The sequence below is a fragment of the Pelophylax lessonae genome (genome assembly GCF_965119305.1).
Source record: "Pelophylax lessonae genome assembly, chromosome: 11".
Taxonomy (NCBI): domain Eukaryota; kingdom Metazoa; phylum Chordata; class Amphibia; order Anura; family Ranidae; genus Pelophylax; species Pelophylax lessonae.
Window position 1 is genome coordinate 161,745,107 of NC_138778.1, and position 288,358 is coordinate 162,033,464.

At 44.0% G+C, this 288,358-nt stretch overlaps 1 protein-coding gene across 1 annotated transcript; it reads right to left on the reverse strand.

The window, feature by feature from the left end:
• Positions 1-81,054: 81,054 nt before the first annotated feature.
• Positions 81,055-96,916, reverse strand: TNS4 (tensin 4; the record flags this gene model as incomplete). The annotated part of the gene is made up of 12 exons (XM_082271927.1): positions 96,426-96,916; positions 91,793-92,180; positions 91,214-91,602; positions 90,959-91,045; positions 90,429-90,542; positions 88,520-88,616; positions 88,344-88,417; positions 85,900-85,965; positions 84,167-84,335; positions 84,014-84,082; positions 82,044-82,070; positions 81,055-81,196 (listed from the first exon to the last, which is right to left on the reverse strand). The coding sequence occupies exons 1-12, from the start codon at positions 96,883-96,885 to the stop codon at positions 81,055-81,057; spliced, it is 2,082 nt and encodes a 693-aa protein (XP_082128053.1). The 5' UTR covers positions 96,886-96,916.
• Between the last annotated feature and the right edge of the window lie 191,442 nt (positions 96,917-288,358).

A 288,358-nucleotide genomic window follows, 5' to 3' on the forward strand; every position in this document is an offset into this window, starting at 1 on the left:
CCCTCTTGGGCATGGAGTTCACCAGAGCTTCACAGGTTGCCACTTGAGTCCTTTTCCACTCCATGACAACACCACGGAGCTGGTGGATGTTAGAGACCTTGCGCTCCTCCACCTTCTGTTTGAGGATGACCCACAGATGCTCAATAGGGTTTAGATCTGGAGATATGCTTTACCAGTTTATCACCTTTACCCTCATCTTCTTTAGCAAGACAGTAGTCGCCTTGGCGGTGTGTTTGGGGTCGTTATCATGTTGGAATACTGCCCTGCGGCCCAGTCTCCGAAGGGAGGGGATCATGTTCTGCTTCAGTATGTCACAGTACATGTCATTGGTCATGGCATTCATGGTTCCCTCAATGAACTGTAGTTCCCCAGTGCCGGCAGCACTCGTGCAGCCCCAGACCATGACACTCCCACCACCATGCTTGACTGTAGGCAAGACACACTTGTCTTTGTACTCCTCACTTTGTTGCCGCCACACGCTTGACAGGTTGATCTGTGTGAACTGGTGTCTTTTTTCAACTTCACTAACTATGTAACTATGTAAGAGGCTAGGGGACATGATCAGTTTAGTGTGTAATGCTAGAGAGTTTTATTTGTTATTGGAAGGGTGCATGTGATCAGCAAAGGGCCAACTAGCACTGTCCAGACAGAAGGTCGGGGATCCTGCAGCCTCATAGGACAGCCAGTGCAGTATGAAAACTCCTTCTACAAGCTTTAACCAGACACTGATAAAAGTCACAAGACTGCTATATACTGCTGATGAGAAAAGGTATTTAGCAGTTTATATTTATTAAAATTGCATTTCCATGTTCTGTGTACTGTGGGAGGTCAGACATAGTGAATGCAGGTTCCTGGGTTTAGTAACACTTTGTGTCAGAGAGGAACTAAATTCTAAGTTTAAAATATTGTGAGCAGTCAGGCTCTTAATAAAGAAGAGACATGCAAAGTCTCATCTGCAACAGAATAAATTCACCTTCTGGATCTCAGCCTTTTTAAAAATGTACATTGAGCTGCACATGCGCAGCTCAGTTTACATTCCTGGCACAGGATGACTGAAATTCTGCACATTATCCCCTTTTGACCACTCAAGATGGAGAAAAGCCCAGCACCCAGAAAAAGCCAGGGAGAAGATGCCAGAGCTGGTGAGGGCCCTCGCCTCGTGGACATCAGACCTTTGGAGCAGAGGTTAGTATTGCAGACTTTAATTCTATTTCAAGCTCACCATACTTTTCAACAATTTCAACCACTTGCAATCAACCCAAAATCAAATCCAGAGCAGAAGAATATGGAAATGAGTGGTTCCAATGAACTGAGAGGAAATGGGATCGAAATTGCCTCGACTGAACCACCTAGTGGAAATATCTGACAGCTGTCTAAGAAATTGACTAATGAAAATAACCTGTAATGAAGCTGTGAATTCTTCACATTTGGTCGATTATATTCAGGTGGTTGTCAAAATCGGATGGCATGTAGCTTGGTTTCTGCCGACCACTTTCAATTACTTATTTATGTAGCGCACCCCCTAAGGAGCTGCAAATAACTGGGATTCCCCTCCCTGCACAGCCAAGCACACCGAATTTCCACAGTCTGCCAAAGTCAGAGAACAGTCTGTGACCTTGGGGTTTTTTTGCTTATGGGACTTGACTTCAAAACAAACTTCAGGGACAACTCTTCCTATATACATTCTCTATGTGCAGCTCCTCCTCTTCCTCCAGCTCACACTTGCTTGCAAGTCAACCTGTAGTCATTTTGTAGCAAAGGCCAATTACAGGCAGGAACTCGCAGCCCCTCTATTGGAAGAACAGATTGGGTGATGCAGCTCACACTTTCCCAGCACTTCCTCTCTGCGGTCACTGTTCCCAGCACAACCTCTTCAGGCCCTGCCAGTCCACCTGGATGCAGCTGCCCCTCTCACTAGCCCTCCAGGCTGATCCTCCACAGTCCTCATGATTGACACTCACTAGCCCACATGGATGACTCTCAGGAGATCTTCCAGCACCAAAGCCTCAAGCCTAAGGTCCCCCCCCAAAATAAGGGGCACCCTCAAGGGCCACCGACAGCCTTCTCAGCACTGCATCTATATTTTCCACCCGACTGCCCCTACTGGTATGACTCATGCCTATTTACAAGGAGGCCTGCCCCCTGCCAGCCCTTTACTGGGGATTGGCTGAGGTCCTCATAAATATTCCTAACAGCACCTCCTAGCTTCCCCTCACTATGTCTAGAACATTCTCCAATGATCCAGAGAACAGGGAGAGGCACCAGAAGAGCTGTCAGGATGAGTCATCCAGCCCCTGAGTTACTAATCCCTCACCCAGATTCACAACCCAGGCCTGGCTTTCAGCCAAGCCAAGTTCTCCTACACTAACAACTAAATCTATTTACATCTAGCACACTAGCTAGAGGGTGCTACATTTCCATTTCCAGGTCAGACGACGGGAGGTACGTAAATGGCCTACACCTATAGCAAGGGCAATATTAAGCTTTAGTCAAAGCTGCACAGTTTTTTTTTTTATCTACAGATGACCTTTTAGCTACATACGCAGTGTTTTGGTAAAAGTGAACAAACCCTTTAAAGCAGTGCTTCCCAACCTCCCTAGCACCAGGGACCAGGGACTTGAAAAGTCTGTTGAAAAGTGCTAAAGACTGCACACGAATTTTGTCGGCCAACAACAACCGACTGCAGAAGTGATGTCATGTGATGGTTAACTTTCCCTGTGTTTTTTCATCTCTGAGCATGCCCAGTCTTGCTCATCTGCTTTTTGTCGGCCGAAATCTGTACTGACTGACGAACAATCGGCCGTTCTTTGTTGGCCTACAAAAATTTTATAGCCTGCACACCAGATTTTGTTCGGCCGAAAAGTCGCAGTCGGTTGTCGGAAGCATCATACTAACAAGCCGACAATCGGCCGATCGGACGTTGGCCGAATATTTATGGCTGACAATCGGTACGTGTGTACTGGCCTTTAGGAGATCCGCCCGATCTGTTTACACAAGCGGGCGGATCTCCAAACTGGATTCCCCGACGATCGCCGCCGCTCCTCCCCTGGCCCGACTCCCGCTGTGACTGAAAACAGCGGAAGCGCGCCTCCGGTGGTGCGCAAGCGCCGCCTACAGGGGGAAGAGTCCAGCGACATAGGTCTACATCGCTGGACGGAATCGAGCCACTTTGCCGCAGTACGGTCAACATGACCGGTCGGCAAGTGGTTAAAACAGTAAAAGCTAAGGGGCTGACATTTTTTACTAAAAATCTTTTTTATGTTTCAAATATTTGTAGCAAAGACAGCCAGGAACAGAGTATAAAGTTGTACAAAAAAGAACATCATAACTTCCAAAATTGGGGTTACAGTAGTATACTGTACAATAATGGAGCAATGTATCCCGTGACTATACAATGAATGGATCTACAATGAGTCCGGAAAAATGGAAGCAGATGTAAAGGTTTCAACCATTCACATGATACAATTATTATACAACCCTCAAGTAAGCAATAAGAGTTTTAGTGGACAACCTATAAAAGGTCAAATAAACAAAAGAATGTGGGAAGGGGAAAAGGGAAAGAAGGAAAGTGAAATAGAGGGGGAAAAGGGCCATAATGCAAGGATCTGGGTATGTGATCAGGTGTCGCTATTTAAAAAAGGGAGTAGCAATTTTTAGAGGTTGCAGACTCATTAACTACAAATCTTAGGGTTAAAATAACTAGCTGGAGTAATTGCCATGATTGACATACTCCATTGTTGCACTTTTGTAAATGTTTACTTTAAAAAAAAAAAAAAAAAAAAATTAAAGTTCTTGATGTTAAATTTAAGCTGATGTTTGCATTTAATTTGCACTGCACATCATGCCTTTTTGATTTAATAAAAATTAAATAAATACTTGTTTACTCGTGGTGTATAATGCCACATTTTTGTGTGTCCACTGATGGTGGAATAGTGTCAACTTTTTGTGGGTGTTCTGTGGGTGGAATTAGACCCCTCTGTGAGGGTAGTACTGCACCCTTTTCTGTGGGTAGAATAGTGCCCCTTCCTGTGGGTATTCTGTGGGTGGAATTAGACCCCTCTGTGAGGGTAGTATTGCACCCCTTTTGTGAGTAGAATAGTACCCCTTCCTGTGGGTGTTTTGTGGGTGGAATTAGACCCCTCTGTGAGGGTAGTATTGCACTCTTTTCTGTAGGTAGAATAGTACCCCTTCCTGTGGGTGTTCTGTGGGTGGAATTAGCCCCCTCTGTGAGGATAGTATTGCACCCCTTTCTGTGAGTAGAATAGTACCCCTTCCTGTGGGTGTTCTGTGGGTGGAATTAGACCCCTCTGTGAGGGTAGTATTGCACCCCTTTCTGTGAGTAGAATAGTACCCCTTCCTGTGGGTGTTCTGTGGGTGGAATTAGACCCCTCTGTGAGGGTAGTACTGCACCCTTTTCTGTGGGTAGAATAGTGCCCCTTCCTGTGGGTATTCTGTGGGTGGAATTAGACCCCTCTGTGAGGGTAGTATTGCACCCCTTTTGTGAGTAGAATAGTACCCCTTCCTGTGGGTGTTTTGTGGGTGGAATTAGACCCCTCTGTGAGGGTAGTATTGCACCCCTTTCTGTGGGTAGAATAGTGCCTCTTCCTGTGCGTGTACTGTGGGTGGAATTAGACCCCTCTGCGAGGGTAGTATTGCACCCTTTTCGGTGAGTAGAATAGTACCCCTTCCTGTGGGTGGAATTAGGCCCCTTCCTGTTTGTCTTCTGTGGGTTGAATTGGGCTCTTGGTGGATGGAATGCCCCTTTCTGAGGATTTGAATAGGCCCCTCTTTCTAGTACCGCACTGGTTAACGCCACCAAAAGGGTGGTGTTAAATATTACACCTTTTTTAGGTACTTTTTCGTTTGTGAATTGGACAGATTACTGCAAGATTTCTTGCAATTTTATTTTTTCTGTTGTGCACCGCAAAATAATTTTTTTAAATTTTTTTTAATGAATTGGACTTTATTTATTGCATGCAATAATTTAGGCAAATGAGCAACATGATACCCTTACCACATGCGGTAAAGCTTAGTGAATTGACCCCTTAGTCTGTCCCATCTATGCCCTTGCCAGATAGACCTTGTCAGACCATCTAAGACCTTGCAGTTGACACAGTTGACCGAAACTTAAATCATTTAGGCTCCATTCACACCTGAGCGTATCATTTTCAGGCGTTTTTTTGGGCATTTTTCAGGCATTTTCCAGGTGTTTTTTTAGGCGTTTTTTTACAGGTGTTTGGAGGCAGGCATTGACATCTAACAAAAACACTTGTAATCTACCAAAAAAGAAGCTCATGTACTTTTTTTGAGCTTCAGGTGACAGAACGTATGTGAACAGGGGCCATTGAAATGAATGGGATTTTTTTTGTTGGGCGTTTTGAGACTTCAGAGATGAGCGTTTTATGATCTGAAAAATGCTCAGGTGTGAACAGGGTTTCAAAGTATCTTTATCCTGACTATCTCCTTGCAGTGGTAAATTAGACCATTTGAAATCACAAACATTTGGGTTCTCTACACAGTTCTATAGTAACAACGGAAACACATTTTTTTCTTACTCTGTCAATATTCTAGTAATTTACCATCTGGTATTACTGGAGATTCACAGTCTTGTAGAGGATCATAGTTACATAGTTAGGTCGTATAAATACACATATCCATTGAGGTAAACTAAAATATAAAAATAAAAAAATAAATAAATCCGGGCGGGGGGGGGGGGGGGGGGGTTGGAACATCCTGATTACCTAGCATATGCCTCTTTCAGTGTAAACATTTATTCACGCACCAACTCCCCCCCCCCCAGCACAGTAGGGTTAGGAACTGGTGGCACATCCGTAAGATGAAAATCGGTTCATCAGCACTGACCACACCTACATATTCTCTTTTGACTTAAATGGGGCTCTATACCTAGACTGGTGTTGCCTTTGACTTGAATGACTTGACGTGAGGGAGTCGCGTACTGATTATTGATCGACCGATATCATTTTTTTACCGCCGATACCGATATTTTGGTCATCGGTATCGGCCGATAAAAGACCCCAAACCCCTCCTCTGCACTTAAAAGCATTTAAAATGCCAAGTTTGGTTGTTTTGAATGCTGTAAGTTTTTTGAATTCGGCGCCGCCAGTACCGTTAAGTGATGTCATTTCATGACATCACTTCCGATGTACTTGGCGGCACCGAATTCAAAGAAATGGAGACCCGGTCAGACGGCGGCGGTGAAGGTAGGATTCCCGGGTCTCCCGGTGGGACAGGAGACCCGGGTGAGCCGCGGAAGGCGGCGGGAGGGGGGAGATGTCCCCTCCCGCTCCTTGGAATGACAGCCGAGCGGCTTCTCAGCCGCATCGGTTGTCATTACAAGACAGCCGACCGTCCGCTATGGACACCGGTACCGGGGTGATGCCTCTAGCTGAAGGCATCACTCCGGTATAGCACTTTCCCGAAATATCGGCAATATCGGCAAATCAAAAGGCCGATTCCGATATATCGGGGAAAGTGCATATTGGCCCCCCATATATCGGTGTTGCCGATAATCGGTTGATCACTAGTACTGATCTTAGGGGTTGGGAGGGTGTATTTAGAGATAGTTATGCTGGCCAATACACTAGCTGAAAAATCGTTCAAAAATCTGTAATTTGGTCCGTTCGTTCGTTTTTTGGCCATTAATGGACACAAATCGGTTTTAACTTTTCAGAGCCAAAAAATCGAAGGAACGGTTTGGAAAATTCTGCCGAGCGAACGATGAATTGAAAGGTTAATGTGTTTCTTGCCTGAACTGTTTTACCTAGGCATATGTGACAAACTGAATGAAAAATGTATTCATTTATGTCCATTGAACGAACTGACATTCGAAATTTGGTCAGTACATGATGGCACGATCATCTGCTCTCACGACGTTTTTTTTGTTTTTCGAAAATGAGTTTGAACGATTTTTTGGCTAGTGTATGGCCGGCTTTAGGATAAAGGTGCAGCAAGCCTTTAAAGTAATCCTGTGCTTTGCTTATGCGGGGAACAGAAACATGCTCACTTAATTGCCTATTCACCACCCTCCCGCTTATACCCAACTTCCAATACCTTCGGGTATGTCTGGATAGGGGAGGAGCAAAGCTTCACTGGTTGCTTGAGCAGCTAATAGCCAGGCTCAAACAAATTTCCTGAAGAAGTGTGGGAAAGTGATTAGCCCTGCACAAACTCTCACCAGGTGTTTTTTATGGTGATCCTTTTCTTGGGATTGTACACCCCATTAACAGCCATCAAAGCGTAAAGACATGCTAAAATAATAAAGGAAACACACAACAAAAGTTGTGGGAAAATTTTAAGCTGTGTGCTTAAATATATTTTAACCATTAAATAAACTGTAACCTTTATCACCATAAGAACCACTGTTAACTGTTACCATTTCAACATGCTTAGTCTTCAAGACTCAAGGAGCCATATCTTACACCAACCAATTTAAAATTTACCAACCACTGTCCACCCACAAAGTGGGTCAAATTACCCTATAAAGATTGACTGCAACAGGGAAGCACCAAACAAAGGGAAGGATGGACAGGAGAGCACGTTAGCAGATCAAAAGTAGGGCTAAAGATCAGGGGTCCCTAACCACCGGGCTGTGGCCCCGTACCGGGCCGTGGTCTCTCTGTAGCCAGGCCACGAGTGCAGCAGGCCAGAAGGTGAGCGGGTGGGCAGGTCAGTGAGCAGGCTGGCAGGTGAGCGTGCAGGCAGGCAGTGATGACCTCATCTCTCACCGCCCGCCCTGCATCACCGCAGTTCCTCCCTCACTGTGCAGCGATGGGCAGCAGAGAGATTACATCATCTCTCACTGCCCGCCCTCACTCAGGGACACAGCCACTGGTAAGTGACAATCTTCATCTGGTGGCAGGTGACGTGGCAAGTAACAATCCGCATCTGGTGGCAGGTGACAGGGAAAGTAACAATGTGCATCTGGCAGCATGCGACGTGGCAAGTGACAATCCGTATCTGGTGGCAGGTGACGTGGGAAGTGACAATCCATATCTAGTGGTAGGTGAAGTGGCAAGTAACAATCCACATCTGGTGGTAGGCAACGTGGCAAGTTACATGGCAAGTGACAATCCACATTTTGTGGCAGGCGACATGGCAAGTGACAATACGCATCTGGGGGCAGATGACATGACAAGGGACAAGCTGCATTTTGTGGCAGATGACGTGGCAAGTGACATGGCATGTTACAATCCGCATCTGATTGCAGGCGACATGACAAGTGTCAATTTGCATCTGGTGGCAGGCGACATGGCAAGTGACAATCCGCATCTTGTGGCAGGCGACGGGACAAGTGACAACCTGCATCTGGTGGCAAGTGACGTGGCAAGTGACAATCCGCATCTGGTGGCAGGTCACATGACAAGCTGAATCTGGTGGCAGGTTACTTGGCAAGTGACATGGCACGTTACAATCTGCATCTGGTTGCAGGCGACTTGACAAGTGACAATCCGCATACTGTGGAAGGTGACGTGCCGAGTGACAATCCACATCTGTTGGCAGGTGACATGACAAGTGACCAGCTGCATCTGGTGGCAGGTGATGTAGAAAGTGACAAGCTGTATCTGGTGGCAGGCAATGGTGGGAAGTGACACGCTCAGGGCTCCCACTGATTCTGCATTATGGTGAGTTGATCTATTTAATTTTATATTATAATGTAAAAATAGAAATAATGCACTTCAATCCTGACACCATATTGAACCATGATGATTGAAGCGCCAACACCAGCCATTGCCCCGACGCCGCTGCTAAAGAAAATATAGACGTTAGTTTAGTGGACTGTCCTGAGGTGCCTGCTGACACTGCCCGATGAAAGGGGGGAATATAAAGGTTAAAGGTAAATTTCATTAGCCAGCTGTTTTCCCCATTGCAAGATTTTTTGCCAATCCATTGCTGAAGATTGCACAGCAGTGTTAATTACGTTGATGAAAATATTTTCAACGACGACATTAACACTATTTTAGTCGCATAAAATACGACTAAAACAATTCAGATGACTAAAATACGACTACAACCAAAATGTAATTTTAGTCACAAGATTATGGTTAAAACTAAATTGAAATTTGACATCAATATTAAAGAGAAAGTAAACCCACCTGTAAGCAATATAGGGAATATCCGCACTCACCAGACGTTATCGACCCTTCTTGTCTTACGACAAAAACGATCAAGGATCCAAGGATCAAGAGCAGAAGAGGGGAGAAAAAGAACAGACTCCTCATAGCGTAAAAAAGTTTTGAGTAGATTTATTAAAAGCCTCCGTAGTAGGCTATGCATACAAAAGTGGTTAAAAATCCTTCCCATGTGAGCAGTGGAAGCAGGACCCGCTTGGTGACAGCGTGCATTCCACCTGTGTACAACATAATGCAACGTGCGTCCCAGCTTGACGCTTTTGGTTATCAACGTGACGTCTTCAGAAGTCTTCTATTAGATTATAGCCCACTAAAATGTACTGGATATTTAAGTCGACTAAAATACAACTAATACTAAAACAATTCAGATGACTAAAATACAACTGAAACAAAAATGGCATTTTAGTCAACGATTATGACTAAAGCTAAATAGAAATTTGACATCAAAATTAACACTGCTGCATACCACTAGTCAGTCTGTCCAGCAACCAAGGAAGATCTTTCCAGGGACAGTAGACATCTTTTGACCTAAAAGCCCCAGCAAAGCAATGTACTTGCGATTACCACAGCACTTTATTAGGAATACAAGTGAATTAAATCGAATGGGTGATATAACTGAAAGCCCCATAGGACCACTAACGTAGTTGTTCATTTTGTGGCCCTAAAATTACTCCTGCAGGCTAACAGAGTGGCATAAACAGGGCTTTTTTTCAGCGGGAACGCGGGGGAACGCAGTTCCGGCACCTGGTAAGGGGTGCTGGGGTGTGCTGCAAGGTCTATTGATTCTTGCTGTGAGGGGATCTACTCTAACTGGAGGGGATATATTTTAGAAAGGTGGTCTATTGTTGCTGGTGGGGGATCTATTGTTGCTGGGGGTCAGTTTTTGCTGGGAGAGATCTACTGTTGAGGGAGAGGTCGATTGATGCTAGCTGTAGGGAGATCTGTTGTTGCTGCCGGAGTCTATTGTTCCTGGGGGGGGGGGGGGGGTTTGTGGTCCATTGTTAGAAGGATCTATTGTTGCTGGCTGCAGGGGATCTATTTTACTACCTTTCTTGTTATCACTCCCAAATTATATACAAATTACTTAGCACTACACAATTATATTTGGTTCTGTATTGTCTAAAAGGGCAGTATTGGGAGGTGGGTAGGGGGTGGAATCAAGGAATGGTGGTAGGAGGTGGAACCAAGGAATGGTGCTCAGAGGTGGGTTGGGGTGGAACCAAGGAATAGTGCTCGGAGGTGGGACCAAGGAATGGTGCTCGGAGGTGGGTTGGGGTGGAACCAAGGAATAGTGCTCGGAGGTGGGACCAAGGAATGGTGCTCGGAGGTGGGACCAAGGAATGGTGCTCGGAGGTGGGTAAGGCCAGAGAAAAGGAGTACCTCGGAAAGAGGGGAGTTCTTGCACCTATTGTCTGAGAAAAAAAGCCCTGGGCATAAATAAGTATAGAAAGTGAGGATACACATCTGGGACAAGGATGGTGGCAATTAGGCAGGCCAATTGTTTTGCCTTGCATGGAAAAAGCTCTGGTTTACTTTATATTAACATTGAGTTAATAGATCTTTGTCTTATTTGCATGGGTTCTTCGACTGTGCCTCAGATTGCCTCTCTAGAAGAACGTACATAAATAAGCTCAACTGATATAAGTTTGTCTTCCAATCTATATTACACAGCCAACAAATCCTTGTGCAATATTGCTTTTCCAGACCCACGCTGTAATATACCTCCCCAGTGACTGTATATGTCTATATCTTTGGATAGAGATTCAGTGGAAGAGAAGTAAAAGCCTGAAACCAGCTTGGCTGTGTTCCTCTACCCTCCCCATACAAAGTCTTACATGCTAATGGAGTTGCAAGCTGAGTCTGCTGGCATTTAAAACATTCTCGAAAATAAACATTGACCTATTTGTTTCCTTTATCTGGAGCTGTCTGCTTTACTGAAAAGTGGATGCTGTGTATTCTTTTGTCATTTGGATCTGTTTTCTGCTTTCTGTCCTCTACTGTGCTTCACGGTAAAGAATATGTCCTTGTTTAAACAGCTACATTTTGTTTTAATTACTATAACAGTAAGAATTTTTCTTTTTAAAGGGAAATTTTACCCACAATTGGTGAACAATGGCAGGTTTGATCTCCACCATAAAATAAATGAGCTATCTGATTAATGACCTGATAGATCCATTAATGACCATAAAGAGGCATCAGATTGTAAATGCTAGTCTTGTGAGCAATGTGTAAGCTCTAAAGCAGCCATTCTCAACCTTTCCAACACAGAGGAACCCTTGAAATACATTTCTGGTCTCGGGGGAACCCCTGCTAAAAATTAGAAATCTACAACTCATGATACATTAGTGTGACAGTCAGTGGGAAGAATGCTCCTTACTCTTGTCATCATTGGGAAGAATGACCCCCTTATAGATAGCTAAAAGGAACAATGGTGTCACTGGGAACTTATCTGAGAGGAAGAAATTGCCCATTGCTCAAGGAACTCCAAGCAACCTCAGGAGGAACCCTGGTTTAGAAACCCTGCTTTAACCTCCTTAGCGGTAATCCCGAGCGTGACTCTGGGTTGGTTTTTCATATCAGGAGCGGTAACCCCGAGTCACGCTCGGGGTGGATTGCAGAGAGCGCAGCGGTGTTCTCTTACCTTATTCTGGCGATCCAGCGATGATCTCTCATTGCTGTGACCGCCAGCCGAGAGTCCCGCCGCTCCTCCGTCGGTCTCCGTCGCTCTGATCACTTCCTAGTTCCGTTCCCTGCAGCAGCAATGCTGCATGGGAGCGGAACTAGGGAGGGAAATTCAAAAAAAAAAAAAAAAAAACGTTGCACAAAACACATTTTATATTATATATATATATATATATATATGCATATATATATATATATATATATATATATATATATATATATATATATATGCATATATATATATATATATATATATACACCGGTATATATATATATATATATATATGCACACACACATATATCAATATATAATATATAATGCATGAATTATTATCTAATCAATAATATAATTTTATCATATATATTATATATTAAATAATAAAATAATATTATTGATTCGATTATAATTCACGTGTTTGTGTTTCAAATTTATCACATCTGGGATTTCTACTAGACTCTTGTTTTGGTCAGGTTTAAGTCAGTAATTACTAAGAATTGTAGGCCTATAATACATAACGCCAAATTTCCATGAAAAGAATTGTACCGCTTTTGGTACATAATTCCTGACATAATCATACCGCCAGGGAGGTTAAAGTGTTACTAAATCCACAGCAGTAAAATCAGTCTGTATATGCAGTAAAGCATGCTTGTTATACTCACTGTGGAACCTAAGGGGTTAACCATCCGAATTATGTAAAAAGGCTGTTTGATCTTCTGTCTTCTCTGATCCGCCCCTTCTTCCACTGTTTCTAATCCATCTCCTGATAGGACAGAGCCCTTGAGGCACTCTGCACATGCTCAGTTTGGTGTGTATTGCTAGAGAGGTTTTTTTGGGGGGAGGGTGCATGTGTTTAGCATAGGGCCAATCAGCACTGTCCAGACAGAGGGTCAGGGGTCATACAGCCTCACAGGACAGTCAGAGGAGAATGAAAACACCTCCTACAAGCTTTAATCAGTGCTCGGCCTGAAACTAATAGAAGTCGCAAGACCGTTACTGTATATACTGCTGATGAGAAAGGGTATTTAGCAGTTTATATTTACTAAAATAATTTCATTTCAATGTTCTGTGTACTGTGGGAGACCGAATATAGTGATTAGGGTCCTGGGATTAGTAACTTTAACATAGAATTACAGAAGCTTATAGCCAGAGTGAAGCCTTTAAAGCAGCGGTCCCCAACCTTTTTGGCATCGGGGACTGGCTGCATGGAAGAAAATTATGCAAAGGCCCAGGGTTAGGTTGATGCTGTTTGTCGGGGCAATGGCTGGTGTTGGCAGAGATGTAACTAAGTAGAAATACTTCACTACTGTACTTAAGTACCGAAAGGCGGTATCTGTACTTTCCTAGAGTAGAATTTTTTTCTCCTACTTCCACTTTTACTTCACTACATTTTTTTGATGATTTCAATACTTCTACTCCAATATTTTTTTTTGTGCTGCATAGTTACTCGTTACTATTATAAAAATTACCACTGCCAGAACAGTAGATGGCAGGTTTCATGAAGTTCAAAACGTGTATTATCAGCGCATACGAAAATAAATGCTACTGTATGTATAAATAAAAGCTGCATTTGAAATAATAAAAAACAATATGATGTTCAAACTTTTGACTTCTTTCTTTAATAACTACATAACACAGTACTTGTACTTTTACTTTCAGTACTTGAGTAGCAATTTTTTTTTCAAAACTACTGGTACTTTTACTTTCAGTACTTGAGTAGCAAAATTTTTTAAAAAACTATTTGCAATGCTTAAGTACAAAAAATGTTGAATACTTTAGTACTTCTACTCAAGTCACTTTTTGATTGAACACTTCCACTTCTACTAAAGTCACTTTTTGATCGAGCACTTGTACTTTTACTCAAGTATGGGTTCCGAGTACTTTATACAACTCTGGGTGTTGGCACTTCGATCGTCACGACACCATGATTGGTATGGTGTCAGGATGTATGAAGTGCATTATTTCTATTGTAACATTGTAATATAAATGTCACTTGCCAGATCTTCCGGCAACCAGATGCAACTTGTCAAGTCACCTGCCACCAGATGCAGCCTACCGTGTTTCCCCAAAAATAAGGTCTTATATTAATTTTGGCTACAAAAAACACACTAGGGCTTATTTTCAGGGGATGTCTTATTTATTTACGGCATGCACAATAATTTACATTTATTCAAAAACAGTCATGTCACCATGACGATCTTAAAGTGGTTGTAACCCTAACAAAAAAAAAATCCTGATTCTTTAAGGCATGATTGACAGTACAGTGCTTGTATTGTGTCATTTACCCCTCTTTTTGTTCTAAAAAAACCTGGAATAAAACAATAAAATGTTTTTAAAAAAGTTCCTGCGTCCCCTGTCTTCTCAGGAGTCAGCATTAGGACATTCAGTAATCCCAAAAATAAACCTTGATTAAAGGCATTATAAAATTATATAATCCGTTTTGTAAAAAGATTATAGAGTGTGCAGTGTGTCTCTTTTTGTAACTTTATAGTAGAAAATACCTTATTTACAGTGCCATTGGGAGTGCCATTGGGTGCTCACATGACTCACCGGAGCTCTTCTTCCCCGCTTTCAGCACTGCAGAGTGAGGGGCCACTGACGTAAAACGCAAGGAGAGGAGATCTACCTCAGGTTATATGAGCACCCAGCGCGCTGTAAATAATCTATTTTCCACGATAAAGTTACAAAAGGAGACGCACTGCACATTATATAATCTTTTTACAAAATGATTTAAATGTTTTTAGAACGACTTTAACTAGGGCTTATTTTTGGGGTAGGGCTTATATTGCAGCCATCCCCAAAATTAACGCTAGGTCTTATTTTCAGGGTAGGGCTTATTTTCAGGGAAACAGGGTATTACTTGCCACGTCACTTGCCACCAGATGCAGCTTGTCACTTGTCATGTCACTTGCCACAAGATGCAGCTTGTCACTTGTCATGTCACCTGCCACCAGATGCAGCTTGTCACTTGTCATGTCACTTGCCACCAGATGCAGCTTGTCACTTGTCATGTCACCTGCCACCAGATGCAGCTTGTCACTTGTCATGTCACTTGCCACCAGATGCAGCTTGTCACTTGTCATGTCACTTGCCACCAGATGCAGCTTGTCACTTGTCATGTCACCTGCCACCAGATGCAGCTTGTCACTTGCCATGTTGCCTGCCACCAGATGCAACTTGTCAAGTCACCTGCCACCAGATGCAGCTTGTCACTTGCCATGTCACCTGCCACCAGATGCAGCTTGTCACTTGCCACGTTGCCTGCCACCAGATGCAGCTTGTCACTTGCCACGTCGCCTGCCACCAGATACGGCTTGTCACTTGCCAGGTTGCCGGCCACTAGATGCAGCTTGTCACTTGCCACCAGATGCGGATTGTCACTTGCCATGTCGCCTGCCACCAGATGCGGATTGGCAATTACCACGTCGCCTGCCACCAGATGCGGATTGTCACGTGCCATGTCGCTTGCCCCCAGATGCAGATTGTTGTTTACCATGTCGCCTGCCACCAGATGCAGATTGTCACTATCCTGCCACCAACTGAAGCTTTCCACTATTGCCCGCCACCAAAAAATACCAGATGCAGCTTGTCACTTTTTAAATGTAAAGGCAATTTGGTGGCAGGCAACAGTGACAGCAGAGAAAGAGGCTTTTGGCAGTCTCTCCCCAGCTTTTCAGCACATGTGCATTGGCTGGGTCCCAGAGTGAGGGCGGGCAGTGAGAGATGATGTAATCTCTCTGTGGTCCGCGGATACACACTGAGGGTGGAACTGCGGTGAGGCAGGGCGGGCAGTGAGAGATGATGTCATCTCTTTGCTCACTCGCTTGCTCGTCCACTAGCCTGCTCACGGCCTGGCTGCAGAGAGGTCATGGCCCGTTACCGAGCCGTGACCCGGTGGTTGGTGACCTCCGCTTTAAAGGATAACTCCACTTAAAATGATATAGCATATACAATTGCTAAATGAGCCATATTGTAATTTAATGTTATTAAAAATTACCCTTTACTTTTCAATCTGCAGCACTGTAAGTTTCTGTAAAATTCAATGCATTATGACCGTTGGTGCATAGAATGCCCCCCGAAATGGCATTTTCTGCTTGTGGGATTTGCTCTATAATTTTCCCAGAAGTCTGCACTAGGATACAAGTCAGATTTAAGCACCCAATGCAATAAGAATTTCAGTTTTGGTAAGCTACTCCCCAACTGTTAATTCTTCTAAAAGGATTCAGACACTACAGCTTTTTTTATTAAGACACTGACAGTGTACCAAGTGATTATAGTTATTCAGACCCTCCCATTCAGAATCAGTATCCAAAGGACAAAGTGAAGCAAACAGCTACTTCTTTAGAGGAACAAAAGGTAGATATCTGCTACAAAGTTTGTTAAACTCACTGCAATGTAGATTGATCACCCGGGGGGGATTGTTTTTTTTTTGTTTTTTTTTTAAACAAAGTGGAGCATGTTAAAGCATATTGTATATGCTTCAGGTTTCAATTCTCAATTATTTAATTCTGTTCCTTTAAAGAGGAATGGAAAGTATTATGTGATTGGGCAAGGTGAAGAGCGTGGTGTCACCACCCTGCCTCTCCACCCTGTCCAATCAGAGAGCTTTGCGTATATTGAGATAATGCAAAACAATCTTATGCTGAGTGGGCAACCTCCTGTGTTCAAAATGTAGCAGGGCTGCCACTCGGCATGGAACCTGGAAGCAAGCGGAGGTCACTGTAATAGGGGTGTCCACTGCAGTGAAGAAATGCCAAAGGTATGGTATATGCATAGTAACATTGGTCCAAGCTGGACCAATATAACTATGTACAAGTATCCATACCTGCAATTCTACTTTAAAATTCTTTGTACATTTAGTCCCAGAAACACCTTAAAATTGTTTCAGAGATCCCCATCTGCATTCATCTCCCCATGCCTGTGTCTTTAACTCTTTCGGATCTCTCAAAATCTCCCTTTGTAGCCACCTATTTAGATGCACTGAGAGCAGAGATTACAATTGAGAGTGATGGCAATGATAAGTCCAAGTGAAAGAACATGAATCCCTTTAGACAACCCTGTTTTCTCCCTACTGGCCACTGGATGGTGCAGACTTTAGCTGTGTTGTGCTAATCAGTTGCTTGATTACTGTTCCAGAATCTGGTTTGAGAATGTATACGAGGAATTGATGGGCATACTGCATAGTCTACACCATCCAGTGGCCATTTCCCTCTCCCTCTATGGAACATGCACATCTAAAGTGAGAATGGGGATGTGTTATTTCACTGTGGTTCAGATGGAAGAGCAGTACAGTGACTGGGGGCACTGCAAGGAATAACAGAGAATGTAGTTTTGCAAACAGCTGGAAGCTGGCACGGGAACAAAGGTAAGGTGACTATAAAAGGGTTTGGGCAGTTAGGCGAACCAGTCTGTCCTGCATGGGCAAAAGAGTGGCGTTGCTCCCAAAACACATTCGTTGTTTTCTATGCTTTTTTTTTTTTTTTTACCAAAAATTAGAATGATCTTGGACTCCAGTTTTGGCCTGGCACTCCGTTCTGTATTTCTATAAGTGTAGCTTGATGGGCAAATGACAAGTTCGCTTAATACTGCAGAAAACAATTTCTTTGTAAAAGCATGATCACATCTTGGAGCATCTATTTAAAACAGCAGGATAGGAAAGTAAATGGCTGAGCTGGAATCAGCTGGAGCTCTATATGTAAAGCATGCATTATCCAGTACATTAGGCAGCTGAGCATTTGCAGTAATGAGAACATAAACAATTCATAGCAGACAAACCCAAGAGGAAATGTTTTTCCTAAACAAAATATAGCAGAAAATGAGTATACATTAAAATGGTTTGCTTAGGAATTTATATACTGTAAGCCCAGCCAACAAATCCTTCCAGAGCCAAAGAACACAGGATTAATATGGAAGATCATCATTGAAAGCAGAGGCATGCAAACTCATAGATACAAATAAAGCTCTCTGTAAATACCTATTACTTCAGTGCAGTTAGATTGCAAACTCAAAGTTCCAATCGCTTTTGAATTTCCAGCACATTACTGTAGTCGGCAAATTTTATGATATATAATGTAAATGGTTACCTGCTTTTTTATATTGGCTTTTTATATTGGCTTTTTTTAGTGTAGAGGTTTCAGTACTGTTTTTTGGGGTGATGATTAGGGATGAGCAAACTGTGCAAAGTTGGTGTACTCGAGGCTTGGCAAAAGCAAGGAGAATATGCGAACATTAAACAAAGGACATGAGTAGCTGGGCACAGCCATAGAGGTACCAGGGCAGAAAAAAAAAATGAATATACCATGCAGCCGGGAAAGGCTTTATTCATGCGCTCCAAGGGCAACATTGAAAAAACACCAGTAAATTACATGCTTGGGTGATGCCCTAAAGTTGCACGTGAAGTTAAATAACAGTAAAATGTAGTTCTTTAAAAGTGACATATACAAAATATAATGGTACAGGGTTCCCCATAACATTCCAACCAAACCCTTATGCAAGCATGCAGCTTGGGTAGCCATGAAAGGTAAGGCAGTGAGTTTGCCCCCTTCTACCTTCATGTACCATACCAGGCCACATGGCTTTCAACATTAGAGGGGTATATTGCAAGGGGTAGGGCAGCCAAGCCAGCACTCACTGCCACTTCACAGAGTGTCCTGGATGCTACAGAAGAGCCTATGAGACAAAGAAAATGCAGAACCATGTCCGAAATTGTGGGTAGGGATAGACCGATATGTTTTTTTTCAGGGCCGATACCGATATTTTGGCCACAAAGTATCGGTTTCAGCCGATTTGGGCCGATATTTTTTACATTTAACGTTTTGAAAAATAAAGACAATTTTTGACACAAATCTGGTACTGAGCATGTTAATGTTTGTTTATTAACATTTTTAACATTAAAGGCTTGTTCTTCACACCTTACCTGCATGAAAACTGATAGGAAAACCGTGCAGCTTTCATTGCAGGTACATCAGTTTCACATCATGTGAACGAACAAGTCATAGAAGAGTAGATAACTGTTAGGAACGCTCCCTGAGCACATTGATGTGCTGTCATGAGTCTGCCATCTAAAGGGTTAACCCAGTGTAGACTTAATTCCAGTAATTGGTAACAGGCTGCCTTATTTAAACACCTCAGCAGCACTGTGTCTTTGCTGTCTTGTCTGCAGCTCTTGCCGTTGTTCCTGAACCTGTGACCTGTTTCCTGCTGATTTCCTGTTGACCTTTTGGCTCATCCCTGACTCCGCTTGTCTGTTGCCCGTCCTGACCACGGCTTGTTTGACCATTTTCTCGGATCTTCCTTGTCTGTTTATCTGCCTTCGGACCTTGACCGGTTCACCCTTGGTGGGGTGACCCTGAGGACCGCGACCTGGTATTCACAGGCAGCAAAGTCCATCCTCACCACCAGAGGCTCTGGCGAAAACCGGTGGATACTTAGATTCCGCACCTCAGGCTAGCCTGTATCACTCACCTTGGGGGTTCCCGTCCAAGCTCCGCCCTCTAGCAAACATTGGGGCCTTCCTCTGCTGTCAGGTTACCACCAGCAACCTAACAATAACTGTGAAAAATAAAGTGCTGGGAAAATAATAACTAAAGGCTTCCCAAAACAACATTTACATAAACTGCTGCGGTAGTGCACCCACTGTCTGCAATGATTAAATCTAGTAGCTGCAGTGTAAAAGACAGTGGACTGGACACTAGTACTACTCACTTTCAATACTCCCAGTTAAGTAGAACAATATTATAGTGCAGAAAGCATACCATTTCAGCATGTTCACCAGTTAAAAAGCTTCTGTTCTTTTCATATATTGCTGCCACTTCACTAAAAACACGCTCATTTGGTACCGAGGAAGATGGAGCAGAAAGGTATCTTCTAGCTTGAGAAGTAAGTCTTTTGTAGCGTGCCTCATTTTCTTTCCACCACTGAAGAGGATCACCACTTCTTCTGTCAATTACTGGTTTCTTCAAATAGAGATGAAGTTCATCATCCAGGGTCATTATTGCAGATTCAGAAGAATCCTCTCCACGAGGCCCCAATAAAACACGGAACATGGCATCTATTCGACCACAATGAAGTTTCTCTACTGTCCATTGTCATTTTGGATATTTTTCTCTTATTGCATTATCCTGCTCTTCCAGATTAGAAACCTGCTCTTCCTCACTTGTCTTTTCGGCAGGAACCTCCTGCACCTCTTGTTGAATATCTTCTGTCAGCCATTGTATTGCCTTGGCCAATACGTCATCAGAAGAGAAAGCATGATTCTTGTATCGAGGATCCAAAAGACATGCAAGCGCAACATTTTTATTCTATTCATGCTTCTCAAAACATTTGACGAGGCTGTCCCTCATGGCCTGCCTACTTGTTTTAGTGCCACGTGTGTTGGGTCCTTCATTCTCTTGAAGAAGCATCTTCAGCACTCTCACACATGGAATGACAGATGACACAGATGAGTCATAATGACTCACCTCTAGTGTCACTTCCTCTATGGGGAGGAGGATCTCAATGACATTGGCTACAATGTCCCACTGATCATCAGTAGGACAAGAATATCCTCCATATTCACCTGAATAGATGGTAAGAGCTCGCTTCTGCTCCAGCATTCTTTGCAGCATGTGAAGTGTTGAGTTCCATCGTGTTGGAACAGCATTAATCAAGTTGTTTTTGGGAAGCCCAAGTTCTTCCTGAATGCACCTCAGTCGCTGCTTGGCAAGGATTGAATGGTGAAAATGGCCTGCGCACCTCTTCAGCATGCCAATTATATCAAGTAAAGCTCTCTGGTTTGACATACCATCATTTACCACAAGTTGGAGGGTGTGTGCCATGCAACTGAGGTCTGACTCTTCAGCAAGCCTCATTCCTTTCACCAATGTTCGCTCTGCTGTCTCGAAGCACAAACATCACTCGGTCTTTGGTGATTCCCCAGTCTTTCTCTAATGTAAATGTAAATGTGTGAAGGGTGCGCTGATTGCATTATGTATGTGAGCTGCAACCAAAGATCCAAATTTAGGAAATGTAAAGTGAAAAAGTATAATCTGGTGCGCTAAATGATGAGATGTTTACTCTCAAATATATAATACACACTATGAGCTGAATTAAAAACCCAAAGAACTTGTGATCAGCATAAAACAAACATATAAACGAGTGTGCAAGGTGCCTAAGACTTGACTACGACAAGGCATATAAATAAACAATGGTGCAAAAATTCTACGTGAAGATATCTAAAAGTCCAACATAAATTAAGTGACAAATGTCCGTGAAATTCCAAATGGTACGCGTGAATGAATCAGAAAAGTGCTTCAGGTTACAGCCGGATGACAGATCTAATTGCCTGATGTCCCACCACCTGTGCAGGTTTACTTCTTACCAGCAGGAAAATATATAAAGGGCGTGAAGACAGCCATATCCAGAGTAGAATCCTCATATGAGAAAGGGAGATATGTAAGTATCTTACCACACCTCCAAAGGGAGGTGGGTAAGTCTCTTACCAGATGGCCAAAGTTCTTGAGCCTGTATGTGTTCCCTATCTGGGATTCTCTCCTTCCTCTGTTCCGGGTTCCCTCTGTGATGAATGGGCTGGTGATCTCTTGTGGTCTAATACTGTTCAGGTTCTCAGTATATTACCATATAAAACAGAGAAGCGGCCAATAGTGCATTATCCCCAGTAACTTTATTGAAATAAAATAAGGAGCACTTAAAAGATCACCGTCAATCAAAATGCTGTCAGTACGTTCTAATGGTCCGCGGCTGCCTGCAGTGCAAACCGCGGAGATGCTTGTGATGGCGCAGCGCCTCCTCTCTGATGCGTTTCCTCCCTAATCAGGCATCCACTGAGATAGGTATTAGACTGCAAGAGATCACCAGCTCATTCATCACAGAGGGAATCTGCATCCTTCTCCATTGAAATTTGAAAGACACTACTAAAATTTAATATATTGTTAAAAAAAATTGGCTGGCATACTGTGGTGATGAGTGGCTGGCACCCTGTGGTGGGTGGCTGGCTGTCTAGCACCCTGGGGTGGGTGGCTGGCTTGCTGGCACCCTGTAGTGGGTGGCTGGCTGGCTGGCACCCTGTGGTGGGTGGGTGGGTGGGTGGCAAAGGAGCTGTGGGTGGTTAGCTGGTACAGGGCCAGTGGGTGGCTGACTGGCGGCTACAGTGCCTGTGGCTGGCTGTCTGGCACACTGTGGTGGGTGGCTGGCTTGCTGGCACCCTGTGGTGGGTGGCTGGCTGGTTGGCACCCTGTGGTGGGTGGCTAGCTTGCTAGCACCCTGTGGTGGGTGGCTGGCTGTCTGGCACCCTGTGGTGGGTGGCTGTCTGTCTGGCACCCTGTGGTGGGTGTCTGGCTGTCTGGCACCCTATGGTGGGTGTCTGGCTATCTGGCACCCTGTGGTGGGTGGCTGGCTGTCTGGCGACCTGTGGTGGGTGGCTGGCTGGCACTCTGTGGTAGCTGGCTGGCACTCTGTATTTGGCTGACACAGGGGCTGTGGGCGGCTGGCTGGTACAGTGCCTGTGGCTGGCTGTCTGGCACCCTGTGGTGGGTGGCTGGCTTGCTGGCACCCTGTGGTGGGTGGCTGGCTTTCTGGCACCCTGTGGTGGGTGGGTAGGTGGCTGGCTGGCACAGGGGCTATGGGTGGCTGGCTAGTACAGGGCCTGTTTGTGGCTGGCTGGCTGGTACAGTGCCTGTGGCTGGCTGGTACAGGGCTTGTGGGTGGCTGGCTAGTACAGTGTCTGACCCATGGCTGGCTGACTGGTACAGGGCCTTTGTGTGTGGGTGGCTGGCTGGCACCGGGCTGCTGTGGGTGGGTGACTGTATGGCTGTGTTACACTCCCGACTAGTTCCGACGGTTAGGCCCAGTGTGCAGAGGCGCATGGCGCAACATACGCAATGACGTCATGACAATATCGGTAATATCGGCTAATACCGATATATCGGGAAAAGTGAATATCTTTGCCAATAATCGGTTGATCCCTAATTGTGGGGATGTCCTACAGGATCGGGGACACTTGGCAACTATGGGGTTGGATTTTTTTTAAATGGTATATTATACAGAATGCAACAAGGGAAGTGGGTATTTTGTAAGATAGAGGGAACACCCTAAACTCCATGGTAAGTTGAAAATGAAGCTAAAGATCTTGGCACTAATGTCCCCCAAACACATAATAATCTGGCAGGTAAATCAGCCCATCAGTCCTCACTTATGTCTTAAATATTACTTTTGGAGTTTTGACCATTTATCATCAAAAAATTTACATTTTATCTTTTCTATTGTAAACTGCATTAGTGCTGAAGGTTACAAAATTGGTTTCTGACATTGTTTGGAGGTTTGCATTCACAACACTGTATAGATGCACTGATTCGTGGAAGTTATAAATTAACACAAAGAATGCAATTAGCGGTCCTTAAACTCTGTGTGGTTAGTCTTACAGCTGAAGGCCTGGGTTACAAACAACAGGACATGATGCAAATTGTTCTATTTATTGCGTAAAGTACTTTAGAAATATGAACACAAGAGTGATGGTCTTTAAGATGAAGGGGGTGGATGAATCTTCATCCTCCCACACACTTGCAGGAGTGTCGGATGGGGACTTTTGCTTGCTTTGGTTCCACCAGCTGGTCAGTGGCAATTCCATGACATAGTAGTAACATAGCAACAGCGTGTAGAATCACAAAGTGCAGTTGGGGACCAGGTTTCCAACACTCCTCAAGTATGACAAATAGGGAAGATTCTTCAAGAGAACAGAGATCAGCAGCATAGGTGACTTGAGGGTAGGTAATACATTTTATCTTTTTCAAGGGGTACATGTTAAAAATATCAGTTAGCAAAATATTTTTAAAGACCACCTGAGATCTTTTAAATCCTCAACAATCCTCATAATTCTGAATCACACAGCTTGCTTATGGACAAATGGCTCAGCTCCTCTTTTACCCAACATTTATCTATTGGTCAGTAAGGATGCTTGTTGCATTTGACACAGGTACATGCGCACACGAACTAGCACTGGCACCAAACGGTCTATTTAAGCTCGACTTTGACATGGATGGATTGCTGAGTGGTCTTCGGCTAATTCCTACTTTACCTGAGCCTTGACCTACCATATCTGCTTACCTGTGTACGACTTAGCTTGCCCCTGACCTGTCCTTGGATTTATGCCTGCCTGCTTGTGACCTCGGCTTGTATTCTGACTCTGCTTCTGTCTTGCGTTCCTGTACCTCACTGCCCAGCTGTTAATGACCTATTGGCTTGTGTTCTGGCAACACTCCTTTCAACCAATCAAGTGTCACTGTGTTCCTGTTCCTGCTTCCTACAAACCCCAGCTGGTGATTCCTACTACACCAGCCCTCGTGCCACTCTGTGCCCCTGTAACGCTCCTGCGTTTTATGTATGATTTGGATTTTCAGCTGCAGAAATATTCCACTTCAGTAGTCATGTAGAGAAACGCTGAGACACCAATCCCAACTCCCAATGACTCATCATGTGTGGATGATCTCAATTCAGCAAGTAAATACACACACTCAGTAAGATGGTTCCTAGAGTGACTTATGTATATAGTAACACAGTGATGATAGTCTGAAGAGACAGATTGGGTAGAGATGGTAGATGACAGAGACTTGAAAGGAAATGTTCTTGAAAGTAAGATAGTAGCAGATGGGATGCAGATAGGTTTAGCAATCATGTATGGTAGCAGATGACAGAGTAGCAGGTGGACATACAAGAGAGATCAACCCAGTGCAAGAACAGGTGGTAGTAGGCTCAAGAGCTAGCAATCTTAGATAATGCAGATGTAGTAATAGTCCTTAGTATGCAGAGCTAGATAGTGTAAGCTTTAGTATGAAGGTTATAGAGGTTTCCCCTGTGGGGTACTTATCACTAATAGCAATGTAGCAGAGGAGAGGAGAGGCAAGAGCGGATGATCCGGTAGCGGGATACAGGGATCAGCGCAGCGTTGTTTCCGACAGCGAGGTATGCTTGCAAGCATGAGAGCTTCAAGACAGGTTAGCATCAAGGCACAAAGCAGTATGAACGAACACATGTGAGTGAGAGCCGGCGATCTAAATAGTCATCCAGTCCGGCGCTCAGTGATGACAGCATCAGTCTTAAAGGTGTATGCGCACCTTACCAAAAGAGAATGGTGGGGCGCATACACTTATGAAAGAGTAATTAGGGTACCCAAAGGTACCAGAACATTACAGCCCCACACTTCCTGTTATCACTACGAGGGGTGTTGGACAAGAGGTGCGAGAGAAGCCCCCTCTCTAGCTCGATCTTCACCAGGTAAGTGTTAGGTAGAGGTTCTAGCCAGAAAGCTAGTTGGTCAATAACTGCTTAAAAGAGTGCTAAGACTTGAGAAATTACAGGCACTCCGAAGATAAACTAAGAGGGGAAAGATGCCCTGGAGCCAAAATACAAAGTAAGGTAAGCCCCAGATTCACTTTCAAGAAATCCTATATTCTGCCTATTTTGAGCACAACAACAGGTTTTCTTTAACCCCCATCCCAAGCATATACTTGCCCTTCTTTAGCTTCAACAACATTCTTTGCAGAGCTAGGATCCAGAGCATATACCTGCTACTCTTGATTTGGGCAAAGCTCAAGTTCACTTTAAGATGAGTCACTGGTCTAAACATGACCAGCTAGTCATTAATGGCGCTTTTCCACTGCATGGAACCGTACCGGTTCGGCACGCTTTTGTGCTTTTCCACTGCGGTACCGCATGGTATAGGGTCGGAACGGTTCGGTACGGTACGGTATAGGTTTGCTTTTCCACTGCATGGAACCGAACGGTACGGTACGGTACGGCTCTGAAAAAACAGTACCTACTCGATTGTGGTTCCAACAGGTACCAAACTGGTACCATATCCCACAATCCTTTTCACAATACTAGCCACTGATTGGTCAGAGAATCACACCCACCCCGTTGTTATCCCACCCACTTAACTTTAGTACTACTTTAGTGGAAAAGCAAACCTATACCGTACCGTACCGATCCGTTCCGACACTATACCATGCGGTACCGCAGTGGAAAAGCAAACTAGGCCAAGCAGGGCCGAGTAGAGCCGAGCCGGTGCTAGCCGGTACTTGCAGTGGAAAAGTGCCATAACATTGGCTGTTTAAATAAATGAAAACTAGCTATGCGACCTCAGAGTTACAATTTTTTATACCTGGAATTGTTTGGTAGAATTATCTCAGACAGTGTGCCCAGACGAATATATAAATATTGGAACAAGTCAGATCCAAATTCTGTTACTGTGTTTCTAAGAAAGTTGAAATGTAACTTATATTGACAGGTTTAGAGACAGTGTTAACTGATGAAATCAGTGACGAAGCTAGACATTCTTTCACCTGGGACAAAAACTCAGTTCGGCGCCGATCTGCCCCCACCCGAGAGAAAAGTTCTTCATCTGCACACCCCCAGTCCCCTGCCCAGAGACAGAAGTTCAAGTGTAATAAATGAATAAGACATAGAATGGTAATAATAATATATACAGTATCTCACAAAAGTGAGTACACCCCTCACATTTGTGTAAATATTTTATTATACCTTTTCTTGTGACAACACTGAAGAAATGACACTTTGCTACAATGTGTTGACTGTACAGCTTGGATAACAGTGTAAATTTGCTGTCCCCTCAAAAATACCTCAACACAGAGTCATTGTCTAAACCGCTGGCAACAAAAGTGAGTACACCCCTACGTGAGAATGTCCAAATTGGGCCCAATTAGCCATTTTCCCTCCCTGGTGTCATGTGACTCGTTAGTGTTACAAGGTCTCAGGTGTGAATGGGAAGCAGGTTTGTTAAATTTGGTGTTATCGCTCTCACTCTCTCATACTGGTCACTGAAAGTTCAACATGGCAGCTCATGGCAAAAAACTCTCTGAGGATCTGAAAAAAAGAATTGTTGCTCTTCATAAAGATGGCCTGGGCTGTAAGAAGATTGCCAAGACCCTGAAACTGAGCTGCAGCATGGTGACCAAGACCATACAGCGGTTTAACAGGACAAGTTCCACTCAGAACAGGCCTCACCATGGTTCCCCACAGAAGTTGAGTGCATGTGCCCAGCGTCAAATCCAGAAGTTGTCTATGGGAAATAGACGTATGAGTGCTGCCAGCATTGCTGCAGAGGTTGAAGGGGTGGGGGGTTAGCCTGTCAGTGCTCCAACCATATGCCGCACACTGCTTTAAAATGGCTGTCATCCCAGATAGAAGCCTCTTCTAAAGGTGATGCACAAGAAAGCCCGCAAACAGTTTACTGAAGACAAGCAGACTAAGGACATGGATTACTGGAACCATGTCCTGTGGTCTGATGAGACCAAGATAAACTTATTTGGTTCTGATGGTTTCAACCGTGTGTGGCGGCAACTAGGTGAGGACTACAAACACAAGTGTGTCTTGCCTACAGTCAAGCATGGTGGTTGGAATGTCATGGTCTGGGGCTGCTTGAGTGCTGCCAGCACTGGGGAGCTATGTTCATTAATGGAATCATGAATGCCAACATGTACTGTGACATACTGAAGCAGAGCATGGACCCCTCCCTTTGGAGACTAGGCTGCTGGGTAGTATTCCAGCATGATTACAACCCGAAAAACACCTCCAAGACAACCACTGCCTTGCTAAAGAAGGGTAAAGGTAATGGACTGGCCAAGCATGTCTCCAGACCTAAACCCTAGTGAGCATCTGTGGGGCATCCTCAAATGAAAGGTGGAAGAGCGCAAGGTCTCTAACATCCACCAGCTCCATGATGTCGTCATGGAGGAGTGAAAGAGGACTCCAGCGGCAGCCTGTGAAGCTCTGGTGAACTTCATGCCCAAGAGGGTTAAGGCAGTGCTGGAAAATAATGGTGGCCACACAAAATGTTGACACTTTGGGCCCAATTTGGACATATTCACTAAGGAGTGTACTCACTTTTGTTGCCAGTCGCTTGGACAATAATGGCGGTGTGTTGAGATATTTTTAGGGGACAGCAAATTTACACTGTTATACAAGCTGTACACTCACTACTTTACATTGTAGCAAAGTGTAATTTCTTCAGTGTTGTCACATGAAAAGATATAATAAAATATTTACAAAAATGTGAGGGGTGTACTTAATTTGTGAGATACTGTATATTAGTAATTTCAAAGTTTTGGTAATAGTGACTAGACGCACATGTATTGCAAAGGCCTCACCGGGTAGGTGAGATTTGAATGAGGCGATTTTAATCTTCACTGCCGTGATAGATTAGGAGGGGTGTCATTGGGAAAGAAGATGTGAACCAAGAAGAAGGTCTTTATTAAGGCTCCACTCCTAATCTATTATGAAAGTGAGGCTTGAGATCACCATCAATTGGGACCAAATCCTAGAAACATTGAACAAGGAAGAGAATGGAAATGTATTAGGAACATATTAAACAAGGGTATCACACAGCACGTTCCAATGGGTAATAAATATAGAAGAGCGAAGGTTAAACCTGGGTGGCTAAACCGTAATGTAAAAAGTTTTATCAAAGAGAAAAAATTGCCTTTAAAAAAGTAAAGGGGATGGGTCATTGTCAGCATTCCAACACTACAAGGAATGCAAAAAAAGGGTAAGAACGAAATCAGGGCGTCTAAAAAAGACTATGTGAGCCACATAGCAGAGGAGAGAAAAAAAAAATTCCCAAGGAATTTTTAGATATATTAACAGTAAAAAAAAACTAGTTTAGAGCACATTACCCACATAAAAGACAATGAAGGGAGGATGGTTACAGATGACACAGAGAAGGCAACTGTACTAAATGCTTTCGTCACCTCAGTTTTTACACAGGAAAAGGAAGGGTACATTGACCATGTTATTGTTAGTAACACATCACAGGACATACCCTTGTAGCTAACAGAGGCCACAGTCAAGAAAAGACTAGATAAGCTTACAACAAATAAATCACCATGACCAGATAGCTTACATCCTAGAGTCTTTAAAGAACTCAATTAGGTTATAGCTAGACCATTTTTCCTAATCATTGCATATAGCTTACTGACAGGAATTGTACAAGCTGATAGGAGAAAAGGCAATGTGGTACCAATATTCAAAAAAGGGCAGAGATATATTCCTGTAACTAAAGGCCAGTCAGCCTAACATCAATAATAGGTAAATTATTGGAGGGGATAAAGAGGGACTATATACAAGAATTTGATGAAGAAAACAGTATCATTAGTAGTAATCAGCATGGGTTTATGAAGGGTCATTCCTGATAGACTAATCTATAAATTCCTATGAGGAAGTGAGCTGCCATCTAGACAAGGGGAGGCCTGTGGATGTGGTATATCTGGATTTTGCAAAAGCATTCCATGCAATTCCCCATAAACACCTAATCTACAAGCTGAGGTCTGCAGGCATGGACCATAAGTTTTGTTCTTGGATAGAAAACTGGTTACAGGGGCGCGTCAAAAAGGGTGGTGATAAATAATGTGTTCTCTGGTCTGGAGTGGTAAGTTGGGTACCTCAAAGTTCTGTCTGGGGACCAATTCTGTTAATTTATTCATAAATGATATAGAGGATGGATGCATAGCTTAATCTCAGTTTTTACTGATTACACAAAAATAAGTAGGGCAATAAGTTCACATCAGTATATAGAAATTTTACAAAAAGACCTGAACAAAATAATGAAGCAGGTAACTACATAGCAAATGAGGTTTAATGTAGAAAAATGTAAGGTAATGCACTTGGGGACTAAAAACATAAACACAAACTACTCACTAGGGGAAGAACCTTTGGGGGAATCAAGGATGGAGAAAGATCAGGGGGTCCTAGTAGAAGACAGACTGAGCAATAGCATGCAATGTCAAGCTCCAGCTATCAAATCAATAGTAATAGAAAGAATATTAGCATGCATACAGTAAAAATAGGGATATACTCCAGAGAGAAAACTAAAATCCTGCCAATTTATAAAACTCTGGTTAGGCCACATCTGGTGTATTTCATCCAGTTTTGGTCACCAATCCTCAGATGGGATGTCCTGGAGCTGGAGAGAGTCCAAAGAAAGGCAACTAAATTAATAAGGGGATTGGAGGACCTAAATTACAAGGAATGACTACAAGCTCTAAATGTATTCTTACTGGAGAAGAAACGCTTGAGAGGGGACATGATAGCGATTTACAAATACCTCAATGGTGATCCCAGTGTAGGAAAAAACTATTCAGTCTTGGGGGGTGTAGGAGGACACAAAGACACACAATGAGATTAGAGGAAAAGCAGTTTAACCATAAGCTGCGCAGGGGGTTTGTCAATGTCAGGGCGATAAGGATGTGTAACTTTCTTCCACAATTAATGATATCAGTGGGGAGTACTGATATTTTTAAAAGACTGTTGGACGTGCATCTAAAAGAGCACAACATAACTGCATGGACTATTGTCTTTATTCAACCTTATCTACTAAGTAATTACTGTATGTAATCCGCTGTGGAGGTGAGGCTTGAAATCGCCTCATTCTACAATCACGGCTGGCTTAGTAAAGGCCCACTCTGCTGGGCTGTTTTTGTAAGTTGCGTCAGCACCCCTTCCTATTTGCTGTGGAGTGGATTTCAAGCCTCACCTCCGGTGTAGGATAGAAGGAGGGACATTGGGAAAGAAGAAGTGAATTATTAAAGACCCGCTTCTGGGTTCTCTTCTTTTGAAATTGCCTCATAAAACACTGCTGCTTTCTTTTGGAGCAGCGGCTAGGGTTGCCACCTTTTCTTTAGGTCAAACCTGAACACTTAAGCAGTGCAAAGCAAATGTTACTTTGGTAAAGGCATGTTTGCATAGTGCCCATACCTATTTCAGATTTATGTGCATACAATATTGTCTTCTTTTTGTACCAAAACCTACCACATATGCATTGACAGTCATTTTTGTACAAATTGGATATAGCATGGACTTGATGTTTTTTTTTTTTATGTTAGAAACATAAAGAGAAAGTGGCCGCACACCAAAACGATAACTTGATAGTAGCAAAAATGTATTTGTACAAATCTGGATAAAAGGTACAACAGAATGGAAATGGTAGACACGTTTCACAGGACCAACAGCTTGCTTGTTCACTAATGTTTATTTGATGTTGAAATTGTTTTTTGATACTGAATAAAATTGAGGATTTTGGACTGTTACATGAGGTGCTGAGCTGACATTTGTTTCTATGTTCCCAAGCACTGCCAGAATTAAAAGCAAAAAATTTGAGCAGGCAGACATATATTTATTCTGTAGTTAATATTCTGTATTGGAAAAGAGCCTGTATTCACTTTTCTAAAAGTATTTTGAAGTGTGTTTTTCAAGTACATAGGAAAATTTCATATGCATGTTGGCAGGCTTTCTTGTCACTAGGTGAATCTGTTCCTAATATAGTATAGTGAAGAGAAAGTAGTAATTGGGTGTTAGGTCCTCTTTTAGAAACGTCCCTCCTCTAGTGATGTCATGGGTGTAGACAGTGCCCATATAAATTCCAGCGTGGGAGGAGCCTTGTGTAGTTGGAGCATAGGAGCCAAACACCCCAAAGATGCTCTAATGTAATTGGCTATTAACCTAAAGGGCCTTTGGTGGTACTAAAGTCCTAGGCGAGGAGGAAAAGAAATCAGTAGGAACGGCTGTAGTCACCCTGTCTTCCCTGACCTTCTTCTGCAGGTCCTATAGCAGGATGCAAAAAGCCTTTTGGGCCGAACCAGAGTCCTCTTATGTGAGCAATGGTGAAGCTGCTATCTGGGAGCATGCCCAGCTCGAAAGAGCTATGAAAGGGACATATGGAGAAACTGGTATACTCCTGATTGCACATTGATCCCCTTTGGTGAAGAAAGCTGAATGCTGTGGACCTAGTATACATAGGGGAAGTGGTCCCAAACTTGTGGTGTTTCCAAGGAGAAAAGACTTAAAAGTTATGTTTGGGCATTCTGCACCTAAATAACAACTACAGAATATCTACTCCTGTGTATGGAGTTCTGCGACAAAGAATTCTGCAAGGATGTCAGATGTCACAAGAATCTTACAAAGCTACAGTAAAGTGTGGAAAATGCTTTTCATGTGTGGACATTCCCTTATTCCTGAATATTAGGGCCTATAGTCAGGGATGTTGTGAGTGGGTCTATGGCCAGGAGTAAGATACTATATGGAGGAGGGTTTTTATCAACAACAGCTGAAAAGCTGTCCTATCCAAGAAGAAGTGGAGTAGGGACTTCCTCAGTTTGGCGCCAACATCTGCCCAATCCAATTACCCCTTAAATGCATATTTTATATTTATTTTTCTATTCAGTAGCTGGAACTGTATATTCATTTTCGCTTATCTAGCTCATCTTAGCTGCTTTGCTGAAGAAGGCTGTTGTTTACAGTGCTCAGTAGGACAAAGTCACATTTACACCATCTTTCTCTAAGTGAAACATCATATGGTCCATCCGAAAAGAGCAGGGGTTGAGTCACTCTCTTACACTGTGGGGTTTATTTACTAAATGATTACAGGCTATTCAGCACTTAGCAAAGGGAATACACATGTCACAAACTGTGTGTTTGCTTGGCTAAGTGAAAAAGGTAAAGCTTTGTTATTATAGAAAAAAAGTACAGCGCCAAACATTAAATTTGCATCAATAACATCGGTAAATGGAAAGACTAATCAAAGTCCATATAAAGTCAGTGAAACCAAGTGCTAAGAGTCAGATGTGAAATAAGATGAAGATTCCAACACCGTAGTAGGGACCTAAATCCTGGAAGAACCCCGTGCTCTAGTGTAGTAATTCCCTTACCGGAACATTAGACCCCCAATTAAGGAAGGTCAAATGGGCATGGATCACAAACACCGCCAGACTGGATGGGGTCCACTCAGATATCTGGCATCGGGTTCCTCATGGTAAACTTATCATAAACGACATTTCCCCACTCATTCATGCTCCATGAAGGATGGATAGATGAATATACCCTCCAAAAAAACAAATCGGGCTCCAACAGTGAAGTATGCACGTTTATTTGAAAGAAAATAATGGATAAAAAACTCACATGACATATGCTTGAATCAAGGCATGTATGTATAAATGCCGCGGCTAGAGGCGTGACTGCATATGGGCTGGCTTTCCTGACGTGTTTCGTCGTACCAAGACGTTGTCAAAAGCTTTGTTATTGCCATTGACATAAAAATGGGTAAGATAAAATAATTTTTCCTATTTTCTTAAACATGATTTGGCATTAAGAAGGAACGGATAGTTACATAATAAGGTTGAAAAAAGACACACATCGATCTAGTTTAACTTCAAGAAAATCTTCATATACACAATCCTATACCCACAGTTGATCCAGACTAATGCAAATAAATCTTATGAAGCATGATCCCATTTGTTCAATCAGGGTAAAAAAATTCTTCCCAATCCCCCAAGAGGCAATTGGATATTTACTGGTTCAACAATCTCTGGTGTTATTATCTATACATGTTAATCACATCTTCACATTCATTTTTCAGAGTAAACAGTCTCTACTAAATCCATCTTATGGAGTCCAAAGATTGACTTAACCCATTCCCTGTGTTCTCTGTTCTGATAGAAAATATGGAGGTTTACTTAGAGATAGTCTAAAAAAAAAAACAGCTTCTTCCATATTCTCTGTATAGAAAACCCATATCACTTTTTGTTAAATGCTTACTTGTAAATTAAAGATTTTATAGAAATACTAATAAAATACAATTGATCCCAAAATATTGAAGTTTCTTTTTAAAATACTTTTAAAAATAACATATAGTGTGTCCTATATTGTGGAATGTGTCAAAACCTACATTTTAAAGTAGGTTTTCCTGACCTTTTTTTACCCCAGAGAAACGCCTAAAACAATATTCATGTCTTGGGAAACCCTTACCAAAACCAATTATTTAGAGGTTAATGGGAACTATGGCTCTTACATGGGTGCCCAGTAGGAAAAATGCAGCCCTTACAGTAGTGATCAGAATGCCAACGTTACAGACAGCTAAAATGATTATTGTAGGCATCATCAGATGGGAGGTCTAGTAGCCACAGCTCAAGTAACTCCTAGCAATCTCTTGAGGATCCCTAGGGTTCCATGGAACTTTGGTTGTGAATGGCTGCTTTAAAGTAAAGCACTAAGGAGATCTCAGGAACACTATAAGAGCACTGCTTGAAAAAATATTAATAGCAATTAAAGTGAGATTATGTTTGGTAATGGCATGGGTAGCAAATTGTTAGACTGAGGCATCTAAATGAACAGAAACAGAATTACTGAAGAGCAAATGGTCAGCTGTCATCATAGCTATGGGCTCCTGGATAGAATGAAGAAGTATTAAAAGCCCTTCCAGGTTCTTATTGCTGTCTATGCCCCCATTATAAAGATTCACTCTCTCTATTTGTACCGTTTACCATTATCACTAAAGGAAAAGTAAAATAAAATCCGAAATTTTGGTTGCCCACAGAACAGTGGTAGGGGGGAAACGTTTCAATATTGACACTAGTTGCAGTGACCCTGGTGACAACAAGGGATTTTACTCACTTTGGAGGGATTTCCTCTCACTTCCTGTTTTGTCTATGGGACAGGGAGTGAAGGAAAATCTCTGTAATGGGACACAGATGGAGAAAAAAAAATATTTTCAATGGGTTATAAAAAAAAAAATGGAAAATTGTATCGTACTAACCATAATTTTCCTTTCCTGGTGCCTATCCATGGTGCCTATCCATGGTGCCTATCCATGGCACCATACGCACGTGTATGCTACCATGGAGTCGCCAGGAAAATAGAAAATTGTATCATACTGTCAGGAAGGCTCTGGCAGAGGATGAGTTAAACCCACAGGCTAATCCTGGCTCCACCCTTCTCATCAAGAAAGAGCACTATTTAAGCTGGATCAGCACACAGGTTCAGTGCTGTCTCGTCTTCAGCTTCCCCTGTTGTTCCTGCATCTGCTACCTGTCTCCTGTGAAATACCAACCTGGCTTGCTCTTGACCACCCCTGCCTGCCTGCATCAACCTCGGCTTGACCTTGACCATCCTTCTGCTCCACCGATTTCATCTGATCTGCTCTTCCTGTGTATGACCCGGCTTGTTTAACTCTGCTTACTTTCAGTTGCTGGAAGCTCCCAGTCACACCCGCTGCCTTCTCTCCACTGGAGTTCTGTGGCCACCTGACATCCTACTCTGCTATTAACCAGCACCAGCACCGCCATCAGGCACTCATGCGACTCTGTACTCCTGCGCCTCCTGTTTACACTACCAGGGGCCAGTGGTGTATTTTGGTTTTGTGCTGCCCTAGGCAAGACTAAAATTGAGCGCCCCCCCTTCCCCCTCCTATGTAAATTTGCCCCAATCCTTTTTTAACAGATGTGGCTCCCTCCAAAATTGAAGGACTACAAGTCCCAGCATTAACCTCTGAGATCTCACGAGAGGGGGTGAGTGAGAGAGAGAGGGGGGGGGGGTGAGTGAGAGAGAGAGGGGGGGTGAGTGAGAGAGAGAGGGGGGGTGAGTGAGAGAGAGAGGGGGGGTGAGAAAGCAAGAGGGGGGATGAGAAAGCAAGAGGGGGGATGAGAGAGGGAGGGGGATGCGAGAGAGAGAGGGGGGATGAAAGAGCGAGAGGGGGGATGAGAGAGAGAGAGGGGGAATGAGAGAGAGAGGAGGGGTGAGAGAGAGGGGGGTGTGAGAGAGAGAGAGAGAGGGGGGGGTGAGAGAGAGGAGATGAGAGCAAAAGTGAGGGGGGTGAGAGAAAGGAGGAAATGAGAGAGGCGGCTCTAGCAACCAGTGGCCGGAGAGGGGGGTGAGAGAGAGAGAGAGAGAGGAGGGGGGTGTGAGAGAGTGGGGGGATGAGAGCGAGAGAGATGGGGGTGAGAGAGAGGGGGGAATGAGAGAGGCAGCTCTAGCAATCAGTGGCCAATAGAGTCTCAGGTGGAGGGGGGCGGCTTTTTGCTGCCCCCCTGCAAAGTGCCGCCCTAGGCCTGGGCCTTGTTGGCCTAGGCCAAAATACAGCACTGCCAGGGGCTCCGAGTCAGAGGTGTAAGAGAAGCCTTCCTGAGCATATTCAGGCTCCACCCGCCAGGTACGTGATACATACTTACCGTAATTTTCTTTTCCTGGTCCCTATCCATGGCAGCATATGCACCTGTATGCTACCATGGAGGCGCCAGGAAAACTGAAAATTGCATCATACTTACCGTAATTTTCCTTTCCTGGAGGCGCCAGGAAAAAGCTTTGCCCTTAGTGATACTTTAGGTTGCTTAGCAAAGAACTAGCATATGAAGGAAAGTCTAAAAAATATTTAAAGTGTATCTAAAAGCCAAAACTTTTTTATTTTATTTGGATGGAGTGGGAAAGGATTAGAATTTATCCTTCTATTTATTCTGGTGACCAGGGAAAACCTAAAATTTAGGGTAGTCAATCTAACAAAAACATAGCGGAAACCTTCTTAGGCCTCATGCACACCGCTGCATAAGTTCTCAGCATTTTAGTGTGGGCAAAAGGCTCAGGCGCACTATCCAGCCTTGCTGCCAGCAGCCTGTACTATTCTATAAAAGACTAGGAGCTGGACGGTACACCGAGTGGTACTAGTGTTTGGGCAGTATGCATCCATGGATAAACGCTCAGAACGCAAGCAGTCTGCATTATAAGCATTGGTCTTGAGTCACAAACTGCTTAAACATTAGGGCTACTTGGTGCCCCTGCTTGACAGTGGGGCTAGACGGTGTGCCTGTGTCTTCCATCCACTGCAGAATGCCAGGCTGGTGCCAGTCTTAACTTCCCTTAGGTTGTAGAGGTTGTATCATACTTCCTGTGGGGTCTAGAAGACAGGAATGGTAGGGAAATTTCTTCAAAAGGACAGAGATGACAAAAAAACATGAAAGGGTTTTATCCATTCCCTAATGCCTATCTAGCTTTAGATATACACTCACCGGCCATGTTTATTATGTACACCTGTTCAATTGTTTAGTAACACAAATTGCTAATCAGCCAATCACATGACAGCAACTCAATGCATTTAGGTATGTAGACGTGGTGAAGTTGAGTTGCTGAAGTTCAAACCGAGCATCAGAATGGGGAAGAAAGGGGATTTAAGTGACTTGTAACATGACATGTTGGTTGGTGCCAGATGGGCTGGTCTGAGTATTTTAAAAACTGCTGATTTTAACGCACAACCTTCTCTAGGGTTTACAGAGAATGAGAAAATATCCAGTGAATAGTAGTTGTGTGGATGAAAATGCCTTGTTGGTGTCAAAGATCAGAGGAAAATGGGCAGACGAGAGGATAAAAAGGCAACAGTAATTCAAATAACCACTCGCTACAACCAAGGTATGCAGAATACCATCTTTGAACGCACAACGCATCGAACCTTGAAGCAGCAGAAGACCACACCGGGTGACACTCCTGTCAGCTAAGAACAGGAAACTGAGGCTTCAATTCGCACAGGCTCACCAAAATTGGACAATAAAATCTCGATTTCCGCTGCCACATTCAGATGGTAGGGTCAGAATTTGGCGTAAACAACATGAAAACATGGATCCATCCTGCCTTGTATCAATGGTTCAGGCTGTTGTGGTGGAGTAATGGTGTGGGGGATGTTTTCTTGGCACACTTTGGGCCCCTTAGGACCAAATGAGCATCGTTTAAATGCCACAACCTACCTGAGTATTGTTGATGACCATGTCCATCCCTTTATGACTACAGTGTACCCATCTTCTGATGGCTCCTTCCACCAGTATAATGCACCAAATCACAAAGCTCAGATCATCTCTAACTGGTTTCTTGAATATGACAATGAGTTCACTTTACTCCAATGGCCTCCACAGTCTCGATCCAATAAAGCACCTTTGGGATGTGGTGAAACGTGAGATTCACATTATGGATGTGCAGCCGACAAATCTGCAGTGATGCCATCATGTCAATATGGACCAAAATCTCTGACGAATGTTTCCAACACCTTGTTGAATCTATGCCATGAAGAAATAGGGCAGTTCTGAAGGCAAACGTGTATCCAACCCGGTATTAGCAAGGTGTACCTATACCTAATAAAGTGTCTGGTGCAGGGGTGGTGAACAAGTTCGACAAAAGGAGCCAAAATTTTAAACTGTGAGAGTCAGAGAGCCACACCACGCAGTGACCTGCCAAAACAGACAAACACTCACACAAAAGCATATAACTTTATAACATGGCACAGGTGATGGAATAGGCATGGCACAAGTGATGGAATAGGCATGGCACAAGTGATGGAATAGGCATGGCACAAGTGAGGGAATAGGCATGGCACAAGTGATGGTACAGGCATGGCACAAGTGATGGTACAGGCATGGCACAGATGGTACAGGCATGGCACAGATGGTATGGCATGGCACAGGTGGTATGGCATGGCACAGATGGTATGGCATGGCACAGATGGTATGGCATGGCACAGATGGTACAGGCATAGCACAGATGGTATGGCATGGCACAGATGGTATGGCATGGCACAGATGGTACAGGCATAGCACAGATGGTATGGCATGGCACAGATGGTATGGCATGGCACAGATGGTACAGGCATAGCACAGATGGTATGGCATGGCACAGATGGTACAGGCATAGCACAGATGGTATGGCATGGCACAGATGGTATGGCATGGCACAGATGGTACAGGCATAGCACAGATGGTATGGCATGGCACAGATGGTATGGCATGGCACAGATGGTACAGGCATAGCACAGATGGTATGGCATGGCACAGATGGTACAGGCATAGCACAGATGGTATGGCATGGCACAGATGGTACAGGCATAGCACAGATGATATGGCATGGCACAGATGGTATGGCATGGCACAGATGGTATGGCATGGCACAGGTGGTATGGCATGGCACAGATGGTACAGGCATGGCACAGATGGTATGGCATGGCACAGATGGTACAGGCATAGCACAGATGGTACAGGCATAGAACAGATGGTATGGCATGGCACAGATGGTATGGCATAGCACAGATGGTATGGCATGGCACAGATGGTATGGCACAGATGGTATGGCATGGCACAGATGGTATAATAATGGCACAGGTGATGGAATAGGCATGAGGAGGAGGAGGACTCACTTACCGGGCTGCTGACTGACTGGTTCCAGATGACCTCCTCGCGCTGCGCCTGCGGCCTGGTCTGGATCCGGTCTCTCTGCAGTGCCGACTCCCGCCGAGTCCTGGTCTCCGTCCGCTCCGGTCCTCCTGGTGACTCGCGACGTCTTCTTCTCTCTGCTGCTGCGCACACTGTGCTCGGGCGGGAAGGAAGGCGGAAGGCGGAAGATGATGTCCTACTGTGATTGGTCCAGGCTGGAGTCTGGACCAATCACAGCCCGGACATCATAAAAGTGGGAGTGTCCCGCTGAAGAGCGCCAATCGGCGCCCCTGCTGGTTTTTGACTCCACCCCCCCCCCCCCCCCCCATACCCAGGACACAGTACGGCGCCCGCCAATGGGCGAAAATTTTACATTTTTTTTTTTTTTTAAATCTAACACTGTGCTAGACGAGCCACAGTATACCATAAGAGGCAAAGAGCCAAAGAGCCGCATTCAGTTCGGCCGGGAGCCGCATGCGGCTCGAGAGCCGCGTGTTCGCCACCCCTGGTCTGGTGAGTATACAGTATATAGACAGTATATATTAATGTTAAGCATCTCCTACATAAAGTCAAAATCAGGACAAAGTTCAAGTATAGTATCACGCAAGCGGTTAAAATAAAATACTCAATGTCAATTTTAAATAAACCATATACAGTATCTTCATCAAATATATAACTATGTAGGGAGCATCTATTTTTTTTTAGGTTAAAACGTGGAGTTTTCATTTATTTTTAGCCACTGGGCTGCAAATGACATATAAATAACTTTTCTGGAAAGCCTCAAGCATGTAGGGTAATATATCCAATACCTGTTTAACCCTTCCTCATCAGTCTGAGAATAACTACAGTGTACAGTAAATCATACACTGTACTGTATGTACCGCATGTCTTTCCTTAAGAATATATCACGCATTTGATCTGTACATTTTGAAGCTTGTTTGAGAAGGACTTTTGCTGTTTTTGGACGGTTGCCCCGCAGCTGCTCTATAGCAGTTGTTCCTCTGGCGAGCTGTGAGCTCGATGAAAGGGCCAGAACAGTATGCCTTATGTGCTGCTACAAGTCAGGCCCTGCCACTTGCCAGAGCAAGATTAATAATGTGGGTGATGGAATATTAGATCCAGACCCTTCTCTCAAATTAGGCCAGCGATGGGAAATATATTTTCACAAGCTGCTTATTTTCTTGGGACAATAGATAAGAAAAATACTTGGAAAGGAAAGTGCTATGGTATAAGCTGGGCAAATTCAAGTTTGGAGACTTTGGCCATATTTAAAGCTGAAGTTCAGTAATGGCAATTTTGGCATAGTTACATTGGTCTAGCGTGGACCAGTATAAGTATGTACTGTATGTGTGTAGCACCTTCCTTGGTAAGTGCTAGTGAGCATAGGTGTGCGCAGCCTATTGCAGTAGGGTGTGCACCCCAAAGTTTAAATACACATGCATGTGTTTGCCTACATGTATATGGCCCCGGTACATTACTCTCCCTGCTGGCAAAGTGAAATAGAAGTGTGTGGCACTTCTCTTATGGCAGAGCAGGTCCGAGGGAGATCTTTCCCATCTCCTCACTGGCAAACAGAGCGATAATGCTAATGTGCCCTAGGTGATTAGGGTGTGCCCAGGCACACCCGGCACACCCTGTGCGCACACCTATGCTAGTGAGAGAGTAAAGTTTTTGGCTCTGTCTACCTTTCAGAGGAGCAGCAGGTAAATCTATATTGCTTTCTGCCTACCAGAGAGCAGGATCTGTGAGTTAGGTCTGCTCTGTGTGCTCAGTGTGTGATTCATTGAGTCTAGAGCGTGTTTCACACTGGTCCAATAGGGAGGCATGTTGGACAGTGGGAGGAAATCTGACCAATGGGTACATAGGCTTTGATACAGTCCTGGTGATTGGCAGAGACTGGCTGTCTTGGTACAGTCTGGGACACTGTATAAAAGCCACGAGCACATGTGCTGTGGGGTCTTTGGCTGGTGAGCAGAGTCCCGGAGGGAGGGTGGCGGTGCCTCCTCCTCTGTAGGAGTGGCACGTGGCATCAGGTCGTCCTGAGGGCCAGAGGAACTGAGCTTAACCCAGAGGTCCAGGAGAGCAGACTGAGGGGGAGACACTGGAGACCCTTAAAAAACAGTATCATGAGTACAGGGGATCGTGTCTAGGGGCCTGACCTGAGGGACGCCACCCCAGAGTAGGATAGTCAGAGAACAGGTGTCAGTGGTCAAGAAAGAGGACACTAGGAGAGTGTCCTGAAGATAATTTAGTTCATCAAGTTATCTGGAAAGAGACTTAACCCTAAACCCACCTAAGTGGCAAGGTGGATTAACAGCCTGGCTCTAATGAGAATTAGAAGTCCTTCATCTTGTGAATAGTTAATTTGGAGTATCCCACTATTCCCTTCTCTCATCCCCATTTAAAATAAAACACGAAAAACAACTACATACCCCTGGACTGATCATTGACTGAGCCAAGAAGTAAAATGTTAAATTGTGAATGCCAGTATTGCTAATGGTAACCCAGGGGGACCTGTAAGTGTAATATCCAGCAGTCCTCAAGGGGGCAGTGCTACATGTGCAATACCTGTGCGATCCCAGTGAAAGTTAGAAATCACTGTAGTATACAACACTACTACAGTGATTGCCAATGTCTTCCAGGCTGGGCACAGGACGGGCACCCTTTGGAAAACACTTTGCATATTCTCAATGAATGCAAGTTTTTTCTGATTGGGCAAAGTGGAGATCATGGTCTCAGCACCCCACCTTTCCACCTCATCCAATCAGAGAAAGCAATTATTGGGAAACTATAAAGTGTTCCCTGAATGGCTGAGTGACCAACCTCTTTTGTCTACAATACATCAGGGCAGCTGTTTAGCACAGGACCCGAAATGTAGTGGCGATCAATGTATCACCGGTGCCTACTAAAGTGATTTTCAGCTTTCATGGGGATCCCACCAGTGGTGGGATTCAGCTGGTTCGCACCGGTTCGCTGGAACCTGTTACTAACATTTCAAAAGTTCTGCAAACCAGTGCGAGCCAGAGATCGGGTCGGTCCATCTGTCACAGGGTTACCACCCAGCCGGTAATTTACCGGCACAGCTGGTATTTGTGGATTGCCAGCGGTATTTTTATTGCAGTATCTGTGTTCAGTAGACTGGTTGCTATGATGGCCAGCCGACTGGCATCTAGTAACCAGTGACGTGCAGAGGAGGAAAGGACCCAACATGCACTGCGATGGAGGCTCTTCCTTGTCCTCCGTGCCTGGATCTGTCTTCACTCACCTCCTCCCTGCATCTTCACAATGCTGCCGCTGCAGAAGGGGAACTGCCTGATAGAAGACCTCAGAGCAGACACAAACTGATGATTCGGTGAGTCTCTCCCTCTCCTCTCTCTCTCCCCCTCCTCCCTCTCTCTCCTTCTTCTCTCTCTCTCCCTCCCTTCATCCCTCTTTCTTTCCCCCTCTCTCTCTCTCCCTTCATCCCTCTTTCTTCCCCCCCTCTCTCTCTCCCTCCCTTCATCCCTCTTTCTTTCCCTCTCTCTCTCTCTCTCTCCCTCCCTTCATCCCTCTTTCTCTCTCTCTCTCTCTCTCTCTCTCCCCCTCCCTTCATCCCTCTTTCTCTCTCTCTCTCTCTCTCTCTCTCGCTCTTCATCCCTCTTTCTTTCCCTCTCTCTCTCTCTCCCTCCCTTCATCCCTCTTTCTTTCTCTCTCTCTCTCTCTCTCTCTCTCTCTCTCCCTCCCTTCATCCCTCTTTCTTTCTCTCTCTCTCTCCCTCCCTTCATCCCTCTTTCTTTCCCTCTCTATCTCTCCCTTCATCCCTCTTTTTTTCCCTCTCTCTCTCCCTCCCTTCATCCCTCTTTTTTTCCTTCTCTCTCTCTCTCGCTCTTCATCCCTCTTTATTTCCCTCTCTCTCTCCCTCCCTCTCTTCATCCCTCTTTCTCTTATACTCTCTCTCTCTCCCTTCCTCTCTTCATCCCTCTTTCTCTTATACTCTCTCTCTCTCCATACAGGGGAAGGGGGGAGGTTGTTGTGCCCACCACCACTCACTGATATATTAACTCCCTGCTTTTAATTTAACCACTTCTGTACCCGAAGATTTCCCCCTAATGACCAGGCCATTTTTTGCGATTCTTACTTAACTGACAATTGACAATTAACGGACAATAACGCGGTCGTGCAAAGCTGTACCCACATAAAATTGATGTCCCCCCCCCCACAAATAGAACTTTCTTTTGGTGGTATTTGATCACCTGTGAGATTTTTTATTTTTTTGCACTATATTTTAGGGCAGTTTGATTTCTGCTACATATTTTTGGTAAAACAAGTAAGTGTATTTTGATTGTTTTGCGCAAAAGTTATCGCGTCTACTAACTAGGGGAAAGATTTATGTAATTTTTGTTTAGTTTTTTACTAATAATGGTGGCGATCTGTGATTTTTAGCGGGACTGCAACGTTGCAGCGGACAGATCGGAGCCCTAACTGACATTAGATAAAATGTATAAAAATTATACCATGCTTGAAAGTCGGAACTGGTTTTTGAATCCCACCACTGGATCCCACAGGTATGGAACATGCATACTTACATTGGCCCAAGTCTTACCAATATAACTGTATAAAAATACACAACAAAATCTGTCATTAGGCTGCTAATATGGCCAGGCCCTGTTCACACCTGAGCGTTGGGAGAAAAAAAACAAATATTCTCTATGAAGGTGGTTCACATCTCCACTTTAAGTCACCTGAAGTCAAAGGCCTGAAGCTCAAAAAAGTTTTGAGCTACTTTTGTAGCTGATTTTGGCAGATTGCTTTTGTAGCTCAATTCGGGCAGATTGGTGCATTTTTAGGTGTTTTTTTCTCCAGAGAAATTAATTGAAAAATTAAATTCACATGTTTTTGAGCCTTGTTTCACTTTTTGTTGCACATTTTTGGAGTGTTTTGTGCAGTTATTAGGGGCCGGCACCCTTCAGTATCCTAAAAACCACCCAGATAGCAAGGATACCTTGCCACAAATTTGTGGCAGTGCTGAATTGTAAATTTTTTAATCTTCTGCACATTTACACTTTCAAGTTGTACACTTGAAGCACAAGTTCTAGTTGACACTTTTCCAATTTGTAGAAAATGTGTGTGGCAAGTCTCTAGCAAGAGCAAAGTTGCAGTAGTGAGTCTACAGCAAGAGCTCTGCAAGTCCCAGTGATGGGATAACTATTGCACCTTATAACTGAACCAGAACTTGCTGCAGACTTGCAGAATATTTGTAAAGAATGTTGATCTAGAGTCATGCAATGCTGTGAAGCTTGGAAAGTCTAGCAATAGCTTAACAAGTCATTTTCAAACTTGCAACTTAATTGCATGCTATCTGGGCAGTGACTCATTCCTTTTACATAGTTACGGGATAGTTACATAGTTTGTGAGGTTGAAAAAAGATATCCAGTTCAACCTATGATGTGTGTGTGTGTTAGTACATTGTATTACCCTGTATGTTGTGGTCTTTAAGGTTCCCATCTAAAAGTTTTTTGAAACTATCGATGCTCCCTGCTGATTCTGCTGGCTTTGGCAGCTGCCGCTTGACATTGCATGCTGTTGCCTAATCTATCATCAACCAAGACTCCCAGATCCTTCTCCATTTTTGATTCCCCCAAAGGTTCCCCTCCTAACGTGTATTGTGCTTTTATGTTTTTAGTCCCCAAGTGTAAAACCTTACACTTCTCCACATTAAACCTCATTTGTCATGTCGTTGCCCACTCCGTTATTTTGTCCAGGTCATTCTGTTGGATATCTGCTTCATGCTGTGCAGTTATTGCTCTGGCCAATTTTGTGTCATCTGCAAAAACTGATAACGAACTACTGATCCCGTCCTCAATGCTGTTTATGAATAAATTGAACAAGGTTGGTCCCAGGACTGAGCCCTGGGGCACCCCGCTTACTACCTCAGACCAGTCTGAGTATGCAAGGTTTATTGCCACCCTTTGGACACACCCTCTTAGCCCATTTCCGTATCCAAGAGCAAACCCTGCTGTCGATACCTGCAGACCTTATTTTATAAATTAAGCGCTTGTGGGGAACTGTATCAAACGCCTTAGCGAAATCCAAGTACACCACATCCACTGGTCTGCCCCTATCTAGCTCACAGCTCACCTCCTCGTAGAATGTTAAGAGATTGGTTTGACAAGAACGCCCATTTGTAAACCCGTGCTGATTATTGCTGATGATGTTGTCTTTAGCAAACTCTACGATATAGTCCCTTATCATCCCCTTCAGAAGTTTACATACTATTGATGTCAAACTGCCAGGCCTATAATTTCCCGGGATATGCCTCTGGCCCTTTTTGAACATTGGAATCACGTTAGCCTTCCTCCAATCCCCTGGTACATCTCCTGTCCTAATACTGTCAGCAAAGATCAGGAACAGTGGTCTAGATATAACCTTACTGAGTTCCTTGAGTACTCTCGGATGTACGCCATCCGGGCCTGGTGATTTGTTTGTGTTAAGTTTATCCAGCCTTTCCCTGATTTCACCCTCTGTTAGCCATAGTGGCAAGTCCTGTGTATTACTACTAACCATACAGTCATGGTCAGTGTACCCCTCCTTTTCCTGTGTAAAGACTGACGAGAAAAAAGCATTCAGCACAGTTGCTTTTTCAGTGTCCTCTGTAACCATCCTCCCATCATCGTTAATTATGTGTGCAATATGCTCTGCCCTAGTTTTGTTGCTGTTGATATATTTAAAGAATTTCTTTGTTTTTTTTTTTACTATCCTCCGCTATTTGTCTCTCAAAGTTGATTTTAGCCATCCTGATTTCTTGTTTACTTTTCTTATTTGCCTCCTTGTATTGCTCGAAAGCCGATACTTATATTTCTTGAAGGCCAATTTTTTTCCCCTGATAAGTTTTTTAACACTACGGTTTAACCAGCCAGGTTTGGCTTTGTCTCTTCTAAATTTATTTCTCATAGGAATGCACCGCAAGATGCATTTGCTTAATATGTTCCTAAAGCATTCCCATTTTTCCTCTGTGGTCAGTGATCCCAAGGTTTGGTCCCAGTTTACCCTTTCCATCAAGGAGTATAATTTTGGAAAGTTTGCCCTTGTGAAGTTTACGGTTCTTATGTTCCCTACTTGCCTTGTTATATTGTTATTTATACTAAATGTGATCATCCTGTGATCGCTAGAGCCCAGGTAGTCCTGGACTCCCACCTCCGAGATTATGTCTGGGTCATTAGTGATCAATAGATCCAGAACTGCGTTTTCTCTGGTAGGGGAATCCACCAACTGTGACATGTAATTATCCAGTAAGGTTTCCGTGAATAGACGGGCCTTCTGTGAGTGTGCAGTCCCCTCATCCCAGTCAATGTCGGTATAATTGAAGTCCCCCAATATGATGACTGATCCCAATTTTGCCACTTTACCCAATAGTGCTAAAAATTCCAGCTCTACCTCCTCCCCTTGGTTAGGTGGCCTATAGCAAACCCCCACAATTACTTTTCCCTTTTCTCCTTCCCTATGGAGTTCTACCCCCACCGATTCTAAATCCATGCTCATTCCATCCATAATATCACTCCTCTCTATCACCTTTATATTGTTCTTGACATAGAGACATACCCCTCCCCCTCTTTTTCCTACCCTGTCCTTCCGGTACACCGAATACCCTTGGATATTGGCCAGCCAGTCATGTGAGGGGTTGAACCAAGTCTCTGTTATTCCCACAAGGTCTATGTCCTCCTCATGTACTAACATTTCCAATTCATCCATTTTATTAGCTAGGCTCCTGGCATTAGCATATACCCCTCTTAGTTTTACGGAAGTTAAACGTGATTGGCGGTTATGTTTATTCCTGTTTGGTCTGAGGTTTTCCCGCACAGACCTGCCAATTGACGTTGTGGACCTACTGTCGCTGCTGACCCTACAACTGCCTTCAGTCCTTTGCTCCCTCCTGACTGACTCTACTTCTGAGCCCTCCCCCCGTCTCCTAGTTTAAAAGCCCCTCCAACTTGGTGGCCATCTTTCTCCCCAAAAGAGCTGTACCGTCCCCATTAAGGTGCAGCCCATCCTTACTAAAGGTGAGTGTCACCTTCTAACAAATGATGACTTATCCCTGCTGCAGACAGCAGGGATGAGTCACTGATTAGAAAGCTGGCCAGCTCCTTAAAACACTAAAGCTCAAATTGTTGTAAATGCTGTACAAAAACATGCAAACCTGTTCACAAACTCACATAAAAACTTGCAAAAAACCCAAGAAGATCCTCAAAATTGCTATGCTGAGGTGTAAATGCAGCCTCGAGGAAAAAACATTTGATTGTTACATAGTTTCATAGATAACCAGGTTGAATAAAGACATAACAGTATATCTGCCTTTATCAAACTTTTCAACACAGATGAACCATTGAAATAACTTTCCAGGCTTAGGGAGCACATAAACACTCTATCTACAGCTCACGGTACATTAGGATAGTTCCCAACTGTCCCTGATTTCGAGAGTCTGTCCCTGATTTGGAACAAAGTCCCTTTTTTTTTTGTATAATTCTCCTTTAAGGGGGCATGACAGGGGTGTGTCCTATGCCTATATACTTTTGCTAATAGGTGTTCCTCGTTACCATCTGCAAAATTTGGGAAGTATTAGTGTGAGGATCACTGGGAACAATGCTCCTTATATTTGAGGTCCAGGAGCAGACTGGCAACTTTCAGTCCAGGGGGCATGTACAAACCAGAGGCCCATGGTGCAGAGACTGCCCCCCCTCCTTCTCTTCCTGTCCTCCTCCTGACCCCCATTTCAGGCTGAAGCCCTGCTCCGGGTACTCTCTACTCACCGCCAGGCTTAATCTGGGTTCCCAACCTGGCCAGCCGGGGGGCAGCTGGGGGGAGCTGGGACAGCTCGGTTGGGGCTGGCGAGGGGAGGAGAGTCTCAAGTGGGGCATGGTACGTCATGGAACCGGCCTCTGCTCACACAGTTTACACCATGTGTTCTGGGGGGAGGGGGGAGGCCTTCACTCTGTCCTTGTCTTCATCCTGCACTCAGTAGGTCAGTGGCAGAGACTTTTTAGTTCTCTTCACCAGGAATCCTTTAGGCATGTCTGTGGCAGAAGCAGTGCAGCCTGCCCCCTGGCCCAGTCCTCCCCTGTTGAGGTCATTGGGAAGAATTCCACCCTTACAGGGAGCTAAAGGATCATTGGTGTCAGTGGTTACTCATCTCTCTGAGAGGCAGCTCATTTCTCAATGAATCCTTAACAACCTTATAGAGGAAAGGAGACAAAATCAACATTACATATGAGCACAAGGTAACCTAATGTGTCCACATTCTGCAAAAGCTTTTGCTTCTAGATAGAACCCTAATCCCTTGTCACAGGATTCTGTGCTACGAAGCTTCTTCCTCTCTCCCTCTATAAGACAGCAAGTCTACAATGGGTAGAGGTTAAAAGGTTTCACCCTTTTACAGTGTGAAAACATGGTGTCAGGACCCAGGTCTCAACGTGCAACCTCTGCTGTGTCTGGCAGTGTCTGTTCTTGTTGAGACTCGAGGAAGGCTGGACAGCAGCCTGGACAATTCCTTGAACAATCTTGTCTTGATCCTTGTTTTTCTTGAACCGTTTGCTCCTCCCAAGAACTTACTATTTTTTTTTTTTTGAGGGTCGGTCTCCACCGAACAAATAGCAAAGGGGAGGGACTTAGCAACTAATATTGAAACTCCACGGGAGTAGGAACTGTACGTGGCATGATATGTCCAACCCATCCAGGGCTTCCGTAGAGCGCGAACCAGGGAGCCAGTGGCATGGGTTTCAGTTAAAACAGCAATATCCGGCTTGGGCCTTCAAAAAAGTAAAGAGAGCCGTACGTTTGATTTTGTCCCTAGTGCCACGAACATTCCAAACTAGCAATTTCAACGGGGCCATGGAGGTAGGTGAAAAAATGGCACCAGGATATAGAATGTCAGTGGAGACCGAGCCTGCAGAGGGGTACAGACTGAGACATGGCAAGAAAACATAGAAAAATGGCAGCATCGCAACATCATAATGAACAGCACACAATAAACATTCTGTAAATAAACAACCCTAACCCACCCAGCTCTACACCAACCCCAACTTGTGCGAGCATACATCCCCGAACAGGAAAACCCAACAGTACCCATATTGAAGCAGAAGGAGCACCAGCTGCAGCGGAGACCCCGGAGGGGCCCGCACACAAACAGCCAGGGCACCAGACATAGTATAGCAATAAACACAAGCATAGTCGCAACCTGGGCACAGCGTAACAAGGGGGCAAACATTCTCTGAAGAACAAAAGAGTTCCTGTAGTAGTGCCAGCAAACAGCCCCCACAAGACAGGACATCTGGGGGGCCGAGCTGGCGGAGCAAAGCGAAGGGAGAGCACACGGCAGTCTGTAAAAATTTTCCACGTTGCACACGGTGAGTAAACGGTGTCCAGAACAGGGGGAGAAGGAAAAACAGGGGGGGGGGGGGGGACAGGGTGTCACAAAAAAGAGCAGATCCGCAGCAGTTCCTCACATCTTGAACAGGGATGGACGGAGCAGGGGATCAGGGTCAACAGTGACGGAGGGACAGTATAAAATACAGGTGACTCACAGGGCAAACATGGGCAGCAAGGTGGGCCTAGCAGGTAAGGTGACTGTGGGCAGGAGTGTACTCACGCACTAGGCAGGTCTCAGTCTGTCCAACCATGCCACAGCCTCCTCAGGATCCTCGAAAAAATGCACCCGGTCCTCGCCCACCACACGGAGCCTGGCAGGGAACAACATAGCGTACTTCAGGTTTTGGGCGCGCAGCCTCCGCTTGATATCAGTAAACTTGCCTCTGCGACGCTGGACCTCTGCAGAAAAGTCCGGGAATGCGAGCACCTTTCTGTTAAGGTGGGGAATGTTGCCCTTGTCCCGGGCCAAACGTAAGATGGCATCCCGGTCCCGGTAGTTGAGAAATTTAGCAATGAACACCCTGGCGGGCGCTCCCGGAGATGGCGGTTTGGATGGCACCCACTAAGCCCGTTCAACCACGAAGGATTGAGAGAAGGCGTCCCGGCCATAGGTGGTCACCAGGAGATCCTCAAGGAACGTGGCAGGAGAGGCCCCCTCAGCACCCTCAGGCAGGCCCACGAAGCGCAAGTTGTTTCGGCGCATCCAATTCTCAAGATCGTCCTGCTTAGAGAGCAACTGGGAGATATGGCGTTCAGCCTGGTCGGAGGAGGCCTGCAGGGGGGGGACCGCATCCTCCACGCGGCCCAAGCGGTGCTCGGTTTTGGACACCCGGTCCCGCAGTTTCTGGAAGTCCTGACGGAGGAGGGAAACATCAATTTTTACTTCCTCGATGCGAGCCGTCAGGGTCGCCTGGCAGGTAGAGATGGCGTCAAGCACTTGTGCCAGGTCAGCCGTGGATGCAGCCGGGGCGGAGGACGAGGCCGCGCCATTTTCCAGCGGGGCCTCCTTGTCCTTGTGCCGGAATTTGTCCAGCTTCGCAGCGGCCTCCGACTTCTGCCGGGGGGGGGGAGACATACCGCCTCGTGATCCGGGAACAGGTAGGAGTCAGGAAGAGATGAGTTCTGGACTCAGCGATAAATCATGATCGAGAAGTCAGGATATTGCCGGAGGAGCTCTCGTGCAATGCGACCTACTCCATTGCTCTCCAGGCCACGCCCCTCAAGAACTTACTATTTTAGACATACAGTGGGTACGGAAAGTATTCAGACCCCCTTAAATTTTTCACTCTTTGTTATATTGCAGCCATTTGCTAAAATCATTTAGGTTCATTCTTCTTCCTCGTGAATGTACACATAGCACCCCATACTGACAGAAAAACACAGAATTGTTGACATTGTTGCAGATTTATTAAAAAAGAAAAACTGAAATATCACATGGTCCTAAGTATTCAGACCCTTTGCTGTGACACTCATATATTTAACTCAGGTGCTTTCCATTTCTTCTGATCATCCTTGAGATGGTTCTACACCTTCATTTGAGTCCAGCTGTGTTTGATTATACTGATTGGACTTGATTAGGAAAGCCACACACCTGTCTATATAAGACCTTCCAGATCACAATGCATGTCAGAGCAAATGAGAATCATGAGGTCAAAGGAACTGCCTGAAGAGCTCAGAGACAGAATTGTGGCAAGGCACAGATCTGGCCAAGGTTACAAAAAGATTTCTGCTGCACTTAAGGTTCCTAAGAGCACAGTGGCCTCCATAATCCTCAAATGGAAGACGTTTGGGACGACCAGAACCCTTCCTAGAGCTGGCCGTCCGGCCAAACTGAGCTATCGGGAGAGAAGAGCCTTGGTGAGAGAGGTAAAGAAGAACCCAAAGATCATTGTGGCTGAGCTCCAGAGATGCAGTCAGGAGATGGAAGAAAGTTGTAGAAAATCAACCATCACTGCAGCCCTCCACCAGTCGGGGCTTTATGGCAGAGTGGCCCCACGGAAGCCTCTCCTCAGTGTAAGACACATGAAAGCCCGCATGGAGTTTGCTAAAAAACACCTGAAGGACTTCAAGATGGTGAGAAATAAGATTCTCTGCTCTGATGAGACCAAAATAGAACTTTTTGGCCTTAATTCTAAGCGGTATGTGTGGAGAAAACCAGGCACTGCTCATCACCTGTCCAATACAGTCCCAACAGTGAAGCATGGTGGTGGCAGCATCATGCTGTGGGGGTGTTTTTCAGCTGCAGGGACAGGACGATTGGTTGCAATCGAGGGAAAGATGAATGCGGCCAAGTACAGGGATATCCTGGACAAAAACATTCTCCAGAGTGCTCTGGACCTCAGACTGGGCGGAAGGTTTACCTTCCAACAAGACAATGACCCTAAGCACACAGCTAAAATAACGAAGGAGTTGCTTCACAACAACTCCGTGACTGTTCTTGAATGGCCCAGCCAGAGCCCTGACTTAAACCCAATTGAGAATCTCTGGAGAGACCTAAAAATGGCTGTCCACCAACGTTTACCATCCAACCTGACAGAACTGGAGAGGATCTGCAAGGAGGAATGGCAGAGGATCCCCATATCCAGGTGTGAAAGACTTGTTGCATCTTTCCCAAAAAGACTCCTGGCTGTATTAGATCAAAAGGGGGCTTCTACTAAATACTGAGCAAAGGGTCTGAATACTTAGGACCATGTGATATTTCAGTTTTTCTTTTTTAATAAATCTGCAACAATGTCAACAATTCTGTGTTTTTCTGTCAGTATGGGGTGCTATGTGTACATTCATGAGGAAGAAGAATGAACTTAAATGATTTTAGCAAATGGCTGCAATATAACAAAGAGTGAAACATTTAAGGGGGTCTGAATACTTTCCGTACCCACTGTACATTTGCACTTCCTGTTTGCCAGAAATATTGTGCTCTCTCCAGCCCAAATCTCACTCTTGTCAATACTGTTGCTGTTTGTATTTTCGCTACCACTCATTACTGACCTTTAGATTGTTCCTTGACTACGCTTCTGTTGTATCCCAGCCTGCAACCTCTGACCTTTAGCTTGTTTACTGATCTCTACCTGCTATATCTGGTACTGGACCCTAGCTTGCTCACCTCCTAGTGGAGCGATGCCGAGGACTGTGACCTGGTAATAACATGCAGCAAAACCCATCTCCACCAGCAGGGGCTCTGGTGAACAACGGTTGGTGCTTAGACCCCACAACTCAGGCGAGCCTGTGTTATCTGCCAAGGTGACCTGCTTGTGTACTGATCCAGCTGGTCAGTGGCAACCTCTCTACTGCTATTGCTACTGGTATCTGAGCATGCCCCCTGACCGTGACACACACTTACAGAATCCAAGGTTTCTTTTAAATGTAGTTCTTGGTGGAGCAGAACTGCAGTGACATCACCACACTTCTGGTCCATTGCACCTTCTTCCAGCTCTGTCATGACGGTATGTATCTTGCTAGGGTCCAGAGCTGGAGGAAGGGTCTGCAGAAGCCAGAACATTGCACCCACGATCTGTCTATTAAAATCAGAATCTCCACTTTATATAAAATAACCAGAATTTTATATATTATACGTTAAGCAGATTCCAGAAAGCTCTTCACATTCTGGTGGGGTTCTGTTTCCTGAATTGTATTCTTTGAAATGTCTTTTCTGTTTTAATTTATCTGTAAGCCTATTATTTTGTCCAAGGCAAGTTTTAATCTGATTGGTGGCTACGAGAAATGTCTTAGTGCTGACAATTAATTTACATCAGGCTTTTTGTATGTGAGAGATCACAAGAGGCGTGTGGGTGTGTTTAGGAAAATCTCTGCTATACCACAAGCAGGGGTTCTCACATAACCACAATACTGAAAAAAGGGCGTTGGTAGATGGATGCATTACAGCAATGCCTAGACAGAAATTTAAAGCCTTTGACTATGTTCCCTGTATTCTTTTCAAATTTCATTTTTTTTTACAGGAATGTACCTTTTAATTGTCCATTTAAAGAAGATCTCCATTAGGTACATTTTTTTAAATAGAAAAAAAAAGCCTTCATAATATTGCTCTATTTCTATTTTAGAAAATCTAAAACCATATCTTTATGACGTTGCTACATACTACAGTAAATATAACTCGTTGTGTAATGCTACAGAAAATTAGAATACTGATCTCACTAACTACAGAACACCGGTCTATTGACATTTAGTATTGCAGAATGCTGGTAGATTAACATCAGTGCCAAAAGAACACTGGTATTGACATCAGGTACTAAAGAAGATTGGCCTATTGACATTAGACTACAGAACATATTGACATTTAGACTTTCTGACACATTGACATTTGGGGATCTAGAACCTTGTTTCCTAACCGGAGTAATTGTACTCTATAGATTACATTTGATGGGTCCAAGGGAGGTAAATCGACCTGTCAATTTGTCTGTAAAAGTTTTTTTCTATCCAGGTCAAAATATATCTACATCAGCGATTGTATTATGTATCTAGAACAGGGCGGTTTCCACAATTTTCACACTTCTCATCCTGTCTTTAGACATTAACATCAGCCTTTCCATGGTGACTGGTTTTAGATTTCAGCGCTACCTCTGTTTGCAAATGTAGTGTATAGCACCCTCTAGTGTGTGCTAGATGTAAGAAAGGATTTTTTTTGTAGTATAGGTTGGGTAGTTTAGGAAAATTTAGTTCAGCTCAGGTTTGAGCTGTGAATCTGGGTCAGGGTTTAGTGAGTCAGACTTGGATGACTCATTCTGAGAGCTCCTCTGGTGCCTACCCCTGGTCTAGTAGGTTGTAGAAACTTATAGAGCTGGTGGGTGGAGGTGAGGAGGGGCTGTTTGGAGTATTTATGAGGGCCTCAGTCAATCCCTATTAAAGGGCTGGCAGGTTACCTGATAAATAGGCATGAGCCATGCCAGCAGGGGCAGTCAGGTTGAAGATGAAGATATAGTGTTGTGGAGACTGTCGGTGGCTCTCAGGGGTGGTCCTAGTCTGGGAGGGGGGTGACCTTGGGCCAGGTCACGGGTGCTGGAAGAATCCTGCCATAACACATAAAGGAAGCCCTTCCTGGAGGCATGGGAGTAAGTGTGAGGACAGTTTGAGTACAGCAGCACTACTGAGGACTTACAAGGGGGGAGACTGCCACATGTAGCCAGTTCTCCCTAAAGACCGCATTTTGCCATGTCTTCAATCCCTGCCCTGGAAGATCCCCTGAAGGTCAGCCGGGTGGTCTGGTGTGAGACAGTCTGGTGGACTGTAGAGGAAAGTTATCCTGGAGGGCTAGTGAAAGGGGCAGCTGCAGCCAGGTGGGTTGGCAGTGCCTGAAGAAGTAGTGCTGGGACCAGTAGCCGCAGGAGGAGTAATACAAGATGATCACTGTATTCTGCTACACAACAAGGGGCTTCCAGTTCCTGCCTACAAAGGGCCATTGCTAAAATCTTACTGTGCCTGTCAGATCCACAAACAGTGATTCAGCTGGAACTGCAAGCAAGTGAAGTGCTAGAGGAGTGTCAAGGAGGCTGTATATACAGTAGACTGTTTATAGACTGTGTATAGGAAGATGTCCCTGAAGTTGTTGCTAAGTTTGTTGCTGAAGTCAAGTGGGCATCCTATAACTTCCCATCCCCATCCAAGTTCTGAACCCCCCCAAAAAACACAAAAAAACAAAATCACTAATTGTTCTGTGTCTCTGGAGTGTCTGTGAAAATTTGGTGCATCTGGCTGTTCAGGGTGGGGGATCCAAGTTTACTACAATCGCTTACCCCCGAGAGTCCACCAGAAAAAACAAGGTCCCTCTTACCTGCTCAGAAACTGCCAGCCCAGATACCAGCTCCAGACCATATCTGCAAACACATGCTCAGTCTAGGGATGTCTTTTTGCAAATTTATTGCAGTACTTGAATACAAGCTTGTAGAGGGATAAGGGTGCTGGATACTCCAAAACACACAAGGACATTAGAGGACAGATTCTCAAGCAAAGTCCTTCAGTAGGAGCCCTAAGTAATGCTGGAGGTAAAGGGGACAGCCAGCTATTCTGAGACTCTGTAAGAGCAATCAGAGTTCTTATAGCAACCTCTGGCATTTACCCTCAAAGCACAAGCACACCTGAAGCTCAAGACAAAAACTTTTCACAATGTCCAGAGACAGCTCCCTAACCAGTTTCCCTGTGACACTCTTTAGCAAAAGGGGTCATTCTCCAGCCCAGCTTTCTAAGGTAGTGTCCTTCAGCAAATTATCTTTATTTCACGCTATTTCAGGCCCTCATACAAGAACATGCTGAGGCCAGCTCTTCAGTAACAAAGGCTGCCATCTAAGGGCAGAGACCCTAGGAGACAAAGATCAGGCCCTCATAAACAAACCTCTATCTTCTCCCCAGATTTACCTTCTGGGCCTACCCCCCAGGGATTGACTGAGATGAGATAAATGTTCATAATTTCCTGGAATGTTAGGGGTCTTGGCAGTCCCTTAATGAGGGCGATGGTATTTTCAGTTCTTCGTAAGTACCAGCCTGCTATTGTTGGTCTACAAGAAACCCACTTGGTGGGGGATACTTTGTCATATTTACGGTACTTTTGGGTGGGCTGGGGGTACCACTCCACCCACACCTCTCATTCGAGGGGTGTGAGTGTACTGGTGCACAGGTCCCTGGATTTCCAGGAGTTGCATACACATGTGGACCCGGAAGGGAGATATGTGTTTTTGTACTGTAATTGTTTACTATGACTTGTATACTGGCGATACTATATATTCCTCCTCCCTTTTCTTCAGTAGTGCTGCGGGAATTGAAAGGCTATGTCTTTACAAAGCCAGATGTCCCCTTGTTTGTTTTGGGTGATTTTAATGGGGTTATAGACCCTAAATTAGATAGGCATCCCCCTGTCTCAGCTACATCCTTGACCAGGGGTACGGCCCTTTCGCGTTTTATGCTAGAGGTTGGCTGGGTAGATTTTTGGCGTACAAAATTTCCTAATATTAAACAATTTTCATGCTTTTTTAAAACACATGCCTCTCTCTCGCGCATAGATCTATGTCTGGGCTCTGGGTCTGCCTTGGCCTGGGTACGTCGCATATGAGCAGAGAGGGGTCTCTGATCACTCTCCGGTGGTGATGGGTGTAATGGCCAGAGCTTCCATCAATTTATTGAGGGCCCCGTGGAGAATGAACGCCTTTTGGTTAAACTTGATACCATCTAGTGCAGCCATCTCTTTCCAAATTGAAAATATTTTTTTAGATAATGCCTCCTGTGAGGATGCATTGATTAGATGGGATGCCTTTAAATGCTTTCTTAGAGGTATTTTTATTTCTGTTATAAATCAAATTAAATCCTGCACGAGGGAGTTGGAGGAGGAGTTAACACGGCGGGTGAGGGAGTTGGAGGAGGAGTATGTGGCTGACCCTGGGGACGCAATTAGGGCAACCTGGCTTGCAGCTCAAGATGTATTGACTAAGGAAATTAATTTAAAGGCAGAGAGGAAACGCTTTTTCTAAGGAAACATTCTATGAGGAGGGGGAGCAGACCGGCCGCTTCTTAGCAAAAATTGTTAATGTGCACCCTTCCGTTCCAGCTATTGGAGCCTTGACACTTCAGAATGGTAAAATGGTTAATTCCCAGGAGGGAATTATGCAGGAATTGGTTAGATTTTATACAGATTTGTATGCATCTCGGGCAACTTATTCTTCCAAAGAATTACATACTTATCTAAGAAATAATACCCTCCCTCAGCTTACGGATACTCAAAGGTCGCAATTGGAGGCCCCACTTTCATTGGAAGAACCTGCGGGAGGCGGTAGGTCTGTTTCCCAAATCCAAGGCCCTGGGGGATGATGGGTTACCAATGGAGGTATATCAAAACTACTCAGAAATATTGTTGCCCAAAATGTTAGAGGTATTCAATGAGGCAAGGGTTAGACAGAGGTTGCCCGAATGCATGACTAAAGCCAGCATAGTATTGATACTAAAGCCGAATAAACCGGCGACTGAAGCAAATACATACCGCCCTATCTCACTTTTGCAGACTGATGTCAAACTTCTTGCAAAAGTTATCGCCAGACGATTGAATAAAGTGGTGAGCTCCATAATACAAGAGGACCAGGCAGGATTTATGCCCAATAAATCTACATCAGTGAACTTGAGGAGGTTATATGTTGATATGCAGACTCCAACTGACAATGGGGGACAGAGGGTATTACTGTCATTAGATGCCAACAAGGGATTTGACAGTGTGGAGTGGGAATATCTGTGGGCCGTCCTGCGGGAATTTGGGTTTGGCCCCGGGTTTATTTCCTGGATAAGGTTACTGTATAATGCCCCTTGTGCATCTATTAGGGAAGGGGGAAGGCAATCTGCTGGGTTCCAATTGCAGAGGGTAACCAGACAGGGATGTCCCCTCTCCCCATTGTTATTTGCCCTGGCAATTGAGCCATTGTCGGTGTGTATTCGAAATAATGAGCATATTGTGGGGTTTAAGTATGGTTCTTTACATGAAAAGATCCTACTATATGTGGATGATATGCTTCTGCTTCTGGGAGACTCTGATTCCTCGCTCAGGGAAACAATGGTGACTATTACTGAATTTGGGAGGTACTCTGGGCTTACTATCAATTGGACGAAATCTGTTCTTATGCCCCTAGATGGGGTGGTGGATCCGTTGGTAGTCCGGTTCCGGTAGTGGCCTCATTTAAGTACCTGGGGCTGGTGATTTTGCCAGCCCTGTTGGACTCAATGTACTACCGTTACTGGTAAAACTCAAAGATCGGGCTAAGATCTGGAGGAAGTTATAGCTATCTGTTGCTGGACGTGTTAGTCTGGTTAAAATGATTCTCATGCCTCAATTACTTTATTGTCGGAATAATTCCCCGGTGGTGATTCCACTGTTGACTTTTCAGATGATAAATTCAATTTTTAGGGATCTAATTTGGAAGGGAAGCACTGCAAGGATAAGGCTGGAACAACTTCAGAAGCCTAAGGAGGAGGGAGGGCTTGCCCTTCCGAGCCCCTGGCTGTATTATATAGCCTGACAGTTACAGCATCTGGTGGAGCGACTGGCGGATGGACTGATGGCCTCATCATTACGCGTTATGCTTCAATATAGTGGTGCAAAGTCTTTGGCGGAGGGCCTGGAGGCACAATTATTTGCCGGGTCTAATAAATAATTTTTTTAGACTGAATTTATAGAATTTATAGACTGGTCCAAAAAATATGGGACAAAAACCAAGCAGTTACAAGGTGTGTCTGGGTTCACGAAATATAGCCCGATATGGAATAATTATTCCTACCCTGTACTTTTAAAATTACAATGTGCGGCCCAGTGGGGGGCTGTGGGGGTGACACACCTCTATCATATTTTTGAAGGCGGCAACTTTTTGTCATTTGCTCAATTGCAGGCTAAATTTAATATTTCACTAAATATGAAATTTCCTTATCTTCAATTACAGCATGCTATAAAAGCCCAGACAGCACTAGAGGGTATTGAGCTCTCCCCAACTCCTGTATTTTCCATTATGCAACACACGGCTATAACTAAAGGATTTATTTCAGGCTGCTATGTGCTTCTTTTGGAGATGTACCTCGAGAAATTTCCTACTAATGCCCGTGAAAAATGGGCGAGAAATGTTGGAGAAATATCCGGGGAACAATGGGAGGGGGCATTGGAGGCTGTCATGACTTGCTCATTGAATGCTTCTCAGAGAGTCTCCCAACTATATATCCTCCTTAGAGTTCACTATACTCCGCTTAAATGACATCTGACGGGCGTAAGGCCAGATGCATTATGTGGTAAATGCAGGGGGGAGCCGGGTACCCTTATACATTTGTTGTGGAGATGCCCCAAATTGCACCGATATTGGTCCAAGGTTGTGACCACATTAAACACTGATCTAGGTGTAGTGGTCCCCTTGGATCCTAGACAATGCTTGCTGGGCATTCTTGATAAGGTCACCCAGGACAGATGACTTGGGGAGGCGGCAGCGAGAGCATTGTTTCAGGCACGTAGACTTTTGTTAGTAAACTGGACTACATCTGAACCTCCCACGCATGAGATGTGGCTTGAACAGTTGGGTAATACATTACGCATTGAAAAACTTATATATCAACATAGGGGCTCCCCCTACAAATTTGAGAAGGTGTGGGGTAGATGGTTGGCTACTCCAGGCCTGGCCCCTCCGGACTTGGTACTGGATAGATTGCTGCGCCAATAATGGCATTTATAATGTTATCTGGGAGGAACTGCAGAGGCGATAGGAGCTATATGTTTGTAACTTTGTATAATGAATAGTATTTTTGTAACATTAGAAATGTATGCATCTGTTATAAATGTATTGTTGTTGGTATCTCAATAAAATTGTTCTTGATTTAAAAAAAAAAAAGATAAATGTTCATAACCCAATGTCCGACCTTTCTACTTTATTTTTGGAAGGCAGGCAAGAGTAATCGACGACCACCAGGCTTTGGGAGACCTAACCAGACCTAGAAGATAAATTGCTTCTTAGCTGAGTACAACAGAGCCAAAAACTAAATTTATCCAGCTTAAGGCAGGCCGAGATAGATACAGTATAAATGCTAGGGATCTTCCTGACACTCATCAGAAGCGAAGAAATGGCTTGGCTAAGTTACTAAACCTCTTCAACATTACAAAACAAGGCCAGCTGAATGATACTAACTACTACTAGATTGATTCTGCCTGCCAAAGTAAATGGATTCAAACATTTTTAACAGATAATAAAGATATCACAGATCACACTGAATATGTTTAGTTTTTTAGGACTATAATGGATTGTTCTAAAAATATTTAGGATCCTCGCACAATAGCAAAAAAAGAAATAACCTGTAGTTTCCAAATGCAGTTGTAGTAAATCGGGACAACTTTTACTGCATACAATGGGAAGATCCTAGGCTGCAGCGTACATAAACCTGCTGCAGACAATGGCCAGTAATTAAGATGTATTTTTTTAAAGAATGAAAATACTAAGATATGAAATATCTGTATATCATTTATACAATTAAGAGACACAGCAGAGCAAATAAGCATGGCAAGACATAGTAGGAATAAGCTGATTTACAGCAAGTGATCTGCACAGTACACACACAACACCATTCACTAATCAATATGCATTATACCACCTTGGTTTTTTTTTTCTCATGAAAATTTTCTTACAAAAAATATTCAGTTCAAAGCCATTTTTTATTTTTTTTTTGCATTAATTGGATATTTAAATATTAAAAACTTTATTTATTGTCAAAATAGCTAAAAACTCAATACAACAACATTTGTGCAGTAAATTCTGCTGATCTGTACAGTAATGTATTTTGTGAATTCAATTATTATCAAATTATTTAGTGAACTAAAAAAAAAAAAAAAAAAATGTCATAAAAGAAGCAGAAAAAGCCTGATAATCAAAACACTGTGTCCTGCCATTTTAAATTAAAGTGGTTGTAAACCCTTCCATATACCCAGTGAAGTGACTGGCCTCAGGTGATACAAAAAGATGAAAGAAATCCTCCTGCATAAGTTGTACCTGTTTATCTACAGTCTTCTCTTCTCTACACCTGTTCAAAGTGCAGAATTTATAAAGCTTGTCTGAGATGTCTAAAAAAAAAAAGGTGGTGGAGAGCTGAAGTTACACTCTGCAGAGCTTAGTGAGGGGAGCTCTGATTGCTGATTGGAGGGAAGGGACCCCCCCCCCTCTTTTACACAGCACACAGGAACAGAGCTGAGGCTGTCAAGCTGCTGAAGTTCCCTCTCAGGTCCCTCTTGGTGTCAGAAAAACCTGTCGGAAGCATGTCACGCAGATAGCAGAGGAAGGAAACAGCAGACAGAAATGACACATAGGGTCCTTTCACACGAGCGATCCGATCAGATCCGCCTATCAGTTTTTTAGGCGGACTTGATCGAATCCTCCATGCGTCCCTATGGGGCAGCGGATGTCAGCGGAGACATTCTGCTGACACCCGCTGCCATCCGCATCCAATCCTGTCCATGAAATCCGGACGGATGGAAACCCTATTTTCCATCCATCCAGGGGATCGGATCGGATGGGATCGGATGAGAGCGGACAGGCGGTCCGCTCTCACTCGATTCTCCCATAGAGATGCATGGGGCTCTGACACCTCCCTCTCTGCACACAGAGCGGAGAGGGAGCTGTCACCTTCCTGCTCAGCGGGGATCTGTGTTTACGATCCCATGCTGATCAGCACGGATCCGCCTATGGATGCGGATCGTGTGAAAGAGCCCTTAGTGCTCGGAATAGAGACAAGTACACACTATAGAGCAGTGAAGGCAAACCTTTTTGAGCCCAAGTGCCCCAACTGCGACACAAATCCAATTTATTTATTTCAAAGTTCCAACACTGGTGAGGATCATCCACTCCAATATGAACTGCAGTCAGTTCAACACTTACCCGGCTTCAGCATCCAGTGTTGGTGTGCCTGGCAGCAGCTTCTCCTTTTATTGGTGCCTGTGATCGCCTCCTCACTCTCGTATCCTCTCAGCACCACTCAGCATCATCCTCTCACTCCTTACTGGCTGATTCATCTCCAGTGGCTGTTGTAGCTTCGTCTCTCTCTCTCTCCCTTCCAAACCACCTCAGCCTCCTCTCACTCTTGTCTCCACACTCCTCTCACCCTTGCTCTCCCTTCTCCCTTAGCCCTTTTCTTCACCGGCTCCAGGCTGTCCCTTCTCTTATTTTTGCAGGGCATGGTGGGACTGTAGTTTTCCTTTAATTAATTAAAATGGAGCCATAGTCTTCCAGGACTACATGTCCCATGGTGCACTTGTCCTGGCTCCTCATTGGTCCCTGGCTGCAGCCAACCAGGAGTCCTCTTTTCAGCTCCTTCCTCTACTACAGTTCACAACTGAAAAATAAAAGGCCTGTATTAAGTTACTATGGACAACCAGTCATTTCAGGCAGCCTTACTGGGCTCCAGCCAGAACTCTGGGAAACTCCTGCCCTGGCCTGATAGTGAACACTTGGGATACCCTCCCCGTCTTCCCATTGGCTGGCCGGCCTTGTTGTTGAATTTGCCTTGCCCAGCCCGCCCACCGAGCCAACCCAGAGCCGTGGATCGGCCAAAGCAGCAGATGCACGCTACGGCCAGGCTCCCATGACTGACACCTGTGCTGGGCAATTGCCTCCTTGCACAGGACCTGGGCATCTTGGGGAAGCCAATAGAGGAGATGCATGGAGGGCGGAGGTAAGCAGGACTGCAGGAGGCCGTGCGTGCGCTGCTGGTAAAGCCTGAGCTGAATCAGTAGACTGAGCACCAACATATTTTTAACGGGCATTCTTCTTCTGTTACAGACAAGAGAAAAGATAGCAGCCCTGCTCGCATGCCCACAGAGATCTGCATGTCAGCTGTGGCACGCGTGCCATGGGTTCGCTATCTGTGCTATAGAAGGATATGCTTTGTTCATTATTCATGTTTGAGGATTACAAACGCTTTAAGCCTATAAATATTAGGAAAGGGGTACATATTAGCATGCATGCATATACTCTTACAGAACATTGACGTACTGACATTTAAGATTTATCAAAAGTACAAAGATGTCATTTTTTTTGCAGCTTACCAGTCCTAACATGGTTGCTGCATTAGTTTACCTTTTTCGTTAATTATTTTTGTAATCTTTAGTTTAACTTGGTGATTCTGCAGATAACACACCTCCTGTCCTAGGCTGACAACGCTCACTCAACTAATGATATCCATGGAGGAGCAGAAGGGTTACCCTAAGACAGGACTATAGAACATCTACAGTGAGACCAAAGGCAGTACCATTTAAGTGTAGGAGTAAGGGATTTTAATAAATAAAACGTAAGAGTTACACTCACAAGAGGAAGCTAAAAACCAGAATGTAGTATTTTAAGGATCATCCGCTCTGCCCCAGGAGAGGTGCTTGTGCGTCTATGGCTGTGGAAGCTGCCTTGGATCTGGCCACGCTGACGGCTCCTGGCGCTTCCAAGGAACTCGACGGTGCTCTGAGCAGAGCCTGAGGAAGGAGCACACATGCTCCGAACACGCGCAATGCCCACTGACCCTGTACCCAGTAGTGACGTCATCTGTGCTTTTGAGTGTCTCTGAGCACCGCCCGAGTTCCCTGGAAGCACTGGAAGCCACCAGGCATCACAAGAATCCGAAGCAGCTCCTACAGCCATAAACGCACAAGCACCTCTCCTGGGGCAGAGAGGATAATCCTTAAAATACTACAAGCTGTTTTTTATCTTTCTCTTGTGAGTGTAATTCTTACGTTTTATTCAATAAAATGCCTTACTGCTACACTTAGATGCCACTGCTTTTTGTCTCCCCCTATATCCCAGAGTCTCTTCTAGCTCTCATCCAAGCTGGCAGCCACTAAGGACAGCTACTTGTTTATCCATTTATGGACTTACCATTACTATGGACTAACTAAGACTGTCTCATTCGCCGGGTTCCCGGGGATAGTCAGTGGGTTGCGCAAGTCAATGCCTTACTTATAAGAGAAAAGTTGACCTATCAACACCGAAATGTCCCCAGGAAATTTTATTCAATGTGGCAGCCCTGGTTGGATGATCCTAGAGACAAGAACTCACTGCTCAAGGTGGTGTAATTATTTGGATGATCCTAGCCTGGCACCACATCAACTAGTGATAAATAGACTGTTGGAGGGTTGAGGTGGCGTGGTGTGTTGTCCACAGTCAGATGTCTTGTTTCTCCCTTCTCCCCTTTCCTCCTCTTTACCCTAACCCTCCCTTCCCCTTCCCCCTCTTCTTTTCCTTCTTTTATGGTTTTTATTTCTGTCTTTTCCCTTTTCTATGTGTGTTCTACTCTCCCGCATCAATGCGTTGTTAGAGGTAAACCTCCTTCCTTTTCCTACTGCGGAAGTTATAGAGTTTGATTACATTTTTCTCTTTGGTAAACTGTTCTTTATGGAGGAATGAACATGGTTTATACAATTGTAATTCTGACTGTGACAGTACAATGCACTGTGTATATTTCATGTTTGCTTGAAGGAAATTTTTGTACACTGTTTTGATGCTCAATAAAGTTCTTTTTTCCGTGAAAAAAAAAAAAAAAGACTGTCTCATTATGTGAAATAGTCACAAAATTAAATCATTTATGGGTACAGCCCTATCTAGAGGGTGCCATGTAAATCTGCTGGTCTTTTTTTGCCATACCCCTTCACTCTTCTGCATAACACATAGAGACCTCAAGCAGGGATGATATAATTGTTTCAGATTTCCATGTAGCATTGTCAGTTCATTGCAAGATGTAAGCTCACCAGACTTCTAAAAAGACCAGGAGATTTTTTTTAAACAATATAACAAAACACTTACTGTATATAGGTCCTATATACTTTATATAACAGACCGAAATGGTAAAAATAACATACACCCTAACATTCCTAAACACTAGCATGCTGACATTGTGAGTTTTCAGTTAAAAAATAAAGTTGATGACAGCCTTGAAACCTGCCCATGAAACCTCTAAATCTGAAAAGTCATGATCTTGAGCAGCACTGCCCAGAATGCTGATTCAGGCACGTTGAATCACAAAGCAGCTGACCTCTGCTTTACTCGTTAATTAATATAAAACCAAGAGGCACGCACTGGCACCCATGTGTATCTAGACCTTTTCTATTTTAGCGGAGCTGATGAACGGTCTGTGCCAGGCATGGCTTGGGTTCAACTGATGCCACATTCCACTCTGTCTGCTGGATTCAACTGACTGGTGGTAGCAGCTAGAAATGGACCAAGTGACCCGCAGAAAGTAATGCCAAGCACCCATGAATGGTTCTGCCCTATTTAGGAGCATTTCATTTGTTGACATTGTACTACAGTGAATAAACAATGCCTTTTTTTGATGCATTATGAATTGCATCAGGGAAATCAAGCCAGACCCCCCCTTAACCTATATTTTAGCTTTTGGTAGGTGATGGAGGGTTAAACCACCTTACAGTTTCTTACATCTCCCATGGTCTTCACACTGGGTTTTTGGGTCTGCATGTCCGCTATGGTCATTACGAGTAGTTCCCACCATGTCTGCTGGTTTTGCTTCTTTATATTATATTATGGAAAATGCAACAGGAGATGCTGAAAGACACAATGGTGGATGTGAGCACCCAAAAATTATAGGTATATGGCAATAGAATCATAGAATCAGGAACAATGACCCTGAGATCTTGCTGTTGGGTTTAAGACGCCAGGTGCTGACTGAGCCTACTAGGCTTCAACTGTATCTAAACCCCTTGAGGGTTTTAAATGTGTGATATATCCATAAAATGCCAACAAAGGATGTCCCATGTCTGATGTCCTGTTTCTCCCCCTCCTCTTCTAATACCAGCAATTACCAGCTGTCAGAATGACAGCTGGGAATTGCTTTGTATTCCACAGCAGGAGCGGCTGTCAATATGTACAGCTCCTACATAAAATGTCACTTGCAGATAATCTGCAGGTGTCAGTGAGAAAATACAGTGTAACATATGTATTGTTATATTAAATACATTTCATTCATATGTAGAATAACTACTTCAGCTCTGAAAGGTTTACCTCCCTTCATGACCCGGCCATTTTTTGAGATACGGCACTGTGTTACTTTAACTGACAATTGCACGGTCATGCAGCGCTCCAAACAAATAAAATTTATGTCCTTTTTTCCACAAATAGAGCTTTATTTTGGTGGTATTTGATCACCTCTGCGGTTTTTATTTTTTGCACTATAAACAAAAAAAGACCTACAATTTAAAAAAAGCAATACTTTTTATTTTCTGCTATAAAACATATCCAATAAAAAAAATGTAAAAACTCAAATTTCTTCATCAATTTAGGCCAATATGTATTCTGCTACATGTTTTTGGTAAAAAAAATCCCAATAAAAATATATTAATTGGTTTGTGCAAAAGTTATAGCGATTACAAATTAGGGGATATTTTTATGGAATTTTTATTTATTAATTCTTTGTTCTTTTAATGGCAGTGATCAGTGACTTATAGCAGGACTGCGACATTGCGGCGGACAAATCGGAACACTAAGTAACACTTTTGACACTCTTTTGGGGACCAGTGACACTAATACAGTAATCAGGGCTAAAAATATGCACTGTTACTGTACTAATAACACTGGCAGGGAAGGGGTTAACATCAGGGGCGATCAAAGGGTTAAATGTGTCCCTAGGGAGTGCTTCCTAAATGTGTGGGGAGTGCTTGTACTGTGGGAAGACAGAGATTCATGTTCCTGCTTAACAGAAACACAGTATCTCTATCTTCCCTTGTCACATAACGGCAATCTGCCTTGTTAACATAGGTAGACTGCCATTCTGCCTCTCTCAGGAACGATCGGTGGGTCCCCTCAGACATCTGGTCCCCTGGCCCCGCTAATTGGCTCCGTAGTTCTGGGAGCGTGACGTCATGTACCTGTATGTGATTTTGTGCAGAAGAGCCGCTGCCCCGTAATATAGATACGTGGGGCAGTTGGCAAGAGGTTAAAGGTAACCTTTGATCTGCATATCACAGTAAAGAAACCTTAAAAATAAAAAATCTAATATTTTAATCACTTGACTACCAGCATGTTAAACCTCCTACCTTGTGGGGCACTTTTTAGTTTTCATCACTGTGATACTTTGACTGACAGTTTCTCCATCAAACACTGTGCCCAAACAAATGTTAAAAATATTTTTAAAACAGATAAAGCTTTCTTTTGGTGGTATTTATTCACCATTTCACCCCATGCCTGGCACATATACTGGGGACATATTCAGCAATATAGATATTTTTATGGGGGGTATATATTTCAGAAAATGTTTTGGAAAAGAAATGGTGAGCAGTCTAATTTTTTTGGAGCCTATCATATGAAGGATTGCAAAAATTGCATTATAATCTTGTATTGGGTCCTGTGCATGACTGAAGTATACTGTATATCAGTATGTAGTGAATTGGGTGTGTGGACCAATATGATTGCAGTTTTTATTATTTTTTTTATTTGTTTTTTTGAATGAACATCTAATTTCCACCTGAATCCCTGGTTGGGCTGTAAATGGAGAAGGAGGGGGGTGGAGTTACAGGCACGACTTAAGTAGAGAGTAGGCACAAATGATTGGAAAGTGCCTCGGGGATACTAGTATGAGCAATCTGGTACTGTGTTGCCCTGATTCTTTGTAGCTACTGTTGCAACACCCCACTATTAGTGCTTGGCCTTTCACCAGGATGTACTAAACTTCTGGAGCTTCCAAGGTAAGGTGAAGTCGGCAACAAGGTGAGTATTATTAAAATCAATCCTATCCAATCCAAAGGGGTACATGCGTTCCAAAATGGAGCCACCTGACTAGTTTCAGTCCACCAGGGCCTTAATCATAGCTCAACTGCTTTTCAGGCATGGGGAGTGAAGAATGTCCTAGCTCATTTTATACCTGTAATTTGGTTGTAGTGACAGCACTTTACTTGACTGCTGAAGCCTTCCTGGTGCATTTCAGTTCATTGTTCAATGCTTTGTGACACAGTACTCCTGACTTTTAAGCCCAGTATACATAGGTCAAATTTTGGCATCGGCCAATTCAATAGAAACCGAAAGACATTCGGCCCGCGTTTACGGCAGCCGGTCAGACAGAAGCCAGCTTCTGTCGAAGGGTCATGATTGAATATACGTCTTGACTTTTGATGACGAAACGCGTCAGGTGGCGCTCATGGTGACGCACGCCGACACGGGGAGGAGACGTGGCGGCCATCTTTTTGGTTACTTTCGGAATACAGCATGGCACTCAGATAGGAACACATATCATCAGCTTAGATGCTCGTTTTATTATACAAGATTGTAAGTGTTCTTAACTATGTGTGCAAATAAAAGTTTTATGCAGTTTGCACTATGAGAGTGTCCCCGCTTTCTATTTTATATCTTGTAAACGGTTGAACCTGTGAGCCCTGGAGCCTAGAAAGGAGGATCGCTATTTGCGGTGTAATTAGAGTGCTTGGTGGCGTTTCTTCGGGCCTGTGGTTTCTCACATCTTTTCCGTTTGAAGTGGACACTGAAGGACTGCTTTGTCCAGTTTATTTGGGACAATTTATTTAGAATTAGTGCCGCAGTATTTACACTATTTTCTTTGGATCTGTTAATTATTCCGGATTTGTGTGGCTGCTTTTTCACTTTTAGATATTTTATGTAATTTTATTCTGAAGTTTTTGTAGCAATTTTGTGATTCATGATTGAATATAGTCTGCCGACTGGCTCCCAAACATCTCTCTCAATGGCTGAAAGTGCTGATTGGAGTGTTCTGTATCAGAACACAATAGCACAGCAGGGGATTTTGCTGTACTAACATCGTGTTAGTATAGTGGCCCAAACCTGAGCTGTCAGATTTTTTTTTGTTCAACTCGCTGGGTTGAATGAAAAAAACTAGTAGTGTGTAGGAGGCTTTAGCAGGAAGCTCTTCATCCTCTTAATCAGAGGTAGCCTTTAATGAACTGTTGCTTTGTACCAAATCTTACTGTGAGGTGTCTCCACTGCTCTCATCAGTCATATTAGGAATTTTGAATGCCTCCCCACTAGTGTACATTTTTTGGACATTTTTGGCAGTGGCTGTACTGGTACCTAAAGACAATTGCACTAGTTCTGCCACCAGTGTGAATGAGGCCTTAGAGATAATAAATCTCCCTGACGGGGATACTGATAGCAATAAAAACCGTATGCGCATGGGAAAAGCACTGATTTCTTTTAACCAATTTACCGCCCAGCCCTGACATCTCTTATATAACTGGGCTATTTCGCCTAGAGCAGGGATCCTCAAACTATGTTGCGGAATTACACATCCCATGAGGCATTGTAAAACACTGACATTCACAGCCATGCAGGGCCGGTGCTAGACTATTTTACGCCCTAGGCAAGACCAGCTACTTGCGCCCCTCCCCCCCAAAATAAATAAATAAATAAAAAGGGAAAGGGTTAAAAACTCCTCTATGTAATACCCAGTGACCCTGATCTGATGGTTCCTCCATGTTATGCTGTCATACCCAGTGACCCCCATATTCCTTCATGTCCTTATGTCCCTCTATGTCACACCCAGGGACCCTGATGTTTTTCCATGTCACATCCTATGACCCCAATATTCCTTAATGTCATGCTGTCATACCCAGTGACCCCAATGTTCCTCTATGTCACACCAGTGGCCCCTGATGTTCCTCCATGTCATACTCGGAGAGACCCTGATGTTTTTACATGTCACACCTGGGGACATCAATCCCCCATGGCACACAAAGGGACCCCAATTCCTCAGGGCACACATGGTGACCCCGAACCCTGTTACACCCAGTGACCCCTATCCCCCATGTCACACCTGGTGACTCCGATTCACCATGGCAAACCTGGTGACCCCGATTCCCTTTCACACCAGGGATCCTCCATGTCACACCCTGGGACCCCGATCCCCTGTTCTGGGGACACCCACTGGGCAGAATGAAGAGGGTGGTCTGCACTCTGCCCTCCTTCACCGTGATTCCTTTTCCCAGGACGCTCCTCTCCTGGACCACAGTGCTCACCACGGCTCCAACCGGCTCGTGGTGGATGGAGAAGCAGCAGTCAGTGCCGAGCTCCTGCTCAGGTTCAGCTCTCCTCCGCTCCCTGCTTAATATCGACACAGGGATATGAACGGCTGCCCACCAGCTCAGTGCAGAGTATCACTTCCTGCTCTGGGTTTAGGCCACTCAGCTCCAGCCAAAGAGGATCATCATGCAGGCAGCACTCCGGTGGGCTCCCTTCCTGCCTATTGGGGCCCCCCCAAACAGCGGTGGAAAGCTAAGGCCTGGTAGTTCTGCCACTGCCCCAGACACCTATCATCTTCCTCTGTCCCTTCTTCCTCGCCCACTGCTGCCTCTCCCCTCAGCTTACAAGGATCATTAATGATGGAGAGAGAGTGCCGACTCATGGCTGCGCCCCTAGGTGGCAATGCACCCTAGGCGGCTGCCTAGTTTGCCTAGTGGAAGCACCGGCCCTGCAGCCATGACCAGGCATGATGGGAATTGTAGTTCCTGAACATCTGGAGGGCCATAGTTTGAAGACCCCTGGCCTAGAGGATGGGAAAGTCTGCCTGACCACGTGACCGCTGTGACCACTGTGACCACTGTGACCACTGTGACCATGATTACTAGATACTGAGAGCTTTCTTTGAAAACTCGGTCACCGTGCTGTGAACACGTTATCAGCAAAAAAGCCTATGCTGCCCATGGACACATATGGGAGTTAATGCCCACCCACTTTGCCGCTGCATATACGCGTTATGTGGGTGGCAACGGGTTAAGCAAAAAGTCGGTTTCTTTTATTTTTCATCAATTGGCCAATCTTTCCCCAACAGTGACGCACGTTCTGACATTGCTTCTGTATGTGCCATGCATCTGAGTAAAGTGACAGGGCACACTTAGCTAATTGTATTAAAAAGAACAAAACAATAGACCACGTTCATAACACAAGCACTTGAACGATACATTCTGAGCAACAGGAAGGAGAGTGAGAGTGTGAATCATAGGTGACATTTCCTCTCATGTTGCCCAGCAACACCCACAATAACAACACTACACATATAAAACTATGCTAATGAGGCATTACCCTCTTTCTGTAACAATGTTTGCAAAATAATATACCACAAGGTGCATTTTCCCTTGATATCCTAATGGCACTGTATACTGTATATAACGGACAGCCAAATGTAGACAATCACAAGTGTCTGGAAATTGGCAAATTTAGGCCGGCCATAGATTGAGCAAATTTATTTCCTAAAAATGGGTTGCAGAAAAGAAATTTGCTTGATTTCCAGATCAACACAGACAGTCGCTTGCAATAATCGCATGTAAAATCCGCTAGGCTGGTTGTACCCAACCGTGTTCTCCTAACATTCTGCGTGCCCATACATGGTTTGAATTTTGGCTGGTTCCTGCTGAACTAGCCGAGATTCGAGCCGGCTATGGCTGGCCTTACTAATTATTTTTGAATTGGTCCTGACATTATTTTGATATCATTTTAACCATACCCCTGATAATAGTAAACTTTTTGTGCACCAAAATGCGTTTGTGGGTTACTGCCCTTGAACTGTTACTGCTCCCAATGGGAGGGACTATGAGGTAATTCCTGTTATTAAGATGGGAGAGGAGCTGGTCTTAAGAGAGGCTAAGTATGGTTGGTAAGAAGAGAAAAAGAGAGTTGAGTTTGGTCTCTTCCCTTCAGAGGAGAGGTAAAGCCAGACTTGAATGGCCTAGGCCCACAATGGTGGAATTGAGGATATGAACTACCATACTCAATTGAGGATGTGGACAAGCATACTATAAGTGAGTAGTGCAATTAGTGAGTACTACAGGCCCCAGGTATATGGTATGACTCCTGAAGCTCTAATCTGGACCATAAGAATTGTAGGCCTACAAAAGAAGTGCTCTAGGTGCAAAGGGGTTAATATGGAGATGTGACAGGAAGGGCTTGGGTGGAGAGTACTATGGAGAGGCCCTCAAGGCCCTGTATGTAGGTGGGGCCCAGCTGTCTGTGTCGGCCTTGTGAAGGGAAGCTGGGCAGCTTGCTTACATGTTGACTAAATGGGATGTATCTAAATCCAAAACCTGTTTTCTTAATTTTGGATGGAGCATGAAAGGGTTTTAGCCTCTGTCAGGTCTTTATTTGTGTCTGTGTCCCTTTTATGGGAGCTTCCATGTCTCTTTTTGTCCTGGTGACTCTTGTCCTCAGCACAGAAAGTGAAGGAAATCTAAAATTTTACAGTTGTCACTGGAAAAGGAATAGAGGGGGACATTTTTAATGGGGCACTTATTTGTGAGAGTATTTCCTCTCAGTTTCTTTCGTGTTTCTGTGACTAAAAGTGAAGGAAAATGTCTCCAATAGAACAGAGACAACTAAAAAAATCTGCTTTTAAAATAACACTAAACCTAATCAACAAAAAAGTGTCATTTTCTAAATCTTTATATGTGCTGAAATGCCTTCGAATAGCAATATTGTACAGTGCATACCTGCATATGAATAAAACATTTTACTGGATCCCTCTTCCTTTATGAGAGTATGTATGTGGGATGTAGCCACCCTCCTCAGCACATTCTCACAATAGATTGCATCCATATGTACCAAGGCATCCAGTGCTAACAGCTGAAAGCTATGAAATTCACCCATTTATTGCAACACCGCTAAGCGGGACCAGGAGGCTGACACTTGTGGGAGGTACCAGAATCGCTAAAGCTAATTGGCATGCATGCACATTTTACACTTGTAGCAATATTTCCAGGCATCGGGCCTGATATGGGTCTGCCATGGTCACCGGTAACACCAACAGCACATTTTAGGTGATTGCCCAAATGTGAGATCTGAGTCAAAGAACAGGCCGGCATCTTTGGTTTGTTTTGTTTATTTTATATGAGGATGGGAGAAGGGAATGAGTGGGATACTCCTCTGGCTCAACTAGTTTCAAATTGGGACAACTTGAGAAAAATGCCTTTCAGCGCTGACTTGATGCCGGCTCGATGCCAAACAACGCTTGCTGGCGCTTGAAATCGCTGACTTGCTGCACTGTATTGAAACTTGACTTCTGACACTCTGGTTAGCTCAAAAGCCCTTGGCTGTACTGAAGACTGACTTCTGATGCTCTGGTTAGCTCAAAAGTCTCTGACACTGCTCCCTCCAGTCCTTCCTGACTGAGGTAGACTTTTTAAAACTGCTGCTGCTGCTGCAACTCTCAACACTGTACACTGCATGCTGTACACTTCCACTGTACACTTCCACTGTACACTGAATACTTCAGGGGCCACTCACTGGCAACCCCTTTACTCTTCAACGTCAACACTGGCACCCCCTTTACTTTGCTCCTGTACCGGCTAGCTGGCTCCCGTCTCCCTCTGACCTTCTCCGGAGTGGTTCCCTCTCACTAGGCAGACCCCCAGGGGCAGTTTGCAGTACTCACGACTGGGAATGCTTTCCTGAAACTCGACCCCTCTCAGCTCCGCTGGTCCTCTGTACCGGATCCTCTCTGCAGCTCAGCTCAGCCCTCTGTCCCCTCAGGCAAGCCGCCTGGGACACCCGATTCCTCTTGACAGGGGGAGAGACAGCCTTACTCTCCCTCCTGGGACTCTGCTTCCCACCAAAGACGCTGCGTCATGTGCTCCCCTCAAACTTATACCCACTCCCAGAATGCTGTGCGGCAGAATCTGCCTTTCTGGGGTAGATACAAGACTGGGTGAGCCATTGGCTGGGTTTCCTCCACTGCCCAATAAGAGCCCTCATTGAGCACAATGGGGAGACTCCCCAGTCTCAACAGCCACACCTAGGAGCCATGACAGACCAGCTGAAAATCATGGCCCTGCTGATAAGCAGACAAGGCCCACTATACTTTTACCTAGCACCTACCTTGTAGGGTGCTACACACCGAACAAAATTATAAAAGTAACACTTTTGTTTTTGCCCCCATTTTTCCTGAGCTGAACGCAAAGATCTAAGACTTTTTCTATGTACACAAAAGGGTTATTTCTCTCAAATATTGTTCACAAATCTGTCTAAATCTGTGTTAGTGAGCACTTCTCCTTTGCTGAGATAATCCATCCACCTCACAGTTGTGGCATATCAAGATGCTGATTAGACAGCGTGATTATTGCCCAGTTGTGCCTTAGGCTGGCCACAATAAAAGGCCACTCTATAATGTGCAGTTTTATCACACAGCACAATGCCAGAAATGTCGCAGGTTTTGAGGGAGCGTGCAATTGGCATGCTGACTGCAGGAATGTCCACAAGAGTTGTTGCCCATGAATTAAATGTTCATTTCTCTAACATAAACTGTCTCCAAAGGTGTTTCAGAGAATTTGGCAGTACATTCAACCGGCCTCACAACCACAGACCACATGTAACCACACCAGCCCAGGACCTCCATATCCAGCATCTTCACCTCCAAGATCATCTGAGACCAGCCACCCGGACAGCTGCTACAACAATCAGTTTGCATAACCAAAGAATTTCTGCACAAACTGTCAGAAACCGTCTCAGGGAAGCTCATCTGCAGTTTATCGTCGTAATCGACTTGAGTGGGCAAATGCTCCCATTCTATGGCTTCTGGCACTTTGGAGATGTGTTCTCTTCACAGATAAATCCCAGTTTTTGCTGTACAGGGCAGATGGCAGACAGCGTGTATGGTGTTGTGTGGGTGAGTGGTTTGCTGATGTCAACTTGTGGATCGAGTGGCCCATGGTGGCGTTGGTGTATAGCATGGGCAAGCATATTTTATGGACAAGGAACACAGGTGCATTTTATTGATGGCCTTTTGAATGCACAGAGATACCGTGGCGAGATCCTGAGGCCCAATGTTGTGCCATTCATGCACGACCATCACCTCATGTTACAGCATGATAATGCACGGCCCCATGTTGCAAGAATCTGTACACAATTCCTGGAAGCTGAAAACAACCCAGTTCTTGCATGGTCAGCATACTCACCGGACATATCACACATTGAGGATGTTTGGGATGCTCTGGATCGGCGTATACGACAGCGTGTTCCAGGTCCTGCCAATATCCAGCAACTTCGCATTGCCATTGAAGAGGAGTGGACCAGCATTCCACAGGCCACAATCAACAACCTGATCAACTCTATGGGAAGGAGATGTGTTGCACCGCGTGAGGCAAATGGTGGTCACACCAGATACTGACTGCTTTTAGGACCTCCCCAATATAGCAAAAATGCACATTTTAGAGTGGCCCTTTATTGTGGCCAGCCTAAGGCACACCTGTGCAATAATCATGCTGTCTAATCAGCATCTTGATATGCCACACCTGTGAGGTGGATGGATTATCTCTGCAAAGAAGAAGTGCTCACTAACAGAGATTTGGACAGATTTGTGAACAATATTTGAGAGAAATGGGCCTTTTGTATACATAGAAAAAGTCTTAGATCTTTGAGTTCAGTGGGGGCAAAAACAAAAATGTTGCGTTTATAATTTTTTTCAGTGTAATATGCAGGCACAATAAATTCTTGGAGATGCAGTCAATGTAGAGCTGTGCACATGAACCTAATCCATGTACACTGCTTGTACCCCCAACTGCTAAGTGCGGAGAATGTTCTTCCATAGATAACATGGTAAAATGGAGAATCAGCATGCAGAAAAAAATGGTCTGTAAACATCGTTGGTGAATTAAAATCAAGATGTATTGCTATGTAATGCTGGGAACTACTAGGGTGAGCAAAGACTTGTGGGGGAGGAGACTGGGCTTGGTGTTGTGGAATTGTGTGGGACTACAAATTCAAGAAGCTGAGTGCTTTAAAGAGAAGGAAAAGCAAGGTGAAGCCTGGTCTCGGGGCAGTCTCTTCGGGAAAGTGATAGGTGACCTTTAGAGTGGGCCGATGTGTTGGAGAGCTGCCTGCTGTACTGTTCACTGTGGTGTTCGATAGAGCCTGGGCTGCCACACATATACAGAAGTCACAGCTCTCAGAGAACATCACTCATTCCATGAGAGAATGCCATTACCTGGTCCTGAGTCAGCATCAACATCACCAATTCTGTATACCAGAGAGCAGTAGGAGGCTTATTTAAAACTTCTTGGTAGTGAGAGGCCGCTGGCCATGAATTCTCTGCCCAGTGCCTAAAGAAACAGTGTCATCCCCAACTTGGGATATAATTGGGGTACTTACACCCTGTACTGTAGGATCCCCCTAAAGCTGAATGCTCCAATGTAGGAACTTTGGGACCCAATTGTTAAACTACACTGGACCATTGGATTTGGAAAGACTGAAGGACCTTTAGCTCTCAACACTGCCACTTTAGTGAGAACCGCCCCAGTTTGAGGGTTTAGGTGCGGAGACACTCAGTCCTCCCATTATTTGTGGTGTTGCACAAATTAATTATCCGATATTTTATTAGTGCCGTTATACAAATCAATTATCTGATATTGTTTATTCTTATTGATATACTGCTTTGTTTCCTGTTGGAAATAGTTTCCCGAATAAATCCTCCTTATTTAGCCTTGATGTGTCAGAGTTTGTTGTCATCTTGAACCAGGGGAACAATACATCAGCAGCTCCTTTGGGGGTAAGCACTCCATAAACTATATCCAAAGGTATACTTGCATGAAGTGGTGTATATGCACAGCCATGATATCCTGAATGCACACTACCTATGTTCGTCCTAGCCTTCAACAACTATGTAGTGTGGGGGCATAAAATACTCAATTCAGTTTATATCTAATCAAATAATAGGCCCATCCTTTACGTCAGTCTTTCTCAACCTTTTTACCCCAGAAGCATTAAAATTATTTTCAAGCCCTGGAGAACCCCTGCTAAATTCATTTATCGGGAGTCAGTGGGAAAAAATGGAAGCTTTACAATGGTGGTCAGTGGGAAGAATGCCCCTATATAAACAGCCTAAAAGATAATTGGTGTCATGGAGCTGGCTCTGCCAAGTATTGTTGGCCCTGGAACAATGCAGTCACCAATAAACGCGAGGTCAATAAGCCACAGCTCAAGGAACCCCTAGCAACCTCTGGAGGAACCCTAGTGTTTCATGGAACCCTGGTTGAGAACAGCTGCTCTACATAGTTGTTTGTGAATCTAAAGTAGACAGTCGTAAAGTGTATAAAGTGATTGCTTACAGAGGAAACTTTGGTCATGGCTGTATCCTCTCAGCAGTGATGATGGAGCAAAATCCAATGACTCTGCAGACAAGGTATGTTCCCGAAGTGGTCTTCAGATGTTTACATGAAGTATATCGTACATGCAGCAGACTCTTCACGAGTAGTGTGCTGGTGGGAAACAAAAATAAAGGAAACTGTTCAAAGGGTGCAAACATTTTTATTTTTTCTCCAATACCAAGATCTTTTTCAGCAGCCATGTTGGCATCTTAACCTAGCAAGTGGCTCAGACATGATTTTTTTCTATCAAAGTTATCAACTCAGATGGAACTTTTGAAGTATTATAGTGAATCTGCACTACTGCATAAATTGCCTACAGGTAGTTGCCAATTAATTTCCCCTGCTTGGGAGAAATTTGAGAAACATGTTATTGACATATATCCCTTCCCTCTAATTCCAAACTCTTCACGTCACTGTGTTGTGGTGAATGGGGAAAGCTGTACTTTTACAAATACGAGAAATGTATATACTGTCCTTCCTGCCCACATAAAAGAATAAAACCAGTAGATACAGTACATGGTCCAGATTGTACCTTAGCTTGCCAAATTCCTGCAAAACTATTAAATTTTATTCACAAATATTGAAAAACGCCAAACAAAGTAATATATGTATACCGCATAACCAAAAAAAAAAATGCTGTGCATTGATTCAGTCTTTGTTTGACCTTGTTCCAGGTCTGTCATCATCTGACGTTGTTAGAGAAGATTTAAGGATTAATATACTTTTCCTTTTAAAGTGTGTGTAAACCTTAAAGCTGATGTTTAGGAATGGATATTTTTAAGTTAAATTGTTCCAGCCATACCTGGTCAATCCCCAATGGAAGCCATTGAATTGATTGCCACAAGCTTCCAGGTCCAGTGCCAAGTGCCCGCTCCACTGCTTAGTGAACACAGGCACTTATTAACTTGACATGCAAACAACCTCCTGTTGTTTGCACTAATCCAACCAACCTACCTTCTTTGTTCACAAAGCAGCAAGGCAGAACACTCAGCACGGTACCCGGAAGCCAATGGCGATCACTGTAGTAGCAGGGTTTACGGAGATCGAAATGTAACTATGGAAAAATATCTAAACCTGGAATTCAACTTTAACAATCAATTCCTAATATTTCCCCCCTTGTGGTCTGATGAATATATTATTAAAAGTGTTTTCTTTCCGTATCTGTATTAGGAGTGCAGAAAATACAAGTTGATTTTGTCAGAAATCTTGTGAGCTGATAAATTCCTGTGCACAAGGAAGGGTAATGGAGATGAATCGGAAGGGGAGAAGCTGGGAAATCTGTGATGCTTTGTAATCCATCAGAAATTAAGTAGGCAGGGCTGACACCACATGCTTAGGAATTCAGAGCTGCGTTGTCATGTAGAAGGTAGAAGCATACTGGGGTGGAGGGGATTCATCAAAACTGGAGTAGGCAGAATCTGGAGCAGCTGTGCATGGTAACCAATCAGCTTCTATTTTCAGCTTGGTCAGGTAAGCTTTGAGAAAGAAAGATGGAAACTGATTGGTTGATATGAACAGCTGCTCCAGATTCTGGCTGCTCCGATTTTGGTAAATTCCCTTCTATATTTTTCATAGAACAGTTACTTTTCAGCTTTGCCTTGAGATACACTTTAACTTGATTAACATATGTCTTTAGGTTTGAAAGAAACAAATTTAGCCAATAACAAGAAGACAAATATTGGTAGAAGATGGAGATTTTTCTGTGGTCTGCATCCTTTGAGATAAATAATAGAAAAATGTTTTCATTACATTGAACAGATAACGACAATGTACATGGTCCACACAAATATTTATTAAGTAAATACAAAGCAATATTCTACACAGTATAAAAAAGAATAAATAGAATAAAAGACTATTAAACAAAACAAAGTCCAACATGGACAAAGTGCATTGAAGGAACCAGTTCAGGAAAATAGTGTGCCAGTTGATTTGTTCTCTGTATCTTTCGTTTCGTAAACAGGTAAAAAAAAAAGATATGGTGTTGGGAAGAGGAAATGTATTCATATAATTACTAAATCTTTTCCCAGAAAGCTTGCAGTCAACTCTGTGCTTATGGGTTTAACACTGAGTGTTATACCCTATATACTGGGGAATTTTTGGAACAACTACAGCAACTGTGCGGAAGAGGAGGGTGTCATCCATTGCAACCAATCAAATATGAAAGAATTATGATGAAGAGGTCTAGAGCAACACAAAATCCTTGATAAAGAACCACCCTTTCATTACGCACTTTCCTTTGTATGCTTTGTATGGAGTACTATCTAGCTTCTCTGCTCCTGCAGTATGAAAACCACAGCTCCTATCAGTTAAAATATCTTTGATAAAAGATCCATTTATCTAGATATTACAGAGAATAACCTGCCTCTTAGGTGGTCATAGGATAGCATCTGGACATATAGGCATGACGAGAGGGAGAGGCCTATTCTTAAGTCTCATGCATAAACATGCACAATCTGCTCATACAGGCATGTAAGTTTATGCACCGAAGACCAGCACAGAGAAATTATAATGACTGAGCAAAGCTTTTATTGTTGCCTAATTTTCAAGATTGGTTGATTTGGGATACCTAATGGTGCCACAAAAATTTGAAATTTTTATAATTATTTGTATTGATTTATATAATCTCATAATCTTCTATGGTGATCGATGACAAGGGAAGATTTTGTAGGCAAAACAATACCTAAAATGTTTAACTGACACTTTCAACCAGTAATAGGTAAAAAAAAAAAAAAAAAAAAACAGCAATAACAGGAAACATTAGGAGAGATCGCTATTTTCTAGATCGGTGTTTCTCAACCTTTTTAACATGGAGAAACCCTTGAAATAACTTTCATCTCTCTGGTAACCCCTACCACTAATTACTATATCATAAGCTCATTGTACATTAACATGGTGGTCAGTGAGCAAAATACTCTCTACATTGGTGATCAGTGGGATCAATGCTTCCTTCATTGGCGGCCAGGGAGAAGAATGTTTCTTACATTGGTGGAGAGCAGCAAGAATGCCCTCTTGCAGATAGCCCAAAAAATTATTGGTGTCAGTGGCTACTTATCTGAAATTGCAAATTCCTTAAGGTTCCCCTAGCAACTTCGGGAGGAAACCTAGTAATCCACTTAACCATGGTTGAGAAAGACAGATCTACATTGTTTTCTCATCTAGCTGAAAATTGGCTGACAATTATCTCATGTTAGTTTGTCCTTCTCTCTAGTTGGTTCCAGCCATGACACAAAATGGACAAACTGTCTTTCTGCAGTTCTATCTTCAGCCTTGGCATGTTTTGTCTGAATAGGATTTATTATCTTGATCATGTAAAAAAGTTTGCCAGTCAACTTTACAAAAAGACATTTTTGCCTAGGTGGACAGAAAGTTTAGATCGGACCCTACCTAGTAATGGAAGCTTCAGACCTGTCCTAACTTCTCATGGATTGCTTTTAAGTGAATAGCACATGTATTACTAATCTGCACCCATTATATGTTAAGCTGCACTATGATCTATTGTATAATTATGATCATTTCTGCTAAGCATGGAAGCCTAAATATGAATAACTAATTGTTCGAACTTGTTCTACATTTTTTGCATAACCATTGCGTTATTGCTAATTGTACTAGGTAGAGAAGCCATTAAAGGCTGTTTTTGGATGCTGACTTCTTAAGATGTTGCTAAAGTTGTGTAATACGATATATGAAAATTGAAATCCTTTCCCCACCTTCCCCGTCAGAGCAGCTGGAAACATCGACTTCAGATCCTGCAGTGCCACCTGCAGGTAAAATCTCAGATTTTATTCAAAGTATTCAGTTGTAATTGAGTTTTATAGGAAAGTATTATTTCCTGGAATATATTTAAAATAAATTATACTCTACACACGGTGAACTTAGTCATTTGGGGTTGAATATTGGGTCATGTGCCACAGCTACCCCTACTGTGCATGGCAGTGGTCATAGAAGATGAACAGTTTCAATGGTCTTGAACCAGTTTGTCTCTTGAGGGCCAAAAAGACGAAATGTTCACAAGTCTTTTACCGAAGAATAAATATTCCATTGCTCTTTAGTTGATGGTATATGAAGCCATCCATAGGTACTTTAAGCAGCTGCCCTTGGAATCCAAGAAAGGTGATACAACAATGCTTGAGGCTAGAGCACAACAGAAAATGGAGCGTGCAGCACTGCTGTCCCATACAATAAATAGGAATCCATATATAAAAACCACACTTGTAGCTGTGAAAACAGAAGCTAGACTCTTTCTTGCTGTTGAATCAAGTTTGTTAGGAAGCTAATCAGAGGTGAGGCAGGCTGAATTGCATCATATTCGGCAAAGACATGGCACACGTTGTTTGATGGGTCTGTTGGATTCTTTGCCACAAAGCCAAATATCCTAAAATGAAACACAAACAAAAAGTCATCTCTCAAGATATCTTAACTTATCTTATCTTATTGACAATTATCAGGCAATATTTATTTTTATGCATAGATCTTCACTGAAAATTCATAACCCCCAACTTTCTGAGATGCCAAAGATTGGTAAACCTCAAGCGTTTCGTACTGGGTTTTTAAAATAGCAAATAATAAAGCCTCACTTTTTTAGTTCCGTTCCACTTTAATTGATAGTGTTTTTAGATTTTGACACATGTTGATCCCTAGCTCTACAAGAGTGCAGTGAGGATATTTTTTAGAAAATAAGCCATCACCTATGTGAATCATTACGTGAAGCATTTTCTTTAGTACACAGGTACCAAAATATGGGACTATATTTAATTCCTTTCAAATGAAATTTGAGATTATGCAGCTTTTCTCAAACATTTGAAGATTACTTGTTTTAGATTTACAATTTTTTTTTTTTTTTTTTTTTAACAAAACTAGGCCTAGAGCAGCCATTCTCAACCAGGGTTCCATGGAACCCTAGGGTTCCTCCTAAAGTTGCTGGGGATTTCCTACTGTTGCTGATGACCTCCCATTGGATGGTGCCCAAATATTTCAGGGACCAAAACTACTAATCAAAGCCAGCAGCATGACACCAATGGTCTTTTCGGCTTTAGGGGAACATTCTGATGACCACTGTAAGTTTTGCGTTCTTCCTATTAACCATCAGTGTAAGGGGAATTTTTTCTAATGACCTCTGATTAATTGGTTTCAGTAAGAGACCTGAAAATTATTTTAGGGGTTTTTCTAAGATACAAAAGTTGAGAAAGACTGGCCTAAATTGAGCAAGTTAATTATCTTACCTTGAAGATTTACATTGTTTCTGCCACCTGAAAAAAAAAAAAAAAAAACATATGTTTAAGTTTCATACAGTAAACATCTTGCCGTTTTTTTTCCCATGCATTGTCCTAAATAATTACTCACATTTTATGGAATATTGCTGTATAGGGAAACAATCAAATCTTAGAAGTGGAAATGTTTTATACACAAGTTCCATTCATTACCAATATACTTAAAGCATTTCTAGAGCCCACATTTTTCTTTCACCATTGGATAAGGAGGGGATAGAAACTGTGTCAAATTTTTATTTCAGTCTTTATTCACAAAAATTGTAAAATTTCACCCCATTTGCCCTGGTAACCACTGGCCCGAGGAGAGAGACTGATGGGAATATACATTTTTACAGTTCTCATTGGAACTAGGACATAGAGAAATTCTTTCAATTGGGACACTGGTTTTAGTGACCACTGCTAAAAAGTAGATTTCTTATGCCTTTGGAGTGATTACCACTCACGTCTTGCTATGCCTCCAGTACAGAAGTTAGAAAAAATTCTCCAGAAAGAGATAGAGAGTAGAAAAAAAAAAAAATCAAGAACCTGACAATGAGTTTGAACTCTTCTGTACACTATCCAACAATAGTTTTTTGGCTAGCTATAAAGGAAAAAAAAATATGTGTATATATATATATATATATATATATATATATATATATATATATATATTATTATACTTTTCTTTTACAGGGGAGTGCATTACAATAACACACCAATTGAGGGTCCTTTTTACTATACCAGCTTGTTTTAATTATGGTCTTTTGTGATGCTTTGGCGTAGATTGTAACCTCACTCGAGAATCATGATTGGTACGAGCTCCGAGTGCGCAGTTGAGAATCCCTAGACTGCATCCAGACTGGAGGTGTTATTACTCACACCTTGTTCACACTGCCTAAGGCTATCTACTTTGTGTAATAGGGTGGGGATCAGGACTCCACCCTTACCAAGTCCCAACAGGATCTCCACATTAGAACCACCAAATGTTTACACCATCACCGCCCTACTGCTGCTTTTATATATATGGAGAGAGATACAGTATATCAATGCTTTTATTTGCATGAGCATATGCTCCCCCTTTTTTATTGTGTTGCATTCTATAGACGTATGATGTACCTCACTTCCCAAAATTTCAAAATCCTAAGTTTTAATGCTGTGAACTTTTGATTTTAATTTAGTTCAGTTAGTCTCATAATCTAGGCACGTTGGCCAGACAACACAGATTTAGTCTGGACCTCCCCACAGACTACACTGTAGATTGGTCATGCAGACTGGCCTAAGATCTACAACAGCACAATGATGAGGTCATTTGTAAACTCTCTGCTACTGTAAATACAAAATAATTGTAAAAATAAGCTCTGATTGGCTGAGTGTTTGGGATCTCCCTCTCCCAGTGTAAGTGCTGCTGTGCAGAGGATTACAGGGGGTTAATATCATGACAAACTGGGGGTATTGATGATGCTTCTATAGAAATAGTACATGTCAATTTTGACTCACACACCAGTATTCCTAATAACTGCTGTCATCACTGGATCTTATGTATGAGCATGTCCAGTGTTACTGCTTACAAATTCAGAGCCCATCTGTCACAGAGAAATGTATGAAGAGTTGTACAAGACTGCGCCACTGCACTAGACAAAAGCTGGTGTTGTGGAGGCAATCTTGCTTTTGATTTAATTTATAAAAATGGTATATTAGCTGTTTACTCAAAGTTAAATAGTTACATGTCTTGTTTTACAGTACATACTAAATAACTTGTAAGTCTGCACTTTCACCAAGGCAGCGGTTCCAAGAGAACATTACATTTTTAGGCATGTGCAATAATAGCTTCCACCAGCAGATAGCATTGTAGCTAATATCTGCACGAGACGCATTGGTGGGCTCCCTTCCATTTTAAATTTTCCATAATTATTACCACACAAAAAAAAAACGACTCTACTTACTTCCTGAGGTCAGGGTCCACACTGCAGAAACTGAGGGTCGACACAGGGTAATGACGTCTGAAAAACACTCTGGAATAGAAAATACAAAAGTCAGTCCCTGGGCAAGCAGAAAGTGACTTTATTACAGCAATACCGCCAGGAAAAACTCCTTACTTGCGCTGGATGTCAGTCAGGGTCACTCCCTGCTCAGTGGCTTTAAAGTTTACGATAGTAGGCACCTGGAGTTTAGCCTTCTCAAAAGTGACGCTTACTGCCTTCTGAATGGCACTGGATCCAGTCAGGGTTTCAGTACTGATGGAGTTCAGATACAAGACATTGCAGGCTGTGAGGAAATAAAAAGCACAACACATGGTTTACAGGATGACATTTTAAAGCCATGGTTTAGATATATATTTTCTGGCGAGAAGCACCCTTCCACATAAAGCACACAAGCCCAAATGGATCTGGATTCTATGGACCCTTAGTGTTAATCTTTTTTGACTTTTTGGCACTTCCTAGCTTTGATGGAGCTTGACAGCCCACTCCCAACTCTCATACAGTTTGTTGTTGAATCTGAAAGCAAGAAAATCCACATCCAGAGATTCCCCTGGATCCAGATGCTGGTGCCTAAGAAATTCCATCTGCCGATTTTCAACACCTGGGTTGTGGACGGCGTACAGGGCTGCCCAAGAGAGGATCAAGTCTGCTTCCCTTTGTATCTCTCTGTGTGAGAGCAGGGAGTGGGAAGCCACATTTGGCCAGTGAGGTAGCCCAATGGTTAGTGATGTCAATTTGATGTTCATTTTTGACCGCGGTGACGAGACAATTGAGCAGGATGGAATTTTTTTTTTTTCGAAGGTACAAATTTTTTAACAGTGAATCTGGTTTTCATTTGTTTCAAAACCGAATGTTAAAAGCAAACAATTCTGAAGAACTTTTAAACGCCATTTGGCAGGTCATCGAATGTACTAAGAATTGAGTGTTTGTACAAACATCCGTTAAAAATGTTTCTAATGTATTGCAAGCTTTACTCATTGCGGGTAGGTAAAAACACCTCCAGCACTTTATATCTGCAAGATATTTTTTTTTGATAGAGTTACTTTAGGTAGAGGGATGCACTATATCCATAATCTAACATGTATAGCATTCTATGTTGAAGCACATACTGTAAAAATGACTAAAAGGATAACACAGAGAGATAGCGATTGATAAAGTCACGTGACAGTGACGCAACGCGTCAGAAGGAGCCGGGTGACGTCACTTCCAGTCTATGGCCGGGACCGGAAGTTCAGAATTATCCACGCTGCATTAACCTGTGACCCCCACAGTCACGTTTGTCTACACATTTCTTCGCTATTTTATATGTAAGTGATTACTATGTTCTATTAAAGTGGTTTTAAATGACTAAACTATTGAGATCCCTATTTTTATTTCATATGTGGGCTGAGTTTCATGTGCCACAGAATGTTCCTCACCAGTGGTGGATTGTCTGTTGACCACCTTTGAGCACCTTTTTTACCACTATTTACTTTGACCTCATCGGATCACAGCACTAATTGATAAACTGTTTTTCTTGGTTTCTTAACTATTTTTCACTGTACTTGGACATTACATTTTATTTCTTTTCATATTATTATTGGACTTTTATGCATTATTTGTTACACATGCTGAATGTTGCATATTATTTACATTATTTGTATTACTGCACATTTGTTTTATCGTCACAGTCAGGAATACTTGATTATCTTTTTTAGATGTTGAAGCACAATTTCCTTGGGAATTTATGTATGTGGTTTTATGTTTTATTTCACTTTATTTCAGTAGATATAGCGCCGTTCCATGTCTGTCTATTTTTACAGAGAGTTACATATATTAGATATACAGTAAATTTTGAATTTTTGTTTTACCAGCTGAAGTCTTGAGCTCTGATGCTGCATCTGGCAGGCATTCTGGGCTGCTATCTCCATCACTCGCTGTAAATAATAAAGAGAAAGTTTTAATGCAATGATTTTTTTACATGAAGAGTTTGTAAATTGTTAAAATTGAAACAAAAAAGATTTGGTCAGGTTTTTTTTTTGTTTTATTTTTTTAGTTAGTGTTTTATATTAGATGGCATTGCTAATTTATTATATAAAATCTTTAATTTACAAAGAGAGCTTTAATTTAATTTAATTTAAAGTACCAATGTAGCACTCATTTAACATTTTGGGTTTTCTAAAAATACTAGCAACAGATTCTCTATTTCAGACAGTCTCTCTAATTTAAACCCTGTACAGTGCTATACAAAGCAGGGAAAGACAGAGGGAGCCAAGCCACTTTTCTGACTCACTCAGCTGTGCATGTAATTTAAGCAAAAAAATAAAATCTAACCCTTTAACATGCATTTTGAATGTGGTTCATTCCTGTGGAAGATGCACTTTCTGAAACCTCACCAAAAATACAGAAAAGCAGAAAAAAAATAGCAACACACTAAAATGCTGAAATGTAAACTGTGCCATAGATGAAGAGGTAGTCAATAATGCCTCTATTTTAAAGGTCAATACTGATATCTGGAAGAGACAGCGAGACAACCAACTACAGTGTGATGAAGATGATTTCATCTACAAACCGTTGCATTGTTCAAAAGAAAAGTATGTTTTCTGTTTTTTAACATCGCAAAATGTGACTTTAATGTAATAATAAATTGCAAAATAGCCTGTGTATAAATTATACATGTTATGAATATAACATTTTGGTTTGTTAAAATTGGAGTTCTGTTTTAAGAGCTGTATAATGGGTCTGGTTTAATGACTCTTTTTTGTGTTGCAAATAAAGGTAATGGATAGTGATTCGCAAAAATACGAAGAATGGTGAAAGCATAAAAAGAAAACATAGGCCTAGCGCATTATCCTCAATAAAGTCTTTATTAAATAAAACAGAGGTAAGTATTAGAGCTGCACGATTCTGAATAAAATGAGAATCACAGTTTCTTTGCTTAGAAAAAAGATCGCAATTCTCTCACGATTCTCAGCGTAACATCATCTTTCACATTATACAAAAAAATTAGGCAAAGTTTACTGTTTAGTTTTTTTATTTTTATTAATTGAAGTGTATTTTTTCCCAAAAAATTGCCTTTGAACGACCGCTGCGCAATTACAGTGTGACATAAAATATTGCAATGACCGCCATTTAACATGAATCGTGGAAATTAAGATTGTGAGGGGGTTGAATCGAAATTGCGTTTTTCTTTTTTAATGATTAATTGTAAAGCTCGAGTAAGTGTACTCACAAACCAGTATACCATATATACAATGTACTGATACTGATGTCTACTTCACATGCTTACATACGATGTATAAGCATGTGAATTAGACATGTTCTGTTGGCTCTGAGGAGGAGGGAAACCTTGAAACGCCTTTGCCGATGTGTCTGCAAGTTAGTCCCATGTGATGTGGTTATTCCTACATGAACCTAAGCAGATGATTTTTAAGATAAGCAATGATTCAAGCACTGGTTTGTGAGTATACGTACCTTTGTTTTATTTAATAAAGATGTTATTGAGGATAATGCACTAAGCCTACGCGCCCTCTGTTTTCTTTTTATGTTTTCAGTATTTTCGGACCTCCCTAGTCTTTGGAAGGCAGCGAGGTGTGCATTATCTACTTAAATGTCTCAGACTAGGAGACTGTAATCACATTGGGGATTACTGAACAGCGCAGGAGAGTGAACATTGTGACATTTTTTGAAGTCTAACACAGGGAATGGTGTTTTCTACAGTACTAGACCTTTATTATTACAATAACAGAACTTCCAAAATTGAAGTTACAATTTCTGGGATATAGTTAGTACAATGCAACAGCCTAGTTCCACTAGGTGGACAACTCAGAAGAAGTGCATGTTGAAGTACTGGTATCTTCCAAACATTAACCAAACAGCGGTGAGGAAAAGTAGGGGAAGAAGAACCAGAATTAAGAGAGGAGTAGAGAAGAGAAGAGGCTCAGGATGGGTGTATGCTAGTGAAGACCAAGAAGGTAAGTATTCAATTTTAAAGACCCCAGACATCTTAAACAAGGACCAGGATGTCCATGTGGCAAAGAAGGAATCCATTCTACCATGCTCTCCTGCTGTCAGGCTCTCCATAAGCCTCAGATCATTCATAATTGTGGTTCAAGAGTGTCTGGAATTTTCCAGTATCTAGAAATAGTGGACCAGGCAGCCACTAGGAAATATAAACCTGGATATGGAGGCTCTCCTAAAAATACCAGTAGCCTGGCTATCATGCTGATCCAGTAGTTTTAGGAATTTTAGAGCCACTGGTTCATGACTATGTTAATACATTCTACCTATATGTGAACATGAATGACATACATACCTTTGTCAGCAATGCGCAGTTTGCAGGGTAAAGATATTGGGGTGATTGTGTGCTGATACACCCATGCGGAGAGGCTCCCTAGAATAAAGTATAAGAACAAAATATGTAAGATTTGAACTGATACATGAAATGCATAAATTTGCCTATTTATGACAAGAACACTCAGGTTAGAAAACATACCAAAGTAAGGCTCCTCTGCAGCACCTTTCAGATGGACTCCTTTTGCAGACGATTCAATCAGGAAATGTCGGACTAGCTCGTTTGTTGTGTTATCTGTTGGTACAGTAGAAATTGTATGACTCCACTAAGTGGTGTCTAAATGCTGAAAACAGTAAATTTAGTTGTCCCTTTAATTATCTCTCGCTTCCCTTGCTTGTCTATGTCCTTCTTTCTCTAGCCTATCTTTTCTGTGCACAATATTGTAAGCTACAGGCATAAATTTAAAATTATAACTTCTGTACAATTATCACTGAATAAAATTACCTAGAAGGAACTAATTATCAGATCTACAGATTTTCATCAGTATTTCAGAAAACCTTAATCATTTGGCAAGTCGTAGTGACGTGAGTCATTATGAGTCATACAGTGTGCTAAAGTGAAGGCTTTGCATCATTCATCTCAAATTACTCCATTCCAGATTTCCAGTGACTAATGTTGTCTTACATTACTGCCTATGATTACAAATCACCTCTGTTTTCTAGGCCACTTAACAAACAAAACCCCATTTGTTTTGGAATGTGCCAAGCCCTTAGTAGGAATGCCAAAACATAACACAAGAGACTCTTATCAAATGCGCCCCCTGAAATTCTGCAATACAGTGTTCGCTTAGATATTAGCAACAACAGTTGCCTTCAATGAAAGATACAATATGGCACACCGATTTATTTTACTATATTACCCAATTTAGAAAAAGTTGTGAAATTTTACATTTGAAACCTTACAAATAACCTAACCTGGGCAAAAACATTTCCAACATAGCCACCCTGCCCTAAGCAGATATGACTTTTTCATTTTAGTGTTGGTTGGCTGCAGTCAGCCTAAGCTGAATTAATAGTTTGGTATTTGCTTGGTCTTCCCTAAGTCCAATTTTATAGATTGTTTCTGCCTACTGCCTGGGGAGTGTCCCTAATAATAGAGAAAAAGGTTCCAATAATCCTGGGTTATGAATAATTATGCACCCCCTGGCCAACCACTAGGTAGTTTATTGTCCATGGTGCAGACTGGGATAGGATATAAATATTTGGTTATGACCTGGTGAAGCTCTCTTCCCCTCAGCCCCTGCTTGTGTGCTGGATGTTTAGTCCTTCTAGGCCCCACTGTCTGAGGGAACCCATGTTCTTGAGAGACTAGTCCTAAGTCTGGGGTAGCTAACTAGAGGTGGCTTTTTCCCAGCAGAAGCAGAACTAATCCTGAGAAGGAGAACCAGAGAGGAACTTTGTGTAGAGGTGCCTGACAAGCTGGTATTTGGCTTAAAACCTAAAAGGAAATGTGGTGTCTATCCCAGGGAAGGAAGTTGTGCAACATCTACTTGATGGTATAAAGGTCCTTACCTAGTAACTCCATTACCTGTTATCTAAAAATGTTTTAGACCAGGTCAGGTTCTGTCTACTATTTTTTTATTTTTTAGAATTTATATAGCACAAACATAGCATGCAAATCGTAGAGCATCTGGTTATTTCCCTAAAAGCTGCTTACAATGTAAGGGGTAGTTTGGGAGGTAGCTAGTTAACCTACCAATATGCTTCTGGTTTTTGAGAGGAAGGGGATACACTTGGAGGAAACCAGCACAAACACAAGCAAAATATACCACCTTAGATGGGGTGTCAGACACGATTTGAAACCAGATCTGCAAAAGTCCTTATCACTTCTTACTGAACATCAGGTATATACTGTACATAGCGTTAAGGGATTACTACTTTTTAGTATGAGAATATAGTTATTTATGATCATAAAAAGTGAGATTTCCCGCATGTGTTTCATACGATAATTATTACAAATTCTTATGTGAAACACACCAAGGTGTAGTAAAAGTCATAAGGAATTTGCCCCACAAACAGCAAAACTTTAATTGCACAGCATACCAACCTGTTTTGGAGGGTGTTCCTGGAACCTTCATAGCCATCCCAAAAGATCCTCGGTAGGATGTGCTATCACGGATAATGAAAGTTCCTGGCTCCTTGTCCTTTAAATACTCGATAGCTGCATTCAAAGCAATAAATATTTTTAGCTAACGTGTCAACAAAGTGTGAAGGGTGGCGATGCTAACCCTACAGTAAGACCATGTAGGACTAGCGTAACCACCCTAAAAATGAGCATCTATTAATATTTAGATATACAGAAGCAACCATGGATAATCACATATAGATATGGATTTTTTTTTCTATATGGGTTTAGTTACACATTAAATTTAGTGTAAATTTACAGCACAGCAGGGTTGTAACTACAGTATGTGTAATGGGGTCCCGTGGCAAATCCATTAAAGGGCCTTTGTATTTTTAATCTCAATCTCAAAGACAATTCCTTTAGTGATAAAGAATACAAAATGCTTTTATGGCAATATTGTAAACATGTCTAAACTATATGTACTTTTATTTTTTATTAATAAATGTCCTTACCTTGGTCACGAGTGATGCTAGGCTTAAACCAAAGCTTGGACTTGTCCATTACAAATTTCATGCCAGGCTGACCATCTTTTACAGTGCCTGAAAAAACAATAGCAAATGTGCTTATTTGTAACGTAATGTAATGTAACGTAGACAAGGAGTATCTTTGATTATACTGCCTTTAGTAAGCTTATTATTTACTGTATAATTTTTAATCCCTTAAGTATTTGGCATAAAAACAGAATATAGAATTTTTAAGGCACTTACCATCTGAACATGTTGGGATAGAAGACTCGGAGTATGTTTTGTTGAAACTAGAGGAGCCTCTTCTTTTGGGTCCATTCAGTATGTTTTTGGAGGATTTGGAGAGGTCTTCATTCTCTAAACAACCATTGACCAGAAGGATGGGGATGTCCATACTGGAATTATTGACAGATGGGGGGCAGCTGTTGGCGTGACCTTTTGTAGAAGCATGAGAATACATTTTGGAGTGATAAAAACTGCCATTGTGGTCAAAGCGATGAATGGGAGTGGTAGGGGACATTATTGCAGGACTGTTTAAATTGGAAAAGGACCCCACTGACCCAACTGGGCTTTCTGACATTCTTGAAGAATATTGATGGCCATCTGTGTCATCGTATGGAAGAGAATGGGTGCTGTTGTAAATTAAAATAATAAAAAAGTTAGAGATTTTTTATGAAATAGTTTTAGTTAACTAAAAATAAGACCAGAGAGAGTTTACAAACTAATGTTAAATATCTGCTTAAAAGCCAGAGCTGGTTATGAGTGCTGTTTGCCATATAAAGTACCTGAATTAGTACTATTGGCAGTTTTTAAGTCACTTACCTTCCCAAAATATAGCTGGTGTCTGATCCTGGACTTGTGGACATGACTGACATATTACTGGTGTGGAATGAGGGTCTCGTGTAGAATGAACTGTCTGAGCCAAGTGATGAGGACAAAACAGAATTAGGTTGATGTGACCTTGTATTTGGGACAGCAATGGTTTCTGTGGCTTGGCGGATAACTTCAGTAGATGAACTCTGATGCTGATCTTGCCACCTGCTGGCATGGGATTGAGGTTCACAGAAGATAAGACTGCCGTTTGGAGTGCAGTTACTGTCTGTTCCCCGTGAAATGAGTATGCCCTCAAACTTTGGTGTGGGACTTGAAGATCGTTGTATGTTCTCATGAGCAACTGCTCTGGTGGGATTCATTTCCACGCATTTTATTGCTGAGAAAAGAGCAATTTAATACTGTTATTTCATTTTATTTGAAGATGTATTAATGAGTACAGAGCATAATTCATTTGTGCCTTTTAAATCTGTTTGGGGTTAAGCTTTAAATCAAGAACAGAGGAGACTAAAATTCTGATAATAAAATCGCTAACCTCATTTACCTTGTGCTGAGTCATCATTATACAAATATTTGTATTGCCCTCTCCCCATTCCAGAATGTCTGCTTGCTAAAAAAAAACATCTAGATCCTTCTGTTTTGGCCATATGGGTGTATGGTCAGGTCGGTATAGGGTCAAACGGTCCAAGCTCATGAATGAGTAGCCTAAGGTTTGCATGCATTGCCATACTATGTGACAACTCTGTGGACTGAAGTTGATGACAGATGAAGATGGTGATGATCACTGAATTTATTTATTTGGTTTGTTACACAATTGTTCTTAATGATTTGGTTTGTTTTAATTTAGCATTTTTAGCCATCACACAATTGTTTTCTTTCAACATGTATCAGAAGATGATTTGCCCATTTTAAATACTGCAATGAATCGTTTGCTGCCTCAAGCAAACATTGTCGTGACTCGTGATACGTCCAAATGAAAAGTGCAGTCAAATGTCTAAAAAGATTAATTCTTTTCAGTATACTGAGTATTTTAGGTGTGCCGTTACCTGTGCAATCATGTCCAAGAAACAAAGCAAAGTTAAACTAGGCTAGACTAGACATATGTACTTCCCTTAAAATCAGACATATCCTACATACAGAGAAAGGAGTTATTTATTTCTTCTTACTACTAAGAGGTCTCCTTTTAGTACTGGGTCAAGGACTTCTGGCACTCAGAGCATAGATGGCAAGATCCCCCCCCCCCCCCTTACCTACCCTGCGAAACCAGCATATTGTGTTTGTATATCTGCATCTATAGTGGTTGAACAAGTAAAGGACATAACATGAATAGCCACCATTTTGCTCCATGGAAGACTGAACAAGTTTGGGGGGGGGGGGGAGAATAGAGAGAAGAGTGGTGCCATTTGGTTAAACTAATCTGACTTAAGCTGGCCAGTAGGATTTTGTTTGTTTTCAACTGTAGTGATGATAAAATTTGCGCAAGAAAGAAATTTTTTCTCAAACAAACATTTTCTAACAGTGAATGTGGTTTATATTCAGGGGAAATTGCACATACTGCAATGGGCATGATCTATGCAAAAAAAAAAAAAAAACCTATTTGATACATCAGGGCTTTTGAATGAAATTCATTCAAATCAATGATGACAAGATTGAGTGCTCTGGTAAGAATTTTTCAGAATTTCTGTACAATTGTTCAAACTTTGTTCTACTGGCCAGCCTAAGTTATAAGAGCATTGTGAAACAGAGGCAGGTTTTGATTAGCAATATAATAACCAAAATATGTTTCTACCATCTGGGTGCTAAGGTAGCTTATAATTCTATAATTCCATTTTATTATGATCTAAAAAAGCACTAATTTTAGGTTTCAGGATAACAAAATACAACATTTTTAATGCAGTGCTGTAAAACAAGAAAACTTAAATTGATAAAAGCTAAAAAGGTTTATACACAAATGCAAAAGAACATAGCTAAAGGAATAAGAGGAAGAAGGAGTTAACAATGTGGGTTAACTATTGTTTACTGGTGGTAAAGTAGGAACAACTGGTAATTTAAATAAATATTTGAAGCTTTAGAGATGGACATGTAGGCAGTAAAGGACAAAATTAAACTGAAGCAGGAATCCAGCCAATACATTTTGAGCAAAATAGGGAAGGGTCACAACCTCTTCTTCCTGTTGGGCAATCCAAGCTTACGTTTTGTCCTAATGACCATTTTCACCTGGACAGAGTATGAAGAAAAATCTAATGCTATATAGTGGGGACAGCTGTTCTTGTGACAACTATTAAAAGGTGGATTTCTCTTTAATTTGTGGAGATTTCCTCTCACTTTCTGATCCTCTTACTGTCTCTGAGACAGAAAATCTATGGAAATATCTCCAGTGGGATACATTGCCATGAAGTTGGCTTCCCAAAAATTGGTTTTGGTGATAGTCACCCTATCTAGAACCTAAGGAATTTGCTGAGTGGTTGTTACCCTCTGTGACCCATGACCTGACCTGTGCTTCTGCTTTACCTGGCTTACTTCCTGACTCTTTTGTATCCGTATCTTTCGCTGCTGACCTTGCCTTGTGTCTCAACTGTCTGCTGTTTTGGTACATCTTCTGCCCATTTAATTTCAACCTCAGTCTGGATTTTGACTTCATTCCTGCTTGCCAAATTTATACCTCTGTTGCCTGTTCGTTGCTGACTCTAGCTTTCTGGACTATGATTCTGATTCTGCTTCCTGTTCCTGTATGTTCCTTTCCCCACTTTAGCCAAATCTACAAAAAAAGTTTGGGCTGAAGTATCAATTTAACAGAGGTTACAATTCAGGTAGATTTTAAGTGGACATCAGGGATTTTACTAACATCCAGGAAAATCAATGAAAAAAACACTGCTGACTTTTGTTTTATCCAAGTTCGTGTCTCTTTTTTATCAGAGTTGGAAAAACCATCAGTGCTCTCCCTTGCAATTAAAGTGCAAAATGATGATTTGAATCTTAACTTGCCTAGTTGCCATGGGCCAGTATAGACAACCTTTTTTTCATTATTTAAACACAATCTATACTTTTATTTTTCTTAAATATATGTACTATGATGAGTTTAAAGTAGATACATTTATGTACTTGTAATTGTAATATTTTATGTACTGTTTGTTTTATATGTACTACCCATTTCCTCATCTACTGGAGATCTATCTATCTATCTATCTATCTATCTATCTATCTATCTATCTATCTATCTATCTATCTATCTATCTATCTATCTATCTATCTATCTATCTATCTATCTATCTATCTATCTATCTATCTATCTATCTATCTATCTATCTATCTATCTATCTATCTATCTATCTATCTATCTATCTATCTATCTATCTATCTATCTATCTATCTATCTATCTAATATTAATAATAATGATACTTACAAGGACTTTTTAATTTAATAAATGATTAAAATAGTAGATGGTCAAGCAAAAATTACCCTCATACAGTTCTGAAAATCCCATCTTGAAAATGGATTAGGATGGCTATGCCCATGAGTCCACATCCTACACTAATATGCTTCCCTCCCGCTGACATCACAGGCCAATCCTACCCCTACAGGCATATTTTAGGAATATGATGGCTCTGTTATAAAGCTTACCATAAGAATTTTTTTTTACATTTAATAGCATGCGCTGTCTCAATGGGTAGGGCTGACTTAATGAGGACAGTCAAGCCTTCCAGGCATTATATTATGTAATAATAACAGACGTATAACAAGTCAGTACTGTGCCTATACTGTCCTAAATTGCCAAGCCCTCAGGTGGATGAACATTTGGTTTGTTGCATTAGGGGGCGACATCTTGTCAAAAAAAGGAGGCTTTTTTTTAATTTTTTTATGCCATCTGTATCCCTGCTGGGGAGGTTCACCCCTCTGTATTTGCCCTGGTGGCCATTGTCACCAGAACTGAAAGGAAGAAGAAAGTCTAAAATTTTGAGTTGTCACTAGATGAGTAGTAGAGGGAAAATCTTTCAATAAGGACGGCAGTGATTGCTGTCTACCCACCGATTTCTCTTAGTCTGGAGAGATCTCCATTTACTCCCTGTTGTGTCTGAAAACAGGGAGTGAAGAAAAATTTCCCCAGTGGGACTTTGGATATACTACTTTAAAACGCAACTCTAGCCAAACCTCTAAACCCACAGCTGAAACATTTGTACATTAAAATCAAAGAACATAAATGTAATATATTGAAGCTTAGGAGCCCTTAGATGTGGTGGCTGAATTTGTTTTTCTTTACCATGATAAGAACACTTTTAGCAAGCAGAAAACTTACCAGTTGATATTGCAGGAAATGTAGTTTCCTAGTCCCTTCCAGTGAGCTGAAGTTTAAGCACAAACAATGTTGTCATCATTCTGCAAAATAATTACTCACCACATTATTGAATCAAAATCTAGGTGACAACCATGGTTCCTTACACAATTGTAGTGGAGGAATGAGTGTAGCCACCCAGTGTGTTATTCCCAGAATAACCAGATGAAAAAAAAATACATTTGTAAGGGCTGGTAAGCATCAATATATTACATTTTTGGGGGTTTAGATATGTTTTAAACAGTCAGAGTACATTAAAATAGACTTTTTATTTAGTCTAGGACTTTCCTTACCTGGAGGGCTTGTGGTTCTGGATGTAACTGGTCTACAGGGTGAAGGTTCACGTTTTTTCTTTATTAGATCGGTGTTAACAGGCAGGGGTTGAAAGGTGGGATCCAACTGTAAGATAAGCTGGTTGAGATTGTCTATGGATATATCCAATGATGGAGATATTGGCTCTTCCCCATTGACATCTATTTCTGATCCATTCATAACCTTCTGTTGGTTAGTGCTGTTGTTCCCTGAGTTTGGGTTTATTGGTCCACCATAAAGAGCTGTTTCTGCCAACCTGTGGCCACCGACCTGTGTTGTCATCTGCCCAACACACCGCTCTGAAGTGTAATAGGAGCATTTGGTAGTCATCGATAGACCTCTTTGGTGTGCTGCTTGTCTGAAACCACCTCCGTCTTCTTTGGGTGCCATGCAGACTGTCTGTCCCACTCGCAACACATGGTTAGGTATTACTTGGGACATGATAGTTTCCAATTTTAAATATGAACTTGAAATTCCTAAAAAAAAAACAAGGGGCAGATTACTATTTAGAAAATAAAGCTATAACCTAAAGCTCTTATACTCTATCTAATGGTACTGACCCTTCCTAAGTGTGTGTTGAAGCCTTCTAAGTTCTTGTATAAAGCTAAAGGCAGAGCTAAGGGTGACTTTTTTTTTACAGGAATTCAGGTCTCCAGGTAGATATATACACCATATTACCAAAAGTATTGATGCCTGCCTTTACAGCACATGAACTTTAATGGCATCCCAGTCTTAGTCGATAGGGTTCAATACTGAGTTGGCTCATCTTTTGCAGCATAACAGCTTCAACTCTTCTGGGAAGGCTATCCACAAGGTTTAGAAGTGTGTCTATGGGAATGTTTGACTATTCTTTCAGAATTGCATTTGTGAGGTCAGTCACTGATGTTGGATGAGAAGTTCTGGCTCGTAGTCTCAGCTCTTATTCATCCCAAAGGTGTTCTATCGGGTTGAGGTCAGGACTCTGTGCAAGCCAGTCAAGTTCCTCTACCCCAAACTTCCTCATCCATGTCTTTGTTGACCTTGATTTGTGCACTGGTCCAAATCATTTGGTGGAGGGGGGATTATGGTGTGGGGTTGTTTTTCAAGGGTTGGGCTTGACCGCTTAGTTCCAGTGAAGGGAACTCTTAAGGCATCAGCATACCAAGACTTTGTGGGAACAGTTTGGGGATGGCTCCATCCTGTTCCAACATTACTGCTCACCAGTGTACAAAGCAAGGTCCATAAAGACATGGATGAGCGTGTTTGGAGTGGAGGAACTTGTCTGGCCTGCACAGATTTTTCCTTTCTGCCATAATGTTATTGAAGACATAAATTTTCACAAGTTCCATATTCTTGAGTGAGGAAGTGTCAGTTATTTCCTCTTTGCAGCACTACTTCTTGCTGGCTGTTTTCCCAACATTGACAGTTACTGTGTTTACCATCATTAACAGTTATTTACCATCATTGGCAGATACTGTATTTACCATCATTAACAGTTATTTACCATCATTAGCAGATACTGTATTTACCATCATTAACAGTTATTTACCATCACTGGCAGTTTTTTTGCCATCATTGACAGTTTTGTGTTCTATTAGAGAAGACTTTTCAAATAATACATGGCATGAATTATCAGCACAGCTAAATGATTAATCTAGTAATATTACAGGAAAACTATACTAGGAGGATTATTAGGTATGGAAGACTCTCACGCTGTCATTATATGTAAAAGTGAAAAATAAAATAAGATAAGATCTATAATATCTAATTAGTACTTAACCAGGTTGCTGCTAACACTTAGACGCTTATCCTCAGCGATTAGGGTGTGAAAATGGTAAACAATGAGTGTTGCGCTACCCTTAAATTGGAACCTTATACGTTTATAAGTGTCGAAGAAACTGTAAAATGAAGACTTATGCTGGCCATGCACACACAGAATTTCATCCGTTTGCAGACTGAATGATTATTCGTCGGTCAAAAGCTAATTGGCCACTAACTGACAGAATAAAATCTTTTACATAATTGTTTTCATGATCATAATGATCATAACTGATATTTCAAAGACATGCGCAATACGAGTCAGAATATTATTTTCGTTTCAATTTTACCATACACGTATAAACTTTTGTTGAAACGATAAAGGTTTTCGCTATGGATCCATCGACATTAGCCGGGCACACGATCGAAATCGTCGGTAAACTTGTGTTCGCTAACGGCCCGATTTTCGAACGATCTTTCCTAAAACGACCATTTTCGGCTGAAATTCTGTACGTGTATAGCCAGCATTGGTTCATAAACATATTAAAATAATTCATCACCATATTGACATAAAGTGCAATCCTGTACACAATCTTTAAAGTGCGCTGTGCAATAGTGCAAAGTGAAGATCGAAATTTGATGTGCAAAACAAAATAATTAGAATCAAACGTATATTTATTCCTTGAAACAGCTGGTGTGTCACTACATATAAAAAAAGTGCAGACGTGCAAAAAAGTGTGTAATCTTCAATAAAACATATGGCAATAATCCATCAATAAAATCTTTTATTGATGGATTATTGCCATATGTTTTATTGAAGATTACACACTTTTTTGCACGTCTGCACTTTTTTTATATGTAGTGACACACCAGCTGTTTCAAGGAATAAATATACGTTTGATTCTAATTATTTTGTTTTGCACATCAAATTTCTATCTTCACTTTGCACTTTTGCACAACTCAGTTTAAAGATTGTTTACAGGATTGCACTTTATGTCAACAGGATGATGAATTATGTTAATAGGTTTATATAGGAGGATATCATTGATAACTTCTCAAAATGCTGGTGGTCTCTGAATCAAAGTGTATCTATACCCAGGAAACATACAGTTATATACTATAGCTTATCAGTCCTTAGATGTAGCGGCTGCATTTCTTTTTCTTTTTTTTTCCCTTAATTTTTGTCAGTTTAGTGTACAGGAGTCTAGAAGGACACTGGATTTCGGGCAGGATCGACAGGTATTTTTTTGTACAAGCCAGAAAAAAATAAACAAATGTTGCAGCTACATCTAAGGACTGGTAAGCTACAAATTTATAAAATGTTTTTTTTCTTGGGTTTAGATATAATATAGGTTCTAAGCTAGTGGCCCATACCAAGCATGCATCCAGTGAAGTCAGAACATCTGATTTGTATGCTGGTCCTAAGCTAGCCATAAACTGGTAGAATTTAGTTTAAAAACATTTTTAAACAGTGTTTTGACTTTCTTATGGTTAGTGTGGTCTAACTGACTAAAATCTAAGAATGGAAATGTATTCTTGTTTCCTGTCCAATGTAACAAATTCTAGCCAATAATGGTATTCTCATTTGGAAACATATTCCCTTCCGTCCATCCTAAAATTGGATGTTAAAGTTTGCAACATTGTCATGACAATCGAATGAAAAATTTTCAGGACTTTCATATAATCACTGATAGTATAATCGAATGCTCTAACAAATGACCCAATGTAGCCGTCTGTCTGTACATCATACACCACAATACACAGCCTCAGAGTAAGTATCCAATGCTCACAATGGCACATGTTCACTGAATGAGAAGCCTTTCTGTCCTCTGGGAGACCTTATTGGAAAAAGAAGCCACAGAGGACTTCTCATTGATCGCTCATTGGACACCAATCAGTGCTAGCCAATGCAAGCAATATGATGGATTCTCACCTCAGGGCTGTGTATTGTGGTGTACAGGCCACTACACTGGCAGCACAGGGCATCACAGCCGTTCGTCAGTTCCGGTGAAGGCGCATCATTCCCTGCTAAACATGCCCAGAAGCTGTGCAGGGATGATGTGCCTTTCCCGGAAGTGACGAGCGGGTTGGTGCAGGGCATTCTGGGACAAAGAGGACACGGAAGAGGACGCAGAAGAGGACGCGCTGGCTTCAGCTGCCCACACCTGAGATGGCAGCACTGGACAGGACATTTTCAAGGTAAGTATTTCTTCTAAAAGGTAAGTGTGACCCGGGACAGTTCAGAGGCTATCCATTATTGAATGTACTAGCCCTGACTGTCCCAGGGGTATTTTTATCTAAACTTCAACCCTGAGGCCGGAACTCCGCTTTAAGTTGTCTTAAAAGCAAAAGTCCTCTTTTGTCCAAGCGGTCCCTGATCTGCTGGACAGGCCAAGAACTGCCATCTACACTGCCATGAGTTTCGGTAAGGCATTCTCAACCAGGGTTCTGTGGAAACCTAGAGTTCCTTCAGAGATGGTTAGGGGTTCCTTGAGATGTGGCTAAATTACCTCCCATCTAATGGTGCCAGGTCCAACACCACTTGGCAGAGCCAGTGAAAGTGACATTCTTCCAACCACTGCAAGTGGAGTATTTTTCCCACTGACCACCACCCGTGTAAGGGGTGCTTTTCCAATGACTAATGTTCAGGGGTTCCCTGAGAAATGAATATTATGTTAAGAGTTCCTCTGGGGGAAATAGATTGAGAAAGACGGCAGTAAGTGGTACAGTGCACCTCCTATGATGTATAGGATCAGCCCTCTTACATTAAGAAGAGCCTACAAAAACTTTACTTTAGGAAATGAAAGTAGTGACCTCCAACATAAATGCAGGTTTGAATATCATTGGTGACTCTGAACAACACTGACACTTTCTAATAACCAAATGTTGATAAATTAACTCCAATTTTCCAGATATGCTATAAGTGAAGAGTAGGGGTATTATATCTTTAAAAAATTAGATTTTACAGTCTTGATACCACCAATGTCCACACACTGACTGCTACTTAGCAATGAAAAAAGCTGTTTGTAGCATTTTAGTAAAAGGGCGAAAGATTGATACGATCCGAAGAGAAACCAGAGTATGAAGTGAACGTTATTCTGAAAGCAGTGTACTGTTATGCGATGGATGTAAATACCATTGAAATGAATTTCAAAAGTATATCGAGATGGTACATAACGCCAGTAAAAGCACATAAATATCATCCAGAGAAATTGGAACTATGTTGGAGAGGCTGTAAACCATGGGGTACGATGTACCATACATGGTGGGAATGCCCTAAGATACGCAAAAGGTATCTAAGATTGGTAGAAGGTACAACAATATACCAAGGAAATCACGGGAGAGATTATTTTGGATGACCCACGGATGTGTTTATTCCATAAAACAGATAAACCCCATAAACAATATAAAAATACGCTAGTTCCAAACTTGATAAACATGGCAAAAAGGGCAATACTATAAAAATGGCTAAAAATGGAAAGCCCCTCCATTGGTTTAATAGAATTGAACATATATATAATATGGAGTATTTGGGCAGTAGAGAGGAAGAACAGGTTGATAACTTCATAAATGAAAAAAATGGGAAGATTTTAAAAAGACTAATAAACATTTAGAAGAATGGGTGGAATAAGGGGTAGATTGAGTTAATGGAGAGGAAGGTGAAGTAAAGCACAACAATAGCAATAAGTGGTAGAAGGAAGGGGGAGAATGGGTTAAGGGTTAGGGATAGGAGGAGGGGGGGGGGTGGAAATTTTGTACACTGAGAAGTATTTTCAATGTTTTTGACTGTATATTCTGGATTCAAAATTAATAAAATGTATATTAAAAAGTAGGATTTTAGTAGCATTTAGAAGCATTGAGGAGCATTCAACTTTTTTTTTTTTTTTCTGCTGGAAAAACACTCCAAGAAACTCTGCAAGAACAATTTTTTTTTTTCTGCTCCTAGATGCTGAAGCTTAAAAAAATGCTAATAACCTAAAACAGTGTGCAAGGACATAGGATAACATTATTAAGCTTCTAGGAGCAGAAAACATAAATGGTAATAATGGCTTCTAGGAGCTTAAAAAAACGCTAGTGTGCGTGGAACCTTACAGTGTATGGCCACTGTTAGTTGCAAACCTGGTTGAATAGCATGACATCAGGCAACCAGCATTTTCAGAAAGCAAAAATGCAAAAGTATTCCTCTTTTGGAGGACAATGCTGATTTACTTTGCTCCTAAATATTTAAAGCATTAAAAATGTATTTGGCAATAAATAACATATTATTATTATTATTATTATTACTATTAATATTAATAATAAAAACGATATACATATTATAATAAACACACGCACACACATTAGATATATAACATACATACAGTATATATATATATATATATATATATATATATATATATATATATATAATGTGTGTGTGGTTATTATAATATGTATATAGTTTTTATTATTATTATTATTATTAATAATAATAATATTAAATATTATTTATTGCCAAATTTACATTTGAATACATTTATATATAAAAAAAAAATATATATATATATATATATATATATATATATATATATATATATATAAAATTAATATTATAATAATATTATAATACACACATAAATATATATATATAATATATATATATATATATATATATATATATATATATATATTTATATATATAATAAAATATTATATAAATTGTTTATTTTATAATAAACTAGATAGATAGATAGATAGATAGATAGATAGATAGATAGATAGATAGATAGATAGATAGATAGATAGATAGATAGATAGATAGATAGATAATATAAATATTTTAGTGTTTTAGGAATATTCCAATAGTTTTTATAATATATACCTTTATATATATATATATATATATATATATATATATATATATATATATGTATATATTATAAAATATTATATAAATTATTAATTTTATAATAAACTAGATAGATAGATAGATAGATAGTATACATATTTTAGTGTTTTAGGAATATTCCTGTAGTTTTGCTGTATATCGTAATTTTCTTCTTTTCGACTACAAGAGTATATTGTAAATAATTGGTATTCCAGAAAAGCAAGTATTTCATATAGATTTTAAGGAATATAACTTACCTGTTTGTCCTGAGGGTTGTCTACTGTTCAGCAGCTGTCTTAATGTGAGTTGAGAAACTCTTTGCTTTGTAGGTTGGGTATATATAGAGGAAGAAGTTCCACCCTTATTCTAACCCTTGCCTTGCCTAAGCACACATAGAGGCAGGCTTGGTGACTGCGGCTGTGACACAGCTGGGATGGATAGAGCGATGGTAATACAGCTGCCTCCCACACTGTCTGATTCTTTCCTGTGCCTGGAGGCAATGCAGACAGTGTACACCCCTCTGGAGAGTGCAGGTGTGAGGCAGCCCCAATGCACTGTGACGTCAGGGTGAACTGTTTAGTGGGTATTCCTAATACATCCAGCATGGAAACCAACACAACGAAGAAATAAACAGTAACGCCCAGTACTGTCACTGAACTGATCTTATTATTTTAAAGGGAAAGGTTAGAGACAGTTGTAACGTATCGTATATAAACATGTTGTGTCCTGGAATCTAACCTTTCCATCAGGGACAGGGTCCTTTAGCATTCAAGGTAAGAGGACCAAAGGGCATAGGTTGGGGGTCCCCTCCAGGGAAAGCACCCAAGGTGGCCCCTTCTTTTGGCTATAGTTGGGTATACACTAGTAGAATGTCAAACAACAATTTGTATAAAAATGCTCAGTTTATTCGAATGTCATTAAAAAGTAGCTCAAGATTTTGTTTGCTTTTAACATTTAATTTTGGAATGAGTGGACTTTACCGAATGAAAAGCGCATTCACTGTACGAAATGCGTACATTCAAGAAATATTTTCCATACTGGTCCTTTAACCGCTTCAATACCGGGCACTTTCACCCCCCTTCTTGCCCTGGCCAATTTCCAGCTTTTAGCGCTGTCCCACTTTGAATGACAATTGCGCCGTCATGCAACACAGTACCCAAATTCATTTTTTATCATTTCTTCAAACAAATATATATTTTTTTTGCTAAAAAACAAAAATAAAACTAAAAATTTAGAAGAAAAAAAAAGTGTTTCTGTCCGAAATTTTTGTAAATAAGTAATTTTTCTCCTTCACTCATGTGTGCCGATTAGGCTGCACTGATGAGGCTGATAGGCTGTACTGATGGGCACTGATGAGGTAGCACTGATGAGCACGGATGAGGTAGCACTGATGGGCACTGATGAGGCTGCACTGATGGGGGCTGATAGGCTGCATTGATGGGCACTGATGAGGTAGCACTGATGGGCACTGATGAGGCTGCACTGATGGGGGCTGATAGGCTGCATTGATGGCCACTGATGAGGTAGCACTGATGGGCACTGATGAGGCTGCACTGATGGGGACTGATAGGCTGCATTGACTGCATTGATGGGCACTGATGAGGTATCACTGATGAGCACAGATGAGGTAGCACTGATGGGCACTGATGAGGCTGCACTGATGGGGGCTGATAGGCTGCATTGATGGGCACTGATGGGCGCTTATGAGGCTGCACTGATCGGCACTGATGAGGCTGCACTCATGGGCACTGGTGAGATAGCACTGATAGGCACTAATAAGGGGGCACTGATGGGCAATAATTAGTTGGAACTGAAGGGCACTGATGGGGTGGCACTGATGAGGAGGCACTAATATGCAGCACTGATGGGCACTGATAGGTGGCACTGATATGCAGCACTGCATCTGTCCAAATTTTTTGTAAATAAGTAGTTTTTCTCCTTCACTCATGTGCGCTGATGAGGCTGCACTGATGAGGCTGATAGGCTGCACTGATGGGCACTGATGAGGTAGCACTGATGGGCACTGATGAGGCTGCAATGATGGGGCTGATAGGCTGCATTGATGGGCACTGATGAGGTAGCACTGTAGAGGCTGCACTGATGGGCACTGATAAGGTAGCACTGATGGGCACTGATAAGGCAGCACTGATAGGCACTGATGAGGTAGCAGTGATGGGCACTGATGAGGTAGCACTAATGGGCACTGATGAGGCTGCACTGATGGGCACTGATGAGCACTAATGAGTTGGCACTCAAGGGCACTGATAGGATGGCACTGATGAGGAGGCACTAATATGCAGCACTGATGGTAACTGATAAGTGGCACTGAAATGCAGCCCTGCATCTGATTGGATGCAGCTGCTGTTAGACTAACAATAATTTTTCAGCTGCTTTATCGGGAACAGATGAAATCTGCTCAGTGTATGGCCAGCTTTTATCAGAAACAGTGGAACAGATTGTGCCACAAATTAAAAGCTGCAATACAGGGCTCAAGTTGCAGCCGATCCCTGCTAAATCGGCTGAAATTCAAGTCTGGGTGCCTCTGTAGGCATCCCCGGCTCAGTAAAATTGGGTTCAACAGGAACCAGGTGAACAGTGTCTGCATCCAAATACATTCAGCCACTGTTCATGTACTCTGACAGCCATTGCTACCATTTGTTAGAATACAATAGCCAGCAGGGGGATCCATCCATACACACTGTTTATTGTGGATGGAGGAATCTGTTAGATTTCTTTGTTCAGCCTGCAGACTCAATGAAAGAAATTTAAGCATGTACGAGCAACTTTAGGCTAGCCATACATGGGCTGAACCAGTGAAATCAATAGATTGTTCCATTTGTGCCAAACAGAATGGATGGCAGAATCTCCTTGCTGACTATTCTGACAGCCATCAACACCTGCAGCTGTCAGAATACCCATACAGTGACTGGCAGAATACCCCATACAGTGACTGCCAGAATACCCATAGAGTGACTGCCAGAATACCCATACAGTGACTGCCAGAATACCCCATACAGTGACTGCCAGAATACCCCATACAGTGATTGCCAGAATACCCATACAGTGACTGCCAGAATACCCATACAGTGACTGCCAGAATACCCATACAGTGACTGCAAGAATACCCATACAGTGACTGCCAGAATACCCATACAGTGACTGCAAGAATACCCATACAGTGACTGCAAGAATACCCATACAGTGACTGCCAGAATACCCATACAGTGACTGCCAGAATACCCCATACAGTGACTGTGAGAATACCCATACAGTGACTGCCAGAATACCCCATACAGTGACTGCCAGAATACCCATACAGTGACTGTGAGAATACCCATACAGTGACTGCCAGAATACCCCATACAGTGACTGCCAGAATACCCATACAGTGACTGCCAGAATACCCATACAGTGACTGCCAGAATACCCATACAGTGACTGCCAGAATACCCCATACAGTGACTGCCAGAATACCCATACAGTGACTGTGAGAATACCCATACAGTGACTGCCAGAATACCCCATACAGTGACTGCCAGAATACCCCATACAGTGACTGCCAGAATACCCCATACAGTGACTGCCAGAATACCCATACAGTGACTGCCAGAATACCCCATACAGTGACTGCCAGAATACCCCATACAGTGACTGCCAGAATACCCATACAGTGACTGCCAGAATACCCATACAGTGACTGCCAGAATACCCCATACAGTGACTGCCAGAATACCCATACAGTGACTGTGAGAATACCCATACAGTGACTGCCAGAATACCCCATACAGTGACTGCCAGACTACCCCATACAGTGACTGCCAGAATACCCATACAGTGACTGCCAGAATACCCATACAGTGACTGCCAGAATACCCATACAGTGACTGCAAGAATACCCATACAGTGACTGTCAGAATACCCCATACAGTGACTGCCAGAATACCCATAGAGTGACTGCCAGAATACCCATACAGTGACTGCCAGAATACCCCATACAGTGACTGCCAGAATACCCCATACAGTGACTGCCAGAATACCCATACAGTGACTGCCAGAATACCCATACAGTGACTGCCAGAATACCCATACAGTGACTGCCAGAATACCCATACAGTGACTGCCAGAATACCCCATACAGTGACTGTGAGAATACCCATACAGTGACTGCCAGAATACCCCATACAGTGACTGCCAGAATACCCATACAGTGACTGCAAGAATACCCATACAGTGACTGCCAGAATACCCATACAGTGACTGCCAGAATACCCCATACAGTGACTGTGAGAATACCCATACAGTGACTGCCAGAATACCCCATACAGTGACTGCCAGAATACCCATACAGTGACTGTGAGAATACCCATACAGTGACTGCCAGAATACCCCATACAGTGACTGCCAGAATACCCATACAGTGACTGCCAGAATACCCATACAGTGACTGCCAGAATACCCATACAGTGACTGCCAGAATACCCCATACAGTGACTGCCAGAATACCCATACAGTGACTGTGAGAATACCCATACAGTGACTGCCAGAATACCCCATACAGTGACTGCCAGAATACCCCATACAGTGACTGCCAGAATACCCCATACAGTGACTGCCAGAATACCCATACAGTGACTGCCAGAATACCCATACAGTGACTGCCAGAATACCCATACAGTGACTGCCAGAATACCCCATACAGTGACTGCCAGAATACCCATACAGTGACTGTAAGAATACCCATACAGTGACTGCCAGAATACCCCATACAGTGACTGCCAGACTACCCCATACAGTGACTGCCAGAATACCCATACAGTGACTGCCAGAATACCCATACAGTGACTGCCAGAATACCCATACAGTGACTGCAAGAATACCCATACAGTGACTGCCAGAATACCCATACAGTGACTGCCAGAATACCCATACAGTGACTGTGAGAATACCCATACAGTGACTGCCAGAATACCCCATACAGTGACTGCCAGAATACCCATACAGTGACTGTGAGAATACCCATACAGTGACTGCCAGAATACCCATACAGTGACTGCCAGAATACCCATACAGTGACTGCCAGAATACCCATACAGTGACTGTGAGAATACCCATACAGTGACTGCCAGAATACCCCATACAGTGACTGCCAGAATACCCATACAGTGACTGTGAGAATACCCATACAGTGACTGCCAGAATACCCCATACAGTGACTGCCAGAATACCCATACAGTGACTGCCAGAATACCCCATACAGTGACTGCCAGAATACCCATACAGTGACTGCCAGAATACCCATACAGTGACTGCAAGAATACCCATACAGTGACTGCCAGAATACCCATACAGTGACTGCCAGAATACCCATACAGTGACTGCAAGAATACCCATACAGTGACTGCCAGAATACCCATACAGTGACTGCCAGAATACCCATACAGTGAATGTGAGAATACCCATACAGTGACTGCCAGAATACCCCATACAGTGACTGCCAGAATACCCATACAGTGACTGCCAGAATACCCATACAGTGACTGCCAGAATACCCATACAGTGACTTCCAGAATACCCATACAGTGACTGCCAGAATACCCATACAGTGACTGCAAGAATACCCCATACAGTGACTGCAAGAATACCCATACAGTGACTGCCAGAATACCCATACAGTGACTGCCAGAATATCCCATACAGTGACTGCCAGAATACCCATACAGTGACTGCCAGAATACCCATACAGTGACTGCCAGAATACCCATACTGTGACTGCCAGAATACCCATACAGTGACTGCCAGAATACCCATACAGTGACTGTCAGAATACCCCATACAGTGACTGCCAGAATACCCATACAGTGACTGCCAGAATACCCATACAGTGACTGCCAGAATACCCCATACAGTGACTGCCAGAATACCCATACAGTGACTGCCAGAATACCCATACAGTGACTGCCAGAATACCCATACAGTGACTGCCAGAATACCCATACAGTGACTGCCAGAATACCCATACAGTGACTGCCAGAATACCCATACAGTGACTGTGAGAATACCCATACAGTGACTGCCAGAATACCCATACAGTGACTGTGAGAATACCCATACAGTGACTGCCAGAATACCCCATACAGTGACTGCCAGAATACCCCATACAGTGACTGCATCTGATTGAATGGTGCCAACAGAATCTTCATTGCCTAAAGCACTCTATTCATCACTGCTGGCAGAAAAGCTAGCTAAAGCCAACCATGGATGGATCAAAATTCGACCGGTTCAGCTGGGATCGGCTGAATTTCAATCCATGTATGGGCTAGCTGGTTGGTTGAACACATAAAGATACAGCTATAGTTGACAGCACTGATCAATGTATTCTTACAGAAGGATCCCCCATCAACATTAATTGTGTGGAAAGAGCAAACAACTTTTTTTTTTTTTTTTTTATTAACCACTTGCCAACTGCCAGCAGTACATTTACTGCGGCAAGTCAGCTCTGTCCCATGAAATGACATAACTGTACGTCAGTTCACGGGACCACTAGTGGAGGCACAGGGGGAGCCAATCGGGTGGCCGCGATTGCCGCCGGGCACCCGCGATTGCTCCCCTTGGAGACTGTCAGTAATGAACACAGGGATCCTGTGTTCCACTTATTTAGGAACACTGGTCTCTGTGTTTATGCAGAAAGCCCATCCCCCACATAGTTAGAAAGCACCCCCCTAGGGACACATTTAACCCTTTGATCGCCCCTGGTGTTAACCCCTTCCCTGCCTTAACCTCTTCCCTGTCATTAGTATAGAAACAGTGCATATTTTTAGCACTGATTCCTGTAGTGATGATGTCACTGGTCCCCGCAAAAGCGACAAAAATGTCAGTTAGGTATACGATTTGTCCGCCGCAATGTCGAAGTCCTGCTAAAAATCTCTGACCGTCGTCATTACTATTTAAAAAACAAAAAGGTAAATATAATTAAATATAATAATTAAATATATTATATAAATATAATATAGTTAAAAAAAAAAAAAGTTTGTAGACGCGATAACTTTTGCAATATACGCTTATTGAGATCTATTTTTTAACCAAAAATATGTAGCAGAATACAAATTGGCCTAAAATGATGAAAAAATTAGATTTTTAATTTTTTTTTGTATTGGGAATGTTATATAGCAGAATGTGAGAAATATTGTTTTTTTTTTTTTCAGAATCGTTGTTCTTTTTTTGTTTATAGCGCAAAAAAAAAAAAGAAAAAAGAAATTGCAGAGGTGATCATATACCACCAAAATAAAGCTCCGTTTGGTATTCTTCTAGGGACATGGCCGATTTTCTTGGCAACATGAGGGTTGCAACCTAGGTAGGCTCAGGCTGAATCTTGAATCTTCAATCCCACAACCCCCACCCCCCCCCCCTTTCTTGTCGTTTTTTTTTTTTTTGTTTGTTTTTTTTTTGTTGTCTATTTACGCAAAGCCTTGGTGTGTTTGCCCCAAGTAATTGGCTGAATTAACACTGTTTTATATTTTTTGTCTGATTTTGTATGTAAAAAGGAAAATAAAATTTATGGAACAAAAAATAAAGCTCCGTTTGGGGGAAAAAAGGACATCAATTTTATTTGGGTACAGCGTCGCACGACCGCGCAATTGCCAGTTAAAATAACGCAGTGCCAAATCGCTAAAAATGGCCTGGTCATTAAGGGGGCAAATTTTCCGGTCGAGAAGTGGTTAAATGAATCATATATGGCCAGCCTTATATAAGTACCCATCTGAAATAATAATTGTCTATCATACCAATCATTGAGAACTTTTCTTGCATTTTTCTAAGACAGGTCCATGATAATAAACAAAAAAATTCCAGTTTCTTCAACTGACATGCCTGATCATGCGTGATCTCTTTTTTGTAGATTAAAACTTTCCATACTGAAAAATAGATTGTGTAGGTAGCACAGGAAACGCATACATTTTAGATACTGATCACCTGACTGACGATTTTAGTACGATAGGGTAATGATTAGGGAAGTTTCTGAATGTTTCCTGAACCTCAGCACCTACAACAGGACTGTAATTAAGCATCATGGGGCCCCGTAAAATAATAATATACAATTGGAGGAAGTATGCTATGACTCCCCTCATGTGGTCTCTGTAATCCCACGGTGCAGGATGTGGGGCTTTTTTATGCGACTCTTACCCACAGATTTCCAGATGGGGGAAAATTAAAGAAAAACAAGTATAGATTTAGGATGGCCATATATTATACAATTTTCCTTTAGATTTACCAAAACCATATAAAATGAGGTCAGGGCTAAACACTTTTAATTTGTATGCAATCAGGCAAGCCCTTACACTACATTGTTGACGGAAACTCTAAAGGAAATTAAATAATAAAATTGTATAATGTATGGCCAGCCTTACAACTTGGTTCTGTCCAATCTAGACTCTAGGTATTGTTTTTAAATAGAGCTGGTTGGCTTTTATTTATTCAACCACTAGACCAGTGGTCCCAAAACTATTGCCCTTAGCTGGCCTTTATGTCCAATGATGGGATGCTGTACCTTCCAGTGAAAACAATGATGGTGCTCCATTCCTCCCAGTGATACCAATAATGGGCCACTATTCCTCACAGTGATACCAATAATGGACCATTATTCCTCCCAGTGATACCAAGGAAGGTGCACTATACCTCCCAGTGATACCAACAATGGCACACTATACCTCCCAGTGACACCAATGATGGGGCACTTTACCTCCCAGTGATACCAACAATTGGTCATTATTCCTCCCAGTGATACCAACAATGGGGCACTATTCCTCTTAGTCATAACAATGATGGAGTACTATACCCCCCAGTGAAACCAACAATGGGGCACTATTCCTACCAGTGATACCAATGAAAGGGCACTATACTTCCCAATTAAACCAATAATAGGGCACTATACCTCTCAGTGAAACCAACAATGGGGCACTATATGTCTGAGTGATACCAATGATGGAGCACTATTCCTCCCAGTGATACCAACAATGGGGCACTATATGTCCTAGTGATACCAATGATGGGGCACTATACCTCCCAGTGATAACAATGATGGAGCACTATTCCTCCCAGTGATAATAATGATGGGACATTTTACCCCCCAGTGATACCAATGATGGGGCACTATACCTCCCAGTGATTATTCCTCCCAGTGATACCAACGATGGGGTACTATTCCTCTTAGTCATAACAATGATGGAATGATGGAACACTATACCGCCCAGTGAAACAAACAATGGGGCGCTATTCCTCCCAGTGATACCAATGAAAGGGCACTATACTTCCCAAGAAACCAATAATAGGTCACTATACCTCTCAGTGAAATCAACGATGGGGCACTATACCTCTCAGTCATACCAACAATGGGGCACTATACCACCCAGTGATAACAATGATGAGGCACTATACCTTCCAGTGATACCAACAATGGGGCACTATACCTCCCAGTGATACCAATGTTTCGATACTATTCCACTCAGTGATACCAGCAGTGGGGCACTATACCTCTTAGTGAAACCAACGTCGGGGCACTATACCTCTCAGTGAAACCAATGATGGGGCACTATACATCCCAGTAATACCAACGATGAGGCACTATACATCCCAGTAATACCAACGATGGGGCACTATACCTCCCAGTAATACCAATGATGGGGCACTATATATCCCAGTAATACCAATTATTGAGCATTTTGCTTTCTCAAACTTGCCACAGACGTTGGAACATTTTTTACTCTAACTGGCCAGCAGCTCTGGGGCATTTTTTACCCCCACCCACCACTAATTTCAGGGCACTTTTTACTCCCACTAGCCAACAACTGTCCCCCCTCTAAAGTCCAAAGGATAGTGAGCTGGCCCTTTGTTCGGAAAGCTTGTGGACCCCTTTACTACGTTATGGCCAACACACAAAATCCAAGAACCCATACATATGCAGTTACCTGATCTTTTTGCACTTTGCTCTCTCCGTCAGTAAAAGCAAAGTGTCACCATAAAGAAGAATTGCAGTGTGGGTGATAAGGCTGTAGATCACAGCTGTCAAACTATTCACTTTTACACACAAGTGTGAGGAAATAAAGCACAACATTGTGACGATGTCAGCTACAGAAATCAACCTCTGCAGTATTACCTTACACCATGGCATTGCTGTCATTTACCGAAAGAAGTCTCTTACACTGTCTTATAATATAGCATAGTATTGTGATTATGTCGCATACACTGAGCCTATGATAGCAAGATCATTCCACATAATGATGTGACTTTTTCAAACAGGAGACCAAGGATTATGGTATAATAAAATATTGTGTTATAAACTCCTGTGAATGAACAGCACAAAGATCACATAAAGGAACAAAGTATAAAAATAAAAAATGTACTTACCGTTGAGGTTGTGTAGTTCAAGGCTGAAGATTCTTAAGATTATTACTCTGATTAATGGAAAAGCAAGATTTATTTTAATGAGGGCCATTGATAAAACCAACATTTTTACCTTCCCTACAATGTGGAGTAAAGATAGCCATACACCAGTAGACCTTCATTAAAGAATGTTTTCTTTAAGAATTCTCTTTCAAATTTCTAAAGTTAGGGGTCGAATCAATGCTAATTTTTATACCGCAGTGACAAGAAATTTCAAAGAAGCAGGATGGAAATTTTTTTCTTGAACTATTGAGATTTTAATAGTGCATGTCATTTTCCTTTGGGAAGGTTCATTCACATAAAATTGTATGTTTAAAGCAAACATTTTTAGGTACTTTTTCAAACATTTGTCAAGTCCTCGAATGTACTGATGAGAATGTTTGTACGGATATTTTGCTCACAAATCTACTAGTATATGGCCAATTTAGTTTAATATGCAGCTCAGGACCCAACAACATATTTATTTTGTGTCCTTGCCCATCTCCCCTCATTATGCTGACTATATCACAATTTTAGGTGCCTGCAGATGCTAGAAGTTGGTGATGCATGCAGCATCTGGACACTATACAATCTTTATTATGAACAATCGTACAAACAAGCATGTTTGCATTTGGGGAACTTGCATGTTTTTGCTTTAGGGGAAGGCATGGGCATTACTAGAATTAGGTACTTGGAACACATGCCCTGGGTTTCTTGCCTGGTGCCCTGGGTCTACAGACACTCAGCTATGAATGAGTGCTGGACATTGTGACATCCTGTCCAATGATGCCTACATAACTCCAATACCAGTGTCACTTAGCAAAGTGGGCAGCAACTGTGGGTGGGGCTTCTTTTCTCTCAGGTAAATAACCCCTCACACAAATGATCTGTAGCTAAACTACTACTGATCAGCAATGTAGGGCATATGTCACAAATGACCACCAATGTAAGGGACACTGCACCACTGAGCACCAATGAAATGAGGCACTTCTCCACTGACCACTACTAAAAGGGGCACTTCTACACTGACCACCACTAAAAGGGGCACTTCTCCACTGACCACCACTAAAAGGGGCACTTCTCCACTGACCACCACTAAAAGGGGCACTTCTACACTGACCACCACTAAAAGGGGCACTTCTCCACTGACCACCACTAAAAGGGGCACTTCTACACTGACCACCACTAAAAGGGGCACTTCTACACTGACCACCACTAAAAGGGGCACTTCTACACTGACCACCACTAAAAGGGGCACTTCTACACTGACCACCACTAAAAGGGGCACTTCTACACTGACCACCACTAAAAGGGGCACTTCTCCACTGACCACCACTAAAAGGGGCACTTCTCCACTGACCACCACTAAAAGGGGCACTTCTCCACTGACCACTACTAAAAAGGGGCACTTCTACACTGACCACCACTAAAAGGGGCACTTCTCCATTGACCACTACTAAAAAGGGGCACTTCTACACTGACCACTACTAAAAGGGGCACTTCTACACTGACCACCACTAAAAGGGGCACTTCTACACTCACCACCACTAAAAGGGGCACTTCTACACTGACCACCACTAAAAGGGGCACTTCTCCACTGACCACAACTAAAAAGCGCCACTTCTCCACTGACCACTACTAAAAAGGGGCACTTCTCCACTGACCACCAATAAAAGGGGCACTTCTTCACTCACCACCACTAAAAGGGGCACTTCTCCACTCACCACCACTAAAAGGGGCACTTCAAACACGACCACCACCTTTAGGAGGCGCTTCACTATTGACCACCAATGTAACGGGCACTGCACCCATGACCACCAACATAAGTGGAACTTCATCATCAATGTCAAACATAAAGGGGGACTTCACTACTGACCACCAATATAAATGGGTACTTCACTGCTGATAATCCAATATAAGGGGTCATTTCACTACTAACCACCAATATAAGGGGTTATTTCACTACTAAACACCAATGTAATGAGCATTGCGCCCAAAACCACCAACATAAGTGGAACTTCGCCATCAATGTCAAACATAAAGGGGGACTTCACTACTGACCACCATTAATAAAGGGTACTTTACTGCTGATAATCCAATGTAAGGGATCATTTCACTACTAACTACCAATGTATTGAGCATTGCGCCATGACCATTAACATAAGGGGAACTTCACCACTACCTTCCAACATTAAAGTATAACTAAAGGCAAAACATTTTTTTAGTTTTGGATAGAGTGGAGATGGATTAGAATTCCTGTCAGTTTTTATTGCTGTCTGTGCCCCCTGTTAAGGAAATTCACCCTCTCTATGTGTCCTGTTTACTATTATCATTTAAAGTGAAAGTAAAGGAAAATCCCAAATTTTGGGTTGTCCCCAGAAAAGCAATAGAAGAGTAATCTTCCAATAGGGACACTAGTTCTGGTGACCTGGGGGTCCCCAATGAATTCCCTTAGTTTTCAGGGATTTCCTCTCACTTCCTCTTTGGCTATGGGACAGGAAGTGAAGGGAAATCTCTACAGTGGGACACAAATGATGAAAAAAATAAAACGGACAGGAGGTATACACTGGTTTGCCTATAGTTCTACTTTAGGGAGCGCTTCACTACTAACCACCTATAGAGGGGAGCTCTTCCCTACTGACTATCAACATAAGGGGTCACCTTGCTACTGATCACCAATGTAAGGGGCCCTTTACTACTGTCCACCAGCGTAAGACGGGACTTCTCCACTAACCACTAATGGAAGTGTTAACATCACCACTTCACCATTCACCACTTTTCTTTCTGCACTGCTCCCAGGGGTGGCACAGTTCTTTCACAATTCTAGCAATTACCCATGGGAGAGGAAAGTGAGAGCACTCCAATGGTGCAGAGAAGTTATGTGTAATGCTTGGCCAACTATATCCAGATGGTGGCTGATGATGCTAAAAATGTTACTTTATTTTGCCGGATACTAGCATACTGTGACGTTTGCATACATAGACCTACAGTTCTGACCATAGCACAGTTATATTAGTGGGTCTCTCATCCTCCACCTCATCCGTTCACTGAATAAAAGGTGACTGGTAAATGGATGAGAAGAGAGGAGGGGTGAGTAAACCACAGGATCTTTTCTAAGCCTTTGACAGAACACCTTGTTTTCAGTGAAAAAAATAAGTGACTGGCAGGAAAGACAAAATATGCTTAGGTGCCTAGTTATGCATGGACAAAGAATTCCTATCAGCCAGACCTATTGTTAGGAAAGACAAAATGTGCACAGGCACAGAGAATTCTGGTTAGCCAGACCCGTGCTCATGCGCATGCGCACCCAGGTGTGCACCCCCGTGCCCCACCACTAGATTGGCACCAGCTGGGCTATTAAAACACTTCTGCTGCACTAGGACCTTGTCTTTTAGTCTACAGTGTTCTGCTATCTGCTACTTGTTCCTGTGCTTGATCTACTGTTGCTGTTCTGCTGTCCATTTGACCAAGCTTGAACTCTGCCTGGACCAATCCATGGCTTACTCTTCCACCACGTCTCTGCCTGATCCTTTTGTCTATCTGCTTACTAGGGATAGACCGATATGGTTTTTCCAGGGCCGATACCGGTACCAATATTTTGGTCACAAAGTATCGGTATCGGCAGAGTGACCAGTGCCCCCATCCAATGCAGAGTGACCAGCGCATGGGGATTAGAGCGCCACCTGATTACACAGAGCAGGGTTCTTCTGCTTACCCGGCACTGGCGCAGTCCTCCTGGACTGGCTCCTATGATAGACGTCACCAGTGTGCTGTCTGTCATAGGTAGGAGGCGGTCCAGGAGGCGGCACTTCGTATGACAGCGCCCGCGCCGGGTAAGCAGAAGAACCCTGCTCTGTGTAATTAGGTGGCGCTCTAATCCCCCCCCTCCCCTCCGGAGGCAGCCCAATAGTACTGATACTTTCAAAAAAGTGAATATCGGCCTCCAATTATCGGCCAAACCAATAATCGGTCGATCCCTACTGCTTACCTTTGCCAACCCTTGCCTGAACCTGACTATTCTTCCTGCTGCTCTGTTCCTGATGTGCCTGCTAGTTACTGACCTGACTTGCCTGACCCTGCTTGGTATCCAGCCTGTGCCAAGTACCTGCAGTCTGCCAAGTACCTGCTGGCCTGCCAAATTCCTGCTGACTGTCTTCCAGGCCTGCTGCGCCTGCTGCCCTGCCTCATGATTCAGCCTGTATCCAAGTGCACACAGACCTCCCATCTGCAGCGGTCATCACCAGAACTGCCAGGCAAACATGCCACTCCAGGCTCTTGTGCCTCCTGTTGCTTCACCAGGGGTACCGAACCGGAGCTGTAAGAGATCCCCTTCCTCTCCATGTCAGGCTTCATCACCAGGTACGTGACAATGACATTTTGTGAATGAACAAGTGGCCCACTATCATCACAGTACTCGAGTCGGAACTGTAGATCTGAGCGGCCAAAGCTTACAGCTGATGCTAATATCTGATAGAATAAAACTAAAATGTTTAGTATTCTGAAGCTGTTATCTGGATGTATTTGGCAAAGCATTACACATAACTTCTCTGGACCAAAAAGTACTTTTTTTCCTGGAGTTCCACTTTAACTTGAACAAGGTTACAAAATTCAAAAAAATAACCAAAGTACACCAAAAAATGGAAAAATATGTAAAACTATTTGACCCTAAATATTTTCATAATCTCATTTTACAATGTGGCAGAGGCCCAGTAGGGTGATGTTGAGCCAGTGTCTTCAAGATGCCCTTTAAAGAGCTACAGTGAAGCTTAAAAAGAGTAGTGTATTGTAATGAGACACGTATACACCAAATCTACAGATAATAAAGGCATACTATATCAGAAACACGACATGGTGGTAACCTGGAAACACCGATCAACATAACAATGTGACACACAAAGCCGCTATAACACAATAAAGATTCTGAGAACATATACATTACTTCTTACTATAAAGATAAGAGCCACCCACATGGTCACCCTCGTGCATGACGATGACAACGTTTCATATTGTAAGGGAGTTTCTTGTACTGGACTTTTATTTTGAGTTCTCTTTTCCTATTTATAGCATTTTCACTATGAACAGTCTGTAGTGGTTACAATGAATATTGTATATAGAAAGTTCATCCAAAGGTTAAAAAATCTATTGCAGTAATAGTCACAGTTCCTTGGGCTGGGTCTTTGTATTCTCACAAGTTGCTAGAGAAGCACATTAATATATTCCCCAATTGCAACACATAGATCATGCATTGAAAATGGGGAACTGGGAATGGCGAGCTAAACCCATGCTCCTCAGTTAAAAAAAAAACCTTGCATGTAGTGCCCACCTAAAGAGCTGTTGGAAATGTTGGTCCTTTTTCCTCCTCAGAGCAGACACAGTCAGGCACACAGCATTTCCTGCAATATTCCACAGGCTCCAAACAATGTATGGATTTCTTTTGGGGTTTTTATTGAGAATTGCAACACATAGATCATGCATTGAAAATGGGGAACTGGGTATGGCGAGCTAAGCCCATGCTCCTCAGTTAAAAAAAAAACCTTGCATGTAGTGCCCACCTAAAGAGCTTTTGGAAATGTTGGTCCTTTTTCCCCCTCAAAGAGCACACACAGTCAGGCACATAGCATTTCCTGCAATATTCCACAGGCTCCAAACAATGTATGGATTTCTTTTTGGGTTTTTATTGAGAAAGATGAACTGCGATAAGGAGAGGGGACATGGGATACCCTGGATGCTATAGAACTGGTTAACTTGAGGACTCAATTTCTGGCTGAACTGCACAAACTACTGAATGTCCCATAGGCTCTCTATGCTGACAGTAACCTGCACTCTGTCCAGAGTCTAAAAGCTACACACGGTCACTAATTCCCCAGGAATAGGATTGCTTACTCACGTAGCCACAGGATCATCGCTTGCCCCCAATGATATCCACCAGGCTCTTCCTACTGAGGGAGATGCAGGGCTTTTTTTCAGCGGGAACGCGGGGGAACGCAGTTCCGGCACCTCTAGTACTGAATGTAATGACAAGGGGTACTGGGGGGGGTGCTGGAGGAGCTATCAATGCAGACTGCTGGGGGATCTATTGTTGCTGGAGGGGATCTTTTTTGCATGTTGATCTATTGTTGCTGAGGACGTCTGTTGCTTCTGTTTGCTGGGGGGGGGTGCTTATGTTGCTGGGGGGGGGGGGCAATTGTTCCTTGTCTTTTGCTGTTGAGGGCGGGGTCCATCAATGCTTGCTGCTGGGAGATCTGTTGCATGGTACTCAAGATCTATTGCTGGGCTGGGGTGGTATTTTTTTTGCAGGGGTCCTTTGTTGCTGGGGGGGGGGGTCTATTGTTGCCATACAAATTACTTAGCACCAGAAAATGGTACTTGGCTCTGTATCCTCTAAAAGGGGTGGTACTGAGAGGTGCGGGGGGGGGGGGGGGGGTGGAATCAAGAAAGTGCTTGGAAGTGGGTAGGGGGCAGAGACAAGAATTGACTCAGAAAGGAGGAGTTCCGGCACCTATTCTCTGAGAAAAAAAGCCCTGGGGAGATGTAGGCTCACACCACCGTAGGATAACTGGACTCTTTCCTATCAACTTCTTCCTGGTTCTCTTCGGTGAGCTGCTTGTGACACCACTTGATCCTTGGTTTTCAGCTTGCGAATAGGCCTCCCAGCTAAGGCTAGCTGGGACCTCAGTGTCTTCCTCACAGAGCCCCACAGAAAGCTGCCCCATTAGCAGAGCAGGGGTTTCTCTAGCAGGAATGGATCAAGGAAGTCAGGATTCAGACAGGACTGTACTCATGTGAAAAATTAAGCATTAAGGCATCCCCCCACTCAAAGACAAACCACTTGTGTGCAGTGTTATGTGGAATCCCTTCCAAGGATGTGATTCCATGTACTACACACTTGTACAGGTGTATGTGTTGCATTAGGAGGAACATGCTGAGCCTATCCCCACTCCACCAGTCAGCGTACTCTACTACCTCACCCCCAGTATCAGAATGGGGTCCCGCTGAGCACAAAGCACAGACCTCATGCATGCTCACTTAGCCGTTAACGTTCCGTACCAAGTGACCAGGTTGTGACTCTCCATGACGCAAATCCACTACTGGGACTGACAGAGGCAGACAGCTAGGGAGGGAGCTGTAGCACTGGACCCCCTCGATACCGGAGAACTCGTCACCTTACCAGGCACCACACCAACGACTGGTTGCAGTTAACCTTTTGTTGCTGAAATGTGACCGGAACTTTTCGTGCGCTGTCACAGGCTGTTGCAAACTCAGACCCTTGAATCTGTGTGCCAGGACCCCATGTGCACCCCTTTGAATAACTTCAGACCGGGCTTGTTGCGATTAACAACTTTTACTAAAAGTACCGCATGATAAACATAACATGGCAGAATGTTCTTTCCATAATGCTAGTTGTAGCTGCACAAGAGTACCTGTACAGGTAAAGTCCTTGTGGGTGAAGTCCATAGCTGGAAGTTTAAGCTTGGGCGAATTCCGAAAACTGGTGCTCCATAGAAGAAATGCAAATTTCAGGGTGTCCTACACAGTCCTGATCTTTTGCTCGCTGACCTGACCCAACCCAACTGACCCGACCCATGAGATCTAAAACTCTGCTTTTTATTTATCACAGGACAGGAGGCTGGACCCTGAAAGCCCAGGAAATGAGAGGAGTAGAACATATCCGAGTTAACTGTTCCTCTCCCCAACCTGGGCAGCCATGCTAATCGAGCTAAGTAGGCAACCTGCCTACAAGCACATGTGTGACTAGGTTCTATTACTCTCATCTAGAAGAGAATTCAATGATTAGAAATTAACTTGTTTCCATTAGACTCCCAAAAATTTCCATTCTTGTCCTTCAATTCACTAATGAAATTCTACCAGCTTAACCACTTCCCACGATTCGACGTACCTGTACGTTGGCTCGGAGAAGTGGTTGTACCGGGATGATGCCTGCCAACTCACCATATATACTGAATCACAGTATTACATTTGAATTACTATTGTATTCTACTAAGTATAGCGAGAAACCAGCCGGTAGAAGGTGGCAATGGCCATTTTGGTACACCGCGCACTGCTCAGCGACAAACTGATTATATAGTGAAATAGACTATTTCACTCGGCCGCGGTGAAATAATCTATTTTAGTATATAAGGTGGGTTTACTGCTAAAATATATGTAAAATTCAAGACTTGCTTTGGTGTAAGAAGATGTCCGCCGCTGCTTCGTGTTCTGTCACATTAGGAAACCTATTGGAACACATAGTGGCCATGTTGAAACGCATGGCGCATGTGCAGTAAGTTTTTCTAGTCCGTACGTCACTTCCAGTAGCAGAATCTGATAGGTAGCGGTATTCTGACAGAACACCGGCTTAAGCTATTATTAAAGTAACCCTGTCACTGAATGAAGATGTAAAAATATAGGACTTGCTGCCAAGAAAACAATGGTAAAGACAAGTGATATACTGTATATTCAACTGCATAACTTGTGCTAAATACATTGGAAGGTGCAGTGTTTGGGTGTGTTTAATAGAAGATAAAAATGTGAAGGAAAGCCAGTCACCATTTGTGTATGCATGCTGAATCACACTCTGTTATTATTCCTGCGTGCTCTAAACCGTGTCTGTGCTCATTACTTCATTTTGTATGCTTTCTCCTCAAAGTAACACTAAACTATATTTGTAATCCATACACACACTACTTAACCACTTTACCACCGGAGGATTTTGCTGTTTTACGTCCAGGCCACTTTTTGTGATTCGGCACTGTACGACTTTAACTGAAAATTGCGCGGTCATGCAACGCCGTAACTAAACGAAATTTACGTCCTTTTTTTCCCACAAACAGAGCTTTCTTTTGGTGGTATTTGATCACCTGTGCGATTTTTACTTTTTGCACTATAAACAAAAAAAGAGCGTACATTTTGAAAAAATAACAATATTTTTCACATTTTTTTATATGAAATTCCCCCCCCCAAAAATATGTAAAAATCAAAATTTTTTTACATTTTTGGCCAATTTGTTTTCTGCTACCTATGTTTGGTAAAAAAAAAAATCACAATAAGCGTATTTTGATTGGTTTGCGCAAAAGTTATTGCGTTTACTAACTAAGGGAAAGATTTCTGTCATTTTTGGTGTTTTTTTTTTTTAACGAGTAATGGCGGTGATCTGCGATTTTTTTTGTGGGACTGCAACATTGCGGTGGACAGATCGGACCCTTGACTGACATTTTTGACACTTGTGGGGGTACCAGTGACATTACTGCAGTAATCAGTGCTATACATCTGCACTGTTACTGTAATAATGACACTGGCAGGGAAGGGGTTAATTTTATTGGAGAGGGAGGGGTTAATGTATGCCTGGTACTTACTAACGTGTGTGGGGGGAGGTGACTGAGTGACACAGGGACAGATCGCAGGTTCAGCTATGCTGAACCCTGCAATCTGTCACTGTCTGTCACTTAGGAGATCCGCCCGCCTTGTTTACACAAGCGGGCGGATCTCCAGACTCGATTCCCCGACGATCGGGGAAGAGCAGCGGCGATCGCCGCCGCTCCTCCCCTGGCCCGACTCCCGCTGTGAATGAATACAGCAGGAGCCCACAAGCGAAGGAGTCCAGCGACGTAGGTCTACGTCGCTGGACGGGAACTAACCACTTTGCCGCAGTAGAACTCCAGTGAGTGGTCGGCAAGTGGTTAAAGTGCAGAGTTGTATAAAGTACTCGAAACCCATACTTGAGTAATAGTACAAGTGCTCAATCAAAAAGTGACTTGAGTAGAAGAAGTACTAAAGTATTCAACATTTTTTGTACTTAAGTATTGCAAGTAGTTTTTTAAAAAATGTTGCTACTCAAGTACTGAAAGTAAAAGTACCAGTAAAAAAAAAATTGCTACTCAAGTACTGAAAGTAAAAGTACAAGTACTGTGTTATGTAGTTATTAAAGAAAGAAGTCAAAAGTTTGAACATCATATTGTTTTTTATTATTTCAAATGCAGCTTTTATTTATACATACAGTAGCATTTATTTTCATATGCGCTGATAATACACATGTTTTGAGCTTCATGAAACCTGTCATCTACTGTTCTGGCAGTGGTAATTTTTATAATAGTAATGAGTAACTATGCAGCACAAAAAAAAAATATCGGAGTAGAAGTATTGAAATCATCGAAAAAATGTAGTGAAGTAAAAGTGGAAATAGGAGAAAAAAATTCTACTCTAGGAAAGTACAGATACCGCCTTTCGGTACTTAAGTACAGTAGTGAAGTAGTTCTACTTAGTTACTATACATCTCTGTTAAAGTGTACTAAACCTACAACAGTAAAATCAGTCTGTATATGCAGTAAAGCATGCTTGGTAAACTCACTGTGGAGCCTAAGGGGTTAATCCTCTGCATTGTGTAAAAAGGTTGTTTGATCCTGTCTTTCCTGATCCTCCCCTTCTTTTACTGTCCCCAATCCATCTTCTTATAGTACAGAGCCCAAGGAGTCACTCTGCACATGCTCAGTTTGGTGTGTATTGCTAGAGAAGAGTGCATGTGATCAGCACAGGTCCAATCAGCTTGCAGCTCCAAAATGTTTAGGGAGAAAAAAACAATTGTTCTCCATGATGGTGGTTCACATCACCACTCCAAAACGCCTGAAACCAAATGCCTAGAGCTTTAAAAACAGTTTTGGGGCTACTTTTGTAGCTCAATTCGGATAGGTTTTTTGAAGCAGCTGAAAGCAGAAACACATAGTAACACATCCTTAACAACCGATGAGTCATCAGCTGTCAATGGGTTTCCCGCTGACAACTGAAAAAAAAAGTGACGGTAAAAAAAAAAAAAAAACGGGATAGCCCCCCCCCCCCTTTCAGGTCTTGTATGGATTTTAAGGGGAACCCCATGCCAAAATAAAAAAAAACGGCGTGGGGTTCCCCCAGAATCGAAACCAGACCCTTATCCGAGCATGCAGCTTGGCATGTCAGGAAAAGGGGGGGGGGTACGAGTGACCACCCCCCCTTCTCCTGAACCATACTAGGCCACATGCCCTCACATGGGGGGTGGGGGTGCTTTGGGGCAGAGAGGGGCTCCGTCATGTGACATCAGAAAGGGCGGTGCCACCAGGTGATGTAACCGGGTGGCCCCGTCCCTTGCTTATAAAAGAGCTGTCCAAGCAAAGAGAGAGCAGTCATGAGGCCTCCCAGGAGGCGGAAGTGGTTTCTTTTTTATTCTATTTTTCGGGTCTGGCGGGAGTTGTGATTGATGAATGCCAATGGATTTACATCGAGGGACATTATTTTTTCTTTTTTAATAAAGGACTTGTCAAGAACTGCTTCCTGTGTTTTTTTACTTTTTTATACTTTTTTTGGTGAATAGATAGGGGACACTCCATTCCCAATTGTCGCCTGTAGAAGGGGAAACGCATAGGACGGATTAGCCGAGCTCGTCACTCTGCACGGTCTGCACTGCAGGCGGCCGTGCACATCTATACTGTTATTTTAAAAAAGAATAGCGCACACATGCAAAAGAAATTACTACCAAATTTGAAGACAATCCATAAATAAAAATGGGGATTTAGTCCCACCATAAGGCCATATAGTGCTCAAGCCCACCACTGCGTCAAAGTACCCCATTATCAGTGGGTCCTACACTATCCATGAAAAAGAGATGAATCCAGCCTTTCTAACCCTTGGAGATAATACTCCTTGCTGGGAAAGATGTGCAAATGCACTACAGGGGACTCCTCCTATATCCACTTGATAGTGGACACCAAGGGTTAGAAAGGCTGGATTCATCTCTTTTTCATGGATAGTGTAGGACCTCGGAGCGTAGGATCATTGAAGTCAATGCAGGTCGCTCCAGGTCGCCCCAAGTCGCCTGACAAGTCGCCCCAGTGTGAACCCGCTCTCAGAAATGTCATTTTTGCTGTAGCATGTTCTGTATATGCTACAAATGCGCAACTTTACAGGCACAATAAGGAGACCTCCCGGGCATTATACAGTATTTAAAGGAATTTCTAATTTTCATTGTTTCATTTTAAGCATCATTAAAATCACTGCTCCTGAAAAAAACTATTTTTTTTTTGTTTTTTAATTTATTGATGTCCCTCAGGGCAGTGCCCAGACCCCCATACCTCTTTTTTGGCCAATTACATGCATATCAATCTTCAAAATGGGCACTTTTGATTTTTCCTGTTCGGCTCCCATAGACTTCAATGGGGATTACTGTTCGGGTAAGAGGACATTTCCCCTGTTCGGAAGTTCTGCTGCGAACCGCACAGAAGAGTGTTCCTGATAGTAACAAATGATGTAACAGATGATAGCTTTCTCTATTGGCTAATACAAAAATACCAAAGCTGCAAAACGCTTGGAAAACGCTGTACAAAAACACTCTGGAATGGGCATACAGGCGTGACAAAACACCCAAAAACTGCGTAAAAAACGCCAAGCTTGGGTATAAATGCAGGGTACACATTGTTCAAAAAATGTGGTCAGTGTGTACTGCATCCTATCCAACAGAAGCCAGCCGGCTAACAACCAGCTTTTTCCAAAGGGACACACTTTAAAGCCAACATCCGATCAGCCCTTATGGTGGGGGAAGGGAAGGTAGGGTCCCCATGTCAGAATACAAAGGGACATGTAAGATCGCCGCTCCAACATATCTTGTGTTAGTATGGAGATCTGTCAATTTTTTTTTTTTCGTTCAGCACGCTGGATTGACCGTACTACAACTAGCCGTGTGTATGGGGTTAAACCACTATATATGTGATCCTGCACTTCAGGGCAGGGCTGCTGTTAGAAATCACCCCCTCCTAGTACAAATCTTTGCCCTCACCCACAAGCCTGCCCCCAGCTCAAATCCCACCTGAATCCCTCCTCCTAGCACAAATCTCCCTCACCCCAAAAAAATCACCCGTCTAGCACATATTCTCTTTCCTCAAACTTTCTATCCTAGCACAAATCTTATCCCCCAAATTCTCCCTGCCAGGAGAGGGGATGTTTGTGCCAGTAGGGGGTGGGGAAATTTGGGCTAATAGGAGGGATTGGGGGGGATTTGCATTGGCAGGGGGGATTTGGAGGATAAGATTTGTGCCAACCCCAATCCTGCCCCCCAGCTCAAATCCCAACCGAATCCCCCTTCCTAGCACAAATCTTTGCCCTCACCCCCAATCCTGCCCCCAGCTCGAATCCCATCTGAATCCCCCCCTCCTAGCACAAATCTCCCTCACCCCAAAAAAATCACCCGCCTAGCAAATATTTTCTTTTTCAAACTTTCTATCCTAGCACAAATCTTATCCCCCAAATCTCCATTACATTTCCCAACACAGATAGCCACACCCTGCCCCAACTTACAGGAGGAAGCCACTTAAAGCAAGGAGGAGGTGCGCTGTGTTGTGCTCTCCCCTTTAATCAGAAGAGCGCTGGTCTATACAGCACATGAGACCGGATCGCTCTTACTGTAGATCGCACTGTACACACACACTGCCCCCTCTCTCCTCCAAACGCTGCTCACCTCCCGGCAGCAGGAAATGTGGATAGGGGGCGTTGTGTGTACAGTGCGATCTACAGTAAGAGTGATCCAGTCCCATGTGCTGTATAGAGGAATGTTCTTCTGAGAGGAGGGGAGAGCATAACACAGCACACCTCCTCCCTGCTCTTTCCTCTTTGCCTCTTTTCTCTCGGCTCCTTATTGCCATCTACTTGTGTTGGCTGTAAGTGCGGGCGGGGGCAGGGGAAGGAGCTCAGCAGCGGCCGGCCAGGGGGCAGAACTGAAATGGCACAGGCACAACCCACCCCAGCACCCTCTAAATCCGGTCATGTGTGTCTCTCACCAACCAACTGAAAGCCAATGGGAGGGAGAGGGGGAGAAACTGGCTTTTAGTTGCTGGGTGAGAGACGTAGAGGGCATTGTTCCTTCTCTGCTCCACTGATCCTCCTGCTGTCTGGGCCCCCTGTGTGCCCCGGCCCCCCACAGGAGGATTGGTGGCCCCCCCTCTTATCAGTGGCCCTGCTTAAGGGTATCGGGCGTGAGTGCGCATTGCCGACAGCTGTGATTCTACACAGCAGGATAATGCAGTGCCGTATCGCAAAAAATGGCCTGGTCAGAAAGGGGGATAAATCTTTCGGAGGTCAAGTGGTTAGGTTATTTAAAAGGATTCAGAGCATTGGAGCATCCCTAAGCCCCATTCAGAAGCGAGTGTAGAAGGAACACGCTTTCCTGCTTGCGTGTTCTTTATCAATTTTTCACACATTAACTCGCATCGCACCTAGGGCAGCCCATCCACTTAAATGGGCTGACCTACGCGCAAGAAACACCCCAAAGTATCTTCAGCTTAAGGTGCGTTTCCAAAACACTCTGCAAAATGCACCGTTTTGTGTATTTTGACGCCTGTTTAGGAAAGGCACAGATGTGAATACAGCCTTACATTCAGATGCAGTGCCAGTTCAAATATATGCGATGTCAGACATGGCATGCGATTCGCATCGCACCTCTGTGTGACTCACATGCAATGTCTGTGCGATGCAAATTCAGCCATGCAGATTGTTTGCCTGAATTTGCATCACATTCGGACCAATGTCGCACAGGACCCTTTTTTCGTTCCACACCAGAATCGGATTGCATGGGTGTTTACACTTATACGATCCGATTCCTGTCTGGACTGACAGTTCGCACTGCGATATGCAAACTAATCTGGGGGTGTCGTTAACTTTGTATTGACACCCCCAGCAGTTTGCATATGACTGCCTGCAAGTCGGGTGTGATGGGGAAACCCGCAGCAGATTCGCTGGGGTTCCCGCATTGCACCAACGTGAACCGGCACTAAAGCTTACTCTATCTGGGACACAGGAAATGTAACTACCTATCACTATATCTGGCACTATGGCATAGCTCCCAACTGTCCCTGATTTTGAGGGACTGTCCCTGATTTGGAACAATGTCCCTCTGTCCCTCTTTCCTCCTCATTTGTCCCTCATTTTGGTCTGATCTCTATAGTTGTATATAAAAATGCACTACTTATCTTTCAAAAAGTGTTTCCCAATGCTGAACCCTTCATCCAATTTCTAAATTGCTGCATCTGTAAATTTAAAAAGCCATTATAATGGAATAACAGTGGTAAAAAAAGAACATATGGATTTAACAAATCATTTTTTTTAAATTCTCCTTTAAGAGGCTCGGAAGGCATACTTGCCAACTGTCCCTTTTTTCCCGGGACAGTCTCTGCAAATGGGAGCCTGTCCCAGGTAATTTATATTGTCCCTGGAAGCGCCTGTTAATCGGACTGCCCATAAATGTTATGCAGAAGTAGTGCAGCTGAATGGGAGAATTATTCCAACTCTGCTACTGTGGCCTTAAGTTTGAAATTCCCTTTTTAATTTCCTGTAATTCTCTCTATATTGGAGTAGACTCTATAATCTGATAAATAGGTGAGATTAATTATGCAGGGTGGGCAGGGCTTCAGGGAAGTGGGTGTGGTAATTGATAGCTGTGCTGCAAATTGTCCCTGGAATTTTTTTTTAAATGTTGGCAACTATGGGAAGGGGGTGGGTCCTATGCCTACATATTTTTGTTAATAGGTGTCCCTCGTTCCTATCTCAAAAAGTTGGGAGGAATGCTATGGGGTTGGTATGGCTGTTTTTGGTTGGAAGTTGGAACAGAGCAACTTCCTTAAAGTATAACTGAAGGCAAAACTTTTATTTTAGTTTTGGATAGTGTGGAGAGGGATTAGAACCCCTGTCAGTTTTTATTGCTGTCTGTGTCCCTGCTAGGGAGATTCTCCCTCTCTATTTGTCCTGTTTACCATTATCATTGAAAGTGAAAATAAAAGACAATCCCACATTTTGGGTTGTCCCCAGAAAAGTAATTGAGGGGAAATCGTCCAATGAGGACACTAGTTCTGGTGACCTGGGGGTCCCCAAGGAATTCTCATAACTTGCAGGGATTTCCTCTCACTTCCTGCTTGGCTATGGGACAGGAAGTGAAGGGAAATCTCTGCAATGGGACACAGAAGATGAAAAAAATAATAATCTGACGGGGGTTATAACCTTCCCTTAGGCTGGCCATACATGTTCAATTTCCTTGTACAATTTTCTTTAGATTTACAAAAAAAAAAAAAAAACATATATTAGAAGGTCAAAACTGTGCAACCTTCAATTGTATCCATTTAGGCAAGCCCTTGCACTACATAGTTTAAGGTAAATTGAAAGGAAAATTGTACAAGAAAATTGAACATGTATGGCCTGTCTTAAGCTGGATACACACTATACAATTTTCATTTGATTTTTTTCTTTTGATTTACCAAAACCATATAAAATGAGGGCAAACCTAAACACTTTAAATTTGTATGCAATCAGGCAGGCCCTTGCACTACATTGTTGAAGATAAATCTAAAGGAAATTGAACAACAAAAGTTGTATAGTGTGTATTGTAAAGGAAATTTGTACATGCTGTATATTATTGTATTATATTTTGTATGTATTGCACACTGCACTCATTGTGCACACGGCACTAATAATGTTTTCATTACATATTTGCATTCTTTCGAGTCCTGATTAGAATTAGCCTGCCTATGTTACGCCCCTTGTTACCATAAAAGTACAATTGTAATAATAATGTGATACCTACGTGATCATGTGTATAAAAACCTTCAATTGCATCAAATAAAGCAGAACAGTTATTTTGGAAAGATGCGGAGTGTATATTTTTGTGTCTGTTCCCTACTGCAGTAGTTATTAATTTGGAACCACTAATCAATATGAGGATAGGTGTTGCCTATCTATAAAATGTCCAGAACAGTATCCAGCTTAATGCCTCCTACACACGATCAGATAATCGGACGACTTCTCATTCGCATTTGGTTGCATGATACTAGAATTGAATTCAGCAATGCGTATTAAACGTATGATTTTTTTCGGATGATTCTGGAAAAGCTTCCTGGTTGCGTAGCTACGTATCAGATAGCGCAAAACAAAACAATGGCAGCCAGGCCGTTCCCGGGTTATTTTCAAGTTTCTGATCATCCGTGGTCTTTGCCTATCGATTTTTACCGAACGCATACTGTACTGATTAACCACATAACGACCGCCCGCCGCAGTTTTACTGCGGCAGGCAGCCGCTCCTGGGCAAAGTGACGTAGTACTACGTTGCTCCCTCAGGAGGCTGTAGGGGGCGAGAGCGCGCCGCCGCCGGTGCGTTCCCATCCCCACTCGATCCCGGGGGGAGCTAGCGCATGTGACCGATGTGCTCCAATGGCCGCCGCTCACTCACGATCTCCCGCAGCAGAGGGAGAAAGACAGACGGCCGATGTAAACACAGCTGTCTGTCATTCTCCCTGAAGTAAACACAGCTGTCTGTCATTCTCCCTGAAGTAATGACAGAGGCTATGCGATCCTGCTACATAGGATTGCATGTCTCTGTGATTACTTCACAAGCCACGCCCCCTGACAGTTAGAATCACACCACTAGGGACACATTTAACCCCTTGATCACCAGTAAAGTTAACCCCTTCCCTGCCAGTGTAATTTTTACAGTAACAGTGCATATTTATAGCACTGATTACTGTAGTAATGTCAATGGAACCCCCAAAAGTGTCAAAAATGTCAGTTAGGGGTCTGATCTGTCCGCCTCAATGTCGCAGTCCCGCAAAAAAAAAAATTGCAGATCGCCGCCATTACTAGTTAAAAAAAAACTATAAAAATGACATAAATCTTTCCCGTAGTTAGTAAACGCAATAACTTTTGTGCAAACCAATCATAATATGCTTATTGTGATTGTTTTTTTACCAAAAATATGTAGCAGAAAACAAATTGGCCTAAAATGTTAAAAAATTTAGATTTTTACTTTTTTTTTTTTGAAAATTTCATATTAAAAAATGTGAAAATATTGTTATTTTTTCAAAATTGTCACTCATTTTTTTTTTTTTTTATAGCGCAAAAAATTAAAATCGCACAGGTGATCAAATACCACCAAAAGAAAGCTCTGTTCGTGGTAAAAATAGGACGTCAATTTCGTTTGGGTACAGAGTCGCTAGATCGCGCAATTGTCCGTTAAACTCACGCAGTGCCGAATCGCAAAATAGGGCCTGGTCTTTGAGCAGCCAAATCCTCCGGTCTGAAAGTGGTTAAACAATTGTTGTTTGCTAGGCTATCCTATGACAAACGTTTCTGTGCTCGTCCCTTCAGATTTTGTTGGACGAAATGTGGTGATAGGCTGTCGAAAGCTGTGTACTAACGATCAAATTATTGTGCGATCAAGTCGAAAGTGATTTTTCTGATTATCTGATCGTGTGTACGAGGCATAAGTCTATCCATGATCAAAAAACAATGTTTTGCCTATAGTTCTACTTTAAGATTTAGGCTGGACACACACTATACATTTTCTTTAGATTTTTTCCTTTAGATTTACCAAAACCATATAATATTAGGTCAAAATCTAAACACTTTCAATTAGTATGCAATCAGGCAGGCCCTTATACTACATAGTTTAAAGTAAATTTTAAGGAAATCAAACAACAAAAGTTGTATTGTGTGTATCCAGCTTTATTGTCTTGATAAAGCGCAAATAAAGAACAAAATTTCTCTACCCTCGAGACAAGAAGGCTCATAGATTAGATTCAACAACAGGAGTTCTCTATAGCTTTTGTGCTGCAGATGTTGTGCTAGAAATAGATAGCTGAATGACTCAGAGGAGGGGCACACCCTGTCTTTCTCTTCTGAAGGGGAAGCGGTCATCTTTATAAAGATAGAAAGTTTCCAAAAACGCATGAAGAAATAGCTGTGATTTCTCATTGTCAAAAACAAATCTCTACCTTCACAACAGCAGCAATAACATGGAAGAGCAATCATGTAAAAATGTGTCAAATCATCAATTACTTGAAACAGGCCCGAATGCCTCTGTAATGAAGATAGCACAAAGTCTGTAAAATAAAACAGCTTACTTACCATAGGCATGCGCAGGGGGTGTGCCGGGTATGTCTGGGTACACTCTAATCACCATGTGCGGCGCAGATTCCCCCTGCTGATATTTCACCGAAGCCCCCAACGTGGGCACCTAAAAAAGTTGTAAAAAAATAATCAAAAATAGAATTAAAAAATAATACAAAAATAAAATAATAAAAATAAAAAAAATTCGGACACCATCCACTGCTCTACTGACACAACAAATGCTCTGACACATCCACTGCTCTACTGACACAATCCACTGCCCTACTGACACAACCAATGCTCTGACACATCCACTGCTCTACTGACACAATCCACTGCCCTACTGACACAACCAATGCTCTGACACATCCACTGCTCTACTGACACAACCAATGCTCTGACACATCCACTGCCCTGCTGACACAATCCACTGCTCTACTGACACGACCACTGCTCTACTGACACATCCACTGCCCTACTGACACATCCACTGCTCTACTGACACAATCCACTGCCCTACTGACACAACCAATGCTCTGACACATCCACTGCTCTACTGACACAATCCACTGCCCTACTGACACAACCAATGCTCTGACACATCCACTGCTCTACTGACACAATCCACTGCCCTACTGACACAACCAATGCTCTGACACATCCACTGCTCTACTGACACAACCAATGCTCTGACACATCCACTGCCCTGCTGACACAATCCACTGCTCTACTGACACGACCACTGCTCTACTGACACGACCACTGCTCTACTGACACATCCACTGCCCTACTGACACATCCACTGCTCTACTGACACATCCACTGCCCTACTGACACAATCCACTGCTCTACTGACACCGACCACTGCTCTACTGACACATCCACTGCCCTACTGACACATCCACTGCTCTACTGACACATCCACTGCCCTACTGACACAACCAATGCTCTGACACATCCACTGCTCTACTGACACAACCAATTCTCTGACACATCCACTGCCCTACTGACACAATCCACTGCTCTACTGACACCGACCACTGCTCTACTGACACATCCACTGCCCTACTGACACAATCCACTGCTCTACTGACACCGACCACTGCTCTACTGACACATCCACTGCCCTACTGACACATCCACTGCTCTACTGACACATCCACTGCTCTACTGACACAACCAATGCTCTGACACATCCACTGCCCTACTGACACCATCCACTGCTCTACTGACACAACCAATGATCTGACACATCCACTGCCCTACTGACACATCCACTGCCCTACTGACACCTCTACTGACACCATCCACTGCTCTACTGACACCATCCATTGCTCTACTGACACCATCCACTGCCCTACTGACACATCCACTGCCCTACTGACACCTCTACTGACACCATCCACTGCTCTAATGACACATCCATTGCTCTACTGACACCATCCACTGCTCTACTGACACATCCACTGCTCTACTGACACATTTACTGCTCTACTGACACCATCCACTGCTCTACTAACACCATCCACTGCTCTACTAACACCATCCACTGCTCTACTGACACATCCACTGCTCTACTAACACCATCCACTGCTCTACTAACACCTCCACTGCTCTACTGACACATCCACGGCTCTACTGACACCATCCACTGCTCTACTGACACAATCCACTGCCCTACTGACACATCCACTGCTCTACTGACACATCCACTGCTCTACTGACACCATCCACTGCTCTACTGACACATCCACTGCTCTACTGACACATTCACTGCTCTAATGACACATTCACTGCTCTAATGACACATTCACTGCTCTAATGACACATCCACTGCTCTACTGACACATCCACTGCTCTACTGACACATCCACTGCTCTACTGACACCATCCACTGCTCTACTGACACCATACACTGCGCCGGCCCTGGGCAGAGGAGAGATCAGGGGTCTCTCTATAAATGGTTTCTGTCACTACCCATTATGTTCTTTATCCCTTGTAATGTAGCTCCCAACTGTCCCGGATTTTGAGGGACTGTCCCTGATTTGGAACAAAGTCCCTCTGTCCCTCTTGCCTCCTCCTTTGTCCCTCATTTTCGTCTTATCTATATAGTTGTATATAAAATGCACTTTTTTATCTTTCAAAAAGTGTTTCCCAGAAAAACCTTTCATCCAATTTGTACCTTTCTGGATTTTTACATTTCAAAAGCCAGTATAAAGGAATAGTAGTGGTAAAAAAAAAAAAAAAAAAAAGCACTCGTGGCTTTAACTAATCATTTTTTTTTTGTATAATTCTCCTTTAGGGGGGCGTGGCAGGGGTGTGTGCTATGCTTACATACTTTTGCTAATAGGTTTCCCTCGTTCTCATCTCAAAAAGTTGGGGGGTATGCTTGTGATAGCAATAAAGTTGTATTTAAAAAAAAAAAAAGTGTAAAATAATTAATTTAAATAAATATATCAAATTTTTAAAGATCCAACCCCCTATCCCCCAGTGCTCATGTGCAAATGCAAATGTGCACATAGATTGCACATTTGTACGCATATTTTTACGCATGTGTAAACGGTGATGGCAACACACATGTGAGGTATGGTCGCAAAATGTGAGAGCAAAAATTCTAGTGCCAGACCTCCAGTGTAACTCTCAACTGTTAACCTTTAAAGCCTTTTAAAACATTATCTATGGATAAATTAATGTTCCGTAGTTTGTCGCCATTCCAATTTGCAATTTTAAAGGGTGACATGTTTCTTATCTATTTACTATGGAAAAGCCCTGGGGCCATCATAAAAAAAATGTAAAAGATTTCTGATTTTGAAAAAAACTTTTTTTTTTTTTTTACAGAATTCGGAGTTTGAAAGTCAGAATTCTGAGATTAAAAGTCAGAATTCTGACTTTGAAAGTCAGAATTCTGAGATTACAAGTTTGGACCATGCTAAAATTTATTAAACACAATTCTGAGATTAAAAGTCAGAATTCTGAGATTCAATTTCAGAATTCTGACTTTTAAAGTCAGAATTCTGACTTTTAATCTCAGAATTCTGACTTTTAAACTCAGAATTCTGACTTTTAATCTCAGAATTGTGTTTAATAAATTTTAGCATGGTCCAAACTTGTAATCTCAGAATTCTGACTTGCAAAGTCAGAATACTGACTTTTAATCTCAGAATTCTGACTTTCAAACTCTGTAAAAAAAAAAATTTTCAAACTCAAAAATCTTTGAAATTTATTTTATGATGGCCCCAGGGCTCTTCCATAATTTACTTGGCACAACGTCATCTTTAATACTTTATTTTGGTATTATATTTTTGTGTGCACTAAACTACATTTAGGTGTATTTTTTCCCTGAAAATTTGCTTTTGACAAATATTGTGTGACAAAAAAAACACAATTCTATTCTCCAGGGCCTCTGCTTTCAGAATATATTTAATGTTTGGGGTTCTAAGTAATTTTCCAGCAAAAATGCTGATTTTTACATGTATGAGAGGAATGTCAGAATTAGCCTGGGTGGAAAATGGTGAAGACAAGAAGTGTGATAATAAATAAGTCACTATATACACTGAAAACATATTTTTTCTGCAGGTCTTCAGTCAATAAAATATGACATGATTTACATTTGTCCATGCAGACCACACTTCAATTTTTTTGCAATGTGCAGAACAGTAAGGCCATAACAAATGTGGCCTGGAGGAGTACATATTTAAAATGCAGACTTGGCTGTTGCTATGTTATCATGGAGAGCTGTAATAGCATGTCTACTAAACATCTTGTATGATATCCAGTCAGTGCTGTTGGGTGGTAATCCATAAAAGACGCACGCTTGTAGCCTGAAGAAAGAAATGTGCACAGAACAACTTAAATTAGTGGAAACGTTCAGCTTGTCCTCAGATTTCTGATAAAAGTACTGAAGTTTATCGAAACTGAGTACTAGAAAGCCTTGTTACAGGGAATCTAAAAAGCATAAAGTACTACAAAACACCTCAGGGTCCCTTATGTACCATTATTTCACAGGCCAGAGGTGTACTACTGGTACTGGGTGTTGTCGTTATAGGGTGCTGTACTGGATCGGCAGCTCCGGAGGATCAGCCAGCTAGTAAGAGCCATCATGTTGCTTTCGTGTCGTGCACAGGGCATTCAATATATACACAGCACACAGCAACACCGCTTTTTGTTTTGCGATTGACGCCCTCAAAGATTCCATCCAACAGATTTTCCGGGTAGCCCTTCTCTCTGTCCATATCTGCAGAGTTCTGTGGCTTAAGAATTTGTAAAAAACTGCTGACATCCTCTCCCTTCCATGGGGAATGTCTCTTTGGGGAGGATCTGGATAAATACATCCAAAAGATCTCAGGGGGGAAAATTGCCCTGTTGCCGATAAAAAGGAGGAATAAAAGTCCATCCTTTAAGGCTCCTAGTGTTAATGTTCCCTCTAACGTAGCAGTATCTAAGCAGTTTTGATGGCCTCAACCGTCCTGGGTCCAAAAGCCTGGTAAAACAGGCTCCAAGTCTGCCTTAGGAAGAGGTGCCTCCACTCACTCGGGTGGGGGGGGGGGGAAGACTTTTGCTCTTCTCAAGAGCTTGGGAAAAGGTGGTTCAGGACCAATGGGTCTTATCCACTGTAACTCAGGGCTACATGATAGAATTCAGGGAGTTTCCTCCTTTTTGGTTTCTGGGTTCAAATGTCCATGCGTGCCCGGTAAAAAGGAAACCCTTTTCCCGGGCTCTGGAACACCTGTGGGTACAAGGTGTAATTGTGGAGGTTCCAACCAGCGAAAGGTTCATGGGGTTTTACTCAAACCTCTTTACAGTGCCAAAACCAAATGGGGAGGTAAGACCCATTCTGGATCTCAAAGCACTGAACCAGTACCTGATCGTTCAGTTGTTCCGGATGGAATCAGTTTGCTCGGTGTTACACTTTCTAGTAAAAGGAATTTTCTGGCCTCCATAGATATCAAGGACGCATACCTCCATGTGCCAATTTTCAAGTCGCATCAGAGGTTTCTGTGGTTTGCAGTAGGGCAGTCCCATTTCCAGCTCGCAGCTCTAAAGTTCGGTCTGGCTATAGCTTCCTGGGTGTTTACAAAAATCTTGGCCCTTGTGTTAGCCTTTCTAAGGTCCCAAGGCATCTCTGTCATGGGTTACCTGGACGACCTACTGTTAAGGAATTGTTCAAGCTTAGGGCTAACTCAAGAAGTGTCCCGAACGATCCAGTTTCTACAGGGTTTGGGTTGGAATATCAATCTAGAGAAATCCACCTTAAAGCCTGTTCAAGTTTTGGAATATCTGGGCTGGTTCTCGACACAGTTCAGGCAAAAGTTTTTTTTTGCCGTCAAAAAAGGTTGTGGCCCTAAGAAGTCTGGTTCGGTTCATAGGGAGAAAAAAAGTTTCCCTCCATACTACTATGCATGAGGCTGTTGGGCAAAATGGTGGTCTCTTTCGAGGTAGTCTCTTATGCTCAATTCCACTCCAGACTGTTTCAGAACAGTACTCTCTCTGCTTGGAACAAGAAGGTCCATGTGTTGGATTCCCCTATGTCTTCCCCCAGGGGTCAGGCAGGATCTGTCTTGGTGGATGGCTCTCATCAACCTAAGCAAAGGGAGATCTTTTTTGCCAGTAACCTGGAAGGTTGTAACCACAGACGCCAGCCTGATCGACTGGGGGGCTGTCTCAGAAGGTCTTTCTGTCCAAGGGACTTGGTCTCGGGTGGAGAGACTCTTGCCCGTCAACATCTTGGAAACCATAGTGGCCCGTTTGGTACTGTGTCATTGGACAACCAGGTTGCAGGGGTGTCCTGACAGGATTCAGTCCAACAATGCGACCCTGATGGCTTATATAAACCATCAGGGGAGCACCAGAAGCCAACTGGTTCAGAAGGAAGTAAACTACATACTGACATGGGCAGAGAGGTATGTTCCCTGTCTGTCAGCAGTATTCATCCCAGGTGTGGACAGTTGGCAGGCAGACTTTCTAAGTCGCCAGCAATTGTGTCGAGGGGAATGGTACCTGCATCCCGAGGTGTTTCAGCTGATCTGTCAACCTTGGGGTACCCCCCGACATAGATCTTTTGTCATCCAGGTTCAACAACAAGCTGAACAATTTTGTGTCCAGAACCAAGGATCCGATTGCCATCGGAACAGATGCCTTAGTGACCCCTTGGTCACATTTCAGCCTGATGTATGCATTTCGGTCTGCATTTCTTCTGATATAACTTCTGCCAGGGTTGTTGAGCAGAATTCAGGTGGAAGGGAAGCCGGTGATCCTGGTAGGTCCTGCATGGCCCAGGAGGCCTTGGTTCGCAGAGGTTGTGAGGTTAGCCGTGGGGGAGCCATGGTTGCTTCCATGTAGACCAGATCTGCTCTCCCAAGGTCCCATATTCCATCCTGCTTTACGGTCGCTGAATTTGACGGCCTGGCTATTGAAACCAGAATCTTGAAGGATCGGGTGATCTCGGGCTCAGTTTTGGCTACATTGATTAATGCCAGGAAACCTGTCTCTAGGAGAATTTATTATAGAGTTTGGAAAATCCTATATCTCTTGGTGTGAATCCAAGAAATGATATCCTCGTAAGTATGTCATTAGTAGAATTCTTGATTTTCTTCAGGTAGGGGTGCTTTTAAAATTGGCATTAGGGACCATTAAAGGTCAAGTCTCAGCCTTGTCGGTTTTTTCCAGAGACCTTTAGTGACGCACTCTTTGGTGCAGATATTTATGCAAGGTGTGATTTGCATGGTTCTGCCAATTTGGCCACCCCTGTGTCCTTGGGACCTGAATCTTGTACTATCGGTGCTGCAGAGGCAGCCCTTTGAACCTATCAGGCAGATTCCCTTGGTATTATTAGTCGGGAAATTAGAAGGTGCCTGTACTAAGAAGTTCTTGATTGTGGAGGGGGGAGTGTTGTCTGTACTGTGGGGTCTGTAGTGGGGGGGTTACTACCAAGGGTCTGTACTGAAGAAGGAATGGGGGTGTGTCTATACTGCTGAGGGGGTCTGTACAGGGGGAAAAGGGGTGTCTGCTACTAAAGGGTCTGTACTGGGGCAGGGAATGGGGGTGTTTGTCCTGAGAGGTCTTTACAGGGGGAAAAGGTGTTTCTGCTACTGAGAGGTCTGTACTGGGGGGCGGAAAATGGAGGGAGGTTTGTACTGAGAGGTCTGTACAGGGGGAAAAGGGGTTTCTGCTACTAGGGGGTCTATACTGGGGCAGGGAATGGGGGTGTTTGTACTGAGAGGTCTGTACAGGGAGAAAAGGGGTTTCTGCTACTGAGGGGTCTGTACTGGGGGTGGGGAATGGGGGATGTTTGTACTGCAACATCTGTACAGGGGGGGAAAAAAGGAGTTTTTCACTACTAAAGGATCTGTACTAAGGGGTGGGGAATGGGGGTTTCTCTACTGAGAGTCTGTACTAGGGAGAAGGGGGATGTTATCTATACTGAATAGTATAGGGGGGGGATCTGTACTGGATGAAGGTTGTCCATACTGACGAGCTGGGCTGCTGGTGGGGGATGTAGAAGAGGGACTTGAGAAAGGGAAGTATTCATCTTTGCTGGGGGAAGAGTTTGTACTGAGGGGTATGTGCTGAGGGGAGTCAGTCTGTGAGGACGACGTAGTGAGGAGACATTGCTGAAATTGCCAGCAGAGTAAAACGTGAATAGTGCAAGACCCCAAGAGATCACCAGCCCATTCACCCCAGAGGGAACCCGGAATAGAGGAAGGAGAGAATCCCTTTTAGGGAATACACACAGGCTCAGGAACCTTTGGAGGAGTGTGAAGGTATTTATATCTCCCTCCCTAACACAAAGATTCTACTCTGGATATTGCTGTCTTTACGCCCTTTATTTTTTCCTGCTGGTAAGAAGCAAACCTGCACAGGTGGTGGAACATCTGGCAATTAGATCTGTCTCCCGGCTGTCACCTCAAACACTTTTCCTGATTTACTCACGTGTATTATTTGGAATTTCACGGACATTTGTTATCTAGTTTCTTTTGGACTTTGGATAGCTTCACTTGGAACCTCTGCACAATTGTTTATTTATATATGTATTAAAGTGTATTGTATTTGTACTGTCTACCCTTAAGTTGTAAAGCGCTGCGTAAACTGTTGGCGCTATATAAATACTATATAATAATAATAATAATAATAATACATATGCTTTGTTTTTAGTGATTTTCTAGACACTTGGCTTACTCACTTTTATGTCTGTTATATGCTGATTCCAAGTATTTTGGTTTTTGATTCAGCTCACTACTGTATATTTCATATTTGAGAGTGAAATCTCATCATATAGTGCACCAGAATTGACCTTTTTCAATTTATATTTCCAACATTCGGATCTTTGGTTGCAGCTTGTATACACCAATTAATCAGCGCACCCTTCACACATTTCCATGTACTGAGGGGAGTCAGTCTGTGCTGGGGGCAAAAGGTCAGTCTGTGTTGGGGGCAGGAGGTCAGTCTGTGCTCGGGGCAGGAGGTCAGTCTGTGCTGGGGGCAGGAGGTCAGTCTATGATGGGGGCAGGAGGTCAGTCTGTGCTCGGGGCAGGAGGTTAGTCTGTGCTGGGGACAGGAGGTCAGTCTGTGCTGAGGGCAGGAGGTCAGTCTGTGCTGGGGGCAGGAGGTCAGTCTGTGCTGGAGACAGGAGGTCAGTCTGTGCTGGGGGCAGGAGGTCAGTCTGTGGTGGGGGCAGGAGGTCAGCCTGTGCTCGGGGCAGGAGGTCAGTCTGTGCTGGGGGCAGAAGGTTAGTCTGTGCTCGGGGCAAGAGGTCAATCTGTGCTGGGGGCAAGAGGTCAGTCTATGCTGGGGGCAGGAGGTCAGTCTGTGCTGGAGACAGGAGGTCAGTCTGTGCTGGGGGCAGGAGGTCAGTCTGTGGTGGGGGCAGGAGGTCAGTTTGTGCTCAGGGCAGGAGGTCAGTCTGTGCTGGGGGCAGAAGGTTAGTCTGTGCTGGGGGCAAGAGGTCAATCTGTGCTGGGGGCAAGAGGTCAGTCTGTGCTGGGGTTGAGGGGAGTCTGTACTGAAGGGTTTGTGTTGGAAGGGTCCATCTTGATTGGGGGGGATATGTGTTGGGGTGGGTGGTTTATGCTGGGAGGGGAATCTGTACTGAGGATCTATGTTGGGGGATTGGTCTGTGCTGGGGTGCTGGGAGAGAAATCTCTACTGAGAGGTTTGTACTGGGGATCTGTACTTAGGAGTAGAGCTGCACGATTATTCGTTAAAAAATCGTGATCACGATTCAACAGATACTACAGGTCAGATTTCATGAATGTAATTTACATCCACTTTAATGTCTACTTAAAATCAATATACAAAAGATTCTATATTGTCTTTTAATGTACTGGTTATGGAGCACTTTACATGGTAGGCCATGAATGATCCATACAATAAGCAAAGACATAGAACAGAGGACAGAATGCAGAAACCTTGCTGCAGTAAAAAAAACGTGAAACCTTAATAAAATAAAAGTAAAATTGTACTCAGAAACCTATAGTACGGTATGGTATGGTATAATAATGCAAGTGAAGCAGCTTGTCATGAGCTTGAAGTAGAGCTTACTGCAGCCCTTTTTTTGGCCAAAGGTAGGACTACGCAAGGAGAGAAGCTGGTTCTGGATCCTCGCTGGATGATACAAATTTCAATACACCTGACCAGACAGATGCTGGAAAACAGCAATGTCTTTGGTGTCCTCATGAGGACGCTCATTTACTGTTTGGTATTTTGGGCAGAATCATCGCAATTCGGCCCACGATTGCAAATCACACTGCAGTGCTGGCAAAACTCAGCACGCTTGTTTGTGTGCTATTCACTTGCAATTGCACCAAAACAAGGTACGGTTATTCCACAATTGTCATGCAATTTATTACTCGGCAGTTGCAACAAACCTCATTATGTGAAGCTTGTAGCCCAAAAGAAGCTCCTGCTCCTTTTTAGGGCGACAAGCTTCCCACAATACAGTTTAAATTGCGCGATAATCCCGGCAAAACCGCACCGTGTTCTGACGCCATTGAAAATAAATTGCACGCAAGCAATGCAATGATTCCCCCATGATCACAAATTGATACACATGAATGGGGGCCTCAAACATAAAATACAGGTTCATCTTATTTTTCATCCTTTGCATCTGTTGCATTTTAATGCGGTTTATCTTCTGTAGCTTCTATTCTCTTATTTACTGTCTACCCACATGCACTCTAATGCTGGTTACATGGCATTTTTCTGGGCAGATTTCCTGATGGTGATCACAGTACTCCATGCATGCGTAATATACACTGCTCAAAAAATTAAAGGAACACTTTTTTATCACAGTATAGCATCAAGTCAATTAAACTCCTGGGGTATTGATCTGGTCAGTTAAGTAGCAGAGGGGGTTCTTAATCAGTTTCAGCTGGTTTGGTGTTAAATTACACTAGATGGGCTACAATGAGAAGATTTCCAAAACAGGAATTGTTTTACAGGTGGACGCCACTGACATTTTCTTTCCCTTACTCATCTTTTCTGACTGTTTTTCACTAGTTTTGCATTTGGCTAGGGTCAGTGTCACTAATGGTAGCATGAGGCGATACCTGGACCCTACAGAGTATGCACAGGCAGTCAAACTCCTCCAGGATGGCACATCAATATGTGCCATTGCCAGAAGGTTTGCTGTGTCTCCCAGCACAGTCTCTAGAGCATGGAGGAAATTCCAGGAAACCAGGCAATTACTCTAGGAGAGCTGGACAGGGTCATGGAAGGTACTTAACTCATCAACAAGACCGATATCTGCTCCTTTGTTCAAGAAGGAACAGGATAAGCACTGCCAGAGCCCTACAAAATTACCTTCAGCAGGCCACTGATGTGAATGTCTCTGACCAAACAATCAGAAACAGACTTCATGAGGGTGGCCTGAGGGCCCAACGTCCTCTAGTGGGCCCTGGGCTCACTGCCCGCCACCATGGAGCTCGATTGGCATTTGCCATTGAACACCAGAATTGGCAGGTCCACCACTGGCGCCCTGTGCTTTTCACAGATGAGAGCAGGTTCACCCTGAGCACATGTGACAGACATAAAAGGGCATTCAGAGATATGTGCATAATATAAATTTAAAACAAGTTGCAAGAACACTGAGGACTGCTTAATAAACTGATCAATGGACAAGTTTATACAATAGATCGGTGACTATCAGCCTATGGATCTCTGGGCACACAATTCCATGTACTGTATCTTCTACAAATCCTACATTAGAAACAAGTATTACTTGTGGTCTAATGGTGTCAGCACGCTTGGATCCTGACATTGACAATTCTACTCCAGTTCTTCCAGTTCTTCCCGCTAGTCTGATCCTGCATCATCTTCATCTACTTCAGGTATCGGCACTTTGCCAACTGCCTTGGCCTGACCTGCTCTCCCACAGTGTGCTCTGTGCACCTGCCAATGTCCTCACCTACCTGCCTGAGAACTACCCATCAGACCCTTCCTGGAGCAGTCACCAATGAACTGGTCTGAAATTTCATCAAAATTAACTAGCCTGCTGCATTATTTTTATACTTTGATTTTCGTGGTGTCTTTGAATTCAGCCATTTGTAGGTTGATAATTTTAATTTCCATCAAACAATGTGGCATCCTTTTGTTCCAAACATATTAACCAGTCCATATCAGTATATATATCCAGCATAATATTTTTCCCCTTAGAGATCCGATGTATTTTCAAAGTGTTCCTTTAAATTTTCATTGTCCAGGCTCAGGAAAGATCGCGATCATATGGTCAGGATTCACCCAGAAGCCTGTCCTGGCACCTGGTCCAGCCTCTCAGTGAGCAGCTCCTGCCCTCTCCACAGCCCAGTGCCCCAATGAGAGCAGTGAGAACTGGGGGTTTAGAAGTATTTGATTGCTCTGTTCTCACCCTTAGAGCCGATGGGGGACAGATGCAGCATTGGACCATTGCTGCATCCACCTAGGTTAATATGATTTAAAAAAAAAAAAGGAAAAAAAAACAAAAAACATACTTCTCTTTTAAGAATAGCACTACGCTACTCTATTGGGATTTGGATTATTTATATTAGGTGGAGTGGAATCACTTATTTGGTGTTAGCTGCTACCCAATTTTCATATTTTGAAGTAGACTGCACAGATTGATTCTGTAAATGTTGTTAAGAGCTATGCAATGCTGGGATCTCTAGTCCTGGCAATTTTTTCTTTTTAAGATAGAAATTTTTCTCCTGGTTTTTTTTCCTGTGAGATCTACAATTAACTGCCGGACTGGGCAACGGGCTGGATAATCTAGATTCAGTGGTCATCCCAATTCAGCCAGCGAGCATGCGCAGACCTCAGCTCCGCGCTCAGGTCGGCCGCGACATAGCCCCCCCGGACAGCATGTGGCCTGCGAGTAAAACGCCTCGCGAGGTCACATACGACCGGGTCTTGGCCCGAATCGCAGCATTCCTACTGGCCGACAGTCCCCCATTTCCATAGCGACATTTCCAGACAGGGGTTCTGTCTGGAGCGGTGCCCGCCTGGTTCCTGGTATGGTGAGTAACTGTCCCCCCTCTCCCACTGGAGGGTTTTTGGGTGGACGTGGGCCCCTCCTTGGGACAGTCAGACCCACGGGTTCCCCTCCTTCCCGTCTGGCACCCCCCTACATCTGTCCCCCATCATACCTACTGCTGGGTGGTGAGTCTGGTGGGGTCCTCTCCCTCTCTGCTGAGGATTGTCGCTTGGTGCTTTGTGCCTGGCAACTGGGTGGTGCTGCCAGCGTGGTGGGGGTTGTTCCTTTGCAGTGTTTTATACTTGTTGGGGGTCCCCCTGGTGACTCCTGGAGTCTTTGGGGGAGCACATCTCCCCACCTGATCCCCTCTCTGAGGCTACAGGGCCCTCCGTGTCCCAACCATCCATCGATGCACTGATTGGTGGACCTGGAGTCCTTTGTGTCCCGGGTGGAGGTGGTTTACGGACAACGGGCTAGCAAAAAGCACCCCCCACCTTCCCCTGCCTCATCTGTATCATCAGATCCTGAATCTGTTTCGGCCCGCCGCGGACGTGGGTCACCCTGCTGGGTCTGCGACCACGCACCCAGAATCCTCAGATAGTGAGGATGATTCCTCCACATCTGCAACTGCGCACAAAAAGGCACTGGTGGAAGCACTGATTGTATCTGTGCGTGAGACCTTAAAGATTGAGGACTCAGCTGCAACGGAGGCGCAGGTTCCCTTTGACACTCACAAGCCATCCAGAGTGGCAAAGGTGTTTCTTTTCCCTGCCTATTTTGACAGAATTGTCACTAAAGAGTGGGGACGACCAAAGCATCCCCTTGGGGTCCCTAAGCGATTTGCTAGACGATACCCCTATGAGGAGTCCCTTCATAAGAAGTGGACTGTTCCACCGGTGGACTCTCTGGTTTCCAGGTTGAACAAGGTAACCATGATACCGGTTGAAGAGTCCCCGGCCTTTAGGGTTCTGGCTGACAGGAAGGCAGAGGCTGTGGCCCGCAATATGTAGACTCTGGCTGGTTCGGCACTGAGGCCAGTAGTCACCATTGCCCTGGCGTCGCAAACTGACTGAGTGGGCTAAGCTTTTACGCTGTGACTTGGAGGGAGAACAGCTCCCCCCTGTCTTTGCTGAGCTGGCAGACCAGTTGGTTCAGGGACTGCAGTTTATCTGTGATACCTCTTTGGATGCAGCTCCCCCATTGGCTCGGTTCTCTGTTTTGGCAGTGGTCCTTTGGCATGTCTTTTGGCTCAAATGCTGGGCTGCAGACCAGACTTCTAAAAAGGCCTTGACTGATCTCCCCTTTCTAGGAGATCGCCTGTTTGGAGCTACCCTGGATGACATCATTAAAGGTCTCACTGGGGGAAAAAGTACCTTTCTTCCACAGGCTACTAAGGGCAAGGACCCTCCTTCTTGGCTCATAAGAATTTTTTTTCGTCCCTCAGGCTTAAAGCCTTTCAGGGCCTCCTCTGGAGGATCCAAACGAACCTGGTTTGGCAAGCCAAGGGCAGGCTTCTCCAGACCCGGAGACAAGGCTTCTTGCATGAAGGTGCACCCTCACCCATATCAGGGATGGGGGGGACATCTTCACTGGTTTCCGGACCCGTGGACTTCCCTGGTACAAGACAAGTGGGTCCATAAAGTCATTCAGTCTGGCTACAAGATCAAGTTTCACTCTTGTCAAGGTTCTTTCCTTCCAACTTGTGTCTGTCCCCGGACCGCTTACAGGGTCTGTTTGGGGTGGTACAAGACCTGTTACTTCAAGGGGTGGGTGATTGTCCCTGTTCCAACTTCAGAACATTTTCAGGGTTTTTACTCAAACCTGTTTACAGTTCCCAGGAAGGAAGGCAAGGTGCGTCCAATGCTGGACCACAAGACGCTGAACTGCTTTGTGCGGGTGCAGAAGTTCAGGATGGGGTCCATTCGCATGATGGTGGCATCCCTGCATCAGGGGGATTTTCTTGCCTCTATCGACATCAAGGATACTTACCTTCACATTCCAATATGTGACGGTCACCAGCGCTTTCTCTGCTTTGCCGTGGGAGAGGAGCATTATCAGTTTGTGGCGTTACCCTTTGGTCTCGCCTCTGCTCCTTGGGTCTTCACAAAAGTGTTATCCCCAGTGCTAGCATTGTTACGCCAATGGGGGTTTATGGTACTGGGCTACTTGGTCGACCTCCTTCTGCGAGCGGAGTCTCCTACTGCTCTTGTGGAAAACCTGGAAATAACCATACGAACTCTGAGGGAGTTTGGCTGGATTCTAAATCTTCAGAAATCTGCTCTGGTTTCGTCCAAATAGCTGGACTATCTGGGTCTGACTCTGGACTCGACCTTAGTCAAAGTGCTCCTTCCTCTGGACAAACTCCAGAAATTGCAGACTGCATTTTGTCTCCTGTGTCCAGCAGATGGTCATCCCTCCAGACTTGCATGCGGGTGCTGGGCCTGATGGTGTCTATTTTCAAGGCGATTCCATTTGCACAGTTCCATACGAGGTCCCTGCAAAGGGAGATTCTGGCCAAATGGGATAAGACTCCTCAGTCTCTGGACAATCATATCCGGCTGAGCTGGGGAACGAAGCAGTCCCTGATATGGTGGCTTCGTTCTCCGGTGCTTCAGCTTGGCAAATCCTTCCCTGTATTGGACAGTGATCACCACGGATGCCAGCCTTTCCGGCTGGGGAGGCGTCCTCGGCAAAAATTCTGCTAAGGGACTCTGGACACTGGAAGAGTCCAGACTACCTATCAATGTCTTGGAACTCAGAGCAATCAGACTGTGCCTGGACCATTGGATGGATCATCTTCAGGGATGTCCAGTGTGCATTCAATCAGACAATGCCACAGCTGTGGCTTATGTCAATCACCAGGGGGGCACAAGAAGTATCCTGGTGGCTCTGGAGGTAGCTGGCATTCCAAGGTGGACAGAATGATTCGTTCCAGCCCTCTTCATCGTACACATTCCCGGGTTGGAAAACTGGCAGGCGGACTACCTCAGTCGGCAGGCGTTGGACCAAGGGGAGTGGTCCCTTTGTCCGGAGGTGTTTCGTCCTTTGTGTCTCTGGTGGGGCATCCCCGAAGTTGATCTGTTGGCGTCTTGGCTCAACATAAAGGTGCAGAGGTTTGTGGCTCGGTCATGGGATCCTCTGACGGACACCAAAGACATGCCGGTGGCCCAGTGGGGTCGGTATCATCTGTTTTACGCCTTCTCTTCTCTCAAGCTTCGGCCAGGATTTGCAATCGAGGCAGAAGGGATTCCGGTCATCTTAGTGGCTCTGGATTGGCCTCACCGGGCTTGGAACGCCGATCTGGTGCAGCTGGTCGCTGACATTCCTTGGAAGCTTCCTTCCATCCTGCTTTACAGTCGCTGGCTTTGACGGCTTGGTTGTTGAACGCCAGGTGCTGATGGATAGAGGTTTGTCTAAGTTGGTGATTCTAATGATTTTAAAAGCTAGGAAATCTACTTCTAGGAATATCTACCATCGTTTTTGGAAGTCGTACATTATGTAGTGCGAGTCTCTTGGGGTTCATCCTCGCTCTTTATCGGTGGCTCGGATCTTGACCTTCCTTCAATAGGGGGGTTGAACAGAAACTGGCCTTGAGTATTATTAAGGGTCAGGTTTCGGCCTTAACGGTCTTCTTTCAATGGCCCTTGGCTACGTACTCCCTGGTGCGTACTTTCTTCAGGGAGTTAGGCATTTGGCCCCTCCAGTGAAGTCTCTGTTGCCACCTTGAGACCTCAATTTGGTGCTCTTAGTTCTCCAGAAGCCTCCTTTTTAAAATCTTCGGGAGATTCCCCTGCTTAGGCTGTACCAGAAGGTGGCCTTCTTGGTGGCTATTAACTCTGCGCGCAGTGTGTACCAAATGGTAGCATTATCCTGTCGTTCAATTTACTTGGTGGTTCACAGAGATAAGGTGGTTCTTCGTCCCTGTCAGTCATTACTTCCGAAGGTTGTCTCTGATTTTTATTTGAATATGACATTGTGTTGCCTTCCCTGTGTGCTAGGCCAAAGCATCTGAAGGAAATTGCCTTGCATGCCTTATATGTGGTCTGGGCAATTAGGATGTACCTGGCAGCTACCGAGTCTTTTAGGAAGTCAGACTCACTATTTGTGCTCACAAATGGGCCTCAGAGAGGGTTGGCCTCTGCAGCCATTTCCAGAAGGATCAGACAGACAGGAATCCAGGCCTTTTCTATCAGGGGTCAGGTTCCTCCTTTCCCTGTCAAGGTGCACTCATCTCGGGTACTCAGTGCCTCCTAGGCCTTCCGTCATCAGGTGTCAGTGACCCAGGTTTGCAAGGCGGACACCTTGTCGTCGGTGCACACTTTCACAAAGTTCGATAAAGTGGATGTGTTGGCATCTGTGATGATTCCTTTGGCTGCAAGGTTTTGCAGGCTGCTGTTTAGAGCAGTGGTTCCCAAAGTGGGGGTCGCGACCCCCCGGGGGGTCGCGGAGTGGGGAGCGGGGGGTCGCGAGATGATTTACAGAAACTTTTTTTTATTATTTTTAATGCGAGTTAATGCGAGACACGGCAGGCAAAAACATTGTTTTTTTTTTTACTGGTCAATTTTGAGATTTTTGGATATTTGTCTTCAATAACATGTCTTCTTTCAGACTGTGGTGAAAAAAAAAGTCCGAAATACACATTTAGGTCTTTATTTTATTACACTTTGTCTGTTTGCGTCTGTAGATTTCGCGTAAATAGGAAATAGAAACCCTTTATTATAAAAAAATAGGTGGCTCTTAACGTTTTTCTGGCATAGCGGTGCACGGCAAATATTTAATGCATTCAATGAAAATATTCAATGGTATTCAGTGCAAAACAAAAATGAAAAATACAATTAGCCAATAAAATAAACAAATTATTGTGGCATTAATTAGCCCATAAACAATATTTATTGTAAAGCCTAAAATTTGTTTAAAGAAAGAGGCCGCTCACTCTAACGTTAACCAGATAAATGTTAGCTTTTATGAAGCGCATATCCAAGTGTTTGTGCGGAGTGGAGCGCGCACTATATGACATGGATAGAGGCGCCGCTGCCATCACTTGCATTTTCCTATCAACAGTGGAAACAACTTAAAATACTTCATTTCTGGTCGGCAGCTTGTTCGTATTCTGTCTGTAAGCATTTCACAGTTATGGATGTATTTGTTTTTGTCCATAATTTGTTAATAAAATAGCCTGGCTTAGAGATTGTGTTCCTTTTTGTTTTAGCTCTGTCAGTATGTAACCAAATCGCAAATCTTACATACGAGGGGGAGGGGGAGGGGTCGGGGTCGCGGGTCGTCAGCAATCTAATATTGGGGGTCGCGGTCTGAAAAGTTTGGGAACCCCTGGTTTAGAGGACCTGGTCCTCTTTGAGGGTGTATTGTTTTTTTCAGATGAGCTCCAGTTGTTTTGGTTGAGCTACCTGGTTGGCTATAGTTAGCCTTGGGAATTTATTTTCCGCTATTAACACCCCTCATGTTTAACATTGCTGTGGGACATCCCAATGGTTAAGAAGATTAAGAGCTGTGTCCGTCAATGAACGAAAGAGAAAATTGGATTTTTGACTTACTGTAAAATCCTTTTCTCTGATGTTTATTGACGGACACAGCACCCATCCCTCTGTGGAGTTGTAATTATTCTGACACTGCTTGTCACAAAACTGAGTACCTATAGCAGAGAGAGGGAGTATATCCCCTGGGACTTCCCATAGGCATAGCTAGACTTTTTTTCTGCCTAGTGTCCTACTCCTGTAGGGGGGCATAATAACCCAATGGTTAGGAAGATCAGGAGCTGTGTCCGTCAATGAACATCAAATAAATGGATTTTACGGTAAGTCAAAAATCAAATTTTTACAGTCAAGAGTGTGTGGTTTATTGATATTTTACTACACAGTTACACATTAAGTCCTTATAAAAGTTAAATGCTGCCCATAGTTTTCAAAGAGTGGTTGGATGTGCAGTCATAATCTGAATAACTGCAGGGCAAAGCATCTTCAGAGCACCGCCTAAACATGCAACAACATTGGCTTTTTACGTTAATGTGATTACACAGAGCCAGAGGTGTTTTAACTGTGTGTTCTCTTTGTGTCTGAGCAGATTTCCAATCGGTGCTATTGGATAAAAGAGGTTACGAGAGGAATAGGTTAACTTCATAGTTTTAAAAGAACAGAATGTTCTATAGACATTTTGGGCCTGCCACTGAGTGGCGGAGGTGTTTGAGATGTGGGTGGATGCCTAAGAAACACCAAGTTAGTAATGGGTAAACCCTGGGGTGTCTTCTGATGCTGCTTGTGTAGCAAGAAACATTGTATTAAGACAACAAAACCACGTGTCTGCTCTGTTACCCTTTTGAAAAATGGTTGATGAGGAAGCTAAGTAAAGTTTTACAGTACTAGTGAGCCCTCACCAGGGCTAGTACAAGGAGCAAAGGGGGTGGGGGACAGAAAGGGAACTTGCCCCAGGTGCAGAGTTTTCATGTGGAACAGATTCACTGCGCACCCAGGCACCCAGGTAATTTGCCCCATATATCCTACTGTGTCAACAGTTCCGGGTCTGTAATTGGCTGTTACTAACGAGTAGAGCTGCATGATTCTAGATAAAATTAGAATTTTTTTTTTTGCTCAGAATAAAGATCCTCTCAGCATGCGCTCTGAAGGTCTGGTGTGTCTTGCCGGCTCCATGCCGGAAAGTGACGTCATCGCGGCTCCAGCCACTCACAGCGCCGGTGCCGCCGAACCAGGAAGAGTTGCCGAGGGAACATGTCAGCTGCCTCAGCGGTGTCCTGCCGACTGTGTCGGGGCTTCGTTCTAAGGAAAGTATTTCATAATGTGCTAGTATGCGATGCACATAAGCACATTAAGCCATTGTCTTGCAGCATTTTTTTTTTTTTTTGGGAGGGGGATACAACCGCTTTAAGATAAAAAAAAAAAAAAAACCTTCTGCCTTTAGAACTATTTTAATGTAAACTTAAAAGCAAAACGTTTTTTTGGGGGATAGAGTGCTTAGAACACCTGTCAGTATTTATTGCTGTCTATGCCCCCTGTTATGGAGATTCACCCTCTCTATTTGTCCTGTTTACCATTATCATTGAAAGTGAAAGTAAAAGAAAACACACATTTTGGGTTGTCCCTAGAAAAGTAATAGAGGGGAAATCTTCCAAAAGGGACACTAGTTTTGGTGACCTGGGGGTCCCCAAGGAATTCCCTTAAATTGCAGGGATTTCCTCTCACTTCCTGTTTGGTTATGGGACAGGAAGTGAAGGGAAATCTCTGTCAATAAGACACAGATAGTGAAAAAAAAATCTGACAGGGTTATAACCCTCGCTTACTCTATCCAAAATAAAAAAAAAAAGTGTTTTGCCTAGAGTTCTACTTTGCGTGTATAATGTTATAATATTACTTTGATATTTTGTATTTACATGCTCCTAACAAGCGTTTTTATTGTCTCAACAGCTATTGGTTGTTAGGTAGACCCTTACTATTTTAATGAGATTCTTCTTTGACCACTTCACGCAAAATCACGTACCTATCTGTCTGTCATTTTGTTAAAGTGGTTATACCAGGGTGATGCCTGGGGTTCACGCTGGTACCGTTCTTTAGAGCCGACGGTCGGCTTTCATGTGATAACAACCGATGTGGCTAAATAGCCGTTTGGTCGGTATTACAAGCAGCGGGAGGGGGCTACCCCCCTTGTCGATCCGCCTGGGTCTCCTGTCCCACCAGGAGACCCAAGCGACTACCCAGAGTCCCGAACAAAGCTGGAATCGGCTTTGATCGGGTCTCCGATGTAGTAACCCAGAAGCCGCGTCATGACGTCACTTCCAGTTTACTCAGCAGCCAACAGCGCCAATTTTAAAAAATGTTATTCAAAAATGCAGATTTTGGCATTTTGAATACTTTGAAGTGCAGAGGAGGGGTTTGGGGTCTTTTAGACCCCAGATCCCTCAATAAAGAGTACCTGTCACTACCTGTTACTGTCACAAGGGATGTTTACATTTCTTGTTCTGACAGCAATAAAAGTGATCAAAATGTGTTTTTTTTTTAAAGAAACAGTGTAAAAGAAATAAAAAAAAAAATATTGCGCCCCTGTCCCCGTGTGCTCGCCACGAAAGAAAATGCATATGTAAGTCGCGCCCGCAAATGTAAAGTGTTCAAATCACACATGTGAGGTATCGCCGTGATCGTTAGAGCTTTTGTCGTACGAAAAATCGCAATGGGCTGTCAAAAGCACTATACGAACAATCCAAAAATCGGCAGATCATACGTCGGACAAAATTTTACTTCCGATTTTCTTATCGTGTGTAACCTTTACCCTCACTTCCTGAGCTGCTGACAACAGTATTATCAAGCAGGAAGTAAGGGGGAAATTCTACAACAGGGAGACGGAAATAAGGTATCTAATCCTTCCTCATTCTACAAAAAGAAATAAACATTTTAGCTGGATATACACATTAAAAACGATTGCACTGAGGTTTATTTGTGTCTGAAAAGTCAAGGACAAGGATTGTTGCCTATGTTTACATTAAGTAGGCTAAAGTTCTATCATCTGATAGTTAAATTCTAACTAGGTCTCTTCAAGCCCCTCCCACTGTCAGCGTAGTGTGGACATTATCCGCACGGCATCATTCTTCTCTGTGCGGTGCATGGGTTGGCCCAGGTCTTTCACAATCTTAGCAATTCCCCTAAGCAGCACAAGGTGAGCCGGATACCAGTGTTCAAGGCAGTACAGCCAGCCCTCCTGTACTGGGCCCGGGCCCCATCAGTTTAAAAGGGGGGCCCGGGCACCTGCTGAGAAGGAGGGCCAGCTGTACTGTCTTACTGCAGACACAGATCCTTTTCTGCCTCCTCCTGCAGCGCTGCCAGTGGGTGATGGCTTTGCTGGCATACTCTGTGAGAAGCAGGTGTCAGCAGTGTCAGATCTTGAGGAGGAGCTTTTAGTGTCGGAGTCTGGTGAGCAGAATATGCCTCTTCTGGAAGCTAGTGGCAACATTGGTGAGGTACCCTGGTCACAACACCTCCCTCAAACCCCCTTTACTTATAGTCCACGACCTGTCTTGGTCACAATAAAGTCCTTCCACCACAAATCCCCCCCCCCCCCCATACAAACTCCCCTTCTCTCCTGCAGTCACAGCATCCCCCATCCACATCCCTTCCTGATCACTGTGCCTGTCTGCCAACTACCTTACCTCCCAGATCACAGCACCTCTGAACTCAAAGTCCTCCTTCTCATACCAACTCCATTGTGCTCACTGTATGCCTCCACCCCATTTCAGTACACAACCCGTTCCCCCGCCCGCACATTCTCTTAAGGGGAAGGAGAGAGGGGGGTGCAGATTGGCATCTTTGCCCTGGATGACCCTGTCCTGGCACTGTTTGTCCCCATAACAGAGCCTTTGATTGCCAGTGCCTCAAACTGAACAGAATGAGAAGGGGAAACAGGAACATAGTGAGAGATGTAGCCAGTAATAGCCAGAAATTTGGAGACCAACCATTTACCATCTTAACATGAGAAGTGGGCTTGCCTGTCTCCATGGCAGGAGCGTGTTAAGCCCCATACACACGAGTAGAAATTTGGCCGGGAAATTTCGTCCGACGACCGATCTGCCGATTTTCGGATTGTTAGTATGATGCTTCCGACAACCGACTCTGACTTTTCGCCCGAAAAAATCCTGGTGTGCAGGCTATATAATTTTTGTCGACCGTCAAAACACGTCCGATTTTCGTCTCATTAGTACAGATTTCGATGGGGAAAAATCTTATGAGCAAGACTAGGCATGCTCAGAGAAGAAAGAACACCCAACACATGACATCACTTCTGAAGTAGAATTCTGTCGTGCGGGAAAATTCGTGTGCAGTCTAGAGCACATTCCAACCAACAGACACCACTCTGGACAAAAGACGGACGACCGGTCGGTGGAAATTAGTTGCGTGTGTACGGGGCTTAACTCTCCTGCTCCATCACAGCTGCTGATCTCACACTAGCATCCTGATTTTGGTTGTAATACATTCTCCCTATCTGTCTGTCCACCTTCAAGGTGATTGATGTGGCCAGTCTCTGGGTGGAGACCAAACCTAATGTAAGCCAGCCAAGCCTGCAGTCTCATGCTTGTGATATTGCATTTGTAGCATGTGCTCCAAGCTCACTGTTTGTCTGCTCTGCTGTTTGGATTTCCTTTTTATGACCTCAGATCAGATATCAAACTACTCTCTAAACCTTGCCTGCCTTGTACCTGGACTATCATTGAACCCCACTGCCTGTCTGCCAACCGCAAGTACCTGTTTGCTTTGCTCAGTTTGCTCCTGCTCAGGGGTGGTGGCCAGGCACTATAGCATTGTCAAGTCCTGGAAGCAACAGAGAACCGGAAGGCCTGCTTGCCTTATGGGAAAGGGGGCTGCTATAGGTGAAGAACACAGAAGTTGATTTACTAAAACTGGAGAGTGCAAAATCTGGTGCACCTGTGCATGGTAGCCAATCAGTTTCTAACTTCAGCTTGTTCAATTATGCTTTGACAAGAAAACCTGGAAGCTGATTGGTTTCTATGCAGAGCTGTACCAGATTTTGCACTCTCCAGTTTTAGTAAATCAACACCATGGTGTCTGACCACTTGTGTTAGGGGTAGGCGTGACATTTCGAAGGAAAGAGGTCCTTAAGTCGGAACTTCACCCTAAAGAGGAAGTTCAGATTTATGTCCTCTCCTCCTCCTCTAACATTTTTGGCTCATGTAATTTTATTTGTGGGAGCTGGTACCTAGTTTGGGCAAGTACCCACTCCCCTATGTGATTCCACCGCAAGTCATCTTCCTGCACGCAACCTCTTGGGACACGTCATAGATCTCAGGAGGCTGCAGGACCATTCACATGCACAGTGGGAAGCTGGCTGTGAAGCCGCAAGGAGTCACCGTAATAGTTTGTAATGTAAACTTGTACTTTTAATTTTTTTGAAAACTAACTGATAAACGTCTTTAACCACAGAACTGAGCTAAGTTCCTGAGGAAACACCAGGACAGACACTCCACTGAATGCAAAAAGTGGCCCAGAGGGGATACAAGGTGAAGTTTTGTTGTCCAAGTGCCAGTGTTATATTATGTATATCTGTGAATGTTCTCATTCATTCCCGTAATGGTATGTTTAGTAGAGGTAACATTTGACTGGACCTGTTGATAACATTACAGAACAAGCCCAGTGTTATGTGGCTGTCTACTACTAGAGTACGTCTAGTAGTTCTACCAGTTCTTGAATCCTGTCAAAGAGGTGGAAGTAAGGGTCCAGTAGTGTACAGTTTTAGTTGTTAGATGTTAATGCCAGCATTGGAGACATTGGCAGGATATACTACGAAGATGTTTAGGAGTATTACAGTACCATAGTCCAAAATTACACTTGTAGATTACAGGACTGCACTCCAGACAGATGGACAGACTGACAGACCTTTGAATATACAACATCAGACAGCTATAAAAAATAATTAGGACTCCATGTGACTAGACATGTTTCCTGCCAAATGCAGTGAAATGTGGTATGCTGAAAGCTGGCTGTATCACCAGACTTATCCTTTTGCTAACTTGCACGTAGCACATAATTATTTACTGTACAACTACAGGTCAGATGATGCAGAGTCTTCTGGAGAAAATGAAAGTGCCAAAACCAGTAGAGTGAACACACGCTGTGTGACTCAGAACTAACTCGGATATCCTGGGCCAGGGGTAAATCTTTTTAGTCCTTACAGTGCCTCCGGAAAGTATTTTTTACAGCGCTTCACTTTTTCCACATTTTATGTTACAGCTTTATTCCAAAATGGATTAAAATAATTATTTTCCTCAAAATTATACAAACAGTACCCTATAATGACAATGTGAGACGTTTGTTTAAAATCTTTGCAAATTTATTAAAAATAAAAAACAAACAAAATTACCTGTACATAAGTATTCACAGCAATTACTCAATACTTTGTTGAAGCACCTTTGGCACCAGTTACAGCCTCAAGTCTTTATGAGTATGATGCTACAAGCTTGGCACACCTATTTTTGGGCAGTTTTCCCATTCTTCTTTGCAAGATCTCTCAAGCTCCATCAGGTTGCATGGGGAGAGTTGATGCACAGCCATATTCAGATCTCTCCAGAGATGTTCAATCGGGTTAAAATCTGGGCTCTGGCTGGGCCACTAAAGGACATTCACAGAGTTGTCCCGTAGCCACTCCTTTGTTATCGTGGCTGTGCGCTTAGGGTCGTTGTCCTGTTTGGAAGATGAACCTTTACCCCGGTCTGAGGTATAGAGCACTCTGGAGCAGGTTTTCATAAAGGATGTCTCTGAACATTGCCGCATTCATCTCTCCCTCGAGCCTGACTAGTCCCCCAGTTCCTACCGCTGAAAAATATCCCCACAGCATGATGCTGCCACCACAATGCTTCACTGTAGGGATGGTATTGGCCAGGTGATGAGTGTTGCCTGGTTACCTCCAGACATGACGCTTGCCATTCAGGCCCAAGAGTTCAATCTTCATTTCATCAGACCAGATAATTTTGTTTCTCATGGTCTGAGAATCCTTCAGGTGCCTTTTGGCAAACTCCAGGCAGGCTGTCATGTACCTTATTGGTGGAGTGCTGCAGAGATGGTTGTTCTTCTGGAAGGTTCCCCTCTCTGGAGCTCTGTCAGAATTACCATCGGGTTCTTGGTCACCTCCCTGACTAAGGCCCTTCTCCCCCCAATCTCTCAATTTTGCCAGGCGGCCCGCTCTAGGAAAAGTCCTGGTGGTTTCAAACTTCTTCCATTTGTGAATGATGGAGGCCACTGTGCACATTGGGGCCTTCAATGTTGCAGAAATTGTTCTGTACCCTTTCCCAGATCTGTGCCTCGATACAATCCTGCCTGGGAGGTCTACAGACAGGTGTATGCCTTTCCAAATCATGTCTAATCAACTAAATTGACCACAGTAGGACTCCAATCAAGTTGTAGAAGCATCTCAAGGATGAGCAGTGGGCACAGGATGCACCTGAGCTCAATTTTGAGTGTCATGGCAAAGGCTGTAAATACTTAGGTACATGTGATTTTTTTCGGTTTTTTAAGATAAATTTGCAAATATTTCCAACAAACTTCTTTCACAGTGTCACAGCGGCATGTGGCTAGGCTCCTCCCGACACGTTTCATCATAACTTGACGAAACGTCATTGTGGGGGATTGTTTGTAGAATTTTTAGGAAAATAATGAATTTAATTCATTCTGGAATAAGGCTGTAATAAAAAAAATTTGTGGAAAAAGTGAAGCGCTGTGAGGATAAAAGCACATTGAGTTTACAGAATGTGATGTTATGTCCACTGGCCCGGTCTTTTTGTTTGACTGTGAGTCATAGCTCTACCTGCAATGAAAGTTCCTATCAGCTACATGTCCCTAAGTATAGTAGTTGGTGGATGTAATGCAAACACAAACACACAAGACAGCAAACAAACCGACTGCCCTGTTCGCATGTATTCAAATAAACAGCAGCGCTCAAAGTATATTAGTTCAAAAATAGTCCTCCAGTGAGATACGACAGACACTGTGGGAAGAAATCAATAGGTCCACCACCAAGGGAAGCCAAACATGCAGCCTCTTACAAGATGCGAATGGTTTAAACAGCTGTCAAAACAAACATGTTTCTAATGCCTGGTCAATGGATCCGATAATATGAACCACATCAGCACAGATCTCATAGCATGTTCCAAAAGAAATGAGAGGGCAATCATTGCGCAGACATCTTTCAAAAGTTTATTAAAACAATAAAAAACTGCAAACAGGGTACTCACACTTTCTCTTGTACAATTAGCATGAAAAATAGCCAGAATGTGGTGTAGACTTGTTTCCAACCAAGAAAATGGCCGACCCCCAATAGTGTAAGACACCAGCGGCATGTGGCTAGGCTCCTCCCAATATGTTTCGTCATAACTGACATCATGGGCGCATATCATTAAAAATAACAGCAGCAGTTCACTGTAACATTGTTCTGATACAGTAGTTCATGGGGAAAGTGGTACAAAGAAACAATAAAATTTATTATTTTTTTAACCACTTGTACCGCCGGAAGATTTACCCCCTTTTATGACCAGGCTCTTTCTTGTGATATGGCACAGCGCTACTTTAACTGACAATTGCGCTGTCATGCAACACTGTACCTAAAAAAAAATTGATGTAATTTTTTTCCCCACAAATATAGCTTTCTTTTGGTGGTACTTGATCACCACTGGGTTTTTTTTATTTTCTGTGCTTTCAACCAATAACCAAAAAAAAAGACAATTTTGAAAAAAAAAAGCGAATTTCTTCATCAATTTAGGCCAATATGTATTCTGCTACATATTTTTAATAAAACAAAATCCCAAAAAGGGTATATTGATTGATTTGTGCAAAAGTTAGACAATCCAAATGTTTTTTTTTTATTTCAATAAATTTTATTAAGTATTTTGCATTAATAATTACAAACAAAGAGATAATTCAAGTAAGAAAATAAGAAGACTATTTTGCCACAAATTTTGCTAGGCATAACTTCAAGACAAATGGCAGTGTGTATACTTTTCACATCAAATGATTAACATTAAGCGACTCATACTCAACTGTGGGAATTGGGTGTTCCACTCACATTGGGCTCTATCCACGTGCAGTCTCCTCTTCACCTGGGCACCCCAACTGGGTTTAAACTGTGCCAAAGGGGGAAGGGGGCGGACTCAAGTGCAATATATATTTGTTGAGAAATAGTGCAATGAAACAGTGAGCAGGAGTAACAAACATAAGTGACGTGGTTTGTGCAAAAGTTAAAGCATCTACAAAGGCAGTGTTTTTCTGTACTATGTGTGGTGCTTTTACTAGGAATCTGATGGATTTTATTCTAGGACATTCCTGCTGTAAGGACAGAGCTTTGCCTTGTTTACATAGGCAGAGCTCGGTCCAGCCTCTCTTGCCAAGGAACGGCTGGTGCCCATGGACATCCATTCGCCGGCACCCACTGATCGGGCTTCTGCTGTGAGTAATCACAACAAAAGCCGAGCACGCTCCCCCTAGGCGGAAGGGCAGAATCACATATATATACCGCGTGTAGCAGTAAATCTGCTATGGGGCGGTTAAAGTCAACCTATGGCCAGTCTATAGACATTCAAGAATTTATGGTATCTTAAGCATTCAGTAAGCTTCAAAATCATAGGTATGCACAGCCTATTGTATTAGGGCCTGCCTTTACACACAAATGAACTTTAATTGCATCCCAGTCTTAGTCCGTAGGGTTCAATGTTGAGTTGGCCCACCCTTTGCAGCTATAACAGCTTCAACTCTACTGGGAAGGCTGTCCACAAGGTGTAGGAGTGTGTCTATGGGAATGTTTGACCATTCTTCCAGAAGCACATTTGTGAGGTCAGGCATTGATGTTGAATGAGAAGGTCTGGCTCGCAGTCTGCGCTTTAATATATCCCGAAGGTGTTCCATCAGGTTGAGGTCAGGACTCTGTGCAGGCCTGTCAAGCTCCTCCACCCCAAAGTCTCTCATCCATTTCTTTATGGACCTTGCTTTTAAATAGATACCTAACACGTTACAGTTTAAATTTGTGCAAACTTGTGGAATGGTGACAAACTATGGTACATAAAAATCTCCATAAGGGACGCTTTATACACTTTTAACAGTTACCAATTTAGAGTTACAGCATACGTATTTTTTTAGGACTATTGCTATAACTCTGGCGATCGCGGCCATACCTCTACATGTGTGGTTTAAACACCGTATTTATTTGCAGGTGCAACTTACATATGCTTTTTTCTTTTGTGCGCAAGCTCACGGCGATGGGGCACTTTAAAAACATTTATTTTCCTATTTATTTTTGTTTAATTTTTTATTTTTAGCACTGTTTTAAAAAACAGTAATAGGCAGTGACAGGTACTCTTATGGAGGGATCAGGGGTCTAAAAGACCCCAGACCCCTCCACTGCACTTCAAAGTATCCAAAATGCCAAAATCTGCATTTTTGAATACTGACACTTTTTTCAATTCTGCGCCGTTAGCAGCCGAGTAAACTGGAAGTGGCGTCATGACGCCGCTTCCGGGTCAACACATTGGAGACCCGATCAAAGTCGAATCCAGCTTTGTTCGGGACTCCAACCAGCCGGCGGACGTGCCCCCTGTGTGGTGAGCAATTTGGCACTGACACCGTCTAGGAGGTACACTAGCTGACTAATTCACATCGACATCATTATTGACACTAATGCAGTGATCATTGCTAATGCTGTAACTGTACTGATGACACTGGTGGGGAAGGGGTTAACAGCTATCGGCAATCAAGAGGCTAACTGTGTGCCTATCAATGTGTAAAGCGTGTAATAACATGTTTCCCCGAAAATAAGACCGGGTCTTATATTCATCTTGGCAACAAAAGACACAGTAGGGCTTATTTTCGGGGAGGTCTTATCATGTAATGTGTATTTGCCAGTTCCTGTGCCCCCTGTCTTCTCTCCCCCTTTCCCTCCCTGCCTGTCAGCTCAGGAGTCCTTAGCAATTAGCATTAGGAGTTAAAGTGGTTGTAAAATCCTTTAATCCACTCTTTTACAGTATTATATGTAGCAGATTTTCCAAGCATTGGGTCTGCCATGGTTACCGGTGACACCTTCAGCCCATTTAAGCTGAATACCCAAGTGTGAGATTGGAGACAATGACCATTCCGGCATCTTTGGTTTGTTTTGTTTATTTTATATTGGGGATGGGAGAAGGGAATGAGTGGGATACTCCTCTGGCTCAACTAGGTACAACTGGGACACTTTGTGGAAAAATGCCTTTCAGCAATGTCTTGACGCCGGCTGGATGCCGACCAACGCTTGCTGGCACTTGAAAAAACACTGACTTGCTGAACTGTACTTGAACTCGACTTCTGACACTCTGATCAGCTCAAAAGTCCTGGACTAGACTGAGACTTGACTCCTGATGCTCTGGGTAGCTCAAAAGTCCCGAACACTGCTCCCTCCAGTCCTTCCTGACTGAGGTAGCTCCTGTAACTGCTTCTGCTGCTGCAACTCTCAACACTGTACACTGCACGCTGCACACTTTAGCTCTTCAGGGCCCAACCGCTGGCACCCCCTTTGCACTTCAGGGTCCTCTCACTAGGCACCCCCTCTACCTTCAGGGTCCTCTCACTAGGCACCCCCTCTACACTTCAGGGTCCTCTCACTAGGCACCCCCTCTGAACTTCAGGGTCAGCACTGGCACCCCCTTTACCGCTAGCTGGCTCCTGGATCCCTTGGACCTTCACCGGAGCAGTCTCCTCTCAACTAGGCAGACCCCCATGGGTAGTTTGCAGTACTCACGAACTGAGAATGCTTTCCTGAAACCGGACCCCCTCAACTCCAGTAGTCCTCGGCACACCAGATCCTCTCTGCAGCTCAGCTCTCTGTCCCCTCAGGCAAGCCGCCAGGGACACCCAATCCTTCTAACAGGAGGAGAGACAGCCTTACTCTCCCTCCTGGGACTCTGCTTCCCACCAAAGACGCTGCGTCATGCACTCCCCTCAAACTTATACCCACTCCCAGAATCCTGTTCGGCAGAATCTGCCTTTCTGGAGTAGATACAGGTCTGAATGTGCCATTGATTGGGTTTCCTCCACTGCCCAATGAGAGCCCTCTCAGGAGCACAGTGGGGAGACTCCCCAGTCTCAACAGCCACACCTGGGAGACATGACAACCTGACTGAAAACATGGCCCTGCTGTTAAGCAGACAAGGCCCACTATACTTTTACCTAGCACCTACCTTGAAGGGTGCTACATATATAATGTACAATGTGTCTGTTTCTGTAATTTAAATTGTGCCAAATGCCTTAGTTACCCCACTGCTGGGCACTTGTGACCTGCCAGAGCTTTCCTCCCCGCTCCGAGCACCGCAGAGGGAGGGGCCGAGATCCCCCGTTGACAGCCAGGAGAAGAGGTTACAACCACTTTAAACTAGGGCTTATTTCCAGGGTAGGGTATATTGTAGCCATCCTGGAAAATCACAGTAGGTCATATTTTCAGGGTAGGTCTTATTTTTTATAACACGGTATGTGCTGCTTTTACCTTACTATTTGTCTGTTTTTGTTTCTCCCTGCTTTGCAGGGAGAAGAAACAGACAAATGGATGTTCATTCGTGACCATCAGTGTAGTCTCATCAGTGCCCATCAGTGCAGCCTCATCAGTGGCAATCAGTGCAGCCTCATCAGTGTCAGACCACTACAAATCTACGAAGACCTGGCCGTCCCTCTAAACTTTCAGCTCATACAAGGAGAAGACTGATCAGAGATGCAGCCAAGAGGCCCATGATCACTCTGGATGAACTGCAGAGATCTACAGCTGAGGTGGGAGACTCTGTCCATAGGACAACAATCAGTCGTATACTGCACAAATCTGGCCTTTATGGAAGAGTGGCAAGAAGAAAGCCATTTTTTAAAGATATCCATAAAAAGTGTTGTTTAAAGTTTGCCACAAGCCACCTGGGAGACACACCAAACATGTGGAAGAAGGTGCTCTGGTCAGATGAAACCAAAATCAAACATTTTGGCAACAATGCAAAACGTTATGTTTGGCGTAAAAGCAACACAGCTCATCACCCTGAACACACCATCCCTACTGTCAAACATGGTGGTGGCAGCATCATGGTTTGGGCCTGCTTTTTTTCAGCAGGGACAGGGAAGATGGTTAAAATTGATGGGAAGATGGATGGAGCCAAATACAGGACCATTCTGTAAGAAAACCTGATGGAGTCTGCAAAAGACCTGAGACTGGGACGGAGATTTGTCTTCCAACAAGACAATGATCCAAACATAAAGCAAAATCTACAATGGAATGGTTCACAAATAAACATATCCAGGTGTTAGAATGGCCAAGTCAAAGTCCAGACCTGAATCCAATCGAGAATCTGTGGAAAGAACTGAAAACTGCTGTTCACAAACGCTCTCCATCCAACCTCACTGAGCTCGAGCTGTTTTGCAAGGACGAATGGGCAAAAATGTCAGTCTCTCGATGTGCAAAACTGATAGAGACATACCCCAAGCGACTTACAGCTGTAATCACAGCAAAAGGTGGCGCTACAAAGTATTAACTTAAGTTGGCTGAATAATTTTGCACGCCCAATTTTTCAGTTTTTTATTTGTTAAAAATGTTTGAAATATCTAATAAATTTCGTTCCACTTCATGATTGTGTCCCACTTGTTGTTGATTCTTCACAAAAAATTACAGTTTTATATCTTTATGTTTGAAGCCTGAAATGTGGCAAAAGGTCGAAAAGTTCAAGGGGGCCGAATACTTTCGCAAGGCACTGTATATATATTTATATATTTTTTTTTTTTGTTTAATAATAATTTACGAAATTGGAGGTACCCTTAAACTTAAAAGGAGAAGTATTGCCTAAACTTTTTTGGGCATAATTCACTTGGAGATCACTGGAGTTCACTTTGTTCTGCACTCCTGTGACCTGTTTTCAGCGGACAGCGGGCTAAAGTCCACTGTCGGCTGATGTCACTCAGCTGGTCCAGGCTCAGAAAAGATCTTGACTTTACAGTCAGGATAAAAGTGATTCTCCTGTGCTTAGGTGCTGTGCTAAAGGTAAGGGCTGTGTTGATAGCGTCTAGGTTCTTGCTGCCCTCTCAGGACCATGGGTATCCACATAAACTAGAAAACAACAAAAAGAGAAGGGCGCTCCGACCTAGTGCAATATCATAAAACATTTATTAAAGCGTAAAAAAAGAGTGTCATATATACTCAAAAACACATGCTGTAAATACGCATTCAAAATCCTGATGCAGTGAGATGACTTCCAGGACAAGGATACTGTCAGTGCTGCAGAAGGACTGGAGGTGTCCGTACTGGTAGGGCTGATGCATTTCAAGGCAGAAACCTCTTCATCAAAGCCCTTTCAGCATCCATCCAGAAACCTGGACTGCGCTCTGGCTCAGCAATTCGGTGAGTTGAGTGCTGGATGGGCAGAGCAGAGAGCCAGTGACTGACAATCATTGCTTTCTGCTCAGAGTGGAAGGAGAGAACTGAGCGATCAGCGGTGTTCAATCGCTCGGTTTTCACTGCAGAGCCGGCGGGGGACAGATGCAGTGTCGGATCAATGCTACGTCCACTTAGGTGACTATAAATGTTTGTTTCTTTGAAAGTGCATACATCTCTTTTAAAATTGACACCCGCTGCAGAGCGCAACTGCAGTGCATTTTGAACGTGGTTCGGTAAATGTGCACAGAATGCGGGTTCCTTGCACTGTGTTCTGGTGTAAACTGGCCCCAAGTACAGGTTTCCTTAAAATAAACATGTACCACAGCTTGTATACATCACATTGTATTTGCAGATCATGCTGGACTTTTTTAATAAGAAAGTCCAACTCTACCTTGTGCTCTCAAGTTGTTTTATTCTATCAGTTAAAAAATACACCAAGGAAAGACCAAGCATACAGTAGATTTTCAGCTTCTGTCTGCAAGTGCTATATATTATATATGCATATGTAATATTTCATATTTACCCAATTAAGAAAAAATATATAAAAAACATTCTAAAAAACACAATATGTATAAAAAAAATAGATTAAAAATATTTTAACAGTGTGTATAATGATCAAAATACTGTAGAAATTCAATTTTTCCTCACCAGGTCTTTCGCCATCACTCTTTGTTACACTTCCTCAGTCTTTTACATTTCATTTGTTTCACTTACAACATACTTAGCACAGCCTCTCTCTTTGATATTCCAAGTGCACAAAGATAGGAAATGTGGGCTGTTTTACCCACTGCCAAAGTTTTTCCTCAAATAGAGGAAACAATCTGCAACTTCATTGTGCTGGTCTTGTACCTAACCTCTGCACTTTCCAGGCTTTATTTTCAGCTTTTTTATCAGCGTTTAAGCTTGTGTAGATGTGCAAATGCAGCATTTGTTAGGTGCAGTTAGCTTGCATTTGAGATTAGTTTGTGATGCTTCTAGGTTTCTTCACAAAGAGTGTCTCACCTGCAATAGACCTCATTCTTACCTGCTTTTAACCTTATTCTGGATTGCATCAAGCTGCTTTATATTCCTCTTGACTTGTATGAAGAGAAAATTAATTCTGACAAAAACAAAAGCCATTGTACGCTAACATTATAGATACGTACACAGCCATCTATAGAAATCCAGCAGAGAACTTGAAAAAATTCTCTGTTAGATTTCTAAACAATTTCTAAAAATTTGAAACTGAATTTTCTATATGAACAGACTTCAACAATGGCATAAGTAAGAAGCCACCTCTGCCCCCTATAGGAACCGACCTAATGTGCTCAGTGGTATACCCATATCCACTCTTGGTTCTATGGTGCCCAGGCAAGGTAGACCTTATTTGTTGGAGCAAAGGGGAGAAACCACAAGCGCCCTTCTTAGTGTAGCAGTAAAACATTTATTACATTAAAAGAACACTTTCTTACTCACAAGAGAACAATCATGGGATAATTAGGTGGTCCTGGGCATCGGCATCAGGGGGGTCCCTCTGGGTGTGGTCGTAGCTGTAGCTGAAGGTAGGGGCCACCTGCTTGTGTAACAGTGTTCTTTTAATGTAATAAATGGTTTACTGCTACACTAAGAAGGGCGCTTGTGGTTTCTCCCCTTTGTTTTTGATGACAGAGCCGCTTCTCTCTCCACCATCAGCAGCCGTCACAGTGTGCAGACATTCCATTGGAACTATTCCTGTCCCTTCCTTTTCCTCCCTTTCCAATTATTTACCATAGACTGCCTGAGACATACTGATCATCTGTTTTGCGCCATACCTGTTTATTTGTTACTTATTTGTTGGAACACCTATGACAGGTCAACCTCAGATTGTATGCCAGGCTTCCTAAATAACCTGCTATGATAAGTTATTTTGTTCTTCCTACGAGGAGATGAGAGGTAGTAGGACATGCTGTGTGCCACATTACTGTTCACATGAACAATTGTCTAGAACAGGGGTCTCCAAATTTTCTAAACAAAGGGCCAGTATACTGTCCTTCAGACTTTAGGGTGACCAGACTTTAGCCATTGGAAGTAGAAAATGTCCTGGCATCAGTGGGAGTAAACAATGCCCCATGAGAGGAATTGTGCCCCATAGTTGGTGTCATTTGGTAGGAAGAATTATGCTCCATTGTTGGTTTCACTGGGAGGAACTGTGCCTCATCGTTGGTGTCACTGGGAGAAACTGTGCCCCATGGTTGGGGTCATTGGTAGGTACTGTGCCCCATCGTTGGTGTCATTGGGAAGAACTGTGCCCCATCGTTGGTGTCATTGGGAAGAAACTGTCCCTTTTGTTTTTGTTGAAACAACAAGAGATTGGCCCGCGGGACTTTGAATGAGGTGGGTGCTAGTGGCTGGAGATAGAATAAATGGCACAATAAATATGTAAAACAATGTATATTTTTATTGCATTGTATAAACAAGTAATACGAATAATAGTAACATGTACATAACATAGCATAGCTCAATGGCCGTAATGACAATGTATACAACATGAACCAGATTGAAACGTATATAGGCAAATATCCTGGTGTCGCCACTGAGTTTCAAAGGTAACCTGAATATGATATTGAAGTTCCATGATACTAGAGTCTGATACATAATGAACTGACGCGTTTCGGGAGCTACATCTCCCTTCTTCAGAGATCAATGTATTTGAGTATGACTACAAAAGAACAAAATGACAAAAGAATTGAAGTAAACGTTGGAGAATATATAAAATATTCAAGTAAGAAAATTCACAACAGGGATAATAATGATTGGGAAAGAGTATGAAATACTCACAGGCTAATGAACCTTGTTGGAAAAATGGATTCCCGTGTGAAAACAGCAGACCGTGGTCTGACCCGGGAGCTGAAGGGTCCCTTGGGGAGCAGCCAGAGAAGGGGGTCCATGGCAGGTGGGTGGCTAAAGAATAGTGGAGAGATGAACCATCCAGATCTGTCGTATATATAAAAAATATAAATGTAGCATATTGCTATCAATGTTAGTGAAAGTTAGTGAATTGGATGGGAAATCCTGATATATAAAATAGGATAAGAAGAATGTCAACTAAGTGCAAGAAAGAAGAATTTGTGGGGAGGGGAGAATACAGGGTGCATAAAAGAGAAGTGGGTGTGAAGAATTGAGAGAGGAATTGGCAGTGTGCCATGGCAGGTTGCCTGAAACTGTGAGGAATGAGTGAGAGGGGGTGCTGGCCCAAAAAAAAAAGAGAAATGCAAAGGAAAGAAGGAGTGGTAGGAGAAAGAAATATAGTGGCCGACCTACCATGTTTGCCCGACGCTGGTCGCAATCCTAGGACCCTAACGTCATGCAGCGGGTATGGCGGGTCAGGACAATACACATCCATGGCCTCGTGGAGGAAGAGAACGCTGAAGGCGGACCTTCCCCACCCGCAGATGTAGGGCACGTGGTGAGCGCGATGACGTCAGTGATGACACTGACGGATAGCGCTGAGGTGCGGCATGACGCCGATGTGAGGGTGGACCCGCTCGTCCCAATGAGGGGAGGAGCGGGGACAGCAAGGGAGGCGGAGCCTCCCTCTTTACACATCGCAGCTCCCGGAGTCAGGGCAGCCGCCGCCTAGTGGACACAGGAGCCCAATAGTAGAAAAAAGGGGAGATATAGCATCCAGTGTGAAAGAATTTTGTTTTTGTTGGTGTCAATGGGGGGAATGCCCCTTCGTTGGTGTCAGAGGAAGAAAAATTGCGCACCGGATAAAAACAAGCAAAGGTCTTCATCCGGCCCCTGGGCCACAGTATGGGGACGACTGGTATAGAAGACTACATTGAGAATTGATTCATCGGGTCACACATAGAGCTCATTTGAATCTAAGCTTCCAGTGCCACCATTGTGGAGGAGTTGTGGAGTGCTGTACAGATCTGGCAGAGAATTACATCCACTTTATGCTCTAGAAAGGGCTCCAAGGCCTTCATCTGGAAAATAAAATGGCTTCAAACATAACCTGTTAAATATTTGAAAATTTACATTTGCAAATTTTTCTTGTTTGTATTTTTTCATTTAAGGGAACTCTTAGGTCCGTGTTTTTTGGGTTTATTTCTTAATCTTATGTAGGAACTAGGCTACCACAAAGAATCATATAGTAAAAAGGTATAGCTTGCAAGTTCTGTTATTATAGATGTTTTCATCAAATCATAGGACAATGGGATAGCAAATTCTATCACTATAGTGGTTTACCAAGTCATAAGATAATGGGATAACAATTTCTATCATCATAGAAGGGTTTGTGGAATCATAAGACAATGGGATAAGAATCCCTGTCATTAATGAGGTGTTAGCCAAACCACAAAGCAGTGAGACAATTATCATGTGATGCGTTATGTCAAAATAGGAATTCATAATGAGTAAATAAAAATTGCATAAAGCTTCATTGATGACGCATAGTTGATGGGAATAAAACCAGCACTCTGAAAAGGAATTAGGTCATGACCTTTCATTTTGATGGAATATCAGAATGGTTCCCTTCCCCAATTCATTCTTTTATAATGTGGTACTGTGTTCATATTTTTAAAAAAGAAAGAAGTACTGTGTTAAAAACCTTTTCAGACACTTCAATAAATGAAAAATCTAAATGATTGTGACAGGCCATACCATAGCTGTAATGAAGAAATTGGTTTAGTAATACAATGTAGCATTGGTAATAAAGTAGAGTCAAAGATTATACTATATTCTTTTCAAACAATACCATTTATTTTTAAGTTTTTATTTCAATTTTGTTACATCAGAAATTGAGAAATAAATACTAATTATAAGATAAAATTAAAAAGCTTTTACTGCAAAACTCACCTTCAATCCAATGCTGTCCCAACAGTACTTCTTTCCACAACTTGATGTCCTCAGTGATCTGGGTTGAATAACATCTAGCATCATTCAGCCTACATCCTCTGAGCCCAGGCTGTCATGGACCCATCCCCAGCCTAGGACTGGACAGTGAAATACAATGCCTGGCCAAAAAAAAAGTCACCACCTGGAATTAAATAAGCAACAAACTAAACTAAGCATGCAGTAACTATTCTATTGGATAGTTACTCCATGTGCCCAAAGAATGAGGTCAGCTGACTACCTGAATATATTGAATGACCAGGTTATTCCATTAATGGATTTTTTTCTTCCCTGATGGCACGGCATTTTCCAAGATGACAATGCCAGGATTCATCAGGCTCAAATTGGGAAAGAGTGGTTCAGCGAGCATGAGACATAATTTTCACACATGGATTGGCCACCACAGAATAAAGAAGTGCTTCTAATTGGTCAGCCTGGTCACACTGACCATTGAGCACTTGCCTTTCTGAGCATTATGACAGATACTCATTCCAGGGCTGTGTATTGCAGTGTACAATATACAGACCACTACCCCAACATACCAGCAGCATGGGCCATCAGGGCCCTTTAACCCTTTTACTGCCACTGACAAAGATAGATACATACATACATACATGACATACATACATTGGTGGCAGTGGTGGGGTTTTAAACATACTCCCGGTGTGCCCTGCCATGTTTCCCGAGCTCTTCATGCTCATGGACAAGCCCAGGACAAGCATGGCAGGTGCCGCCGGGTAGATGGGAGGGAGACCAATGCACATCCGTTCATTGGTCTCACATTGTTACTGACCCAAAGTGATGTGTAAAATGTTAAATTGAGTCCCTGTGTCACTGGCTGGGGAGGAATGGAATGCATTGCTATGTGCGCTGCATTAAAATAATTGAAGAACAGGTGGGAACATCAGGGATCTTTTTAGACTTTTTGTCCCTTGATGAACAAAAAAAGTTTAGTTAAAAAAATGCAAAAAAAGTGTAAAAGTTACACCCAAGCACCTAAAATCCCCACCAGAAATTTTTGAAGACTCCCCCACCCCCACATAAATGCATGCACAGTGGCGTAGCGTGGGGGGTGCAGGGGGGGGGGCGGCTGCACCGGGCGCAACATCTGGGGGGGGGCACATGATCCGCTCGGCGCTCCGCAGTGTCATGTCAGTTCAGTTGTCACTCACACTGTCTTAGGCTGGCTGCCGCCGCCCGCTCGCACTCGCAGCTCTCTGCCCTGGCTCACTCACTCTCTCACTGCAGTCACAGTGCTGGCTGTGGCTGTGCAGCTCGGCTCCCGAATCCGATCCGAGCCGCCGGGTCGCCCACTGTGGGGGAGGGGGGGGGGTTTGGAGAGACAGGCCAGGCGTGCAGGAACTATCTGGGGGAGGGACTAACCCCTGCAGTGGCCGCCCAGCGCAGCGCTGAGCGCGGGAGAGAACCACCAGGCCAGGCAGCAGCAGAAGAACCTGGCAGCGGTGGCAGATGAGAGGCCAGAGAGGAGAGAGCCAGTGGAGACGACGGTCAGACGTTACTGCAGGAGGAAATCCTAGGGGGACTCGAGGAGAAAACCTAGCCTGCTGTGATCGGGTCTTGGACAGGGGAAAAAAAAGGTAGGAGTGTGTGAGAAGAACACTGAAAACTGAAAAGATCTATCCCCCCTTACAGCATGCCAGGGTGAGGTTAGGTCACTCTGGGGTCCCCCATATAGATCCCCCCCTACAGCAGGCCAGGGTCCGGACCTCACCTCACCCTGGCCTGCTGTAAGGGGGAGATCTATATGGGGAACCTGCCCTGGCCTGCTCTAAAGGGGGATCTATAGGGACCCTGCTCTAAAGGGGATCTATGCCATAGATCCCCTTTAGAGCAGGATCCCCATAGATCCCCTTTAGAGGAGGCCAGGGTCCCCATAGATCCCCTTTAGAGCAGGCCAGGGTCCCCATAGATCCCCTTTAGAGCAGGCCAGGGTCCCCATAGATCCCCCTTTAGAGCAGGGTCCCCATAGATCCCCTTTAGAGGAGGCCAGGGTCCCCATAGATCCCCTTTAGAGCAGGCCAGGGTCCCCATAGATCCCCCTTTAGAGCAGGGTCCCCATAGATCCCCTTTAGAGGAGGCCAGGGTCCCCATAGATCCCCTTTAGAGCAGGCCAGGGTCCCCATAGATCCCCCTTTAGAGCAGGGTCCCCATAGATTCCCCACTTTAGAGAAATGTCCCCATAGATTATATGGAGACCATTCTCTAAAGGGGGATCTATGGGGTCCCTGCTCTAAAAGGTGATCTATGGGGACCCTGCTCTAAATGGGCATCTATGGGGACCCTGGCCTGCTCTATAGGGGATCTATGGGGGACCCTGCTGTAAAGGGGGCTCTATAAGGACCCTGCTCTAAAGGGGATCTATGGGGACCCTGCTCTAAATGGGATCTATGGTATACATTGATAATTGTTTAATTAAAAATGTTTTAATACCCCTTAAATGTTTGTTTACATTTATTTATAAAAGTGTGTGTGTATATATTTATATATATATATATATATATATATATATATATATATATATATATATATATATACACATGCACATGTGGTTGAGGTGCACACCCTAATGCTGTAGGCTGCGCACGCCTATGCACTCTGTCTGACTCTGACATAACAGTTCGCTCAGTCAGTTTAGCAGCGAGTGAGCAGAGTCAGCAGTCTGGCGCTGTTACAGATTTCGCTCCTCCTAGCCAATCAGGAAGTAGGATCCGCTTCCTCATTGGCCGAGCTGCCGAGCAGGAGGCGGGAGGACTCGAGGAGACGCGGGGAACTGAGGAGAAGCCGCCGCTGCAGGTAAGTCTCTGCATTGAAAGGGGGCATGCTGGTTTCTCTGCATTGAAAGGGGGCACACTGGTCATTCTGCAATGAAAGGGGGAACGCTGGTCATTCTGCAATGAAAGGGGGCACGCTGGTCTCTCTGCATTGAAGGGAGCACGCTGGTCATTCTGCATTGAAAGGGGGCACGCTGGTCATTCTGCATTGAAAGGGGGCACGCTGGTCATTCTGCAATGAAAGGGGGCACGCTGGTCATTCTGCAATGAAAGGGGGCACGCTGGTCTCTCTGCATTGAAGGGAGCACGCTGGTCATTCTGCATTGAAAGGGGGCACGCTGGTCATTCTGCATTGAAAGGGGGCACGCTGGTCATTCTGCATTGAAAGGGGGCACGCTGGTCATTCTGCATTGAAAGGGGGCACGCTGGTCATTCCGCATTGAAAGGGGGCACGCTGGTCATTCCGCATTGAAAGGGGGCACGCTGGTCATTCCGCATTGAAAGGGGGCACGCTGGTCATTCCGCATTGAAAGGGGGCACGCTGGTCATTCCGCATTGAAAGGGGGCACGCTGGTCATTCCGCATTGAAAGGGGGCACGCTGGTCATTCCGCATTGAAAGGGGGCACGCTGGTCACTCTGCATTGAAAGGGGGCACGCTGGTCATTCCGCATTGAAAGGGGGCACGCTGGTCATTCCGCATTGAAAGGGGGCACGCTGGTCATTCTGCATTGAAAGGGGGCACGCTGGTCATTCTGCATTGAAAGGGGGCATGATGGTCACTCTGCATTGAAAGGGGGCACGCTGGACACTTAGCAGGGCAACTAATCTAGTGGAAGAGACTCGAGTGCTAAAATCCACAGGTTAGGGGGCGCAAATTACTTGCCTTGCCCCGGGTGCTCACAACCCACGCTACGCCACTGTGCATGCATGAACATTTTAAAGTGTCGCCTATGGAAAATATAGGGTACTGAAGGTTATCACTGCTTTATTGGGGCACACGCAATTTTGAGGCTTGATATTGGGTACCAAATTATTCTGCACAACCTTTTATATTGAACCAAAAATTGGGTAATTTTTTTACATTTATGTGCCCAAAATTCACTCAAGTGTATTTTTTACTGAAATTTGCGTTTGTGATAATATCATGTGGCATAAAAAATGAGCTACCACTATTTTATTCTCTAGGGCAGTCATGGCGAACCTTGGCACCCCAGATGTTTTGGAACTACATTTCCCATGATGCTCATGCACTCTGCAGTGTAGTAGAGCATCATGGGAAATGTAGTTTCAAAACATCTGGGGTGACAAGGTTCACCATCACTGCTCTAGGGTGTCTGCTTTCAGAAAAAAAACGTTTGGGGGTTTTATGTAATCTTCAGGCCTAATTTTTTTTTTTTTTAAATGTGTGCAAAAAAATGCAAAAATAGCTCTGGTAGTGAAAAAGTTAAAGTGTACATAAACCCTGCCAATTGAGTTTTCTTATTTTCTCCCTTTTGGTCTAATATACCACTGGAAACATTTTGTTGATATATTTATTAAAGTGATTGTAAAGCCTGTTTTTTCCCATTAGAATAACAAACATGTTACCTCCTCTGTGTAATAATTTTGCACAGAGCAGCCTGGATCCTCCTCTTCTCGGGTCCCTGGCTGGAGTTCCAGGCCACTCCCTCCTGTTGAGTGCCCCCACAGCAAGCAGCTTGCTATGGAGGCACCCGAGACAAGCCGTATTCATTCAGACACGGAGCTCTCGTTCGGCCCGCCCCCTCTCTCTTCTGATTGGCTAACTGAGTTTGCTTGACGGCAGCGGGAGCCAATGTCGCTGATGTTGTGTCTCAGCCAATGAGGAGAGAGTCCCGGACGGCTGAGGCACTCGTGGACATTGCTGGATAGAGAGGGGGCTCAGGTAAGTATTAGGGGGGGCTACTGGTGTTTTATCCTATTGCATAGAATGCATTAGGATAAAAAAAACATTCTGACTTTACAATGCCTTTAAGTGTAAAAAAAAAAATACCCATTGATCCTACCAGAAATTCAGCATCCTTGTGACTTTCTGCACATTTTTTTTAATGGATTACAGGACACCTCTCCCATATAAGGAGTTATGGAGATGAGGAATGGGGGAAGCGTTCTGTAGTCCTAACACATCTTTATGTTTCAGGGTAACAACACTGGCTCCTCCATAGATACAGTACAGTGAGTGAGCGTTGTCAGCAACACATTGTATATAAAGTGAGTTGATGGCAAGATCAGCGGGTGAAAAATAGGCCTACAAAAGAAAACCAATGGAGCCACCTCACCTAAGGACTGCTAAGCAACAATATCTACATTTTTGCTCTTGGGTTTAGAGATAGAGTTTTATAGAACAAAATAATGTATTAGATAATTATATATATATATATATATATATATATATATATATATATATATATATATATATATATATATATATATATTGTTTTTGTTAAGGGGGGGGGAGGGGGTTCAGAATGAATGGGGTTATGAATGTAGCACAAAGATGACTCATTTCCAGGATTTGAATCACAGAACGGAAGAAGAAAGAAAATGGGGTCCTGGAGGCAGGAAGTAATGAATGCATTCCTGACATTTCCATCTGATGAGATCTTCATAAACCTCTTCTCTTTTTACAGCTCTCCACTTACACTTGTGACCGGTTACAGCGTGCAAGTGTGTGAGACATAATGCAAATATAACATAATCTGTCATTATAAAATTCCGCAGTGATGCGCTGGTTCACATTTTACTTATAAGTTTATGGAGACCATACATGGCCTGATACCTGCAAGCAATGAGATACAGTCAGGTCCATAAATATTGGGACATTGATACAATTCTAATCTTTTTGGCTCTATACACCACCACAATGAATTGGAAATGAAACAAACAAGATGTGCTTTAACTGCAGATTTTCAGAGTTAATTTGAGGGTATTTACATCCAAATCAGGTGAACGGTGTAGGAATTACAACAGTTTGTATATGTGCCTCCCACTTTTTAAAGGGACCAAAAATAATGGGACAGATTAACAATCATAAATCAAACTTTCACTTTTTAATACTTGTTTGCAAATCCTTTGCAGTCAATTACAGCCTGAAGTCTGGAACGCATAGACATCACCAGACTCTGGGTTTCATCCTTGGTGATGCTCTGCCAGGCCTCTACTGCAACTGTCTTCAGTCCCTGTTTGTTCTTGGGGCATTTTCCCTTCAGTTTTGTCTTCAGTAAGTGAAATGCATGCTCAATCGGATTCAGGTCCGGTGATTGACTTGGCCATTGCATAACATTCCACTTCTTTCCCTTAAAAAACTCTTTGGTTACTTTTGCAGTATGCTTCAGGTCATTGTCCATCTGCACTATGAAGCGCCGTCCAATGAGTTCTGAAGCATTTGGCTGAATATGAGCAGATAATATTGCCCGAAACACTTCAGAATTCATCCTGCTGCTTTTGTCAGCAGTCACATCATTAAAAAATACAAGAGAACCAGTTCCATTGGCAGCCATACATGCCCATGCCATGACACTACCACCACCATGCTTCACTGATGAGGTGGTATGCTTTGGATCATGAGCAGTTCCTTTCCTTCTCCATATTCTTCTCTTCCCATCACTCTGGTACAAGTTGATCTTGGTCTCATCTGTCCATAGGATGTTGTTCCAGAACTGTGAAGGCTTTTTTAGATGATGTTTGGCAAACTCTTATCTGGCCTTCCTGTTTTTGAGGCTCACCAAATGGTTTACATCTTGTGGTGAACCCTCTGTATTCACTCTGGGGAAGTCTTCTCTTGATTGTGGACTTTGACACACATACACCTACCTCCTGAAGAGTGTTCTTGATCTGGCCAACTGTTGTGAAGGGTGTTTTCTTCACCAGAGAAAGAATTCTTCGGTCATCCACCACAGTTGTTTTCCATGGTCTTCCGGGTCTTTCGGTGTTGCTGAGTTCACCGGTGCGTTCTCTCTTTTTAAGGAAGTTCCAAACAGTTGATTTGGCCACACCTAATGTTTTTGCAATCTCACTGATGGGTTGGTTTTGTTTTTTCAGCCTAATGATGGCTTGCTTCACTGATAGTGACAGCTCTTTGGATCTCGTATTGAGAGTTGACAGCAACAGATTCAAAATGCAAATAGCACACTTGAAATGAACTCTGGACCTTTTATCTGCTCCTTGTAAATGGGATAATGAGGGAATAACACACACCTGGCCATGGAAAAGCCGAGTAGCTGAGTAGTAATTGTCCCATTACTTTTGGTCCCTTAAAAAGTGGGAGGCACATATACAAACTGTTGTCATTCCTACACTGTTCACCTGATTTGGATGTAAATACCCTCAAAGTAAAGCTGAATTCTGCAGATAAAGCACATCTTGTTTGTTTCAAAAAGATTAGAATTGTGTTGATGTCCCAATATTTATGGACCTGACTGTAGATAGATACAAAAACAATAACGCATGACTAGGGTAGTTCAGATCCCACTTGTTTAACCATATTACCTGGATCAGTACCCAACCCCACCTCCCTTTACCTTTAAATGACAACACTAACTCAGCATCGGGATTAAATGTCTGATTTTGCCTTTTATTAAACAAAACCATAAATAACAGAAAAACAAAAAACAGTCAAACCAATCCAGATCAAATCAAAAAATGGTTGCAGATCCTGGATGATATCTCCCACAACTTTGGAGTCTGTGGTACCATTAAGTTAGGGTCTGTCTCCAGCAGCCAAAACACCGCCTCAAGGACTATCCTAACTGACCACAGATCCCTACCACTCTACACCACTCGGTCGGTCTAGACTGAACCAGACCAACCATAGGACTCCATACCTGAGATGGGTCCCACTATTTATCATTCAACGCCATGTTTTGGACCCTCGTCAAGGGCTCCAACCGCCGACGTCCAACCTCCTTAGCAGAACAACAGAAAACGGCATCACCAGGGTGGGCGGGAGGGATGTTTCTCCTATGATCTCCAGTTTGCAAGTGAAGCCCCTTCACTCCTCCCCACCAACTTCTCTCTCTCCTGCTCTGCCAATAAGGTAAGAGTCCTGACCTCTCATATCCCAACAACTAACTTAACCCCCTACTGCTTGGTTTTTCCTTCCACCCTGTCATGTACGCCCTATGCTTATTATTTCCTTCAAGCATGTCTATAAATGAGATGCATTCTAAAAACAGTGCACAAACAGCAAAAATTATATATGAATTTATATATATATTTATTTATAATTACATTCATTAAAATAGGATTGCTAACAGAAAAAGGTCTTTCCTGGGCAAAAACACACATCCCATGAATTTATTTTAATTACCTAAATTTTAAAAACCCAGTTCCGGGCTTTCGGGCTACACCCCTACACCCCCTCCCCCCAAGTCTCATCCTTCTCCCCAAAAGCCTGTGTGCATGTTTTACTTTTTTCTATACTTACCTTTTCAAGACTGTCACATGATGAAGGAGGTCCTTATAGCTTGCTCTCCAGGAGACAGCCATCAATGATGCATAAAGTGGACATACATATCAACATTACTTTCTGAATCATTACACAAGGTGCGATGTTGACAGCTTTTCAGGGAATGGGTTCATGTCACCCTGCACTGATAATAATTCCTCAGTATTTTGGGCTGAATGATGCTGGATGCCATTCAATCCTGAGTGGCAACAAGGTACTACTGAAACCAACCGCTCCAAACTCTGTAAAGTGAATATCACTGCAAAAGCTGCTTTTTTTGTATTTTTACTGCTGTTTGGACTTTAAAGAAATTCTTTCCTTGGCAAAAAAAAGTTTATATAATCAGATATTTATAAAATAAAAAAAAAATGATATTCCCTTCTTGTCTGCATGTTCCAGTGCTCTCTAACGCCCTTTCGGCAGGAAGAAATTTGAACTGTGGTCCATGACTCATGGGTACACTCCTAAAAAATACTGTGTGTTTTTCTTAGCTAAATTTGTATAATGCTTGTATATCGCTTCGTGTGTTGCCTTTTTCTAAAACAATAAAAATGATAGAAAATAAATATGTAAAAAAAAAAAAAAAAAAAAAAAGTTATTGCCATCCCATCAACCAGTACCCAATCCAAAAATTGGAGACTGGACCCCTCTCTCCTCACAAAAGAATCAGATATACAACACATCCGCTCTAAGATTATAGAATTCCTTGAAAAACAATTCCACTGGAGGTATCCCAGATCACACTATGGGAAACACATAAATTTGTCCTGAGAGGAATCCTAATCTCCCTGAAGTCATCTAAAAGAAAAACCCAACAAGCTAAAACCCAAGCTCTATTTAATAAAATTAAAGATCTAGAATCTGCTCATAAACGAACTCAAGCACAATGCACTTACCAAGACCTTTTACTACATAGACAAATGCGGTTAGATTATCTTAATATTAAAACTAAGCCGAAATTTATACTACAGCAAAAAAAAAACTTTTCTATGAGTTCGGAAACAAAATGCAGCAAATTCCTAGCAAGAGCCTTACAGAAAAGAAAAGAGCTAGCATCTCAATACATACAATCAAAGATGATACAGGGACTGCCTACACTAAAACTCCTGACATTGCAGCTCAGTTTGAAGCATACTATGCCACATTATACAACCTAAAATCAACCACATCGGAAAATAAACGCACATTAATACAATCCTTTCTAAAAAAAACACTGCCCTAAACCTAACACAAAGTCTCTAGAACTAGACAGCCTAATTTCCCAGGAAAAATTGAAAATAGCAATCTCCCAACTAAAATCGGGCAAAAGCCCCAGCCCTGATGGTTTCACTGCCCCCTACTATAAGACCTTCCTGGATTTATTATCACACCCACTAACAAATGCATTCAACTCCCTGTCATCTCCTCCCCCCCCCCCTTCATAGATTACTTGAAGCACACATCACAGTCATCCCTAAAGAAGGTAAAGACCCGACATCATTTGCGAACTACAGACCCATATCACTACTAAATTTTGACAAAGCGATATATGGGTACGTCGTTTCGTCTGAAACTGCCGCAGTATATGTACGACGGGTGGACGGCAAGTAGTTTAAGTCTTGGATGTGGGAGTTGTGCTGGAACTCAAGTTTTGTTATATGTAGCATGTGCCTGGGTTGTAAGCGCCTGGGCTTTATCCCGCCTGGGCTTTATAGGAGAACATATGCCTGGGTTGTAACCCTCCTGGGCTTTATAGGAGAACATATGCCTGGGTTGTAACCAGCCTGGGCTTTATAGGAGAACATATGCCTGGGTTGTAACCAGCCTGGGCTTTATAGGAGAACATATGCCTGGGTTGTAACCCGCCTGGGCTTTATAGGAGAACATATGCCTGGGTTGTAACCCGCCTGGGCTTTATAGGAGAACATATGCCTGGGTTGTAACCCGCCTGGGCTTTGTAGGAGAACATATGCCTGGGTTGTAACCCGCCTGGGCTTTATAGGAGAACATATGCCTGGGTTGTAACCCTCCTGGGCTTTATAGGAGAACATATGCCTGGGTTGTAACCCGCCTGGGCTTTATAGGAGAACATATGCCTGGGTTGTAACCCTCCTGGGCTTTATAGGAGAACATATGCCTGGGTTGTAACCCGCCTGGGCTTTATAGGAGAACATATGCCTGGGTTGTAACCCGCTTGGGCTTTATAGGAGAACATATTTGCCAAAATTATTGCTAATAGACTCCTCCCCAATTTACCCCACTTGATTTACAAAGACCAAGTAGGCTTTGTACCCGGACTTGAAGCCAGGGACAATACAATTAAGGCCATAAATATACATCACTGGATGACATCCCATAAACTTATGCTTTCACTGGACGTGGAGAAGGCGTTCGACAGGCTAGACTGGACATACATGGAAAGTGTCCTCCATCACCTCGGCTTTGGGAATAGACAAATTCAATTTATTATGTTTCTCTACTCCACACCATCCGCTCGGGTCTGGGTGAACGGAAGCCTGTCGCGCACCTTCTCCATCGGCAATGGAACTAGACAAGGTTGCCCTTCATCCCCCATTCTATTTGTTCTCACGCTAGAACCTTTCCTAAGACCCCCCCTCCCCCCCAATAAAAAATTCAAGGATTAAAAATTGGACCCCAAATATATAAAATTGCAGCCTTTGCGGACAAACTTCTTTTCCTCAGTAACCCCCTCTTATCCATCCCCACCCTCCTGAAAGTTTAGAACCTTTCGAACCATCTCAAATTTTAAAATTCATTTCTCTAAATCACACGCCCTCAATATCTCCCTCCCCAACACATTCCCATTTCAATGGCAACGAAGTTCAATTAAATACCTGGGCATAAACCTCACAACTTCCCTATCTGATCTCTTCTCAACTAACTACACCCCCGTCCTGCAAAACATTAAAGAAGACATCAAAGTATGGAATAAACCCCACATTTCTTGGTTCGGCTATAATCAAAATGAATATCCTCCCTCGCCTATTGTACATTCTCCAAACAGTCCCCATTAAAATTCCTAAATCATTTTTCCAATCATTCCAATCCATGCGCAATAAACTTCTTATGGAGTCAAAAAACACCCAGACTCTCATTCAACCTACTATCACAATCTAAAATGAATGGAGGCATAGGTTTCCCAGACCTCCAAAAATATCACTGGGCATGTCATCTCACGAGGATATTATACTGGATATTACATAAAGAAAATAAGGAATGGGTCTCCACCGAAAGCGCTCTCTCTTCAATCCCTCTACATGCAATACCCTGGATACCTCATTACCTGATTCCTCCCTCCATCAAACACCACCCGCTTATAAATACCACACTGACTTCTTTCAAAATTACTTCCCAACACTTTAACATCTCCTCGAACCCAGGACCATGACCCCAATTAAATTCAATCTATCCTTTGAACCAGGCATATCAGAAACCTTTCTCCATAAACAATGGAAAGATAAGCCAATCCGAGCACATCAATTTTACAATAAATGAATTCTCATAGACCGGACCGACCTTAGACCGGACTCCTCCACTCCCCCTATCCCCAACTGGACCTATTTTCAAATCCGACACTTCCTGAACTCCCTAAACCACTATTTCTAGAGACCTAACTCCATTTGAAAGACTTTGCTCCAGCCCCGCTCCTAGACGTCACCTCATCGCCCAGACATATAACCTTCTCTTCTCATATACACCTACTCATTCCCAACAAAACACTTTTAGCATGGCAATCCGATTTGAACATCACCATTTCTGAACAAGAATGGAAGAACATATGTTTTATTTCACACAAAAGCTCCCTCAACGTCTCAACTCAGGAAAACTGTTACAAAATCCAGACGAGGTGGTGCAGAACCCCAACACTGCTTCACAAATTTTATCCTAACATATCCAATCTGTGCTGGAGATGCTTTGAATCACCAGGGAGTCTCCTACATATTTATTGGTCATGCCCTTGAATCCGACCATTTTGGAAAGGAATACACAATATCATAACGGGAATTATAAATGCTCAAACTAACTTTACACCAGCGCAATACTTATTACATCACTCTAATACCCCACCACATAGACACTGTAAGACAATCACCCCTCACCTAATAAATGCGGCCAAAACATGCATACCCGTCCATTGGAAATCGCGGACAACTCCCTCAATTAAAGAATGGTTAAACAAAGTAGACAAAATTGCTAATTTAGAGGAAATAGTTGCCATTGCTAAAGACAGAACTGAAAAATGTGCTCACATATGGGCCCCTTGGACGGAATTTATCAAATCGCCAATGTACAGCCTTTTGATGAATACTCCCTGAAAACTAAAAAACTTGGAACTCTATATTAATCAAAATCCGACACACACCCGACCCCCCCCCCCCTTAATGTTAGGAGAATGCCTTGTTTCTGAGGGAGTGGCATGCCGGGTCCTTAGGACACACATCCCCCCCCCCCCCGCAATTAATCCTTCCTCCCTCCCCTAAACAAGGGAAGTAGAATGGAGAGGGATAAGCCTCACCCCGGTTCGCCATTCTCTTGGACGAGAGGTCCCCGAACCCACTAGACCTTAATCCCATTAGACAAACATACTTCTGGGAAGGGGACAGACTGAAGACATCCTTTCCCCCTCCCCCTGATTTTCCTCCCTGGCCTCCCTCATTCCCCTTGCCCTATCCTCTTCCTTAAAATACAATCTGGAAGACCTGCTCCCTGACTATGAGAGAGCAGGTGGTCCTCCTCACAGATGGAATAACATACAGCATTTAACACTACTAAGAGTAATGAACATATTTCGTATTAATCTTTAAGATGAATATGTTGTCATGCTCATCAGCAGACTGAGATCGCCTTAGACATGTTCAAGAGCCCAACATTGCTCTATGAGAGACCCTAGACGTACCGAGATCAATCTCACACTCCCCGGTATTCCTCTCACAGACCTTAAACCGGAATTAAGGCATTGTTTACAGGATATAGTTTAAAGATATCCTCATTCTGAAATGTACACTTTTGATACCAAGTTTTATATCTACAGTTAAAAGTAAAGCTTAATTTCTTGAATATTTCACTGTTCGAGGATTACACTTTTGTTTAATATGTTCATTGTATTACCAAAGTTTTCACATGTACTTTTATTATATGACTGTATGACCTAAAATTTTCAATAAAAAAATTTTTTTGAGAAAAAAAAAAAAAAAAAAAGTTAATTTGTCTAAGTTGTGTTTTTGCTTGGAGAAATCTTGTTGGCAGGTACCAGCCCCAAAGTCTTGCATGTCCCAACTGTGAAGCGAAGCGTCTGTCTTACCGACCCATCCCATGTAATTTGTCTTTTAGTACATACTGTTTCTTTATGTTCACACATACTATTTCTTTAAGCTGATGCATAGTTATTATTTGAACCTCCAAGCTACCATGCTCAACATGAGCCACTACACCAGGTATGGTATCTAAAGTCTTTATTGTACAGTCATTGCCGATCCCAAGATTAGAGCTATTACATGCATCTGAGTCTATTGTTTTTGCGTACAGTTATGTAACTATTGTTTTTTTATGTTAAAATTATATAATTACTGTTAGTGCCTATGGGTAAAAAACAAAAAACAAAATACGGTTGGGAACCATTGTGTGGGATAAAAGAAATTATAACTCACTTAATTTGTCTGCGTACGTTTGGGGTTAGTCACACATTCTTGCCCTCAAATATACACACATGAAAATGTCGCAATTTCACCGTCTGCCTGTTCCATGGCTAACTTACTGTGGAGTGCCATTCACTGCACATTTTCTAAATATTCATTGCATAGACAATGGTGAATTATTCAACTGGTCTATGAAAACCTTTCAATGTTAGAGACCTTTGCTGCATAAAGTAACAGTGAAGGACATTCACCAATGTCTATGCTTCAATGGAAACATTTGGTAAAATTGTTTCTAAGCCCTAGAGCAAATTATAATATATTGCAGCTTACCAGGCATTAGATGTGGTTGCTGCGTTCGTTTTCCTTTTTTTAACACTCCCTTTTTTAACATTCCCATAGCTCCTTCCATAATAATAATAAAAAAAAAAACAGATGTTGCTTGATCTTGTTTGATGTCAGGAGCCAAGCAGGGTTGGGCATGGCTAGTACTCACAAGATCACAAGGGAACAACAGGTAACTTGTCATACAGTATGAATCAATTTTCTAAAACTGACGATAACATCTATATGAATGAAGTAATGTTTTTAACATATATTGTTTGGTTTATGTTGGATACATGTACACATATTAAAGGATAAGTGCACTTTTAAACTTTTTTTTGTGCTTTTTTTATGCCACCTTCCTCACCAGATGTATACTTACCTTCCAATTTGTCTGAAAATACACTTATCCTTTAAAGGGATTGTAAAGGCAAAAGTTTTTTTTATCTTCATACATTCTATGCATTAAGAAAAATAAAAAAAACCTTCTGCATGCAGCAGCCCCCCTTATACTTACCCGAGCCCGTCTTTATCCAGCGATGTTGCAGGAGTGTCTAAGCTACCCAGGACTCCCCTCATCATTGGCTGAGACAGCAGTGTAGTGCGATTGGCTCCCGTTGCTGTTAATCAAAATCAGTCAGCCAATCGGGAGAGAGAGGGGGGGGATGGAGCCGGGTAGTGTCTGAATGGGCACAGGGAGCTGTGACTCGGCTCAAGTGCCCCCATAGCAGGCTTGCTTGCTGTGGGGGGCACTCAATAGGAGGGAGGGGCCAGAAGAACTGAAGAGGGATTGGAGAGGAGGAGGAGGATCTGGGTTGCCCTGTGCAAAACCAACTGCACAGAGCAGGTAGGTATGACATGTTTGTTATTTTTGTTTAAAAGAACGAGACTTTACAATCACTTAAGTTGTGTAGAAACATTTCAGTGCTATAATCAGACTAATCCACTAATACATATAGAATGATTCAATTTTTACTGTCAGTTCCATTTTTTTTTTTTTTTTTTTTTTTAGGCACAGAAAAGTCTCCAGAAAGGCAATAGACTCATCAGAAATCACAGCTTTAACAGCTTGAAAATGAACTCATGGTCTCTACAACCAGAAGCGCTAGTTACAGCAGCATGGCTCTTGTTCTTTGAAGAACTCTTAACAACAGTGTTGATTTTGTTGACTAAATTATCACTATGTTAGTCAATTTAAAATGTGACTAAAACAATTCAGAAGTCTTAAATACAACTAAAACTAATGACCCCTGATGTCAGATGTTTGCTGATGAAACGTGTCGGAACTGGAATACGCATCTACGTCACTTCCGGTGTGTGGAGCGCAGGTAGAACGTGGAACCACATTTCCCTTGCTTGGAAATAGCTCTAGTCTACGTAAACACTTGAATTTTATGCTGTAAGTTACTATTGACTTCTAATAAATCATTTTTATAAAATACTACACTATAAGAGGATTTTATCTTCCCTTATACAGTGGGTACGGAAAGTATTCAGACCCCCTTAAATTTTTCACTCTTTGTTATATTGCAGCCATTTGCTAAAATCATTTAGGTTCATTCTTCTTCCTCATGAATGTACACATAGCACCCCATACTGACAGAAAAACACAGAATTGTTGACATTGTTGCAGATTTATTAAAAAAGAAAAACTGAAATATCACATGGTCCTAAGTATTCAGACCCTTTGCTCAGTATTTAGTAGAAGCCCCCTTTTGATCTAATACAGCCAGGAGTCTTTTTGGGAAAGATGCAACAAGTCTTTCACACCTGGATTTGGGGATCCTCTGCCATTCCTCCTTGCAGATCCTCTCCAGTTCTGTCGGGTTGGATGGTAAACGTTGGTGGACAGCCATTTTTAGGTCTCTCCAGAGATGCTCAATTGGGTTTAAGTCAGGGCTCTGGCTGGGCCATTCAAGAACAGTCACGGAGTTGTTGTGAAGCCACTCCTTCGTTATTTTAGCTGTGTGCTTAGGGTCATTGTCTTGTTGGAAGGTAAACCTTTGGCCCAGTCTGAGGTCCAGAGCACTCTGGAGAAGGTTTTTGTCCAGGATATCCCTGTACTTGGCCGCATTCATCTTTCCCGCGATTGCAATCAGTCGTCCTGTCCCTGCAGCTGAAAAACACCCCCACAGCATGATGCTGCCACCACCATGCTTCACTGTTGGGACTGTATTGGACAGGTGATGAGCAGTGCCTGGTTTTCTCCACACATACCGCTTAGAATTAAGGCCAAAAAGTTCTATTTTGGTCTCATCAGACCAGAGAATCTTATTTCTCACCATCTTGGAGTCCTTCAGGTGTTTTTTAGCAAACTCCATGCGGGCTTTCATGTGTCTTACACTGAGGAGAGGCTTCCGTCGGGCCACTCTGCCATAAAGCCCCGACAGGTGGAGGGCTGCAGTGATGGTTGACTTTCTACAACTTTCTCCCATCTCCTGACTGCATCTCTGGAGCTCAGCCACAGTGATCTTTGGGTTCTTCTTTACCTCTCTCACCAAGGCTCTTCTCCCCCGATAGCTCAGTTTGGCCGGACGGCCAGCTCTAGGAAGGGTTCTGGTCGTCCCAAACGTCTTCCATTTGAGGATTATGGAGGCCACTGTGCTCTTAGGAACCTTAAGTGCAGCAGAAATCTTTTTGTAACCTTGGCCAGATCTGTGCCTTGCCACAATTCTGTCTCTGAGCTCTTCAGGCAGTTCCTTTGACCTCATGATTCTCATTTGCTCTGACATGCATTGTGATCTGGAAGGTCTTATATAGACAGGTGTGTGGCTTTCCTAATCAAGTCCAATCAGTATAATCAAACACAGCTGGACTCAAATAAAGGTGTAGAACCATCTCAAGGATGATCAGAAGAAATGGAAAGCACCTGAGTTAAATATATGAGTGTCACAGCAAAGGGTCTGAATACTTAGGACCATGTGATATTTCAGTTTTTCTTTTTTAATAAATCTGCAACAATGTCAACAATTCTGTGTTTTTCTGTCAGTATGGGGTGCTATGTGTACATTCATGAGGAAGAAGAATGAACCTAAATGATTTTAGCAAATGGCTGCAATATAACAAAGAGTGAAAAATTTAAGGGGGTCTGAATACTTTCCGTACCCACTGTATATCCTTATCCGGATACCTATACTATTTAGTCAGTGGCTCCGATATATATGGCATTTTAAGTGCGAATCCCATCCATTAGGACAGTGCATTCATCCCTGGCTTTGAGTGTTGGTCAACAGCTGTTTTTGACTACCTGTAATGGGGGTCAATTTCATCTGGTAACTGGAATGTGCATGTGGATGTCGGTGGAGGAGAGGATTATCCCACGACCACGGGTGGTTGGTTTTTGATGTCTATCAAGGAGGATATTCAATCAGCTTTTATATGTGACTTTCTTTGAGCACATTTTTCATATTGCACGTGTATAATAATATTTTTTTATCAGCACAGTCTATCCCTTTCTTTTATACATTTATAGGCTATTTGCTTTTAGACGGGTCGCTCTTATTATACAACTTAATACCAATATTTTTTGTCACATATTTTATTTAATTTGATTTGTTATTCCGGTGTGCAATTGCATAGGTGTTATTTGCACTATTTTCCACAACTAAAAGTAAATTGGCATTTTACACTCCCTGGCCAAAAAAAAAAAAGTCACCACCTGGAATTAACTAAGCAACTAACTAAACTAATGATGCAGTAACTATCCAATTGGATAGTTACTGCATGTGCCCAAAGAATGAGGTCAGCTGACTACCTGAATATACTGAAGGACCAGGTTATTCCATCAATGGATTTTTTCTTACCTGATGGCACGGGCATATTCCAAGATGACAATGCCAGTATTCATGCAAGGATTCATTGGGCTCAAATGGGGAAAGAGTGGTTCAGGGAGCATGAGACATCATTTTCACACATGGATTGGCCACCACAGAGTCCAGAACTTAACCCCATTGAGAATCTTTAGGATGTACTGGAGAAGGCATTGCGCAGTGGTCCGACTCTCCCCATCATCCATACAAGATCTTGGTGAAAAATGAATGCAACACTGGGCAGAAATAAATCTTGTGACATTGCAGAAGCTTATCGAAATAATGCCACAGCGAATGCATGCCGTAGTCAAAGCCAACAAAATATTTGAGTGTGTGACCTTTCTTTTTTGGCGAGGACTTTCTTTTGGCCAGGCAGTTTAGTTAAAAGACAATGACTAAAACTAAATTGTAATTTGACGCAAAAAATTAACACTGTACTACCACATAAGAATAAGTAGGGGCATCTACTAAGCTGCTGAAAGGAAAAAATATAAGAAAAAGGCTTTTATTTTTATATTTTTTTTTTATTTTTTTGGCATAGGAGGGGGGGAGGAGTGCATAAAGGGGAACTTTTGGGTGAAGCTCTGCTTTAATATTTAATGTTGGTAATATTTTCAGGTAAAGTGCAATGGCATTACAGCCAAAAAAGTTTACAGTTTTTTTTTTTTATACGTATATTTTAAGGTTGCACTTCTGTTTTTCAAAAAGCAATATTTTTGTTTGTTTATGAAACTTGGTTTTTATAAAAGACGTTGTATATCAATCACAACAGATAAATCTGTAACTGTAATGCATGTTCAAACCTCAATACCATAAATCTGTGTTTTTCAACCTTTTTTCAGCCAAGGCACCCTTTAAAATTTGGCAGAATCTCGGGCACATCAGTCAAAAATGTAAACAAATTTAAATGTTACTTACCATCAATGGGAGACCTGTGCCTAGGACGATGCACACAACTGCTCTATTCTGGCAGGAATGTATGAGAGACAGACACAGAGATCAGTAGTGTGTAATGCAGAGTTCAGTCGTTTGTTTGGCACTGCCTTACAAACTACTGAACTCTGAAATTTGCTTTATTATGACATGTTATTCGATTTTTACTCCAGGGGTATATACAGTAAACCCCCGCTCCATCGCGGTTCAGTTTTTGCTTTTTTTTACTATATAAATCATTAAAAATTAAATATTTTTGTGTTTTCCATAGCTCTTGCTATGTCTCTCGGTATCTTTTATGTGTTTAAATGAGTTTCTATTGTTTTAAAAGTGTGTTTAAAGACCTTAAAATGCTTTTACACGTACAGCGACAGTAAAAACAAACATGCCTACAATGCATTTTAATAGGGTTTTTCTATTTAGCGGATTTTCACTTTTCGCGGCTGGGTCCGGAATGTAACCCCCGCAATGGAGGGGGGTTTACTGTATTGAGTATTGCAATTCTAGAGAAATAATGCGTTTAAAATTTAACTAAACCTATTCAATTTTAGTAGACCAAAATATGACTAAAACGGCATTTTAGTCAAGAGAATTTAACTAAACCCATTCAATTTTAGTAGACCAAAATATGACTAAAACTGCATTTTAGTCAAAAGACTATGACTAAAACTAAATCGAAATTTGACGTCAAAATTAACACTGCTTAACATGTGGTGAGGAGATGCTATATCGCTTCCTCGCCACCTACTTTAGCCCCTTGAACCCTTCACTAGAGCCCCACAAACCATTGCAGGTGGGCCCTTATTCAGATGGATGGGTCATGTTCAGCGGTTTGTTACTGCCCACTGAACATGGCACTGGGAATAATTTTTGCTGCTGTGATGCAAAGCATCACGGCCCAGACATATGTACACCCCTTCCGCTCTCTTAGCCCCAACCGTATGGTTTTACCACCACCCCCTTTACCACCCCACTACTGTAAATGAGGCCTAGCACAGTCAAGAATATTGCATTTAATAGTGTAGGTTATTTCTCATTGTAAAGCATAAATAAAGCTCTTGGTGATCATGATTGTCTTTGTTTTGTAATCTGGTTAGCATTCCCATGGAGTTTCCTATAAAGTTGAACTTTTTATAAGGGCAACAGAAAATGTTGTACATTCAAAACATGAGAAGGGATAACGAGTAGGACTGAGGACAGTGCCGAAGAGGATAGGGAGGTTCAAATCCAGGCTCCACGCTTCAAAAAGAATGATACTAGGTGATGAGTTGTCCTAATTCTGGGACACTAAAGTGGTGTATTCTTTCATTCATATGGATTGGTACCAGCAAAACTATCCCCTTAATTGTGGATGTGAGGTCTTCTATGAGTTTGAGGTCATGTGTCCTGGCAAACCATTATGGTATGGCCGGTGGCTTTGACTAATGCAGGATTATGGAATCTTCCTGAGAAATGCATTGTGATCGAGAAGAAAGACCAGTCCAGGCCACAAGGATTATGATAGCCTGTGAATTTTTGGGTGATAGTCATGAATTAATTGACATAAGCATTGATGTTTTGGGCATTTCCAGAAATGGGGAGGATAGAGGTTTGCTCTTCCCTACTATGCCAGCAGCTTTTAGGAACTGAGGATCCATGGTGTGTACAGTTGATGAAACGCTATACCACTGGGTTAGCAACTTATAACCCGTTACCTGATAAGTGTTGCTGTTCGAGGAATTGTGGGAAAGATGGATCAGTTTATCTGCTTGGTAAGAAGAAATGATAATCTTCAAGTCCCTTCCAACACTATTGTTCTCTCTTAACCGCCAACTGGGCTCCATTGTTCTCCTCCAACCCCAGTTGGGCACTATTTCTCTCATTCAGCCCCCCCATCTAGGAACCATTGTCTCTCTCACCTTACTGGTCATTATTGTTCTCTCCACCCCTCACTGGATACTATTGTTCTCTCAACTCCACTGAGCACTTTTGGTAACCCCTTCCCTGCCAGTGTCATTAGTACAGTGACAGTGCCTTTTTTTAGCATTGATCACTGTATTGGTGTCACTGATCCCCAAAAAGTGTTAGATTTGTCCACCACAATGTCACAGTCCCACTAAAAATCGCTGATCGACACCATTACTAGTAAAAAAAAAGTTCATTAATCTATTCTATGGTTTGTAGAAGCTATAACTTTTGTGCAAACCAATCAATATTTGCTTATTTGTGGGTTTTTTTTTTTTTTTTTTACCAAAAACATGTAGCCAAATACATATTGGCCTAAACTGATGAAGAAATTTGATTTTCCATTTTTCAATTGAATTCATTTTAAAGCAGAAAGTAAAAAATATATTATTTTTTCTCTTCAAAATTGTCAGTCTTTATTTGTTTATAGGGCAAAAAATAAAAACCGCAGAGGTGATCAAATACCACCAAAAGAAAGCTCTATTTGTGGGACACCACTTTTATTTGGGTACAGTGTCACACGACTTCACAATTGTCAGTTAAAAATGCAGTGCCATATCGCAAAAAAAATGGCCTGGTCATGAAGGGGGTAAAATCTTCCGGACCCAGGTGGTTACATAATTTTGACTACTGGGTATAAGTTGTATGAGTATTTAGAGAGCAGATAGGTATAGTTTAGGGACAACTTTGAATATTGAGACAATGTAAAATATATACTGTGAGCAATATGCTTTTATTATATTTTTTTGGGATATCAATAAAGTAAATTGATTCTAACTGTTAAGATGCGGGCACCTTAAAAGTTGGCTTTTGTTCTGTGTTCTGTTAGTAGTCTTGTTGACTGATTTGGAGGGTCAAGGGAATAGATAGCACTACTAAGGGTTTACTGGAACTTAACTGTTTACATCTATGTGTGAGCAAATGGTTTGCATTCTGATATTTAACCAGATCCTACCCAGCCTATAGCAGATTGATAGCCAGCAGGTAAATCTGTTATCCTGATAGGGCCTCATAAGTCCTTTAGGATGCGCCGCTAGTGCGTACCAGTTGTGGAAGAGGCATGTCCTCTCGGCCTATCCCTGATCAGGATAAACAGCCAACGAAATTGGCTGTTTACGACGTGATCGGCTGTGTCCAATCACAGTGGGTCACAACTGTAAACAGAAGAGCGGTTACGAGCTGTTCCCGGCTTCTTCTCCTCACACACCGATCGTGTGCGGCGAAGAGCCAGGGTCTGTGAGTGAACCACTTTTCCACTATTGTATTACACATTATTGTGCACCACATGCCCCCCCCCCCCCAATAAAGAGAACCTGTCACCAGTGATCTGTCACACAGCCCACCAGTGGATCCGACACACAGCCCACCAGTGGATCTGTCAAACAGCCCATCAGTACTGCCATCAGCAGATGTGTCACACAGCCCATCAGTACTGCCATCACTGGATCTGTCACACAGCACATCAGCACCACCATTAGCAGATCTGTCGCAAAGCCCATTAGTGATCTGTCACACAGCCCATCAGTACCGCCATCAGTGATGTGACACACCCCATCAGGGATCTGTCGCACAGGCCGTCAGTGAATCTAGCACACAGCCCGTCAGTGAATCTAGCACACAGCCCGTCAGTGAATCTAGCACACAGCCCGTCAGTGAATCTAGCACACAGCCCGTCAGTGAATCTAGCACACAGCCCGTCAGTGAATCTAGCACACAGCTCATCAGCGAATCTGTCACACAGCCCATCAACAGTGTACCTATTGCAGCTTCACATCAGCCTTCATGTCCAAAAGATATTTTACACCCGAGGAGGCTTATACAATCCTTACTATGTCGGATGATGAGAGTAGCAGGGAGCTCTCACCATCTGATTCAAGTTTGAAATTGAGACAGTAGAGAGTAGTAAATCGGGGATCGAATTAGAGGTGGAAAAAGTCCCTCCTAAAAGAATAAGAAGATCAGAAGACCTGCCTACCACCAGCAGCGCCATAAACCCCAACAACACCAACACAAAACGGAGCTAAACCCCAGGAAAAGGAGCCCAGTTTCAGCACTGGAACAACAGTAATAACCAAACCCGAAGAATAAAGGCCCAAACCTACCTTGCCGATGCCCTAGCAAACCCCTTAAGGCTGCCTTTAAACTCAGGGTCAGCTACAATTCCCCCTTTAGCTGCACAGGCAGGTGTGCAGCCCAATACTCATAATTTCTGAATTTGATTATTTTTATTTGTTTTTCCCACAAGATACGCTGCAGTACATTGTGGACCAAACAAATCTTCTTGCAGAGCAATTTATTGCCACTAACCCCAAATCTTCCTATGTCCATATGTTTCATTGGAGATGTCTCACAGTAGAGGAGTTAAAATTGTTTTTGGGCCTTACATTCAATATGGGGTTTACAAAGAAAAATGAGTTGCATGGCTACTGGTCCACTACCCCATCCATCATATGCTGATTTATTTTGCTGTCATGTCCAGGACATGCCAAGACATGATCATGCGCTTCTTACATTTCAGTGACAACTCGCAGTGCCCTCCCGAAGATCATTCAAACCACGATAAATTATTTAAATTATGGCCCCTAATAATTTTTTTTTTCAAAGCAATCTGCTGAAATGTATGTCCCAGACGAAAACATTTGCGTAGATGAATCCCTTGTCCACTTCACCGGCTGGCTGCAATTCAAACAATATTTTCCCAGCAAGAGGGCCAGGTACGGGTTGAAACTAAATAAACTTTGCGAAAGAGCAACACAATATGTGTACACCTTCTGCATGTAAGAAGGCAAAGACTCCCAGCTTCATCCCCCTGAGTACCTGACATATCGGAACCAGCTGAAAAATTGTTGGGACCTGACATACCTCCCTTCTCAAAAAAGGCTCCGATAAACGTGGACAATTATTACACCAGTTTGCCTCTTTTCTGTCACCTTTATCATGCAAAAACCCTGGCCTGCGGTACCACCAGAAACAAAAAAAAAAAAGGGCTTCCAACAAAATTTAGTAACAATAAGGAGGGACAAGAGAGATGTTAAGTCCTGTCCACCATCCACAATGACACCATGGTGGAAATTCACAGAAGACGTGGTCCCATTGTAAAGCCTGAATGCCTCCACGATTATAATCAGTTTATGAGGGATGGAATAAAATGACCAGATGCTACAATCATATTTATCAACACAAAAGTCCCGTTTCTGGTATAAAAAGTTCCATTATATCTCTTCCATATGGCCATGTAAAATTTGCTGTCAAAAGAAAGAAGACCCAGCACCTACCTCAAATCAGAGGCGTAACTAGAACCTTCAAGTTCTGCAGTGGCCCCCTTCCTGCCATCTTGGGGCCTCTCCACAGTGGTGGAATGCCAAGTGTGACCTTTGCGATCCTGGAAGTTCACCCACTGGTTTCAGTAGGTTTTTTTTAACTGTATTATTTTTTATTATTTTATTTTTTTACAGTGTTACTGACTATGACTCTGTCCATTCAGAAAAAGAAGCTGGTAAATTACATATTTACCGACCCCTTCCTGGTTCTCTATTGTGACACATACCCTGCAGCAGCCTGCAGGAGAGAGGAGGGAGCACAGTGGAGGGGGGAGGACCAGGGGAGCACACAGGGGCCCAGAGACAGCAGAACACAAGTGAACTGGATAGGAGGAGTGGCAGGGGCAGCATACAGAGGAACCAATCTCCTCCATTTTGTAACTACAGGAGGAAAAAGGAGGACAGCGATTTCTCTACATGCTGCCCCCGCCGCCCCTCCTAGCCAGGTGTACAGGGCAGCCGCACAGGCCCCCTGGAGCATGGGGCCCGGTTGAAATTGCAACCCCTGTAGTTACGCCCCTGCCTCAAATATATGGAAGAATATTGTCACTGCCCTGATCTACCAGCAGAGATCCCCCCAGGAAGCATTCGCTCTGATTGTGTGAGTTGACTTCATTAGCAACATATTTTTTCAAAAACATTCCCCCCACAGAATCAGGAGGAAGACACTAAAAGAAACGTGTATGCAGCAGAGGAGGAGTTAGAAGAGACACCAGTTATCATTGTCCCCAGTGTCCCTCCCAACCTGGCCTATGCATTGGAGAACACTTCAAATTGTATCACACATCCATAAGATATTAGTTCCCCTTATTCTTAACAGACTGCCATTTCCCCGTTTAAAAACCTGTGGGGATCATTTACCTGCTTCCACGTTAACTGACCCTGGCCTGTTTAATGATGATGCCTCTGCTTTTGATGATTTTTTTCATCATTTAGGCCAAAATGTATTCTGTTACATATGTTTGGTAAAAAAAAAATCCCAATAAGTGTATATTGATTAGCTTGCGCAAAGGTTATCGCGTCTACAAGCTAGCGAAAAGATTTATGTCATGGTTATTTATTTATTTTTTACTAGTAATGGCGGCGATCCTACTGATTGACAGTAGGATCAGGGCCGACTTTCTCATTGAGGGGGGCAGAAGGCCCTGAGCCAAACACTGGTTAAAGACCTCCCTCAGATGAGGAGCTATCAGGCTCTTAAAACAATTCTGCCGTCAGGCCATCTGGCCCGGGCGCCTTTTTAAGGGACAACAGGTCAATGGCCTTCTCTACCTCAGCCACCGAGATGTCCTCTGTCAAAGGGTCCTCCGAGAAATCCAACTCCCCCACAGGAGTCTCAGACAAGAAAGCTGGCTTTCTCCTCGTCCAAGCTCTGCGGTCCCAGGATGCCTGAAAAGTGGTCCTTCACGATCTCCTGTTTGGACCTAACCAGAGACCCCGCGGCATCCTTCAGGCCATGTATGGTCTTCGAACCCGCAGCATCACTACAACTCTTGTAGGGGTCCGGGGAGATAAACTTCCCGTAATCCCTTTCAAGGGTCAAGGAGGCTAGGCGATCATACTGGCACTCCCTCAGCCGCCGCTTTAACTCAGAGATCTCTGCCGGCCGCCACCTGAGGATATGAGGCAGTCCAGCTGCCTTCGCAAACCCAGGTATGCACGGTACTTTGAGACCGCCCTGGACCTCAAGATCGTCCGGAAGAAGCCCTCCGACCTCTTCTTTACTATATCCCACCACTCAGGATGGGTGCAGCCGCCCTCAAGGAGCGAGGCTTGTTCCTCAGAGAAGACCTCATAGGCCTCCCTCACCTCAGGGTCCTCAAGCAGCATCACGTTCAGATGCCAAATACCCCTCCCTTTCTGAGGGGTCTCGGCCACATTCAGAGCGACGGAGACCAGACAGTGATCGGAAAAACCCTACCTCACACAGCGAAGACAGAATCCCCCTTCAAAAAAAAAAAAAAAAAAACCTATCTAATCTACTCTGACATCTACCTCTGGTGTAGGTGAACCCGGTTTGATTGGGGAAGTGACGAACGTGCACATCCAACAATCCGGCCTCCGGCACCCGCCCTGTCTTTGGGCCTAGTGACGGTGTTAAAGTCGCCCTTGCAGACCACCTGCCGGGATGTAAAAAGGTACGGCTTGACCGCCATAAGGAGGCTCTTCCTTGCCCACTTGGACTGAGGTCCATAAAAATTAATTAGGCGCAGAGGAAGCCCCCACATGACAGCATCAATGACCAAACATCTGCCAACTGACACCTCAATTACTCGTCGACAGTCTACCGAACCAGTCTTAAAAAAGGACCGCAACTCCACTGCAAGGCTCGGCAGCAAGAAACCAGAGGGAGGGCCTCCCTCTTCGCTGCATGCATCTCTGCCACCAATTCCAGCCAGGTCTCCTGCAAAAACAAAGTGTCAGCATCAACCTCGCTAAGAAAAGTGAAGGCCGCATAACGAGCTCTCACAGATCTGACACTTGCGACATTAATGGTCGCAAGCCGAATTGGAGAGGGCACTGCCATCCTTAGTAATTGAAGTGGTAATACTCCATTTTACTTACACAAAAACATTCTTCAAGGCCCTTTGCAGGGCAACACCATGTCCTCATTCTCTGAATGTGGAGGAGGACAATACTCCAAAGGAATTAGAGATAGCAAGGAGTTCCCTCTCGCCACCCCCAGCATCCCATGGGATGGAGGTTTGGACCCAGCCCCCTTCAGAACCCTCCTCTTCCTCTTACCCATGGAGGCTATCCCCCCTCCCCCGGGCTATCCTACCCTGAAGGGTTTCCTGATGGCCCAGACTGGACTACCCGAGAGCACTTCTGCGCCCCATAACTGGTGCCCTGCGCCTGGGTGCTACACTTAACCTTAGGCAGGGCAGCCTTGCTGGCCTTCCCACCCTCCACCACCTCTGCCACTGATGGCACAGAGGCCCTCCTGGCCCTAGCCTTCCCCTTACTTTCCACCCTCTGTGGACAGGGAGGCAAGGACATAGGGGCAAAAAAAATTAAAATTAAAAAGCACCATACTAACTTGTTTCACCGGTGATTAAGGTTACCCAGCACAGCTTGTACTACCTGGCTCCACCCATTGGTATTCTGCAATACTAACATATCAGACTGGAATTGAGGCACCCAGGTATACAAGGAATGTGCTTTCACCAGTTCAAGCAGTTCCACTAGCATATTTGTAATTTTAATGCATTCTACATCAATATGCAAGACCCTTTTTGGAATATTTCCCTGATCAGAGACCTGAAGATGCTTATTCACTGCAGCTTGAGGGGCCGAGACATTTAAAGGGGCCTCCATCTCACTGGAGGTATCCATAATAACAGCCTGGAGCTCCCCCGGAGCACTGTCAGATGCAGGTCTCCTATTTTTCCCCTCCAATTCAACAATGAGCCTCTGCAAGTCAGCATTAGTTACATAGTCACCTTGACCCTCGACATTCAACTGTTGGGGTGTGGACAACACATCTGTCATGCATGCGTCCTTATCTGTTCCTTCTGCGTGGAGGGGACCAACCTTTGCAGGCACCAATGGCCCCTCAACCACAAGCTGCTCTGCTATCACCCTGTCTGGCATAGCAGTTGTTGTGTCCACAATCTTGTTGCATAACATAGCCATGTTAGACAAGGCTATCAATTGTTTGGCCCAACTGTCCCTGATCTATTGTGCTTTCATCATAGGTGCTCTGCAGTACCACATCACCTTCTCTAGGAGGCACCTGGGATTGTGCAGCACAAACAGTATCTTTGTTAGTTTTATACACATTATATTTTGCCAACATGCTTTTACTCTGTGATAATGCATCATTAATCAAGGCTGGCTGTAATACACCATTTTGGCCAGCTTGCTCTGGGGGCGCTAACGCACTCAGCTGTGTACTTTCAGCTTTGGCCAGCTGACTTAACCCCTTACCAACTGGGTTACACATAGGGTCAGCATGGTGCAGACCGAGTCTGTTTCACTTTCTCCAGAGCAATATCAGTGCTGACCTGGACAACCTCTGGCTCCAACACAGGGAGAATGCCTGAGATTTCCATGTTCAACCCGGTGGCTGTCTCTGGTTGCTATGGGAGGTATCCTATTACCACCATGCCTAGTGAACCCATCACCAATATAGGTACATTTATCATCAGCATTAATAGACATATCAACAGTGTTATAATCTTTAGTAGGCGGTTTGTGGTCATTACCGACGGTAAACTGTGTGCGACTCAGCACACCACCCTTCCTCTCCAAAGAGATACTTTTGCCCACTTGGGCGGCTCCACAGTTGTCCTGGGAAACCACGTGCCTCCCCACTGCGGGCTCATGGGAGGTTTCCCCTGGGCATCTCTGCAGCACCTGTCACTAGGGAACCTGGCACACAGACTGTTTTGGTCACCCCTAGTCCATCTCTCCCAGCACTCTGCTGGATTACACCAGGCACACAAAGTCCTCAAGTGTTTTTGAGTTCTTAACCTTGCTGCAGGTTGAGCTTCAACCTGTGTCTCCCCACTACTTGGGGTAACACACTGCAGCAAGTCCATTTGCACACCTTCTGCGGATCTGCCAGCTGGATGGACTCCCACTTCACTGGGATCAGTCCCACAAACTGCAACAGTCTTATGCCCCGTACACACGTACCGATTGTCGCCGTAAATATTCGGCCAACGACCGATCGGCCGATTGTAGGCTTGTTAGTATGATGCTTCCGACAGCCGACAGCGCACTTGAAAAGAATCTGTCGTGCAGGCATTAAAATTTTTGTTGGCCAACACCAGAACGGCCGATTGTTCGCCAGTCAGTACAGAATTCGGCCGACAATCAGCAGATTTGCAAGACTGGGCATGCTCAGAAAAGAAAAAACACACGGAAAGTTAACCATCACATGACATCACTTCTGCAGTCGGCTGTTGTTGGCCGACAAAATTCTTGTGCAGTCTTTTGCAGTTTTCAACAGACACGACAGCCCTGGACAAAAGACGGCCGATCGTTCGGCCGACGATCGGTACGTGTGTACGGGGCTTTACCATATCCTGTAGCAAGTAACTTTGGCTTCATTTGAGTGCGTGGTCTCTCAGCTGCATTCTCACAAGCTACTGCCTCTTTGTGGCCATAATACAGCACTGCAGCCTTTTCAGACTCTCCAGCAGTGTTCCAGAACCAGGGGCAAGTAAAGATCCCAAGCCCAACTTGACCACACTCCAAGCACGGTACTGGACGCTGAACTTTTAATTCCTTGGCATCTCCTTAACGACTGACTCTCACTCATTGTCGCAGAATACCACTGGTCACGATTATCAGCAGACAGACTCCTTGGATCCCAGACATTCCTGCTGGGCTGGACATGGCTGCCACGGACGACCATACTCCTTTCCACATGCTGTTGTCCACCTGGATTCCTGTTGCCAGGGACAACCTCTTTCACTTTTCGTTTAACTGGGGGTGAGGTGATTAATTTACACCAGTTCACAGCAAACTCACACCCGGATGAATTTTCTGGCGTGGCTGGGTCACGTGATGAATAACTCTCTAGCCATAGCAGCCTTTCTCTTGCCTTAGCAAGGGTTGCATCTTTTTTTTCTTGCTTTGACAGCCCCATCCTTTGCAGTCAGTTCACAGCAGGAGAGCAAAAAAAAAAGTTTTTACTTTCCTTTCACAGGTACACCACCTGCATTCACAATGCCTTTTGCCTGGCTGCACTTCTGCACACAGCCAACAGTTCCTGACCTGAATTCACTGTGGAGCAAGGACCCGGATTCCACCATCTTGTGCCCGCATCCAACAACCACTTGTAACATGGGGGACCATTAGCTCAGTGGCAGATGCATTTCTCCAGTGATTCACTGCAGTCAGGTATTATATTTTAAGGCAAACAAACAATTCAGCCAAGCACTCACTCCGAAAGGAAAGACTGGTGTGCTGCTCTCCTCAGGCAGGGAACTCCAACATGGGTGCATGAAAGAAAAGAAAAAGGAGGCACAAACACCTAGTGCATTACCCGTGGTCACCATAAAAAAATATTTTATTAATAATAATAATAATAATAATAATAATAATAGGCATTTGGCATTTTATTAAAATATTTTTTGATGGTGACCACGGGTAATGCACTAGGTGTTTGCACCTCCTTTTTCTTTTCTTTCATGCATTATATTTTAAGGGCATGAAATGGTGTCACGCTAGTCCAAATTGAGAGATGTTGATATGCAAGAAAACAGGCAAGTCCCACGTGTATTGGCAAAGATCCACATAGGCTGTAAATATGGAGGGGTGCAAAACAGGAAAGTCCACCACCAGGCAATATAGTAGGGTACGCTTACCAGCTCGATAGACCCCACAGGGTCAAAACACGCCCAAAATATATTGGGGACATGGGATTGGCTGGCGCCTGGACGCATGCGCAGACGAGGGACGCGGCGGCCATTTTGTTGGTGGGACATCCACATTGCTCCACCGTTGTTTGCTGGCATTTAACTATGGAAATGTAAGCTGCTCTTTATTTTTATTTGAATAAATGCTTTGATATGCTACACCATGAGGGGATTCTCTGTTTATATCTCCTGAGTATCCGAAGGTATCTTTGGGGCTACCCTAATTGGTTGTTACTAGCGAGAGGAGGTGCTCGGATGGGATCGGTCCCTTTCTGCCACTGTCTCCAATATATTTTGGGCGTGGTTTGACCCTGTGGGGTCTATCGAGCTGGTAAGCGTACCCTACTATATTGCCTGGTGGTGGACTTTCCTGTTTTGCACCCCTCCATATTTACAGCCTATGTGGATCTTTGCCAATACACGTGGGACTTGCCTGTTTTCTTGCATATCAACATCTCTCAATTTGGACTAGCGCGACACCATTTCATGCCATTTTACCGAAGATATAGTTTTTTTGTCTTTTTGTGTCAGCTGCTTTCCATTTATAGTTTTAATGATTATACTGCTTTTTATATGTAGTCATATTTATGTTTTAGCGCAGCAATTTTACCATAATTATATTTTAAGGGCCTGGAAGCCCATTTTTTATTAAAAGGCAAAACAAAAAGTCCATAACACAGGTTTTCCCATGCAGGGGTTCTTCGCCAGTAAATACAAAACTGAAAATACCAGCCCACCTGGCTCTCTCACGCTCATGCACTTTTTCCTCAGCAGTACCTCTGCACTTTATGCTGGTGCCCAGACCATGGACTCTCTGAAGCTGACAGCTTCACTGTGGCCTTGGTCCTCAGGCCATCTCCTGTCTCTTCAGACAGACAGACACACACACACATGCTCTGGCTGCCACCTGCAGCCACTGACTCCCAGAGAGTATTGGAGACCTCCTGTCTGTTGGATGAAGCCGTCTCCAACTGGGAGCCCTGATGTCTTCCTAAACCTTCATTATAAGGGCTGTGTGCACCTGAGCAAACACCCTGCTGGTCATCAACAAAACATGGACACAGAGTTGGAGATTCCATCCGTCCCAAGACACTGTGGAATCTCCAAACTACAGAGCCCCTCTCAGGAATACCAAAACCTGGAGAAAGCTTCAACAGCAGTTTTCTCCACTACACATCTACACCCTGTAGTCCTGCACAGAGCCAATGTGCACACTCTGTGTCCTTTAAATGACCACTTTCACCGTGACAGAGTCTTGACCTGTCACAATATATATATATATATATATATATATATATATATATATATATATATATATATATATATATATATATACACATATATAATAAGTTATTTATTATATTATAATTTATGATTTTGTGTTTCAAACTTTATCATACCCGAGATGTTATGAAGAAGAACGCACAGTAAAAAAATAAATCATATGTAAATAGTTGGTTTGGGCTGATCGTCCTTAAGAATTACTAGCAAAATAATGGTACCGCTTTCAGCACCTAAAATACCGCCAGGGAGGTTAATGTCTACTTAAAATCAATATATGAAAGATTCTATATTGTCCTTTAATGCACTGGTTATGCAGCACTTTTCATGGTAGGACATGAATGATCCATACAATAAGCCAAGACATAGAACAGAGGACAGAGTGCAGAAACCTCGCTGCAGTAAAAAACGTGAAACCTTAATCACTTGCCGACCGACGCACGACTATTTACTGTGGCAGTCTGGCTTTCCTGGGCAAACCGACGTTTTGATTTTTACATTTTTTTGGGGGGGGATTTCATGTGAAAAATATTGTTCTTTTTTCAAAATTTTCGCTCTTTTTTGTTTATAGCACAAAAAGTAAAAATCGCACAGGTGATCAAATACCACCAAAAGAAAGCTCTGTTTCTGGTAAAAAAAGGACGTCAATTTCATTTGGGTACAGAGTCGCACAACTGTGCAATTGTCCGTTAAAGTCACGCAGTGCCGAATCGCAAAATAGGCTCTGGTCTTTGAGCAGCCAAATCCTCCGGGGCTTAAGTGGTTAATAAAATAAAAGTAAAATTGTACTCATAAAAGGTATAGTAAGGTATGGTCAGAGGCATAACTAGACCTTCAGGGCCCCGGTGCAAGAAACAATGAAGGGCCTCCCGGACTCCTGGCCGGGGCCCTTCCCTTCAAGCCTGGGGCTCTTCCCACTGATCCTGGGGCCCTTTACTCTTGTTGCGGGGCCCTTTATTATGGTTCCGCAGTGGGACCCTTTCACAAGTTCTGCAGTGGCCCCCCTTCCTGCCATCTTGGTGATGGAATGCCAGGGCCCGGTTTCAAGTGTGACCTTTGCGATCCTGGAAGTTCACCCATTAGTAGTAGTTTTTATTTTTTTGTATTTTAATTGTATTATTTTTTATCATTTTATTTTATTTTTTTACAATGTCACTGACTATGACTCTGTCCATTCAGAAAAGGAAGGAGCTGGTAAATGACATAAGTACCGACCCCTTCCTGGTTATCTATTGTGACACATCCCCTGCAGCAGCTGGCAGGAGAGGGGAGGGAGCATAGTGGGGGGAAGACAGCAGAACACAAGTGAACTGGATAGGAGGAGTGGCAGGGGCAGCATACAGAGGAACCAATCTTCTCCATTTTCCTCCTGCAGCTACAGAAGGAAAAAGTAGGACAGTGATTTCTCTACATGCTGCCCCCTCCTATCCAGGTGTACAGGGGTGCTGCACAGGCCCCCTGGAGCATGGGGCCTGGTTGCAATTGCAACCCCTGCAACCGCTGTAGTTATGCCCCTGGGTATGGTATAATAATGTAGGGAGATTATTTTTATCCCTGTGTATCATCTGATGCTATTCACTTCACTGTGTATAGGAGAGGGTTTACATCCACTTTAAGTAACATGATGCTTTTGAGTGTTAAAGCTCCCTGCCCACTGGGCCTAAAAACAATGCCAGTTCCCTTGGACGAAAAAAAAACCGCTCATATAGACCATTTTTTGTACAGAGTTTAGATGAGTTTAGAAGAGTTTTGTGTTTTTTTCTGTGCAGCGTCCCACTCATGACACGTGGGAACTGCAAATGTATTATTTCTTTGTCATCGCTGTATTGCATGTCATTTTGCATTTGACATTTGTTAATCCCTGTTCATAGGTTGGTCAAGTGTGCTTCATACTTCCCACCACAAGATGGGGATAGCACCACTTTGGGATATCTATCCCAGCTCAGGTTTATCTGTGGTCAGTGTTCAGTTCAGGAAGTCAGTGTACAGAGGAGAATGTGAAGGTGACAGAAGGTCAGTCCTAAGAAGGGACAAATTGGAACTGCTAAAATCAAAGGGTAAAAGCCACCAAACGGCAGCAACAGACCTTTGAGAATAAAGGTGAAGGATTCCTTAGCCACTGGCAACCTCACCAAATTTCACTGGATTCAAAAGGTACCAGAAGCCAGATCACAAACAAGTAAGCATTACACTGAATCACAGCCTGAGTCCAGCATTACTAAAACCTATTAACAGTGGATCAGCAGAATTCCTCTATTTACCCAGAGACTGTATTCTATCTGGATGTTTGTACTGCAATCAAAACCAGTCACAGTAAAAGTTGTGAGTTGTATCCTACCACTGTCTACCTCATTCTTCACTATTGCTATTACAACTGGTTGTACCACCATTAACGGTACTGGCGTCATGACAAATACCAACAAGGGACCCAGCCACCACAAGCACTCTAAACACCCCTGTCATCACGGGCACCTCAACCACCATCTTGGCTGGCGTTTCCCTATCACAGAGAGTGCCCCGGAGGATTTCGTGCTGTCTTCCTCTTCACTGTGCGACCAGCCCAGGGAGGCTTTCTGCTAACCGTGAGTAAACCGTTGAACTGTATTATTACTGTCTCTCACCGGCCCACCGTGCACCTCACGTGTCACCCCTGCGGTTCTGGCTCGTCGCATAAGAATTTGGCGTCACGAACAGGATATTAACCCCTGCGCCTTCCCTGCTCCTTATCTAAAAGACTGTCGCAGAATAAGCCCCTTTGCTTTATTGAAAGACTGTTTACTTATTGCACACTGTGTGGGGCCACAGAACTGTTTGAACTGTTTCAAAGTCGCATGGAAGTGTTATCCCAGTTATCAGCATAAAAATCGCAGTATCCAAAGAGAGAAAATCAGACGTTTGTGTGTCAACAAAACTGCTTGCTGTATTTGAATTGACTGTTTCTATTCACTTAAAATGGCTGCCGGAGGCCTTCTTGTTTAAAAATTTCTGCACCATCACTGTGAATAAGTTAGTGACACCCCCTGAAGAGCGGGAAATTTTGGTGCCACCCATTTATGCAAAATTGTCCGGCCAGCCCGCCTTACCTTTCCTGTGTCAATCCTGGGAGGAGAGTGTGACAAGCGCATGCCCCAGAAGTTGCGAGACTTTGCATGCGAGCAAAAGAAGAGAAAATAATCGCATTGCTTGCCGTCCGAGCAGTAATCGCAGCCTGTCAGTTGCCTCTACTAACTATAAGGAGCACTGATAGCCGGAGCTTTGCCAGAAACCCAAAATCAACTTTGCTGCAGCATTGTATTCAGCTGGCATTAAATTCTTAAAGGGCCATACACCCGCAAGACAGCGGTTGCCCATAGCAACACCGCACAAAAAGTGTCTAAAAACGCATTTGACATACCTAACTATAATTCACCTGCTGTCACCATGTCTGTGCAGGAAGATGACGTGCAGCCTGACCTCAGCGGACCCCCTGCATCAGCCGCAGTAAGTCGCAGTGCAATACCAACTGCTGCAGCACCAAGCTTAATGCCTTTAACCATGCCTTATTATTTTGGGGCCCCCTGGTTCCCACGATATTCTGGAGAAATTCATACTTTAATGGACTTTAAAGAAAAAATTCTTGCTGTGTTCAGATTGTACCCTGTATCCTCAGAGCAACAGATGGAGATTCTTCTTGCTCAATTGGAAGGAGCTGCGCTCAGAGAAGTGAAATCTTGGCCGAGCTCAGAGAGAAAGACCATGGAGCAAATTTTTGAACGTCTTTACACCACCTTTGAACCCAGGACCGTGTCAGAGGTCAAGATGAGGTTCTTCAGCAAGAAACAGCAATCTGGTGAGTCACTCAGAGACTTTGCATTATCTTTGCAGGAAGCCCTTAGAGCTGTTGTCCAAGTAGACCCCCGTGAGGCAGAGAATCAGGACAAAACCCTGAAAGAACAATTTATTGAAGGTGTCCATACAGACAATCTAAAGAGCCAACTAAGAATGTTAGCCGCCCAACATCCAGGAGCTACCTTCTTAGATTTTAAAGAATTAGCTATCAGCATACTGGGAAAAAGCCCACCAACAGAACCTGTTAGATCTGTTGAAGTGCCTGTATCACAGCTGGTTACCCCTGCAAAGTCTTTACCTATAGTCAGTCAGGCAACCCAAGCCCCAGTTCCTGACGCAGTTGCCGCCTTGACTGAGCAAGTCCATTTCCTGACTAAAAGTCTGGAGAAAGTCCACCAAAAGTTGGAACAATGGGAGAAACCATTAATGCTAGAGGATGAGAAACCTGTGTCCAGAAGACTCTTCCCCTCTAATTATAGAGAGACTTATTCCAGAAATTCTGGCGGAAGCCCCCCTGACCGCACTAGTACCCCTAAGCGGCCAATCTGCACATACTGTCACAAACCAGGCCATACAGAAGCAACCTGCTGGCAGTTAAACAGGGAAACCCCCGAGGCCAAGGACCACCCCTCGGGAGTTAAACCAATAGGTCCAGAAGATCCCCACTGGATGCCAAGGTACGTAGGATCCCGTCCAGAAGTGGCACTTCAAATAAATGGAGTTCCTTTTGTTGCCCTAGTAGACACAGGATCCCAAGTCACCACTATCCAACAAGCAGCCTTTGAAAAATACTGGGATCAAAATCAGCTTACCCAGCCTCCAGAATCCTGGCTGAGTCTCATAGCCAGTAACGGCAAACCCATACCAGTCCATGGTTATTGGGAACCTACCATTCAAGTAGGAGGAACTACACTACCTCGACAAGGCCTTATTGTGGTACGAGTCAGAGACAATAACCCTAACCCTCCAATAGTCCTAGGAATGAATGTCCTCAGGAACTGTTATGTTGAGATGCTAGAAGCCTTGCACCAGTTAGTGCCTACTGCCTCTCCTGATTCTAAGAAGGTGATCCAACAAACCATCCGTGTACTAAGTGCGCAACAGAGATTCACCAACGAAAAAGGAGAAATTTGCTGTGCCCGCATCCGGGATAAGCAACCTGTGATCCTCAAACCCAACACCGAAACTCTCTTGTGGTGCCGAGCTGTAGTCGGAATTCAAGGTCAAGACTACCAAGCCCTGGTAGAGCCTGTTTTGGAAGACTATCCTCTAGTTAGAGCTGCAAGGAGCCTAGTAACCGTCTCTGAAGGTAAAGTGCCTATACGACTCCTAAACTTGAGTGATAGCAGTGTAACACTAACAAAACACCGTCCTATTGCACAACTAATCCAAGTCACTTTTCAAGATGTCATCAGTGTGGCTACAGCTACCACAGAGCAAATTACCAAGAGACAGAACCCACAGGACCAACATGTGAACACATCCTGGTGGAAAGAACTTCATGTGGGAGATGCTTCCACACCAGCAAACCAAATTGAGGGAGTACTAAAAATTGTGAAAGAGCTTCACTGTGCCTTCAGTAAGCATTCCACAGACTATGGAGAAGTGGATATCATCAAGCACTCCATCCCTACAGGTTCACACCCACTGATCAAGGAAAGATATCGGCCTATACCACCAACTATGTACCAATCCGTAAAGCAAATGATCCAAGAGATGAAGGACTCCAATGTCATTAGAGACAGCCATAGTCCATGGGCTGCACCTCTAGTCCTTGTCCGTAAAAAGGATGGTAACATCAGATTCTGTGTGGATTACAGAAAAATTAACCAAATCACCCACAAGGATGCTTACCCTTTACCACGCATAGAGGAATCTTTGACAGCTTTAGGATCTTCAGCCTACTTCTCTACCCTTGATTTAACCAGTGGATACTGGCAAGTACCAATGGCACCTGAAGATCGTGAGAAGACTGCATTTACCACTCCTATGGGCCTATTTGAGTTCAACTGCATGCCTTTTGGACTTTGCAATGCGCCCGGAACTTTTCAAAGATTAATGGAGCGTTGCTTAGGACACAAAAATTTTGAAACCGTCCTGTTGTACTTAGACGATGTCATCATCTACTCCAAATCTTATGAAGATCACTTGAAACATTTGGCCGAAGTTTTTCAAATCCTCATTAAACATGGACTCAAAGTCAAACCATCTAAGTGCTATCTACTGAAGTCAGAAGTCAAATACTTAGGGCATATTGTAAGCTCTGAAGGTGTTAAACCGGATCCAGAGAAGATAGCCGCAGTTCGAAATTGGCCTACTCCTACTACAGTGAAAGAAGTGAGGAGTTTCCTCAGTTTTGCAGGATACTACAGACGCTTTATTCCTCATTTTGCCCAAATTGTGGGGCCAATACTAGAACTTCTGAGAGGACATCCTAAGAGGTACCAAAAGTCTCCAATACCAGTTGAATGGAACACAGAAAGAGAAATTGCCTTCCAGCTCCTGAAGAAGAAGTTAACAGAACCACCAATCCTAGGCTATCCAGATTACCAGCAGCCATTTCATCTTTACACAGATGCTAGTAAGAAAGGTCTGGGAGCTGTCCTGTCGCAAGTACAAGAAGGAAAAGAAAGAGTCATTTCCTACGCTAGTAGATCTCTTAGAGGTACTGAAAGAAACGACCAAAACTATAGTTCCTTCAAATTGGAATTCCTCGCACTCGTGTGGGCTGTTACAGAAAAATTTAAAGATTACCTTGCTGCAACACCATTTGTAGCCTTCACAGATAACAACCCGCTAGCACATCTTAATACCGCCAAGTTGGGAGCATTGGAACAAAGATGGGCCTCACGCCTAGCTAACTACGATTTCACCATAAAATACAGAACAGGAAAAGCAAATGAAAATGCGGATGCATTATCTCGTCTGCCTACCCAAGAAGACCCTACTACACAGGAAGATGTTTGGGAAGAGGTAGAAATGCCAGCTTTTTACAAAAATTTTGCCCAACAAGACATTATCACCATCAAAGGAAGAAAAGTTCTTAACCTTCAACAACAAGTGGATCCAAGATCCCAAGTGGACAAAGAAAGGTGGATCAAGCTGCAAAATGAAAGCAGAGTGTTGGGAGAACTGCAAGATTTCTTCACCAGCGGAAGAACACCTGAAAGAATTCGCAGAAGAAATGCTGATCCAGAATTGTCAAAACTTTGGAGACACAGAAAACATCTCTTCCTACAGAAGGGCCTACTATTAAGAAGAACTTTAGACCCAATTACCTGGGATCGTCTATACCAAATCTTAATACCACGCCGAGATGCAAGAATCATTCTTGAAATGTACCATGACCAATCGGGACACTTTGGCGTGCAGAAGACAGAAGCCACCATCCGTAGGAGATTCTACTGGATTGGGATGAGAGGAGACATTGAAAAGTGGTGTCGAGAATGTTCCACCTGTGCTGTTGGAAGAAATGAAAAACATGACCAAAAAGCACCCTTACATCCCATTGTAAGCCAAACACCGCTAGAAATAGTTGCAATTGACCATGTGAAGCTGGAACCAAGTCGCTCAGGTTACACATACGCCATGACCATCATTGATCATTATACCAAATTTGTTGTAGCCGTACCTGTCAAGGACTTGACCGCTAAGACAACTGCAGATGCCTTCTGGAAACATTTCCTATTGCCATATGGATGCCCAGAAAAAATCCTTACAGATCAGGGATCTGCCTTTGAGTCGCAACTCTTCAAAGAACTGTGTACACTTCACAATTGTCAGAAAATCAGGACCACAGCCTACCACCCCCAAGGGAATGGACTTTGTGAAAAAATGAACCAAACTTTAATTGAGATGTTAAGAGCAGTACCACCTGCTACAAGAAGTGATTGGCCTACTCTATTGCCTCAATTGATGTACACCTACAATAACACCATTCACTGTTCTACTGGGTATACACCTTACTATCTCATGTTTGGCCGACAAGGTAAACTACCTGCTGACCATACTTTGGGCGTACAAGTGCCTGATGCAATCAACCCTCTACCAAAGACTGATTGGGTGAGTGAACACCAAAGACGTTTAAATGATGCACAAGAAATTGTTCAACATCGCATGGAACATGCTCATGAAAAGCAACAAAAAGATTATAACCAATCTGCCAAAGCAGAACCTCTCAAAATAGGTGACCATGTGTGGTTAAAAAACGACCATCGCACCAGCAAGTTAGATAGCAAATGGGAGAGAGAACCGTACACCATTACAGCTATTCTCAATCCAGAGACTCATACTTATGAGATCACTAAAGAGAACAAATCACGTGTAGTACATCGCAATCGCCTTAAGTTATGTCTCAAGGAAAGTACTCAAGAAGAAACTCTTCAAGAAGAAACTGTCCAAGAGGAAACTCAATCCATGGAACCAGAGCCTACAAAATCATCTGATTCAGAGAATCCACTACAGTCTTTTGGAAAAGCATTATTAGACTCTGATCCTTTACAATGGTTCCTTACACCATGGCTTAATATCTTAGTGCCTGCCAAGACCAATACAACCGCACTTCAACCAGAGGAGCTATCTCAAGAAGTGTCTACTACAGCTCAAGAGACACCAAGTTCCCTTGAAACAAGGCCTGTAGAAACTCAGCCACTACGCAGATCCGACAGGACTACAAGAGGACAACCACCTGTCCGTTTTAAGGATTTCCTACACCAGCAGCCGAGAAGACAACTACCAGCCCTGCCATCTCATCGTTGAATGCATCCTTACATCGTCTGAAGTTCCAAAGTGAGAAGAAGACGTACTTGTGATGTCATGTTCATTTCCTTTAAAGGACTTTTTAAAAGGACTACTTACCTACTGTTTTGCAACGTTCAAGCCTGCACCCGGAGATAGACTTTCACGTACCTGAGCCTCTGTGATATTCTTCTGTTGACATTTTCCTGTGCCCAGGGAACGGACTCATACCCTGTGAGCCTCCTGAGATGTTATTTTTGTTTTGTTTTTCCTTTTTCCATCTCATCGTGGACTATTCTGGTTTTGCCATACATCACCAGTCTTCAGAGGAAAAACGACACCCCTTTTTGTCACCTTTTGACACATTTCGTTGTTGCCTGAGATATGTTTGCCTAACCCATTTTACTTGCAGATACAAGAAGTACAAGAATGGGGTTATGTTGTTATTTCCTATGCATGCATGCTTTTCCCTTTCTCTTATATCTTACAGGAAGACACAACATCGAGTCAAAAATGTGTCGAGGTCGACACACGTTTTACCATGGGGGTATGCAGCGTCCCACTCATGACACGTGGGAACTGCAAATGTATTATTTCTTTGTCATCGCTGTATTGCATGTCATTTTGCATTTGACATTTGTTAATCCCTGTTCATAGGTTGGTCAAGTGTGCTTCATACTTCCCACCACAAGATGGGGATAGCACCACTTTGGGATATCTATCCCAGCTCAGGTTTATCTGTGGTCAGTGTTCAGTTCAGGAAGTCAGTGTACAGAGGAGAATGTGAAGGTGACAGAAGGTCAGTCCTAAGAAGGGACAAATTGGAACTGCTAAAATCAAAGGGTAAAAGCCACCAAACGGCAGCAACAGACCTTTGAGAATAAAGGTGAAGGATTCCTTAGCCACTGGCAACCTCACCAAATTTCACTGGATTCAAAAGGTACCAGAAGCCAGATCACAAACAAGTAAGCATTACACTGAATCACAGCCTGAGTCCAGCATTACTAAAACCTATTAACAGTGGATCAGCAGAATTCCTCTATTTACCCAGAGACTGTATTCTATCTGGATGTTTGTACTGCAATCAAAACCAGTCACAGTAAAAGTTGTGAGTTGTATCCTACCACTGTCTACCTCATTCTTCACTATTGCTATTACAACTGGTTGTACCACCATTAACGGTACTGGCGTCATGACAAATACCAACAAGGGACCCAGCCACCACAAGCACTCTAAACACCCCTGTCATCACGGGCACCTCAACCACCATCTTGGCTGGCGTTTCCCTATCACAGAGAGTGCCCCGGAGGATTTCGTGCTGTCTTCCTCTTCACTGTGCGACCAGCCCAGGGAGGCTTTCTGCTAACCGTGAGTAAACCGTTGAACTGTATTATTACTGTCTCTCACCGGCCCACCGTGCACCTCACGTGTCACCCCTGCGGTTCTGGCTCGTCGCATCTGCCAGAAAGCTCCAATCAGAAATGCAAACCAAACAAAAATGTCCTGCCTCTAAACGTTGAGCTGAAAATATGCTTGTAACATAGTTGCCAACATTTGAAAAAAATTTCCAGGGACACTTTGCAGCACAGCTATCAATTACTTACCACACCCACTTCCCTGAAGCTCCACCCACTCCACATAATTAATCTCCGCCTACTTATCAGATTAAAGGATCTACTTCATAAAGAGAGAATTACAGGAAATTGAAAAGGCAATTTTAAACTTGAGGCCAAAGTAGCAGAGTTGGAATAATTCTCCCATTCAGCTGCACTACTTCTGCCTAAAGTTTAAAATTCTCATCACAATTCCCTGCAATTCTAAAGTGTGAAATGTGCTCAGATGTGACCATAGAAAAAAATGTAATATGGAAATATAAATAAAGTGCAAGGTGTAAATAAGTACATTGCCGGGACAATGAGAATGACCCGGGACAGGCTCCTATTTCCCAGGACTGTCCCGGAAAAAACGGGACAGTTGGCAAGTATGTTGTAATCATCCTAATGTGTGTGGACACACAGGATAACATTAGCTTCTTCTATAGGCAGAACACAAAGCTCCTGTAGTAGCAGTGATTTTTTAAGCCAGTGTGCATGGAGCTTTATCGTGGACTGCCTTTAAAGCATTAATCAGAAGAGGACCTGATATGAACGATGGATTGGCAGCAGACTTGTGAGATAAGAGAAAAGTACAGGTCCTGCCGATCTAGGCCTGGTTCCAGTTCTTACCCAAGCCAGCTCTTCAATCTGGAAATCAGGTTACTCCCTCTGTAAGCACACAGACATCCAAAATGAAAACAGCAAAGACAAGAGTGGTCATTATTAATGGTATAACACAATTTGTTCCAAATTTAAAAAAAAAACAAAGTTAAAACATTACCTAAGTGAACTTTGGTTGACGTGTATTCAGGACAAGCTAAAGAAGGAAAGAAGAAGCCTACTATGGGCAACAAAGTTTGTTTTCTACAGGCACCGACTGTTGTTTATAACATCCTCTGCCTGCAGATCAGTCTGCTTATGAGTCTGCTTGGAGTCCATTTAAAATTCTGCCATTTTACCCAATCCTAATGAAGAGGGATTCTGTGACCCCTGAAACGTGTCGACCATAATTAGCTCTGCTTGTTGTAACCAGTTGAACTATAAAGAGTTTGGACTTTTCATTTGGTGTTTTTTTTTTTTTTTTTTTGGACCTGTTACATTAGGGTTTTTGATTTGGGTTAATGTCTTCTTCTGGGGGGGGTCCCTGTCTTTTGGTGAGTTGCCATATACAGGCCAAATGGCCTCAAGTAACCAATTTGTCCACATTTTGATAACCTGTGGAAATCTGTATCCAATGCCCCTCTACCACCACCTCTTGAAGCATGTGTAGTTAGATAGTTGACAGGGAGCAAGGTTCAGATTTCAAGTGACTTCTAACCTTCTCATTGCCTCTGTATCGGCAGCTCCATATATCTGTGCTGACAGGTTCCTTTTAACCACTTTACCACCGGAGGATTTTGCTGTCTTACGTCCAGGCCACTTTTTGCGAATCTGCACTGTGCGAATTTAACTGACAATTGCGCGGTCATGCAACGCCGTACCCAAACGGAATTTACGTCCTTATTTTCCCACAAACAGAGCTTTCTTTTGGTGGTATTTGATCACCTCTGCGCTTTTTATTTTTTGCGATATTAATAAAAAAATGCGAACATTTTGAAAAAATAACAATATTTTTCTACTTTGACAGTTAAAAAATATCCAATATATTCAATTTTTGTCATATATTTAGGCCAAAATGTATTTAGCTACATGTCTTTGACAAAAAAATTCTCAATGAGTGTATTTTTAACCGCTTTAAGACTGGAAGATTTTACCCCATTCCTGACCAGGCCATATTTTGCGATTCGGCACTGCATTACTTTAACGGACAATTGTGCGGTCGTGTGATGCTGTACCCAAATAATATTGATGTCTTTTTTTCCCCCGCAAATGGAGCTTTCTTTTGGTGGTATTTGATCACCTGTGCGATTTTTACTTTTTGCGCTATAAACAAAAAAAGAGCGTCAATTTTGAAAAAATAACAATATTTTTCACATTTTTTTTATATGAAATTCCCCCCCCAAAAAATGTAAAAATTTTTAACATTTTAGGCCAATTTGTTTTATGCTACATATTTTTGGTAAAAAAAATCGCAATAAGCGTATTTTGATTTGTTTGCGCAAAAGTTATCGCTGCTACTAACTACGGGAAATTTATGTCATTTTTTATTGTTTTTTTTTTTAACTAGTAATGGTGGCGATCTGCGATTTTTTTTTGCGGGACTGCGACATTGCGGTGGACAGATCGGACCCTTGACTGACATTTTTGACACATTTGGGGGTACCAGTGACATTACTACAGTAATCAGTGCTATACATATGCACTGTTACTGTAAAAATGACACTGGCAGGGAAGGGGTTAACTTTTATTGGTGATCAAGGGGTTAATGTATGCCTGGTGCTTACTAACGTGTGTGGGGGGAGGGGACTATGTGACACAGGCACAGATCGCAGGTTCAGCTATGCTGAATCCTGCAATCTGACCCTGAATGTCACTTAGGAGATCCGCCCACTTTGTTTACACAAGCAGGCGGATTTCCACTCTCGATCCCAGACGATCGGGGAAGAGCAGCGGTGATCACCGCCGCTCCTCCCCTGGCCCTACTCCTGCTGTGACTGAAAACAGCGGGAGCGAGCCTCCGGCGGCACGCGCGCCGCTCACAAGGGGAGGAGTCCAGCGACGTAGGTCGACGTCGCTGGACGATAACTAGCCACTTTGCCGCAGTACGCTCAACGTGACCGGTCTGCAAGTGGTTAATCCAAGTTCTCCTGTAATCTCCTTCAATTGCCAACCTTGGAGCTCACTCACTAGAAACTACCTGAAGTCTGTATGCTATGTAACATTGTCTGTCTCTGCTTCCTGTATCACTAATCCCATTTAAACCTGCAAAGTATTCTTGAATATGGTTGTTTGCCAGGAGAAACTTCTAATTTGATTTTTGGTACACCAAGAAACAGCAAGATGCGTACAGTAGGTGTGTTTGGGAATTCCTCCCCATCATCGTATGCAATAGTTCATATTACCAGATTACAGATAAAAGGTACTTGCATGGTCTCAACCATTAGGCAACTCCTGGGAAAAAGACTGAAGTAGTGATTGAGTAGACTGTGGCCTTTGTTTGCATTTTTGGGTTTCATTTTTTATTTTGACAGGAAAATATGTGTATCACTGCCCCCTAGAGAGCTGCTGAGAATTACACTTCTTGGGTTCCCCTGGGTTACCATTAGCAACTGACAGCAGATACACGGCATTAAAAGTTCTTGGCTCAGACAATAATCAGTCCAGGGGATTTGGTTTTTGTGTTTTATTTAGAACTGGGATGGGAGAAGGGATGAGTGGGATACTCCAACTAGTAACTATGTACAATTCTGAGGACAACTGACTGTAGAATGCGGCAAGGCTGCTGCTTCACCCTGCCACTGAAGTGAAGTTAAATTGACCCCCTTTTCACTCATTGCCTGTGTGCTGACACCAGTCCGCTGACTCTAGCCACTGGGTGGTCCCCTTCCTGGGCAGACCCATTGGCAAGCGCCCCTGTACTCACGGACACTGTTTTCCAGAGTTGCTCTGCCTTCACCTCCACCATCAGCTTCCACTGGACCGCTGGGTTCATCCACACCACTGGTTCACTAGGCCGACTGCCTACGACCACGCTTACAGCTGCTGAAGAGGAGACAGCCATCACCCTCCTCCTGGGACTTGGCTTCCCACCCAAAGACCCCCTGTCACATGTGCCTTTGGCTTTTATAATGTATCCCAGGATGCACCACTGCTTGTGCCAACCCACTACAAAAAGCCTGTGCATCACTGGCTGGGTTTCCTCCACTGTCCAACAGGTTCCCCTATTGGATGCAGTGGGGACACTCCCTCAGCCCAGATGAATCACATCCTGGACACATGCAACAGGCCTAACTATTAATCAGGCTCTCCTGATAAGCAGACAGAGCAACTATACTTTTTCTGCCTAGCACCTACCTAGGAGGGTGCTACATATGTAACAACATGTTACAGGGATTTTGGGAGGAGCCACCCCTTTTGTGTGGGAGTGAGTTGGTAGTGAGGGAAGCAGAGGTAGAGATGCGAGGACAGGAAAGACACCACTCCGGAGGAAAACCTTGTAGCGAGAATTCAGGCCTACACACACTGCTGTAACTATGGCTGGGTATGGACTGTTACCAGTTTTGTGGATGGACACTACTACGGACATAGCACTGTCCCAACTCTTTTGAGATGTGTTGCAGTCATCAATTTTAAACTTGCCTTATTTTTTTCTTAAAATTGTACATTTTCTCGATTTAAACATTTAATAAGTTTCTACTTTCTATTGTGGAAAAAACAGTTTTATTAGGTTTGCAAATCATTGCATTCTGTTTTTATGTAGATTTTACCCATCATCAACATATATAACTAAATGCTTTCAATTGTATAATAAACAGATCAAAATGAGAAATGAGTTCATTGTTAGGGTCTACATACTTGTAATGGAAGAATTTTTGTTTATGGATAGTGTAGGACCCACTGACAATGGGGTACTTTGACGTAGTGGTGGGCTTGAGCACGATATGGCCATATGGTGGGACCAAATCCCCATTTTTATTTATGGATTATTTTCATATTTGATAGTCATTTCTTTTGCATGTGTGCACTATTCTTTTTTAATTGTAATAGAAGAAGCCTGACTAATTCACAGAAGACAATTTGTTGCTAAAGTTGACAACTGCGACCTTCCAAGGATAATTAACCACTTGCCGACTGCCTAACGCCGATCTACGTCGGCAGTCAGCCCCTCACAGGCAAAGTGACGTAGGGCTACGTCACTAGCTTGTGAGGGTCTAGGGAGCGAGCGCGCGCCGCCGGAGGCGCGATCCCGCTCCCGCGTGGTCACGGACCCCCCCCCCCGCGCGTGTGACCAGCGGACCCGATGTCTGCCGGTCACTCGGCGATCGGCGGGGGAGAGGGAGAATGTCAGGCAGCTTGTGTAAACAAGCCACCTGTCATTCTCCTCGCTGTAAAGACACTGATCAAACGGATCTAGTATGTAGATCCGTTGATCAGTGTCCTTACAGCTCAAGCCACAGCCAATCACAGTAGAAAGCGCGCCCCTAGGGACACACACAGCCCCTCCCTCCCAAATAAAGTTAACCCCTTCACTACCAGTGTATTTTTACAGTAACAGTGCATATGTATAGCACTGATTACTGTAGAAATGTCACTGGTAACCCCAAAAGTGTCAAAAATGTCAGTCAAGGTTTCCAGATTTTGTTATGTTACAGCCTTATTCCAAAATTGATTAAATTCATTAATTTCCTCCAAATTATACAAACAATACCCCATAATGACAACGTAAAATAATTTTGTTTGAAATCTTTGCAAATGTATTAAAAATAAAACATGAAAAAAATCCTATGTACATAAGTATCCACAGCCATTGTCATGACACTCAAAAATGAGCTCATGTGCATCCTGTTTCCCATCCTGTTTCCACTGATCATCCTTGAGATGTATCTACAACTTGTTTCTGTTGTAAATTTAGTTGATTGGACATGATTTGAAAAGGCATACATCTGTGTATGGAAGGTCTCACAGTTAACAGTGCATGTCAGAGCACAAATCAAGCCATGAAGTCCATAGAATTGTCTGTAGAGCTATGAGACAGGATTGTATCGAGGCACAGATCTGGGTACAGAAAAATTTCTGCAGCATCGAAGGTCCCAATGAGTACAGTGGCCTCAATTTCATATGTAAATGGAAGAAGTTTGGAACCACCAGGACTCTTCCTAGAGCGGGCTGCCCGGCCAAACTGAGCGACCGGGGCAGAAGAGCCTTAGGGAAGTGACCAATAACCCAATGGTTAATCTGACAGAGCTCCAGCGTTTCTCTGTGGAGAGAGGAGAACCTTCCAGAAGAAAAAACATCTCTGCAGCACTCCACCAATCAGGCCTGTATGGTAGAGTGGCCAGACGGAAGCCACTCCTCAGCAAAAGGCACATGATAGCCCGCCTGGAGTTTGCCAAAAGGAACCTGAAGGACCATGAGAAACAAAATGATCTGCTCTGAGCATCTTCAACCTCTTACTAAACAATTGCCAGGTCATCTCAGAGACACAGGACACCTTCTAGCCCATACACAGGAGATTAGGTGGTCGTCCAATAATAGCTGGATGATCACTGTAAAGGTAAAAGATTTGTACTCCTGCATACTGCACCACTTAACCCTTGCAGCAGTCAAACAACATTTAACCGCTTGCCGACCGCCGCACGACTATTTACTGCGGCGGTCAGCCCCTCACAGGCAGAGCGACGTAGTACTACGCTAGCCTGTGAGGGTCTCAGGAGCGAGCGCGCGCCGCCGCAGGCGCGCTCCCGCTCCCGCGCGGTCACGGACCCCCCCGCATGTGTGACCGGCGGACCCGATCGTCCGGCGGTCACTCACAAACGTCGGTGCAGAGGGAGAAAGGCAGGCGGCTGATGTAAACAAGCCGCCTGTCATTCTCACCTGTGTAGAAATAGTGATCATACGGTTCTACTATGTAGGACCGTTGATCACTGTTCCTGCACATGAAGCCACAGCCAATCACAGTTAGAATCACGCCCCTAGGGACACACATAGCCCCTCCCTTTCAAAAAAAGTTAACCCCTTCCCTGCCAGTTTAATTTTACAGTATCAGTGCATATTTATAGCACTGATTACTGTAGTAATGTCACTGGTAACCCCAAAAGTGTCAAAAATGTCAGTCAAGGGTCCGATCTGTCCGCCGCAATGTCGCAGTACCGCAAGAAAATCGCAGATCGCCGCCATTACGCGTTAAAAAAAAATGACAAAAATCTTTCCCTTTGTTAGTAAACAAGATAACTTTTGCGCAAACCAATCAAAATACGCTTTTTGCGATTTTTTTAACAAACATATGTAGCATAAAACAAATTGGCCGAAAATGTTAAAAAAATTTGATTTTTAAATTTTTTTGGGGGGAATTTCATATAAAAAAATGTGAAAAATATTGTTATTTTTGCAAAATTGACGCTCTTTTTTTGTTTATAGCGCATGATCAAAAAATCGCACAGGTGATCAAATACCACCAAAAGAAAGCTCTAGTGGGAAAAAAAAGGATGTCAAATTCGTTTAGGTACAGCGTAGCATGACCGCACAATTGTCCGTTAAATTCATGCAGTGCCGAATTGCAAAATAGGCCCTGGTCAGGAAGGGGATAAAATCTTCCGGGGCTTAAGTGGTTAACTCGATATAGCAGTTATAATCAGGAGCTGTGTAAATGTCTGTGATGAGCTTTAAATGTTTCCCTCACTGACGAATTCATATATGGGGTGGTGGGAGGAAACGTTTTTATTTTCCCACGACAACCCTTATAGGACACATATCAATTGCAAATTGGTACTGTCGTTTAATAGATGATCTGATCTTTGTGTGGAGGGGTTCAGTTCATACGATAAAGCATTTCGTACATTATCTCAATGCCAACTATTTGAACCTGGATCCACATATAACCCTTACCAGGGGCGCTGATAAGGGGGGGGGGGGGGCACCAGCCCTCCTGTACAGGGCCCGGATCTGTCATCTCAGCAAGGGGGGGGCAGAGGTAGAGCAGGCGGGGACTCCCAATTCCTGTCCACCAATTAGATAATCCCCCGTTGTGCAGCTATTTAGAAAAGAAAAACGTCTCCAGGCCCCCTGTGTTCAGTGGAAGCAGGGACAGTAAGCGGACTATTTTATTACTTTCAGGCTAAGACGGATTAATCCACCGCAGCACGCTACACAGTTGAAGCCCGGCCTCTTCAACATGAATACACCGTGACAGACTGGGAACGCTGTGGCGGATTAAAGTGATAAAATAGTCCGCTTACTGTCCCCCACTTCCACTGAACACAGGGGGCCCAGAGATGTTTTTTTCTAAATAGCTGCACAGCGGGAGATTATCTAATTGGTGGACAGGATTTGGGAGTCCCAGCCTGCTCTACCTCGCCCCCCCCCCAGCTTCCTTCAGCCCAAGTTGTCCAGCTCAGTGGTGCCCACGAGGAAGGGAGAGGACCAGGTATACCAGCGGTGCTCAGCTGATCCCGGGCTCCCAGCTCCAGGAGAAACCACCTGCAGGACAAGCACTGCACCCAGGCCCCAGGTAGAAGATGGTGTCCAGACCAGGTACTGGGGGGGCTAACAACTGCTGCATTTGAATTCTTGTCTAGGCGTCGGTTCACACATGTGCGATGACAGACATCGCATTTGATGTGCAGCGCACTGTGCGATGCGAATTCAGCACTACAGATTGTATGGCTGAATTCCCTGACCCCTGCACTCTGTACATTACATATTCTTGACACCCGCATTTTGTAAACTTTATACATACACCTAATACCTACCCATTGCAGTGGTTTTGCACAGAGCAGCCCAGATCTTCCTCTTCTGGGGTCCCCTGCCTATGCTCTAGGCCCCTCCTCTTTATCGGGTGCCCCCATGGAAAGGCACTTTACCTGGGGCCACCCATGCTGGCTCGTTCCCAAATCCTGAAGCTGCATTCCCCCCCCCCCCCCCCCCCCGTATCCCAGCTTTCGGTTGACAGCATAAGGAGCCAATGGCTCCTCCTGCTATCAATCTGTCCAATGAGGAGAGCAACTGTGGCTGGAGCTGCTGCGTGCAAGCACATCGCTGGATTGGTTTGGCTCAGGTAAGAAAAAGAGGGGGGGGGGGGACCTGCAGCACAGAAGGTTTTTCTTAATGCATAAAGGTAAAAAAAACCTTAAAGCGTAACTCCACTCCTATTGAAAAAAAAAACATTCCCCTCTGGGTGATCTCTGTACATTGCAGGGATTTTAACAAACTTTGTTGCAGAGTCCTACCTTTTGTTATTCTGAAGAAATCTCTGTGTGTTTGTCTATATCCATGTGGGAAAGTGAGTCTTATGGGAGTGGTTTCTTAATTATCAACCAGCTGTGCACCTGCAGGGCTTTAATTAGGAAAGCTGCTGGGCCTGCATCCCGTTATGGCCTGTACACACAATCCGAAAGTCAGACGACAGATCATCGTTTTCTTTACATGTTAGTCGCATATTGAAAATGGAGAGTCTACTAAAGTTATGAAAATTCTCCTACAACAGAATAAAAATCAGAAGTGATGTAATGTGTTGTAGTGTATTTGTATTGTATTTTCAGACGACAACTGTACTGATTAAAGGAAAATCGTACGATCTGGTATTGCAGGAGAACATTTTTTGTTTGTCCGATCTAATATTATCGGAGAAACTGTCGTGATCGGCTGTGGAAAGCTCTGTACTAAGGATCCAATTATCGTACGATTGCTTAGAAAGCGGTATTTTTTGTCCGATTTTCAGGTCCGTGTGTACGGGCCATTAGACGTCATTTCCTATTGGAAGTATCTCACCAAAAGTGAAATTTTTGGTGCAGAGTAATCTGACTTGTATCTTATGCCCCATACACACGTGCAGATTATGTGCAGACTTTTGTCTGCAGACTTACCAAAACCATATAATATGAGGTCAAACCTAAACACTTTCAATTTGTATGCAATCTGGCAGGCCCTTGCACTACATAGAAAAGGTAAGTCTGCAGACAAAAGTCTGCAGATAATCTGCACGTGTGTACGGGGCATTAGTGCAGACTTCTGGAAAAATCAGTAAGCCAATCACGTAAGCAGGAAATGATGTGTCTGGGGTGTGGTCAGTATACATTCTGTGTACAGAACACCTCCAGGCAGCCATATTACATTGCATTTTCAGAAAATGACAGAGCTGCAGATGGAAAAGGAAAGGTCATTTTTTATAACATTCAATTACAATACGACTTGTGTCTCAATTGTATACCCTATATTATTTTTTCTTTATTTGCTATGGAGTTACCCTTTAAGGCTTTACAACCACTATTTTACTAGTTGCTTTCAGGCAGCCTACACTCTATGGAAAGCCTATTTTGCATTGTTTACAGTAGGGATCGAGCGATTATTGGCAAGGCCGATATATCGAGGGCCGATATGCACTTTCCCCGATATATCGGAATCGGCCCCGGAGGTATTGTCGTGACGTCATTGCATATGTTGCGCCACGCGCCTCTGCGCATTGGGACAGCTTCTGCCTCCCTCAGCCTCGTCTGGAGTCAGGGAGTCTCTGGACAGGGAGTGTACAGTGCACACAGTGTGTTTAACACAGCCACCACATACATACAACCACCCACAGCTGCCCAGTGCCAACCAGCCACCCACACACCCACAGGGCTGTACCAGCGCTTTCTTTTTTCTAAAGGTCATTTATTTATATATATTAAAAAAGAATAGCACACACATGCAAAAGAAATGACTCTCAAATATGGAGACAATCCATAAATAAAAATGGGGATTTAGTCCCACCATATGGCCATACCGTGCTCAAGCCCACCACTGCGTCAAAGTACCCCATTATCAGTGGGTCCTACACTATCCATAAAAAAGGGGTGAATCCAGCCCCCCCTTTTTTATGGATAGTGTAGGACCCACTGATAATGGGGTACTTTGACGCAGTGGTGGGCTTGAGCACGATATGGCCATATGGTGGGACTAAATCCCCATTTTTATTTATGGATTGTCTCCATATTTGAGAGTCATTTCTTTTGCATGTGTGCGCTATTCTTTTTTAATATACATGTTGCTTGGTCCAAAGCTGCACTGGCTTTAGATATACATGTTCAGGGTTTGCTCCCCCAATTTTTTGCTTGTTTATCATTTATTTATATATGTTTGAGACACTGCTAGCAGTTTTGTAGAATTCAGTATTTCATTATTGATGACAATGAACCATGCTTGAAACCAGTGAGTTAAATATAATCTGTGAGGATCGGCAATAGGTGTTTCTAGATTTAAAGAATTTACAAGCAAAGATTTTTATTTTTATTTTTTGTATACCAAATAGCGCATTGACTAGACTTGTAATGCACTCACATGCTGTAGTTGATTTTTTTTTTTTCATTAAAATAAGGCTTTCATATTCAAATATAATAGCTAGAACAATACACTAGCACTACTGCAGCATTTTATGCATCATTCACAATCAGATGATGTAAAACTGATGTCCCTGCAAGTGCGGTTTTCCTATCCGTTTTCGTGCAGTTAAGGTGTGAAGAACGAGCTCTTAGGGCTCTTTCACACTGTCCGTCCATCGGACGGACTCCGTTTATCTCAGCGGGGATCGATCTGCTGATCCCCCGCTGAGCAGGTGGGTGACAGCTGTTCTCCGCACTGTGTGCGAAGACACAGCTGTTAGTTCCCCATACATCTCTATGGAGGAATCGGATGGGAATGGACCGTCGGTCCGTTCTCATCCGATCCGCTGAACGGATGGAAAATAGGGTTTCCATCCGTCCAGATTTGACGGATCGGATGTCAGCGGACATGTCTCCGCTGACATCCGATGCCCCATAGGGATGCATGGGGGGACCGTTCAGATCTGCCAAAAAAACTGACAGGCAAATCTGAATGGTCCACCTGTGTGAAAGAGCCCTTAATGTTAAAAATGTTAATAAACAAACATTAACATGTTTAGTAACAGATTTGTTTCGAAAATTGTGTTTATTTTGCAAAACTTGAAATGTTCAAAATATAGGCCCATAACGGCCGATACCGATATGCAATGGCCAAAATATCGGTATTGGTATCGGCAACGAAAAACCGATATCGGTCGATCCCTAGTTTACAGTGCTAATATAGTGTTTATTATTTCGGTTTTCTTTAAAAAAATTAACAGGACTCTCTCGGGTTCCATAAAAATAACAGATGGGTTCAGACCAAGGCACTCTATGCTAGCTAGTGTTATGCTAGATAGTGTTACACTGTGTACACATACATTACAGAAGATCTTACAGGAATAAGAACTGATATCCTTGGTGCTATCCTACGCAATCCTACGCAATACTTTAAAAGCACATATGTCAAACACAAGGCCCACAGGCCGAATCTGGCCCTTCAGACTATTTAATGTGGACCTCACTCCTCTTCTGCAGCTGCAGCACCTCCTCGTCTCGGCCCCCAACTTCTCTCAGCAGTTGGCAGCAAAGAGGACAGAACTCCTCCACCAAATTCAGTGCTTTTCTATACAGCGGTGGAGAGGCTCTTCTGTCTACCCCCGCCGCCCACCCCCCTCCCCTCAGCAGTGGGCAGCAAAGAGGAAGACAGAACTCCTCCTACAGATCCTGCACTCTCTGTGCAGCCACAGCACCCCCTTGTCTCTGCCTTCCCTGGTCTCAGCATTCGGCTGACTCCAGCCCTCCCCTGGGCCTCCTCCAGACCCTGCTTCCCAACTCTGCCCCTGCTTCTTCCCAGCAGCAGCACAAGGAGAATATTTATATAGTCTTGCAGATACAACTAGCCCTTTTTGGCCAACCATATTGCTGATGTGGCCCTCCGTGAAATGGAGTTTGACACCCCTGCTATAAAGCATATAAAACATAAATTTCAGGGATAAACTGATGTCTTTAGTGCTATAGGCACTGTAGAGAACTGCATTAGACTATAGGAATTGCACAATATACATTTCAGAGATAAACTGATATACTTAATCTATAATTTATTTCTTTTGCCATAAATGTGCACAGGTTACATAGGTTATCTAAAAGTCAGCGCTTCTGTGGTCTGGAAAAAGCAGCGTGCAATATGTGTCAATATATAAACACAAAAAATACATAGAAAAGATAAGAATAATAGTGATACTGTTCAACAGGCCCCGCGATTTCTAACAGCAGCCCTGTATACAGATGTGCATGAAAAATATAATTTCTAATGAAAATGATCACAATAAGTGAATTTAAAATCCTTAAAGAGGAGCATAATTTGTAATTTCAAATAATTTGTAATAATTTTACATATTTTGTAATAAACACATCTTTGCCATTCGGAAGCTTCCTTCTAACCACTTTGCATATTATTTTATATAAACTGTAATTCTCTTCCAAATTTGCTACAGAAATTTCCCTCCATTAAGTCTGGCTGCAGCAATTTTAACTGTGGGCAACTGAAGCTGCTGAACATTGCAAGATCCGAAGACGTCACGCATTGATGGCGAAACGCGTAATTTCGGAACGCACGTAGACCACATGACCAGTAGGCGGAAGTCAGCAGTGGAACACACGCTGTCCGTTTCGGCGTCCCTGTGCTTTCTACCGTGTCTACACCCGGGTAGGTGCATTCCCAGTGGTACATATCTTGTCACTGTGCTATTCCCTTGGACCCTTTGGGACTTTTTTGGGGGGGATTTTTATGGAACTTCTTAGCCAATATATTCTTTCAATAAATTTTATCGGAATGCACTATGAGGATTTTGTATTCCTTTTTCCATACATCTAAACACGTTGTGTCTTCTGGGAATAAGGAGTAAGGAGGAGGAGAGGAGGCACGAGTGGACCCAGGAGACACAGACACATACTCTGGTGGGGGTGACCACCTAAGCTCGGCTGATTTCCTCTGTCGTAAGACAACAGAGGATCCACGTCATCTGGTGAGTTTTCTAACATTCCCCCAGCACTTGTGGTGTCCTTGGTCTTCATTCCTTGCATGAGGTAGCAGTGCAGTCTTCTTCTCCTGGGATTTACAAAACACTTTGACCACTTGGTCTGGAGTTTTGATCTAGTCTTTGGACTTACTAGGACTTCTGGACTGTCTTCTTTTGCACAAACACATAATTCTGTTTGATATACCAGCATAGTCTGTGCCTTTGGTTACTCAGAGCATATGTACGTTATCACCTAGTTGTACCAAGTATTTGGTACACACGTTTATATTTCATTATTGTATACCTGCTTTTTTGTTTGTATTGAAGACACTACCGCACAATACTAATTATTTAATTATTTAAAAATACTCTAACACATAAAGTTTATTATTCACTGTCCGATAGCACATATTTCACCATAAATCTTTGGTTTTAGGTGCCCATCTCATACACTTAGTTTAATTTGAGCAAGCGCAGACCTGTGGGGGTGCGTGTTCTCACCTTCCCCCCTTTTTTTCATTCAGTCTATTTCTGTAGCAGGAGGGGGCCTAACAGCTGCTTACCATATACATTAATTTATCACATGCAACAATTTCTTATTGGCTTATTATTTTTAAAATGTCACCAATAGAGGTGGTCCTTGGCGTGGGTGTTACTATTTGTTTTTTCATATACAGTGTGTGTGTGTGTGTGTGTGTGTGTGTGTGTATATATATATATATATATATATATATATATATATATATATATATATATATATATATATATAATAATTCACATGGATCTCTGCAGTCTCCTGTTATCTCCGCCCTCATCCCTCTCCACCCTCCAGCTCTGCAGCTCTCATTGGCTTTCCTATGACTCACCCCTCTTCCCTTGCTGATAAACTCTTACGAGCGTGAGAGAGAGCTGTGCATGATGTCATTAGCCTGGGCCAGTGATGGCAAACCTTGGCACCCCAGATGTTTTGGAACTACATTTCGCATGTTGCTCATGCACTCTGCGGTGTAGCTGAGCATCATGGGAAATATAGTTCCAAAACATCTGGGGTGCCAAGGTTCGCCATCACTGGCCTAGGCCACTTACCAGACAAGAAAGAGGAAGTGGGCTGTAAAAGGTATATACTGGTAGAAAAAAAAATAGTTACTATCCAAAGTTAAAACAAGGGCAGAGGATTTAATAGATGGAAAGATTAAAAAAATGACTGAAGAGCCTATAAGTGCAAATAAAAAGGGTTGCAGTGTTGTTACAATTTCAGCAAATCACCATCCGTGTATTGCTTCCACCAAATATATGAAGTGTCAACTCGCCAGAACCAAATAATATTCCCTATAAATTAACAACAATTGGTTCTGGTGAGTTGGCACTTCTTACATTTGGTGGAGGCAATACACGGATGGTGATTTGCTGAAATTGCAGAGTAACAACACTTGAACCATTTTTATTTACACTTAAAGAGGAAGTAAACCCTCCTCTGACACTTTTACCTATAGGTAAGCCTATATTAAGGCTTACCTATAGGTACTGTAAATATTTCCTAAACTTGTACCGTTTAGGAGATATTTACCTTACATTGCAGCCAGTGATGTCACTGGCGCATGCGCTCTGAAGGAACGGCCGCTGGTGCCGTTTCATCAGAGCCCCGTGCCGTGACCGTCGGCTCAGGCCAATCAGATGACTGGATGCCGCGATCCCGGAAGACGGGCGACTGGACATGTCGCCCGTCCTACAGGTGAGCGGGCGGCACAGCGGGGGCTCGTTCTAAGGTAAGTATTTCATAATGAGCTAGTATGCGATGCATACTAGCTCATTATGGGTTTCTCTTTCAGGTTGCAGCAAAAAAAAAAAAAGTTTTGAGGGTTTACAACCTCTTTAAGGGCTTTAATTTCACTTTTTCTGATCATTTTTATTAGAAATTATATTATTTATGTACATCTGTATACTTGCTGAAGAGTATCACTATTATTGTAATGGCGCTGCTTTTTTTGCCTATGATGCTTTAGCCTCATTTGTAGAAAGTTGGCACAAAGCATCATGTGACCAGAAAAAGGACCATTGCTCAACCGCAGTTCAGTCAATCTGAGGGGGAGAGCTCCATTGAGGTGGTGAGAACTGCAGCACGAGTTGCTTTTTAATTTAGAAATTACTGGGCAATTACTCCATGAAGCAGGCGTTGAACTTTAACTTATGGCATGCATACATGCAGCCTCAGTGACCCTGGAGCATTTGGTCATACACCAGTCCCAACAGCCTCTATGACAGTCAGTTTGCTCAGGTATCACCTGGGGCTTTTGCCAATAAAAATAGTGCCTCTTTTCTACTGCAATTCAGAATAAAAGATTTTCGGGAAATACACATGTTGGGAAATCTCACTTTGAAAATAATAAGCCAAATATCCTTCACCTTATCCGTTAAGTCATGAGGCTTTGAGGCGTCTTCTGCTGAGATTACACAGCTGCAGGCAAATACACCCACCTTCCTTTTGTGTGACATACTGTAAGAACTTGAATGAGAAAATGTCATAGGCAAACACAATTAGGAACAGGATAAAGATACTTCCATTTCTACAGTGACTTCTTCTATATTACTGGCATGCTGATTAATACTAATGTAGGTGTGATTTATGAGATACTGATGCCTTTGATCCTTTTTTTTTTTTTCACAATTTTTATCAACTATTTAACTGGTCTTGCTGCGTTCAGATGTGATGCAATAGCTATACTACCCGTGATAATCAAATAATTATCAGAATAACAAGCAAGCAATGATTTATATCAAAGTGATACGAAAATCCAGGGAACTGGTCGCAGAAACCTTTTAGCACGAAAGAGATCTTTTTTAAAGTTCATGCATCAAAACAGCTTTTGGAACTATCATTTTTGGTTAAAGAATATAAATTGCTGTCTTGCTATTCACTGTAAGAGTTTGAATTTTTTTGATATTTGTTTTTGTTTTACTTACGTTGCTGGCATAAAGCCCCGTACACACGCACAGATTGTTGGCCGTAAATTGTTGGCCAACGTCTGATCTGCCGATTGTTGGCTTGTTAGTATGATGCTTCCGACAACCAACTGCGAATTTTCGGCCGAAAAAAATCTGGTGTGCATGATATAAAATTTTTGTTGGCCAACAAAGAACGGCCGATTGTTCCTCAGTCAGTACAGATTTCGGCAGACCAAAATCAGATGAGCAAGACTGGGCATGCTCAGAGAAGAAAAAACACACAGAAAGTCAACCAGAACATGACATCACTTCTGAAGTTGGTTTTTGTTGGCCAACAAAAGTCCAGTGCAAGTCTAGAGCACATTTCAACCAACAAGCAACACTGGACAAAAGTTGGCCGATCAGTTGGCCAACAATCTGTGTGTGTGTACGGGGCTTTAGTCCTAATTCCATAGCCTAACCACAGCCTTTACTGTCTTGATACAAGATGACAGTCTTGTAACAGGTATGAGACAACTGCCATTTGACTGACTGCCATTGATCGCTCGAAACTGGAAGGACCGAATAGAATTATGGGTGGCAGGATACTACAACTAAAAGCTGTTAAATAGTTAAAAAATTGAGAAACTATGTCTAATATACAGTATCTCACAAAAGTGAGTACAACCCTCAAATATTTTATTATATCTATTCATGTGACAACACTAAAGACATGACACTACAATGTAAAGTAGTGAGTGTACAGCTTGTATAACAGTATAAATTTGATGTCCCCTCAAAATAACTCAACGCACAGCCATTAATGTCTAAACCGCTGGCAACAAAAGCGAGTACACCCCTAAGTGAAAATGTCTAAATTTGGCTCAATTAGCCATTTTGCCTCCCCGGTGTCATGTGACTCGTTAGTGTTACAAGGTCTCAGGTGTGAATGGGGATCAGGTGTGTTAAATTTGGTGTTATCGCTCTCACTCTCTCATTCTGATCACTGGAAGTTCAACATGGCACCTCATGGCAAAGAACTCTCTAAGGATCTGAAAAAAAGAATTGTTGCTCTACATGAAAGATGGCCTAGGCCAGTGTTTCAAAACTCCGGTCCTCAGGCCACACTAACAGGCAAGAATTTAAGTATTACCTTGGGGAGATGCAGACTAGAATACTGCAATCACTGAGCAGCAAATTATATCATCTGTGATGTATTTCAGTTTTCTTGCAAACCTGGCCTGTTGGTGTGCCCTGAGGACCAAAGTTGAGAAACACTGGCCTAGGCTATAAGAAGTTTGCTAAGCCAAGACCCTGAAACTGAGCTGCAGCACGGTGGCCAAGACCATACAGCAGTTTAATAGGACAGGTTCCACTTAGAACATGCCTTCCAAAGAAGTTAAGTGCACGTGCTCAGCGTCATATCCAGAGGTGGTCTTTGGGAAATACACGTATGAGTGCCGCCATCATTGCTGCTGAGGTTAAAGGGGTGGGGGTCAGCCTGTTAGTGCTCAGACCATACGCCGCACACTGAATCAAACTGGTCTGCATGGCTGTTGTCCCAGAAGGAAGTCTCTTCTAAAGATGATGCCCGCAAACAGTTTGCTGAAGACAAGCAGACTAAGGACATGGATTACTGGAACCATGTCCTGTGGTCTGATGAGACCTAGATAAACGTATTTGGTTCAGATGGTGTCAAGCGTGTGTGGCGGCAACCAGGTGAGGAGTAAAAAGACAAGTGTGTCTTGCCTTCAGTCAATCATGGTGATGGGAGTGTCCTGGTCTGGGGCTGCATGAGTAATGCCGGAACTGGGGAGCTACAGTTTATTGAAGGAACCATGAATGCCAACATGTATTGTGACATACTGAAGCAGAACATGATCCCCTCCCTTCAGAGACTGGGCCGCAGGGCAGTACTCCAACATGGTTACGACTCCAAACACACCTTTAAGACGACCACTGCCTTGCTAAAGAAGCTGAGGGTAAAGGTGATGGAATGGCCAAGCATGTCTCCAGACTTAAACCCTATTGAGCATCTGTGGGGCATCCTCAAAGGGAAGGTGGAGGAGCACAAGGTCTCTAACATCCACCAGCTCCGTGATGTTGCCATGGAGGAGTGGAAGAGGACTCCAGTGGCACCCTTTGAAGCTCTGGGGAACTCCATGCCCAAGAGGCTTAGGGCAGTGCTGAAAAATAATGGTGGCCACACAAAATATTGACACTTTGGGTCCAATTTGAACATTTTCACTTAGGGATGTACTCACTTTTGTTGCCAGCCGTTTAGACATTAATGGCTGTGTGTTCAGTAATTTTGAGGGGGCAGCAAATATTCACTGTTACACAAGCTGTACACTCACTACTTTACATTGTAGCAAAGTGTAATTTCTTCAGTGTTGTCACGTGAAAAGATATAATGCAATATTTACAAAAATGTTAGGGGTGTCTCCTCACTTTTGTGAGATACTGTATGTCTAATATTATGCTGGCTGGCCACACAGCAATTTCCAGGTAATTTGAACCAACTTTCAGTTGCAAAACAACCATATAGTAGAATTAAGGCCTTTCATCATAAGTGTCTGTTGACACTCTGTAATGATGTTGGTAGTAGGTTGCCTTGATCCATTTGGAGGTTTTTGCCTTTCAAAGCTGGTTAAAAGTGCTGAAAATCGCCTGAAAATTGCAGATTGTGTGTCCAGCATTAGCGCCTTGGCTAAACCTTTTAGGCTACCCATGCATGCAGTTGTGGACATAACAAAGGACTCCTGTGCAAGAACAGTTATTGGGCTCCTTACTGACCTCGCATTCAATTAATGGCCAAGTACAAACTCTTGTTTACTGTACATACTGTAGATAAGCTTTTCTCCTGCATCTTTCTATGTAATGCTCTAAAATCTCTTATGACTCATTATATGTAACTAAGGCTAGCCAACAAATATTCCCTCCACTTCTTGTTAAAATGGTATCAAGAGGAAATGGGAGGTGCATTCTATTTGTCTCATTGCCAGGCAAGCAGGGAGTGAAGGAGGTGCTTACTGGCCAACGGCCCTTGAATACTACAAGCTAGGAGCAAGGTTAGGTCATCATGAATTTTATGAGGTCTCCTCAATTAAAGAAGGCCCATGTGCAGCTGCAGTCTAAATGGCATATATTTCAATGCCCATTCTCATTAACCACTTAAGCCCCGGAAGATTTTACCCCCTTCCTGACCAGGGCCTATTTTGCGATTCGGCACTGCGTGACTTTAATGGACAATTGCGCGGTCGTGCGACGCTGTACCCAAACGAATTTGATGTCCTTTTTTTCCCACAAACACAGCTTTCTTTTGGTGGTATTTGATCACCTGTGCGATTTTTTGATCATGCGCTTTAAACAAAAAAAGAGCGTAAATTTTGCAAAAATAACAATATTTTTCACAATATTTTTTTATATGAAATTCCCCCCCCAAAAAATTTAAAAATCTAAATTTTTTAACATTTTTCGGGCAATTTGTTTTATGCTACATATGTTTGGTAAATAAAATCGCAAAAAGCATATTTTGATTGGTTTGCGCAAAAGTTATCGCGTTTACTAACAAAGGGAAAGATTTTTGTCATTTTCGTTGTTTTTTTTTAACGCGTAATGGCGACGATCTGCGATTTTTTTTTGCGGTACTGCGACATTGCGGCGGACAGATCGGACCCTTCACTGACATTTTTGACACTTTTGGGGTTACCAGTGACATTTCTACAGTAATCAGTGCTATATATATATGCACTGTTACTTTAAAATTACACTGGCAGTGAAGGGGTTAACTTTTTTTGAGAGGGAGGGGCTATGTGTGTCCCTAAGGGGCGTGATTCTAACTGTGATTGGCTGTTGCTTGAGATGTATGAACAGTGATCAACGGTTCTACATAGTAGAACCGTATGATCATCATTCATACACCGGGGAGAATGACAGGCGGCTTGTTTAAATTAGCCGCCTGCCTTTCTCCCTCTCCACGGACGATCTAGAGTGACCGGCGGATGATCGGGTCCGCCAGTCACACGCACAGTGGGGTCCGTGACCACTCGGGAGCGGGAGCGCGCCTCCGGGGGCGCGCGCTCGCTCCCTAGACCCTCACAGGCTAGCGACGTAGTACTACGTCACTCTGCCTGTGAGGGGCTGACCGCCGCAGTAAATAGTCGTGCAGTGGTCAGCAAGTGGTTAAATAATCTACACGTCTTTTTGAGTATAAATATGTAGAGTAGGGCACAGAGGTGACCTGTTGTACTTTTCTCTTAAGCCACTCAATATCTCCATAGCCATCAGTTGGGAAGGCTCAGGATTTGGTAGGGTTAAGTTCCAGCCCTGCCCCTGCTAAGAGAGGGGCACTGTGGGTATTGGTATATCAGAACATTGGAGAGCTTCTGTGGTTAGTTGCCATGAGGAGAGTGATTACTGGTTGAGCCAGAACAGATCAACATGTAGGCAGTTGGGCCTTATTTGTTTAGCTTCCCCATAGAGGGAAACCTGGAGCAGTGTAAGGATTTTATGTAGTTTTGGGACTACTCACACCCCTCCTGTCATGGGATGCTGGGCTCTGTGAGACCCCTTCTGTGAGTAGCAGGCTTGCCATTCCTTATCCAATGCCATATCTCTCTGAACTAAGCTGGACTGTTTGTAATTTAAGCTGGGTACCGCTACCCTCAAGGGAGGGCTGAAGTATGTAAATATCTTTGCTTCTATTTATTCAGTAAACTGGTAAAAAAGGCATTCCTGGTGTGGAATACACTATTTTCTAGCCTCTATTTATGGATGCAAAGGGGCAAAGAAGAGTCTGTTGGTGTAGAGCTTAAAGGATACATTTACTTTTTAAAAATGGAACAAATGCATATTTTTTTGTAGGTATAAAAATGTGCATTTATTATTTTTTTTGTAGGAGCCTGGAAAGCATTGCACCTGTGATCAGCAGACCACGGGCGCCATGCAGGAGTCCTACAGACTGTCATGGTTAATGATTCTTTCTCGGAATGTTCTAAGGTTATCCCCTAGGTTCAGTGTTGGGACCCTTACTTTTTCATTAATTTATAAATGGTATAGGGTCTGGGATTAAAAGTACCATTTTAGTCTTAGCTGATGCCACCCAGCTATGCAGTGGAATAACATCTAACCTCAATGCACTGTTTAATTGGGCAACTATGTGGCAGATGAGGATAATGTTGATAAATGTAAAGTTATGCACTTAAGGGCTATGAAATTGCATGCATGTTACATAGTAGGGGGAGTACAACTGGGAGTGTCAGTGGTGGAGAAGGATCTGGGTGTTTGGTAGATCATAAGCTTAATAATAGCTTGCAATGCCAAGCTTCGGTTTCCAAAGAAACCAAAATCCTTTCTGGTATTAGGAGAAGTATAGACTCCAGAGAGCGAGATATCATTTTGCCCCTGTACAAATCATTAGTAAGACCTCATCTGGAATATGCAGTTAAGTTTTGGGCACCAGTTCTCAAAAAGGATATCGGGGAACTGGAGAAAGTGCAGAGAAGGGCAACCAAACTGATAAGAGGCATGCAGGAGCTCAGCTATGAGGAAAGATTAGAGGAACTGAATATGATGAGCATGTATAAATACATAAATGGTCCATATAGTGAACTTGGTGGTGAGTTATTTACTTTAAGGTCATCACTCTTTGTCACAACCCACCTGGGGGCTTGCAGTGGAGAGGGAACCCAGTTGCAGTGGAACAGCACTCCCTTACAATCACGACCCTCAGGAGTCCCTGGAAGTGGGAACAGGGCCCCATAGGGTCTGTGGTGGCACGGAGGCCTTTAATGAAGAGGAGGAGGTAAGGTCGACAACTCTGGAGTCAGGTCTGGCAGGCAATCAAGGAGTATCCACCTGAGGGAGAAGGGATCAGGAACCAGGAACACAGACAATGCAATTAGCAGACACACAGGAGCAAGGAAAATAACCAAGCACTGACTGGAAGGTGGGGCTGCCAGGGGCTATAAAGGGAGGTCAGAGACCCAGCGCCATCTTGGTTTGCTTCATAGAACCTGATCTTACCAGATCTTCAACTCTCCTCTCTCCCTCTGTGTAAAACACTGTAACCGCATGGCGGCCGCCATCTTGCCATGACAGTGTGCTGCTGCAGTCCTCAGAGGTGAGGGGAGGAGAAGGAGCCACCGCAGACCCAGAGGGGGTGTCTCTGTGACCGGCAAGCACCGAGACTCTGTTGCGAGAACGCCGCAGGCGCCCAGACGCAGGTGAGTACGAGGCATTGCCGTGACACTCTTTACATCTAGAGGAAAAGAGATTTGATCTCAAATACGGAAAGGTTTCCTCAAAGTAAGAGCTGTGAAAATGTGGAATAGACTCCATCAAGAACTGGTTCTGACCAGTTCACAGCTCAGTAGATTGCTTTAAAAAATGCCTGGATTCTTTCCTAAATGTACATAATATGACTGGATACTAATATTTATAGAAAAAGTTGATCCAGGGAATATCCGATTGCCTCTCGGGGGATCAGGAAGGATTTTTTCCCCTGCTGGAGCAAATTGGATCATGCTTTGCTGGGGTTTTTAACCTTTCTATGGATCAAATGTGGGTATAGGATTGTGTATATGGAATTGTTTGATTATTTTTTTTTACCTATTATTGGTTGAACTAGATGGACTTGTGTCTTTTTTCAACTAGACTAACTATGTAACTATGTAAGCTGACTGCCTGTACATTGTATGGCTAGGCAGTTTTCAAAGACAGGAAGAGCCAACACTCAACACCAGCCTGGTAGTTCATCGCGAATTATAAGCCAGCAGCAGCAAAGAATGTTACTACTTGTAGATCAATTATTCAAAGAACTCGGTTGTGTTGCGCTCTTTTCAAATAGTGACAGCAGGTACGGGGAGAAGATCCCCGGCCAACTGTCACAGGAAGTGTGGGGATCAGCTGCAGGATCGAGAACTTGTTACATGTTCCACCCTAAAAATGGATGGAGCGTTTAACATGTTCCCAAAGGCAAACTTATCCTTTAACCAGTACCTGTAGATACTCCTCTGCACATCTACCTTAAAGGATACTTCGTGGTTCACCTTCGGAAACATGTTACATGTTGCACCTGTTTTTAGGGTGAAACATGTAACATGTTCCTGATCCTGCAGCCATTCCCTGATCCTCACACTCCCTGTTACAGTAGGCTGAGAATCTTCTTCCAACATGGCTGCGTCATTCATTCACAGGGCTCTTTGAATGAAACACGACAGCCTTTGCATCTGTCAGCTTGTAGTTCTCAATAAACTACCAGGGCGCTGTTGAGCGCTCTAGTAGTTCGTTGATTCTTCCTGCCTTTGTAAAACTGCCTGTTAGTAAGATGTATGAGCAGACCAGCGGCGGCTGGTGTTCCATGGGCTGGGGGGGGGGGGGCAGAAGATGGACCACAACATACCCCCCCCCGACCACACCAGCTCCAGCCCGCACACAATACCCCCCCTCCCTTCCCCGGTCGCCGGCTCACTCACCCTGGACTGTGTCAGGGATACCACATGCAGGCATCCAGCAAGGGTGATCAGATCAGTTGGCTGCACCAAGGAATCAGGACCCAGATGGATAAAGATGTAAATAAGTTTATTAAGCAAAATGACACACTCCAATACCAACACCAGTGACCATAAACAAGTAAACAAAATATAAATGATAACAGTACAAAACCCCAATAGAACCTAACAAACTATATACAAAGGGATGGAGCAAACAATAGCAGGACAGGACAGGGACAGGAGACAAGGAAAGCAGAGAGCCAGGTACAGGAAGCAGGACTCAGGATCAGGATACAGGTTTCAGGATACAGGTTTCAGGATACAGGTTTCAGGATACAGGTTTCAGGATACAGGTTTCAGACAGGGACACGGCTAGCAGAGAAAATACTGAAGCACTGAGCCTCAGTGAAGGGCGGGCTTATATTCCCTCAGCAGTCCTCCTCAGGTGCAGCTTAATTAAAAGAACAGTCCAGCTGCTGGGAGACACCCGCTGGTGGGCCCTGGAACTGCGCCCCTCAGTTCCAGGAACAACAGTGCCACCAGCAGGTGACCCATGTAATGACACAGATCCTGACAGTTCCCCCCCTTTAAGGAGCGGCCTCCGGACGCTCCATTGTGCTTCTACCCCAAAAGTCCAAAAAGGTCTCCCCTCCATGTCTGCGGGTCTTCTAGCACTCTCTAGGCCAAAGTCCTTTAACTTGCCGGAAGGCGTGCCACCAGAGTCCAGCAATTGATCATGCGCCCCACCACCAGGGTCTGGAAGCCGTCTTGACACCCCACCGGTCAAGTTCCTGAAGAGGCGTAACATTAGGGATACACCTGCCCTCATTGCAACACATGTCCCAACACTGGGACTGAAGGCAAGCTGGACATCAAGCAGGGGAGCGCCAGCGGCATGCAGGATATCCGGCAGTGGCACACCAGGCTGGGCAACAGACAGTGGCACATCAAACAGGGCGGCAGACCGTGGCTCAGCAGGCACTGGATCAGCAAACACTGGGTCAGCAGGCACCGGAACAGCAAGCACTGGGTCAGCGGGCACTGGAACAGCAAGCACTGGGTCAGCAGGCAAAGGATCAGCAGGCACAGGATCAGCAGACACATGATCAGCAGGCACAGGATCAGCAGGCACAGGATCAGCAGGCACAGGATCAGCAGGCACAGTAGTGGTCACCAGAACAGCGGGCACGGGATCAGCTGGCACCGGATCAGCGGGCTGAGTAAGACACCGGATCAGCAGGCACCGGAACAGCAGGCACTGGGTCAGCGGGCACTGGAACAGCAAGCACTGGGTCAGCAGACTGGGTAGTGGTCACCAGAACAGCGGGCACCAGAACAGCGGGCACTGGATCAGCAGGCTCAGTAGGAGGCACCGGATCAGCGGGCACTGGACCAGCAGGCATTAGAACAGCAGGCACTGGATCAGCAGGCTCAGTAGGAGGCACCGGATCAGTGGGCACTGGATCAGCAGGCTCAGTAGAAGGCACCAGATCAGCGGGCAATGTAACAGCAGGCACTGGATCAGCAGGCTCAGTAGGAGGCACCGGATCAGTGGGCACTGGAACAACAGGCATCAGAACAGCGGGCACTGGATCAGCAGGCTCAGTAGAAGGCACCGGATCAAAGGGCACTGGATCAGCAGGCTCAGTAGGAGGCACTGGATCAGAGGGCACCGGAATAGAAGGCACTGGATCAGCGGGCTCAGTAGGAGGCACCAGATCAGCGGGCACTGGAACAGCAGGCATCAGAACAGTGGGCACTGGATCAGCAGGCTCAGTAGGAGGCACCGGATCAGTGGGCACTGGATCAGCGGGCACTGGAACAACAGGCATCAGAACAGCGAGTACTGGATCAGCAGGCTCAGTAGGAGGCACCGGATCAGTGGGCACTGGATCAACAGGCTCATTAAGAGGCACCAGATCAGCGGGCACTGGATCAGCAGGCATCAGAACAGCAGGCACTGGATCAGCAGGCTCAGTCGGAGGCACCAGACAAGCGGGCACTGTAACAGCAGGCATCAGAACAGTGGGCACTGGATCAGCAGGCTCAGTAGGAGGCACCGGATCAGTGGGCACTGGAACAACAGGCGTCAGAACAGCGGGCACTGGATCAGCAGGCTCAGTAGAAGGTACCGGATCAGTGGGCACTGGGTCAGCAGGCTCAGTAGGAGGCACTGGATCAGCGGGCACCGGAACAGCAGGCACTGGATCAGCGGGCTCAGTAGGAGGCACCAGATCAGCGGGCACTGGAACAGCAGGCATCAGAACAGTGGGCACTGGATCAGCAGGCTCAGTAGGAGGCACCGGATCAGTGGGCACTGGATCAGCAGGCACTGGAACAGCAGGCATCAGAACAGCGGGCACTGGATCAGCAGGCTCAGTAGGAGGCACCGGATCAGTGGGCACTGGATCAACAGGCTCAGTAAGAGGCACCAGATCAGCGGGCACTGGATCAGCAGGCATCAGAACAGCAGGCACTGGATCAGCAGGCTCAGTAGGAGGCACCGGATCAGTGGGCACTGGATCAACAGGCTCAGTAGGAGGCACCAGATCAGCGGGCACTGGATCAGCAGGCTGGGTAACAGGTATAATTGTATGTGTTGGGAAAAATCTCCTTTTCTTTTTAGGTTTAGATACAGAAATCTTGCTAGTGGTTGCAGGGCTATGAATAGATTGTGAAGTAGATGGAAGCGAAATGGCAGTATTGGGAGATGGTGGAAAAGGAGAGACAGTTACAGAGGAGAATTTCTGAGAGGTTGCTAGAGGCAACAGAGTAGTAGAGGAAGTTTTCACAGAGTTAAATGCAGGAAAAGTGCAACTCGTTAAGCCAGGATATGAACAAGCAGTGGAAAGCAAACCATACCTAACTGCAGCTGTGGTTGCTACGGGTAACGGAGAGGATAAACTTTGAGAAAACTGGTGTCCAGAGGCAGAAGTGGATTGGTGTGAGTTAGCTGATGCTAAATTGGAAAGATCTGACCAGGTTTGCAGTAAGGGCTGAACAAAACTCAATTTACAACCCCCTTGTCTGATTAGAGAATATACAGCATTCATGCAATCCAACAGGGCCTCTGGAGAATACACTGAATAATGTTCAATAAAATAGGGTTTATCATCTTCCAAGAGCCACACAAGAGATACCACCTGAGAGACACTAAAAGGAGGAGAATAATCATCACCACCCTTAGGGGTATTAGATAAAGCCAACTCTGCACAGAGCTGAATAAGTGGCTGAATCTCTTTGAACAAAACTCTGCCTTTGTCAACAAACGAGTGGGCCAGACGGATGCATTCCAACAACTGCTCGCTAGTGTAAGTTTTCAAAATTTGGCGACAATATTCCCTGTCTTCTGTTACAAGCAAAGAAAAATAAAAGACCTCCTCTGACTGCATCTTGCAACAACCAGAAAATTCCTAATTCCCAGGTGCAACCGATCTGATCGTTAGTGGCTTCAGTATTCTGTCAGGGATACCACATGCAGGCATCCAGCAAGGGTGATCAGATCAGTTGGCTGCACCAAGGAATCAGGACCCAGATGGATAAAGATGTAAATAAGTTTATTAAGCAAAATGACACACTCCAATACCAACACCAGTGACCATAAACAAGTAAACAAAATATAAATGATAACAGTACAAAACCCCAATAGAACCTAACAAACTATATACAAAGGGATGGAGCAAACAATAGCAGGACAGGACAGGGACAGGAGACAAGGAAAGCAGGGAGCCAGGTACAGGAAGCAGGATGCAGGGAACAGGACTCAGGATCAGGATACAGGTTTCAGGATACAGGTTTCAGGATACAGGTTTCAGGATACAGGTTTCAGACAGGGACACGGCTAGCAGAGAAAATACTGAAGCACTGAGCCTCAGTGAAGGGCGGGCTTATATTCCCTCAGCAGTCCTCCTCAGGTGCAGCTTAATTAAAAGAACAGTCCAGCTGCTGGGAGACACCCGCTGGTGGGCCCTGGAACTGCGCCCCTCAGTTCCAGGAACAACAGTGCCACCAGCAGGTGACCCATGTAATGACACAGATCCTGACAGACTGGCAGGCAGCAGCGGTGGCTTCCCCCTCGGTCTCCTCTGTGGGTCGGGCTTTCCCTGCATCCCCTCCCTCCTCCTCCTCAGCCAATAGCATGGCTTCTCCTTTCGACCAATTGGGAAACAGTCTCAGGACCTGCTTCCTGATTGGCCAGGAAGAGAATCCGTGTGACAATAGCGAACATTCATCCACTAATGCTACACAACTGGGTGGGCTCAGGGCGCAGTGCTCTGCGCCCCAAGCCCACCCTTTTTTGGCTCTGGCTCTAATCGCGTGCTTCAAAAAAAAAAAACCCCATTGGAACCCAAGTGTCCAGCGCCCTGCATGTAGAATAGGGGTCCGGACGCATGGATGGGGGGGTGGCGCCCCTGCGCCCCAAATGGATGGGCCGCCACTGGAGCAGACAGTCTGCAGGAGTCCTGCATTACCACCGCAATCTGCTAATCTGGAGCTAAGTAAAAGTGTTGCGTGCCTTGAGTTTTCTTTTTATGTTATTCTGACAGTACCTTTGGCAGTTTTAGCATTGTCTTTTTCTGAGCTCAGGCAGGAGTTGGATACTGTCTGACACTTTCACTTTGGCAGGGAGAGAATACCAGTGAAAAATCAAAATTCAACTTAATCCCTTAAAAGTAAGCTATAAAAGCATTTAAAAATTAGAGATACATGTTGTTTATTACAAATACCCGTTGGGCACAGGCTCTCTTTAAATGACCTAATTTCCAGTAGTTTCAGTGATTTTACCAGTCAGTCTACCCACTTCATGCAAGTGTTATTGGCTCTACTGTCTGCTGTCCTGAAATTTTCTGTGCCTTTGGCAAAATGGAGCATGTATATTTTATTATTTCCTGATTGTAGGTGGCAGAATCTGAAATAAAGGATGTTTATTCAGATAGAGCGATAGCCTGTAAATAAGTTTGTGCCCTTAAAACACCTTTTTTGCTGTGGCTTATCAGAATGTAAACATCGTACAAATCCATGCCTAATTGTGAGCAATCGCTCTTTTATGTGCGGCCAGACTGATTAAGCTCACTCACATAACAGTTGAGCTCTGTCTGCTCAAGTATGGGAATAATGTAGGTGGTACCACAAGAATGTGTGGATGATTACACCTTGCCAGTACACATTACACTCTATTGTATTACTTTTAAAACAAAGGCAAACAAACAATCACTTCCAGCGAAAAAATGCTAAAAGCTAGTTCCGTGCAATGTTTGGTGTTGGGTCAAATCCTTAAAGCGGAGTTCCGGCCACAAAATCGACATAGTCGATTTTGGGCCATCCGCTTGCTATAGCTCACCTGAAAAAGAAATGGGTAGTTACGATTTTTTTTTTTTTTTTACTTACCTTGTAATTGCAGAAAAATATACTCACCTTTCTTCCACTTCCTCCCTCGGCGGCCGCGGCCTGCGCCGTCACTTCCGCTTTGCAATGATTCCTGGGAGCTGAACGTCATCGCTCCCAGGAATCAATGCGCCTGCCGGTGTAGGTGCGTCATACCTTGCTAAACAGCTTCTGGGCATGCCCAGAAGCTGTGCAGGGATGACGCTGCAGACCCGGAAGTGATGGCGGGGCCGGCGCAGTGCATCGTGGGACCGAAGAAGACGGAAGAGGACACAGAAGAGGATCGCGCTGGCTTCAAGCTGCCCACACCAGAGATGGCAGCGCTGGAGAAGAAATTTTAAAAGTGAGTACTTCTTCTAAAAGGTAAGTGCGTACCGGGACAGATAAGGTGCTATAGGTGCATAACCAGTATTTGGTAAAGGTGAATGCAAGTAAACGCAAAAAGCCAACAGCAATTTAGTATAATTGAAATAAAAAATTCCCATGATCAAAACAGTGATCAAAAAAGTGACTCGTGCTCTTTAACCGCTTGCCGACTGCCCGCCGCAGATTTACAGGCTCGGCTGCGCGAACGTAGGGGTATGTCGGCTCACGAGAGCGGTCCTGGGGGAGAGCGTGCGCCACCATTAGGCAGCCGAGATGCCCATGCACGGAACCGATACTGTGGCAGGCTGGCCCTCCTGCGTGACCCGACGTACGGCTATGTTGGTCGCGCGCCTGCAGCTAGGGGGCGAGTGCACGCTGCCGCCAGAATGCTCCCGCCCCCTCGGCAGTGGGGACTTCGGCTGCCTGGTACCCGCAATCGGTCCCCCCTGAGTTAGAACACCGGTCAGCTGTTGTAAACACAGCACACCGTTGTTCTCTCTGAAATGATCACAGAGCGCCTGTGATCCTTCTATATAGGAACTCAGGTCTCTATGATCATTTCACATATCCCTCACCCACAGTTAGAAAACACTCCCCTAGGCTCATATTTAACCCTTTGATCACCCCTACAGTAGGTTAATCCCTTCCCTGCCAGGGTCATTATTACAGTAACAGTGCATATTTTTAGCACTGATTACTGTAGTAATGTCACTGGTCCTCCCCAAAGTGTCAAAAATGTCAGTTAGGGGTTCGATCTGTCCGCTGCAATTGCAGATCGCCGATTACTAGTTAAAAAATAAATAAATAAATACAAATGACATAAATCTTTCCCTTAGTTTGTAGAGGCGACAACTTTTGCACAAACCAATCAAAATACGCTTAGTGTGATTTTTTTTTATATTTTTTTTTTTACCAAAAACATGTAGCAGAATACAAATTGGCCTAAAAGGATGAAAAAATTAGATTTTTAGATTAGATTTTTTTTAATTATTTTTTTTTTGAATGCACAGGTGATCAAATACCACCAAAAGAGAGCTCTATTTGTGGAAAATAAAGGACCGCGCAATTCTCCTTTAAAGTAACGCAGTGCCGAATTGTAAAATATGACCTGGTCATTAAGGTGGCAAATCCTTCCGATCCAGAACTGGTTAAAGTGCTTCACAACTGTGCTTTTTACACAAAAGACTACTATTAGACAAAATGTGTGTAAAAATGAAAAAATGAAAAAATAAAGCATGAAAAAACAGTTCCTTTAAAAGTTCATCATACGCTCGTAAAGTGACATGTGCTCTTTAAAGTGCTCCAACTGTTTTAGTTAGAGAAGTGCTGGTTGCTGGTGTTCCACAAACGTGCTCCCCCTCTTGTGCCTCACTCAACAAAGAGCTCACCCTTCTTGGGTGTAATCATCTACAGCAGTGTTTATCAACCTTTTTGCAGTCATGGCACCCTTTGAAATAATGGACAATCTCAAGGCACCCTTTAAAATGATGGACAGTTTTGACACACCCCATTCTAAAATGAAAAAACTATTCTAACAATTTTACATTGCATCAACATCCATACGTAGGACACCCAACATTAGAGGTAATTTTTTCTTCCAAAGCAAATCCACTTCTGCTCACTGGTACTGACTAGTTTTCTAATCTTTCTCTCTTCTCCCTTAATTTCTCTCCATTAGTCAGCTAATGTCCCCCCAGTGCTGAGGGAGAGGGGCACAGGAGGGTCAAACAAGGATGCTGTGGAGGCAACAGACATCCTCCTTATCAACTGATGAGATCATTCCTTGTTGGGATGCCAGTGCCTAGAAAATCGAAAAGTGCATAATGTAAACCTGTGGCTTTGTGTAACTAAAAGGCTTCCTCCTCGTGCTGGCTTGTATACAATTTTTGATAAATTTTTAGGCATTTTAGCTAAAATGATCAACCTACCGACTCGAGGGTTGAATTCAAAGACACCCCAAAAATCAAAGTGAAAAAATGATGCAGCAGGCTAGTTCATTTTTCTGAAATTTCATTGTAGCAACTCAAAATGGTACTTAGTAGTTTGTATTGCCCCCACAATGTCGGGTCATGCTCCTAATGAGACGAGGGATGGTGTACTGGGGTATTTCCTCCCAGATCTGGACCAGGGCATCAATGAGCTCCTGAACAGACTGAGGTGCAACCTGGCGTCATCAGATGGACCGAAGCATAATGTCCCAGAGGTGTTCTATTGAATTTAGGTCAGACGAGCTTGGGGCAATTCAATGGTATCAATCCCTTTATACTCCAGGAACTTGTTGCATACTCTCTCCACACGAGGACGGGCATTGTCATGCACCAGGAGGAACCCAGGACCCACTGCACCAGAGTAGGGTCTCACAATGGGTCCAAGGATTTCATTCCTTTACCTAATGGAAATCAGGGTGCCATTGTCTAGCCTGTAGAGGTCTGTGTGTCCCTCCATGGATATGCCTCCCCAGTTCATCACCTAGCCAGTCATGCTGAATGATGTTACAGACAGCATAACTTTCTCAACGACTTCTCCAGACCCTTTCACGTCTGTCACATGTTGTAAGAGACGTTCTGCTGGACCCAAACAGGTGTTGGTGTGCATGCCCAGGCACATTAGTATGTGCACAGGAAGAAATGTGCGTGTGCGCATGCGCGAATGCACACGCACCCGCATTGGTGCCAAAAGGTCTATTTAAGCTGAGCAGTGACAGGAGCACATTGCTGTGTGGTCTTTCAGCTTGTTCCTGTTCACCTGTGCCCTGACCTGCTTCTGGTTTACCTGTGCTGACCCGGCTTGCCGTTGGTTCTCCTTTGGATTCCTGCCTGCCTACCTGTGACCCCGGCCTGTGATTGACCTTGCTCCTGTCTTATGCCTTTGTACTTCACTGCCAGATTGTGTACAGACTTCGGCTTATATCCTGACTCTGCTTCCGTCTCACGTACCTGTACCTGCGCTGCCCGGCTGTTGACGACTCATTGGCTTGTGTTCTGGCTACGCTCCTGCCTTCTCATCCAGCATCACAGAGTTCCAGTTCCAGGTGCTCATCCGGTGATCCACGGCCATCGGTCTCCTACCAAGGCGCAGCCAGTGCCACCTGCTATACCGGCCCTTTTGCCACTCTGTGCCCCATGCTGCCTGTCATCTCTGCAAACAAAAACACAAAAAAAGGCGCACCGACCCAGCGCATTATCCTCAATATAGGCTTTATTATTAAAACATAAAAATGGCTACTCACAAATGCAGGTGAAAATCAATCACATCAGACTCATGAACTTGAGTATCAGAAGTAGTCCATGCAGGTGTCCATAGTCTCATTAGGATGACGTCTGACGCGTTTCGAGGCATATACCTCTTCCTCAGAGGTGGCTGTGCAACCTCTATAGGGTCTTGGTCAATAGGGTCCTCTTCATGCTATCAGTAGTGGCACTGACTCTAGCCAAATGCAAAACAAAAGTCAGAAAAGATGAGTAGGTAAAAGAAATGTCAGTGGCCTCCACCTGTAAAACTATTCCTGTTTTGGAGGTTGCCTCATTGTTGCCCATCTAGTGCACCTGTTAATTTCATTAAAGCGGAGTTCCACCCATTTTTTTGAAGGTCCAATCACTCTCATGCCCACCCTGAATGCTGTAATAAATGGCAATTATTTTTTTATTTGTACACACCTTTTATACCTTTTCTTCTGCAGCACTTCCGGCGCCTAGGCCGATTATGTCGCTAGGCGATTTGCAAAGGGCTCCTGGGATAGCGGCATCATGTATCCCAGGAGTCTTTGCAAATCAACTAGTGATGAAATCTCGTGGTATTTCAGGTCCAGAAATTACGCGAAAGGGAGGATCGGGATGTCATAATTGACAGGTTGCTATAGCAATGGGGCGGGAACTTCCCCCGACGCCGCCATTGATATGGCAACCTGTCGGGAAGACAGAGAGCCACTTAGTGCGCAGGCGCGAGATCGGGAGGTGCATGCTGGGTAGCCAGCTGCCCCGAATCCCGGAAATGAAGAGAAGAGGGCTTCAGATGTTCACATGCCCACAGATGACATGGAATCTGCCTGCTTCCGAGATCTGCTTAGTCTTCAAATATTTTAACACAAAAGTATAGGGACTATACATAGAACATGTTCTAAATGTTGCTAGATATGTATAAAAAAGTACAGAGGAGTATTTAAAAAAAAAAAAAAAGTATTTGGGGGACTGGAACTCCGCTTTAACACCAAAGCAGCTGATACTGATTAACAACCCCCTCTGCTACTTAACTGACCAGATCAATATCCCAGGAGTTTAATGACTTGATGCTATACTCTGATTCAAAAGTGTTCCTTTAATTTTTTTGAGCAGCGTATATGTATATATATATATATATATATATATATATATATATATATATATATATATATACAGTAAAACCTTGGATTGCGAGCATAATTCGTTCCGGAAACATGCTTGTAATCCAAAGCACTCTTATATCAAAGCAAATTTCCCCATAAGAAATAATGGAAACTCAGATGATTCGTTCCACAACCATTTTTTCGTAAATCCTTCAGTTTATAGTCCATATACAAAGATTATAGCATTGCGATAGGTTGTGTAACCATAAAATGTCCATCCACAAATAGACGCTTCCACAAGGGGATTAGAAGCAAAATCCAGCAGGAGCTACAGAGTATTAAAGAGAAGAGAGGCGCCTCTAAGTGTAGCAATATGGTTCCATTTAATGAAGGTACAACATTTAGCAACTCACATGGTTGATGAATAAAACAGGCACATCTAAGTATGCAGGCATCCGGGGTAAAGCTGTCCACATAGACCATCTTCTGCACCGCCGGCTGCCAGTCTGTATTCCTGACCGGGAAGACCACCCTGCTGTAAAGCGATCTGAAAGCAAGGGGCAGCATGGAAGGGATGACGTAGATGGGGGTGCGGAGGATTTACTTCCAATCATCAACCATGTGAGTTGCTAAATGTTGTACCTTCATTAAATTTAACCATATTGCTACACTTAGAGGTGCCTCTCTTCCCTTTTATACTCATTTTATACTTAGCTGTGACTTGAGGCTACTTGTATATCAAGACATCGCTTGTATATCAAGTCAAAATTTATTTGAAAATTTTGCTTGTCTTGCAAAGCGCTCTCAAACCAAGTTACTCTCAAACCAAGGTTTTACTGTATATATATATATATGGAATAGAATGTTTATTCTGCAAGAGTTGGGTAAAACATACAACATGGTTCATATTTGTTGGCCAACAACAGGAAACCGAGTACTTGCAAATATATATTTATTGATTTATTTTTATTGATTTGTTTATTTAAACTGAGATTGCAGCCTATAGTCTTAAGATATATACATACTGTAGATACAATAGGTCACTTAAAGGCTAAATGTACCTTTTTCCGGAAAATAGCTGATGCAGCCAAGAGGCCCCAGTGGGGTAAATAAAAAACTGTGCTACGTTGCAAAATGTTGAACAATTTTATTGTCATACCTGTAGACCATGTGGACTCCCCTTGAATCCTGGCTTTTTTAATTAGCAATCCTGACGTCCTGCCTTTTTGGTAGGACGCCAAAACCATTGGTTTGCTCTTGTAATGCTGTGCCTGACCGCCCAATGGTTTCCACATCCTAGCAACAAGGTAGTATGTGGGAATTGTTAACTGGGATTTTTTTGGCTGGTTCCTGGGGGCCCACATGGTCGGCAGGTATAGCAATAGAATTAAAGTGGTTCTAAAGTCTAGTAATTTTTTTACTTAATTCATTTCTTACATTAAGGTAAAAAATATATAGGTGTCAGTATCCCCCCTCACCTCTTCTTTTACTTACCTGAACCCTTAATTCGATCCAGCACTGTGCGTGTCTGCAGCTCTTCTTTTCCCTTACTTCCGTATCTCGCTGACTTTGCTAGGGCATCGGGAGCCATTGGCTCCTGCTGCTGTCAATCATAGCCAGTGATGAGGGAGTAGGGGGGACAGGGCAGAGTCCTGCTGTCTGTGTCAGTTGACACAGCAGTGGGGCTCTGGAGCGAGCACGCACAAGTACCCCCATGGGAAGTGGCTTCCCGTAGGGGCCCTGGACATAGAGGAGGATCCAGAAGCTCCAGTGGGGGACTTGAGAAGAGGAGGTTTGGGGCTGCTCTGTCCAATTCCATTGCATGGAGAAGGTAATACCTTTACAACCACTTAACCCTCCTCTTGTGTTAGGGTCAAAACTGACCCGTTTTCAGGTTATGAATAGGGTTGAGCGGACACCTAGATGTCCGTGTTCGACGGGTTCGGCCGAACTTTAAAAAAAAGTCCGGGTCCGTGTCCCGGACTTTTACCGAACTTTTCCCGGACACCGAACCCCATTGAAGTCAATGGGGACCCGAACTTTAAGGCACTAAAATGGCTCTAAAACACCAAAGGAAAGGGCTAGAGTGCTGCAAATGGCAGCAAAACGTAATTAAGAGCATGGCAAGTGCTCTGCAAACAAATGTGGATAGGGAAATAACTTAAAACAACAAAAAAAAACAGAAAAATAAAACAATGTTCTTCTTCATCTCTGAAGGACGAGGCCCATATGGAGTAGGAGGGAGGTTGAGGTGGTGGTGGATGTGGCGGTGACATAGGCGTGCGCACAGGGTGTGCTGGGTGTGCCTGGGCACACCCTAATCACCTAGGGCACATAGCATTGCCAGTGAGGAGATGGGAAAGATCTCCCTGGGACCTGCTCTGCTCTATTTCTCCTTGCCTACAGGTACATGGCCCCGATACATTACTCTCCCTGCTGGCAAACACATGCATGTGTATTTCAACTTTGGGGTGCACACCTTAATGCAATAGGCTGCGCACACCTATGGGCGGTGTAGGTGGAAGCGGCGGTGGAGGAGGACCAGGGCCGGATTAACAGCATCATGGGCTTGGTGCTGAGGATTTTGAAGGGCCTTAGGGCCGTGCCTTGCCATGCACCCAGAGGAGGAAGGGTGCAGCCATGCATGCCTAATTCAACATGGGATGCTGTCTCTGAAGCCCATAAACACATCCATGCATCGCCAACTGTCCCTCCTTGTCCGGCCTTCACGCTGTGTGGGGAGGTTCTGAGGGTGCTGCCTGGGGAAGCGAGCATAGAAGCCAGACTTCTGTGTTTACAAGTGACAGAAGAGCGGTAACAGTGAATATGGCCAACCCGGGGCCTATATAAAAGGTAGGGGCCTGGAGCTGCAGCTCCAATAGCCCCTACATTAATCTGGCCCTGAGGAGGAGGACGAGGTAGCCAACACTGCTTCTTTTCACAAATTTTAAATGAGGGTACACCCCAAAAGAGTGAGAAAGAGCAAAAATGGAACAATGGGTGGGTAAGGTCGGTATCCATTGCTATTCTGCATAAGGTACGGAAAAGTCCCGTGGGATCCATGCCTGGTTCATTTTAATGAACGTGAGCTTGTCCACATTGTCTCTGGACAGGCGGCTGCGCTTGTCTGTTATAACGCCCCCAGCCGTGCTAAATACCCGTTCAGATAATACACTGGCTGCAGGGCACGCCAGCACCTCCAAGGCGTAAAGGGCAAGCTCAGGCCATGTGCCCAATTTGGAGACCCAGAAGTTGAAGGGGGCAGACCCGTCATTCACTACATGTAGGCGTGTGCACACATACTGCTCCACCATGTTGGTAAAATGCTGCCTCCTGCTAAGACGTTCCATCTGAGCTGCTGGTGCTGCTGTTTGTTGTGGCGTGCTGACAAAGCTTTTCCACATTTCGGCCATGCTAACCCTGCCTTCTGAGGTGCTGGCGGTGCCCTGGTTGCGTTGGCGACCTCCTCCTCCTCCTCCTCTGCCTTGTGCTTCCACTGTGGCCCCGCTGTCAGATGGGAATGCCAGCAGCATGGCGTCTACCAGCGTGCGCTTGTACTCGCGCATCTTGCGATCGCGCTCCAGTGAGTGAATTAAGGACGGTACGTTGTCCTTGTAACGGGGATCCAGCAGCGTGGCCACCCAGTAATCAGCACAAGTTAGAATGTGGGCAACTCGGCGGTCGTTGTGGAGACACTGCAGCATGTAATCGCTCATGTGTGCCAGGCTGCCCAGAGGCAACGAAAGGCTGTCCTCTGTGGGAGGTGTATGGTCCGTGTCCTCTGTATCCCCCCAGCCACGCACCAGTGATGGCCATGAGCTGGCCTGGGTGCCACCCTGCTGTGAACATGGTTCCATCTCCTCCTCCAGCTCCTCCTCCTCCTCATCCTCCTCATCCTCCAGAACTGTGCCCCTGCTGGACAATTGCGTCCCTGGCGTTTGCGTGTGCAGGAACCCACCCTCGGAGCCCCTTGCGAATGACTGCCCTGAAAGCCTTGGAAATGTTACCTCTTCATCCTCCTCCTCCTCCTCATCCTGTGCCACATCCTCTTCCATCATCGCCCGAATTGTTTTTTCAAGGAGGCATAGAAGTGGGATAGTTAAGCTGAGAACGGCGTCATTGCCACTGGCCATGTTGGTGGAGTACTCAAAACAGCGCAACAAGGCACACAGGTCTCGCATGGAGGCCCAGTTATTGGTGGTGAAGTGGTGCTGTTCCGCAGAGCGACTCACGCGTGCGTGCTGCAGCTGAAACTCCACTATGGCCTGCTGCTGCTCGCACAGTCTTTCCAGCATGTGCAAGGTGGAGTTCCACCTTGTGGGCACGTCACATATGAGGCGGTGAGCGGGAAGGCCGAAGTTACGCTGCAGCGCTGCCAGGCGAGCAGCAGCAGGGTGAGAACGCCGAAAGTGCGCACAAACGGCCCGCACTTTCTGCAGCAGCTCTGACATATCGGGGTAGTTTTTAAGGAACCTCTGCACCACCAAATTCAGCACATGCGCCAGGCAAGGGATGTGCGTCAAACCGGCTAGGCCCAGAGCTGCTATGAGATTTCGCCCGTTATCGCACACCACCAGGCCGGGCTTGAGGCTCGCTGGCAGCAACCACTCATTTGTCTGCTGTTCCATGCTCCTCCACAACTCCTGCGCGGTGTGTGGTTTGTCCCCCAAACAGGCAAGTTGTAAAACTGCCTGCTGTCGTTTACCCCTGGCCGTGCTGAAGTTGGTGGTGAAGGTGTTACGCTGTCCGGATGAGGAGGCGGTAGAGGATGAGGAAGCGGAGTAGGAGGAGTTAGGAACAGGAGGCAAACTGAAGCGCCCTGCAATCCTCGGTGGTGGAAGGACATGCGCCAAATTGCTATCCGCCTCAGGCCCATCCGCCACTGCATTTACCCAGTGTGCCGTTAGGGAGATATAACGCCCCTGACCGTGCTTACTGGTCCACGTATCCGTAGTTAGGTGGACCTTGGCACAGATGGCGTTGCGCAGTGCACACCTGATTTTTTCCCCCACTTGGTTGTGCAGGGAAGGGATGGCTTGCCTGGAAAAGTAGTGGCGGCTGGGCACGACGTACTGTGGGACAGCCACCGACATAAGGTTTTTAAAACTGTGCGTCTCCACCAGACGGAATGACAGCATTTCAAAGGCCAATAATTTTGAAATGCTGGCATTCAGGGCCAGGGATCGCGGGTGGGTAGGGGGGTACTTCCTCTTCCTCTCAAGTGTTTGGGAGATGGAAAGCTGAACGCTTCCACGGGACATTGTGGAGATGGTTGTTGGTGACCCAGGTGGTGGTGTTGCTGACAGATCGTCTGTTTGCGGGGTGGCAGGTGCCGGTATCACTACAGATGTGGCTGGAGCGGCCGAGACTGCAGCAGAAGAGGAAGCAGGATGAGCCAGAGACGTTTCTTGGTTTTGAAGGTGTGTACTCCACTGCAGCTCGTGCTTTGCACTTAGATGCCTGATCATGCAGGTTGTGCTCAGGTTGAGAAGGTTCATGCCTCGCTTCAAGCTCTGATTGCACAGGGTGCAAACCACTCGTGTCCTGTCATCAGCACATTTTCTAAAGAACTTCCACGCTAGAGAACTCCTTTGAGCTGACTTTGGTGCGCTCGTTCCCTTGCTGCGTTGGGCAGTAGCGGGCGTAGTGTCTAGGGCACGGCCGCTCCGCTTCTGCACCCTGCTCCCTCTTCTGCTGTGCTGGTGGCTCTGTGCGACCACCGCCTCTTCCTCCAAACTACTCAGTTCACCTGCATGACGTTCATTCCATGTGGGGTCGAGGACCTCATCGTCCTCCACATCATCTTCCACCCAGTCTTCACCCCTGCCCTCCTTGTCGGTCTCCACAATGCTGAACGCCGCAGCAGTTGGCACCTGCGTTTCGTCATCATCGGAGACGTGCTGCGATGATCCTTGCATGTACTCATCTTGAGAAATAAGTGGTTGGGCATCGCTGCACTCAATCTCTTCCACTTCTGGGGCAGGGCTAGGTGGATGGCCCTGGGAAACCCTGCTGACAGAGTCCTCAAAAAGAATAAGAGACTGCTGTATGGCTTGGGGCTCAGACTGCTGGCCTGATTTGCAAGGGGGTGAGGTGAAAGACGGTTGGACATTGGCTGCAGGTGCCAACTCTGACCTTTCTGCAGTAGACTGGGTGGGAGACAATGTGAAGGAACTGGAGGCACTGTCAGCAGCAAACCAATCTACTATCGCCTCAACTTGTTCTGGCCTCATCACTTCTAGGGGCGTTTGATGCCCTACCAAATACTGATGCAGGTTCTGTCGCCTACTCACACTTGAGGAAGGTGTTTCACTTGTGCGTGTAGCTGGCACAGATCGACCATGTCCTCTCCTTGCAACAGGAGCTCTACCAGCAGCACCACGACCCAGGCCACGGCCCTTATTTGACGGTCTCCTCATATTTCTGTAATTTAAGATCTTGCCCTAGAAAGGTTTTTATTGAATAGCGGAATAGAAAATATGATCCAAAAAAAGTGTATGTATATCACACGTACACAACCACACTAGGCCCCAATTACTATTGTTTGTACCCCTAAAAGGCTAGATGAGGAGTAGGGGGAGTATGGAACAGGCAGCACCCTCAAACCTTCAGAAGTATGAGATGAACCCCAACAACTTGGAAAGGTGGATCTCTCTCACACGTACCGACACAGACTATCCCGCAATTCAATTGATCCTCAAAGGTTTTTATTGAATAGCGGAATAGGAAATATGATCAAAAAAAGTGTATGTATCTCGCACGTACACAACCACACTAGGCCCCAATTACTATTGTTTGTACCCCTAAAAGGCTAGATGAGGAGTAGGGGGGGTATGGAACAGGCAGCACCCTCAAACCTTCAGAAGTATGAGATGAACCCCAACAACTTGGAAAGGTGGATCTCTCTCACACGTACCGACACAGACTATCCCGCAATTCAATTGATCCTCAAAGGTTTTTATTGAATAGCGGAATAGGAAATATGATCAAAAAAAGTGTATGTATCTCGCACGTACACAACCACACTAGGCCCCAATTACTATTGTTTGTACCCCTAAAAGGCTAGATGAGGAGTAGGGGGGGTATGGAACAGGCAGCACCCTCAAACCTTCAGAAGTATGAGATGAACCCCAACAACTTGGAAAGGTGGATCTCTCTCACACGTACCGACACAGACTATCCCGCAATTCAATTGATCCTCAAAGGTTTTTATTGAATAGCGGAATAGGAAATATGATCAAAAAAAGTGTATGTATCTCGCACGTACACAACCACACTAGGCCCCAATTACTATTGTTTGTACCCCTAAAAGGCTAGATGAGGAGTAGGGGGGGTATGGAACAGGCAGCACCCTCAAACCTTCAGAAGTATGAGATGAACCCCAACAACTTGGAAAGGTGGATCTCTCTCACACGTACCGACACAGACTATCCCGCAATTCAATTGATCCTCAAAGGTTTTTATTGAATAGCGGAATAGGAAATATGATCAAAAAAAGTGTATGTATCTCGCACGTACACAACCACACTAGGCCCCAATTACTATTGTTTGTACCCCTAAAAGGCTAGATGAGGAGTAGGGGGGGTATGGAACAGGCAGCACCCTCAAACCTTCAGAAGTATGAGATGAACCCCAACAACTTGGAAAGGTGGATCTCTCTCACACGTACCGACACAGACTATCCCGCAATTCAATTGATCCTCAAAGGTTTTTATTGAATAGCGGAATAGGAAATATGATCAAAAAAAGTGTATGTATCTCGCACGTACACAACCACACTAGGCCCCAATTACTATTGTTTGTACCCCTAAAAGGCTAGATGAGGAGTAGGGGGGGTATGGAACAGGCAGCACCCTCAAACCTTCAGAAGTATGAGATGAACCCCAACAACTTGGAAAGGTGGATCTCTCTCACACGTACCGACACAGACTATCCCGCAATTCAATTGATCCTCAAAGGTTTTTATTGAATAGCGGAATAGGAAATATGATCAAAAAAAGTGTATGTATCTCGCACGTACACAACCACACTAGGCCCCAATTACTATTGTTTGTACCCCTAAAAGGCTAGATGAGGAGTAGGGGGGGTATGGAACAGGCAGCACCCTCAAACCTTCAGAAGTATGAGATGAACCCCAACAACTTGGAAAGGTGGATCTCTCTCACACGTACCGACACAGACTATCCCGCAATTCAATTGATCCTCAAAGGTTTTTATTGAATAGCGGAATAGGAAATATGATCAAAAAAAGTGTATGTATCTCGCACGTACACAACCACACTAGGCCCCAATTACTATTGTTTGTACCCCTAAAAGGCTAGATGAGGAGTAGGGGGGGTATGGAACAGGCAGCACCCTCAAACCTTCAGAAGTATGAGATGAACCCCAACAACTTGGAAAGGTGGATCTCTCTCACACGTACCGACACAGACTATCCCGCAATTCAATTGATCCTCAAAGGTTTTTATTGAATAGCGGAATAGGAAATATGATCAAAAAAAGTGTATGTATCTCGCACGTACACAACCACACTAGGCCCCAATTACTATTGTTTGTACCCCTAAAAGGCTAGATGAGGAGTAGGGGGGGTATGGAACAGGCAGCACCCTCAAACCTTCAGAAGTATGAGATGAACCCCAACAACTTGGAAAGGTGGATCTCTCTCACACGTACCGACACAGACTATCCCGCAATTCAATTGATCCTCAAAGGTTTTTATTGAATAGCGGAATAGGAAATATGATCAAAAAAAGTGTATGTATCTCGCACGTACACAACCACACTAGGCCCCAATTACTATTGTTTGTACCCCTAAAAGGCTAGATGAGGAGTAGGGGGGGTATGGAACAGGCAGCACCCTCAAACCTTCAGAAGTATGAGATGAACCCCAACAACTTGGAAAGGTGGATCTCTCTCACACGTACCGACACAGACTATCCCGCAATTCAATTGATCCTCAAAGGTTTTTATTGAATAGCGGAATAGGAAATATGATCAAAAAAAGTGTATGTATCTCGCACGTACACAACCACACTAGGCCCCAATTACTATTGTTTGTACCCCTAAAAGGCTAGATGAGGAGTAGGGGGGGTATGGAACAGGCAGCACCCTCAAACCTTCAGAAGTATGAGATGAACCCCAACAACTTGGAAAGGTGGATCTCTCTCACACGTACCGACACAGACTATCCCGCAATTCAATTGATCCTCAAAGGTTTTTATTGAATAGCGGAATAGGAAATATGATCAAAAAAAGTGTATGTATCTCGCACGTACACAACCACACTAGGCCCCAATTACTATTGTTTGTACCCCTAAAAGGCTAGATGAGGAGTAGGGGGGGTATGGAACAGGCAGCACCCTCAAACCTTCAGAAGTATGAGATGAACCCCAACAACTTGGAAAGGTGGATCTCTCTCACACGTACCGACACAGACTATCCCGCAATTCAATTGATCCTCAAAGGTTTTTATTGAATAGCGGAATAGGAAATATGATCAAAAAAAGTGTATGTATCTCGCACGTACACAACCACACTAGGCCCCAATTACTATTGTTTGTACCCCTAAAAGGCTAGATGAGGAGTAGGGGGGGTATGGAACAGGCAGCACCCTCAAACCTTCAGAAGTATGAGATGAACCCCAACAACTTGGAAAGGTGGATCTCTCTCACACGTACCAACACAGACTATCCCCCAATTTAACTGATCCCCAAAGGTTTTTGATTAAATAGCGGAATAGAAAATATGATCCCAAAAAAGTGTATGTATATCACACGTACACAACCACACTAGGCCCCAATTACTATTGTTTGTACCCCTAAAAGGCTAGGAGTAGGGGGAGTATGGAACAGGCAGCACCCTCAAACCTTCAGAAGTATGAGATGAACCCCAACAACTTGGAAAGGTGGATCTCTCTCACACGTACCAACACAGACTATCCCCCAATTTAACTGATCCCCAAAGGTTTTTGATTAAATAGCGGAATAGAAAATATGATCCCAAAAAAGTGTATGTATATCACACGTACACAACCACACTAGGCCCCAATTACTATTGTTTGTACCCCTAAAAGGCTAGGAGTAGGGGGAGTATGGAACAGGCAGCACCCTCAAACCTTCAGAAGTATGAGATGAACCTCAACAACTTGGAAAGGTGGATCTCTCTCACACGTACCAACACAGACTATCCCCCAATTTAACTGATCCCCAAAGGTTTTTGATTAAATAGCGGAATAGAAAATATGATCCCAAAAAAGTGTATGTATATCACACGTACACAACCACACTAGGCCCCAATTACTATTGTTTGTACCCCTAAAAGGCTAGGAGTAGGGGGAGTATGGAACAGGCAGCACCCTCAAACCTTCAGAAGTATGAGATGAACCCCAACAACTTGGAAAGGTGGATCTCTCTCACACGTACCAACACAGACTATCCCCCAATTTAACTGATCCCCAAAGGTTTTTGATTAAATAGCGGAATAGAAAATATGATCCCAAAAAAGTGTATGTATATCACACGTACACAACCACACTAGGCCCCAATTACTATTGTTTGTACCCCTAAAAGGCTAGGAGTAGGGGGAGTATGGAACAGGCAGCACCCTCAAACCTTCAGAAGTATGAGATGAACCCCAACAACTTGGAAAGGTGGATCTCTCTCACACGTACCAACACAGACTATCCCCCAATTTAACTGATCCCCAAAGGTTTTTGATTAAATAGCGGAATAGAAAATATGATCCCAAAAAAGTGTATGTATATCACACGTACACAACCACACTAGGCCCCAATTACTATTGTTTGTACCCCTAAAAGGCTAGGAGTAGGGGGAGTATGGAACAGGCAGCACCCTCAAACCTTCAGAAGTATGAGATGAACCCCAACAACTTGGAAAGGTGGATCTCTCTCACACGTACCAACACAGACTATCCCCCAATTTAACTGATCCCCAAAGGTTTTTGATTAAATAGCGGAATAGAAAATATGATCCCAAAAAAGTGTATGTATATCACACGTACACAACCACACTAGGCCCCAATTACTATTGTTTGTACCCCTAAAAGGCTAGGAGTAGGGGGAGTATGGAACAGGCAGCACCCTCAAACCTTCAGAAGTATGAGATGAACCCCAACAACTTGGAAAGGTGGATCTCTCTCACACGTACCAACACAGACTATCCCCCAATTTAACTGATCCCCAAAGGTTTTTGATTAAATAGCGGAATAGAAAATATGATCCCAAAAAAGTGTATGTATATCACACGTACACAACCACACTAGGCCCCAATTACTATTGTTTGTACCCCTAAAAGGCTAGGAGTAGGGGGAGTATGGAACAGGCAGCACCCTCAAACCTTCAGAAGTATGAGATGAACCCCAACAACTTGGAAAGGTGGATCTCTCTCACACGTACCAACACAGACTATCCCCCAATTTAACTGATCCCCAAAGGTTTTTGATTAAATAGCGGAATAGAAAATATGATCCCAAAAAAGTGTATGTATATCACACGTACACAACCACACTAGGCCCCAATTACTATTGTTTGTACCCCTAAAAGGCTAGGAGTAGGGGGAGTATGGAACAGGCAGCACCCTCAAACCTTCAGAAGTATGAGATGAACCCCAACAACTTGGAAAGGTGGATCTCTCTCACACGTACCAACACAGACTATCCCCCAATTTAACTGATCCCCAAAGGTTTTTGATTAAATAGCGGAATAGAAAATATGATCCCAAAAAAGTGTATGTATATCACACGTACACAACCACACTAGGCCCCAATTACTATTGTTTGTACCCCTAAAAGGCTAGGAGTAGGGGGAGTATGGAACAGGCAGCACCCTCAAACCTTCAGAAGTATGAGATGAACCCCAACAACTTGGAAAGGTGGATCTCTCTCACACGTACCAACACAGACTATCCCCCAATTTAACTGATCCCCAAAGGTTTTTGATTAAATAGCGGAATAGAAAATATGATCCCAAAAAAGTGTATGTATATCACACGTACACAACCACACTAGGCCCCAATTACTATTGTTTGTACCCCTAAAAGGCTAGGAGTAGGGGGAGTATGGAACAGGCAGCACCCTCAAACCTTCAGAAGTATGAGATGAACCCCAACAACTTGGAAAGGTGGATCTCTCTCACACGTACCAACACAGACTATCCCCCAATTTAACTGATCCCCAAAGGTTTTTGATTAAATAGCGGAATAGAAAATATGATCCCAAAAAAGTGTATGTATATCACACGTACACAACCACACTAGGCCCCAATTACTATTGTTTGTACCCCTAAAAGGCTAGGAGTAGGGGGAGTATGGAACAGGCAGCACCCTCAAACCTTCAGAAGTATGAGATGAACCCCAACAACTTGGAAAGGTGGATCTCTCTCACACGTACCAACACAGACTATCCCCCAATTTAACTGATCCCCAAAGGTTTTTGATTAAATAGCGGAATAGAAAATATGATCCCAAAAAAGTGTATGTATATCACACGTACACAACCACACTAGGCCCCAATTACTATTGTTTGTACCCCTAAAAGGCTAGATGAGGAGTAGGGGGAGTATGGAACAGGCAGCACCCTCAAACCTTCAGTATGAGATTGTGTTCACTGTACCCCACAAAGATTGAGTTCACTGCACCCCACAATGATTGTGTTCACTGCACCCCACAAAGATTGTGTTCACTGCACCTCACAAAGATTGTGTTCACTGTACCCCCCAAAGATTGTGTTCACTGCACCCCACAAAGATTCTGTTCACTGTACCCCACAAAGATTGTGTTCACTGCACCCCAAAAAGATTGTGTTCACTGCACCCCAAAAAGGATGTTGTTCACTGCACCCCAAAAAGGATGTTGTTCACTCCACCCCAAAAAGATTGTGTTCACTGCACCCCACAAAGATTGTGTTCACTGCACCCCAAAAAGATTGTGTTCACTGCACCCCAAAAATGATTTTGTTCACTGCACCCCAAAAAGGATTTTGTTCACTGCACCCCAAAAAGGATGTTGTTCACTCCACCCCAAAAAGATTGTGTTCACTGCACCCCAAAAAGATTGTGTTCACTGCACCCCACAAAGGATTTTGTTCACTGCACCCCAAAAAGATTGTGTTCACTGCACCCCAAAAAGGATGTTGTTCACTGCACCCCAAAAAGGATTTTGTTCACTGCACCCCAAAAAGATTGTGTTCACTGCACCCCACAAAGGATTTTGTTCACTGCACCCCACAAAGATTGTGTTCACTGCACACCAAAAAGGATTGTGTTCACTGCACCCCAAAAAGATTTTGTTCACTGCACCCCAAAAAGATTGTGTTCACTGCAGCCCAAAAAGATTGTGTTCACTGCAGCCCAAAAAGATTGTGTTCACTGCAGCCCAAAAAGATTGTGTTCACTGCAGCCCAAAAAGATTGTGTTCACTGCAGCCCAAAAAGATTGTGTTCACTGCAGCTCACACACAGAAAAATGGATGTGGATCACTGACACCTGCCTATCTCCAATCCCACACCACACAGCAATATCGATTGTAGTTTGTAGAACACAGTTTCCCTAAAATTCAGCAGACTCTGTCCCTAACAGGATTGAGAAGAGATCGTAGATCAGGATTGAGTGCAGACCCCACCCCCCACACAGCAATATCGATTGTAGTTTGTAGAAGACACTGACCCTATATAATTCAGCAGACTCTATCCCTAAAATGCCTACAACTCGCCCTGCCTAAACACTCCGACCTGTCCCTCAATTCTATCCGGACACAAATGGTTTTTTCCTGCCTATCTTTCCCTAATCAGCAGCCAGCACGTTGATGTGTGCTCTGTCCCTGAATCTAAGCAGCATAATGACGCCGCTGCGGCTGCCTCGAACTTATAAAGACTTGGTCACATGCTTCAGACGGCCAATCACAGCTACTGAGACATTTGCAGGCATGGCTGGGATGGCTTAAGGCACACCAGTTAAACGATTGTTGATTGGCTGTTGAAAGCCCGCCATGAAAAGAGCGCCAAAGCATGCAAAACCCGGAAATAAAACGACCGAACACGGATTTTTACCCGAACATACAGTAAAGTGTCCGTGTCCGTGTTCGGGTACAAAAAATTCAATTATTCGGTACGAACACGAATAATACAGTCCGTGTTCGCTCAACACTAGTTATGAATGTCTATAAGTATCACATAAATTTGTTTATTGCATCAAGATTTTTTTACTTTGTCAGGAACCTCTATTTAAACAATGTAATAGAAAAATAATCCTTTTCACTAAATTATAAAATACTGTGGTGAAAATTAAGACGTTCATGGTGTTAGGGTCAATTCTGACCCAGTTATAATATAGGATTTTAGGACACTAATATGTTCCAAAACTGAAATCATAAACACTCTCTCTGCTTAGTAACAGTGACAGCCAATCCCCTCTCAACCCTGTGAGCTGTAGTTAGGGAGGGGCCTATCTCTTTTCCTGCTTGTCTGCTTCTCTAAATAAAGTGAAGAAACATAGGAAAAATTCATTTCAGAGTTGCTGACTTTATTTTACCATTTTTTAGATTTGACAATGAGAGGTATGCTATCAAAAGAAAGGTCTAGGGGTCACACCAAAAATATTAAAACCAATCTTTTCAAGGATAAAGAAGCCTAACAAGGTAACCAAGAGGTAAGAAACAAATTTGATGATAAATAATTATTCAGAGGGTATTTTATGGCTGATTTAAAACACGGGTCAAAACTGACCCTAACATCATGGATAGTAAGGGAATTCTAACATAAGAGGAGGGTTAAATTAACATTTTACAAAGCTACACAATTTTTTCAAATACCTATTGGGTCCCTTGCCTGCATAGGCTGTTTTCTGGAAAAGGTGAACCTATGGTTTAGGTTGGTGCTTTTGGGTAAAAATCTCAACGTAAATGTTTGTTGGCCAATCTTATCATAAAAATGTACATAGAAGCTGGTCAAGTTGGAGCAAATGTTTAAATGACCATTGGCTACCAACACACAATCAGAAAGACCCTGCCTGACACCGGACATTTGAAAAAGAGAAATCTAAGTGTGTATGGCTAGCTTGTTCTTCTTGTAGGATTAGGTGTGATCCGGATGAAATCTTGGTTCATGGAAGCCAGATATTGCCTTTCTTTCCTGTCTTCACTCACACAGAGCAAATCTGACCTCCAAAAAGTTACGCCTGGTTGACCCTGCTGTAACCCTGTTCTGCTACATGGACTTTAGATCACTTGGCTCCTGCTTTATGTTTGTAGCTCCTGTGCCGGAATTGTATTGCTAATGAAAATACAAGTGAAAACAAATCCTATTTTTTCCCCCTTCAATTTCCATTAAGCCTCGCTCATTATTAGCCCTAATACACTGTAGCACATAGCTAGAATTCTGAGCTTTGGAAAAAGAATTTGCAAGCTTAGCTAAAATACCTTGAGTATATACAGAGCTAAATCCTGGGTATGAAAGCAGGACAGATCAAAGCTTTTGAGATTTTTCATTTAATAGGGAGAAAAAGGGCAGCGTGACCCAGCTGGCGCATTCTGGAATTCTATTAATCCTAAAGCGTGCTTGTTAAAGGGCAGCTTAAGGCAAAAAGTAAAATCGATAAGGGAACTGCTAATGCTGGCCAGGAATAGTCACTGTGCTGAAGGTAGACTTTGTTCAATTTATTTAATTCATAATCTGAGTTGAATGTGATTAGTTGCAGCCAGATTAAGTATGCTCCCACATTTGCTTCAACTTTAGATGGGAGTTGGGAATGTTGACATCATACACTAATCCTTCACTTAATATTAATTCAATGGATTGCCTGTTAAAGCAGGCTGATTTTTATTTTGGCTCTCTTAAATCAATCTGTACTCTCCGCCATTTATGAAGCATACAGAATAAAAGCCAAATTAAAGGATGGCTGCAAAAAAAGCCAGTTTCTTTTAGTTTCTGTTCTCCAAATGTGTCCAGTGGTAGTCAACTTTGTTTTATATAGCTCCATCTCCAAATGGCCGCAAGCAATATTTAGTTAATATAATGCTATAGAAAGCTGCCAGAGACAGCAGACATGCAATAGGGGATTTCCAAAGATAGGGCCTAAAACAGGAGATGATCAGAGACTGGTGGAACAATACAGGAGATGGCCAGAGACTTTGGGAATACTGTAAAAGGGGGATGGACAGAAATTGGGGGCACAATACAGGAGATGAAGAGAGACTGGGAGAATATTCTAGAAGATGGTCGAAGACTGGGGGCACAATACAGCAATTGATCAGAGACTAGGGGAATAATACGGGAGTTGGTCAAAGACTGGGGTACAATGTGGGAGATGGTCAGAGACTAAGGGAACAATACAAGATGGTCAATGACTGGGAGCACAATATGGTAGATAGCCATAGACTGGGGAAGCAATACAGGAGATGGTCAGAGACTGGGGTCGCAATGTAGGAATTGGTCAGAGACTGGGGGCACAATACAGGAGTTGGTCAGGGACTGGGATCACAATGTGGGGATTGGTCAGAGACTGGGAAAAAAATATGGGAGATGGTCATAGACTGGGGAAACAATACAGGAGATGGGCAAAGAATGGGGTCGCAGTGTGGGGATTGGTCAGAGACTGGGGGCACAATGCAGGAAATGGTCAGAGACTGGGTACACTATATGGGAGATGGTCAGGGACTGGGGGCACAATTCAGGAGATGGTCAGAGACTGGGGGCACAATACAGGAGATGGTCAGAGACTGTGATAATTCTATAGGAGTTGTTGTAAAATGTGGGCATGCTTTAGAAGATAGTCATAATCTGGGGACACTTTACATGAGACTGATTATAATCACTTCTTTTACAGTCCATTTACAAGTAATGCACATTTGTGATCCCTACAGTCACCTAAAAAAAATGCAAAAACATTTAAAAAATGAGGACAGGGATGGACAGCACAGAACAAAGTTTGATAGTCTGATAGAAAAAACCCAAAGAAGTCTAAAGAAAAAAATTCCTTTACTGGCTTAAGTAGGCACCAAAACACAGATTACTGATTGACAGGGCCCATAAGGCTACACAATAAATGTCATAGGGCTGCATGCGGACCCTGGTTTCAAGGTTAGGCATATAGAGGGGTAGCAGCACTATATAACCATCATGAAAAATATATACATTGTACGGGGGGAGTTCTAACTGGCATTGCCAAAGCATGTGTCTAAGGAGGTTTGTCATGCACGTTTTATTCAACAAGGCCGAAAATAAACATAGCTTCAATGCAGGACTGCTTTGTGCATAGCATGAAACAAACAAAACATCTGCTCGCCCAGACCTTCTATTAGGTTACCCAACACAAACAGGCAACACGTATACCTTTTTAGTATTATGTCAGCGCTCAGCCTATTCACACAGTGGAGGGAGCCACGAACTTTACCCAGAACCCAGAATAAAACTTACTAAGACTTTATTCACTTCAGCCATTAACGATAGAGCCCCTCACCATGTGTTTTTGAGAAACCTAAGTGACACATACACACTGTCCACACTCCTGCCATCCAGCACTTGGCATTATGGATATATATATATATATATATATATATATATATATAATTTACTGTGTATATATATATATATATATATATATATATATATATATACATACACATATTGGATTTTATAGTGTCTATACTGCCATCTGTCACGATTCGCCACGCGACTAGCTAACCGAGACGTGGTTTCGTGACTAGGGAGTATAGGGGAATAAGGGAAATTCCTACTGAGTAATTAGACTGGCTGTGATACTTTCACAGCCCGCACTGCCTTTGGTCACCACTAGAGGGAGACTCCACTCCAATCCAGCTGGCTGACCACACACAGGCAGATTCAAATCTTACATACAATCTGGTGCACTGTAAGGGTTAGGGAGCAGTCTAGCAATTATCACACACTACTAGGATTCCTCCAGCTGTCCTACAAGCTAAAACCCCTGTGTTAATCACTCTTCCCACTGTCCCCACGCTCACACACCACAACTGATAGCCTGCCACCACCCAACAGTTTGTCCGCAGACTGGTCTGCTGGGACACCACACACACACACAGATCTCCGTCTGGTTTACAATCCGCATGCAATCTGCCAACACACAGTGCAATTGCATACAGATTGGCATGTAGCGTAGACCAAGCAATTAGGCACTAAAATGCAACAATCTCTTTAGAGATATGATTCCTAGCTTAGTACACAGAAGTCACTTATTAATTTTATAATTTAATATCCCGAAAGTGGGCAGTGCATAAGAAATATATACAAAGCAAAAGGAGTTACAAAAAATACAAAAAAAGATAAAAAGACACACAATTGGCAATTTGCTATGAAAATAAAAAGGAATAAAAACAGAAATAAACTTTACCGAAGCTTATCCCTTGGTAGAAGCATACCGGAAACCGTGTGGGGACTCCTCACTTCAGAACTGTCTTCATGGAAGAACCATGAACAAATCTCAGGTTTCCCAATTGATTGGAATATGAATGTGGGCTGGACTTTAGCCCTTGACCAATCAACCCCAGGGGGTGTCCCCATCTCAGCCCACACAATGTTTTGTGTTCTGAACTGACCAGAATCAAATTGACCCAGAACGGCGCTGACCGCTGAATCAGGGATAGGAATTCTGACACCAGCGCATCGGTCTGATTGCGACAGTACCAAACACTGCTTGCCTGCCGCAATCAGGCGTCATATAACGGTTTTGTGCGATTCTCTAGGATTCCACACACGCTAAGATTACAGATTTACATGTACTTGTAGCCCAACACGTGAGCCATAAGAAGGAATTATTTTCTTCTCCCTGCCACTAATATTTTAACTTTTATGAGAGATAAAATACATTCCTTTGATCTGATGATTCCAATCGACGCTTGTAGACTGCTGGGAGCCTCTCAATGTCCCCTGCGGATGTTCGTAGTCACGATGACTGGCAGTTTTCTTTGAAGCTTCCGGAAGGTGACAATTCCTGTCCATTTGTATGGAAGACTTTATTGGCATGTAGGTGTCAACTCTATCCTAGAGAATGGTCCTGTCCCTTTCAGATGCTAATAACAGGACATGTGTGTATGACTGACACTAAATACTACAATTCTTAATAACTCAAAATGACACTACATCTACAATTATACTATTTCTACAGATCCCTTCATATCTCGCTAATGCAAAGCTACCCTTACTCTTACATTTATGTTACACCATCTTTGTCATCCTTATTTAAATTAAGCAGGAGGAAGTGTAAATAATTATCACACTTCCCTTTTCAGTCAGAATTTTGCCTGGAAATGTCCTTCATCACTGGCTGCTGCCCTGCATTTATAAGGAAGCAATCTCACTGCGGCTCTCATATACTAGAGCTGGTGTTCAAAGCAGAGGGGCAGCCAGTGATGAGCGACAATTCCGTACATATTCTGCAAGAAAGACATATGAGAAACAACTGTTTACACTGCTCTGCATATTACTGTGACATTTTACACATTACACATATATGATGCTGGCAGGCAGCCAGGTGGAACCCTTACAGCCAAGTCATCCTAGGGCTAGTCATCCTTGGTCTATACCAAAATCCAGCCCTGTTTGTCATCACAGAGGATCTCCCGGAGTCCCCGCTACTCTACTCATCTCATTCCAAGAAAGTCATTAAAAAATGAATAGTCCTAAAACCTCAGCTGCCCATACACTAGTAGATTTTTGAACATTCGTACTAAAATTTGATGACTTGACAAATGTAAGTCGAAAGTACTTCAAAATGTTTGTAAAGTCCATTCATTCCAAAATTGAATGGTAAAAACAAAGTGAAAACCACATTCACTGTACATTTGAGAAAAAATGTCCAACCTGTTGATAAGGACAGAAGAAAGGGACCAGGGAGGGCAAAGTATAGGCAAATTATTATTATTATACAGGATTTATATATACACAATGTATAGGAAGACAGTACAGTTACAATACAATAAAATACAAGAGAGTTAAAAAGGCCCTTCTCATAGGAAGTTACAGTCAATGAGATTCAGCTTTAAATGTATCTAAACCTAAAACATATTTTGTAAGTTTAGGATGGAGCATGTAAGGGTAAGGACCTCTTCCAGGTTTTTATTCATGTATGGGTCCCTAATGGGGAGACCCACCCTTTCTTTTTGCCCTGATACTGTAACTAAGGTTTAGGTTGTTTAACAGGGAAGTAGCTGTTGTGGGGTTAATGGAGTACTTATAAGGGCTTAGCCCAAATATTGTTATGCGTTCTTAAAGAGGAGCATTTTTATAAAATGGAATGGTCCCGCAGTCTTCTGGAACCTGTAATAAGTCCTAAAAGGCTGCAGGGAGGGAGGGGGAGAAGAAAACTTTGACCTGGATCGCCTAGATCAGTGATCCCCAACCCCCGGGCCGCAGACCGGTACCGGTCCGTGGATCAAATGGTACCGGTCCGCCCAAAGAACATTACATTATTTCCATTTTAGAAAAAAAAAAATTCAGAAAAGGGTGGACCCGGGGCGCAGAGCAGTGCGCCCTGAGCCTACCCATTTGTGTGACAATAGCGAATGAATATTCACTATTGTCACACGGATCCTCCTCCTGGCCAATCAGGAAGCGGGTCCGAGACCCGTTTCTGATTGGCCGAAAGGCGAACCCATGCCATTGGCCAAGGAGGAGGAGGGAGGACTCGAGGAGACGCAGGGAGATACGGGGGGACTGAGGAGAAGCCACCGCTTCAAATCAGGCAAGGGCACTGGTCACTCTGCATTGATTGTGGGCACGCTGTGGCACTCTGCATTGATTGGGGGCATGCTGTGGCACTCTGCATTGATTGGGGGCACACTGTGGCACTCTGCATTGATGGGGGCACGCTGTGGAGCTCTGCATTGATGGGGGCACGCTGTGGCACTCTGCATTAATGGGGGCACGCTGGTCACTCTGCATTGACGTCCCCCTCCCTCAGCGGGCCACGGAAAAATTATCAAACGTTGACCGTTGGGGAGCACTGGCCTAAATGATCCAAGCGAAAGTGGGAGCAGGTACCTGTCAAAACCAGAATGCCATTTCTGAAAGAGGAGCAGAGGAGGAGGCCTTAAAACGGAACAGAACTTCTCCTTTTGGGTGATATGCATCTACCATTTCAGCCACCTCACTCCTTTAAGGATCAATATACCAAGAGCTAAAATTGCCATGAATGGCCTGGATTACCCATGTTTTATATCACTCAGAGACAACAGTTATGAAAACCACAGCTTAAGGTATTGCTTCTGCATTATAATATCATGGAGTCTTTCTGACATACTCTTTGAGGTAGGGTCTCACTTCTGCTGTATTGTGTTCACTGTGAACTAGAATAGACCAATACCCTAAATTACTCAAAGTCCACCTGAAATTCCAAGAATATTTATTTTGGAACTGTTACAGCATATCAAGTTTTTCCAGATGCAGGCAGTAGCCACATATTTTCTTGTGCAGACGTCTGAATGGATACGTTTTTATTTGAAGTGGATGCATTTTGAGGTTTAACCAGCCTAAAATAAGACGAGAAGTTATTTTTTCACTCATTCTGGAATTTGTTGTTCCTCAACATCTATAGGCCTGCAAACTAGATGACTGTCTGCCTTGTTTGGAGGTGATGAACACACTTTAAGGATAAGTGGCTCAGGAAAACATTGACAACTAATGCAGACATTTATTGCAGCTAATGATTCATGATTCCTAAGATGAAGTTGCGTAACCAGAGGTTCCTCCCTGTGCAAACACCGCACAGCCCCACTTCCTATAGGAAATAGGAGGTTTTCTTGCTCACCCCCTCTAGTCCTCTCTTTGCAGTTGTGATTTTTTTTTTTTTTCTTAGTTGCTGTAGAGGGGAACCCCTTCCTGCCAGCGGCACACCTTCTCATTCCTAAATATTTGGTCATGCGTACCTCCTTTAACACTGTCCTCCCCAGACAGGCTAATTACTCATTCTAGGCATTGAACTGACAGCTGATAACTCGATAGTTCTAAAATAATTGTAATAGAGGAACCTTTACCAGTAATATGATGGACAGAGTGGCTGGTTTTTGTCTCCAAAGTCTAGCAGACTTGTTTTGTAAGCCTGCAATAAGCACAATTCAAGGGAACGCATACTCTTTCCAATAACAGCTTTCTGTAAGATAGGTCCGCATGATGTAAATATTCTTATCAATATGTGTTAACCACTTGCTGACCACCCTATAGCAGTTTTACTGCCATGGGGTGCATTGGTGTGCGCAGCCTATTGAATTAGGGTGTGCACCTCAGAGCACTAAGACACATGCATATATATCAGCAGAGCAGTGGACGGTGTCAGTAGAGCAAAGACTGGTGTCAGTAGGACAGTGGATGGTGTCAGTAGTTTTTTATTTTTATGTTTTATATTATTTTTAAAATTATTTTTTACAATATTATTTTTATTTATTTATTTTTTTACATTTTTTAGGAACCCCGTTGGAGGGCTTTGGTTAAATGTCAAGGGTCTAAACAGACCCCTGATGTCTCAATTTAGAGACAGAGAAATGGACTGAGGACAAAGATTTCCCTTCTTGTTCATTCACAAACTAAAGCATAGTTTACAATGCTTCAGTTGAGAATGAACACAGGAGCAATCGGCACAAATCACTCACAGTGTTCATTTAGAAAAGGAAGGGGCTGATACATGAAATATTTACTGGCCCCCTTCCCTTGCTCTCCATCCTGCAACATCCCTCACATCAGCTGGCAGGAGAGGAGAGGAGGGAAGCTGGCAGCACTGCAGGGGGAGACAGAGGGCCCCAGAAAGCAGGGGAAATGGGCACCGAACGGGGTGATTAGGGTGTGCCCAGGCACCCCTGGCACACCCTGTGCGCACGCCTATGACGGGATGGCAGCTCTGTGCAGGATCATGTATATATACGTGGTCCTGCACTTCTGCTTGCAGGGGGCGCAGGGCATTCTGTGATTCTTCACAGCAGAAGCCAATCTGTAGGTGCTGGGCATTCGATGTCCTCTGGCACCCGCCGATCATCAGTAAACAACACAGAACAGGTATCTGTCTATGTAAACAAGGCAGATCGCCATTCTTATAGGGATAGAAGGGATGGATTCGGTGTTCCTGCAAACCAGGGACTAGAATCAATCTCTTCCCCTAGTAAAAGCACCTTACTGTGTACACAAAAACACTGGCTAGGCTCACAGTTAACCCTTTGATCGGCCTAGATGTTTAACCCCTTCCCAGCCAGTGTAATTGGTACAGTGACAGTGCATATTTTTAGCACTGATCACTGTATTAGTGTCACTCATTCCAGCAAAGTGTTAAAAGTGTCAGTTAGTGTCTGATTGTCCACCGCACTATCGCAGTCCCGCTAAAGGTCACTGATCGCCATCATTACTAATAAAAAAAAATAAATCCATAAATATATATACCATAGTTTGTAGAGGCTATAACGTTCGTGTGAGCCAATCAATATACGCTCATTGGCATTTCTTTACCCAAAAGAAGAAATTCGATTTTTTACGTTTTTTATTGGATATGTTTTACAGCAGAAAGTAAAAATATATTGTTTTTTTGTTTTTTTTTAATTGTCTGCCTTTTTTTGTTACTAGCGCGGAAAATAAAAACCGCAAAGGTGATCAAATACCACCAAAGGAAAGCTCTATTTGTGGGAAAATAAATGAGATCAATTTGATTTGGATTCAACGTTGCATGACCGTGCAATTGTCAGTTAAAGTAATGCAGTGCCATATCCCAAAAATGGAGTGGTCATGAAGGGGGTAAATGCAATACTCACATTCAATCCAGAGCTGTCCCCTGCAGTACTTATTTTCTTGCCACTTGATGTCCTTGGTCTTCCAGGTAAAATGATGATCAGCATCAATTAACTGTTAACTATGTTTAGACCTGTAGCGTCTCTAAAAAGCGTACGTTCTAAAAATTTACGTTCAAAAGTGTTTGTGGCACGTTCCCATTCTCTAGAATAGATCATTTTCGGCAGACAGTACCGCTAAAGGAATACAAGAAGTTTGCTATGGTGGCACCCAAGCTGAGCTGCGACTCCGTGTGTCCATTCAGATACGGAGCTGCCATTCAGCCCCAACCCCTTTCTCTCCTGAGGGAGGGAGAGTCCCAGGGTTGGCCGAGGGGCTCGTGGACATTTCTGGACAGAGATGGGGCACAGGTAAGTATTAGGGGGGCTGGGGAGACTGTTGCACACAGAAGGCTTTTTAAGATAAAAAAAACCTTCCTGCCTTTACAACTCCTTTAAATCATATAAAAAAAAAACTTGTCTCTATGTTTAGTATTTGTAGCCACCCCGTCTTAAACAAGGGCTACTAGTTAAATTTAGTCCTGCTGGGGTGGTAGACATTTGTTCACTTGGTTTTCCCCTAAACTCTCTGGAGCTGTGGTTTCTCTCATCTGCCAGTAGGTGTCCCTGTTACCTTTGGTACTAGTATGAGAAGATAAAGTAAAACTGACTTGTGAATATTCAAGCTTCCACTAGCCAACTATTAAGAGGTTATTGGCCACTGGTGCATGCTAGCTGAGAGTATAAATATTTGGGGAAGGACGGGTGATCTCAGTCTTCCCCCTGGGCTGCGGCCTGGGGAGGATATTTGAAGAGCAGCCAAATGTTCAGGCATCAAGGCTACTCCTGCTGCTCCTGGGAAAGATCTGCTTGCTATTGGTGATAGCTGCTACGTTTAAGAAAGTAGAGATTGCTCGATTTAGCATAGCTCCTTCCTGTCCGGCCTATAGCAGATTGATGGCCGGGCCGGCCTTTCCTCCTTCAGAGTGGACATCATATGATGACCTCTCCAAAGGTGCCGCTTGCGCGGCTGTGCCGCGGTGCAATCTGTTAATGGCTGTCACCACGGGACATAGACGATGACTGATCACTATACCACCCCGCTGCCAGTATCATGTGATTGCTGTGACCAATCACAGCAGATCACATGACAATTGTGATAAATGGATGGCTTCCTTTCATGCCATCCATTGTATAAAATTGTGTTGCTAGCTGTGGTTGGTCACAGTGATCACATGGTACAGACAGGGCCAATCACAGCTTATCTGTACCATGTGATAAGCTTTGACCAATCACAGCTTATTACAGCAAAAGACACTGAATGGATCAGTTTCATTCTGTAAAAATGGTTGCTTATACCAATGAAATTCATTGGTATAAACAATCATAATGTAAAAAAAAAAAATCCTGATCACTCCCCCAGAGTAATGCAGTGTTACTGTGGTAATACTGTATTGCTCTGGTCACAATGTGTTAAAAAATTGTAACAAAAGGAAAAACATGTAATAAAAAAAAACAATTGTGACAAAAAAATTACAATTTAAAAAAACTCGCCATGCCTCTTACTAAATACTTTGAACTGTCTACTTTCCAAAAAGGGGACATTTAGGGGGTATTTGTACTGTCCTGGCATTTTCAGGTCTCAAGAAATGAGGCCAGTACATCAAGATTGATCAATTTTCAGCTACTGTATATACCATCGTTTGTGGTCTCCTTTATACCTTTCCTACAGACTAAATTATAAACACTGATTTGGGGTATTTTCACCAAAGAAATGTAGCAGAGTATATTTTGACCTAAGTTTATGAAGAAAGGTTATGTATTTGCAAAATTTTATGAACAGAAACGAAGAAAAACACATTTAATTTTCAAATGTATTTTCTGTTTTTGTTTATTTAGCAAAAACTAAAAACCCAGTAGTGATTAAATACAACCAAAAGAAAGCTCTATTTGTGTAAAAAAAATAAATGATAAAAATGTCATATGGGTACAGCGTTGCATTCAAAGTGTGACAGCTCTGAAAGCAGACAATTAGCCTGGGCCGGAAGGGGGTAAAAGTGCCCGGTATTGAAGTGGTTAACCAATAAAGCCCCAAGCCTATTTCGGACACTTTTTGTTTACAAGTTAAAATCAGTATTTTTTCCTAGAAAACTACTTAGAACCCCCGAACATTATATATATTTTTTTAGCAAAGACTCTGGAGAATAAAATGGCAGTCATTGCAATATTTTTTGTCTAGCAGTATTTGCGCAGCGGTCTTTAATGCGCCATTTTTTTTGAAAAATTATGAAAAATCAACATTTCACTGCATTTAAAAAAACTAAACAGTAAAGTTAGCCCATTTTGTTTGTATATTGTGAAAGACGATGTTACGCCGAGTAAATAGATACCCAACATGTTACGGTTTAAAATTGCGCACACCCGTGGGATGGCGACAAACTATGGTCAATAGAGATCTCAATAGGCGACGCTTTAAAACTTTTTAATGGTTACCAGTTTAGAGTTGCAGTGTAGCTCTTTTTTTAAAATCATTGCTCACGCTCTGGCGATCGCGGCGATAGCTCACATGTGTGGTTTGAACAGCGATTTAATTTGCGGCTCGACTTCCATATGTTTTTTCTTTTGTGCGCGAGCTAACAGCGACGGGGGCGGCTAAAATTTTTTAATTTTTCCTATTTATTTTATTTTTTTTTTTAACATTATCACAGGTTTTTAAAAAAATAAAAAAAAAATCTGATCACTTTTATTGCTGTCACAAGCAATGTAAACCTCCCTTGTGACAGCAATGTGCAGTGAGAGGTACTCCTTTATGGAGGGATCGAGGGTCTAAAAGACCTCAGACCCCTCCACTGCACTTCCATGTATTCAAAACGCGGCAAACGGCATTTTTGAATACACGTTTTTTTTAAATTTGCCGCCTTTAGCAGCAGTGTAACCCGGACATGACGTCATGGACGCCGCCTCCGGGTTACGTCATCGGAGACCCGATCGAAGCCGCTTCCAGCTTTGATCGGGACTCCCTCCAGCCGGCGGACGTGCCGGCTGGGTGCTCGGGTCTCCTTTTGGGACGGGAGACCCGGGCAAAGCCGCGGAAGGCGGCGGGAGGGGGGGCGTCCCCTCCCGTTCGCCGGGGTAACGACCGAGGGGCTCCCGAGCCGCATCGGTCATTACCGCTGGAAAGCCGACAGCCGGCTCTAAACAACGGTACCAGGGTGATGCCTCTAGCTAGAGGCATCACCCCGGTATAACACCGCAAAATTTGCCGACGTAGCCCTACGTCACTTTGCGTTAAGTGGTTAAAGGCACGTTAAGACCCTACTAGTGTTTTTTGTTGTGCTATTGAGTCTGCAGACCATTTATGGGTGTTCTGAATTGCCTAGTCTTAGAGTTTTAGGCTCCATTCACACGGGCGGTGCGCCCGACGGAGTCCGTTCTGCTCAGCGGGGGATCGATCCGCCGATCCCCACTGAGCAGGCGAATGACAGCTCCGACTCTGCTCTGTGTGCAGAGATGGAGCTGTCAGATCCCCGCTGTCTTCTATGGGGAGATCGGATGAGAACGGACCGCCTGTCCAATCTCATCTGATCCGATCCTCCAGACGGATGAAAAATAGGGTTTCCATCAGTCAGGATTTCACGGACAGGATCGGATCGGATAGCAGCGGCCAGCAGGTGTCAGCAGAGATGTCTCCCCTGGTTCGGATCACCTGTGTGAAAGGGGCCTTAAAGTGATTCTGTTAGCAATTTGTAAATACACATAAACGCTGTCCTTTTAAGGCCCCTTTTACACTTATGCGACCTCAAAGTTGCATAAGTGTGTCCCTAGGGGCGTGTTTCTAACTGTGATTGGCTGTGGCTTGAGCTGTAAGAACAGTGATCAACGGTCCTACATAGTAGAACCGTATGATCACCATTCTTACACAGGGGAGACTGACAGGCAGGTTTGTTTACATTAGACGCCTGCCTTTCTCCTGGTGCAACGGACGATCGCGAGTGCCTGGCGGACATCGCGCAGGGGGGGGGGGGTCCGTGACCAAGCGGGAGCAGGAGCGCACATTCGGCGGTGCGCGCTCGCTCCCCAGAGCCTCACAGGCTAGCGACGTAGACCTATGTCGCTTTGCCTGTGAGGGGCTGCCTGCCGCAGTAAATATACTGACGGCAGTCGGCAAGTGGTTAAATAGCAGAAAGTGAAAAATATTGTGGCTTTTTTTTTTTTTTTTCAGAATTGTCGCTCTTTTTTTTTTTATAGCACAAAAAACAAAAATCATACAGCCCACCAAAATAAAGCTCCATTTGTGGGGAAAAAAGGACATCAATTTTATTTGGGTACAGCTTCACACGACCACGCAATTGTCAGTTAAATTAACACAGTGCCATATCACAAAAAATGCCCTTGTCATTAAGGGGGTAAAACCTTCTGGTCCAGAAATGGTTAAAAAAGTAGAGCGCTCCCGCTAGTGTTCCTAGGTGTGGAAAAGCCCAACAGTGTGGAGTAGTGCCTTTTCTTTTAAACAGGCAAACAGCGCCCTCCAGTGTTTGTAGACCATTTAATTTTTTACATTATTCTTTTAGGACACTTGGCTTTCCGTATTACCTCTAGTCTAGATGATAATAGAGTCTGTCTTAGATATCCAGTCACTTTTCCCTGCTTTTTTTAATGCCCATTACCAGGGCTTTTTTTCAGCGGGAACACGGGGGAGCGCAGTTCCGGCACCTCCAGTCTGAATGTTTGCAATGGCAAAGGGGTGCTGGGGTCAGTGGGGTGAGCTGAATGCTCTATTGATGCTGGCTGCTGGGGAATCTATTGTTGCTGGGGTGAGTCTATTGTTGCTGGAGGGCATTTTGTTTTGAGGGGGTGGGGGGGGGGGCTACTGTTGCAGTGGAGGATTTATTGTTGCTTGGGGGAACTTTTGTTGCTAGTGGGCTTTTGTTGTTGGGGGGAGTCTATTGGTGCAGGGGAGGATTTATCGGAGGGGGGGGGAGGTTGTTGCAAGGGAGGATTTATTGTTGTTGGGGGGCTATTGTTGCTGATTGCAGGGGATCTATTTTACTGTTTTTTCTATTGTTGCAGGGGAAGATTTATTGTTGCTGGGGGGCTCTATTGTTGGGGGGGGGGTCTGTTGCTGCTAATTCCAGGGGATCTATTTTACTGCTTTTCTAGTTATCATTAAAAAATTCTATACAAATTACCTAGAACCACAACAGGATACTTGGTTCTGTATTCTCTAAAAGAGGGGGTACTGGGAGGTGGGTAGAGGGTGGAACCAAAGGACAGCACTCAGAGGTGGTTAGGGGGTGGAGACATGGGGGGACTCAGAAAAGGGGAGTACCTGCGCCTATTCTTGGAGAAAAGAAGCCCTGCCCATTACTATCTACTTTCTCTGCTTTTTTAGGGCTTTGATCACCCCTGGTGTTAACCCCTTCCCTGCCAGTGTCATTATTACAGTAACATTGCATATTTTTAGCACTGATTACTGTAGTAATGTCACTGGTCCCCCAAAAAGTGTCAAAAATGTCAGTTAGGTGTCTGATCTGTCCGCCACAATGTCGCAGTACTGCAAAAAATCACGGATCGCCGCCATTATTAGTCAAAAACAAATAAATGAATAAAAATGACATAAATATTTCCTAGATGCGATAACTTTTGCGCGAACCAATCAATATACACTTATTGTTTTGTTTTTTGTTTTTTTTACCAAAACTATGTAGCAGAATACAAATTGGCCTAAAATGATGAAAAATTTAGATTTTTACATTTTGTTTATATTGGGAATGTTATATAGCAGAAAGTAAAAAATATTGTTTGTTTTTTTTTCAGAACTGTCGCTCTTTTTTTGTTTATAGCGCAAAAAATAAAAATCGCAGAGGCGATCAAACACCACCAAAAGAAAGCTCTATTTGTGTAAAAAAAAAGGACCTCAATTTTATTTGGGTACAGCATCGTACAACCGCGCAATTGTCCGTTAAATTAACGCAGTGCCAAATCGCAAAAAATGGCCTGTCATTAACCACTTAAGCCCCGGAGGATTTTCCTGCTAAACAACCAGGGGGTATTTTGCGATTCGGCACTGCGTGACTTTAACAGACAATTGCACGGTCGTGCGACGCTGTATCTAAACGAATTTGGCGTCCTTTTTTTCCACAAACAAAGCTTTCTTTTGGTGGTATTTGATCACCCGTGCAATTTTTACTTTTTGCGCTATAAACAAAAAAAGAGCGTACATTTTGCAAAAATAACAATATTTTTCACATTTTTTTATATGAAATTCCCCCAAAAAAAAATGTAAAAATCAAAATTTTTTAAAATTTTCGGCCAATTTGTTTTATGCTACCTATGTTTGGTAAAAAAAATCGCAAAAAGCGTATTTTGATTGGTTTGCGCAAAAGTTATCGCGTTTACTAACAAAGGGAAAGATATCTGTCATTTTTGGTGTTTTTTTTTTAACGTGTAATGGCGGCGATCTGCGATTTTTTTTGCGGTACTGCGACATTGGGGCGGACAGATCGGACCCTTGACTGACATTTTTGACACTTTTGGGGTTACCAGTGACATTACTACAGTAATCAGTGCTATACATATATATGCACTGTTACTGTAAAAATACACTGGTAGTGAAGGGGTTAACTTTATTTGGGAGGGAGGGGCTGTGTGTGTCCCTAGGGGCGTGCTTTCTACTGTGATTGGCTGTGGCTTGAGCTGTAAGGACACTGATCAACGGATCTACATGGTAGATCCATGTGATCAGTGTTTTTACAGCGAGGAGAATGACAGGTGGCTTGTTTACACAAGCTGCCTGACATTCTCCCTCTCCCCCGCCGATCGCCGAGTGACCGGCGGACATCGGGTCCGCTGGTCACACGTGCGGGGGGGTCCGTGACCACGCGGGAGCGGGAGCGCGCCTCCGCGGGCGCGCGCTCGCTCCCCAGAGCCTCACAGGCGAGCGACGTAGACCTACGTCACTCTGCCTGTGAGGGGCTGACTGCCGCAGTAAATATACTGTGAGCAGTCGGCAAGCAGTTAAGGGAGGAAATCTTCCGGTCCAGAAGTGGTTAAACAGATTCTGCTGTCTCTTTACATCATGCAAAATAGAAAGGATAAACCGCGCTAGTGTCTGAACAAAAATTATAAAAAAAAGTGAGCAGCAACTATTTTGTGAGATATGAACAATTTCAAATGAAAATATATCTAAGTTGCGCTAATAATAAATGTCCATAATAAATCAATTCCTATCAAATCAGTTCACAAATTATGAAAAAAAGGTTTTTTTTATTTTCTCTACATTTTTACTCATCGCCAGCATTTCAGATTGGATTCTATTTTACATTAGTGTGCTTAAAGGAGTTGTAAAGGCAGAAGGATTTTTATCCTAAAGCGGTTGTAAACCACTGCACTTTTTTTTTCTTACCTGCAAGGCAAAGACATAATGTGCTAGCAGGGCCGGCGCCATCATTAGGCAGTTCGGGGGGCAGGAGAGGGGGGGCGCTGAAGCTGAGTCTTTACCACAAGTGCTTCTGCTGGGGCCGCCCTGCTCAACACAGTTTTTCATCCTTTGTCATCCGTTGTTCATCCGATCGTTTTTTTTAACGGATGGAAAATACGGTTTTTATCCATTCAAAAAACAGTGGATGAAAACGGATGTAAATAATTAATTTACATCCATTTTCCCATAGGAATGCATTGATGTCCGTTTTGCATCCGTCAACGGATGGATGAAAAACGGACAAACGGACAGCGTGTGTGAACAGGGCCTAACTGTCACCAGCTCTTGTGGCCCCTCCTCCTCCATCCTCCCAAATGAAAGGCACACAATGGTCTCTCATTTCTGCACATTGGTAACTTGCTGAGAATCTCCACTCCTCCCACATGGGCGGTACCAGAAGCACCTCCGGTCCAGCACACTCGTGAGTGAGAGGAGGGGGAGGAGCCATGTAAAACAGGGGGAGGGGTCAGCAAGCACACTGCAGGAATGGCACGGATCCTCAGAGGAAGGTAGGGGCAAAGTGTCTGACTGTACTTATTATCCAGCATGCTGCATGTACATTATGGGCTCCATCTAGAGACAGAGGAGGAATAGATGGGGGCAAAGAAAGAGACATAAAGAAAGAGCAAGGGAAAAGAGAGATGGGGCAGATAGAGAGTACATGGGGACAGACAGAGGAGATGGGACAAAAATACATCAACAATAAGGCCCCTTTCACATGGGACAGACTCTGAATCTATTTGCTGATCCCGCCTAAGCAGAGCAGGAGGATAACACGTCCGCGCCCCCTGCTTATGCCGAGTGGACACGGCCCACTACGCTCTATGAGCGGACACGGCCCACTACGCTCTATGGGTGGACACGGCCCACTACGCTCTATGGGTGGACACGGCCCACTACGCTCTAAGGGTGGACACGGCCCACTACGCTCTATGGGGGGGACATGGCCCACTACGCTCTATGGGGGGGACATGGCCCACTACGCTCTATGAGCGGACACGGCCCACTACGCTCTATGAGCGGACATGGCCCACTATGCTCTATGGGTGGACACGGCCCACTACGCTCTATGGGTAGACACGGCCCACTACGCTCTATGGGTGGACATGGCCCACTATGCTCTATGAGTGGACACGGCCCACTACGCTCTATGGGTGGACATGGCCCACTATGCTCTATGGGTGGACACGGCCCACTATGCTCTATGAGTGGACATGGCCCACTATGCTCTATGGGTGGACACGGCCCACTATGCTCTATGAGTGGACACAGCCCACTATGCTCTATGAGCGGACACGGCCCACTACGCTCTATGAGCGGACATGGCCCACTACGCTGTATGAGCGGACACGGCCCACTACGCTCTATGAGCGGACACAGCCCACTATGCTCTATGAGTGGACATGGCCCACTATGCTCTATGGGTGGACACGGCCCACTATGCTCTATGGGTGGACATGGCCCACTATGCTCTATGGGTGGACACGGCCCACTATGCTCTATGGGTGGACACGGCCCACTATGCTCTATGGGTGGACACGGCCCACTACGCTCTATGGGTGGACACGGCCCACTACGCTCTATGAGCGGACACGGCCCACTACGCTTTATGAGCGGACACGGCCCACTACACTCTATGAGCGGACACGGCCCACTACGCTCTAAGGGTGGACACGGCCCACTACGCTCTATGAGCGGACACGGCCCACTACGCTCTATGAGCGGACACGGCCCACTACGCTCTATGGGTGGACACGGCCCACTACGCTCTAAGGGTGGACACGGCCCACTACGCTCTATGAGCGGACATGGCCCACTACGCTCTATGGGTGGACACGGCCCACTACGCTCTATGAGCAGACACGGCCCACTATGCTCTATGGGTGGACACGACCCACTACGCTCTATGAGCGGACACAGCCCACTATGCTCTATGGGTGGACACGGCCCACTACGCTCTATGAGCGGACACGGCCCACTACACTCTATGGGTGGACACGGCCCAGTACGCTCTATGAGAAGACACGGCCCAGTACGCTCTATGAGCGGACACGGCCCACTATGCTCTATGGGTGGACACGGCCCACTACGCTCTATGAGCGGACACGGCCCACTATGCTCTATGGGTGGACACGGCCCACTATGCTCTATGGGTGGACACGGCCCACTACGCTCTATGGGTGGACATGACCCACTACGCTCTATGGGTGGACACGGCCCATTATGCTCTATGAGCGGACACAGCCCACTACGCTCTATGGGTGGACACGGCCCATTATGCTCTATGAGTGGACACGGCCCACTACGCTCTAAGGGTGGACGCGGCCCACTACGCTCTATGGGGGGGACATGGCCCACTATGCTCTATGGGGGGGACATGGCCCACTACGCTCTATGAGCGGACACGGCCCACTACGCTCTATGAGCGGACATGGCCCACTATGCTCTATGGGTGGACACGGCCCACTACGCTCTATGGGTAGACACGGCCCACTACGCTCTATGGGTGGACATGGCCCACTATGCTCTATGAGTGGACACGGCCCACTACGCTCTATGGGTGGACATGGCCCACTATGCTCTATGGGTGGACACGGCCCACTATGCTCTATGAGTGGACATGGCCCACTATGCTCTATGGGTGGACACGGCCCACTATGCTCTATGAGTGGACACAGCCCACTATGCTCTATGAGCGGACACGGCCCACTACGCTCTATGAGCGGACATGGCCCACTACGCTGTATGAGCGGACACGGCCCACTACGCTCTATGAGCGGACACAGCCCACTATGCTCTATGAGTGGACATGGCCCACTATGCTCTATGGGTGGACACGGCCCACTATGCTCTAAGGGTGGACACGGCCCACTATGCTCTATGGGTGGACACGGCCCACTATGCTCTATGGGTGGACACGGCCCACTATGCTCTATGGGTGGACACGGCCCACTATGCTCTATGGGTGGACACGGCCCACTATGCTCTATGGGTGGACACGGCCCACTACGCTCTATGAGCGGACACGGCCCACTACGCTTTATGAGCGGACACGGCCCACTACACTCTATGAGCGGACACGGCCCACTACGCTCTAAGGGTGGACACGGCCCACTACGCTCTATGAGCGGACACGGCCCACTACGCTCTATGAGCGGACACGGCCCACTACGCTCTATGGGTGGACACGGCCCACTACGCTCTAAGGGTGGACACGGCCCACTACGCTCTATGAGCGGACATGGCCCACTACGCTCTATGGGTGGACACGGCCCACTACGCTCTATGAGCAGACACGGCCCACTATGCTCTATGGGTGGACACGACCCACTACGCTCTATGAGCGGACACAGCCCACTATGCTCTATGGGTGGACACGGCCCACTACGCTCTATGAGCGGACACGGCCCACTACACTCTATGGGTGGACACGGCCCAGTACGCTCTATGAGCGGACACGGCCCAGTACGCTCTATGAGCGGACACGGCCCACTATGCTCTATGGGTGGACACGGCCCACTACGCTCTATGAGCGGACACGGCCCACTATGCTCTATGGGTGGACACGGCCCACTATGCTCTATGGGTGGACACGGCCCACTACGCTCTATGGGTGGACATGACCCACTACGCTCTATGGGTGGACACGGCCCATTATGCTCTATGAGCGGACACAGCCCACTACGCTCTATGGGTGGACACGGCCCATTATGCTCTATGAGTGGACACGGCCCACTACGCTCTAAGGGTGGACGCGGCCCACTACGCTCTATGGGGGGGACATGGCCCACTATGCTCTATGGGGGGGACATGGCCCACTACGCTCTATGAGCGGACACGGCCCACTACGCTCTATGAGCGGACATGGCCCACTATGCTCTATGGGTGGACACGGCCCACTATGCTCTATGGGTGGACACGGCCCACTACGCTCTATGGGTAGACACGGCCCACTACGCTCTATGGGTGGACATGGCCCACTATGCTCTATGAGTGGACACGGCCCACTACGCTCTATGGGTGGACATGGCCCACTATGCTCTATGGGTGGACACGGCCCACTATGCTCTATGAGTGGACATGGCCCACTATGCTCTATGGGTGGACACGGCCCACTATGCTCTATGAGTGGACACAGCCCACTATGCTCTATGAGCGGACACGGCCCACTACGCTCTATGAGCGGACATGGCCCACTACGCTGTATGAGCGGACACGGCCCACTACGCTCTATGAGCGGACACAGCCCACTATGCTCTATGAGTGGACATGGCCCACTATGCTCTATGGGTGGACACGGCCCACTATGCTCTAAGGGTGGACACGGCCCACTATGCTCTATGGGTGGACATGGCCCACTATGCTCTATGGGTGGACACGGCCCACTATGCTCTATGGGTGGACACGGCCCACTATGCTCTATGGGTGGACACGGCCCACTATGCTCTATGGGTGGACACGGCCCACTACGCTCTATGAGCGGACACGGCCCACTACGCTTTATGAGCGGACACGGCCCACTACACTCTATGAGCGGACACGGCCCACTACGCTCTAAGGGTGGACACGGCCCACTACGCTCTATGAGCGGACACGGCCCACTACGCTCTATGAGCGGACACGGCCCACTACGCTCTATGGGTGGACACGGCCCACTACGCTCTATGAGCGGACATGGCCCACTACGCTCTATGGGTGGACACGGCCCACTACGCTCTATGAGCAGACACGGCCCACTATGGGTGGACACGACCCACTACGCTCTATGAGCGGACACAGCCCACTATGCTCTATGGGTGGACACGGCCCACTACGCTCTATGAGCGGACACGGCCCACTACGCTCTATGGGTGGACACGGCCCAGTACGCTCTATGAGCGGACACGGCCCAGTACGCTCTATGAGCGGACACGGCCCACTATGCTCTATGGGTGGACACGGCCCACTACGCTCTATGAGCGGACACGGCCCACTATGCTCTATGGGTGGACACGGCCCACTATGCTCTATGGGTGGACACGGCCCACTATGCTCTATGGGTGGACACGGCCCACTACGCTCTATGGGTGGACACGGCCCACTACGCTCTATGGGTGGACACGGCCCACTATGCTCTATGGGTGGACACGGCCCACTATGCTCTATGGGTGGACACGGCCCACTACGCTCTATGGGAAGACACGGCCCACTACGCTCTATGGGTGGACACGGCCCACTACGCTCTATGGGTGGACACGGCCCACTACGCTCTATGGGTGGACATGGCTCACTACGCTCTATGGGTGGACACGGCCCACTACGCTCTATGGGTGGACACGGCCCACTACGCTCTATGGGTGGACACGGCCCACTATGCTCTATGGGTGGACACGGCCCACTATGCTCTATGGGTGGACACGGCCCACTACGCTCTATGGGAAGACACGGCCCACTACGCTCTATGGGTGGACACGGCCCACTACGCTCTATGGGTGGACACGGCCCACTACGCTCTATGAGCGGACACGGCCCACTATGCTCTATGGGTGGACACGGCCCACTATGCTCTATGGGTGGACACGGCCCACTATGCTCTATGGGTGGACACGGCCCACTACGCTCTATGGGTGGACACGGCCCACTACGCTCTATGGGTGGACACGGCCCACTATGCTCTATGGGTGGACACGGCCCACTATGCTCTATGGGTGGACACGGCCCACTACGCTCTATGGGAAGACACGGCCCACTACGCTCTATGGGTGGACACGGCCCACTACGCTCTATGGGTGGACACGGCCCACTACGCTCTATGGGTGGACATGGCTCACTACGCTCTATGGGTGGACACGGCCCACTACGCTCTATGGGTGGACACGGCCCACTACGCTCTATGGGTGGACACGGCCCACTATGCTCTATGGGTGGACACGGCCCACTATGCTCTATGGGTGGACACGGCCCACTACGCTCTATGGGAAGACACGGCCCACTACGCTCTATGGGTGGACACGGCCCACTACGCTCTATGGGTGGACATGGCTCACTATGCTCTATGAGTGGACACGGCCCACTACGCTCTATGGGTGGACACGACCCACTATGCTCTATGGGTGGACACAGCCCACTATGCTCTATGAGTGGACACGGCCCACTATGCTCTAAGGGTGGACACGGCCCACTATGCTCTATGGGTGGACACGGCCCACTATGCTCTATGGGTGGACACGGCCCACTACGCTCTATGAGTGGACACGGCCCACTACGCTCTATGAGCGGACACGGCCCACTATGCTCTTTGAGGATCACTCTTTATATTGCATTAGATGGACTTTGTTTTTTGGATGGTAGTTTTATGTACTATTGATTTAAAAGGACTTTAACTGAAGACACACAAATGTTTAGAAGAACACTGCCACTGAAGTGGATCACTCTTTTTATTGCATTTTTTTTTTTTTTTTTACACATGAACTTTGTTTTTTGGGGGGGGTAGTTTTATGTATTATTGATTTAAAAGAACTTTGATTGAAGACACACACATTTTTAGAAGAAGAACACTGCGGTGGATCACTCTTTATTTTTTTACTTTTTTTGGTTTTTTACACCCCGACTTTGTTTTTTGGGGGGCAGTTTTATGTTTTTTTTTTTGTTTTTTTTTTTACACCCGAACTTTGTTTTTTTTTTGGGGGGGGGGGTAGTTTTATTTATTGTTGATTTAAAAGGAGTTTGATTGAAGACACACAAATTTTTAGAAGAACACTGCGGTGGGTCACTCTATTTATATTGCTGTTTTTTTGACACATGGACTTTGTTTTTTTTTTTGTTTTGTTTTTTTTTTGGGGGGGGGGGGTAGTTTTATGTATTGTTAATTTAATTGTTGACTTTGTTGATTGTTGACTTTGATTGAAGACACACAAATTATATTATGTAATATATTATTATTCTATTACTTTTTATGGTGATTTTTGGCTGAACTGTAAGAATAGTTATGTTATTTGTTGTGTGGTTAAATCACTAGGAGTGTACAGCAGCAGTTTTATATAATTAATGAGTATACTGAAATATTGACACAGTATTTGGATGGTGAAGGGTAGCGCTGATTGTATCTCACATACTGACTATGGATGTGTACTGTATGTGTTCCTCATTGATCCCTTTGCACTTCTTTGTTAGGACCCAACAATTTGGCGTAGTGTGCTCTTCTTTTAAACAAGTGAAGAGCTCCCTCTAGTGTTCCTAGGTGTGGAAAAGCCCAACAGTGTGGTGTAGTGTCTCTTCTTGTAAACAGGCAAACAGTGCCCTCCAGTGTTTGTAGACCATTCAATCTTCTTTTCAATTTTTCTTCTAGGACATTTAGCTTTTAGTATAAGGTGACCAGATTTTTAAAATTATTATTTTTTTTTTTATTTTTTTTTTTTATGGCAGATGGTAAGCTATTTTATAAGCATATTTTCCTCAAATAGTCAATGATACAGGTGATGGTCAGAGACTGCGGACATAGTACAGGGCATGGTCAGAGACTGCGGACATAGTACAGGGCATGGCCAGAGACTGTGGACAAAGTACAGGGCATGGTCAGAGATTGTGGACATAGTACAGGGCATGGCCAGAGACTGTGGACAAAGTACAGGGCATGGTCAGAGACTGCAGACATAGTACAGGGGATGGTCAGAGACTTCAGACATAGTGCAGATTGTGTAGTCCGGTGGCCATTTTCTTGATGGTTTCCCATTTAATAAAGCGGCGACCATGTTTTTGGAGCCTTGCGGGCGGCGACTGTGGCAGTGGACCTCTAGTGCTAACTCCTAGACTTCCTCTTTCTCTCTGATCGCCACATGGTGTTCAGCATCCAGCACACTGCTCTATGGGTGGTGAGTTATTGTGGGTGCCCTGAGGCGCTCCCTTTCTCTGCTATAGTAGTACCGCACCGCTAGCGTGGCGGCGGGGGGGGGGGCACTCAGTAGTGTTCTTTCTACTTTTTCCTGGGTGGTACCCTGTTAACATGGAGTCCCTGGAGCAAATTTCACCCCCCTCTCAGAAGTGACGGGCCAGCAAAAAGCGCCCACCGCCATCACCTGCCTCCTCTGTCTCTTGCTGGGTCTTCGTTCATGCACCCCGAGTACTCTTATAGTGAGGATGATTCCTCTTCCACTACAGCCGCACATGAAAAAGCGCTGGTGGATGCACTGATTGTATCAGTAAGGGAAACTTTAAAAATGGAGGATCCGGCTGCATCGGAGGAGCCGGTCACCTTTGTTCCCCCGAAAATCTTTTTCCTTTTCCCACCTATTCTGCGAATCAGTGGGGTTGCTCTAAACGCAATGTGGTGGTTCCTAAGCTTTTCGCTTGAAGGTACCCCTTTGAAGAGTCCCTGTTAAAGTGGACGGTCCCACCTGTGGTGGATTTTCAGGCTCCGGTCTCTGATTTATAGTTGATAAGAAAGTGGTGACCGTGGTCCGGCACATGTTTACTTTGGCCGGTTTGGTCCTCAGGCTGGTGTTCACCATTGCCTTGGTGTCCCAGACATTGACGGAGTGGGCTAAGCTTTTTTGCCAGGATCTGGAGGTGGGAACAGCTTCTGCCTGCATTTGCGGAGCTGGTGGACCAGTTGGTCCATGAGTTACAGTTTATCTGTGATGCCTTTCTGGATGCGCTTCCCTTCGTTTCTAGGCTGTCCGTGACAGCAGTGGTCCTTTGGCGTATGATATGGCTGAAATGCTGGTCTGCGGACCAAGCTTCCATGAAGGCCTTATCGGATCTCCCCTTTGTGGGGGATTGCTTGTTTAGGTCTTCCCTGGATGAAATCATTAGGGAGTCACAGGAGGGTAGAGTACTCTCCCGCTGGCCTCCAGGGGCAAGAAGTCTCGTCACAGACGTGGTCCTTTTTTCTCGGCTCATAAGCAGCTTTTTCGTCCCTCAGGGTCTCAAGATAAAGGATCCAAACCTGTTAGGACCATCTCCAGAGGTTCCAAGAGACCCTGGACTGGTAAGCCGAGAACAGGTCCTTCCAGACCTGCAGACAAGCCCTCTTCTGTCTGAAGGGGCACCCTCATCTGTATCTGGGGTGGGGGAACATCTTCATTTTTTTCTGGACCCGTGGACCTCTCTGATTCAGGACAGGTGGGTCTACGAGTTGATTTTGGTCCGGCTGCAAAGTTATTCCAATCCTGGACCTCAAAGCCCTGAACCGCTTTGTGCGGGTACAGAAGTTCTGAATGGAGTCCATTAGTACGGTAGTAGCATCCCTTCATCAAGGGGATCTTCTGGCCTCTATCGATATCAAGGATGCTTAACTCCATATCCCGATATATGTCGGGCATCAGCGCTTTCTCCACTTTGCCGTGAGATGAGGAGCATTGTCAGTTCGTAGCATTACCCTTTGGTCTCGCCTCAGCTCCTCTGGTTTTTACAAAAGTGTTTGCTCCAGTGTTGCGCATTGTTGCGACAGTGGGAGGATTGCGGTACAGGGGTATCTGGACGATCTTCTGCGAGCAGAGTCTCCGACTGCTCTAAAGGACAACATGGACATCACTGTGTGGACTCTGCAGGAGTTGGGTTGGACATTGAATTTCCAGAAGTCTGCTCTGATTCCGTCAACCAAGTTGGACTATTTGGGTCTGACACTGGACTCAGCCTCAGCCAGGTGTTTCCTCCGCTGGACAAGCATGAGAAGCTGCAGGATGCCATTCGACTTCTGTTGTCCAGCAGTCTGTCTTCTCTCAGTACTTGCATGCGGGTGCTGGGCCTGATGGTGTCTACCTTCGAGGCGGTTCAGTTTGCACAGTTCCACACGAGACCTCTGCAGAGAGAGATTCTTGCCAAGTGGGACAAGAATACACAGTCTCTAGACAATTTCATTCTGCTGAGCTGGGGTACGAGAGGGTCCATGATCTGGTGGCTTCGTTCTCCGGCTCTTCGACAGAGAAAATCCTTCATTCCCCTTGTACTGGACGGTGGTCACCACGGATGCCAGCCTGTCTGGGTGGGGAGATGTCTTGGGCACGAAATGTACTCAGGGGTTTGGTCTCTGGAGGAGTCCAGACTTCTGATCAATGTACTGGAACTTTGGGCGATCAGACTGTCTAGCCCATTGGACGGTTCGTCTTCAAGGGTGTCCGAGACTGATTCAATTGGACAATGCCATGGCTGTGGCATATGTCAATCAACAATGGGGCACAAATAGTGTCCTAGAGGCTCAGGAAGTAGTCGACATTCTAAGGTGGGCAGAACGTTTCGTTCCTGCTCTCTCTGCTGTACATATTCCAGGGGTGGAAAATTGGCAAGCGGATTACCACAGTCGACAGGCCTTGGACCAGGGAGAATGGTCACTTCATCCGGACGTGTTTCATCAGCTGTGTCTCCGGTGGGAAACTCCCGAGGTGGACCTGTTGGCCTCTAGCCTCAACAGGAAGGGGCAATGATTCATGGCAAGGTCTCGTGATCCTCTAGCCTACACTAGAGACACACTGGTGGCTCCTTGGGGCCAGTACCGCCTTATATATGCCTTTCCCCCTTAGAAACTTCAGCCAAGACTCAAGGCAGAAGGAATTCCAGTCATCCTAGTGGCCCCAGACTGGCCTTGCCGGTCTTGGTACATGGATCTAATTCGGCTGGTCGCTGATGTCCCCTGGGGACTCCCTTTCAGAGAAGACCTATTGGCCCAAGGGCCGGTTTTTGCATCCTGCTTTACAGTCACTGGCTTTAACTTCTTGGCTGTTGAAAGCCAGGTGCTGAAGGATAGGGGTTTATCTGACTCGGTGATTCCCACGCTGTTGAAAGCTAGGAAATCTACCTCTAGGAAGATTTACCATTGCGTCTGGAAGTCATACATTGCGTAGTGTGAGTCTCTGGGGGTTTCTCCCCGTTCCTTTTTGGTGGCTCGAATTTTGGCGTTTCTCCAAAGAGGTGTGGAACATCCTTGGCAATCTTTCTTTTAACATCCTTTGGCTATGCATTCCTTGGTTCACACCTTTGTTCAGGGGATTTGCCACCTGGCTCCACCTGTGCAGTCTCCATTGCCTCCGTGGGATCTCAATTTGGTACTGTCGGTTCTTCAGAAACCGCCTTTCGAAAACATTTGCGAGATTCCTCTGCTTACATTGTCCCAGAAGGTAGCCTTTTTAATGGTGATTACTTCTGCACACAAAGTGTCGGAACTGGCTGCTTTGTCTGGTCGTTCACCTTATTTGGTGGTTTCCAGAGATAAAGTGTTGTTTCGCCCTTGTCAGTTGTTCCTTAGGTTGTCTCTGGTTTTCATCTGAATGAAGATATTGTGTTGCCATCCTTGTGTCCTAAGCCTAAGCATCCTCAGGAGATTGCCCTGCATTCCCTGGATGTGGTTCGGGCACTCAGGGCGTACTTGGCGGCAAACTAGTCATTTAGAAAGTCAGACTCACTTTTTGTCCTTACGGATGGACCTCGCAAGGGGTTGGCTGGGTCTGCTGCGACCATTTCCAGATGGATCAGACAGACGGTAGTGCAGGCCTTTTCAATCAAGGGTCAGGTTCCTCCTTTCCCTGTTAATGCGCTTAGTGCCTCCTGGGCCTTCCGCCATCAGGCGT